Here is a 279,144-nt window from a genome sequence, read left to right as displayed (position 1 = left end):
TATTATTATTATTATTATTATTATTACTACTATTATTATTATTATTATTATTATTATTATTATTATTATTATTATTATTATTATTATTATTATTATTATTATTATTATTATTATTATTATTATTATTATTATTATTATTATTATTATTATTATTATTTAATGCTGTTGCAAGTGATTAACACTTTACAAGCTTGCAACTTTTACTAGATATTACGGCTTACACGCTTAGGTTTTTTTTGGTTCGAAGCAACTTGTCATTTTTCTTTTTAGAGACTTAAAAACTTGAGCATCAAGTCTACCAAATATTAGCCATGAATGTACAAGTTTTAGGCGTTGTTATGGTTATTACAATAAGTAAGTTTTTTTTTGTTTTTTTTTATTAAATCCTACATTATTAGGCTAATTTTAAATAATTTTATACTAATTTTATTATGTTAATTTATTTTGTTAATCTGAGTAATAGGATTTTGAAAGTGAACATTTAGTACTTTTGACGTTCCGACATTTTCACGATGTTCCGACATTTTCTCGACGTTCCGATAAGCGAATTCCAAAGGTTACTATCAGATTATGCAAGTTCAATTGTCATTTCTTTTTTATTTTACATCTGTTTTATATTCGATCGAAAAGTTAGAAAAACGAAAAAAAAAAATTTAAATCAGAAATTCGCTGGTATAGCTTAACATTAAATCCCAAATCTTAATCCACGTAACAGCATCCTCACTTGTCGCCATCGCTTATTAACCGTTTAATTACATTTGAGACAGTTCAAAGATTTAAATTTTATCCATTTACTCCGAATGACGAAAGAATTCCTTTTTTCCTAATTACTTGAGTAATTGAAGTTACTTGCTGACGAGTAAATGCATTATGCAGAAGGAGTTGCGTGGCAGTTGCGTGGCAGTTTAAAAAGGAGCCCACGATCGTACTGCTTTTGTAAAAAGAGACCGTGAGGTAATTACTCTTCACGTTTTATCAGTTTCTCAGCATCAAATTGAAGAAGAGGTTTTTCTTTTTCTTCCCTTTTCTCATTATTTATTTTTTCCTATCGTGACGTCTACACTTTGCTCACGTCACACGCTGAAAATGTGTAACTAGTATACTTGGCTCAAGTGTATACATTTATGAAGTAACTTATAAACTCATTGTCTAAGCTCCTTTTCTTTGAACGCTGTAATCCGATGATAAATTTAGTACACAAACGAGCTTTCTGAAGGCAAACACAAGTTGACTAAATAATCCTTGAAAAACCAATTAGCATGTTTCCAATTTATTTGCGATAATCTGTTTGCAGGACCCCTGTAGTTTTATGTCGGTGTTTAGCTTTACCATTGTTTGCCGTGATATTTCTAACAACCGTTTGCCTTGAACTTTGTAACAATTAAAAAAATCTTATTACACGTGATTAATGTAGTGCAATCTTACATACGCACATCAAAGACTGTGCATTAGTTCTTTAGTTTAAGATATATGTTTTTAAGTGCAGATCCTTTTGTGACATGCGCCATTTTTATATGATGTTATATTCAAGGTGCGACCCCTCTTCTCAAACTTGGAATCTTATGATAGAATAAAGCAACAATTGATTCAAAATTTTAATTTAAAAGCTAAAAAGGATAAAATATCAAAAAAAGAGGTGAAAATTTAAGGCATTTTTTGTTGACACAATTTGTAAAACAAGAGAATTTAAAACAGCTTACCCTCTTTCTGCTTTACTTTACCACTTCTGTCCGCCCTCCGCCCCCTCTTTCTGCTTTTCCTTTTCCATCCCCCCCCCCCCCTCTCTTTCTGCTTTTACTGTTCCATTTTTTTCAGTAAAATATATCGTTTACGCTGAGAATCAAAATAAGTGTAATAAATAAATGAATGACTTAACGAATAAATTTATCTACAGCTGTTTTTATAACTAAAAAATAATAACCCAATTATTGTTAAATAATTTTGGTCAAAATTTTGTTGCTGTCGGTTTCTTAAGTTGATGTTTTCATAAAAATGCCAAATATTTAAGCAAGCGATCTTCGTGTTTGCATAAACGTGAAATTTTTTCTGGCAACTCCTTTGTTCAAATAACTAACTTTCTATACAACACAAAAATTCATGAGAATAATATTTTGTGGGTAACAGAAATCAATTTTAGTTAGAAACATAGAAATATAACACAAGTTAAAATTAGTAAAAACTGATATTTATTTATATTTTATGGATTTTAAAATATGCATTTATTTTGAAATTTAAATTTTAATTTAAATTACAAAAGTATCTTAGTTAAAAGGTTAAAGAATTCTGCAATCAAGATTAGGTTTTCGGACCGAACGGAGATTTCTAATATAACTAGGAAGATTTCTCTAAATAGTTATCCCACATTTCTTAGTTTAGGACATAGTCGATCCAACTTCAGTTAACAAATAACTTTACATAAATTCCGAAATTAACACGTATTTATCAAAGAACTTTGCAATCTCTAAAAATTTAATTAAGACAAGATTTTATTTAATAATTAAGCTTATGCATAATGGCGCCAAAATATCTAAATTATTTATAAAAATATGTTGGAGCCTGAAGTCTTATGGCCTATCGAAAGGCCGTTATTAAGTTAGATGCTTTGCGTTGGTTTTACATTAAAAAAAATTATAGAACAAATTTTTCTTCACAGTTCAAACTTTAAGTGGAGCTTTTTTTGCGCACTTTCAAATTAAGGAAAATGGTTTTGATACATGATCAAAGGTCAAATAGGCTATGTAAAGAGGACTGCAATAATTAAACCGTGGTCTGTCTCTGAATTTTATTTTGTATGTCCATTTTAAATCCGATTTTAATATGCTATTATTAGGGATTTCAATGGTATCATTGTCTTTATAGTTTGATTAGTTACTTTTTTTATGGCTTATTGTGAAAGGTTCATCAAAATGAATAATCTTAAATAATCTTGCGTGTTTTTAAACGAATGTTTGATTTTCTCAGCGTTATTAAATAAAGTTTTTAATTGCGAAAGTGACGCCACGGAAGTGTCTTTCTTTTTCCGCCATTAAGAAAGACTTAAAACTGTTTTAAAATTTATATATTACCATTTATAAATAATCGATATTTATTCGAACATAAGGATTTATTCTAAATAATTATCGATGCTGAAATTATATTTAGAACTTCTTGGCCCGAAAAAAACTATAAACCACCCAAATCAATAAAAATTAAAACCGGATTAGTATTAAATAAACCACTGAAATTTACCGAAACACATTTAAAAAGCTTCATTAGATGCTCCAGCAGAGAGCGACTCCGCATGACGCGAGGCTTTTTTTTTTCTAACCCAACGTCTTAAAAATTGTAATCTTAATGCAAACAATCCCACAGGGAAAATCGACTGAAAAAACTTTTGAACGAATTATTTAAAAAGAAAGAGCATGACTCCAATCTCAAATATTATATGGTTTTGAGTTTGCACAAACAAAGACGGATTTAGGAAATAACAAATGGTGTTATCCTAATTTCTTCACACACGTACAGCTTTTGGTTTAGTAATGGATGTTTTGCGAATAAATTTGACAATTTTTTTCAGTCGTAAGTAATAGAAAAACATTTTACAATATTGCAGTGTTTATATTTATATGTGTATAAATTTAAAGTGTTTACACGGATCTCGACAGTAACGATGAATGTCTGATGCGTTTAAAGTTTCAAAGGAGTTAAGAAACTCAATAACAGGATGATGTTTTACTGAAAAACAACTACTATTTTATATGCAGGGCGCATTTTAAACAGATACATGTAAGAAAAAATAAACCTCGGTTTTAACTCGGATAAACAATATTAGGAGAAAGGACTGCTTATTATGTTTTTCTAATTGTAAAGCGTTATTTATAATTTTTGATGCATCGGATTTGCAATGTCGCTTGGCAATTAGTTTTAGATGGCATGGGATGATTTTAACATTTAGGATTTGCAAAGAAAGTGAGTTATTAGTTTAGAGCATTAAGTAAATTTTTTATCTAACAAACAGCAACGAAAAACAACAAAAACTGCAACGAATGTAGAAAAAGCTAGAGATTTCATACAAAGTTTAGTAATAATAAACAATAACGATGTGATAAGTTAAAAAATCATAAACTACTATTTTTTAGCATATTATTTTGCTACTATTCCTATTAATACTACTGTAAATTTTATTTTTATCTCTTTTTTTCTTATCTTTATTTTTTTTAATTTTTAACTGCTGTTGCATTTGCTGTATTCTTTTGCTTGAGATCGAGGTTCACTTTTACATTGTGAATAATGTTATTAATCAATAATCTACATTATGATTATATGTCATTTTTACATATTAGTTTTATTTACTTTATTATTGCTGCTATTATTATTATTATTATTATTTTAAATGCAACATTTCTAAACCTTTTTTTTAGGAACTTATTTTTTTTATTTTATCTCTCTCATCAGGCTGTTTTTATAGTTCTTTGTCACAAACTGTTCTCTTAATTAGAGCATTAAATATTTGATCTTTTTTTTTTCTATTTCATTTTCCAAAACATATTTCCTATTCTATTTGGGGGGTTTATTAGACTTGTTGCGATGGCTCTTTGTTTAAATTTTAAAACCTTCAACAAACAATCAATCAAAAGACAAAGCAAGACGGAATACCTTAAAGAAGAAATAGACTTTACAAGTATATGCGAAGTTTTTATAAAAAACATTTTGCGGATGGTCATGGCTACTTGTAATGACTGCATGAATAAAACTCTAAATAGCTTGAAAGCGTTCCTTTGTTTATGAAATTTTTTCTTTTTTTTTTTTCATGAAAGGAGTTTCGTGATTTTATCGGCGCAAACAAATGTTTGCTGTTTATGACTTCTATATTTGTAGAACTTGCTGTTTTTGTTTGCAGGGTATGCATGGCATTATGTGAGTTTATATTGATTATTTATAGAAAAGCTTGCATGCTGACTCTACTGACAACATTTTCTGAGTTGTCCTGTTGGAACCTTAGCTTTAAAAAACCTTGAAGTTTATTTTATAAATATAAAGTTGATATAAATATATATAAATTTATACAAATATATATATATATATATATATATATATATATATATATATATATATATATATATATATATAACTTTCTATTTTAAAATAACTCATAAACCAACAACCTAAAATAACAACGACATTAACAACTGAAGCAAAAACAACGACAACAACAATTACGACAACAACAATAAGAGCAAGAACTATAAATATTTTAATATACACATACAAGAACAAAGACTTCTACATTTCCTTTATGATTAATTAATGCAGCGCAAACATTTACTAAGAAGAAAGACGCCAATCTAGTTTTCAATATCTTTACAAACAGCTGCTATACAACTCACACGTCATTTAAAAAACCGAAATAATAGTAATAATAATAATAGTAATTCTATAATTAAATTTTAGAATTTAGCTTCTTAAAGTTTACACGTGCGTTTTAATGAACTAAACTTTTATTTATTTATTTTTTTTTTTCTGGGAAAAATTTGATTTTTGATAAAATTGCATCCTCGACTCCAGGTCTTTTTTGGTATTTTAGAAAAGTATATCTTTATAAATCATTCAATTAGTTTCGCTCTCTTTTGACATTTATTTAGACGTATTTTGTTGAGCACTTAATGAGACACTAAAGTTTATCTTAAAATTTTTGATTTGTTATTTTATGTTGTTGAATTTTTTATTTCTACGTTTTCTAGTGCTGTTTCAGTTGAGTAAAGCCGAAGAAAAAGACGGCTTTTACACGAAGTTGTCAAAGTATGACTTACTTTTTGCTGATTTCATTTTAAGATTTTCTTTTAGTAACAGAATGAAGATTAAAGTAGAAATCACATTATAACATGTCTGCTGATTATATATTTGTTTTTGTTGTTTTTTCTATATAGAAATGCTGGCAGGTGCCATGTATACAACGGCAAGGAATGCAGTGAATATTTAAGAGAAAAATACGTATATGTGACCAATGACAACTCAATAAACTTACTTGAAAAGAAGCTTAAGCGTTGGTTTCAACAGAGTGAGTAAAATTACAATAACAACAATAATCAAATTCATCAGATTTTAGGTGTAATAATTAGAAAGTTTAAACCTACCTTAATACAGAATGTTTTTCCATTAAGAACAATAAGTAATAAGAATTAATAACAATAATTTTATAGCATGATTGCTAACTTGTAAAGTAAGAATCGCACAATAAAACAAAAGTGAGATTAAAGGAAATCTAAATAATTACAATAAGTCCGGTAAACTTCCGTGGATGAAAATTTCTGATTAATGCAATTTTTTCTCTTTACGATGCAGCACGCAATACAGCAATAATAAATACGGAATGTTGGGAACACGCAAAAGCGTATACGTGCTCCACGTGGTTTCCAGAATGCAATCCAGTGACTAACAAACCAACGCAGAGGCCGCTTTGCTCTGAACATTGTGATTTTATGCAGACACATGTATGCAAAGGCGAGTTCAAAAGAGTGCGCCATTCGCCGTACTACCAACTATTTCTACCACTCTGTGAAAAGGTCTCTTTAGTTGATGATTCGGATGGTTTAAATTGCTACTTCCTACCGACTGTCGACTTCAGAAAAGGTAATTTTCCAGAGTTTTTTTTATAACCCGTAAATATTTTTTCATTATTTTAATGCCATTTTTCATTCTCTAAATTTTATGCTCCAAATTTTAAGGTCCTATACCTTTTGCCGAGGTGCAAAAGCCTGTAAAACGTGAAAACGGCAAGTCTGTTACACTGAAGTGCAAATTTGGAATCCGTAATTTTGTATGGACTAAAGAAAGTTCGATGATGATAACTGAAGGAACATGGTATCGAAAAAATCGGCGAGTGGTTGGGAACGAAAGAATTCAGATGAAAACAAAGCAAAAAGGGGCTTCTAGGTAAATCAAGGAAAAAGAACAAATGTAAAAAAAAAGAATAATTGTATTAGCTTAAAGATATAAGAGTTTAGTACAGTAACAATTACAATATTTAAAAATTTAACAATATTTACTTATATTTTAAAATGTAATAATAAAAAAACTGCTTTTTTTTTTTAGACTTTTTATGATGCTCAAGATCAAACACCTCATCAAGAGAGATCAAGGACGATACTTTTGTACTATTCGTTTTGGAAATGTCAGTGTTACATCTGAAGCTAGTCTAACGGTAACATTTTCGAAAGTTCCGATTGTAATTCCTCATCAGGAAAATGTAGCTCCTACTTCAGATGTATATGTACCGAAGAAAAATGAACAAGGTCAATGTGTAGCATACAAGGAAGGGGTTTGCGCGAATTATTTGAACCAAGGGAAAAAGCAACTTTTCGTTTTTGAAGCAAAAGACCTCCCAATTGAATTGTTAAATCAACGTTTACAATCGCATATGGCAAAGCTTCGAAAAAGTTCTTTGATATCAAAAAAGTAGGTCATTACAACTGTTGTTTACATACTTGTTAAATTATATTTGTAGCCAACCTTGTTACCAACCAATGACTTTTTAGATGCGAAGAGTTTATTCATATGGTTATCTGTCACAATATGTTTCCACAGTGTCATAATGATACAAAACAGCCTATTCTTACTCTTTGTAATCATGATTGCAATTCGTTTAAAAAATCCCTTTGCAAGAGAGAGCTAGAGGTGATAGCTAAAGAAGCACCGTTTATATTGTTGTATATCCCAGATTGTGATTCGTTACCGGTGAAAAATCCTTACTGTATTCCGACATCTTTCTCAAGGAACTCAGAAAACGGTACGAGAAAATTGATAGTGTTTTAACAGATAATTTAACGCGGTAATTAACTGAAAAAGGTTCATTAATTTTTCTATAATTTTTAACATAAGCAAGAATGATAGCTATCATAAATTAATCTTTTATAAATATCCGTCCATCATAAAAAAAACTTATACTTTTAATTTATTTGGAATATTTTTTTTAGATGAATCAAATCAACAATTGAAAAAGAATGCGATTCATAATCGAGTCAAAGGTATATTTCAAAATTTATAATAAAAGATCTTTGAACGCGATTATAGTCTGTAAACGTAGGTATAACAATACCTATAGCTATAAATATCTTAAGTTATAGAAAAGCAGCCTCATGTACTAGTAATACGATTATGCATAAAAGACTAGGGAACAGAATTCAACTATTTAACAATTTTAAAAAAAAATGGCGAAGTAAAATCGGATTTTAAAAATTTTATTACTTAAAGTATAAAACTTTTTGCTGCTCGCATTTTTTTTTTTTTTTTTTGAGGGAAATGTATGCTGACTTATTTTTGTGCACAAGGGAAAACTATTTTTTAAACTCGCATTTTTGTAGTTATATTCGTTACACAGTTCCACCTCCTTTCCAGCTCCTTTCCTTAGAGGCTTAAGATCCCGCGTTCGTGAAACCAACCAATAAAAGCTTTGCAAAGAAAAAATATAATTTGTTTTGGATTGAGTATTGTTTTAAAACGTGTGTGAACATTTTCATATTTACCAATATATATGCATTCTTAACTTTGTCCCAAAACCGTTAAGAATCAAAATCACCAGATATTTAAAATTTAAAACCTTCGAACTAGATGAGCGCAGCTAATTATGTACTGATATTGTATTGTATTTTAACCTTTGTAATTTAAGTTTATTAAATTTATGTAACTGTAATCAGTTACTTTTAGAGATGCGTTGTTATGACGAAGAATCCACGGAGAATTATTTGGGCACACTTTCAATAACAGAAACAGGAAAGCTTTGCGAGATGTGGAACAAGAATCAAAGATATTCTAATATTTCACATGACTACTGCAGAAACTTCGGAGAAAGCCATCCTTGGTGCTTTGTGCAAAACAAAAAGCATTATTGCAGTGTGAAAAGATGCACAATGGAAGAGTGGTTTGATCCCGTTTGCTACCGAAACAAAGGAACTGATTATTATGGCAAAGTTTCAAAAACAAAATCCGGAAAAAAATGTCTGGACTGGAATTCTATAGCTTCTCTACGTTATAGCAACGTTGAACATTCGTACTGCCGAAATTACGATGACATGGAAGCTCCTTGGTGCTTTGTTGATCAACAAACCAAAGAGCTCTGTGACATTCCTCAGTGCATTGACCCAGGTATATAATTTTTTGGGAGAGTAATCGCAATAGTTTTAACTCTTTTTAAAAGGATCTACATAAGAAGATTTGTTTTAGAAGAGATTTCAATCGATCACTTGCGTACCAGGTACGATCACTTACGTACCAGGTACGATCACTTACGTACCAGGTCAAGTACGTAATAAAAATAAATTTATGATTCTTTTTAGACTCCAATACTTACTCCACCATCGTTTACATCATACCAACAGTAGTGGGGATATCGGCAGTTTTATTATTTGCAATTCTTATTTTGTTTTACATTCGTAATAAAAAGGTTTTTCGTGAAAGAAAATCTAAAACTTTGACGCAAATGACAGAAAAAGAATCGCAGGAAGGAACTTTGTCTTCAACCGCTAGTTTTATAGACGAGAAAAAGACTATCTTGGAGAGCCCTATTCACGTACCTCCGAAAAAGACTTCATGTACAAATACAGATGCTATAAAGAAAAGTAAGGTGTGTATTTAACTAACCACATAATAAACATCGTATTATTATTTCGCATAGATGAAATAAATGTTGATCTGTGCATAATAATTAACTAACCACGTAATATACTTATATAATTATGCTAACATAATAACTAATATAATTAACTAACCACATAATAAATATCGTATTATAAATAACATCAAACAAACAAACCGAAACTATCATAAATGGCTTTTTATTGACGTGTCGGATAGATGAGATAAATGTTGATCTGTGCATAATGAAATGCTATTAAAGTTTTATGTTTTACATTACTGGCCCGATTATATATTTCATATTGTTATCCCAATTTGAATCGCTAATTTGCCTCTAAAGCTAAATTAATCAATTAGAATGCTTAACAAGCTTTTTTTTTTCAGGTTGCAATAGTAAAAGAAGTTAACTTGCGTAAACGTGAAAAACTGGGTGATGGAAGACTTGGTCAATTATGGTACGGGGAATATGCAATCGGAAAAAATAAAACAATATCTGTTCTTATTAAACAGTTAGCTCCTGAAACGCGTTCATGTATAATCAGTGAGTTTCGTAAAGAAATGGCCATGCTACGCGACTTAAGACACGCTCACGTTCAATCAGTCGTGTGCGTGTCTGCAATGAGTGAACTTCCATTCATGGCTTTCGAATACACAAATCAAACAGACTTAAAAGAATTTTTAAAGTTAAATAAATCCACTGATATCTTAATTAAATCAAACATTATAAACCAGCTTGCGTCTGGTCTTGAGTTTCTACATTCTAACAAAATAGTTCATAAAGACTTAGCTGCTCGAAATTGTTTATTATCAACAGAAGGGTTAGCTCAAATATCAAATTCAGGACATGGTATTTATCGATACCCAGGCGATTACAAAACCATACCAGGTCTAGGTTTAGTACCGATTCGATGGCTTTCACCAGAAACTTTAAACACAGGAGCATATAACGGAAACACTGATGTTTATATGTTTGGTGTTCTCATGTGGGAAATATTTTCTTCTGGGGAAATTCCCTTTGAAGAATTTTCTGATGATCATGTACTTTCTTTTTTGACACAAGGGAACAAAATGCTAAATCGCCCAAAAAATTGCCCCAATCACTTTTGGTCGGCAATGACAAACTGCTGGACAACTAAAATTCAACATAAAGCTGATCCGCTTTACCAAAGCCTATTTTAACTTTTTACTATTTTGTACGATTGCGATTTAACGCAAACAACAATTTTTAAAATATAAATAAATTATGTGTTTTCCCAAGCGGAAAACAAAAACTAAATATTTATGTATATGTATATATATATAGGTGCGATTATTTTTTAAGAAAAAAACCTGATTTACCTGTTTTTATTTCAATTTATTTTTCTTTTGCTGGGTCTGTGGTTTAGTTCTGTGGATAGCTGTGGTTTTGCTGTGTTTTTTTAATGAACTAAATTGTTTAACTTATACAAATTGTTTGACATTTACATCATTACAATATTTCTGAACCACAATTCTTAATCTTACCAAGAAACACTTTATATTACTTATGAAATATTTCCTACATTTACATTTTTACTGATGACAACAACGGTTAGAGTATATTTAAAACTTATCCCTTACTCCAATTAACCATCCATTGAAATGCTAAAAGCCGCTGCCCAATGTTTTTGTGGATTTTTCTTAAAAGTGATTTCCCAATCACATAATATATATGAATATTGAGAAAGAAAATATTGAGCAAGACAATGAAGAAGAAGTATAGGTTTTAAACGTAAAGGATGCGTTCGTTTATTTAATAGTCTAAGTGTTGGTTCTTTTTCAAAATATTTGATTGCAGTTACGCGCATATCCTAAGCCATACTCTTTACCTCGAACCATTTTGAAAATGTAAGGTTGACCACAGAACGTTTACTGTGTAAATAAAGTTGTTTTTTGGACTATCAAAATGTAACTATATTTGTAGCAACTATAAAAGCAAATGCATATCATTCACGCAATGGTAAAATGAGACAATTGGCTTGAAAATAACAATATGCAGTATTTGCGATGTTATTTTCATCTTCGGTAGTAAACAGCAAACTTGGTTCTTGTTCCTAAATTTTTTAGATTTAATATCAGCAATTGTTGTATTTTTACAACTCGTTGAGTCAGCTGTCAGAGTTTTCAGTTATTCTGAATGAAACTAACATTATTTAAATTCCTGCATTGTTAATTTAAGTCGGTCTCCAGCTTCATACACAATTAGATTTTTTTAATGAAATCTCTTATAGCTTATATAACGTCTTATAGACGATATTTTTTGATAGTAAACCTATAGTTACTTTAAAACTTAAATACTTAATTGACAAATTAGAGATGTTTAGTATGAAATTGCATAACGCAACTGTGTTTGCAATAACAAAAATTTTATCTCCATTAAATTTTACCTCCACAAAAGTTTTAGCTCTAAATATTTACCTCCACGAAAATTTACTTCTGCAAAAAAGTATCCACTCACAAAATTTTTGACTTTACTCTTTGTGAAAACATAAAAAATCAATTAACTTAAGAGCATAGTAAAAGCTTTTTGCTTTTGAAAACAATCAAAGGTACAGTAACAGATGTGAACTAGCTTAGACCTTTTTAGCTTTATCAAATCAATTAACTCATTAATAACTTCATGCTTTGATTTAGAGTTGTTTTTTTCTAATTAATGTTGGTATGTTATTTCAAGGATAATACAAGTATTTTAAGTTAGTCCTAGTATTACTTTTTAAAAATTCAAGCTTGTTAAGCTTTATAAAGCTTCGTGTTTTTTCTGAATTAAAAGCATGATGTATCAAGAGCACGTGGTTCTAAATAAACAAGAGTTGATATCAACTATATTATTAAATTTTGGCTGGAATTTGAAGAACGTGGTTATCTGTTCAACTAATGTCAAATTTTTTAAGATTTGGGATTTAGCAGAAAAGTTTTTCCCAAATTTCTTATGATAACAAGTAGGATGTAGACAATAGCAAATTCCTCATGGAAAACAAACAATTATATACTTATCGCATATATTCAGCTCAAACAACATAAAATTTTAATCAGTTTTCTAACATTCTAAAGGAATTTAAAAAATGTCTTTCTAAATCAAAATTTCAAGTTTGAAATAAAAAAAAACCTGGTTTTTACCATCTGCAGTATTATATGGAATCACAATCTTTTAGCGGCAGCCGCGTGTAAATTCTCTTTAAGTTGATTTGAATTTATCGTTAATTAGGAATAAGTATAATTTAAATTTAAAAAAAAATATTTCTACCATTGTCTAGGTATAAATTAAGAGGTGATTTTTGCAAATTTTTAAAATTTTTTGAAGGGTGATCAAAAAAAGTTATGATTTTTTCTCGAACTATTAAAAATGACATTTGATTCCTTCACTTATCATGAAATATTGTTTTCATTTATAAATTGATATTTGGAAACAGAGCGAAAAAGAAACCTTTTTGTATATTTTGTTGATTGTTCTAAACAGCATTCAATAGTTTTTTTGCTTGCAAACTAATATATTGGTCTTATAGCCAACAACTCAAGGGCTTCTTTAGAGTTTAATTGTAATAAATCTAGTGATCTTGAAATCTAGTGATCTTGAATGCTTGGTATTCTAAAAACATTCCTTGTTATTTGATTGTTGCTTCCACAAATTTGAGCTGCAGGAAGGCCTAAATATGGTCTTTGGGTAAAAAATTGCTGATATTATTCTTTAAATACTGTTGGGTCTTCTTGGCTCCATTGCTCGGAGCTCTATCCTGTTGGGACACTAATCCCCATTTGGAAAGGTCTTCTTTAGCCATGATACCACATGCTTTTTTTAAATTGCAAATGTAAACCTCTCTGTTTACTATTTCTTTCTCTTTATCATAGATGGGTGAACATTTTTCACCATTTGAAACAACAACACCTAGCATCATGGATATCATGCAGACAGAATAACACAAACCAAGAAATACATTTGTTTCAAATTTTAAAAAGATTCTTTCACACTTTCAGCAATTGCAAAGAATCATTGGTTTCTTAACTCCAGACCTCTTAACTTTCATTCATCTGTACTTAGATAAAGGTAAAAAAAAGTTCTGTTTTTTTTTGGTTTTTTTTTAACTTCGACCATATTTCCGACCATATGTGACTATTTTAGCTGGCAAGTAGTAATCTTAAATTATCTGCTTAAATTATTTACTGTCCATATGAAATTTTTTTTAAATTGAGATTGAACTTACAAAATAGTAATAAAGGATTTTTATTGCTAAACTGCTTTATAATATTTGTAAATGTACTCCACTCTCAAACCTTTTTTTTTTTTAGTAACGCATTTCTCCTAATAAGGTAAATAGAAAAGGTAAAACGGTAGGTTGGAATTATATAATTCCAATTTAAAACTCACGCGATTCTGCCTATGCCGCCATACCTTTAAAGAAAATGGCATCGTTTGCTTCAACATTTTTAAATCTGAAAAAAAACCTTTGTTCGAAATTTCTAAGATCTGGATATTTGGTAATTCACTAGTTATTTCTTATTGTCTTCAATCATAAACAATCCATATGCCAAATATGCGATCAATCATAAAACAAGTTTATTCTTTTATTACTTTGATCAAATAGCCTTTTTAAAAATTTTGAAGTTGACACTATATAAAATACAGACTCCTTATCCTAGTATATAGCATTTATACACTTGAAAAGTGAATTTGTTCAGATTTTTTTTGGGGAAAAAAGTATAAAATAAGGAAATAATAATAAAAGTACGTGTCTCTAGCTTTTTATGTATTTGGGCTTTCACAACATAAAAACAATTATGACAAAATATTTCCACAGTTATATTATGAAGTAGCTCAATGAGGTTGACACTCCTTACAAAACATCTTTAAGCTACATACAAATCAAGTCATATTTTTATTGTTTTCTCTTATTTTTGGAGTAATCAATTTTGTTCAAGTATCTCTTGATCACTTGCAATCTAGCAAAGTTTTTTTTTTTACTTTTAATGGCAAAGTTATATTTGCATTTCATTTATTATTATCTAAGTTAGTGAGTTTTATACAATAAAAGATTTTATGCTATTTTTCTAAACTTTTTAAAAATTTTAAATCAGCTGATATCAACTTTTGATATGATAATCATAGTGTAACTAGTAGCAACCAGAAGTAAAGCAGATATTTAGATTTGGCAACAAATTAGTTCATCTGTTTTATGAGAAATGGGTTAAAATTTAAAGGAACTCTAGCCAAAGAACCATATACCAATAAAACTTTTGATTGAAACTATCATGAAATATGGCATCATTATATAAAAAAAAACTTGAAAATAAAAACTTTCTTCTTACTTACCCAAAAAAATTATGAAACAGTTTTCTATCAGCAGAAGGTTTTTCTATCATGAACAACAAGTTGTTTGTACAGAATATATAGTGGAATTATTAAACTCTTGTAGTGAAAATGAAAAAGCTGACTAAAAATCTCACCACAACCTACAAGATTTGATAGTCAGCTGCTCATCATTTCATAAGATCAAGAGCACTTCTGTTTCAGAGTCTGCAAAATAGCTAAAAAGAACAGCTTAAAGCCTTTGTTTATGGATACCTTGGATAAAAAGTCTCTCTGTTGGAAAGGAAAAATTTATAAGATAGAAGACCAGTGTTTTTTTTTTTTTGTTTTTTTGAAATTGAAACTACCCAGCTTCTTGATGTCCCAAGATTATGTTTAAGTAATGGAAAAACACAGGCTACTGTGGTTTTCTATTTACTTTTATAGCAATTCAATGCCACATTCGCACTACAGATGCAAAGTAGGATACCAAAATGGAGCTTGTGTTCTTGTGGAAAAACTAGAAAAGGATTTTCTATACTTGGAACACATTGGGAGGATGTCAGAATTCACTATATGACTTATTTTTCAGTAGAACCATTCTTATTTATATATGTGCCTGCAATATATATATATATATATATATATATATATATATATATATATATATATATATATATATATTGCAGGCATTTTCTACAAGTAATATCAATCACGCACGTATTTATGAATCTTCAGTTGATGCTATCAAAGATATATCAAATGGTTCAAAGATATTAGTTGGAGGTTAGTTAAATATACATACTTGCTATAATAATTAGCTGAATTTATACTTAAATTATATAAAAATGATCATAGAAATGTTACAATTCATCAAAAGCAATCTCAAATTGATTCAGTGCAAAACAGTTTTTTGAAAATTAGTTACAATAATCTTGCATAGCATTATTGTATACATGTATAGTTATCAAAATTCAGGTCATTTTGTTATATAGGAGGCATATATATGTGTGTGCATGTGTGTGTGTGTGTGTGTGTGTGTGTGTGTGTGTGTGTGTGTGTGTGTGTGTGTGTGTGTGTGTGTGTGTGTGTGTATTCTAACAAAATTTTATGAAATAGATTCTTAAGAAATGTAAAAAAATCTAATATGTATTTTTCTATAATCTGTTTCACCTTTTCTTTGTTGAATTCTGTTGCTGCAAAGGGTTTATGTATGTTTGTAAACTACCAACATTTTTCTATGTTAATTTAAAGATGTTAGTTTAAAACTCAAGAAATTATACAGCAAAATATAAATGAAATGATGATACAGCTTTATACAAATTAAACAGTAATATATAAATGAAATGGTGATACAGCTTAATCTAAATATGATATATTTGTATTTGTATGTTTAATTTTTAGATATATTTCTATCAAACGTTAATATTATGCTTTTTTAAAAACTATGAGCAGAAATCTGCAAAATTTTGCTCTCTTAAAAATAAGATTATGCATGAATGCAGCCCAGGCACCTTTTTTTATTTAAATTTTTAATTTCATTTTTTTTGAAAGATCTATTTAAATTTGTAAGCTTTTATACGGGAAAACTTAAAAATTTATTTCTATTTCATTTAGGATTTGGATTATGTGGAATTCCAGAGAATCTTATATCTGCACTTCTGCATACTAAAGTTAAAGGATTGACTGTGATAAGCAATAATGCTGGGTTAGTAATTGAAATTACTTTTGAAGTATGTAAAAAATATGTAAAAAAGGTTTTACAAAAAATATGTAAAAAAGGTTTTACAAATTAGTTATCATTATAGCATTGATCACTTAGTTGACATTCATTGTTTTAGTGTTGATGACTTTGGATTAGGTTTGTTGCTTCAACAGCGACAAGTAAGAATTGTTAAAAAAATATTTTTTCTTGTTATTCAATTTTAAATTTAGAGTTTGAAAATTTAGCGTTTTAACTTTAAATCAACTTTTTTGGCATAGAGAACTTAACTACCATGCTTTAATCTTTCAGGGATTTTCCTAATAAATTAAAATCTTTTAATGTACATTTTTATTACAGTAATACTTTTCATAAAAATATTGCCTTTTGAAGAAGGAAAAAGCAAACCGCATGATTAAAAAATTTGTAGGTATTCTGAAGTTCACCAGTAAGGTGGTTAGTTTAATATTATTCTCTATTTTTGTTATTGATATATTTTATCATTTCTTTTTTTAGATTAAAAGGATGGTATCTTCTTATGTTGGTGAAAATAAGGAATTTGAAAGACAGTTTCTATCTGGTGAATTGGAAGTAGAATTGATACCACAGGTTAACATTTTTTATCTTACTAAAAAATTCTTCTTTTCTTGTACTTTATAAAATCTTATTCCTCTTCCTTTTTTTCTTATTTCAAACTTTCATAAACTCATAAGATCCTGCCTATTTAAAACAGCAAATCTTCTTAATCACAAGAAAAAATGATAAAGTTTTGGTTTTATCTATTCAATACAAAATATTTTACAGAAATAAGATCAAGTTGATTGGTAATTACTTTAATGCAGGGTACATTAGCTGAGCGTATCAGAGCAGGTGGTGCTGGTATTCCTGCTTTTTTTACTCCCACAGGTTATGAGACTCTTATTCATAAAGGAGGAACTCCTATTAAATATAATGCTGATGGAAGCATTGCTATTGCTAGCAAACCACGGGAGGTATGAAATTTGATTTTTTTTTTTTTTTTTTTTTTTTTTTGTTCTAAAAAGAGTTGTATTTAAATATAAATCAGGTTGTCCACTCAAATGGAAATCAGGGAAAGTCCAGGGAAATACTTTTAAGTCAATCAAAAGTCAGAGTACTTCATTTTTTGAAAGAACTTACTTAAAATTCTAACGAAAGAGTGGTTTAAGAATATTTCTTTTTTTACGTTTTTTTTTGTTTTCAAGTGCTTAAATACTTAAAGACAGATGGTAAGGAAAGAGTTGCTTTTGGAACCTGTTTATTTTCTATTACATGGTGTTTCAAAAGTTCCTCCACTGTATATGTTATTCTTAAAAACTGTTTTATAGATTCATCACGGATCATTTACCTGCGATATGGAAAATAGTTTATTTTCAAGGAAAAAAACGCAGACTTTATTTTTTACAAACTTGGTAGCTGCCCTATGTTATGTAGGTTAACTTGAACTTTATTCAATTTTATTATAGCATCGTGTGTTTAATGGACAAAACTACATCATGGAGGAATCTATCTTTGGTGACTATGCACTTATCAAAGCATGGAAAGCAGATACATATGGAAATTTGATTTTTAGGTTAGAAAAAAACCTTTTAAAATACTATTATGGTTAAATTTTTGAAAAATAAAAACTTATGATTTTTCATGCATTCATGTCTTTGTGGTAATAATAAGTCTAATTTTTTTACAGATAATAAAATGTTTTGTTTTAAATTTGTAGAACGTTTAAGAAAATTATGTTAGTGTATTTTTGCATAGTTTAGTATATGTTAATATACAGCTGTCAGAAAATTGTGTTGGCTCTTGTAGATAGACTCAAAAGACTAAGGTGGTGTAAAGATAAACTTTATAGCTGTAATGTCACAAATTAATATTATTATATTACATTATACTTTTTCCTGAAGTCTAGCAGACACAAAAAGGTTTAGAATTGTTAATTAGTCAGATGCATTCATATATTGCATATATCACATACTAGAACCAGGTGTACTTTATCATTAGCTTTTTGTAGTAAGAAGTTTAAATTTAAGTTCATAGAGGACTTACCGCACATATTTCTTTGAAACATTAACGTTGTTATCAATGATTTCTTTTGCTTTAGCAATGAAAAGAAACTAAAAATATAGAAAAACTTTACTTTTACTAACTCAGAAATTCCATAATTAAAAAAAAAATAAAAAATTTAATGCAACTCACTAGCTAGTTTCTGTAACAATAATTTAATGCAACTTACTAACTAGTTTCTGTAACAATAATTTAATGCAACTTACTAACTAGTTTGTGTAACAATAATTTAATGCAACTTACTAACTAGTTTCTGTAACAATAGTTTAATGCAACTTACTAACTAGTTTCTGTAACAATAATTTAATGCAACTTACTAACTAGTTTCTGTAACAATAATTTAATGCAACTTACTAACTAGTTTCTGTAACAATAATTTAATGCAACTTACTAACTAGTTTGTGTAACAATAATTTAATGCAACTTACTAACTAGTTTCTGTAACAATAGTTTAATGCAACTTACTAACTAGTTTCTGTAACAATAATTTAATGCAACTTACTAACTAGTTTCTGTAACAATAATTTAATGCAACTTACTAACTAGTTTCTGTAACAATAATTTAATGCAACTTACTAACTAGTGTCCAGGTAATAATTTATAACATTAGTGTTCAAAAAAGAAGTGAAAAAAAAAAAATGTAGAAAAATCCTCACTTACAAAATTGATAACCTACACCCATACTTACAAAAGTTTATATGTATACATACAAAAAATGATCATAAATTTTATTGTGGCTGCAGACTTGAAATTTAGCAAACAGATAAGATTTCATTTGTTCATATTCCTTTTTTAAATAACAAATATTAGGAACATCATTTTAAAAACAAATTTAGAAAAACAGCCCGGAACTTTAACGCACCAATGACAAGAGCTGCAAAAGTTACAATTGTTGAAGTGAGTTTATTTCCTTTTTTAGTGAAACTATTATCAATGATTGATAAATAAGAAAGAACATAATAGTATCTGAAATTTTCCTTCCCAAAAGACAATGACAAAATTTAATTTGAGATGAAAAAAATGAGAAGGTAGCAACTTTAAAATATTTACATGTCAAAGTTATTGTATTTTTAAAGGTTGAAGAAATAGTGGATGTTGGAAGTATTTCTCCTGAGGAGATTGATATTCCAGGAATTTATGTTGATAGGATTGTCAAAGGAAAAGACTATGTTAAACGAATTGAGGTAATACTTAAATAACTATAAAATTTTCCACTTTCAAAAAAAGAAAAAAATCATTTTTAATTGTTATTTATAAGTAATAAATATAATATCATTTATCTTCTTTGAATATAGAGACTTAAGCTGCAGCAGAATAAATCAACTGCAAAGCCTAAATCTGATGCTGATTTGATTCGTGAAAGAATTATTAGGCGTGCTGCTCTAGAGTTCAAAGATAATATGTATGGTATCTTTTCTATTTGCAAAATCAGGATTTAATTTTGTATACAATTTAGCTCATTTTTATTATTTTACATGATAAATAGAATTTTTTTTTTTTTTTTTTTTTTTTTTTTTTTTTTTTTTTTTTTTTTTTGTTAGAAAGTTCATCCTTCTTCTTTATTAGTACTTTAAGTAAAAATCTTTTAGTTTTTTTTGTTGAAAGAAATAGAATTCTACATTGAAAGAAAAAAAATTTAACTTCTATAGCTTCAACAATGCTCTTGAAGTTATAGATACAACGATCTTTTGTCTTTGCTTCGTACCTTTATGAAGTGAATAACAAACTGGAAAGCTACTGCTCATTAGAAATGTTATTAAGTTTGTTTTTTTCTTTAATAAATATTTTAGCAAATCTTGGCATTGGAATGCCAATGCTTGCAAGCAATTATATCAGTCCAGATATAACAGTACATTTGCAAAGTGAAAATGGTATTTTAGGTTTGGTGAGGTTCATTATGTGTTAAATTTATATTTCTTTATCTTCTATTTATATAATGATTATAAGAAGATTTTATCTAAAAGCATCCAACTTTAAGTCTAACTATTTAAAGGTTGCATCCAAGTGTTATGAATCCCAATGTTTTAAATCTTTTCGTTCTACTTAGTCATCACACTGATGTACACAAAAGAGCTTGTTACCCTAATTTTATCTAGTTCAAAAATCGTGTAAAAGTTTAGACAAAAAAAAAAGGGTCTTTAGCTAAAGACATTTTTTTTTTTTTTGTTTGCAACTTTTTTTTTTCTTTTGGCCTTCTTTGTGACAAAATTTACACTTTGCCAAAACTCAATTTTCCCACTAGTCAAACTCTTCCATTTTGAATATGTCTCACTGAATAACCACATTCAATGTGTCCAAATTGAGACCTTGATTGATTTAGAAGAGTAATCAGGTATAAATTTGAATTGCATTAGCTACTTAAAGCCATTTGTTTCTGTTGTTATGTAAAATCAATTAAATTTTAAGTTTGATTATTTTAGTTTAAAAAAATAAGTATAAATTTTTTTTCTTTTTTTTTTTTTTTTTTGTCTATTTACTATTAAATAGTATTGGTTAATTAAATTATAGTTATTATTCAAAAATAGCAGTAAATAATAAAAGGTATTCTATATTTAAGTGATAGTATAGAAACACAATTTTGACTGAATAATACGTTTGCTACAAGTTTTGTTTTAACTTTTCTAAATATCTTAACATTTGAAATTGATAACTCGAGCCTACGCCCTTTTTAAGTGCAGTAAAGAAAGAGAACAACTCCAGAAAAATTAATTTTACATCAAAGTAGCTACTGTTTGTCATAAATTACAATATTTTGCTACTTTTTTGTATTATAAACATTTTAATAAATTTTAGATGTATTCCAGGTAGAAGCAAATCTAAAGTGATCATAAAGAATGTTTTTGGATTTGCAATATTTTAATAAGATCTTGTGAAGATTAAAATATCAGCAAACTTTCAAAAAACATTCAAAGTTGCTTTTTTCATGGGAATTACTATTAATTAATACTTATATTATACATATATATATATATATATATATATATATATATATATATATATATATATATATATATATATATATATATATATATATATATATATATATATATATATATATATATATAGTTATTTATTTATAATTTACTACTTAGTTAAGTATTTATAAGTTTAAAAAAACTGGGGTTATTGAAAAACAAGTAGGACCAAATCCAGTTAATGGAAAAATTTAAACTTTTTTAATTCCTTAAATCTTTAAAAAAAAATTATTGCATTAATTTGATGATATTGAAAAAAAGAAGAGGTATAAAAAATTTTACACATTTTTCAATTTTTTTTATCAAGGGACCATTTCCCAGAGAAGGTCAACAAGATCCTGACTTAATAAATGCAGGTTGGCAGTTTAATCACAGTTCAATCTCGGTTTATTTACTTTTTTATGTTTGAAGTTCTATGTTAATAATTCTTATGTTTCTTATTTTTAAAGAGAAGCATTTTATAAAATTTTTTATTTTAAATTGTTTTTAACTTTATGAGCTTTTAAATTGTGACTTTAAATTAATTTGGTAATTTGGTTTAAGGAAAGGAAACTGTCACTGTGCTTCCTGGTGCTGCTTACTTTGGAAGTGATGACTCATTCGCAATGATAAGAGGGTAAAAGATTATTCTCTATAAATTATTAAATTACAGTTCATATATTTAAGCATGTGTAACTGTCATTTATCAAATGTGTTTAATATTGAAACTAGAAACCCTTTGAAACTCATTTACTTCATTATGAACATATGTAACATATAAAAACCTATATTTACATATATAGTAACATATAATAACACATAATAACCTACATAACATATGAAAACCTATAATAACATATATAGTAGTATGTGATAACACATATGATAACTATATAATATATAATACAAATGTTTTGAGTAAAATATTAATGTTCAAATAATCCTTTTGTTTTTGAACAAATTTGAACTTTTAAATGTTTTTTAAAAGTTTAAATTGGTTCAAAGCTTAAATGCTAGTTACTGTTTTTACTCTACAGAAAACAAAAAGTGACTTGCACACTATTTTTATAAAACTTAACAAGGTGCACACTTTTGCATGTCTTGACCTTTACAATGCATTTAAATTATACAAAAGATGCATTTAAATTATACAAAAGATGCATTTAAATTATACAAAAGATGTCAATTGTTGAATAATTTTGTGCAGGGATGTAGATTTTCTAAATTTAGTTTTTAAACTTTACACACTGTAGTGGAAATAATTTATTTGAAAAAAAAGGTTTCTGCTAGAAATATGTCTGGGAACAATATTACCTTAATCTTAAAATTAGAGTCTGTGGGTTCAAAAATGTGTATGTGGAGGGAGGGGGTAATGATATATAAAAAACAGTTTTATATAAATTAGACTAAAGTTCATCTGTAGAATTCTTATTTAGTGAGCAAATTTTTTAAAGTTCAAAAGCTATGATCATGTAAAGTTAATGCCCATTCCCCCCCCCCCCCCCCAAATAGTAGGGGTTTTAAACTTCACATTGTCTTCATTTTTAAACAATAAGAAATTTAAAGATATTAACAAAAAGTAAAAAAGCTTTGATCACCATAAGTTTTTTGTAAAACATTCTTATTTGACTTCAGTATGAGTATAAAAATTTTTTGAGATTTGCACTCTGGAAGTTACCTTGAACACCAAAAATCCTGGACCTGCCTGTTTATTTTTTAATTTTTGGACACAGAATATCTTCAAAAATCTTGCTTAGAACTTTATGGTGTTCTTGAAAATGCAAATCTTTTCTAGTAGATATTTTTTCCAAATACATTATTTCCACTGGTATGTTCAGGAATAAAGAATAAGATAAAATGTGGTTGACTCAAAAAGAAAACATTTAGAATATAATATGAAAATGTAACTTATGCAAAGTGTCATCAGATTCATAAAAAGAAATTTTTTAAAAAAAGATATTTTCGAATCAGTATGTTTAGGAAGTTTGTTATCCTGAACAAAAAGTTCAATTCATGGGTTGACAGTAGCAAAGAAGGTGCATAGTTTTAGTACCGTCTCTATATATATATAAATACTTTTTTCTTTTTAGTGGACATGTAAATATGACAATGCTAGGAGCAATGCAAGTTTCACAATTTGGGGATCTTGCCAACTGGATGATCCCAGTTAGATGATTTTTTTTTTCTTTTCACTAAAAAAAAACCTTAAATTTTTTTTTTTGTGTATTTTTTTATGTTTAGTTTGTATGTGGGAACCAAGTAGCCATGTCTAAATACATAAATCATTTTAATGTATTTTGAATTGCAGCAACAAAGAACAATTGTCATTGTTAAATTTCATGTCTAGCTTTTCTACGTGTTTCTATCTGTACTCTGTACAAATAATATACTATCAGTCTGAATGCTTGATTTTTTAACTTGGTTGTCAATGTTTTATCAGTTGATCTTTATTGATTGTTATTACTAGTAGTATTGTCAATGACATTTGTGCTTGAAATTGTTTTTGTAGCCTGCTTTGCTACTTACAACAACAGCTATAGTGATTGCTCTTACCATTTATTGAATTATGCCTTTTTCTGTCTACATTATTTAGTATTGTTGGATTAGCGTAGCCACACACACACTATGTATTTAAGTTGTATCTGTTTAAGATGTAATGATTAAGTCTTTCTTCCTCATAAAAACTGCTTTTGGCTGTCAAGATATTTTTAAAAAATTTAAAGTTACAAAGTTAAATAAATTTTTAAGTTAACAATTTTAGTTTAAATTTTTTCTCTCTGTTTTATTTTATCTTGATTTTTTTAATTAATTTTAGGGTAAATTGGTGAAAGGGATGGGTGGAGCAATGGATTTAGTTTCAAGCCCTGGAACTAAGGTTGTGGTCACCATGGAGCATACTGCTAAGGTTAGTAAAAAAAGAATTTTTTTATATTCTATTACACAAATCCACATAGAATTAGAGGGTGGCCACTTAACTGTAGATCAAAAATGCCAGAGAAATTTTTGAAAAAGTCAAGGAATTTAAAATCTCCTCAGAAGAAGGAATTAGGGATTGTTAAATCTTTGCATTTTTTTATTTAAAGTGCTAAGATGCTGAAGAAAAAGAGAACTTAAAGAACTCTATTTCTAGGAATGTTTGTTTGTAAGGAAAATGATTTTATTTCAGGGAGAAGTTAGGGAATTTATTTTTGCAAACTGGGTGATCAAATGTAGCTTTTTCTATGTAATATCTGCCTGGATAATAAATGGCATCAAACTTTGTTATAGTAATACTCATTGATAAGCTTACAGGCTCAATAGATATAGCAGGTTCTTTTTTCTTTTTTTACCTACTCAAATGCTTAGTGCTCAATTATTTGTGTCAATGAAAACAAGAGGAAGTCTATGATTATATCAAAGACCTAAAAAAAATGTATCTATATCTAAAAGGATACTTTTTTAAACCGTCTAGTATACACTCTCACTATATGCTATTTAATTTGCTGTATGTATATCAAGAGCACACAAGTTGCACATTTTCTTTGTAATGACCATAAATTTAATGCACTTAATTACTTTTAGGGAGATGAGCATAAAATTCTTGAAAAATGCACCCTTCCATTGACTGGTAAAAATTGTGTTGATATGATCATTACAGAAAAGGTATGTAGTTATTGCTATTGTAAGTTTGTTTTTTTGTTTTTTTTCTGTAAAAAATGATCAATATTAAATTTGTTAGTTTGTGAGAGGGGAAGGAAATTGCTTCATTTACTGTTCTGATATGTGTTTTTTCTCCCTGAGTTTAGTGTGTTTTTAATGTGGATCCTAATGAAGGACTTATTCTCTCGGAAATATGGCCAACAGTTGGAATACCTGAAATCCAAGTATCAACAGGCTGTCAGTTCAGAATAGCTGACGATCTAAAAGAGATGATGCAAATAGAATAGAATTTTGTTTCAGTTCTATTGGAGTCAATTGTTTCTACACTCGTTTCCACACTCCTTTTTTCTTACGCATTTAATAAATGATTAAAATCCGTTCAATATAAATGATAATTATTGTGATATGTTTTTAATGTGTCACAAATTAAGTGTAAATTACAAAAAGGACACATAAATGTTAGACTGAGTTATTGTATGATAGTACCAGGCTATATCAGTTATTTATTTTTTTTTGTTTTTTAATACATAAAATATCGGCTATTCATTTTTTTTTTCTTTTATAAATGAACAAAGCTTTTTTCACTTTTAAAGAGCATGAGCGTTCTGAAGTTTTTTTTTTTTTCAAATATCTTATACATTTTCTGGTATATTTCTAATATACTAAATTAGAAAATTTTTTTAAGTAGCCAATTTATATTGAGAAATTTTGTACATGGTATATTACTGCGTATTGTGAAATACATTGTAATAATAAACAGGGCTCCTTTATTGTTTCTATTTTGTTTATTGTTCTTTTTTTAACAAAGAAAATCAAAAAGTAATTATTTTAATATATTTTTATTTATACTATTAATACTTTTGTTCGAGTCATAAAATTTTTTTTTGTTAAATAATATAAAAAATACGAATTGCAAAGAGGTTTATTTAAATATGTTTTTACTATTGGTTTTCATGATTCAAGTTTCAACGAGTATTTTTCTGCCAATCAAATGTCAATCCAGGTTTGACGTTGTTATGAAGTACTTTTTTTGTAAATTTTCTCCTGATATTTTGTAGAAATATCAAATAGCGATTAGTGTTTCACGAGGTTCGGAAATGTTGAAAACAGTGAGAAAGACGCTTAATGATTACAGTCATAAGTTTTTCCCATGGATTCTTTTCAGTTGGAACAAAAGGTGAAATTTTTCTGCGTTGACGAAATGTTGTGAAAATGCATGCTGGGTAAACTTTTTCTTAAACTGAGAAATTTTTCACTTAAAAAAAAATTCTATAATTCAAAAAAAAAACATTTTCCAAGTTTCTTCTACAAAACAAATTTATAAACTCATCAAAAAATTGTTTTGACAGAAGCAAATTATGTTGTAGACGTTTCTCTTCGTTTTTTTTTTGTGGTTTAGCACAGATTCATGAAGGTTCTGAAAAGAAAAGAAATTTTAACAAAAATCATTTGAAAAATATATTAACAAATTTCTTTTGTAGAGCGGTTAAGAAGGTCAACGCGACCGAACATAATTATTACAACCAACCGGCTGTTCATATCGCTTTTTTGATTGATTTGTTTGAAAATCTTTACTTAGCCTCTGGTTCAGAAAAAAGGCCTCACGAGGTTTTATACGATCTTTGCGGGTTCAGTTTATCGCGCCAAAAATCCTTGATACCTCAAGCAGGTCTAGGTATTTTAGTTGAACGGGGGTGCATTAAAAAAGGTTCATTAACAGCAATGTACCCAGGTGAGAAGAAAAATTCATTTTTTTTTTGGTTGTGCTTCTTGCTTGATTTATGTGAAAACCGTGAGGAAATAAATTTTTTTTTAATTTTTTTAAAATAAATCCAACTTTTTTTCTTTTAAAAAAGAAATGTTTTGAAGCGCATTTATCTTTACATTTTACGCTGCATTTAGTTTTATGCTGACCTTAGTTGTTAATATTAAAAAGTTGCTGACTTTTTTTATCTTTTTTTTGAAAATCATTTTTTTTTTCTTTCTTAAATCCTGTTGTAAGCAGGTTCGGTCTTTAAAGCTTGCTTTTTTTTTTTTTTTTTTTTTTTCCATTTTATGTTAGAATCAGGTATTAGATTAGTCTTGTGTTCACTTAGGTACAGTTTATTATCCGATGGAGCCAATTCTTTTTCAGTCCTTCAACAATTCTTATATTCTGAAGTGCTTAGGTGGGGTTCTTATTGATGGTAACGACAAAGGATTGAGTAAACTAGTTTACAAGTATGTTTACTTCTCGATCAGTAGCTTTTAGATTATATGGGCAAAACATTCGTCTTTTAATTTTTTTAAGCCAAATAATAATAGGCAAATTGACCATTATTTTTTATATTTACTTACAAGATTAAAGTTATAAAGCGTTGAACGATAAACCGACAAAACCAAATAATCATATGAAGTAAAAACTTTTTTACATTAAATCTGAACAAAAGAACTAAATGCAAACTTAAGAATCTCAGTATTGTTATTTTATTTCAATTGGTAGTTAACTGGGACTTAAACGCAATATTGCTTATAGGTCAAGCGCTAAAAGAGATGTGATTGGATCATACTCATCATGTGATACTAGTTGGCTTACCCCTACTCAGTTAAATCCTCTTGCGGTTGGTCAGTATGTAAATAACGAAACAGCCACCTTTCCGGCCAATGTTATATATCAAGAGCTTGATATCCCATTTAGTTTTCCAATACATTTGCAGCAATTCCTACCCAACGTCAATTTTAATCCGTTGGTTCGCACAAGTGAAATAAGTGGTGACGAAGTCATGGTGCGAACAGTTGTTCTATTGGCTTTAAGGGATATTCAGCAGGGTGAAGAATTGTTATCGTCGTATTTAACTGAAATCAGTACAAAAGAAAGTTAGTTAAATACTACTTTACGTATTGAATGGACTAGTGTGACACGGGCCTTAAGTTTTCTTATTTAGGAAAACATTCCACCCATCTAATTTCAAACCTGTCGTTTGGTTTTTTAAACAGAAAGAGTTTTTTTAAAGACTACGAAAAAAGTGTAAATAACATTTCTTTAAAAAATAATTTTTTTCGAAGTTTCGTATTGTTGTTGTTGCGGTTAGTTTACTAAATAATTCTTTGAACTAAGATAATCCACTAAACCCTGAATGGTAAAAGAGAAGGGGAGAGGAGGGGGTAAAGCGGTTAAACACATAAATCTTGAACCCAACTGTTGACCTGTTGAACCTTTTGATCAAACAAAAACTATTCTCATGTGTATAATAAAAAAAAGTCGATGGTGGAAATTTTCTAATAATAAACGTTACTTCCATGATATTTCTTTTTACGTGTTGTTTTTGATATAGATTCAAAAAATTTTATATCCCTAAAACTGACAAAATTTGACTATTACAAACTTTTCCTAAAAGATAGTCTTGACTTTTTGTGTTCTCAAAGTTGCATAAAACGATTTGAGAGATAAAATTTACTGAAATATTTATGCAAAAACATTTTTCTTTTAACATTGAAATTTGGATACTTATACCTTTTTTAAAAAACAGAGATCATACAGAAAGTTTAATATAAAATTCTCCTGACTTTTTCCTGACAGGCAAAAATGACATTTTTGTCTGATCAGATTTACAAGGTTTTAACAATTAGAATAATCTTTTTTTTTTTTTTTTTTTATATTGCAATTAGGCATTTTAACTTGCCTGAAAAAGATTATCTCTTTAAACATGAAGTCTTGATTAGAAAAGATATTTTGTTAAATAAAAAAGATGAGTAAATAAAAATAAAAAAAACACAAAACAACCCTGCCAGTGAAATAAGATTTTGTAAATCTAGTCAGAGTTTTTTTAAAAGTCCATCTTACGCTCCTACCTCTCATTGCTTCGAGGTAACAAAATTCCTTCCTAATAACATTCTCATGGGAAGTTACCAAAAACCTTAAAATATGATATTTCAAGCCGTCTCATAGACATTAAGTGAAGAGCATTTGACAAAACTTGCAAAACTTGAAAAAGTTCACTATAGTGACTAGACAGTAAACCGAGACGATCTAGAACATATTTGATGGATCAAACACGACGTCATTTAAAAAAGTTTATTTTTTCTTATTGTATAACTTAGTATTTTCTTTTCACGGTTTTTTTCACTGAAGCTCACAGACAATCCATTTAAAATTAAAACGATTACGTTTTGAAGTTAAGCCTTCTAAGATTGCGCATTTTTATAGATTCCTCGATTTAAAGAAGATGCCAAATAAATGCTTAAAGATCTTTTATTATCTTGTTTTATTGTTCCTTCGTTTATCATCGCGACGTGTTAGATATTTATCATCATGGCGTTTACTTCTCGGCGAAACTGATTGGCTACTTTCTTCTTTTTTATATGAATCTCGATCCTCTCCTCTTTTTTTTTGAGTCAGTCTTTCACTAGGTCTTTCGTTCGGTCTTTCGTTCGGTCTTTTCTTAGATTTATCTTCGCGCGTAATATATTCGTTTTCATCACGCCTTCTTCTTGGCGAAACTGATTTTTTTCTTTCTTCTTTTCTATAGGCAAGATTATGATCATCTCCTCCTCTTCTTTGAGATAACCTTTCCGGTGATTCCTCGCGTTGTTGTTTTTTCCGTTCATCGGGACGGCGATTGGAATATCTATCACTATGGTGACCTCTCGGCGAAACTGATTTATTAGTTTCTCTTTTTCTAAAAGATACAAGTAAAACGTTTGTTTGACATTGCAAAAAATTATATTCGACTTAATTAGTAAAAGTCACATACCTGTTTTGATAAACAACAGGCGACTTTTTGTCGTCTGACGAACCTATAAGTAAATCAATAGAGATAAATAATGAAAAAAGAAAGCACAGTTTCAGAGTATTAGACGTTTTACAAAGTAAGGTATGCAATAAAAAAAGAAAAATTTTGCCCTCATTTCTCTCTAAAAAAAACAGTAATTTGTACATTGGTACAACAAACACACAATAAGTTACGATGCAGAAATCCGTTCAATATTTTTGTGGCAAAAGCTTTCAAAATATTAAATCAATCTTTTTCGATGAATTATCCAAAAAAGGTTTATTGAAAAATATTGATAAATGACCAACATTTTTTCAACACCCCTTAAGACACAAACTTACTTGAGCTTGAGCTGTCTGATGAATCGCTATCTGAACTGCTAGAGCTGCTACTATCAGAACTACTATCAGAAGAACTATCAGGTGCTTCAGCAAGTTGTTTGGCTAATGGGTTGACTTTAGGCATTTTTTTGAGATGCTCACGAAGTTCATCGCTAATATATGAAACATTTTAGGTAAAAGCGAACAAGCTTTTTAGCTTTATATTGCAGAACTTTTGACTGTAATTGAATAACAAATGTAAAAACTCTAAAGCGAAAAAACAAACACTTACGTCAGTCCACCTAAACCAATGGCAGTAAAGAAGTTGATTGAAAACCGAGTATCGCGCGGATTGTCTCGAGGAAAAATTCCTTCCAAATAGGGAGCAGCAATTCTATAACAAAACAGACAAAAATAAACATGCATAAAACTTAAAGCCTGTCATGATCATTAGAAAGATTGCTCTGGAGGAGCTATCTGACTTACGGATCTTTGAGACGAGCATTCAACTTTTGAATTCCAAGATACTCTGCTAGTTCTTGGAACAGTATTTTGATGAAAATTCGACTAAACGCAAATATAAGAAATAGATTTAGTAAAATATTTCTTTGCAATTTAAAAGCATTAAGATTTTAGTTTATTCTAAAACATTACACTGGGGTATTATATCATTTAATTAAAATACACTATCATATTTTCTATTTACTTTATTTGTTTACCTGGAACTTGTAGTATCATCTTCGTTAAGTCGGATGCATTCCATGACCTATATTAAAGTAAATAAATAGACAGAATGAAACTGTCTATATGTTAATTTAAGAAAAGATAAATTTAAAAACATCATATTTATAATACACACAAAATGAATAGCTCTATATAAATACACTAATAATATAACTTATAAATATAAAAAATAGACTTAAAAAACAAATACCATCCAGGGAATTGCATCGCTATGCAAAAGATGCCCAAAAAACTTAGCTGTATTTCTTAATTTATTAGTTTCCAAGTGATGACAGCTATCATACTAAAAAAAATTATAAAAAAGATTAAAGATAAAAAAGATTACAAAAAAATCTTCTCTCTCTAAAACAAATCTAAAGAGATCCAAAGAAGTCCTCTCTAGAAAAACCATTTTTTAAATTATGCTATGAAGATGTCAAATAATATCTAAGATTGGCTACTGATTTCTTTGATATCAACTTTAAAAAAACAGTAAGTTTGTTAAATTCATTATCGAAAGAGATACATAATATCTTCAGTCTTACTTACAGCATAATGATGTATACTTTATAAATATGCGTACTTTATGAATAAATAGTATCAATAAACTTCATAATAAACATGAACTTTAGCAGGAGATTGACAGACTTCTGAACTCCCAGAAAAGACAGTTTTAAGAGTGAGGCATGAACTCCTTGAAGGATAGATGGCAGAAGGTAATTCATTATAAAGGTAATTTTTTTTGACTAATAAACCCTTTTATAATCATAAAAATGGTGCACTTTATCTATGGGGTATTTTCTTCCAAATACTTTTTGACAGACCTAATAATTTAGTTAAGATAGGCAAACAACTAATCAAAATGATTAGTTAACAAAACACTTTTCTTTTCCATAAATTTACTTTTTTTAACAATGCAACTTATTCACCTGATAGTAAAGAGATCAAATATTGTACCTGCTCTTTAAAAATAGCTATATAGTTTTCCATGAACTCTTTCCGCAGAAGACAAAATCTCTGATATAATAAAAGTAAAAGTATTAGAAAAAATGCTAACAACCACCATTTAGATAAAAATATATTTCCAAGAATATATGTATATTTTCAAGAGAATAAATGTTATGAAAGTGTTAAAAGTGTTTTTGGAAGTGTAAAAAAATTAATAGTGGAGCAAGTTATTGGAAAAGTTAAAAGACTCCTATATACCTGGCCTAAAAGTCCATAAAATTTTTCATAGGATCTCTGTTGAGCACAGCACTCCACAACCATCAAGCAGAATTCATGCTAGTAATGAATTTATAGCAGCTTAAAGAATAAATTTAAACATTTAAAAAAAAAGAAATTAAATTTTAAAATATTTGCAAACTTTTATCAAAGAAATAGCAATTAAATGTGGATTTTTACGTCACGAAACAAAGAACTATCAGTCTCACAAGATCATTTTACTAAAAAAACTGAGTAATTACCTCTTGCCCTGGTTTGATGTTTAGCTTCAACATTTTATGGGCACATTCTTCAAAATCCAAACTAAAAAAAAATAAATGTTATAAAACCTTTTTGAAAGCATTATCAGAAGTTCTAACAAACCAGAGAAATCAATCTAATAATATTTATCTTTGTACAAAATTTAATTAGAAATAACAGTAGTAAATTATATAGATTGCAATTAGATTGTAAATGAATTGCTACCATTACAAAGATCAACAGCTATTAGATACATTCTGTAATGGTTTAAGCATTAGACATTAATGAATATTTTGTGAGCCACAAAGTATCAAAATGTGTAAAACTAAAATTGAAGTTTATCATTGAATTGATTTTATAACCTTGATTGAACTGTCAAATAAATTAATCTTCTGAGTGCCACAAGGTTTGTTTCAGTTCTGTCAATGATCTCCATTGAATTTTCTGAGGATGATGAAAAAATATTTTTTTACATTTTTCAAAAATACGAAAAACAAAACAATTTAAATAAAACTATTAAAAGGAAAAAATGATGACAAAAAATTTATACAGCTATACCTTCTTTTCCTTCTTCAGCATCATTATTTTCATTGTCATCCTCATCCTCATCATCTTCATCTTCATTCCCACTTTCGTCATTTGATGTATCATCGTCATTTTCACCCAAGATGTCTGATTATTTAAAATATCAATAAAAACAACCAATGGATATCATAAAAAATGGAAATTTTTTCAAATCATTTCCCACAGTAGAGGTTTTTAAAAAAATGCATGCTGTGTAAAAAACTGCTTTCACCTTTACGGATTTCTTTATACTTTTCTTCATTAACTTCATAATCAGGATCATGTTTGAATACATCTGTATTAAAAAAAAACCTTTTGTAAATTATTCTTTAAAAGATGTTTTATTTTCAGAGTCAATCTAAAAACCACTTACTTAAAACATCTTCACCACTTCCTGTATCATCAAGACGAAGCAGATGCGTTATCTGATCGTCCTCTTCAACCAAATCTAAATCTTCAACTATCACTTGGTAATCCTTGAAAATAAATATTTAACTAATGAGTAACAACTTAATAAACAATTAGAGTCTTTACACTTACTATATCTAACTTAAATAGCTTACTACATATTTATCTTATTATAAATATTTAACTTATATAGTTAATCATCAGGGGGTCAAAATTATTTTTTTAGAAATTCATAAAGCATCTAACTCAATTTTAATAAAAATATGACTTACACCACTATAGTTTTAACCCCTCCCCCCCACCTTACAGTATATTAAACTTATTAAATTTAAAAAACAAATTTAACAAGCAAAAAAAGCAGCAAAGAAAGTATTATAAGTAGCATTTGATGAGCTGATGGAAAATAAACCCCATTTAACAAAGTTTAAAATGCAATTTTTTGTCCACCACAGGATTTTCATAACAAGTTCAATTTTTATAACAAGTAGAACAATTTGTAAGCAATTTAAATGAAGACACCTTAAAACCATCTTTCCGAATCGCAAACATGACTTCTATCATATACTGAACTCTCTTATCAGTTTCTGAATCATGCAATATGCTTCTTAATCTCTCAAATATGGCTAACAAGAAAAAAGAAAGAAAAAAACAGTATAAACAACCTCTTAGATCAAGACATTTCATTTTCAGATTGTAGCTTAAAAAATAACAGAATGATGCATGTTGAACCATTATGAATTAATTCAAACATAAAAACAACTCAAAATTACCATTAACTCCTCGTGGTGATACATCTATCAATTTTAAACCAACATCTTTTAAGAAGCTAATCTGGATGATACAAAAAAATCAAAAAAAACCTGAGTTTTAAAAATTTTAAACTCATACATGTGTGAGACAGGACATAAATTATTACTTAGCTAATTATTGGAGGCTTAGTTGATTCAGAAGAAATATAAAAATTAGATTTAATGAAGAACAGAGTTTCCATAAGATTTACTTTCAAATATAAACCTTATCTATGCTTAATAGATTGATAAATCCTCTATCTCACTGAAAATATAACAGTCTTAAATCATAAAAAAATTCAGATGTCTGGGAGGCTATAGCTTGTGCTGGAAATAATTTTGAAAAGAAATTGTTGAAACGCGAAAAAAAAATTATATCCAGCAAGAAAAATATTTCCAAAATATTTTTTTTAATAAAACTTACTGCTACTTCGCAACTATCTCCTGTTGGATTCTGTAGAAGCAGAGTAAGAATCTCTAAAGCGAGGAGTTCATGCGCCTGAAAGATTTTTTGATTTTTTTTTTAAATTTGGAAATAATATCAGACATAAAAATTGTTACATATATAATTAAAATAACTTACTACTTGTTGATTTACTAAATGAGCAATGAACTTTGCAGAGTTGATGCAAACAAACTAAAATAATAAAACCTGTTTATTATGTTTTGTCAAAAAAAAAAAAAATTTTTAAATATTTCATCAAGATAAAGAAAACACTTCTGAAGATTTCTTGAAGGTGACACCAATAGACTCAATTAAAAATTCTTTTTAAAATATTTGTTTCTCTCAAAGCCAATAAATAAAAGATGATAAATAACTGCACCTTGTCATTCGTTTTAAAAGACCTTCTAAATTGTAGTATTAGCCGTCTCAATACCAGCTCCCCAACTTTTGGAAACTGAAAATAATAACTAAAGAGTTTAAAAATAATTTCAAACAAGGATAAAAATAAACAGTGCTATGAAGCTTTGAACTAATATTATAAGTAAATTTCTTTTTTTATTCTAAAAAAAAATATATAAATTAACTATAAATGTTGAATTAATCTGAATCTTTATGGTTTTTACTTGAACTTACTTTTGTATTTATGATAGATACCAGAGCTGCATAAACATTTGAAAATGTCGGTGAAGCTACTTGTGCACGAATTATTGACTGCGCTAGCAAACCTCTGCAAAACAAATTATCTATCAGATCAAATTTAAAAGCTTCAATGTTAATGAAGTACTAGGATAAATATAGATTATTATCTGAAAAAAACCAGTCTCTGATTATTAATAAAATAAAATCAAGAATGTGGCTCATTGCTAGACCTTAAAAGGCAGTTAGGCCAGCTGGAAAAAATCAAATCAAATTATCTAAAAAAAATTTCATTTATCTGCAATTTTTTTTTGGTACATAAAATTGTTTAGACCAAAATCTTTCAATGAAAATTTGAAACTTTATATTTTAAACCATGGAATGAAGTATTAGTAATAGAACCTTTGAAAATAAGTTATTGTATGTTTGAAATGTGTCTCATATTATCACCCATTTATCTGTTTTTTATCTTTGTGGATTATACAGCACAGACTTCCTTAAAAATTTTCAAAGAGTTAAAAATTTTGGTTTTTCTCTAAGATAATGGAAATTACTTTAATAGAACTTTTTACCTGTAACAAAGTAAATATTTATTTGCCAGTCTAGACCAGATTACTCAATAACTTACATAATTATGTAAATAATAAATTCAGCACCTTCCTCGAACAATGTTTTCCTGTAAAAGCTCTTCAACAATGTGACCAATGTTAGAGATGTTAACCTGAAGGCAAAGGTTAATTTTTAGATGAAAGATACTAAAATTAAGAAAACTCACTGTAGCAAATATTCTTTGCTCTGATGATTTTTCTCAATCAAACCTTCGTTTAAAAATATATATATTTTTCAAACTACACTATTGATTCCTAAAACATAATACTTTGAAATTTGTGCTAGAAAAGGTTTCCATTTAAAACTTTAGGCTATCAAAGAATCAGTATAAATGTAATTGAAACAAACAAAGCTACAAATATTAAAATACTCTAAATAAAAGTGAATAAACAAGACATTTAAAAAACAACTCAAAAACAACTTGGTCAAATTCTTTTATGCAACACAAGAAATTCAACCAACTTAAATTTTTAAGAAAAAACTTTTATATACTTCATGTAGGTGGTTTGTTAAATTATGCTAAGAAATGAGATTCCAGTTTAGTAAGAAATAATTGTACTGTAGTAAAACAACACTGCTAACTGGTCAGTTTTTTACTGCTTTTTCTTGTTCAGTAAACAATTTTACTAAGTAAACTGGTGGTTTAAAGCATCAGTAGAATGGAAAATCAATGATACAACAATGCATACAAAATGATTACTTTATTAACAAGGCCATTTATACTCTTTTTTAAGGCTTCCCATGCCATCCTTTGATAAGCAACACTAAAGAATGAGACATTTAACAATTTTAGGACATTTTCTTTTAGGATGTGAAACTAAATTACCAAAAAAGTAACAAAATAACAATATATTTACCTATTTTTATCTGTTATACCTTCCTGCAATGCACGAAGTTTAGAAGGTGGGATATATGCTCCACCTAAAAACTTACAAAAATTATTAAGCAGTAGTGTAATTAAAAAGAGGTTTAATCAATGATTTTTTTTCTTTTTCGTCAAAAATATATATATATTCTTGATTCATATATATTTACATATGTATATATATAAACACACACCTTTCTTATTGATAAAGTAAAAAGTTAAAAACCTTAAAAAAAAAATCTTAAAAAATACATTTAAGAAGACCTTTTCAAAATACCTGTTTTTGTTAGTATATCATCAATAGTTTTTTTCTTTTCTTCTTCTTTTTCTTTGATTTTTTCTTTTTCTTTTTTACTTCTGTAATCTTGATCACTATTATCATCTTGATCTTTTTGATGTTTAGATTTTTTATTCTTTTGTTCCTTGTCACTGTCATATTTTTTTCTTTTGTAGCTTAAATTCTTATCTTCTTTTTCATGTTTTTCAACACCAAGCTTTTCATCAATAACATTCTCTTTGACCTATAATACAACTACAATCAACCAAATATCTGGAAACTTAGTTATAAAACTAAACTTTACTTTTATTATTATTTTTTTTTTAAATTTTAAAAGTTCAATATTGAGAGACAACTTAGATATCAGAATATATCCAGATATTTTGAATGGTTAAAAACTTTATAGGTGACAAGGTATATTATAAAATAGTGCACAACATCTGGATTTTAAAAGAACAGAATTACTGAAAATACTTGCTAACATGAGGCATACATTTAAAATATTTAAACTCTACATTTATCTGTAAAATGTAAAAAAACACAGTACAATAAATGAAAAAAACTTGCCTTTATAACACTCTTCATTTGGGCTGTAACTTTTGTTATACTTCTAAAACTTGGCTTAAAATAAAATTAAGGTTTATTTTAAAATTATGTTTTAGTATTTTTGTGACATTTAAACTTCTAATCTTTAATTCCCCCTTATATATATTTTTTTCATCTACGTTCCAATATTGGCCCCCTACTCTCCCCTTTGCCCCTATCTACCTTTCTTTCTTGACTTCTTTTTTAATGAACAATTAACAAATTAATCATAATTTTTTTTAATGTATGAGTTTGGACTATTTTAATAGAAACAAGAAATAATAACAAGTATATTAGTCGCAGTTTCCTTACTTGTAGTACTAAGTTATTTGTTACAAAACAAGAAGACCTTTAAGCTAATGATAATAAACATTTGCTCTCTCGAACGCTTAAAATAAATAACAGGTTTTATTTATTCTCTTTGACTTGAAGAGAAAATTTTAAATAAATGCCCTGAGCTTTCATACCGAATAAAAAACAAGAAGGAAAGCAAAAATTTTGTTTTGAATTATTAGGTTGTGGGAGACTTTACCAATGTAAAACGTCATCTCTCGTCCTTTTTGAAACATGTTAAAATTAGACGGCTGTTTATACATACATACATACATATATATACATATATATATATATATATATATATATATATATATATATATATATATATATATATATATATATATATATATATATATATATCATATATATATATATATATATATATATATATATATATATATATATATATATCATATATACATATATATATATATATATATATATATATATATATATATCATATACATATATCGTGAGGTTATTTTGTTCTATCTCCAAGTTTAAACGTCGGGAGAAAGTTTTGATTTTTTCTAAAAATAATAATTGTTTAAAGTTTTAGCTTTTATTTTTAAAGAAATAATAACTTATGTTTAGATAATTTATGATTAAGAAAAAAATTTAAAAAATAATGCGTATTTTAAAAGTTATTATTACTAACTAAAATTAATAACTCATTTTCTCCCAACTTTTAAAATTGGAGATAGAACAAAATAATTCTAACCTCGCGATATATTATTATTATTATTATTATTATTATTATTATTATTGTTATTATTATTATTATTATTATTATTATTATTATTATTATTATTATTATTATTATTATTGTTATTATTATTATTATTATTATTATTATTATTATTATTATTATTATTATTATTATTATTATTATTATTATTATTATTATTGTTATTATTATTATTATTATTATTATTGTTATTATTATTATTATTATTATTATTATTATTATTATTATTATTATTATTATTATTATTATTATTATTATTATTATTATTATTATTATTATTATTGTTATTATTATTATTATTATTATTATTATTATTGTTATTATTATTATTATTATTATTATTGTTATTATTATTATTATTATTATTATTATTATTATTATTATTATTATTATTATTATTATTATTATTAATATTATTATTATTATTATTATTATTATTATTATTATTATTATTATTATTATTATTATTATTATTATTATTATTATTATTATTATTATTATTATTATTATTATTATTATTATTATTATTATTATTATTATTATTATTATTATTATTATTATTATTATTATTATTATTATTATTATTATTATTATTATTATTATTATTATTATTATTATTATCGAAAATGTTGTTGGAAGCTCATGAATGGTCACGAACTTACTGTGAAACCCCGCAGAGAGAGGAGCATGGATTTCTCCCAAAATGGTGGGGCAAAGCTTTCTTAGAAACAGAAAAAGCTGATTTGACAAACTTTTAGCCAAAACCTTCTTTCAAACTATCAAACAATTGGATGTCTTTGAAGATGTATATGTGTGTTAATGCTGCATCTTCTTGTTTTATATTAAAAATTGCGTTGTATTAAATAATTCTTCTTTATTAACTTTGGTATTCTAAAGATGTCAGATAGTAATATACTTTCAAAATTAAAAATAGAAATCCACATATCCTAATCAAAAAATCAAAGTTTCAACTGACTAAATGTGCCTTTGGAACCTTTAATGACGTAAGTTAGGAAAAAATATTTGCTAGGGGTAAAAATTTGTCATAGAATTAAAGCACACATTCAAACTGTAAAGTTTGTAAATTTATTTGTTTGAAAATTTATCTCTAATTCTTGATTTTTCCATACTTGTCGATTTTTGGTTTTTCATTTAATAACAATCATTAACGAATAAAGTGCAAGCTTTTTATAATGACGTAAGTTAGGAAAAAATATTTGATAGGGGTGAAAATTTGTCATAGAATCAAAGCACACATTAAAACTGTAAATTTATTTGTTTGTAAATTTATCTCTAATTCTTGATTTTTCCCATACTTGTCGATGTTTGGTTATTCATTTAATAACGATCATTAACGAATAAAGTGCAAGTTTTTTTTATCAGTCTTTTAAGATAAATTGAATTTCCTGAAGCTTTTTAATAGAAATCTTTATGCGTTTACAACAGTAAAAGTTTTTGGTTTGATAAATTTATAATCATGCATTATTTGTTACTTTTAACAAAAAGTTTAACGGTTATAATCAATATCGATTTTACGCAATGTCTTGAAGTGTTGAAACAAAATATTGTACGATATACAAGGTATCGCAATTTTTTTGGAATCTTTCAACTTTTTATGTTGAAATATAAAAACTACTTTAAATGACTGATATAGGAATTTATACTTTATTCATTACTAAATGTGAAAATTAAATACTGATGCTAAGCGTATGACACACACAAAAGATTTTCATCACCATCACCGTCTGCAGTAAAAGCTGCTAGTGAAAAACATGTTCCATGAGCTGTTTATTTGTAAATAAGACTCCATTCTGTTCAAGTTAAGTTTTGTGAAACCATGAGATAAAACGACTTGCTTCGCTCAAATGGTTTCTCTTATCTCTTTTCAAAGTTTCTACTTGTCTGTATTTCAAAAAGGCGTCAAGTTTTTGCATCGAGCAAGTTACAATGGGGTTGGCTTTCAAATTAGTTGTCGCTATTTTTGTGTAAAGTCCCAATTATTTTATTAGTAGGTTGTAGATATTGGTTAAGAAGCACCATTTTCATTATAGATCAAATATTTTTATATGAAAAAATTAACGCAAAAACATATTCAAATCTGAAAGAAAGCGGTTATTTCTAAAATATTCACTTTTTCCTGCAAAATGTTTTAAGAACAACTTTAGCTTCGTCCCTTGCCGTCGTGTTGTTATATTATGAGATCCCTTTTTTTATTATTGTTTTTTTTTTTGACTCCGCAATCAAAAAAAAAAATTTCTATAAGATCTTCCGACGGCCATATAATTTCAAATTTCTCTCTTCGTCAACAACATCAACATTGATTGCGGTCACAATAAATTTATTTACTACAATCTTGAATCTACTTAAAAATTTATATAAATAAGTTCTCTGGTGAAAAAGAAAACAAAAATATAAAAAGGTAAAATTCAAATTACTCTCATGAGATTGTTTGTCTAAACTAAGAAAGCAATAAAAAAAACACCAAGAGTTTCACCAAATGTTCCTGTTTCACCAAATATTCCTTAAAAATCTGTTTCACCAAATGTTCCTTAAAAAGAACTTTAAAAAATTAAAAAAACTGCAACAACAAAAAAAATTTTCTCGCGACACCATTTCATGGTCATCTGTGCTAAACATTTAACAACCAGCCAATATTGTGACCAAATCCGTGTAAAGCAATAAAATCTAATTAATTTTTTTTTACTGGCATGATTATATGACCTAACAAGATTGCAACACAGTTTTATTCTTCTATTTGCTGCATTGGTTTAAGATCTTCGGCAATCTTAAAATCGCAACCTGTCGATTCTTTAATATCCGAAACTCCCAATGTCGGCCAGATTTCTGTCAAAATTAGACCATCGTGCGGATCGACTTCAAAGACACACTAAGAAATCAGTAAAAAAAACTGCAATACGGAAGAAGTATATCTTCCAAAGTATGCTTAAAAGAATTAAGCAGTATATTTATTCAAATAACTATATATTAAGAGATTAAGAGCAAAAAAATTAGTTCCTAAATTAATGGGGTTTAGAATTTAAATCAACCAGCACCTTTAAGTTTATATTTTGATAGAAAACGAAAATTTCATTCAAACCTTTTCGGTAATGACCATATCAACACATCGACGACCAGTCAAAGGTAAAGTGCATTGTTCAAGAATCTTAAACTGGTGTCCCTAAAGTTAATTAATAGAGATAATTAGTGAAGCCCTAGATGAATCTCAACAAAAAAAAATTACAAAAAAATATTTTACTGTAAAAAAAAAATGGTTAAAAAGATTTTTTGAGTAAGGTAATCTAATACGAGCAGCAGATTCATAATTGTTTGTAGAACGTAAATTAAGAAACTGTAAAATAAAAACGTAAAATAAATAACTAGAAACAAAAATTAGAAACCTATTTACAAATTGTCTTAAAAAATTTTCATTTAGTTTATAATTCTAAGTTTGAAAAGATAGTAAACATAACTGACCTTTGCTAAATGCTGCATTGTGATAATAACTTTTGTATTTGGACTAGCTACCAGGTCCATTGCACCACCTATACCTTTCAAATTTTTACCCTAAAACAAACCAGAATTTCAATGACTATTTAATCATTGTTAAGTTTCTATTCACATTCTGACAGAAGATAAACTTACAGGTACAGTCCAGTTTGCAAGATCACCATATCGAGAAACCTGCATTGCTCCCAACATTGTTAAATCCAAATGACCTCTAAAAGTAGCAACAAAACTCAACACATTTAGAAGTTTTGATCAAAATATAGCTCAAATAACTTTAAAACATTGAATTTTAAATATATTTATATAGAAAAAAAAAACTCTTACCCTCGTATAATGGAAAATGATTCATCGCTTGCAAAAAATGAACCTCCTGGTACAGTAGTTACAGTTTCTTTTCCTATAAGCATACAAAAGTTTGTGGCATTTTTCATTTTCTCTAAGTATTCTAGGGTAGAACTTTCAAGGACTCTCTCTAGAGTTCTAGAAACTCTTAGCCAAAACAATAGCTGTAGCAGGTATACCAACCATTATGGCATTCTGCTATGTGGTGCATTAATTAATGCAAACCATACACAACCAATGGATATTAAAAACAATCCTATTTTCACGAAATGATTTTTATCACTGTTGTTTTTACTTCTTATTTACATACAACAATATTGGAAGTATTTGTGACTTTAGTAGTATTAAAAAAATAATAATATAAAGTTCTTCGAAAAATATAGAGTTCTTAGAAAAAGACAAGTTAACGTTTATATTACTACTTCCAATTCCACTTTTGGAATTGGAAGTGATAAGTTTTATAAAAGTTACACATGTGTTATTTGAGGAAGAAACTTTGATAATTGACAGGACAACAAATTGTAACTAACCAGCATTAATGAGATCTGCGTCTTCATCCCCTTTATTTGGAAAAGGACCCTAAAGTTGAAAAGCATAAAATACATAGCTGCATAACCAATATAATAAAAATGTATTTTAAAAAATATAATTTATTCAATTGTTTAATATTTGTACACAGTAATTTTAATAGCTTTTATATAAAAAGTAATAACAAAAATAAATTCTGTCAAGTACATATTTAAAAAATTTCTTTTACATAAACCCATGAAAATTACTCAATACTTAATACTTGGCCTTGAGCCACAAAGGTCCAAGGCCACAATTTTTACAATGTTGAAACAAAAATTAACACAAAAAAAAAATATTTAAAAAAAGGAATTAAGTTTAAAAGCATTCAATGGAAAGCAATTCAAAGCCAGAAAATGTTGCTATTCAACCTTTTGAAATGAGAGTTTACTTTGTCTCTTATTTTTTAAATTAATAGGAAGTAATTTTCTAATGACTCACATGATAACTTTCTAATATTAGGATTTTATGTAATGATTACCTTAAACTTTAAATTAGATTTTTTTTAAAGTTACATTTAACTGATTTATAACTTACATCTTTAAGTGATTTGTATTTTGAAAAATTACTTTAAAAAAATTTTAAAAACAAAAGTGTATTTAAAAGATATTACTAAGCTTAATTTTTTTCTTCCAACATTGACAATTGGAGATTGAACAAAATAATTCTAATCTTAAGAAATTATGTGAAATTATTTATCAGCTCTATTCAAATAGATTAAAGACTCAAAGACAATAAAACTACATACCAAACCTAAAATTCCATTTTCACTCTGTAAAATAACATTAACATTAGGTTTAAGATAGTCACTCGCAAGAATAGGTATGCCAATTCCAAGATTTGCTGTGAATTTGAGTTAAGAAACAGATAATTTTTAACTAGACACTAGAAAAAACTTTCAAATTTAGTGACCTAACATTTCCTTGTATTCATTTAATTTAGCTAACTCATGAAAAGATACCATACATTCCATCTTTAAGCTCAAGCACAGCTCGCTTGATTATTCTTTCTCGTAATAAATCAGATTCTGACTTTGGAGTATCATCAGACTTATGATGGTGAAGTCTTAAATACTACAAAACACATTTCAAAAACTTGTGAAAAAATAAAAAACTTATAGTTTACTTCAGTTTTTTGCAAAGTCATTCATATGCACATTTGTGTTTATATCAGTATTTATATGTATACTACTCAAAAATTATCAAATAAGTATAACTAATCAATCTATAAAAGCTTTAATAAATCACAACTCAGTTTATAATGCCAACTACTGAAAAAAACTTACTTCTATTCTTTTTTCATAGTGCTCTCCCTTTACAACTCGGTCAACATATATAGATGGAATATGGATTTCATCAGGAGAAAAGCTACCAGTATCCACAATCTCTTCGACCTGAAATGGAATGGTTGTTGCAAATTTGTTTAATGAAGAAACCATTAGTAACTTTCTGGATATTGTTCGTAACTTTATAAAAAATAAGGCATTCATTACCAATAAAAAAAACTCAGTATGAAATATTGAGCTTACTTCAGCTATTGTAACTTTGGCTGACTTTGCCATAGTTTGATTGAAATTACGTGCTGATTTTCTGTTTAAAAATAACTTCATATTAATAACTGCATTAATTATCAACTAATTATGCATTTAACCAACATCATTAAATATTAGTTATATAAAAAAAGAAATTTAGCAGTAAATATCCCATCATGTTGAGGGTACAATTACTGCTAAAGAAATTCCTCAAACTGAAAGTATATACACATTGTTTATCAATTCTGTTGACATTTAATTTTAAAGAAAGCAAAGATATTAAAACTTCAATAAACAAAAATTATAATATAGTCAAATCTATATTTACTTATAGCAAGATTATAGTGTCAAAATGTTTTTTTTTTTTTTTTCAAAACTTTTAAAGTATTAGCAAGTAACCTAAAAATCAAATTTCCCATTCTATCAGCTTTCCATGCCTTGATAAGAGCAAAGTCTCCAATAATGGCTTCTTCCATAATATAGTTTTTTCCATTAAAAACACGATGCTAAAAAAAAAAAATTACCATAACATAATAGCCTTAGGGAAATCAGCAGTGCCCCTAACACTGAAAAAATCATTCAGATGCCTAAAACAAAACAAATTAAAACTTAAAAGCTCCTTTTTGGGATTTTATTGTTCTAGTTTTAAAGGATTGGAAACCTTTGAAAGATTTTTCAAAAAAGCACATAATTACTAGGTTTTTGGCCATTGCTTGAAGACATTTTAAAAATGGGGCTTTTTATAGTATTTGCTATTATGATATGATTTGATCAAAACTGTTAAGTTTGACCATAGAAGTTTGACCATGGAAAACCATAGAAAAAAAAACAACCTAATCTTATAACTTTATCAAACTCAAATAAAACAAAAAAACTTATAAATTAGTTGTTGTTTTTTTAAAAAAAAAAAAATTTTGAACATTAATTTACAGCAGCTTATTATAAAATTAATCATGATGACAAAAAATAATCATTTTTTGTCAATATTCTAAAATTAAAATTGTTTTACAGCAGAAAAATTATAAAAGATTACGCAGTCTCTTTAAAGGCACAAGCCTGCCATTGCAATACTTAATAAAACAATCAATATTGCCTCCAAAACCATATAAATGTTTTAAAAACATGAGCATCAAAAAATATCACCTCTTTAGGAAGACTTGCAACTTTAACAGTACCATCAGGATTGTATTGTATTGGTATCCCACCTCTATGAACTTGTGTCTCATAACCTGTTGGAGTAAAAAAAGCAGGAATGCCAGCACCACCTGCTCTGATACGTTCAGCTAATGTACCCTATAAGCAAATCCATAAAGCTTAGTTTTAATTGCAAAAACTATTAGTTAGAGTTGGACTATCCTAAACCTGAAGTAAACCATAGTATATAAACCCTAAAACCTTTAGAATTCTGTATAAGAAACCTTTAAAATACACCAAATTACAACAAAAACTAATTCTGATTTTTATTAACTGCTACCTTAAGTGCAGTGCATGATATACAAAACCATTTTTGTAAACTTGTATTTAATTTATAAAGAGCTCCACAAAAAGCTTATTTTGTGTTTACTGTTGAGGTGTGATGAAAGTTTTGAAAATTACTTTTTCTGCTGTTGTTGTTGCTGTTGAAACTTATTGAAAACACAAAAACATGGTGACAATTTATATTTAACCTTAAACAGACTAATAGGTTCTTATTTTTGTGCACATTTTTTGTAGCTTGTGAATTTTCATTGTTAATCCAGATTAATTTTTATAATGAAATTATTTTGGACTTATCATTCTTTGTTAAGTTCAAATCAGTCTAAATTAACAACTTGGACCTAATTGTTAACTTAGTTTACATTACCTAATTTAACTTATTATAATTGTGTTTTGATGTGAATGTGCTTTGTGAGTAGAAACTCTGGAAAATAAAAAACTCTGTCTATATAGAATTTCTAAACTATTTATAATGAAGTTACAAACTTTATTTCAGTTTGTAGTGGACAGGATTTACTCTTCACCAATTTTGAATTGAATACTAAATTAGTAATTTATTCATATCAAAAGAACTGTATATTAATTTTAATGCATTTTTCTATTTATGCGGAAAATAATTTGCAGACTTTTATATAGTAGTCAATATATTGATACATATTATAGGTTTAACTATGCATTATTAACTATGCATTACATCACACACAAAAAACCAAATTGAAATAAAAACAAATTACTAAGAACTAAAATATTGAAATGTTTTTTTAAAAAAAAGCTTGAAAGTATTTGTTGCTCTCTCTCTAAACATATTTTTATGCAATATTTAATTACAACTAATTATTTTACTGATTAAGGTAGAAAACTCTCAAAGAAATGAAAAATTGACAGCCTATTTTTACATCTAATAGAAGAATGGCCTGAGAAATTGCTTCAAGTACATCTGATACTAAAACAGCTAGTAGATCTCTCTTATTAACAGATTAGTGAGAATCAAGTTACAGATCATTAACAAAGCGTTTGAAAAAAAAGCAAAGAAGTTCAATTAACCTAAACAGTAATTTCAAAATGTTGGACTATGGGCAAAATATTTTCAAAGATGTAGAAAAACATAAAGGGTTTCATCTTTGCCTCAAGTAAGTGTGAAGATCAAAAAAGAAACTATGTAAGAAATGGTGTATGAACTCTATTCATTTCCAATGGATAAAGAGAACATAAACTGGATCCTCTGGACCCATGGATATTGTTCCCTGTGCAATCTATGATGTGGAACACATAAAAACCAAATTCAAACTTCAAATAAATTTTGAAATTGGAAAAATGAAAGCTCACAACTGTATATAACACAGTAAATAATACTGATGAATAAACTCCTCATGATCCTCATCATTGCATGATTAGGATCCTTTTATTACGTCCTTTTATACATTTGCTTTAATAAACACATTGCTAAGAAAAAATTTTGCATACTACACACACATTCAATTTATTTAGAATTCATGCCACAAAAAGCTGAGCAATTTCACTTATTGGCTTTATAAATGCAAAATTCACTTTTTTCTTGGCATCAACTGTTGGGTGGTCAAACACCTGAGCAAAGATCATAAGGACTTTACACTAGTTACAAGAGTGACAGGTACAAGGTTGTCTGCAAGAGATAACGCAATCAAAACATAATTCTATAGATATACTAACTTATGAAAAGCTTTACTTTGCTTACCTCAAGAAAAAAATCAGAAAATAGAGAGAAAAACAGAAGAGATATAGAGTTTAACAGAGTTTCATTTAAAAAAAAAAAAAAAAAACTCTTCATCTGAGATAAAGCTAAAACAAACCACATGATAAGAAATATTTTTAGTGAGGTAAGGGACAGTGGAAAAGTCTTCAATAACTTTGACCTTAACATAACCCAACCAGTACTGTTTGAAACTAACAGCAAATCAAATTATTAGAGGTATGTATTAGCATAAAATTTGTTAACATTTAAAAATTTAACTTTAAATACATTTAATTTTAAATACATTTATAATTTTTAAAAGATTTTAAAAATTTTTACCTGTGGCACAAGTTCAACTTCTATTTCACCTGAAAGATAGTACTTCTTTGAAAATTCTTTGTTGCCTGCCACATATGATGATATAATTCTTCGAACCTACAAAAGAATTTAAAAAATATATTTACTTGTAAGTTTAACATATCTACATGAGAATTATTTAAACTAGAAAATTCAAAAAACAATGAAAAGTTTATAAGTATAAGCATACCTGATGTTGTCGAAGCAGCAAACCAACTCCAAAATCTTCCACACTAAAATTTTACAAAACTTAAATTTGTTGTTTTTGTTTGATCCAATAATACATTTTTGAGTGTTTTTTGAAATGCCTATTCATTCAAATTAATAATCTAATCCACTATGTAACCCACACTAACTCAATCCAAAAACTTATACTAGTTATACATACTTATACTATTATATTTAACCAAAAAATACAAGTAAAACTTCAACCTAAATCTTTTCTAATAACTAAATTCTGTAATAAATTGCTGTGGGGTGCTATAAGATATTTGTAGCTCCCACACCCCACCAATATTTTTATTTCATATTATGAAAGATCAGTAACCAAAACTCAGAAAACATATAAAAAAAAACAATACTTTTTGAGCAACTCAAAGTACTCTAAATTTAATTTGAAAAAATAAAAAAACTAAAAAGAAAGCACTAACCATTTTTTTCAATAAACTTAATTTTAAAATTGGAAGTAAAAGTGTGAAGCAATTTAATTGTTTTCACGCTGCTAAAATTGTTAATTTTCAAACAGTTAACTAACATTAAAATGGTTTATTAAGAAAATATGATTTAATAATGGAAAAATAAACAACTTCATGTTTTTTCTTTTACTTTTGAAATTAAGAGCGCTCTTTGTGCTTTACAAACATTGTGCCTACTTGTACTCTGATAAATAATCTGGTCTCATACCATAATTTGTGGGCCCAAAAATTGCTTTGACGTTTAATTTGCTTCATTACCACATTTCTTTAACTCTATTAGTGGACACCCCTGTAGCTAGATTAATAAAATTAAAATAAATTGAATTGTTATAGTTTACTGTGCTGTATGAGACCTTACACTGCTAAGCCTCTATATGCTTCCAACATAGCACTTTCTGTTCAAGGACAAATCCATTGCACTTTAATGGGCAATAGAGTTGCTGTAACATGGTGTGCAACATGATTGAATCCTTTTTAGTTTTACCAAAAATTGCACCAAAAATCGATTGTTCTTCAATTTTTTCTTGAATATAATTAGGTCTAAAAAAGTCATCCAAAAAGTTGGATGGCTTTACTTTTTTAAAATTGTTATTCTATTGAAAAAATGGGGGGGGGGGGGGGGGGGGGGGACTTCAAATATGTCTAATAGTGTCTTGTAAATTGAGCTCTTTTTAAGACTCTTTTAAACACTTGTGTTTAAACTAGTTTTATAATTTTTTATTTACCACTAGTTTCATATTTTAAAATCTGCCATTGAAAAAAAATCAAAAAATGTACAGTAAACATTATTGGTAAGTTTTTTTCAACACCAAAATGAAATTTTAAAATTTAAAAAAACATTATTTAGTACATACCCAGCTTCATTGCTTACAATAATTAAGTCTTTAACTTTAGTTTTCAGAAGTCCAGCAATTAAGTTTTCAGGGATTCCACATAAACCAAATCCTTAAAGAAAAAAATCTTCACACAAACTTGATAACATAATATGTATATATACGTAAATGAGAAAACATACATAGGAATATACACATGGTTTAAAAAATTTACAAACCTCCTAGCAAAAGTTTTGAACTATCTGGTATGTCAGCAACTGCTTCAAGAGCTGATTTGTATAGTTTAGAATCGTTTCTGTAGCTGGTAGAAAATGCCTGAATAAATATGTATAGCATATTAAACTATATAACATGTATATTATCCTATTGATAGACTATTTATTGATAAATAAAACTTTTTTCTTTACTTATACTCACCATTTTAAAACTTTTTTAACAAATTGAATATTTTTATTATACATAGTATATAGTACAAAGAACAAAGCTATTGGTCAAACTCTCTTTACATCTTATAGTAATAATAGCATACTATTGTATTATTTTCTTTTTAGTTATGTTAAATTATTAGAATGTTTATACTTCAACTATTCTTGTTATCAGTATCGTCAAGTATATTGTATACATATGTGGTACCATGTATGCATATACCAAAATGTTTAAAAGAACAAGGAACGCTTACCAAATGCTGAGGTTTTATAACCCATGGTCGTAATGAAAGAGGAGAAAGAAATTGATTTAAATGTAAACTTTTAATATTAAACAATCTTGCTCTAGTTATTGAAGCCATAGCTTAATAAAATACTCAGTGTTAGAACGGTTTCAGACAGAAGCTTTTTTGTTTATCAATAATAAACACGTGCTCTCGATTTAACGCACTGTTCAATAGCTGTTTTTGTTGAAATAGTCGGGGGTTAAATTTATTGCATTTTGTATGTCAGAATCTTAAATAGAATAATATGAAAACGTTAAATAAACTCTTATTTAAACAAATAAAGTTTTAAATATTAAGCTTTTATAGTAAAGTTAGATAACTTTAAATTTATTACAATTTATCTATTTCAAAAGCTTAACAATTTTCCTGTTTAAACAGACACCTAACAAGATCCAATTAAGATAAGACCGTTCCCAATGGTTTATGACGTCAAGCAAACGATTAAGATCGGGAATACGTGACAATTTTCACATTTGTAATGAAGCTTCACAATTATAATATAGTGCGAGTGTTTTTTTAATGTTGTAAGTTAAACCATAACGTTCCAGCCTACATATCACTTTAAAATTACAAAACCTGAATAGAAATCCACATTAATTCTACTAGGTATTTCTATATGAAATTACTATACAAAAATTAACAATACCATAGCGTTCATGTAAGGTTTACGCCTAGAATAATATTTAAATCAAGGATTATAAGCTTATGATTCTTATTAGTGTAACAAAAAGAATGTGACTTTGGAGAGATGCCAAGTTTGGTTTCAAATAATATTCTTTATTTAAAAAAGAAATGTATAAAAGTTGCTGGTTTTATTAAATTTATAAATTATTATAAACTTTCTATCAAAGCTATCATAAAGTAGGCCTTGACAATCATGGCATCGAGGTCTTATTTTTGTCAGAGGAATTTCCAAATCATAAAATTCCCAACAACCGAATACTTTGTAACCGAATGGGAAAAGTTTTCGAGGAACTTTTTCTTTTATTTATCATAAATAATTATTATTTTATCATTTATTCATTTTCTCAGTTATCATTTATCTGGTTAAGAAAATATTGAGTAATGTATTTAGCTTTAGTAATTGCTTTTTTCTTTTTTTTTACTATTTTTCTTTTTTTCAAAGCCGACGCATTTGTCACTAAATGATTCATGCAGGATTGTTAAAAAAGAAAATATACATTAATAATATATATGCATTATATATATGCTGTATACACAAAGAAACAAAATTAACAATGCATATATATATATATATATATATATATATATATATATATATATATTTATATATATATATATATATAATATATATATATATATATATATATATATATATATATATATATATATATATATATATATATATGTATACACAAAGAAACAAAATTAACAATGCATATATATATATATATATATATATATATATATATATATATATATATATATATATATATATATATATATATATATATATATATATATGCATTGTTAATTTTGTTTCTTTGTGTATACAGCATTTTTTTTGTCCGACTTAGCGAATGTCCGATTTAAGCAAAGCTCTCGTTAAGTCGGACTTTTTGAAAATGTCCGACTTATTGAGATTTCGAGACTTATCGAATATTCCTCGATATATAAATATTATGTGCATATATATTGAACAATATAATCTTATCTGAAATATATATTTATATATATATAATATCTACTATAAACGAAAAAAGCCCAAAATTGATGTTCGTTTCAGTGACTCGCACAATTCTTCTTCAAACAGCTTTGAAGCATTCAAAGCTATTTGAAACGAAGCAAAAGTAATTAATTTTCGAACGTTCTAAGTTTTGAATTTTAATCGATATTTTTAAATTTTTAATGCAATAGTTATTAACAAATAGAATTTAATCGAAGCTTAACTAAATCGAAAGCTCTCCGTGAAAATGGTTAACTATGTTTAATTACATTTGATGCAAAAGTATTTTATTTTCGAGTGTTTAGAGTTTGGAATTTTTGTTGAAGTATTGGAAGTTTTGTTATTATACGCACTTATATGCAAATTGTTGTATATGCATATTCAAAATAAACATCCTAGTTAAGCGAAGTTTTTTGCCGAAGGGACCCCAAAAAACAGTACGAGTTAGCGAATGGTCCGACTTAACCAGGGTACGACTTGAGCGGATGATTTTACAGTAAGTTGACAGAGAATGTGCAAGGGGAATTGAAATTCCGTCCGACTTAATAAAAGTCCGACTTATCCAGGGTCCGAGTAAACGGGATTCAACTGTATATATATATATATATATATATATATATATATATATATATATATATATATATATATATATATATATATATATATATATATATATATATATATATATTTATTCTTTTTTAACGATATTTATACGGCGCCGCCGTAAATATATATATAATGTATGCATCTATGTATGTATATATAATCAATCGAACTGTTCCGATTGAGGCTGATGATGTTTGCAAAAACATGCAGGCACACTCGTAAGATTATGATTTCAATGAGTACCCGGCTAGCAATACATACCACAGTACAGAAAGCAATTAAGTTATTCGTAAGCTCAAAGATGAATGTAAAGGTCGATTTATTGTCAAGTTTGTTGGTTTGTGACCGAAGATGTACTCCAGTGAAGTCTTAGATAATTGCATCACAACTAGAGCCTATGATCATTATCTAAAAGCACACGAAACGTTGTTTGTGCGAGAGTGCGAACAGACTGCCGCTTTAGAAGTGTTTCTAGAAGAAAATCTGATCTGGTGGTGATTCAGTGTAAGGTAGAGCAACTATCAGCTCTTCGAAGACAAATCCGCATGGTGGTCTATCAGTTAATTAGTACAAAGCTGGCCGGCTTAATTGTATAGATCCAGCGACAATGCAGGGTCGGTTGCACGATGACGTCTGCCTTCGAGTTCGCCATGTTGAAACAAATATTTAAGAATTGCTGATGATGGAAGTAAATACACCTCAAGTTCCACGGCCAGTGTTATAGTGTGAAGAGAGGGCTATTGTGCAACCACTTTGGCCCTTATTGCCTCTGAAGTCTATTTTGTCAGAAATCTGCTTATTGTTGAGGCTACGCACAAATTTAGACTTTAAACTTCGCATCCATTAAGAGCTCCGCTGCGCAAGCGTCTGTGAATGCGCATTCAGCAGATGCTCCTGTATGTATCGGTGTCTGAATACTCAATCAGCAAGTGCCCAGTCAATATCTCAACTATGCCTAGGTCTCTGTATCTGTCAACCCTGCTACAACCTTAATTTATATCAACCCCTATATTTTTTGTAAATAGGAGTTTGGATCCATAAGGTCCTTCGTTTCTCTATCCCAAACCACTATTTTACATCTAGTGTCGTTTGAGAAAAATCGAACAATCTGAAGCTTATTTAAATAGAACTCTTTGAGCATTTAAAGCAAATTTTTTTTTTGTTTGATTTGCGTAAATTTGTTATGAAAAGAAATTTAATCGAAATAGCAATTCTGCGCAACGTCTTAAACAGTTGAAACAAAACAACATTATTTCACACTCAATTTGTCTAAAAAAATAATATAGATTCTTTATTTGTTAATATTCGTTAAAAAACCGAAAAATCAAACGCCGACGTTTAGATTTAAATTCTTCTTTTAAGCATCAATCGAAGATCTACCTGACCTATACTGTAACTGAAAGATCTACCTAACCTATACTGCAAACTTACAAAGTTTACAAAAAACTTAAAAGCTAACAAGATGAATACAAACGCAATCCAAAAAGATAAAATTTAAAAATAAAATTTGAAAACCAAATTTATTCACAAAAAAATATTCTGTTTATTTACATGAGTTAAATATAAATACAAGTCAATAATTATTACAGTTGAGATTTTTTTTTTTGTATAATGCAGCAAATATTTCTTTTTTTTCAAGCAATCATTTCTTATAAAATAATTTAGCCTCCTTTGGACTAAATTTTTGGTAACAAACATCAACTCACAAACTTCTTTAAATCGCAAGTTTTGTTAACCGTCTTTGTTTAAATAACATTTTCTGGTTTTCGATTCTTTCATCGACTGGCTTCGAGTAACACGACGATCATCACCCTCCGCATTTAAGTAAGCTTGATTTAAAATATCTTCAAGTTTAGTCGGGGCAAGAGAGTCAGGGGATAGTGTTCGACGCAACATAGGCGAACTTAACTGAAGCGTGATTTTATTGGATTTAGAGAAAGAGTTTGTTGGGGAAGTAAGAGCATTGCACGACATGGTCGTCAGAGGAGATGGGCTACGACCTGAAGACTGAGGTGCACGAGCGAGCGGTGAGACAGGTATACTTGATACCGAACGGCGACGAGAAGAGTGCATTACAGACCGAGCAAGTTTAGGAAAAACACTATGTAAGAAAGCTAACAAAAAAAAAAAGTTAAACAAAATATCATTTTGGTATCAAAATTAATCAAAAAAGAGAATTAAGTCAAAAAACTATAGTAAAAAAAATATAAGGTCATGCTTTAATTCAGTATTTTGCATGACCACCACGTGCTTTTACGCAGGTTCGATTGCGTTTTGGCATAGATTCAGCCAGATGTATACATAATTCCTTCGGAACTTCGTTCCAGATTTTTTCCAGTGCAAATTTCAATTTATTAATTTTTTTAAAAAGCTACACTTTATACACTCTCTTGATAATTTCTTGTCCATCCATGACCAAATATTTTAGATGGGGTTCAGGTCTGATAATCGTGCTAGCCAGGGTAGATGAGTAATATGTTGCGTTTGAAACCACTCTTTCACCGAGTTGGCAGTATGTGCCGTTTCGTTCTATTGGAAAATCCAAACTTTACACCTTCTAAAACATCATCAAGCAGCTGGTAAAAGTTTATTTTCCAAGGGCTCATTATAATTATACTGATTAATTCTTCCTGTACAAATATTTTGAAATCCTATCTCCTTATGAGAAATGTATCTCCATACATACCTGTATGTAAATGAACTTTTATACATACCACCTATCGAGCCGCCACCGCCTTGTACTCTTGGTGCACAAAATCTTTCCTTAAATTTCTCTAAAGCTAATCTTATAACAAATCTTGATTTATGATTAACCACCTCAAAATTTGATTCATCACTAAAAATGACCTTAGACCAATCTTCTACTGACCAGTGAAATCTTTCCTTACACCACTTATAGCTTTAAATTCTGTCACCTTTAAAAGCGGTTTTCTTGCATCAGCATAAGAATCAATACCTTTTTTTAAGACACCTTCTAACTGTGCTATAACTGACACTAACGTAAACGGCCTTATTACTAAACTCAGCTGACAGTTCTTGGTAGCTATAATTAGGATCTTCCCTTATCCTTCGATACAATAATCTTTAATCCTTAGAATTAAGTTTTGACGGCCTGCCAACTCTTGGTAAATCTTTTACGTCATTTGAAAGTTTGTAGTTTTTCAGCGTTGTTTTGACACAGTATAGTGAAACACCACATAATCTTGCTATTTCTCGTTGACTTTTTGTGTTATCTTTAAATAGACCGACCATTTTTTTCTGCCTAATTTTCTGCTTCTGGTGTGTCAAGAATTTACCAATTGAATATCTCTTGAAATTCTGGTTAGAAATTAATTTTTTTTTTCTCGAATTTATTTGTAATTTATATTAGTCAAACCGAATACAAATTTTCAGAATTCTCGTATAATTAATTTAAGAGTTCTTAAGTTTAAATTTATTGACCTTACAATTTTGACATATTTTTAAATAAGTAATTAATAGGGTTGCTTTAACTTACCATTAAATTAGTCAGAAAGGATAAATAGGACCGATAAGTGTTATATATCATTAAAAAGTTAATTGATTATTTGACTACTTATAGCTGTCAAAAGAAAAATTAACTGACCTTGTATTTTTGAAAGTCTATAAGAAAAATACCGTAGCGTGACCTAACAAAGTCCTATGCTTTAAGAGAGTCGTAATTTAAGATATGACAAATTTTGTATGTATATATACATATATACATATATATACATATACATATACATATATATATATATATATATATATATATATATATATATATATATATATATATATATATATATATATATATATATATATATATATATATATATATATATATATATGTAATTTAATATAAACTAGATATCTAGTGAAGATAACTAAGTTATTTTCCCCAAATGTTTATTTTATATATATGAAATTTGTTATTTCTTAAATTAGAACTATTATAAGCATAGGACTTTGTTAGATCACGCCACGGTATAAGTATTCCTATTTTTACGAAATTTAATCCTTGACATAAGAGGAAAAAAAAACAAAAGGAATTTAGTACATTTTTTCAATTAAAAAATAAGATGAAGAACTGCTAGAACTACTTCAGTAGAAAAATTTTGGATTCTAAGTTGCTATTTTTCAAATGCTAGAGCTAGTTGCTCGGCTTTTAAAAGGGTAACACTTTAGATTAAAGGAGTAAAGCGTGTAAAATTGTCTTTAAGGTTTTTAAAATTATTTTTATTATTTTAAATGATCTTCTTATTAATCAAAGTTGTAATACCTAATTGCTGGTTTAAACTTTAGTGAACAATATACTTTATAACCATAGTTACAGGAATAAATAATTTTATAAAGGAAACTTGGTCAAAATTTTGTATCTGGTCTGGAAGTTATCCTTGAATTTAATATCTGTTCTGGAAATTATTGTTGAATTTAATATGTACCTAGTCTGGAAATTATCAATGAAATTAAAATATACCTGGTCTGGAAGTTATTATTGAGTTAGGAGAAATACTCGTAGGGGTTGAACTCGGGACTGAATCATTTTCACAATTTTGGGAATTCATTCTCAATGCTGCTTTTTTATTTGCTCGTTTTACAGAAGAATTTCTACGAAGAGAAGAAGCTTTTGGCCGAAGTCGTCTGAATAAAGCAGATTTTTTGCTGGACGTTGAGCGATTAGAATCATCATTGAGATTTATGCGATTTCTTGATTGCGATCTGGACCGCGTCAATACTCGATTTCCAATAGATTTACGTTTTCTTCCTGTACGAATTGATGTCTTGTCGAGTTCAGTAACTGTTAACTTAATGGTTTCACCACCCTGGAGAATCAATCTTACAACTTCAACATGTTGTAAGCCTTGAATGGATTCATTGTTAATATGTGTTACTAGATCATTAACTCTTAAGCCGGCGTCAAATGCAGGACTGCCTTCCTCAACACTCTGCAGAATTTAAGAAAAAAGAATTCTGTAAAAGATGATAAAATTGAGACAAGAAAGTTTTTAAAAAAGACTATCATACCTCTATTAAATGATGCATTGTATAGTTAGACGTATTGCCGATGTAAACTCGTATGGCTTTAAGCGAAAAACCAAGAGCGAGATTCCCTCGCTCAATTACAATGGTTGGCCGAGAAGAGGTAGGACTTGCAATGCGAAGTGCTTCTGTGGGGCTTTCGGGTGGAGGTGAATTAGCTTCATTTCGATGTTTATGGAAGCTACCACGAGTATTTCTTCGACGCGTTTTTTTTTTGGATACTTCATTTGCTGATAGAATAAAGAAGAAAAAAACCTTATCTACCTAGTATTCAATTTAACAAAAATACTGTAACAACTCTATAAAGAGAAAAAAAAAAAGAATAATTGCAAAATAGCTTCTTAATATAAATGTCGGTGATGTAAAATTTTAGACTTAAACCATTTTACAATGAAAAATATTTCTCACATGCTAATTCTAATTCAGGAACAGCACGACTGAAATCAAGCATTGGTGGTGTTGATTTTGTGCGTTGAATTTTATTATGGCAAACTAATCTTGATGTTTTAGCTAGAGGAGTATTTGGCTCAGATAAGACTGAGCATGAATCTTGCAACGTCAAATCATCCTCACGAGAGGTATCAATGACTAAAGGTGACGGTTGCTTAGGGCTTGGAACACGTTGCATAGTAAAAGATGCAGTTGAAAGAAAGCGTCGTGGTGAAAGGTCACAACTACTGTTACTCCCACTAAAAAAAAAGCTAAAGGTTTACATAAAAAAGTAAAACTGCAAAACAAAAAACACCTGATTTGGTTAATAAACAATTCAAATAAAAAACAAGGAATAGAAAACTGCACATATAAAACCTCTTACTCTGTTTCTCTGTCAGAATCATCTAGCCTCTTTTTGATGTCAAGTGATATTTGCCGCATAAAACAACCACCACTACTAGAACTATCCAGAGAACTACTTGTCATTGCACCACTATCTGTTTCACTAAATATTTTTTCTCTGTTAATTGGAGACGCACTTCTTTGAAATTCTGAAAATTTATTACTATTTTTTTGATCATCACCATCTGCTTGATCATTTACTATGCATGGCTTTTTAGAATCATCTACTGAATTTACATGAACAGATTTTTGGTCGCTTTCCTCTGAAACTTCATCAAAGTGCTCTTCAATACTGTTTGCTAAATTAAGCATTAAATAGATCATACATGCATAAAACAGATCATATATGTGAAAAAAAAATAAATAAAAAATTGCAGAAATAGTAAAACTTTTATTGCAGATGCATTACCTTCTTTTGGAGTTAGTTGTGATTCTCTCAGTTCCTTAGATAAGTCATTTTCCACAGAGCTAAGTATTCTTGAAAAACGAGGTGAACAAGAGGAGAAGTTCCCAAGCTCTATATCACCTTCATCATTTTCATCTTCATCACTTATGTAATGATTATACCGGTCTTCACGTGCTATAAAAAATTTACAAATTCTCTAAATATATTCTTTTTAGAAAAATCAAAAATTATTTTTAAAATGATGAAACTAAGAATAAAACTAAGAATATATTGAAAAATTTCTAAAAGCTGAAATTACTATCAAAATAACTTGTGTCTTCTTCATCTCCTAACACAGGCACAAACTCAGCTTTTTCACGTAGCAAATAATTCCAGTTCATATTGGCAAAAAATTTATGCTCTTTTACTTCAAATGCTCCTCCTGTCCCAAGTCTATCCAATGGCTCATTCACTAGAAGCGCTTTTATCAAATCAACAGGTTCAGCTGGTAAAGCTTCATCTCCTTCTGGCCACTCAATTTCACCTATTTTCAAGATAACTTATTGAAATCTATAGTGCTAATTTCAATTACTGTTTATCAAAAAATTTAAACTAAGCATACCAACTAGTATTGAGTCAAACACATCATCTACTGTTTCTCCGTAAAATGGGGTGATGCCAACCAAAAACTCATATAGGATGATGCCTAAAGACCAGTAGTCAACTGGCTTACCTAGAAAGACACTTTCAATTATCATTGATATATACAAAAAGAATAGTTATTTTATTATAATCAACCTTAAAATGAATGAGTTTTTGCATATATTAAAAATGGTTAGTCATAAAATTAATAAAAATTCTTTAAGAAATTATAACAAAAAGTATATAAAATAAAAAGAAGATAAGCACAACTTAAAAATTACACTTAAAAATAGAAACTTGACAGAATCAATATTGCAGCTACACACTTAATAATAATTAACTGAAATTCTAATTCTTTATACCCATATAAACAGAGTCAATAAAAACAAGTTTTTTGAAAAAATGCACAGGATCCTTCTTACATATATCCCACATATAGTAATACTAAAGGAATAAATCTAGATAGATAATGACCCTAAGCAACAAACAATAATGTTTAAGGCTGCTATCTTGCTGAAAAATAAAGTTCTGACTGAAAATTCTTAATCCAGATATGCTGCATTTTCTTAGAGTTATTTTAAATATTCTACCACATTTCCATCAATTTGTCACCAAATGTTTCTCCAGCAAAATATCAAACTTTATGCTCCAGGTGTCACAGTTAGGCAATATGTATAATTCACTAACTTTTTTTATTGTGTCCATGCAAATCATTTATGGATTACTTTGGGTTTATGCAATGAAAATTTTTATGGGTTTAATATGCAAATTACTTTGGGTATGCTATGAGAGTTTTTATGGGTTGGTTAAGTGAAGGATTTCTCTCAGCCTTCTCTTGATGCAAATAAACCTCTTAGTCCTACAGATAGTAAACAGGTTTTGACTGGCATTTATTCTCCCATGCTTCAATCACTCGCAGTGTATTCTGGTGCTGAAAGCTATCATTTATACATGTTATCATTTATACATGTTAGTTGCAACAACCAAATAATCCTCAACCCTAGTGGCTGATTTTGGTCGCCCACTACATACTTTTTTATTCACTGGTTCACTTCTTTAGCTCACTAGTTCATTTCTTTAGTTCACTTTTTTAGTTCACTTTTTTAGTTCACTTCTTTAGTTCACTAGTTCACTTTTTTAGTTCACTAGTTCACTTCTTTTGTTTACTTCTTTAGTTCACTTCTTTAATTCACTAGTTAACTTCTTTCTACGTTTTTTTTCTCAACATTCACTGCTTCAGGTGAAACTTTTACTTAACAAAATTGATTTCAGAAGTCTTTTGTTGTATAATGTGCAAATTTGCTAAAACTTATTTAAAAACTTATGAACAAAATAAGATAAATTTACACTTTAAGAATATTCTGCTTTCTCTCTATGACAAAAATAGGACTTATCTTAACTATTTAATTTTGATATTTTATTGGTTAAGAAATAGAGATAAACAAGCATCATGATAACTACTTCCAAAACTTCTAAGATACAATAAAGTTCAAAAAATTTTCTCAGAAACTGGGTTTTAAATAGCAGGGCTAATCAATTTTAACTAAGTAAGTTTGTTAATGGTAATATATATCTTATTGGTGTATGTTTTTTAATCAAATAAGATGATACAAAAACATGCATCTGTTATTATTACAATCTAAATTAGCAATACAAATTCTATTACAATTATTTAAAAATAGATGAGATCCAGCAACAAAAAAACCTACCATATCCTTTTCTCAATATAACCTCAGGAGCAATATAATCTGGTGTACCAAACACAGTAAGGTCATTGAACTGATGTGCTGTCTGTTCATAAATGTTTGTTGTGACTAGTAGGAGAGATAAGAAAATAATGCAAGCAAAAATTATTTTGAGTAAAAACAAGGTAACAATATTTTACATTCCTACTTCATAATCTCATCTACTTCATCGAACTCCTATATATAGGAGTTTTTCTCATCTACACCTGTTACTTCTGAACCTCTCTTTTACATTTCCCATTTTACAATGCTTAACTGTTTGTATCAGACAATATTTTTACCCTAAGCCATCAAATCTTTTAACTTACCATTCATAAGGCCAATTTTAGAAAGACCAAAATCCGTAAGTTTTATATGTCCCAAAGCTGTGATAAGTAAGCTAAAAAGAAAATGAGTTTTTAGGCAAAAACTTTAAAATTTTGCACATCTTCTCAAATGGAATGTAACATAAATAACTCAAATAATCTTACTTATCCGGCTTCAAATCTCTGTGTATAATTCCATACTCATGGATGTACTCTACTGCCAATACTGTCTCTGCAAAATATTGTTTTGCAAGGTCAAGAGTCATTGCTCCAATATTTTTTAAAAGCGATGCACAATCACCTCCTTCAACATATTCCATGACCATGCACAAACTTTTCTATAAAAACAAATATTTGTCAGGGTCAACTTATGCAACTGCATAGTGCTTCCAAACAAAGTAGGTACAAAAGATTTTCAAAAGTTTAATAGATTGCATGAAATTGCTAGTTTAGTAAAGGATTTTTAAAAGATTTTAAGAAAACCTGAATACTAAGTTAAAGATGGTGTAAGGAGAGAGTAACTTGGTTCACACTTCTAGAATTCACCCAGTTTATAACTAACTGTTAAGATTTCCTCAGTTTACAATCACAAAGTCTTACCTTGGTTTCAAATGTACACACCAAAGTAACCACAAATGGATTTTGTGCAAATGTCATAATGTCTCTTTCATTGAAGATTTGTTGAACCTATGTAGAATTATTTAAAATGCAATCAAGTTTAAAGTAAAATTTAAAAAAATTATTATTTAGTTAAAACTTTTTAACTAAAAAATAACTTTTTGACAACACTTTGTTATTTTTCCTGTTTATTTAACACTAAAAATAGAATTAATTATAATTGCCTCTTGAAAAATCAAAACTTCTACTCTCTTTTTCTTACTAATCCTGCAGCCCACTAAATATGGTAACAACTATTTCAAAAGGAAAAACTAAACCACCAACATCTCATGGCCACCTTTTAAAAAAAATTCTTTGAATAATGAATAAATCTTCAAAGAATGAAAACAAAATTTTACATAAAAGGGTTTGATAATCAAAATTATTTTCAAGTTCTATTTCTCTAGAAAACAAAGAAATGACTCTTTCAAGAAATGACCCTTCAAACCTTACTTTTATGATCTAGACATAAATCTTTTTAAAAACTGATTTGTCACAGATGGTTGTAAGAAAACACATTTTTTTAAATTTAATTATGTTTTTTTTTTTTTTTTACAAAAATTGTAAAATTAGTCTAATTAAAAAGGTTGTAGAAAATCTACAAAAAAAAAAAAAAAATTCTAAATATTTATTTGTGTGTTTCCTAGTCTCTTTCCCTTTATAAATATACTCTAACCTAATACAATTGGAACACTATGTTTGGTACCAAAAATATTTTTTCTAATTAGAAAAATAAACTTTCTTACTATTCTTTTAGAATTAAAAACACCACAAACAAAAAAAACAACAGGGAAACTCACTTGGTTTTTGTGCATGAGATGGTGTTTGCTCATTTTTTTCATTGCAAAACGCTGATTGGTTGCTTTATGCCGAACCAAATGAACAGACCTGGAATTTGAAAGAACAAAAAATGGAATTGTAATTTAAATAGATTCCAGAAAAATGCAAGATCAAAGTGAAATTTAATTATAAAGAAACATTTCATCTGAAAAATCGGTTAAATTTCAAAGATTTAAATTTTCAAAATTTATCACTCAGCTTAAACTCAAGATTATTAAATATTCAGAAATTACAATAAATTGCTAAAAAAAATTTTTTTTCCACAAACAAGTATTTTTAACTTAGAACTGCTAACTTTTAATCCCCAATAAGCTTCTATAAAAAAGTCATGGAAATGATTGTGAGATCTGTTTCAAAAGGTTATAGTATGTTTTCAGCAAAGCAAGATAATTATTTCAAGATTTAGGAAATTTTTCTAATAAGAACTATGATCCTGAAGAATATCATGTGCATAATGTACAAAAATTTTACTTCATATTAAAAAATTTGAAAAAACCAAAGGAGATCTGAATACTTTTGAATTTCAAATTTTACAAGAATCCATAATGTAACTGATAAGTCAGTCTAATCCCATAAGAAGAAAAAAAAAGATTTACTGGCTCTTTTTCTCTTTTGAAATCTAAATTTATATCCTGATGGTTTCCTACCACATTAAGATAAAGTCATCAAAGGATAGATTAAAATGATAAACAGCAAATTTTGTCATGAAAAAATTATTTAAAGAAAATTAAGTTAGCAAATAAATCTTGGAAATGCATTTTGAGGCTCAGCTTCACTAACTTGATGCAATACTCCAAAAAAGTACTTTGGAAATCCAGGGCAGTTAGTTTCATTTCAGTTTAGTTTCATACAAATAGCTGAACAAAAACATTTTTATAACTTTTTGCCGTATGCCGTAACTTTTTAACGTTTTTCTGTATGAAAATACTTGTATGATATAACATTATTATAACTAATATAATTATATTAGCAATATAATTCAATATTCAGAGATTATAGCTTTATTTCCAAATGGTGCATATTGGTGTTGGATTTCTCTTTGGAATTTGTTGTTATAAAAAAAACAACCTAAACTTGAGAAAATAGGGGGAAAAAAAAGTTGCTGATTAACAAAGAATTCTATCATTTTTTGATTTATTCCTGTTTCACAATTTTTTTTGTGAGTAAATCACAAAACCATGTTTTTCAAAATCATTCTTCTGAAAACTTGTTGCATTACCTGTCTTAGGATACATTAAAATCAAACAGTTATTTTGATAATATTGCTTAAAAAATGATGTGAGGTTGAAATGTGTTTTGGCAGCAAAAAATGCAACTTTTTTGTCCATTTTTCAACTTTGACATCTAATATCTTGAAAATTACACATGCTGGAGACTTGAAATTTTTGGATTTCTCATAGTTGAAATGTTTACTATTGATAAAAAAAAATATAAAAAAAAAAAAAGATAAGCAAAAAGTCAGCTTTTTTTTTATTTTTGTTTACCTGACAAAACCATTTTTTTGAATTTGTTACCATCTTTTAATTTGAAACCATCTTTTTAATTACTAACTAATTAATTTGAAACCATCTTTTTAATTACTAATTAATTTGAAACCATCTTTTTAATTACTAACTAATTAATTTGAAACCATCTTTTGATTTGTTTCCACAGAGGTGGAAACAAATCAAAAGCTCAATAGATTAATTTATTAAGATAATTAGAGGTCTAATACTGAAATGAACTGCTTATCTGTAAATAGAATAAATTTAATTTTTAAAGAATGCTTACCCATATGCACCATTGCTAATTACTTTAATTAGAGTAAAATCTTCTTCTTTTGGCTCAGCAATTATAGATTGCTAAAAAAGATATTAAAGCTTCAAGAATGATTCATGCATGAGAAGAAATTTAACAAAGAAACCAAAAAAGCTAACCTTACGAACAACATTCGGCTCAACAGTTTCTTCAGCTTTTGCCTCAACAATTCCAAGTTTGTTTCGTATGTATTGAGCCATATCCACATGTTGCTCTGCAATTGCTACTTGTTCTACTTCAAGTTGTGTGTAAAAACTACTTGGATCAAACTCTAAACACTCTAATAGCCGTGCAGGCCGTGAAAGAATCATTAAAAGATTGGGAACCATTTTGTTGACATGATCAATATCTGGACTATTTGTTTTATATCGAACCTGAAACAAGTTATAAAAGGATGAAAAGGTCAACAAAAACATAAGAATCTATGTATATAAAAGTTAAAAAATTTTAGTTGTAAAATTTACAGAGGTTTCTAACTTTTCAAACAAAAATGGTAAAATAAATGAAATAAAAAAAGCTCATTATAAGTTTTAAGGGGAAATCAAAGCCATTAACAAAACAGAAAATAATATCATAATTACATTTCAAAATTACAAAGAGAGTATAATTTTCTTGAAATTATAACAATAAATCTTTAATAGAGAACCATTGCACTTTTTTTTTTTACAAGTAGTAGTTGTTGAATGCGTACTTAAATATTCCAAATAAAATTTAAAGATACTGTTTCCAAACAAGTATTTACACAAGCACACTATTATGACATCACTACTACTCTAACAAATATTTTTAAATATTTAAATGTTAAATATTTGATATAACATATTTAAATATTCAACTAAGCCTTTATTGTCAAACCATATATATGTATATATACATACATATATATAAAATGTTAAATGCTAAAAAACAAACCTCTTGAAGCAACTTATCAAGAGAGTCAGATATCCCATAAAAGAAACCACTAGTGATATTTTTGTCTGGATCTTCTGAGATACTTAAAACAGTTTTTGCAATTTCAACAATCTAAATAAATCAGAAACAACATTACACACATTTTTATATAAAATATTATATCTTAATATATGATTATAAAATATTCAGACATTTCCAAAAAAAAAAAAAAAAAAAAAATGGAAGCATTAAGATTATTAGCAAATTCTTTTTTTTAAAACATCATAAAAAGTAAGCCTATTTAATAAAACCTACTTTTTTTTTTCATGACAAATAATTCTCTACAAGCACTGTATATCATATTTAATTTTGATTTTTTAGATATGATTGTATCAAGATATAAATAAATTAGCAACCATCAAAAAAAAAAAAAAAAAAGAAAAGAAAATGATATTTCTGATCCACCTCTTTGGATTTAGAGGAAGCTATTTATCAAATATTAGTTTGAAATTCTACAAAAATGGCTAAAAGAAAACTGTTTCTCATTATAAGAAGAACAGAGGTGTCAGCAAAAACCAAACTTTTAGAAGTAATTTAAGGTACTATCATTATGGACTTTTCATGAAGCATAACCAAAATTCCACTGTCACATTAAGTACTGGGACTAGTCTTGGGACAAAGGATTTTTTTTTTTGTGTTTGAAAACTCTTCAATAGCAGGAGTAGCAATACTGGCTACCATCAGCAACCACTAGCAACAGTAATATTGGTGATTTGTGAATCTCAAAGAGCAGTTTGAAGAATTTCTGAATCATGCAATCATATTGAACTTATAGAATATTTTTTCTTTTAATTTAAGATAGATTATTTGAGGTGATGGTTGCTAGTTATGCAATCTTTTTTGATAAATATTTTTAGTTTAATGAACAAATTGTTTTATTGATGCAATTACAGTTTTACCAAAAGGTTAGAAAAAAAAGTTAGCCTTTTAAAATACTGCAAGGACATCAAACCAATATAAACCAAAGTCAACTTTATCATAATATTGCAATTGATGAAAAAGAAAACTTTCAATGAGTGCACAAAGGCTAACAGATTGCTTCATTTTTTAATCATACAGGGTGCAACAGCAACTTGTGAACTTTTTAGAACATTTTTCAAAATGAATTTTTAAAGCACTAAAAAATTATATTCGTGGAATATTAATAGAATAAAAGCTGAAGATAAATACTTTTCCCACCTTAACATTCAATTAAGTCTCCTTTTCTTTTGATCAATGCCTCAAGCCTAGGACGGAAGGACTGGCAGGTGCTTATTATATAGTCCCTTGGCATTGAGTTCCAAGCACAGGTAATTGATGACTTCAGTGAATTGATGCTGGAGTGGGCCTTTTTGCAACCCTTACTCTCAATTACGCTCCACACACACTATAGTCAAGGGGATTCAGGTCAGGGCTGGATGGTGGCCAAAAGTGTTTGGGCCAGAAATTAGCCATATTGTCCTGAAGATATTGTTGAGTTTTTCTGGACCCATGATAAGGTGCATCGTCCTGTTGAAAAATGTAATTGCTTTCTGGGAATGTCTTCTTCAGCCATGGCACTACATAGTGTTTTAGTAAGCTGATATACACATCAGAGGTAACTTTTTCTTTCTCTTTAATGTAGATTGGTGGACATTTCTCTCCATTAGAAGCGATGATTCCTAGCATCATGATGGACTGAGGGTGCTTGGTGTGACACACAGGTAGTGCTTTGTCATCCTTCTGTACAATGAATCTGTCATTACGCCTATTTATCACACAGTCAACACTAAAAAATTTTTCATCTGAGAAAACTTTAACTGTTGACGAAGCATGGCTTTTTAGCTGATTCAGAAGCTTCTTTGATTGTTCCAACCATAAAGTTTTTAGTCTTTCTGTTAAAAGTTGACATGAAGGTCGGGCCACACTGACTTTTCCAAGTGTTTTTAGAGTTCTTCTGGCTGTCCTTTCATCAACATTGAACAATTTTGCTGTCTTTCTGATGGATACAGTAGGATTCTTTTCAACATGCTTTTTAAGCTTTTCTGTAAACTTTTTATCAACTTTTTTATTTTCACTTTATAAAATGTAGTTTTAGATACTACAGAAACACAAATCACTTCATGTGCAGACAAACCCATGTGAATCAAATTTAAAACTTTGGTTCTTTTGGTTTCGATTGTAAAACTTTTAACTAAAATGTTTTCTATTCACAATTTTGTTAAAATCTAAGACGGTCATTGAACATTTATCAACAAAAACAAATTGCGGAAGTGTTTTATTTACATCACAAAACCTAGCCAAAAATTAGTTCGTGAATTGCTGCCGCACCCTGTACTTTGTTATCGAAAAGTTATGATTGGTATTATTGAAAATTATTTTGTTTTGTTTTATTACTAACTTATTATAATGTGATATATATTACTCAGTAAAATGATTTTTAAGTGCAGACTTTTTTATGAGCACATGACTTACATAAAAAACTATTTTAACATAAAATAATACAAAATAATATATATGGATATTTATGTAATATTATATTTCACATTATACACTGATCTCAAAATATAACTAAATAGCATGTTCTATTGCATTTTTCAAAAAAAGTTGAAGCCAAATTGGCCTCTCAAGATGGTGGCTGATCAGAGCTCTTAGCAGTGACCGATGTACATTTTTTAAGGTTTTACAGAAATACAAAAGAAAATAATTAGTTACTTATGTAAGAAAAACTAGAATATGAAATAAATTTTTAAAAAATTTAAAGAAATGACATGATTTTAAAAAAATTAGACAATCATTTAAAAAGAAATCATTTAAATGTTAAAGTTCAAAATATTCAATATATTTTTCAATGGCAATTTATGATGAAAATTAATATTTATGTGTAATTTATGCACTTTTTAGTTCTTAGTTACACAATGCAGTGCGCTAGAAGGTTGATAACATAACTGCATGGTAAGTAGCAATGGATTCAGGGGTTCCTTCTAGAATTATTTAATACATGAATGTAATTAATGGATATATTGTTTAACAAGAATATTGAATAGAAAATATAAAAATTTTTATATTGTATTTTATTCTTTGTAATATTCTAGCTCTCAATAATTGAGTCAACTGTTTTTGACTTGTTATTCAAAATGACTTAAAAAATTATTAAGGAAATTTTATGACATACATTATTTGATAACATACATTATGTATGTTATCAAAAAATGTATGATACATATAAGTTTACATCTTCAAGCGTTAATAATTATCTCTTAAAGCTTAGGGATAATCCCTTCTAGTTTAAGATATAAATGGATGTAAAAAACACCTTAAAAAGGTTTTTCATGTTTTGTTTAATAAATTTTTGAATATAGAAATATTTAAATAATCTACTATACTTTTTTTACCTATATTATATACTGTTATACTTACTTTTATACATTATGGTTACAGTTATACAGAAATTAAATAATTTTATAACCATGCCAAGTTACCAAAATATTTTATCTTAAAAAGAAACTCAGCTGCCTACCATGGAGTTGTGTTATTAACCTTCTAACACACAGCATCGGGTAGTTAAGAACTAAAAGGTACATAAATTATATAACAAATGCTAATTATTTGAGATTTTTGTACAAGCAATTAATAAAATACTATGTTGGCAGCTACCAAGAGTTGCAAGTTGGTTAGCAATTATCATTTTAGACCTAATAACTATGTTTCTAAGGACTAAAATGACAATTGCTAACCAACTTGGCAACATAGTCAAGTTGGTTAGCAATTGTCAACAAACACTTTTTCTTCACTTTACATACAAAAAGTTTATTGTAAGAATATGTTCCATTAAACAAAAAAACATATTTGTATTTGAAATTTATGTAAATATGCAATATTCCATTTTTTTTAAGAAAAGAGTATTATGTTTAATCAAAAAAATAAAATTTTATTTAAAACTTATATATTTATGAACATAAGATATAAAACTTCAATATCATTAGTTTTTGTTAATTTTCATATAACCGTTTGTTAATTCTGTAACCACCTTGAGAAGCCAAAACTGGCTACAAAATATAACTGGCTTATATATATATATATATATATATATATATATATATATATATATATATATATATATATATATATATATATACACACACACACATATATACACATATATATATATATATATATATACATATATACACACACACATATATATGTTCTGTATTATAATCCATGAGAGGAATTGATTCCCTATACTCCTATCTATAAATTATGTATGTAATATATATAACTATAAAAATTTTATACAATATATATAAATTGTATAAAAATAATATAAATATTTATAATAAAATATATATAATGTGATTAAGGTGTCCTAGAAAATTTTTTTAAAGAATGTTGATGCATACCCTCCTCAAAGTTTCTTTTGGGCTTTATGATATTACCTGCAAATTTGTAGTTAATTAAAAAACATTTAAGGGTCTCCCAAGAGTCATGAGATTTCTAAAATAACATAAATTCTGTACAAAATATATCTGAATTAAGATTTTTTAAGGCACCATTCATTGTTCTTATTATAGGCTAATTGAAATGAATAAAAAGCTCTTGATTAGTAGAATTTACTATACAATAGAATTGATGTACAAGGAAATAAGATTCCAAGCATAAACAATGTTAAAATCATGAAAAGTAGTCAAGATTCATAAATTTTTTACAATGTAGCATTTTTACCTTTACTTACTTGACATTATGTGTATTTTGTGTAATGTGACCACGCACTAGCCAAACACTGGACCAGTGTAAAGTTTGTTTGGTTTTGTGATTGGATTATTTAATATTTATATTCATCTAACCATGTTCACCTGTTTGAAACTTCATGGCAGGCCAACTTCACCTTGACAATCCAAGAGACAATTATAGGGAATTTCTTCAACTAGCTGCAGTTCTGGTTGGTTTGGACCTGTTGACAATGCTTTGAAAACCTAGTTCCTTCTTTAGAGTGAGTTGGATGGCCAAGGCCACCTACGCAATAAAAATGAAATTGCTTTTTGATGGCAATTAATTGGTTACGAAGCTAAAAGCTCATGAACTACAGAAAATTCACCGAATTCAACAGATTTGTAGTTATCTATCTTCAGTCATGGTTTACATCTCTACTAGTTGTTGATGTACCATGTAATGATGTTCAACTCATCCAAAGGCTTGATTTTATAATGATGCTTTGCAGACTATTGGTCTGAAGATGATGATGTGCTACTCAAGGTGCCCAGAGCTGGCAACCCTCTCTTTGTTTTCTTGGTAAGGAAAAAGCACAATTTGCGTCAGGGATTAGAGATGATCTAGGACTACATTTATTTAAGACTCTGTCTCATGAAGTGCAGAAATTATCTATCTTTAGAAGTTTTTTCAAGACCACTGCTATCAACAAGAGTTGTCTAGAGATTCCAGTTGGAGAACGAGATAAAAGTCAATTTTATAAGACTGCATCTGAGTTAGTTAATAATCTGACCTGTGTTAATGACTGGGTAGAGTATTATCCAGAGTATTATTCATAGTACTATCCCGCTTGTAACTTTGTACTTTTATTTTTGCCTTTGAGTCAGAGTATTGAATATTCATACAACATATTATCCAATTTATTTTTTAATTTTGTATTTGTGGCAGGAACACAGTGAATTGATAGTTTGGTATTGTTACAATTCAATAATTTTGTATTTACACAACTTTTGTGTTGCTTGTGCATAAATTATATTGATTGGGAAAAAAAATAAAAAACACCTTTGAATTTTACTGATAAAAAGTTGTGCAATTGTGACAATATAGACTAAGATAATGATTTATAGAAAATTTCAGAAAACTACTACACATTGAATGCAACTTTCACTGATTTGCAAAAATCTTGATGTTGCCTAAATATCAATTAATTGATGTAAAAGAAATTGAGTGTTATTGTAAGACACAGGAGAAACTTTTTTGGAGGGAATGCTTCACATTTAGCATTTATGGGACACCCTAAGTTGTATTATAACACATGAAAAGAAATAATTTTCTATACTCCTAGTTATAAGACCTGATACAATCATTTTAAAAAATTAATGTGGAACTTACTTGATATGATACAAAACTTATGGCTGCATCAGAGAACTTACTTTCAACAGTGTCATTAGAATTCATAGCAATAAAAACCTAAAAAAAAAACTAAAAATAAAACATTGAACATAGCAAATAAAACATAAATTAAACAAACAAAAATGGAAAACTTTAGAAGCTCGCATAAAAAAAAGATTGCAGTTTTACCAACTGAATATTAAATGTCATAATATCTTATACAGGTTAAACATCATTTTTAATTCAAATAAACATAAACCCATTCAAATAAACATAAGACTATCCAAATATGTAAAAAATCTCAAGGATTTTTGTGTCAACACTCACTCGCAGGTCTTCCTCCATTTGTTGTTTAGCCTACAGAAAGAAAAAAAAGAGACCTAAATAGATTTTTTAAATAAATTCAAAAATTATGTGAAAAAGATATGTACTTATGAAACTTTCTTGGTTAGTTAAAAAAAAAAAAAAAAGTTACCTTGGGAAATCTTTCGATGTACAATTTGTTAAGTATGAGAAGCTCACTTTCATTTCTTGATGGGCTGATGAACAAATAAAACAAGAAAAAAGTAAAACGATTTTGAAAAACAAAATTTTTTTTAATTATTTAAAATTTGAATTTCAGGATTTCATAAATTTGATTTCAGAGAAAAATATTTTTTACTAATAAAAAAAAGTTTTCATTTACCTTAAACTTCTAGATCTTCCTCGAAATGGTTTTGGGGAGCGAGCATTCATTATTTCATCATCAACATCACTATAAGTACTATCATGACTAGCAAGGAAAGATAAGCTATATGAAAGAAAATTTTGAAAACAAAATTTAACAAATAAGTAACCAAAAGTAGGTTTTAGAGAATAGAGCAAAGAAATATTCATGATACACCAATTCACACTGATCAACAAAAGATTGTTTTTTTTTTTGCTATGTTTTTTTAACCCCTTTTTCTTATAAGATTTTTTTTGTGCTCATTTCTAATATATGCTCAGAATTTTTTCAACATATAATATTATTCCTTGGGGATATGACATGTTATTTTTTGTGGGACTTTTATGCGAAAATAAAGAAAATACAAATTGCAAGTGTCAACTCTTAAAGAATGCCACCCCTTGATAAATTTTTACACAAACATACAGGTTTTTAGTGCTCATTTGTCAAAAGAAATTTAATGTTAATCTCTTTGATTCTTTTACACAATCAAACTAAATCCTGAATGACTTTTAATCCACATTCAGCACAAATATTTGACTGTTGAATTGAAGTTGGTGTCAGCTCAACAGACCAAAAAATTCTTAAAGTCTTTACAATTTTTTAGTGATCTTTGCAAGCTTTTGCCAGATTATTACAGGGAAATTCTGTTTCATTATCAAAATTCACAAGAAAATTGAAAACAAAGTATATCTTCCTTTTCTTAAAAAGTAAGTATTTTTCCAAGTACTTTTGTTAGGATTTTCTCAAGTCTCAACTTTCAGTACACATTAATTTAAATAAACTTTGTGTTTGTAGGATTGGCCACTGATTGCCAACTTTCCATCTAAAACAAGGTTTTTATGAATTTCTTTTGGTGAAAATATCTTTCTTTTTAACAAATCTCAATTCATCATAGGCCATTACTAGCAACTATCAATATAGTACAGCACTTTCTAGACATTATCATAATAATTTTGATTAAAAACATTCAAATCTAAAAGTTAAAAAAAAATAGACACTTTATTCATATATTCAAACAATTGTATTGATTGCACTTTGATAAATATTCATATATATCCTTTTTTTGACAAATCCTCCTGTTTATAGTCCTATTTATAGTAGGAACTAAGTTTGAAAAATTTAAATAGTACTTTTGGAATCAGCGCAAAAAAGTATGTAAGAATGAAAATTTGTAAGAATACCCTGAAAATGAAGAGAAGGCAAAAATGCTGTTGAGCAGTGTGATATAATATATAATAATCATTAAAAATAAAAAAAGCATAGTTTATTTTACCTATGTTGTCTGCCATAAGTATTGTCATCAAACATCTAAGAAAAAAAAAGACATTTTTCTTTTTCTTTTAAGAAAAATTAATACCTTTGCACAAATAATTACCCCATCTTAAATATTATTTTTTAGTGTAAATAGTAATTAGATTTATGCAGTTACTATAGCAACATATATTTGCAATATTGCAAAGTACATAATTATCAATAATAAACTTAAAAACATTTTGCTTTAAAAGACAACAGCAAAATTATCTGAACGTAAAATTTACCAGTAAGTTTAGCTTCTCTTGTGAAGAAGTCTGAGACTAAAAAAAAACCTTTTTATTCAAATAACAAAAAAAATCAAATATAAAAGCTTAAAAGTAGTTCAAAAGTAAGCTTACAGAGAATTCAGAGGAGCATTGGGTATTTGTACTATAACCTGAAGAAGCAACTGACCATCTACGACCACTTTGCAAACTACAAGTTACAGAAATGCAACTTAACATGCTCTTGATTTGAACAATGTTCACAGAAAATTTGCTGAGTTTTTAAAAGTAAAATACAACTAAGAAAAAGACTGTACCTTCTATTATTTGAGTGTAAAATAGGTATTGGTGCATGCAAATTGCTGGGGGATAAATGCTTTAATTGATCTAGACAAGCAAAAGCAACTGTTGTAAAACTAGAATTCTCCTTTTAAAATAATCCAAGATGGAAAGAACTTGAAAATAATTCTATTAACAGTAATACAGATAGAACTGTATGTTTAGAAAAACAACCATCTGAGGAAGTGTTAGCAGTTCCAAACAGCACTAATACAAATGTTAGCATAAATGATTTGCATCAATTAATTATGAAGTTTGTTGTTTGGCATCATTAGTAATTTCAATTAACAGCCTATCAACTTTTCCAGTTCATGCATACTGCACTTTGAGAAATATTTATGAATAAAGACTTTCTTTATCACTGTGAAAGGCCTGTACTTGTCCTGCAGCTATTGTGTTAATCTTGCAATTGTGTTTGTCATGCAACAAACATAATAGTTGCATCTGATGGTATACAGCTACAAAGTACTCATTTTTTTAATTTTTGCAAAAAAACTATTTATAATTGATTATTTGCAAATTTGGGGATAAATAACATTGACAAACTCTTAAGTAATATTACTGATTTAACAAATGATAGATTTTTTTTTTCTTCAGTAATTCAATATATTTTGCATTTTTTATTAGAGTTATAAACTCATCAACTTGCATATTTAAAGAACATGATAATTATAACCATTAAAAAAAAGTTTCCTTCAAAATTCCTGTAGTATGCAGGATGTCAACAAGCACTTTTTACTTTCAAATATCAACTTTTTCAGTCTATGAGTATGGAGTATTGAAAACAACTTTATTAAACATGCTGATGAAGAAAAGATTATGAAAAAATACACTTGGAATTTGATTTATGTAGGAGAGGGGCAAAATAACTAACAATTTAACATAGATTATTTTGATTATCTGTTAATAGGTATACAATACATTAAAATTATGTAAAACGTTCTTAGATTAAGTTTTTCATCATTAGTTTTGTATGTATATATGCATATATGTACATATATATATATATATATATATATATATATATATATATATATATATATATATATATATATATATATATATATATATATATATATATTATATACTATATTTATTATGATTACATACATACATACATACATACATACATACATACATACATACATACATACATACATACATACATACATACATACATACATACATACATACATACATACATACATACATACATACATACATACATACATACATACATACATACATACATACATACATAAATACATACATATATATATGTATACATATACATGCATGCATGCATGTATATGTGCATTCCTTGAGAACACATGCATTCCTTGAGAACACTCATAAGAAATGGTAAAAAACCAATTATGAAATTCACTTTATTAAATTTGTTAAACTTTTAATGTTAGGTAAGTATTTTGCATGTAGCAAAACAATTATTATGTGCAAGTTACACCAGGTTAGCTTGTATAAGTTAAAAATATTTTTTAGTTTCATTGAGGATTGTTGATGATACATAAAAAGTGAAATTTATATTAAGGTTCCATACTCCATACAAATAATAACAATAAAACATAAATTTAATCAAAATGAATTCTCAGATTAAAATTTATGAACAATTCATAATAAAAAATAATAGTGTATGCATAATAAATAATGGATTTTATGAGTTTAATTTAAGAAACAAAATAACTGATCAGAATATCAGATATAGAATACCAGAATTACCAGAATTTTGGACTATCAAAAACATAAATTCAATCTATTTGAACCTCTATCACATGTAAGTACTTTGCATGTACTAGTTTTATGTGTAAGTTATAATTTCCATCCCATGTAGACAATTTACTCCCATCATTAAAATAATAATAAAATTGTTGAAATTAGGTTTATGCATAAGTAATAATACAATTGATTTAATTTATTGCTTACCATTTCCAACTGGTGATAATGCACGAGGAGGTGATGGAGAATGTGGTAAAAGTGTACGGGGACGGCGTGGGCTGATATTACATGTACTAAAAAAAAAATAGCTGACATAATCAAAAATAATAGGGAATTAAACAAGAAATCCTCTTTTTCTAGAGAACTAAAAAAGCTTAAATAAGTTTATTTTAATAAATTTATTTTAAAGTTTATGTAAAGGTACTACAAAACAAATGATTATAGAGAAAATATTTTGCAGCATAAAAACAAGACTGATATTCAGTAATGTCCTTTCAAGAAAGATAAAAAAACTCTTAAACTTATGGTATATTTGAAATGGAAGTCTAAGGAACATCTGCTTGACAAATAAAAGATGAATGCTTTCTAAAATTCAAAGAATCAGAACAATGTTCCCTTAAAACTTTTTAAATCCTCTAAGTTTTTTAATATGCATCTTAAAAATGTGCATTATTATTATGCATTATTATGCAAATGTGCATTATTATTATTATTATGCATCTTAGCAATATACATCATCATAAATATTAAAAACATATAGATGCTTTTTTTGTATTATTTAAAATGTATCTATTTTTTGAATTAAAAATAATAAACCAATAAGAAATTAAACACACCTAAAACGTCTTGATAATAGTTGCTCACCCTAAAACACAAACAACTTAAATCAAAGAACAACACAAATTTATAATAACTCATCATTTATAAAACATTTTACTTCTGTAAATTTTTTAAAATGAGATGTTTAATGTATAATCATAATAAGATTATGTAACAATATTTATTTAATTTTAACAATAAAAAAATACAAATAAAAACATCAAACAAAAACAAAAATTGCTTAATAATAACTACAATTCAAAGAATTAATTTAATTTCTTTTTAATATGTTTTTTCCTTACCCCACTAGTTGATAAAGAGGGATCTGAATTTCCAAGAGAGCTATTGTTTCGCATGCGTAACAAGTTTGATATTGGTTCATCATTTCGTATTGGTTGGAAAACATCAGAGCTGGTCGAACGATTATACAATTGTTTGGTTTGTTCAGACTCAGAGGTATATAAGTTAGCATGCTGTGTTGAGGTTGCAGGTGCACAGTTTTGAGTCTGATCATATCTAAGCTGAAGATAAAGACAACTACTACTATGACTACTAGTATATTTAGTATTATTAATATTGCAATTATTAGCAGGATTAATTTATTATAACAAATATATTTAATAAGAAAAAGATTTTCATTATAATTTCTTTACTACTAGTTTGACTTAAGAATTTTAATTCAGAGAGCATAAATGAAGAAATTTACTCATTTTAATATTTAGCGCTATAGTAAAGTATTTTGCAGATTCTAAAAACTTCTAAAACTGCAAAAACTTCTTAAACTGTTATAATAATTATGATAAATATACCTTTCATCTATAATTATAATATATATACAAATTCTACCTCTTCCTGTTCTTCTTCTAAAACTGCTTTCTCAACAGCATTAATTAGAATTTTCATGTCATTATCATTAGTAATTCCATACTCATTAAAATCTTCTTCACTCATTGTTTTGAAATAAGCAAAGTTTACTGTCTTTGGGAAAATTTCTAGATATTTAGAAATTTCCATTCTTTCAAAAAAATTAACAAGATCTTGGCGACCTGGTACTTGATCAGCATTTCGATTATGCTTTTCAAAATTGTATACAGAGTCCTCCATTCTGATTGATGTCCAATAACTCAATATTTCTAAGCAAGTATGTGCTATATAGCTGAATGCTTATGTAATATGTGTTTCCTAGATTTAATGCTTGAACTGCTTGTTGATTTTTAACATAAATTTTTACATGTTTAACTGATTTTTAAATGAAATACAGGCTACTGAACCATATTCTTATCACAAATAGATTGTGGAATGTTTTTGGTTTTCAGGAGCTTTGAATAATTGTAGCAAGTGATAGCTATGAAGTAGCTATATATGAATCAGTCTTACAAAAGTTTGAAATATCTTGCATAGAATAATACTAATAACATCACATAATTGTTAGCTTGCTATAATCTCCATCTAAAGGAATCAAACAATCCCAAATCAGTGCGTTGACTTTATATACAGAATATAGATGGTACTTTAGAGATTCTATGAATAATTTTAAATTGAAGAAATTAAGTTTGGAGCTACCTTTTATTTTTTTGTAATGCTTTGTGATATTTTTCAAGCCACATAATATTGATATAACCATAAGATTAGTATGACCATATTTTAAACGGTAGTTAAAATACGCCTAAATATTGTTCTGTTTTTTACTTGATTCAAAAACAACACTTCCTCCGCGAATGTGTATTTAAAGCAGTGCGCATGCACGTAAAAAATATTTTTACAAGTTTTTTCTACGAGAACTGAAAGTCCTGGAGTAAGCGCCCACGATTACGATGAAAGTTATATCAAAATACATGATTCACCGATTTATACATTTAAATTCTGGGTAGTCTGTAAATTTTTAGATCAAAGTATAGAGAGAAGTATAAAAAATAGGCCGTCATTTACGGTTTTAACATTTCGTTCGGATCAAAAATGGAATAAGCGCCCGAACTCTTTGTAGAAACATTGTATTTAATGGCGTTATCCAGTATTATAAACAGTTCTTTGTCAAGGGAATTGTTTCATTTTTAAAAAAAACAATAGTTGAAATTGATTTCTTCTAATTCGCAAATATAGGTTGATGAAAAAAAACTTTTTTTCAAGACTTATATTGATCACTATATGTTTTTTGGAAATAGATAAGTTTGTATAACTTTCTTTAAATAGGTATGAAAGCTTTTATAAATTTTGCTTAGCTACATACAAAAGAACAAAAGAACAAAAGAATTAAGCCCAAAAAAAGATGGTCTTTATCTCTGTGCTCCAGAGTTCCACCAGAGTAAGTTGGTCTTGGTCTCATTCATCTTCCCGACGGGCTTGCATTTTATTAAGTGATTATTTAAAAAGGGATTTATTTTACATTTATAAATGTTAAACTTTTATTTCTCTAGTTTTCGACAAGAACTTTCAAAAGAATTTTTTTTTTTTTTTTTTCTTTAACAAATTTTCAAAAAATTTCATATCTGGTAAAGATTTTGGTATAAATTTTTTTCGTTTCTATGATGGACGAAACTGCCAAAGTTTTCGACGAAAAGTTTCATGAATAAAATAATAAATTTATAATTCTTCGCGTAAGGACCTGTAATCAAAGGATCGCCTTCCTTTGATTACAGGTCTTTACGCGAAGAATTACAAATTTATTATTTTATTCGGAATTTATTTGGTGGACGATTTTCAGAAAATTTTATAACATACGTGATTGTGAATACATTTTTAAATTGAGGTTTTGTGCTATCAAAACATAATTTTGATAGCACAAAACCTCATTAATGGGAGGTTTCGCATCTATCAAAAAACTTTCTTCTTAGTAAGAAGTTAAACTTCCTTTGGTCACTGTTGTAAAACCTATGTCTTCGAAGCACTACAAATTTTGTAAACACGTAAAAATAATCATTCTAAGAAAATATCTTCGCGATTAAAAAAACTACGTAATATTTTCGTGGTGATAAAAAAAAAAAACCACAAGTTCGTAACTAAGCACACCTTTGATTTTTAAATATAAACTTGTTTGACAAAGTTTGACATTAATTTTTTTTTTTTTTTTTAAAGTACGAGGAAATTTCGCGTAAATACGTCAGTATTGGTTTTATAACATTGACCCCTTTTCGATAATCACGTTGTGGCTGGCGCTACTAAAGGTTAAAGCTCGATGAAAGTATTACCTTCTTAAGCTTCTAAATCTGTATCAACTGTGTTAATTTCCTATTTCTTCTCTTCTATTTCTTCTCTTATGGGTTCAAAGCCTTCGGTCTTCTTTCGCAATTTTTTCTTTTTAGAGCGAAAAGATAAACTTGCAAAAAAAAATTGAAATGAAATAGAAGATAAAAGGAAAGAAGAAGTTTTTTTGGTATCAAAAAATATTCTGATTAAACGTCCTTGAGATTTTGCAATAACATTTGAAATAATTAGGAGACCTCCGTTATTATTCCCATTAGTTTTTCAAAGCTTTTCTTTATAAGTAGTTTTAAAGTTTCTAAGAGATACTAAAAATGCTTGGAACAATTTAAAACTACAATTCAGTAACTCTATAACCCCCTTCCCTCTTAGTGGACTTATTAACAAAAAAAAAACAATACAAGACAACGAAGAGTTCAATCAACCGTGTAGTTTAATTATTGCGTTTGTCTTTTTTTACACGTTGTTTTGTAAACACTTAAGTAGCTATATTTCAATAGGGTGAATCTTACCATAATATTTTGAAGAATAGTATCGGATTATAGGAATCGTTAATGCGACAATTAAGTGTTCCTATCCTATAAATTCTTATTTGGTCATATATTTTTCAGCATTTAGATTACATTTTTGTTATCAAACAGAAATTAAACAAAAAATTTGAAGTCAGTTATTTGGATTCACAATAAGCTAATGATGAAATATTTGTATTAAACATTTGGTTTCACAGTGTCTTAAGTTCACCAGCACAGGTGTAATGTTTTCATATTTTATTTAGAATTAACACTTAAGGCGTTACACCTGTTTATAAGCCTCTACACTCTACCTTTCTAAAAAGAACAAACATTCTCTCAAGATTAAAATAGAGTAGTTAAATTAGCTAATTAACTAAATTATTTTATTAGCTAAATTGATTAAATAATTAAATTAACTAAATTAACAAAAATAGTTAGCTGAAAAATTTATGGTTGATCCACTTTTTTGTGACTTGACACCGATGAAGAACAAAAGATAAAAATAATCTTTTTTCATTTGGGTACGCCCCAAACGCCAAATGATAAAAAAAAAATCTGTCTACTACGGCTTCTAATGTTACTACTTCATCGGTTTTAAAGAATAAATAGGAAAAAGTATGAAAGATATAAATAAATGTATTACATTCCCCTAAATATGACGCTAAATGTTTTTGCTTCAAGTTTTTCATCATACTTTTAGTTTATAAGGTGTTAAAATTTTTCACAGTTAAAAAATAAATCCTGTTAAAAACTGTTACTTTCAAAATTTGGAACAAAATATGAACGTTAAGACTGTGTCTCATTGAAAAATTAACGGCAAAGGCGATAAATAATGAAGGAAATCAAACGCGGCTACTTACAAATTGATCGTTTTTCACTAGGTAACTCCAACTTTCTTCTAACGTTGGAGTCGCTTCACAAACTTGCAAATGCATATTTTCTGTTGCGTCGTCATTTCCAATTATATTTTGTTCGTACTTGTTTAATTGATCGGTATGCAAAGTTTTGTAGAGTACATTCTGTTTGTAGTTGATTGAAGAAAGGTTCAATGTATTCGGACGCTTTATTGTCAAGTTCTTGTCTGGGTATTCTTCAGTGATTGGACTTTTGCAAATCATTCCTTATAAGAAAAAAAAAAAAAAAAGAAATCATAGAGATTTTCTACTATTTCATTTATGATTGAGTTTTTTAAATTTTTTAATTTTTTACGATGACGTAAGAGTTTGATTATTGAATGAAACATCAAATTACGAATTACGGAAAACATTAATTTCAAAAATTTTAGCGTACTATTAAAAGTTTATGTTAATCTTGTAATGTTGTCGCGTAGCAGCAAGTTTCATAATTAACATTTTTCTGAATGCATAAGCTTAATGAGGACCGTCAAATCGTTATTGCAAAAAATATTTGTTACGGAGGTTTATTTATTGATAAGTGTTCAATATTATTGTAAAAAATATCTTTTTGATCCGCGTCTCGTTTGCTCGTTAAAGTAAAACGTTTGAAGGTTTATAAGAAAACTTGAACTTAACGGCTAGCTGTTTTCATAAGAGTTTTATTGCTAGATAGTTATCGAGCCAATAAATATTCATTGTTTCACGCTGCAATGTCAGAATTCTAAATTGAATTCAAATGCTCCAGAATTGTAAATGAAAGAATTTTTCTTAAGGTTTGTAAAACTATTTTATTTGTCAAATAAGTACTCACAAAAAACAGAGACAAACAAATGTGGCTAACGGGCCAGAGAAGCTTAAAGGAAACATCTTAACTTCAAGTTAAAGAAATGCTATTAAAAAATACGACAGGAAAATCTGATGTTAGCTAACTTCCTTCAAATGTTTTTATAACATTTAACGAAATCTATTTCCCAAAGTTAAAGCGGCGACAAAGACGATAAATAATGTTTCACCAACATTTTTCGCAGTTTTTGTCATGAGATTTTAACCATTTGTGCTATATTTCGTTTTAAGGAAAGATTTTTTTATAAACACAATTGCTTTATAATGTGAGTTTTTAACTTAATTAGATTATTATACTCATTTTTCGACAATAAAGAAACTTGATTTTTTTAAATAACAGTATATCAAATAATTCTTGGCTGCTGTAATAATTTTTCAAGGGTGGGTGGAAGGAGTTTTTTAACAAACTATGTTAGTAAATTGAGAGGTTAAGAAATTGCGATTTTAAGACAGTTTTTCTAGTAACCTTTTGCTCAGCGAATTTCAAACGATACGCATGCTCATCATAGTCTAGATCAACGTTATTTACGGAACAATTTCGATGTGACACGATTGGACACTTTTGAACCAGTAGTGTTTTAATAACGTTGAAGAGTTCGAGAATTTATTAACGGTTTTAAGGGAGATAATTTTCTTTTATGTTTTATCTTTATTTTTTGTTTGTTTTAGAGAATTTATGAACGCTATAATAACATTGAAATTTTATTCGCTAATAAAAATCTCTTTCAGTTTATTATCCAGAAAAGTGTGCAACATTTCCTTCCTGCAAGTGGTATTTTGATCATACTCTGAAAGAAGTATTTTTAATTTTGCATAATATCATCGGATAAGTATCGTAGACTATTTGTGGTATTTTTTTGTTGACGTGCGGTAGATAGTTTATAAGTACTTTTATATTATTTTACGACGTCATTGCTTATGGAAATGCTATTTTCTTTTTTCAATCTTCAAGTTTTTCAGGTAATTTAACCATTAATTAAAATAGGAAATATATTGGCGCACTTCTTAGATTCATTTTATAACATAAATACGATCGACTAGATGCGGTATATCAGATGGTAACGGTTTGATTTCCATAGGGGGATAGCGGTGAGTAGATTTATATCGCGGGAAGGCGGGGAGGGTAGGTTTTTACATACCTGAAAAAGTAAAACATTAAGTGGTTCATTTTAGATGTAAAAAATGTGGAATACTTTTTATTTTTGCGTCGATAAAAAGTAAATAAATTCCGACGATACGTCTTACACGCGTTATGCGCTCCGTAACAAGATGTACATATTATATAGTATAACTAATTGCAATTGATGAAACTTGTTAGCAAAATTTGATAGGCCAAATTATTATGATTAAATTTACATCTTGTTAAAATTTTCGGTGCAAACCCGCCTTTTAGGTGGCTCCTTAAAACGCTTCAACAATGAACTTGTTAAACAATTTTTTAAGTTAAAATTTTTTTGCTTCAGTAAAATCAATAAAGCCTTTAAATATTTAAATGTCGCACGTTCTTAAACTCTGGAATTTATGGAATGCATAGCATTAGGAGGCTTCATTTTCAAAACAATAGTTTGACTTTCCAATAGTTTTTTTTTTTTTTGTGTGTGTGTGTGAATTAACTTTTTTTTGAGGGGGGACATTTTCTATTACTAAGTCCCAAAAAAAAGTTAAATAATGCCCATGTATGATTAATCAAATACCCACTTCCTAGGGCGCTTCGGTCGTCTACTGTCTAGGTAAACACTTCATTCAAAACCTCATGAATTCAAAAAACGCGGGGGTTTTAATTGTTGTTGGAAATTTGCCTGATAATGATTTTTTTATAGAACGGTTAGCTCGATTTAGACTTCGTGCTGTTTTGAATTCATGAGTATGGGGTTTGGAATTAAGTGTTTACTTACAGCCAATGTAGTTGAACTTTTTTTCTGACAGCTTTTTTCTTTTCGATCTTTTAGAAAAAACGACCTCTCAAAATGTTTTTTTCAGAAATCATTTTTCAGAATAAGTTTTAAGAAGAGAAGGTGCTTCAAAAAAAAAACTTCGGGTCTTAAAATATTTAAGAGTAATTAGTTGAATTGTATTCAATCCTTCAACCGTATTAGAATAAAAAAACCTTTTATTGAGTTTCTGATGTACGTAAAGTTTAGTCTAGAGAGTTAGTTTTACATCCAATTAAACCTGAAGTTACCTTGAAATCCGTTAACAATGTGTCTCCGTCTTCTCTTTAAGTTGTCATTTTTGTGATCGTGTTCAAATGTTCTAAGAACGACAAAAGGAAATCACGTATTTGGCAAGTTTAAAAAACATCTTGACCTTTATCATAATTTTAGACGCAACCTTTGATATCAAACGTGAAACTTCCTAATAGCTTAAACTCAGTTAACCCAATTTTAAATTTAACGAGCTTATTGGGTAATTATCTGCACCACTTTTCTAAAGTATGAACAGAAAGAAAACTTTAACCTAAGAGGATTTTAATCAATAAACAAAAAAAAAAGGAGAAGAGAAGAGGGGGCTCTATTTATAAATATCAAGCACTCTCTTCAGTAAAAAATTTGTGTTACAAACATAAAAAGCAAATAAATAAAAAATGAGAAATTACTGATATCGATTGCAAATAATCTATTCTGTCCTACATGTTCACGGAAAACCATCGCGCAAAATGTAACTAAATTCTAAAAAGAGCCAGCACGATTTCCTACAACGCATTGCTTGTCGTTGTGGCAAATGTTTATTCCTTCTATATTTTTTATCAGTGCGAAATTCTGCTCTATCTTTGATAGTTAAGTTATCTTAAAAATAATATTGAACAAATAAAATATCAACACCCATTTATCAATTTGAAATGTAGAAAAGATAAATGTATAAGGTTTAGACATCCGCCTGGGAGGGTTAGAACCGATGCTGTATAATTTGCTGACGCAGCAATTTATATGTAAAGACGTTTATTGCATATCTTATAAATCTTATCAAATGCTTTAATGATCGTATTGTTAAGCATAACTGAAGCTGCTATTGTTGCTAACGGACTTAATGATCCCACCCACACGCCCACGTACTTTTCTTACAAAAGTTTTCTTTTTTTTTTTACTTACATTTGTTTACACTCTGGTGGAGGAAGTACAACCAGTGACTTAAATGTTATGCAGCAATTTTTTAAGTGAAAATTACATTAAAAAGTTCAATAGCCAAATATCTGTAAAAATATTCTTCGAAAGACCATTTCAAAAACCAAAATTCTATTTCTAAAGGTATTTTGAGTTTTGCTGTTTCATACGAGAATTATTTAAAAAATCCTTTAATAATAGGCATAGATAAATTATTAAAAAACCCAGGAATTAAAGCTAACCGCAACATCTTTTAACAATTATTAATAATGCACTAAAAATCTCCTCGTGCCAAAAATGTGTGTACATACCATAGTGCTTTGCGGGATTCTACAGCATTAAAACCGAAAATATTAAGTTTTAATGCATGTACTGATATCCATGTTTTGAATATTTTGGCGCTGCATAACTTACCAAGCGCCAAAATAACTTGTTTTAAAATTTACACACTTTGCCAATTTGGTATCAATTCACTTGAGGATTAAATTTTCATAAAATTTAGTTCATATTTAATAATAAATTAACATCTAATCTGGTTTAATCTGAGAAAATGTTCGTTAAATTTAAAATACGTTCTTTTTACAAATCGCAAATAATGGACCGCCAAAGTTTTCAAAATGCGTGTATCAATACATGCATTAAATATTAATGGTAGGTTTTGATGTTGCAGAATGTCGCAAGGCATTATGTTACACACACACGCACGCACACATACACGTAAGAAATAGAAATTCGCTTAGCAAAAACTTAATTTAAAAAAAAATAGAATGTTTACGTTTTGATTTGTTGAACTTCTTTCACGTCATAAATAATTTAAAAAAACCAAATAAATTAGAATAAATTACAATAAATAAAGAGCTTTTCATCTCTATTATACCTACACATGTCATTACGATTTTCGTTCCATGATGTTTTGCAAGTTTTTCGTAAGTAATATTAAAACAGCGATTTGATAAAGAGAAATTTTATAAAAATGTTTACAAAACTCTTGACACAAGTTTTACATAATTTATGAGACTTCATTCCGCATTTTGATTAGATTAAATTTACGGATCAAAAATGCGGAAAAGTAAGATTAGCCCTTTATGTTTTTACGTGAAAACGTTCATGTTTGCTTTAAGGTTTTAAAAAAGCAAACTTGTTTCAATTTTTTAAGTTTTTTTTATTTCATTTTTTTTTTCTTCATAGGTTAGGAGAGAATCTCTTTTCAACAAATTTATTTACGATGCCAGATTAAAGCAAGTTAAATTAAAAACTAGTACCAACCCCCTCTCCTTCTTCAACAGCAGAATGAGCATTAGAATTAATTTAGAACTTTCACAAATTTTGATCCATATATTCCTAAAAATTAGGCTGGTGCAAATACTTTGCAATATGAATGACTATTAAGAAACCTTAAGAGAATTTCATCAGAAAATTCAATTTTAAGATGTCATTTTATCTTGACTTCTCTGAGTGTGTTTATTTTATTGTCCAAAATTGATCTTTCGCAGCAATTTAATCTTCAGCTGACAAACATCTTGTTGTTAATACAATAACTCTTAAAAGTTATTTGAGCTTTAAATAGAATTTAATATAAGTGGTTTTTAGTAAATAGCTTTATTGATATACTTTCTCACGAATATAAAAATACTTTGAAAATCTTTAAAAAATAATAATAATCTATTCTTCTCTGCAGATTCTGCATAAACTTTTGATAGAAGAACAAGACCCGCAGGAGCAGATCTGAACAATAGCAATTGTTCCCATTGTCCCAATTAAATTTATTAAAAACTATGTTAAATTTATTTAAAACTATGTTAAATTTATATCTATAAAATCTATATTTCGTTTATTTCTATGAAATCTATATTTCATTTATTTCTATAAAACATGTATTAAATCTATTTCTATAAAACAATAAAAAAAAACTAGCTTTTATGTGAAAGTTAATGGCATCTGCAGATTATTATTATTTTTTTATTGCTTTAAAGCAATAGTATTTAGACTAACAGTGTTTCATCCGCTAATTAGAAATTGTTTTTCTGTAGACGTAGCACCTCTTTGTTGACGGTTTCAGATTTTCATAGCGATTCAGATGCCCGGTGAAAAGAGATGGGCACAATAACTTTATTAGTTAAGAGCTGGCTCAAAAATAAACATATCGCAGCATGGCGCAAATAAAAAGTGTTTGAATGTTTTTGCTCAGGTCTTCAACAAGACCTTAAACTTATTCAAAAGGAAGATTAGTTCCTAAAAAACCAGGATTTCTTTAAATCCGTTACTGTTTGTTTCATTCTAATGACGACGGAATATTTCACAATGAAAATTGTTTTTAAAAATTTTTAGTGTCTTCAGATAACATTTTGTCAAGTACATTTTTAAGCTGATTATAAACAAATTGAATTTGTATTTAAGAAGGTTGTTCTATGCTTCATGACAAACTTTTTATTAGCACAACCCCTCAGATTCTTATGTTAATAGAAGATTGCCATGTTGATAGAAGATGGCCATGTAGTATAAAACAATTTTACAAGACAAGGACTTTAAGTTCGTGATCTTTTTGACAGGAACAAATATATCCATTGTTGTAGGAAATTGTTGGAAACACAACCCCATATGTTTGTGTATCCAGCTATTTAAAGGATAGGTTTGTTGAAGCTAATAAGTGTTGACGTATCTTTATTCGATGCTGTTGAAAATTACCTGAAAAATACAAATCAAAACTTACAAAATACTGGTGAAGAAACACTGATTGAAAAATTATTTGTAATTTAACAAGATTTATTGAATAATAATACTTAATGACAAAATAATTAAATTTATTCAAAGTAAACCTGTGCTTACCTTAACGAAAAACTTCAATCGCCATTTAAAAAACCGAACCTATTGGTTTTAATTGAATAACATCGTAAAACTCCATTAAAAATTCTAGAAGCTCGATAAAAATTAACACGCAGTTCGAAAAGCAGCTTCGAAAATATTTTAAATACTTTTGAAGTTCGCTTGAAAGAAATTCGCACGAGAAGTAAGTGGTTCAGGAGAGTACTGATCGATCTTCTTCTTATTAAATAGATTACTTCACATCATCAGCTTTTGCTTGTAATCTGCAGAAGAGGAAGTTGTCTTCCTTCGGGACTTGTCTTTAAGCTTTAAGAAGGAGCAGTTATGGGCGTAGCGCTGAAATAACTTACTTCATTATTTGAACTATTCAAATAATCTATTTGTTCAGATTTTGAATAGCTGTGACGTTTTTTTAAACGTTTAAATTTGCCTACCAGATTATTAGATTTGTTAAAAACTTTCATTTTAATCTAAAACGCTCTTTTTTTCAATCAGCAAATGCTTTCATCAACAGCGGTTAACGATTTCATCAACAGCGGTTAACGGTTTCATTAACAGCGGTTAACGGTTTCATCAACAGCGGTTAACGGTTTCATCAACAGCGGTTAAAACCTTTGGAAAATAAGTTCTTTCTCAAAAAAACTTTTTTATGTAAACATAAATGACAACGTCTCAATCGATTGAAATTGAGAGTGTATTGAACGTTTGTTGAATATCTTCACCGCTAATAGTCATACAACACCTACAATGCCTTCCGAATATCACTAATTTTGAGGCAAACTGGGTCTATCATAGTATTATCATCATTATCTTCATTTGCTAAATTCTTTACTTCTTTTATCAGCTGTTCATTTTTTAGTAAAAGTACTATGAGTTTTGAGTTACCTATGACATTTAGGGGTTTGAGCCCTAAATGACAAACAGGATTTTTTTAACCGCTTCATTTGCCGCCGCCATTCCACTTAAACAAATTTTACTGTGTTTTCCCCCTATACAAACCTCAGAGGACTTGTTAGATCGAGTAGTTTTTTAGGTTGCATACAAAAAAGCAACCCAAATTTATCTGCAATGTAAATTTCATTAAGTTTATACCAGTGTAAAATTGTAGTGAGTTGTTTAAAAGTTTGAAATCATATAGGTGGAAGGCCACGCATAGAACGTCGTTTCACAGACAGAGAAGTTATTCGCCACGTCAAAAAGAACCCTTTTAACAACGCTAATGATACCATTCAGTGTCTAAAAATACTGTTAGCAGACGGTTATAACTTTCAGGACTTTGGTGCTTTTTAGAGCAGCGAAAAAGACTTTCATTTCTCCAAAGAAAAGAAATGATCATAGGAATTAGAAAAGAGTATTATGGAACGATGAGTCAAAGTACAATTTTAAAGGTTATGATGGCAATTTAAAGGTGTACGTTCGGATCCTAAATATACAAGAGGAAAGCTCAAATATGGTAGTAGAAAAGATGCAATGGTTCGTGTTTGTTTTTCTGCATTAAATGGGTTGGAACTATACATCGAATAAATGGCATTATGAATCGATTTGTTTACCATAATGCTCTTGTAGAAAAGATGGTGTTTTATGCTCAAGATAATATACCTCTTTTATGAACATTTCAACAAGACAGCGTCCCGAAACAGACGTTTTCATTCGTTGAACAAGTTCTTAAAACAAATCAAATCAAAATCTTGAAAATAAGTTGCTAGCTTCATCACCTGATCTCAATCCGACTGTAAAGTTATGGCATTAAGTTGAACTTTTTCTAAGACACAAAAGACCCTTACGAAACGCCAATACAAAGCTATTGAAGCTATGTAAATCTGTTGAAGGCACACGGAATGATATCACACAAGAAAAAAATGATAAACATATTGAGTCTTTGCCGAAAAGATGTTCGTTGACCTAAAAAGTAAAGGAATATGTCATTAATTAATGATTTTAGTATTTTCCTTAACAGTTATAAAAAGTGGCTTCTGTTTTAGAATTCAACAGTTTCAATTTTTGTATGAATTCATATAAAACCTAAATTTATAAAACTTAATCAACCATGCTCGCGAATAAAATTACTTTAAGAAAAAACGCAAAATGATAAGAGTAAATACCATTTTATTTGATTCATTAAAAAGTCGCTTATGTTTTGGAGGACAGTACGTTTAAAAGCCGTTTAAAAACGCTATTACTCCTTCATTAATTCTTCTACGTTTTGGTTTGTTCCCTTAAGCTCTTCATAGATTCGAAAATTTTTCCTTTCTCTTAGAAACAAGTTGACGCGTTTTTTCGAATGCCGTTTTCATAGCAACCCGATACTGATGATTTTACTCCTAATTCCTTTAAAGCAGCGTTCTTATCTTTGATTTAATTTGCGTTCAGTTTTCTGTATGCAACGACTGTAACAAATGTAAAGTGTAAATGCGACGACTTCTGCTATAACATCCTGACGCACATTAGTATAACCTTTACTACAAGCTACTACTCAATTCGAATATCAGTGGCGGCGTTAGGGTAGGGCCTAGTCGGGCGATGGCCCAGGGCGCCGAATATAAAGGGGCGAAATTAGGGGCGCCGTAGAAATTTCGCCCAGGGCGCTGGTAGTGCTAAAACCGGCACTGTCGAATATCAATGGCAAACATTCGAATATTGTGTTACACAGCGTCTTCTTTCACGCTTTAAATAAATTTATTTGTATTTTGTTGCAATTCGCTTAGGGGTTCAAGAGAATACAAAATCTAACTAACCGGCAAAAAACTTAGTTTAATGAAAGTTTTCACTAAAATTTTGTTTTTATCTCATTTCTAAAGTTTGAGTTATCTCCAGAATATTAGCTTAACGTTAGCTTGATAAAAGTTAATGAACTCTGTAGTGGTTCGGTTGTTGATTATTTTTGTAAATGTTTTATCAAAAACCTATAAATAGAAAAAAAATTAAATCAAACAGAAATTAAATCTTTGATGTTAAAATCATTTAACTTATAAACTATTTAAAATCTCTTTTTAAGGGATGGGAAGCAGTACCACCTTGGTCCCACCTCGGTGGTACTGCTCCTCACCTGAACATCGCTATATTTGAAGTTGGTTTTTTTGAGTCACTGCCCCTCACCTGAACATCGCTATATTTGAAGTTGGTTTTTTTGAAAAAAATGTCTTTATACTGTTAAACTCTTAACACTTAAAATCTTTTACAAAGTTTTTATATAAAAAAAAAACCTTTTTGGTTAACTGAATTTAACGGAAATACTTGCCGAAAAAATGATGAAATTAAAGTGTGGAAATGGGAATTTCGATGAATCAATTTTACTTAAAACGTGTTTTCGATACAAAACACCGCAAGGACTATTTAAAAAAACTATTTTTCAGTAGTAAACAACCCCTTTTTTCGGAATAAAACAGGTTTATTATTAATCGAGCTGAAAATAACCAACGCGGAACACTGGTGCTTATTTTAAATATTTTTTTACTGATTTTTCATGGAAAAATCTGAAACATTGTTTATTCCATTGAAGCAGTAAAATTTTGATTTGAATATGTTAGTTATTCATATGCCTCCGCAAAATCAACCTTTTTGAGATCTTGTTGCTGATTTCTTTTTACTTGTAACAAATGGAAAAAATTTTTAGGAGTTTTTTGTTAGGAAAAACTCTCTTAAATGTAAGGCTTTTTTAAAAAATATTTCTCCATAGTAAAATTCTGTTGTTCAAAAAACAATAATGGAGAAAAAAGTGAAGAATTTTCGCTTGTTAAAACGTTTAAGTTCGTAAAAGTTTAAGTTGAGTACGCGAAAAGTAATTTTATGTCAAAACCTTTACACATTTTTTTTTTGTTGTTTGTTTGTTTTTTTAATTAGAAACGTGTTTATAAGAAACTATTACTAGAAGCCCCAAAATCTTAAGAAACTATTAGTACTAAGTTACTTTTTGATAAAAAACTAATTTTATGAAGAGTTTGAGGAATATTTCCTCGTTTGCGTTCAGGGGACAAATCGTAGGATTATATTACATCGAATGATGTTTGATGGAATTCAAATAACTTTCGTTGACTGTAGAACATTTTGTCTTGTTAATATGTTTTCAATTTGCATTTGGTTTACTTTTTCTCTCTTACGATACTCAAGAAACTCTGAAGAAACTTTTAGTACAAGAGTTCTAAAAAGACTTTCAAAAACTTAAAATAAATGTAGATCTTGAGAACAATTAATTTCAAAATGGCATTTGTGAAAGTAACTTAAATATTTTTCATAACTCTTCATAACTTCCCATAACTAATCCTTGTTTTATTCCTTGGTTTCACGGTCTAAAAAAAACAAATTAAAACTTTCTTTTCAATGGAAAAATGAACACTAAATTAGCAAAAAATAATCTAATTTTATGTAGTAATTAATTCTCATCCATTTCATTATACGTTTAAGTTTATAAAAAGATCTTTCCTGGTTTTCTGAGCCTTGCATTGTATACAATAGCTTTAACTTAAAAGATTTAAATGCTAAACACAGTTGCAGGAGTTCCTGACTGTTACACGCACAGCTCAGCAAGTCTGGTACTTCCTGGTCTGCATGCGGTCCAATGACGCATGCCAAAAAGTTGATGCTGCACCAATCTTAAAACTATAGTAACTTTAAAGTACGGACAAGTTTTTTTAGAATTAAAATGATCCTTAAAGAACCAATTTACAAAAAATTAGGTTGTAGTTTTTGGCCTTCTAAAGTTATTAACTACAATAAAGAGTTTTTTCCTGCAATTTAGTGTATATTTGTTTCTGAATATTTTACTGATTTAACAATGATAACTTTTACTTGAAATATTCTTTAACATAACAGAAACAACTTAACACTTAATGAGAAATATTTTAATATCTCTTATATATTTGAATCATTGGTAAATTTTACGTAACTTTTAAGGTAAAAAAGAAAATTTAAGCATTTTAGAATATTATTCGCCTATTAAAACGTTTTTTAACAAAATAAACAAAAAGGAATTTTGTCAATAAAAGTAGGAAAAACATGTTAAAACTGATTTTTTATATAGTCTGTCAGAAAATGATATTAGCAAGTTTTGAATTTTTTTGGTTATTTAAGCCAGGCTGACCGTTCATACCGTAAAATCACCGAGCATAAAAGAATTAAGCTTTAACAGCTTTAAATTGCGGAAAAAGTACAGGATAATCTTCGAATTGTTTTATAGGAAAATTAGTTTCAAAGCAAAATGAAATAGCTTTCAATAGTTTTCATTGTCTTGGTGATTCAAATGACATTTTATGGTCAGCATAAAGTATCGGAGTTATGTTACAGTTCATAATGCAATACACAATGGCTATATATTAGAAACAAATTGAATATAGCATAGGCATTTGGTTTTTTCTTTAAAAATGAATAATTACAAATAAAGTACAAATTTTTGCATCTCTTTGAAAATAAATCGAATTTTCCGAAGTTTGTTAAAATATATGAAATTGTCATATATTTTTTTTCTTAAAGCTCTTATTCAAAGTTATTCAATACGAGATTTTTATAAGAAATATGCAAAATCGAGTGTGTATTTTAAGTAAATCATAAATATATTTAACAGATAAACATTATCCAAAAAGAATCTGCATGAAGTATTGAATTTTAGTTTTGATGAAAGTGACAGTGGTAATGACAATCACTGTTATATGCAATGAAATCAAATAAACCAACACTCGAACCTGCCATATTTAACAGTTGCTAGGAGTAGTAAATCTCCCGGACCCAGTTTAGTCAAACATGAAATGAATAAGTCCATTACAAATATTTTACCCCCTTAACTTCTAAAACAACTGGTTTTTAGTTCATGAATTGAATTAGAAAGTAATCGCTTGTTTTTTCACTATTTAATGGATATTCTATAAAACCTGAAGCGAAAATTAGAAAAAAAAAAAGTTGAATTGAAAAGAAAAGTAAGAGCATTCTTTGCAGATTTACCAATTCCTACTCCTGAAGCGAACGAATTTTCAAACAATTGTTATTTTGGCAAATTCCAAAAAACTGAAACATTAGTTAGTGAACTGATTTAATTGATTTTAAATGTTTTATTCAAACCTGAAGTAATAATCGAATTACTAAATAGTCACTTAATAGACCTTCCAGTTTGTTAATAATTAATTTGGATCTTATTTCATTACGAAGGTTAATCAAGAAATAATATTAAAAGCCATTTGAATTTATCGTCCTCAAAATGGTTTTAACAAACTTATTTACGGTATAGGGACTTTGAGAAACAAACTACTTTACTTACATTGCAAGTAACGTACAGGACCTCCTATGTAACCACTCACTCTAGGAGTTCAAAGGTATATAAATTAGATCTATTCTAAAGAGAGTAGTTTAGTTTTAAAATTTGTTCATACTATACAAGCTTAACTTCTAATATTAAGAATCGAATTCTTCATAACTTAAGTCAAGCAGTTGATTTCAGCAATAACCCGTAATTTAAAGGCTTTTTTCTGATAGATTTTCAAAATATACGGTTAAATCAGATACATGTTTACTGTTTGATTTAATTCGACAGCCAAAAACACAAAACACGGAATAACCTAACATACTTTAGATTTGCAGGTTAGAACTTCAGGAAAACGACTGAAGGTACGCAATCTTTTCTATAATCAAATATATTTGAACCATATCTAGTACACGCGCAGAAAGTTGAATTTATTTTTATTTACAATATTTACAAGAGAAACATCGAAAAAACTTTACAAGACACAAACGAATTCAAAAATATAAAAAGACGACAACCTCTCATATATCTTCAACGACAAAAATAGAAGAAAAGCTACTTAGAAAAAATATATTAGTCTATCTAGGAATAATCACGAGAACAACAAATCTGACCCATCCCCTATTTATAATAAACTTAGGTACGAGTCAATTTAAAACTCTTAGTCTAAGATAACTTAGAGGAATTCAAAAACAAGCCTAACTAAACAAAACAAAAAAGAAAAATTTCTGAGCACGAAATCGCAATGATAGTTTCTTTTTATGGTATTTAAAAGACCAGACGCCGATTTTTGAAAAAACACAACCGCCAAAACACTAAAATAAATAAAAAGGCGGGGATGAAGATGAACACAAAGTATTTTGAAAGAAGTGGGGACGACGATGACGACGTCGTTAAGTATAAATAGAGTTGAATAAGAATAAAAGAATGCAATATTTAACGGGTTTTCTAAAAAATGATAGAAATCAGTTCAGAATAAATCTCGAACTAATATCATCTTGAAAACTAGACACTAAATTTGTTTGGTATTTCGAAAAAAATATCTAACTATACTAAATTTAAATGCTATACTATGTTGGTCATGATAGGCTGACGATCGTCTTCAAAACACATTTCCCCTGACGAGCTATCTTCGGAACAACTCGGGTCGTCATTTTCCTCATTCAGAGGAACTTTTGCCTCATCGTATACTGAATCTTCAGTAACAACCTTTTTCTTAGAAACCCATCCTTGCTTGATGTCTGCTGTTTGATTCGGTACAACAAACTTTAATTCTTTATCATAACCATCTTTCCCATGCACAATATTGCTCTCAGTTTCATACACCATGCTATAAGGAAAAATATACTTAAAAAAAAAATGTAAAAGTATTTCTAAAACCTTTAAAACCACGATAAAGAATTAGCAAAAAGCGCTCAAAAATTTAATGAAAAATAAAGATGATTTTACCTCAGATCAAATCTATTTTTCTTTTTTCGAAACAGATAAATAAAGACCACAAAGAATAGGAGAAGCAAAAATACACCACCAAGTGCTGCACCAATAATAAAAGATTTATTGCCAGAAGTTGTACTGATTTGGTCATCTTTGTTTGAAACGGGAATGTAATATTGTTTACATGATGTTTCATCGTCATGTTCAGGACAATGTGGCACTCCATCACACATTAATTTTTTTTCTATACACTTATTTGAAGAATGACATTGATAACCATTACAAAAAGGAACCTGAGTAGTTTCAACTAAAGTTTCAGTTGTTATTAAATCAGTTGGAGTAACAGGTAATGGTACACAAGTTCTTTTATTGATGCCATGCATCATGGTGTCAGGGCAAGCACAAATAGCTGATGTTGAGCTCTGTACCAAGCAGAGATGTGAACAACCACCATTATTGTTATTACAAGGGTGTGGGGCTAAAAAAAAAAAATTCGCTTAAATTTTAACATTAAAATAGCAAAAATCTAATAACTGTTAGTAGATATCCTACTTTTTTAGATTAAATGTTGTGATTAGATTAAAAGATGTTTGCAATAGACTTACAATGAACTTGAGCTAAAGAATGATAAACAACCACATCCATAGGAGATAAAAAAGATGCATTATATTCGGACTTTTCAGTACCATCGAATTTATTTGCACGATAAATTTTGTTTTCAACCTTACTTGTCCAGTAGATTTCATCTTCAAATACAGCAACACTTAGAGGAGAAGCAATGTTATTAAGAACACGCTTAAAATCAGACCCGTCAAGATTCACAGAACAAATATGATGCAGATGCATGTCAGACCAATAAATCTTATCAGACACTGTGTCAACAGTGATGCCCATTGGCATGTCTTGATCACTAACAATGACTTTTCGAGAAGAACCAAGAAGATTAGAACGCTCTATTTTAGACTTTTTAGCAACATCAGTCCAGAAGAGAAAACTATGAATGCAATCAAAAAACATGAAAGAAACAAATTTCAAGCAACTATTTACCATAATAAATTTAAAAAAACTTACCCTTGAGATGGATGAATAGCTAAATCACAGAATTCCTCAAGATCAGTTCCTTGCACTAATGTTTTTGGAAAACTCCCATCCAAGTTTGACACACTGATGTTATTAAAGCCTGATATAAAATTCACAATTTTAAAAATAATTTAAACTAGACTTGCACTTAATGAAATATTATTTCCAGCCAATTATTTATATTTAATCCTTTTTTAAAATCCTAAATAGTTATATACTCATTATCAGGTCTTTAACTTTTTCAAGATGGAGAATAGAACCTCCTATTGTTCAAAATTCAAACTATAAAAATTTGACGTATTGCTTAGATTTTTGCAATGTTAAAAGTAAACAATACTACACACCATAGAAAGGGTCATAAGTGGATGCATATATATCTTTATATTGAAACCAAGGTGCCAGCAACTAAAGACACCCAATCAGAAACTGCATGTAAAAGGAAAACTATAATTTAAAGAAAATCTCCTAAATGGTTTTTTTGATGTGAGAGACACTCAACAGGATCAGACTAAGCAATTTGTCTACTGTACAAATGTTTCTGAGCTAATGAATCAACTTTTAAAAGAAAGAAAAAACATCCACTTATCATGTTGTAATGATTGGAATTGATGTGAGAGAAGAGTTTCTCAAGTTTTAAGTATTCTTGCTTGTGAAGTAATTAAACCTAAAAATAGCTTTTTTGACAATCTAGAGCAGGACAAGTCAAAATGAAGGAGTTAAGAAATTTATCATTCTGACAATTTATGAAGATGTGAGAGAGAACAACCCAAATACTTAAAAAATAGACACATTGGGAATTAGAAATAAGTAGTATTTCTTTGTTTTTGATTTAAAAATTGCTAATATTTATTTATTTTGGCATTGAATTAGGTTCATTTACTGTTTATTTTTTTTTAGAACTCTGGGTATGATCAGAAAAAATATTGATCAATACAGAAACGCCTAATATACAAAAAAAAAAAAAAAAACTTTCTGTTGCCTTCTTTCTGATGCATTTCTGATAAACTGAAAAACTTTGTAAGCGCAAAGTTAACACTAAATAACATAAAGAAAACTTGGAAAAGCCTTATAAGATTTCACATTAAATTGTACAAGTATACCTATCTTAAATTAGGAAAAAAGAATTTGTCCAAAAGTGCATGCTCTAGGTAATCCATGCCTGAATTTTTGGGTTCAACAATAGTAAAATACTATAAGAATAGTTACTTTTCCTGATTAGTGTTCCATAGTGGTTCTCTGGATCAATATAATCAGGAAAAGTAATTATTGGAACAGCTCAAACAAACCCTAGCCACTAAAATTTTAAATGAAAATTTAAAAACATTTTACTTATTGTAGTGATAATATTTTTAGAATTACCTGTGTCAATCCAGTACAATTTACGACCAATCCAATCAACAGCTAAACTTCTTGGTTTTTTAAGGCCAGTAATAATAACTTTAGGGGAAATCAGATCTGTCCTAGAAGCACAAGAAATAGTTCCCTTTTCCATATCAGACCAATAAACCATTTCACTAAAAACATCGACAGCAACAGCGTTTGCTTGATTAGCATCCACAAACTTTTGATAATGCTGGCTATTGCTTTGAATAATTCTAACATCTAACTTATTTGCAAATACAAGATCAGGAACAATACCTAAAAATTATGAGGGAATTTATTTATACATAGATTATCATTTAATAAACAGCAAGAAATGATACATACCAAGCTTTAAAAATAGAAAAACTTGCCTTCTGCACGACATTTTCTGTTAGCTTGATCTAGATTATAACCTTTCTGACAACTGCATTTATAGGAACCATTTAAGTTTAAACATAATTGACTGCATTTTGAGAGATCCCAACCCTCTTTACATTCATCAATATCAACACATGTCTTGTTATCTAAGTCCAATTTAAACCCTTGCGGACAAAGACATTTGTACCCTAGTTTGAGTTCCTCACATTTGTGTGAACATCCACCATTTTCATTCTCACACTCTTTTTTATCTGTAATCATAAAAACAATTATTCAATATCAATCAGTATCAATATCAATATATTTTGTGTTAAGGATGTTACAAAAAACACAGGTCATTGCAAATAGTAATTCACTAATAAAAGGCAATGACCTAAATAAGATAAAGAAAAGACAATAGAAAAACATAAGAAATAAACTAGTCACAAAGTAAAAGTAGAAGTTTACAAAAGTAACACTTATAAAACAGACTTTTAAAAGAGTTAAAATGTAGGTCAAATAGTTATTATAATCTATTCACATATACATACATATATACACAAATAAGAAATTGTGAAATGTACTATAAACATAAAGAGAAAAATTATAAAGGTAAAGAATAAAGTTAAGTGTAACTTTTTAGCTAGAAATGATGGAGTGACGTTAAGAACAGATTCTTGGATCTAAAGATAAAATCTGTTTTTAGGGTGTACGGAAGGTTGTTCCAAGAAAGGATACACTGATATGTATTGGAATTTATTCCATGTTTAGTTGTCTGTTTTTGTGGGATGGTTAAGTTGTTAAAAGTGATTGATCTTAGGTTATCCCCACACATTGTCCTACTATTAAAGTAGTTACAAAATACGGAAGGAGACCGTGTTGTTGATCCCAGACAAAGGAACAATTTAGAAACTGGATTAAATCATAGAAACGAAGAACTTTGGATGTAAGATACAGGATGTCAGTAGGGAAGTTTCTTGAGCAGAAATTAATTATTTGTATTGCTCTATTTTGAAGCGAAACGATTTTAGAAAGACAGACGGTTTTAGATTGTCCCCAAACTTGGCATGTATATTGTAAATGTGAACCAAAAGCTTTTTGTAAATCAATGAAAACCCCACAAGCTATGTTTCCATTATCAAGAGCAACTCTTATACTTTCTGTAATTTCAATAAGAGCATGAGCTGTAGAACTTTTTTTATAAAAACCAAACTGGTGTTTATATAAGCATTGATTTTGGTTTAGGAAATTGTATAATTTATTATGCATAACTTTTTCAAAAATTTTGCTTAAAATAGAAAGAAGAGAAATCGGACAATAATTTGTGCAGTCAATTGTAGATCCTTTTTTGTGGACTGGAATAACTAGGGCCAGCATGAAGACATCAGGAAATATTCCTTGGCAAAATGAATTATTTAAAATGATACTTAGTGGTTTGCATGGAATTTTTGACACCAGTTTAAGAAGTTTTGTTGGAAGGCTGTTCGGTCCAACACTCTTATCTTCTATGATAGCAGAATTGATATAGTCGAGGGTTTCCTCTTCAGTTATTGGTTACACATAAAAAGAGTTGCTATTAGGATTGGTCAGATACTTTTGAAAGTTGAATCTAGAATTTGGAATTCCATTGGATAATTTTGAAGCAATCGTAGTAAAGAAATTGTTAAAATGATTAGAGATTGCTTTAGGATTAGTTTCGTATTTGTTGTTTATCAGTATGCTTGTTAGGAGGTAACTTTTATTTGGGTTTACATTTATCAACTCTTTTATACCTTTCCAAGTGTTTTTTATATTATTGATATTGTGACTAAAAAAGTTTGTGTAATATTCCTTTTTGCTAAACTTTATAAGATTGCTTATACTATACATTTATATGGAGATAACTTACAGAATTTTTATATATATATATATATAGAATATATTTATATGGAGATAACTTACAGAATTTTGGGATAACCATTGTACCTAGAAACATCTACATATTTGTAGTTGATTGAAGTGTAAGATAAGTCATTGAGGTCCCCAGAAAAGTTTTTCAAATTTGGATTATCAGATAGATTTTTAATGAGGTTAAATTTCAGTGACTTTCTTGCTAGTGTGGTAGATAACTCAAGATCAGAAATATTAGAGAAAAGAAATGTTTTTGTACAGATTAGGCGGTATCAGCTATTAAAGTTTTGATTTTTTCATATGTCAGCTTGTCAACTCGATTACATTTTACGTGTATCCACTTGTTACATAGATCACATTGGATAGCTGAGTGATTTTTAGCTACCGCTTTAAGGCATATGCCACAAGGTTGTTTCACTACCCTCATTAAAAAGTTACAGAAAAAAGATGGTTAAAAAAAATCTAAGAAGTGAAAAAATCTAAGTGAGTTGTTTAAAAAAGAAAATCAAGAAAAAAAGTATATGTATTATATATATATATATATATATATATATATATATATATATATATATATATATATATATATATATATATATATAACTATATAGGAAAATAATATATTAACTAATTATTGGTCTATTATTATCTAAGTTTATGTAAGAAAATATAATCTTAACTACTATAAAATCTTTAGATAAAAACTTTTTATACTTCTTTTTCATTGACAGTAATTGTATTTTTTCTTTATCTTAATAGTTTTTTTTGTGTTTTCTTGTTTTGGCTTGTCTGATTTTTAATATGAAAATGGTATTGATATTTACTTTTTCTTCCTCTTCTAATTTTTTAAACTTACAGTCAACTTTATCTTTTTATTATTTATAGGTAAGACAAGATTATCTCTCAGTATAGAAAAACAGAAAGCTAGATATAATACCACATAAATCACGCTCATCATCTCCCCCCAAGCAATCAACCACATCATTGCAAACTGCCCTTATTGGAATACACTTGCTCTCATTCATGCATTGGTAAGAGTCATTTTTACATGAAACTGGTGCTACAGTAGCTATAAAAAACACAATGTAACTTTTAAAAACTAACTAATAAAGTTTAAAAATTAATTTGATAGACAATTTAAACTCTTAATGACTAAATACAATTACATTCTAACATCATAAAGTATGGGAGTAAAAACTTAAACTAAAAAAAGAACAAAAATAAACAATAAAACACAGCAAAAAAAAACAAACAAACATACGATGACATAATGCATAGTCTTCATCTGAATTATCTCCACAATCATCAATACCATCGCAAACTTGTTTTTTTTTCTCACATTTTCCATTAGCACACTTGAACTCATTTTCTTGGCACTGAACACTTTCGCAAGTTGAATTTAATTCATCTATACCATCAGGACAATCATTTTCACCATCACACAACCAAGATTTGGTTATACACTGATTGTCAGTACCAACAGCTGAAGGACAAAAGAAACTTTCTGTCTGACCTTCACATGGATTTTTTGGGATGACTGTTTCATTTGCTTGTGGCATTAAGACCAATGAACCTGCTTTAGGTTTAGCTAAAACACAAAAATAGTCTAACTTAAGTGATTTTTTTCTCTCTACTTTTTTTTTTTTTTTTAATATGTAGTATTAATACTTCAGTGCACTTTTACTAGAAGTAAAAAAAACATGCAACTTTTGATTGGAAAATTTACATTTCGCTGCATCTCTTCGTTTTCTTCGTTTGCATTTTAATTCATCGGACTTGTCACGACAGTGGTATTCCCCATCCCGACAAAATACATTAGAAACACATTGACCACTGTCACACCGAAATTGATCTTTAGCACATTTATCTAATGAAAAGCACAAATTATGTTATAATGAAAGAGTCTTACATGTTTCAATATCACATTGTAACTCATCTGAACCGTCAGTACAGTCATTGTCACCATCACATTGCAAAAATATTTGAATGCAATGACCACTGCTACATTGAAACTGATCTTTTCCACATATGTGATTGCCTTTTAGAAATAAGTTTTCACATTAAAATAATGCGATTGAAAAACCTTGTTAACAGGTATTCGCATAAATGATGTAATACTTGATCAGAATTTTATTTTCTTATTATATATACAAAAACATTATTGTCATAAATCTTTTCATTTTCCTACCCACCAAAAACTTATATCTAAACCAATCAAAAACAAGTTATCAATGTTACTGCAAACAACAGCATAATTCAAAAGAACAAACCTACTTTTTGAGCAATCCATTTCATCTGAACTATCACTGCAATCATCAACTGTATCACAGCGATAAGCTTTATCAATACACAGTCCATTTGACAGACACTTAAACTGGTTTGCATTACACTTTCCTGTAACTAAAGCCATTGATAATATAAGCACTTGTTTTTTTATTTTATTTTAGTTTCTCATTACTAATAACAAAATACAATTGAAATATCTTAAGCTTACACTTAGGACAATTTAACTCATCCGAACCATCTGGACAATTCTTGGCACCATTACATTTAAGTGTATTGCTAAGACAGTGACTACTACCTTGACAAGCAAATGATCCACTTGGACAAGTAGTATTATTACATTTTACTTCATCACTCTTGTCATCACAATCATATCTAAAGTCACACCGCATATCATTAGATATACAACGTTTTTTATTTGCGCATTGAAACTCATTAGATTTGCATATCACAGATTCACAATTTGACTCATCAGATTGGTCTTCACAGTCAAATGTTCCATCACAACGATAGTATCGAGAAATGCACATGGGCTTGATTTTACAACGAAAGTCATCTTCATTGCGACACTTAATAGATAAACATTTAGCACCTCCAGTTGGTGATTCATCACTTAGATCTCCACAATCATCATACCCATCACATAATCTGGCCACAGAAATGCACAGTTGATTTTTACAACGAAATTGGTTTGATTCACAACGGATATCTTTCTCTGCAAATAAGGTAATTAAGCAGTTAAAATTATTATTTAAAAAAATAAATAAAATAACAACATATTACTAACTATTTTAGAATTACCTATTATTTATAAGCAATTATAGGTCAAATCAATCTTAAATCATTGGCAACAAAAGTTAAAAATATTAACTTAACTTTTATTGAAAAACAATCTTCTAAAATATTTAAGTAAGAGTATTGCTTGATTATTTTGCTTACTTAAGAGATTATCTGACATAAAATGCTAATGCATTTTTGATGATAATCAAATAATTGACCTACATGACAAATACAACTTCAATATTAGTGATATTTTAGCAGTTATATAATAAAGACTGTATTTTTCTTAAAAAAAAACTGAATATTTACCTTTTTAAAAGTTACCAAAGTCTACTGTTCTTATTTTAGTTTTTAAAATGTAACATCATCAAGCAAAGCATTTAGCCGATTTATTTGAGATGTTTTTTTTAGTTATCTGTCTTTTTTAAGTTATCTGTCTTCTAATATTAAAATCTGTATAAGCATTCTACGCAACAAATTTTGTATCAATAAACTCATGAACACATAAATGGGAAGATAACAAGCAAAAATAAAGGCTTATAGGATTAGCTTAAGAGCTAATATAAAAACAAATATTTTAAGCCAAAGAAAATAATAAATTTACATTCAAAGAGAAATAATAGGTATATTTTATGAGGTTTTACACATACTCTAGGAATTCCAGAATTTCTCGATCAAGTAAGTAATGACGTGCGGAGAAAAGCTCGAATTGTAAAGCTTTAAATTGCTTTCGCTAATGGTTAGAAAAAAAAAAAAAAAAAAAAAAAAAAAACCTTTTGGGATTTGAATTCAATTAACATTTCACGGCTCATGTATTTCTTAAAACAAATTCGATGTGCAGCAAGGTTTCGGCCATCTTTAAACACCCACCCACACACACACACACAAAAGAATAGCTAAAGAAATTCTCAGCCAATTGAAGAATTGTTTTAAGATTTCTATTTGCTTGCTTTTATTTTTGTTAAGATAAATGAAAGAAAAGAAGAACAAAAAGTTAGCGCGTAAATTTATTGTATATTTCACTAAAATAAACAGCGGCAAGAGTTTAATATAAAAACGTAAAGAATGAGTCATTAAAATCGTACGATGTTTTTTCGTAGTAAAAAATTTTCAATGAAATCGACACGTCATTAATGCAAACAAGAAGTTGATAATGTTATCCCTTTTCTCAGACATAGACGTTCATAGAATATTTTTAAAAATACTACTTACTCTCCGCGACACATCTTTCTTCATCCGAATTATCACCGCAATCGTCGGTGGCATCGCACACGGAAGAAAAGCTTATACATTTTCCATTTTTACATTGGAATTCGTCATCGTGACAAACCGGCAATGCTATAAGAAACAGATTTACTTGTCACGCTTGTAAGGTCAAAGAAAAAAAAAAAAAAAAAAAGAGTAAATATCAATAAAATAGCAATATGAGATGTATTGCCATCAAAATTTCAACTTCTTAAAATAGACTGAACGCTATGCAAATAAGGACACACTTCGTAATACGAGAACTTATTTCCAGACGACACTTAGACAAGTGTATTGATTTACTACTTTGATTTAGGCTTATAGTCAAATCTTACCAGCTACTGATTTCCACTGCAATCCTACGATAAACAATAAATAAGATAACAGTGTTTTGCTCCCTTTCATTTTGTATAGCTAAGAATGTAAAAGCAGTTCGACTGCACACAGACACAACGACAGAACTGCCCTTCTATTCTAAAGGAAGTGTTATTACGCTGCTTAGCGCTATCGAATATTTACCACCGTTTGATTGGTTAATCTCACATGGTCTGATAAAATTAAAATTCAATGGAAAAAAAAGCGGGGGTTTAAAAATGTTGATTTTTTAAGTTTTCATGAACTTAAAAAATATATTTATTTAAAAATTAAAAACAGTATCTTTTTTTTATTTTAAAAATTAAATATATGTTAAAATTTTTTGATTTTTTATTTGAACAACTAAGTTACGTTAGTAATATACTTTAAGGTAGTTCTCCACTCTAATTTTTCATTCAGCAAAAGATGAGTAGCCTTTGTAGTGAGCATAATTTACATATCAAAGCTCATTTCGAGTATTCGTAAAATGTTTTATTTCTCTGATTTTTTTTGTGGTATGCGCAAAGGAACTTTTTCCTTTAAATTATTGCCAATCGAGCTAAACAAAGTTTAATCTAAAGAGAATTTTATTTGATGATATATACATTTTTTAAATATTACTAAATATCAAATCTGTTCATAAATTTTGCAAAAACTTAAATTATTGACTAGTTTCGGCTAGAGTAGAACTGATTTCACATAATTTTAATAATTGAATATGAAATAAGCATTTTACATTCTAAATAAGCTTTCTATTGTTAAAGACAGCGTATATCATAAACTAGGGGAAAAAAAGCGTCTTCTTATTTCCGTTAAATAGCTTTTTTAAGACACTTCATGCATTAATTTCAAGGCGCTCGTTTTTCACTAGGTAACTTTAAGCTTGGAATTGAAATATAGAAGTGCTCCCTTGTTGATATAACTTATGGTATTTAATTAATTTTTCGTTTGTCTAACTACTTATCTTAAGAGCTCAGACGGGCGCTAAATAAAAAGTCTGTTTCCGAATTAGAACAACAAAAAAAAGGTTTTAAAGACAGTTAGGGTTTTTCTTTCATTTCTCCGGAATAATTTTCTAGGATACGATTGGTTGTATTTTGACACGTAGACGATATATGGTTCACATTTTGACATCCCAACTACGTTAGGAAAACAAACATTAATGTATTGTTTTTATCACTTTAAAATTCAAATAATTTCTAGGAAAATTCACGGTCCGTTTTTAAGTCTTCTTAAAAGATATCTTTGAAATATTTATACATCAGAAATTATAGATTTATCATTAAGCTTACATTATTTTACGGACCAGGTCTTCTTTTTTTCACAGATTGTCTTGATATTATTGCATTTATCTGTTATAATCGAACAAAGAGATCTGAAGAACTTTTAATAAAATAAGCGTGAGTTGCTTAAAGTGTATCAATACAAGAATAACTACATCATTTACAAATATTAATAATGTTAACAACTACAACGGTGCCGACGTTTATAGTCTGAAATATCGGCGATGAAAAGTGTATATAACTGCCGACAGATTTATGAAATTTTAATTCCAATGTTCTTGCCATCAAATATATTCTAACTTAACCATTTAAAAAATTTTTAAGTAAAATTTAATTAAAGTAAAACTTATAAGAAGAAAAATTTTTAAACGAAAATAGAATTTTATTTTGTAAATTTCCTGGAACTATGCATGACCCCAATCTAAAACTATTGTTAGAAAAAATATTCAATTTAAAATGAGGAGCTGTCGCCATTTGGAACATGATTGTTTGGTTGCCGATGGACATAAGCAATAAGTATATCCCTTGCTTCCCTCACACAGACACAGACACGCACACCAACCTTCACTCATGTAATTACACGTGCCCGTTCATTGTTGGTCTTTTAGGATTGTTAACTCCACAATTTGTAAGACCAATTGCTTTCTTAGTGAAGTCTGATTTTTTTATACCTATTTTTAAATTTGCGGATAGTTTTTTTCACAACGTTTTGAATGCTTTCTATAAAATCGAAATGTTACAAAATATGATAGGAAAAATTTTTGGAAAACCAGGAAAAACTTGTAGGATGATGAAAAGTACAGCTTTCTGAAGTATCTTTAAATTTTCCATTAACACACAGTTTATTTCATTTTCTCGTCACTTTTCTCGAGCACTTTTTCAAGTCTCAATCATCAAGAAATATTTTCAACGTCACTTCAACCAATATTTAAGTATACACAGATTATCAGTACCAGCAGCTGAAAGGCAAATATATTTTTTGTTTCAATAGCTTACAGTTTTACTTTGAAAAACAACCAATTATCCTGTGTTTGGGGGATGGTTTGTTATGCTAAACTACAAAATTAGTTCAGCCTAGATAAAACAAATAAATGCCTCGCTATATCATTTGCCGTGATAATGGAGTACTTTATTCCATATCGCGAAGTAGTTGGTGGATCCACTTTTGGAGATTTATATTTAATTAATACGGTACATTGGGCTCAGATTTCATGTACTTTCATCATTTTGTAGCATCAGTTGGTATAACATTTTTAGATATTTAAAAATATCTAAAAATAAAACCTAATAGAAAACTTTATTCGCAGACTAAAATAGCATAAAAATTTTACTTCGAATGAGTTTTTTTTTTTTTTCTCTCTCTCTTTTTAAATCCACATATATTTGTTGTTGTGAGAAACCACGTTAAAGATAAGTTTTCAGCAGTTCCGTGTTGTTGTTTATTTCAATTTGCCATCCAGTGTTCGTCTTCTAAGAGTTGTTGAAAGAGTGATTGCACGCTAAAATTCAAATGAAATTAATCATTTAGAATAAATGTCCAGAAAATACATGTAGGCAGAATGATTTCAGAAACTTGATGTTTTTTTAGCTATACTCGAGTTTTACGAAGGATCTTTTGGAGTTGACTCTGTCTTTAATCCATATCGAATTTCATGTGGTCAACAAAAAATAGTTTTAGAGTTAAAATTTTGGATAAAAAAAACAGCAGATGTAAAACAGCGTAAAACAGTGCAAAACAACGCTGAAAAACCATAAGATCTTGTAAACAAGGGCTTATTGATAAGACTACTCTGAAATTACAAGAAACAGCAGCTTTTTAACGATAATTTTTATTTTTTGAATGGTTTTTACGACACCTTTTCTTCTCCTTTTTTTTTTTTTACTTCAAACATCAAGTCAAAAACTTATTAATTCAATTTTTCAGGAAACTTTACATACTACATTCTCTAGATGATAAGCAATGCAGTTTTTTTTATCTTGTTATTATTTTTATCTAGTGGGATTTTACTTTGTTATTTTTTTAATGGATTGATGTAAATAATAGGTGAGTTGTTAATAAAAACAAGACTTTTCTTAAAATTTTTTTTTTCTTTTGTAAACACCTTAAATTGATCAGACTCAACCATCAACATCAGGTCTCCTCTATGATCTTCTCCATGCTGAGAAAATGAGTTAGAAACACATTGATAATTATCACACCGAATATTATTTTGAGAACATTTATAAAAATCTGTTAAATATTAACGACACATTTGATTGGTTAATCTCACATGGTCTGATAAAACTAAAAACCTCAATAAAAATGATTTAAAAAGAAATCTTCATAATAAAAGAGGAGTTATTTTGGACTATGTATTTTAGTTTCTTCAAAAGTTTAAAATATGCAATAATTTTTTTTTTTTTTAATTAAGTTTAAAACATATTTTAGAAAAGGATGCCACGTTTTATATTTTCCATTCAGCAATAAACGAGTAGTCCGTTTGGTTAGCATGATTTACTTAACTATGTAACTTTAAAAAAGTTTTACCGTTTTACTCCGTATAACCCCCTCTATTGAAGAATGAAGCCCCTCCCCCTGTCTAACAAAAAAAACTGCGTCTATAAGTATTCTAAGATTCTTTTTCATTCATTGAGAAAGTACATTAGAAAGCGAATTTCCTCCGAGAAGAGTATTTTTCAGATGCTGTACTATAAAGCAAAACTCATAGCCATGTAATTAAAGAACAAAGTTAATCATATGGTATATAGTATAGGGCTCCCAGACGTCTTGCTTTTACATTTTACGGAGGAACGAGCACAATTATTAATTTTGCTATTAATACAATTATAATGCTTTAAATAACTGAACTTGTTTAATAGTAAGGAAATACTAAAAGAAAATTTTAAAAAATATATATTACTAGTAAATTTTAGCACTATTTAATAAGTTACAATGAGATACATATTTAAAATATTGGGTTGCAGCACATTAACCAGTTATGGTTATCAGTATTAGATAAAATTAAGTTTTCATGAAAAATTCAAGAAGATTTTTGTGAATAATTCAAAAAGATAATTTAATTATTATCATTCAAAAAATTATTTTTAATTTACAACACATTAACACCACTTTTTGTTTAAAACTCAAAAGACTATTAAATTTCTTTGTTAGGAAATTTATAAAAGTGAAAAAAACGCAACCTTCGTTCTTCTTTTTTCTCCTTAACCAAACTGGGCTGAAATCATATGCTGAGTTTTCTCACTTAAAGATAGATGCGGTGAATACAAAGCAAAAGTTGTCAATTCCGGGCTAATACACCGCGAATATCGTATCATCAGCTTTAGGCCTGTCATCTGCAAAGCTTGGTCATTATATTCTATCAGGACCTTGCTTTATTTTTATGTAACTTTTGTTTTGTGCTGGAGCGAAATCCTTTTTAAAGTCCAATTTATATTGCTAAAGTGCTCTGGTGACCAAAAAAGTACTACGGATTCAAGAATGTCATGACGATACCCTTGATGATTGATTTTCACGCCTTGATTAACAAAAACAAGAGGTTTTTTGCCATTTAAAAAAAAAATCACAAAATTGTTAAAGTACCAAAAATAATATATGATCAGTGTACAGCTGATGGTAAAGATTTTAAATTTTAGCTGTACCAACCACCACCACATTTATTTGTGATAGAATAAAGTGATACAGAAAAAAGGGCTGCAGTTAGGAAGGAGGGGCGTTTTTAATTAACGTTAAATCTTATGGTAAATAAAAATGCAAACTATTGGGAATAATTTTAACAATGAGATTACCTTTGGTTTTTCTACACCTTTAACAATCACGGCCTCTTTCATTTATTAACTATTTTACGAGTGTGCTCATGGTAATCTTAAGAGTAATTATGAAGTTAATAAAAAAGCACAGGAGCACAAAAAAGATAAACATAGCAACAAGACAACTGGCTTAACATATTTTCATGTAAAACTTTTAAACTAGAAAATGATTTTTGTTTTACTATAAACAGCTACAAAGTATTTAAAAAATCTAAAGTTTCATCGGTTTAAATCTCTTAAACAAAAGGTCAACAAGCAATCCTAAAAGATTGGCTCTGTTGTTTTAAGTAAGAGTCGTACTATAAAACGAGTTCAATTTATTGATATATTATAATAGTATTGTTATACAAAGATGCGATAAACACAAAGAAGAGATCGTATATCACAGCCACAGTGGTAGAAGAGTTGCTCGAGTCTGTTGTTGTTTGACAGGTTACTCCAAGAGAGCATATTAACCAGGGGGACATTAATTGTTTTATGACAATTTGATTACCGCAACATTTATGCATATTAACCAGGGGGACATTAATTGTTTTATGACGATTTGATTACCGCAACAGGCGATACAAGATTGTTTGCTCGTTACTGATATTTTTATTTACTGATCATTATATAATTTTTTTTTACCAACGGCAGAAGCGACTCATTTCTATAGTTATTACCTCTTTTCAACATTTGTTATTTGAACACAACCTGATCTTGTCAAGTAAAAATGTCAATTTAATCACATGGTTTCACCTGAAAAAAAAAAAACAAACCTTTACTTCGCTAATCTACTTTATATCTCAAAGTGTCGTTAACGATGTTCGCTCCTTTTAGTCGTGTTAGAGGTGACGCCGGAAGTTTATAAAAAAACGTCGGATTTTCTAATCGTACCACAAATTACAAGTTGCATAAGTGGATAATAAAAATTATCGAAGTGTACTAGACTGAACTGATTGAAACATTAACTAAATTAAATTAAATGACTTGATTTATTAAATTAAAATGACATTAATTAAATGACTGAACATTATTGAAAAAGTTGTGCTTAGAGATCACTTTGTTTATTTTTAAAGATATTCTCCTTTTTCAGATAAGACAAAATCCGTCATAAACCATCACGACGTAAAAAATTAATACGTTCATTTTAGTGAATTATTCGCCAAAAAAAGTTATGCTCAAAAGAGATGTTAAGTGGTGTAACCGAAAACTGATTAAAGCCAAACATGCCTTAAATCACCCGAGCTTGAGCATCTGGAAAGTTACTTGTAATCACACATTTTTTTCTCCCTGAGATGCAGATTTTTGGGTGATTGAAAAATTATACTTAAATCATTATTATCTCATCAAAAGCTTCTTAACGTTAGTATTCTGAATTAGATGATTTAGAAGTTAGCAAAGCAACTTATTTTATTTTTATATGGTGCGCTAACTTACCCTGAGATTACAAGCAGCTTACCCCAGCTCGGGGTAAGTTGTCTATATTCTCAGGGTAAGTTGGCACACAATATAAAAAGAAACAAGTTAAGCAACGTTAATCATCAATTTCAAGTGCATCTTTTTAATGAAAACTCTTGATATTTTTTATCCAACAGTGTTTTTTGACCTTAACTTTTATTGGCCTTAATTCGATCGAAAAGACTTTCCTTCTAAAAAGTATCATCAGCAGCATTTTTTGAAACATTTTTAGAATTTACAGGCCTGTCTACTTTTCTTTTTTAATGTCTCATGTCTGTAGATCTGCAGTGCTATATAACTTTAGTGAATTTACGACCAATTCAAAGTTGTTCGCGGGGCTAGTTAGCACGTTGCCAACTAGCCCCGCGATCTTTGTGACAACTAACTCCAAAAGGTTAAATCCCCAAAAAGCGAAATATTGAAAAAAAAAATGTGACTGGTTAGAGTAAACCATACTACACCTAAATCTATTCCAGTTTACTTGTAGCTAATGCTATTGCTTTTTAAAATTGAAAAAGTAATATAGTTACAAAAGTTACAAAATTAGTAAAAAAAACAACACAAAATTCGCTTAACTTCTATGCGCATGCGCTTATAGATCTGATACTACACTGAAAGATGAATTATTTAGGTAGGAAATTTCCATGTGAATTTTGGAAATTTCTGATGGAAAATTAAAAAAAGGTTAAAGGCAGTGTGTCAACCCAAGTAGCAACATATACATGGCCCAACAATGGTCCAGTCCTGGCTGTGGAACAGGGTCGGGCCTGGCTTGCCAGACCTGGTGCAGTGCTGCCATGCACATTGGCTTGATTATGGCCCAGGTCTGGCTAGCCATTGCAGGCTCTGGCGTTTCAATGGGCAACCACTGGCAAATGCTAAAAGGTCCTATGCAAGCCCATAGATTCACCAGAGCCGAATCGGTGATGGACTAAAAACAGTAAATCGCTATTAGTATAACATTCCTCTTCATCAGTTTTACATATTGCATGTAAATATCACTCAAATGAGAAAACAAAGTTTTAGATTACTAATTTATTTTAGTTAAATTATTAAAGCCTGCCATTTAAATGTTCCTTATTAATGGAATAGAGAAAATACCATTAAGTTAAATCACTCTTTTCGATTTGTAAATTTAAAACAAAATAAATTTAAATTGCTTCATCAAAATAAAACCAAATTCAACAAATTCTATTTATAAATCTTATAAAGAAGAATTTGTTAACAAAAATAAACGATATTTGGCTTAATTATTATATTATAAATAAAGTAAATTATTAACAATATAAATGATATAAAATAAGACATTATTATAATATATAATATAAATTATCATATAAAAATATCAAAAAGATGTGATTTATATACATTTAAATTTCTTCAGAAATTTTTTATAAGGGGTTACCTATTTTACAATTTTTGTTATTATCATTGATAAATTATTTGTGTCATCATCAAAATCCCTTTAAGAAACATTTAGAACTAAAATGTAAAATCAATCTGTGTACATAATTTATGCCAGGTTGCAATTCTAGCAACCATACTACCAACGATTGGTATTTAACAATGTTTAAAGCTATTTATCTCAGCAGACTTTCTTATGGCTCTTTGTTTTCTGCTACCGTTATGATCAGTAGCTCCTGCCAAACAGTGAACAACAGCTTTTTGGATGTCACTTTATATCTTAAAATGTTAATAATTTTCCCTTAAAGTTTAAGAATAATCCCTTCTAGTTTAAGATATAAATGCATGTAAGAAGACCTTAAATTTTTTCATAACGTATTATATAATAAACATCTAAATAAAGAAATATTTAAATCATCTACTCTACTTTTTTATTAATATTATATACCGTTATACTTACTATTATTTGAAATTTAAGATTTCTGCACAAGCATATAATAAATTACTATGTTGGCAGCTTCCAACAGTTGCAAGTTGGTAAGCAATTATCATTTTAGACCTATATATAAATAGGTTTCTTTGGTCTAAATTTAAAACTTTGACTTTTTCTTCACTGCTATTTAACAAAATAAATTTAAATAAACTAAAAATAAAAATTACACTTAGCCTTACTGAGAACTTGGGTGCTACTCAACTTTCTCCCCCCCCCCCCCCCCCCAATTTTATGATTGATTCTGATAGAGAATTTTATGCTGATTCATAAAAATATAAAAACATAGACCTGAAAATCAACGGAAAGTGCTCTAATTCGAAGTCAAAATTATAAAACATCCCACTAAAAACCCTAATATTCGCCATTTTTTTTCAAAACGCTTTCATTTTTAACGAAAACTAATTACCGTTACATTGCGCAATAAACAGACCTGGTTTCCATAAGCCTTAGCATTATTATTTTAAAGTATGGTAACGAAAGTGTTAAGAGGAAATGAAATTAATAGAAGATTTCAAATAAAGTTTGAACGTAGAATTTGAGAATGTAAAAAAATTGATGAATAATTATTATTGTATCATACGCTGGTTTTTTTATTAAAAAAAACGGTTTGAAGGTTACATTTTCTAAATTTTACATGTGATAGAACAACTATGAACTGAGTTTCAAAAGTTCTTCTTTTGGGAAAAAAAACTGTTGAATTCTTTTTTAAAATTTATTACAATAGTACATTGCTTGCAAAATAGTTTATTTTCTTTATAATCAAAAAACGGCTTTTTTCATTGCCACAAAAAATTGCGCAAGATGAACATACTTTAACGACTTTTTTAACGTAAAAACCATGCTATTAATGTATTGCTTTTGTCAGCTAAAAGTTCATTAATTTATTATTTACAAAATGGCGAATATTAGGATTTTTAGTGGGATTTTTTACAACTTTGACTTCGAATTAGAGCACTTTCCATTGATTTTAAGGTCTATGTTTTTATATTTTTATGAATCAGCATAAAATTCTCTATCAGAATCAATCATAAAATTAAGGGGGGGGGGGGGGAGAAAGTCGAGTAGCGCCAGAACTTGTACCTTATTTTATCATATTTATTATAAAAAACGAAAAAAAGAAAATGTAACACGCAACAAATTATTGTAAGAATATGTTTTGTTAACCAAAAAATATATATTTACATTTGAAATTTATGTAAGTATTTTTGCGAAAAAAATGTTACGTTAAATAAAAAAAAAACAGTTTCTTTATTTGAAACTTATATATTTATCAATATTTGAGTTCAATTTGTAAAACTTCATTATAATCAGTTTTATAATTTTCCCATAAGCTTTCATTGATTCCGTCGCCATTTTTAGCGTCCAAAACTTGCTTCAAAAAAATTGCCGTTGTTGTGTTAAAAAAGTTAGTCGTTAAAAAAGTTTAATAAATGTGAAATCTGCGCATGCGCAAAATAAATACAACTTTTTTAACGCCTCACGGCGTTAAAAAAGTATTCAAAATGGTACCGTCAACCAGGGGCCAATGCTATAAACAATTCGAAGTTTTTTTCGAGAAAAAAAATCTTTCGTAAAAACGCAATTTTTCACGTACGAAAAAAAGTTCGTAATCTCGAATAATTTATCGCTGTTTGTATTTTTTTCGGCCATTGCTATAAAGCATAAAACGTATACGTCACTAAAATTCACGAACTTTTTTTATCCGTAATATATAGTAGTAATATAATAGTAATTTTTATTGTAACTTTTATTTATTAGGCCTACTTAATAAATTTTATTAGTCATTAAGTATGCTGTGCTGTCTATTCTATTTTTATGAAGATTTTTAAATTCTAGTATTTGGTGTTTAAAAAAACTGTGTAAAATTAAAGTAGAAACATGAATTTAATTTTTTCAGATGAAGACTTAGATTTCGAAGTTGCAGAAAATGAGCTTCGCCACCGATTGCCTCGAGAGGTTGGTGTTTAAAACATTACTTAAAATTACTATATATATATATATTTTTTAATGATTTTTTATCGAACAAAATCAGAAATCATACTAAATAGGCGCAGAAATTATATTTTTGTTTTGTTTTTCAATATCATTTTAGTTTAATGGTCGCTTTTTTAACGAAGATGTTTCTAACAACATTTTTCGAGAGCAATATCGAGTCCCAAGAGCTGTATTAGATTTTTTAGAAACTAGGCTTAAAAATGATTTGCAACATTATACTAAGCGAAATAAAAGCATTTCAGTACTTTTCCAAATAATAGCATTTCTTCATTTTATTGGCACAATTGTTTTTTTTCATGTTCTCAGAGACTGTCATGGAATCTTTACCAACCTAATTTATCGTATTATACAGTGTAGGAGAAGCTATTTTCAATGTTAGTGTATTAAGTTAATAAAACTATTGGAAGTATACATATATATATATATATATATATATATATATATATATATATATATATATATATATATATATATATATATATATATATTTACATATATATAAAATTGATATATAAAATTGATATATACTATACATTACATCATGTTATCATTGTTAATTTTATATACTGTAATATATCTCTGCTGTTTTTGAATAGAATAATTAAATTGCCATTATTATTACCCTTGTTATATATCATTAGCACTGTTAGTAGTTTACTTTACATTAGTTTATAACTATTTGTATATAAACTTGAATGTAAAATCTTTATTTAGAAATATGATTGATTGATTACATACTTATATTATGTTAATATATACTATATATTACATACTTATACTATAACATTTGTAAATATATATATATATATATATATATATATATATATATATATATATATATATATATATATATATATATATATATATACATATATATACATATAAATAAAATATAATGTAACAATACAGATTTTTATTTAAATAGTTTGCTAATTAAAACATACTAAGCTTCCCAAGAAGAACCTCTTTGTTTTCTCTGATCTTTATTGCTAGTAACATTTTAAGCTCTTTAGACAGCATTTTATTTTGTTGTGTATTTTTGTATTATTTTGTTGTGTATTTGTGTATTATATGGCATATTTATCGACTATTTATACTTTTCTTTAGTCAAACACTATGAAAAATTTGTTTAACCAAAATTACTATCGAAAACCTTCATAAATAAGTATGGAATTTTAAATTCATGCATGCATTGTTAACGAAGCACAACAAGGAACTGCATAATCGATTAAATGCAGATTTTAAGTAATTAGTTTATTATGGAGTTACCAAAATCATTTTGAGTTTTATCTATAAAATATCTACATAAAAACACAAGCAAAGAATGTTCAATGATTTTGAAGCGCTAACGTTGTTCCAACAATGGCCGCCAAAAATCACGAAGAAAATATCTAAAATTGAGATCAAAAATCTATCTGAAGTTTTTTTTCGAAAAAACGCATTTTTTATCTGAAAAGGCAATTCCCTTGTTCGTTTATAGCATTGAATTTAATAGCGAAGTTTTTATCTTAAAAACGGAGTTTTTTGCAGGGCTGTGGAGTCGGAGTCGGAGTCGTGGAGTCGGAGTCGGAGCTCATTTTGGCTGGAGTCGGAGTTGGAGTCGGAGTCGGAAAAATTGTACCGACTCCGACTCAGGTTTAAAAAAAAATCTTTCAAAGTTTCATAATTTTCATAAGGATTTTATAGATGTTACAAAACTACAAGTCCCAGGATGGTTTGAAAGCTGTAGGATATCCAGACACAATGGAGAATTGTAGTTTGCAACAACTAGAGGACAAGGAGTTTGACATGTTATTTTTAGGCCTTTAAAACAGTGATAAGCAATAGGGTATTTTGTTGCTTATCACTTAGAATCATATATCGCCTCCCTTGCGCTCTCCTCTACCTTCCCTTAAACTATATAACTTCATGATCCCCTAACTCCCGACTTAAATTGTCTGGCACTGTGCACAATATTCTTAGTAGAAAGCTAGGCGTGCCACCACCAAGCACCAAAGAGTTGCTCCACAAACAGAAAGACTGTAAGTATTCAATTAACTTTGTTTCTCTGGAGAGAGAGAGAGAGTATTAGAAAATTAGTGATTGAAGAAGCTGTTAAACAAAGAGAAGAACTAAATGAATGTCTCAAGGGACGCTTTGTGTTTCTTAACAGAGTGAGCTATTTTCCAATCAATGTTTAATTCTTTTTTGAAAAAAATGAAGCAGTTACCAAGACATTGGCAGTAAAAGACGCCAAAACTAATCACACCAGCGAATTTCTCTAAGCCTTAGTAGAAAAGATTCTTAAAGAATATGAACTTAAAGAAGAACAAGCTCTTTCATGTTTGAAATATTGTCCAACTGACAATATTTCAAACATGATTTTGACAAATTCATAATGTTATTAGCGACTGCATAAGAGTTTATTGCATAACAAGAGTTCAGAAAAGTTGTTTGTTCAGAAAATGTTTTCTTATAAATATTGTTTAAAGCACTAAGTGGTTGGATTAATTGTATCATAGTGATGAAATAGCCAATGTTAACATTTTACTACAGTTATTTGTTGTTACAAACAAATAACTGTAGTAAAACAAGCAACTATTTGTTGTTACAAATTGGTTACTTATGAAGGAGTCGGAGTCGGAGTCGGTCCATGATAAAATCAAGTTGTCGGAGTCGGAGTCGGAGTCGGAGTCGGAACAGCAGCTTACCGACTCCACAGCCCTGTTTTTTGAATGTTTATAGCAATGGATTTTTTTTTTCTTCGCTTTTTACAGTAAAAACTTCGTGTTTTACGGAAAAAACTTCGTTTTTCATGTTTATAGCATTGGCCCCAGGGTGACTTTGGTCTCCTGGGTAACTTTGGTCAATTGTTGATTTTTTTTTAAATTCCTAAAATTTAACAAAGATAACATGTTTTAATTTTGTTAGAGATACCAACAACTGTCGACTATTATATCAACAATTTTTGTATATCAACCGTTTTTGTGAATATAGTACTGTTACTTCGTAGGCTACATTGAGTTTATTTTGGCATTTTTTGACAGTTCTGATACATTTATTGAACCATTTGAATTCTTAGCCGGTGAAAATGCCGAGGAAATATAAGCGAAAGTGTGGTTCAAGAGCATTTGCAACTTCATACAGTCAAGAAACGTTGTCCAATGCTATGAAAGAATGTTTAACTGGAAGAATGAGCGTGAGAAAGGCTAGTCGACAGTTCGAAATATACGCTTCCCATTTGCTTCAACCGCTAGACGTTGCTGTTTTCCGTCCGCTAAAGATAGAAACGCGCATCAAAGAATCATTACCAAAAAATCAGTTCCTCTTTCTTCTTGCTCTACTGCAACGTCAATTGAAAAGCGATAATTTGAGATCTGACTTCAAGGCTAGTGGAATATTTCCCTTCGATAAAGAAATGGTCATGAAGCGTTTGCCACAGGTTAACAAAGACATAGGAGGAGGTACCGGTAGTACTGTTAAGGAAGTATTCAATGAAGATATAGCAGGTCTATTAGTGAAGCATTGTGGACAGGATGGGAAAGCAAATCGCACCAGAGGAAAAAGGATCACACCTGGCAAAGCGATAACACCGCAAATTGTGTTATTCTGGTGAATAACACAACTCCTATCACATCAAAGAATAACAATAACACCAAGAATAACAGTAACACCAAGAATAATAAGAAAAGGGCAAGAGCTGAACAAGTGTCATCATCCTCAGATGTCGATAATGACCTACTAGAAAATGACTTTTAATGACTTTGCACAGTAACAGGGAGCTAGTTGCAAAATTTTTTGTCCATTTAAATGTTTTTTTCATGTTTCTCTAAGTGTTTAAGGACTGATGATTTTTTAAAACTCCAAAAAGTGACCAATGTTACCCCATAGCAGGGGTATTGATCAAACATGATAAAAACCTGGGGTAACATTGGTCACTTTTCGGCATAAATATTTGTAATAAAAAAATTAAAAAAATAAATATAGTGGCCTGTAGTCAAGACCTATAATGTTATTACCACAAGAGAAAACTGTAAAAAATTTATAAGATTCAGAGATGTTTAAGAAAAACTGCCAAAACTGACCAAAGTTACCCCGGCTAATGATACTCTTTTATTTGCGCAACCCTCAAATCCACAACAGAATATGCTTTGAAATTTTAATTAAGGCATTGGGAGGGATTCTTTTTTTATTTTTGAGCAAAAGCTCTCAAAGAGAGTTTCAATTACTTTTTATTAAATTTTTTTTCCCCGTAATTTTCTAATTCTACAAAGTTATACAATTTTCATGACATTTTTTTTCATTTGACCTCCTCATAGTATCAAAGCTTTTAAACTCCTAAATAAATTATATTTCATGAAAAAATGGAACACAGATACTCCTAAAAGAATTATACTATACTAATTATAATAATATATACAAAATCAAATATTTTTAATTTCTCATATTATAGTTCAGAAATATTAACATTTCACCATGAGCTCCTGTTAAGCTATTTATCTTTGCAGTATATACATTTCCACCAATACTAAAAAGTCTTTCACTCTCCACAGAAGACGGTGGGCAGCTTAAATACTTTAAAGCAAGCTTTGCTAATAGTCGCATTTTGGTTTTCTGTGATTTCCACCACAACAAAACATTGCTTTATTTGTCAATAAGGTCTTCATTTGAGTAGAGTTGAATTTTGTTTAATAAAGTTTCATTTGAAATTAAAGTTTGTGGTTGACCGATTTATTTAGAATTAAATCCTACAAGTTCTTCGAAGCAATTGTCAAAACCCATTTCTACTATATCTTTGTATTCATTTAGTACTGTACCATTATTTTCATATTTTAAGTCAATATTTTCAATGTCGCAAGCTGCAGACCGATCATTTTCAGTAACTTTGATGTTTTTTATATTTTCATAGGATTTAATAAGTTGAATGGTTATGTTCTCAATACTTGTTTTAGCAGCTGAGAAGGTGTTTTCATTTTTGAACATTTTTAATTTGAATTTGGGATCGAGAAATGTTGACAAGATGATGTTATAGTTATCAGTATATTGTTTGAAACTATTCTCCATTAAATTAGTTGTCATCAATTAAAGCTTTGTTAATGAAATGTTTCAAAAACTGTATCTGTGGTATAATATCTGAGACAATAGAATTTCTTTCACTGAAGCGAACTCTTGTTTTGTGGAAATCTTTTAGCAAAACACAAAACTGTCCAATAATCATCCATTTGTTTGCATTTAATAAAATTTTATAGTATTCCATTATTGGAGTACTATACCCTACTACCAAAGAAGCAATAAAATCTGTTTCACAACATTATTAATAAAAAAGTTATGAGCAAAGTATCGTTAAATTGAATAAGTAGCTGCCATTGTCATTTGTCATCAACCAAGAACTAAGTTCCTTAGTAGCATATATTTAAAAGACTTCTTCACTTAATATGACTAGCCAAATAGTAACCAGTAACCTTTTACTTCCCCACAAACGATTAATCAATAGGGGAGATGGGGGCAAATTGGCTAAAAGGATAACTTGGTACACTGCGTTTAACTTTGGAGTTTTCCTCCAAAAATTTGCAGAACTCACACGAGACCTTTCAACTTCTAACTAATATTTTTATTTTTTTTTACTAATTTTGTAACTTTTGTAACTTTACTAATTTTTCAGTTTTAAAAGGCAATAGTATTAGCTACAAATAAACTCAAATAAACTCAAATAAACTCAAATAAACTCAAATAAACTCAAATAAACTCAAATAAACTCAAACAAACCCAAGTAAACTCAAATAAACTCAAACAAACCCAAGTAAACTCAAATAAACTCAAACAAACCCAAGTAAACTCAAATAAACTTAAATAAGCTCAAACAAACCCAAGTAAACTCAAATAAACCCAAGTAAACTCAAATAAACTCAAACAAACCCAAGTAAACTCAAATAAACTCAAACAAACCCAAGTAAATTCAAATAAACTTAAATAAGCTCAAACAAACCCAAGTAAATTCAAATAAACTTAAATAAGCTCAAACAAACCCAAGTAAACTCAAATAAGCTCAAACAAACCCAAGTAAACTCAAATAAACTCAAACAAACCCAAGTAAACTCAAATAAACTCAAATAAGCTCAAGCAAACCCAAGTAAACTCAAATAAACTCAAATAAGCTCAAACAAACCCAAGTAAACTCAAATAAGCTCAAACAAACCCAAGTAAACTCAAATAAACTCAAATAAAACAAGTTGTAGAGTTTACTCCAACCTGTTACACTTTGTGTTTTTTCACGTTTTTGGGGATCTGTAGGCCATTTTGTGAATAAAAAGCTTTTGGAGCAAGTGAGCAAACTGACTGTGGGGCTAGTTAGCAACACGTGCCAACTTACCCTTGTTAAAGTTGGCCGTAATTTCTCTTAAGTTATATAATACTCCAGATCTACAAATATTGTAAAAGAAAAACATACAGGGTTATAACTCCTCTAAATGTTTTAAAAAATGCTGTTAATGCTATTTTGATAAAAGAAATGTCTAATCAAAAGACAGCAAAAGTTTTTATCCCTGTAAGAAACTTAGCCTGATATTGCAAAAAGCAACAACAAGAAACCACACAAACACAAGGTTCCACAAAAATAGATGGAAGGTCTATTTCTTCTATAAAAATCAACAGAATTTCTTATTACATTTAATGACAGCAGTATACACTATCAACAGAACAAATCCAGAACCGGGCCCTCCTATGCAAAGTTTAGTGCTAAATGTAAATAATGTTACTCATGTTGACTTAACAATATCAGAAAAAGAAAAGCCAGAAACTTAATGCTCAAAAGATTTAGAGCAATATTTCATTTGCAGAATTGGAAAACACATTTTTTAACAATTGTAACAACTGTAATTATGACGATTAGTAGTGTAATTGTTACTATTCATTTACATGATAATAAAGTTAACTGGCATTTACTCTTTTGTTCTAGATGTTGTATAGGCTTCAGGCCGAAAATAGTTAGTCAAAAATATTGTTGGATGAAAATTATCAACAGCTTTCATAAAAAGATGCATTTGAAAAAGATGCTTAATGTTGCTAAACTTGCTTTTTTTTTTATATGGTATGCCAACTTAACCCAAGAGTGGAGGCAACTTATCTGGGACGGAGTGAGTTGGCACATATTTTTTTTCTTTTCGGGGGCTCTTTTTAGGCCACCAACTATTTTCTTAAATAATATTTGACTCTGGAGCATGCTTGCAAAATTCACCCAGAAATGCACAAAACTAAACTGTGGCCAACTTGCCCCGGTCTCCCCTACAAAGTACAATTGTTACGTGCGTTGCGGTTTGTTTAAACGTTAAATAGCTGTCTTTTAAATTGTCACAGAAGAGCTCTCATATAAATTTATTTAAAAGAATTCTTTGCATACCTAGTTTTTTTGTGTCGCGTATTCAGAAAGTTTATCAGAAGATTAGGGTTATCAGATTTTCTTTGTTATCGTTTAATTTCGGTGGTTTTCTAAAAAACCGCGCTTTACTTCATTTTAGTATTGAAAAGCGTACATTAATCTCTTTTTCAAAACTGCTATTAAGGTAAAAAAATCCGAACGCCCTTTGAATTTAAATTGAACGCCCTTGATAACTTATTTTCTTCCCGTGACTTATCAAAGTTAATGTCTTTAAAAGTAAAACCGATAGTCTTCATAAAAGATTAACACTCGGAATAAGTTTGGCAGGACCAAGGCTATAGAATACCTTTTAAGTAAAAAGACGTTGTTTTTTTTAACGAATCAATATATTTACTTGTAACATACATATACATACATATATATACATATATATATATATATATACATATACATACATATATATACATATATATATATATAATCAATATACATACATACATACATACATACATACATACATACATACATACATACATACATACATACATACATACATACATACATACATACATACATACATACATACATACATACATACATACATACATACATACATACATACATACATACATACATACATACATACATACATACATACATACATACATACATACATACATACATACATACATACATACATGCATGCACACTTACATACATACATACTTATATATACACACATATTTATTTACATTATGATAAACAAACTATAGTATTTATGTATATGTATATATATATATATATAAACTACCGTCAAATACAATCATCTTTAAACATTCTCACTACGCGGTCGTTCAAAGGTTGTGTTGGACGAAAGTTGTTAGTGATGTACCCAGATTCAGATGTGCACGATGTCATCTTGTCGAGTTGGTCAAAAGAAATACTAATTGGCTGCGCAAGAAGTATCCATGTAACATTTTCAGTAAGGGGAGGTGTTGTTAAGGACCCAGGGTATGTGTAAAACTTCTCTATGTAATGTGGAATCATGAAGTAGGGAGAAACCTCAAAAGAACTTTTGTAATCAACATATGGAACTTTATTAAACATATCCAGAATCAAGCCAAAATTTTTGTTCGGCTCGTCAAACTCGTTTATATCTATGAGAACACCAAGGACAGCGAGACCATCAGGACCTTTTAGAGCTTCTGATTCTGTTCTATATAAATCTGTGTTCCAATGAACGATATGCATTTCCGCAGCATATCTTTTACCATTAATGGTATGTTCACAGCCATGGTGATACTTGCTACAACTGACTTCTCCCCAATGAAAGTGCATTTCTAGGAAGGCAAATTTATGGTGCAAAGGTCCTCCCGAAAGAATGATTTCCTTTTTTTTCTCGGCCGAAAAGGAAATGTTACTTCCGTTGTTGTTCACTTGGATTTTAATGATTTTTCTGTTAAAGCTCAAGGGTTTCAACATCAAATCGTGTTTCGCCATATTTGTATTCACATCAATAGGAGACTGTCGTTTTGTTAAGTTCCAACGTTTCGACCATTGATGAGGGCCATGCTTTTTAGAGTAATCCCAATCTTGATCAGTCATTTGGCTGGTTTAAAAGTGTTGTTTACGGCTTTTTAAACAAGAAACCAAAAATGATTCTCGAAGGTGACGTCTTCAAATTGATAATATATTAAAAAGCTACGAATGAAGCTTGTTGAATTTAAATCAGTAAAATAAATTACGGGGCAACGTAAAAAAAAAAGAATAAAGTTTCAAATTAATTTTACTTAATCAACAAGTTATTAAATATTATTGCTTGAAAATTTTCTGATCATAATATTTTTAAATTTTTTAAAATAAGTTTTTATTATTTTTCCAAAATTGATAAAATCGAATGGAAATATTTTTAGTTAGAAATTATTTTTAGTTAAACAATTGCAGTTGTGTTCAATTTAATATAATAGACTTGATTAATCTGACTTCTCAATAAATAAGGTTTAAAGAGTTTAACTTTCGGCGAAGAAAAACATGAGAGAACATTGACTCGATAGTTCTTTAGTTATTTCCAATACGTCATTTTTCTTGAAACTGAATAACAAAGCATTAATAACAACAAAAATAGAATAAATAATATAATAACAATGTTTATGATAAAAACAATAATACAAACATCATTACATTATTAAGTGAACTACTCAAAGGAAGCCAAATCTTTGATCTTAGAAGATGTTTGTTGAAATTAAAAAATGATAACCAAACAATTCTTAGATCAACTTCTTGATCTAAGAATCAATTGTGATCTAAAAATCAATCTGACCTAATTTGATCTCATCATCTAAGAATAAATTCGATACAAACCCTAGGTTAATGGCTGTGTTTCCATTTTTAGAGTGATAACTCTTGAGCTTAATATGCATTTGTTACCGTTTGCCCCAATTACAAAGTTTATCGTCACGCATTTAGCCTTTAAAAGCGACTGAAATGTAACAGGATAAAAAAAAAATAAAAAACTTGCAACAGTCTCTGTGAGTCATTTAAGCTCAAATTATGTAACAGTTGCCTAATATGCAATACAAATACAAAATCGATTGCAAATGATGAAAATGCTTTTATTGCAACCAAAAGATAGAGCAAGCCTCTTAAATTGATTAATAATCATTAATTATTTTCTAACCACCCTTAAAAAAGATAATATTGCTGAAAGAGGTGGTTTCCAGCTGCAGCTTTTTTTTTTTTTTTTTGCTTTTGAATACATATTAAGATAATACTTCGTGCGCCAATCAAAACAAATATCGTAATGATAAAGTAAAAATATGCATAAAGAATTTTTTGTCCCACAATCCAATATAAGAAACTTTTTTCAATATCACTCAATAGTTTCGAAAATCCTCTGTAAATGGTTTCGATGTCGTTGTCAAAAGCTATAAAAGTGACCCGCAGGAGAGAAATACCGACTATTGCAATTCTTTTTATGCTCTATTTATTACTTTAGGTTTTCTAACAGCATTTGACTTCGAGTTGTCTTTCCCGTTTGTTTACCTTTCGAGATTTTCCCAGCTGGACTTTTCGCTAAGTCTATATTATTCAATTAAATTATATTGCCAGAAGTAGATTCGAATGTTTAAGAATTAATGATAAGAATCGATTGATCTGAGCTATTAATAAAGAAGAGCGGAAGTGTAAAGTTTTATTATTGTGAGTGAAGTTCTAGACAAACTCTAATACTCAAGCCAGAAGATCTTCTTTTATAATTCTCTGTAATTAACTTGTCATGATTTTTGTGTGCTTTATTTCACAATTTAGTTATAAGTAACATTTTTTAACATGTTTTTATATTGAGTATAAGTTAGAGCTAAAAGCAAATTTTTTTTTAACTTTTGACATTTTTCAATCTTTTAAATCTAAAAATTACTTGCAATCATCGCATTCTTTTCTTAATTCTTTTTGGAATAGACCATTTAGAGCGTTTTATTTTCTTTAATATCACGGAATATCTGCCGACTGCAGCAGTTAAGCTGATCTATTAGCCTGAATAGTTTTTTTAAAACCCAAAAATTGTGAATACATAAAGGAAAAATAGAAATGTTGATGCTATTATTTTTCCTCAGCGAAAACGCAGTAAGTAACAAGTCTTGACCAATAATTTTATGTATATTGATTCGTCTGAATGAGGTCCTTTTAGTCTTTTTAGCAGAAACGCAATAAAAAAAAAGGAACTATAATTTCTCATATATATATTTAATAGTTAACTATAAATATTCATCCACACTTTTAACTTGCGAAGATCTGAGAGAAATGCAGTTTTTCTTTGTCTAGAATTTAATGTAGATTTGGGTGGCCCTAGTTATATAGAGAATTTGTGAAAGTTTACATTTTAAGTCTAACCGCCCAAAAGGACCTTTATTAGGGTTTAAGCTTTAAAAAAAAAAAGAACTTTCACAAATTCTCCATATAAATAGGAGCCACCCTTACGTAGATGCTGCGTTTCAACTAATTAAGGCGTCAACGTCTTAACTTAGTTCATTTGCGTAAACACAGTTAAGAAATTTTAAACGTTTTTATAAATGGCCATAAAAATGCAGATAATAGTCGCTTCAATGCATAACTATCAGAAAAGCTGATATTGTTTATCGCAATTAACATTTAGCGGTTCGTATTTTTTGTAATTTTAATTACTTTTTCTCAACAAGCTTAAGGCGCAATTAAACGATAATCCACAAGTATAACTGATTTCAAACTCTCCATTTGATTGTTGGTTTTCTTTCAACGGGGGTAATCTCCTACCTTCAAATCCGAATCCTTTTCTATAAATTTTTTAATTACCTAAGCAAAGGCAAGTATTTCAAAATTATGAGGTTTGGACAGAATTTTGACTGATAAGTATTAGAATCAAATAAACTTGTTCATAAAATTTTTTAATTAAAGTGGACGCATTTTGCAGCGCAGATCTTCCCAGATAAGTGCAATCGCGATAAGTTTCAGTAAAGATTTTTAATAAAATTCATTCAGCTAGGGAGCAGGTTGTAACGGGGATAGGTTGAAACACCTTGTACTGTAATTTTTTATCTGATTTTTATTTATTCCTGTTCTAATGTTTAATTTTGATGGTAAGGAACTTGTAAATATAAAGCAAAATATCACAAAAAGGCTTTTTTTTTTTTATTCATTTTTATAATTTCAGAACATTCTACAGAAAAACTATTGCTAATTTGGGTCTAACATTAAGTGCAGTTACCGTGGTTACAATGATATCATTAGTTTACCAATCTAAAAAAATTAGTTAAAAAAATAGCAGCAAAATAAAATTGAATTACAAAGAAAAAAAAAAGAGAATATCAGAAAGATGTTGGATGACATCATGCGTGATTAGGATAACATCTTAAGTAATTTGGCAGTGAGCAATAGAAAGGGCTCAGTTTGTTCGATTGGGTTTTAGGGCCTTAACTGTGTTAGTTTATCGCGTTATTGTAAAAGGTTCAATGAAGACGAATTTAAAAGATTTTCAGTTGACACGTTTCAAGCTCAACTTTAGATAAATATTGTCCAAACTTTATGATAAAACAAAACAATTATTATTGATTTCGTTTTAAAAGCTGAAATAAATAATTGATTTAAATAACAGTAAATTTACATCAATGTAATTTTTATTCATTTAAAAGCAACAAAGTTTAAATTAAAAATATATTTTTAAAAAATATGATTAATTATAAAGCAGTTTTTCTCTTAATTAAAACTTTATTTGTAAAAAAAATTTCGAACGGGGGACATTTTCTGTACAAAAGTTTGTAAAACGTCAGAAGTTCGTAGATGTTACAAATTGTTAATGAAATTCCCCTAAAATTATTATAATAAAAGTGATTTGTAAATCGATATGAGTTTTAGCAGATTTCAACTTTTTTTTAAAAACTTTTTAATATTTTTTCTTCTTTGTTATTAAATTTTACCAGTTCTGTTCTCTATTTATACCGATCAATGTTTGGTAAACGCAGAGTTTTGTGATTTGTGTTAAAAACAAAAATGGGGGATTATCTGATTCTCTTTTAGAAAGATGTCGCCAAAATGATATGATATCCAAGTATTCCTTTTGTTGTCGATGATTATTTTCCTTTGATTTTTCTTTCTGAATTTATAAGTAGTTGCACAGTGTTTTTATCTAGGAAAAGCTTTCGTCCTAAACGATTAATTTATTTAGTAATAGTAATGTTCAATGAGAGTTGACGTTCATGCTGTTAAAGTGTTTCCGTCATCTCAAAATACTTTACAATTAATGTTTAATTGAGGCATTAAATAAACTTAGTCTCAGTAATGCATCAGTAATTTATAAGCTAAGTAAATCATCAAAAGAAAACTATAAAAGCTTACAATTGGTATTAACTTATAAAGAACATGTACAAAGAAAATTAAAAGTGATGATAACGTATTCCGACTTAATAATCTATGCAGTGAAAAAAAGAAACCGAATTTGGATCCATTGCGACTATTGTGATTTTTGATCTGATTTAAAAAAAAAAATCACAATAAATATATTGCTCAATAAATATGCATGACAATAACAAACATTGCTTAGTAACACTATACACCTTTGCAAAACTTATTTAAAAAATCCAAAGCAATAGATTTACTATTGTTAACTGATAAAGAAGATTCGAACAAAAAGCACCTGGGTTTACGATTTATCCATGTTTTCCGGAAGAAGATAAACTATTCTACACTTCAGTGGTGATAAAGACCAAGACAGGGCCTTTATGCTACTTTAACCATATTATCTATACCACCCACCTATATGATTAATAATTAAAATGATCATAACCGCTTATATTTTTTTTTTGCAAAGAAACCCTGATAAACAAAAACAAAAAAATTATGAAAAAAAACAACTAATAATTTTTATGCACACCTAACTAATAACTTATACGTAGGTGTGCATGTAAAAATAAATATTACAATTAATATTATGATATTTACTTTTGTATTCACACACCTACCTATTACAAAAAAAGTTAAATTTTTTATACGAATCCATAGTATCAAATTTTTTAAAAAACATTCTTCCTGGATTTTTTTTCGACAAAATTATTTATGACCTCACCACAATTTACTATCCGTGTTATGTTGCGTGTCAAAAAAATAAATAAATAAATATAGCAATAAAGCGTTCATGTTTCACGATCGATCTCCAGTTTGTTTTAATTTTTGATAATTTGAAACTTTGAAATGTTTTTTTTGATGAAGTATTTGCATCTGGATTGCGAAGCAAATTTGCAACGCAATGTTGATAATTGCAAACGTTTCTTTTAATCGTCTTTCTCGCAAGAAAATTTTCCAGCGGAGAATTTTTATAATCTAAATGCTCTTTTTAGTGGTATGCGTTCCGGCAAAATTTTGATCGCAAATTCCAATTTCCATCGGATTCGGAATTTTTAAAATATTTGTTATAATATATACGCAATTTACAGATGAAAAAATCTTAAGTTTTAAATAATACCTGAATAGAAATTTACAGATAAGAATTTCTTTGATGGTTATAGTTTTTTTTAAATTTATAATTTCAGTTTCTCTAGAAGTTTCTTCGAAATTTTGATTCCGACGAAAATCGGATCAAAATCGGCCGGAACGCCCTAATTGCATTCATGAATGAACTTTAAAATGATTGCATTCGATGAACTTTTGTAAATATGTATTAGCGTTTTTGCTTCTTAAACTATTGTTTAATTGCCCAAATTACGTAAGTTTGCAATTACACTCATAAATACTTTGAAAATCAATAAGGAATTTTGATGAACCATCTTACAAATCTTATTGGTTTGATACCAACCAATTAGGTAGGTTTTTTTAAAGAGAGTGCAGGTGTCTTTTTAGATCTGTAGTATCAATAATGACATAAAATGTCCCAATTTTCAGATCATCTTTGACTGAAAACTTCGTCACCAGCACTCTCATAAAACTGAACCTATCTTCGAATCTTTTTTCATTCCTTTCTTCGTTTTTTTCTTTGTTTTTTTCATCCTTCTTTATGTTTAAATGATTTTGATTTTATAATACATTTTTGGTTTAACTTGCAAAATTTGTTTTGTAATTTAAGACAAGTTCATAATATATTTTGTAATATATATTTGGCGTAAATTGCAAAAATACGCCAAATAAATATCAAGTTTAAATGTTTTAATTCTCGAACCACGAAGCAGATGTCTGCAAGATTTTTGCAACGGACCACAAGATAATCAGGCTTATTACCATTTTTTTATACTAATCTCTTATCTCATTGAAGTTTAGTTTGAAGTTTGGGTTTACAATTTGTGAATTTGAAACTTTGTTCTAGGTTGATACCAAATTAATCTTTTTAGCATTTGAAAAACCCGTGTCAAACTGAATTTAAACAAGATCTTGAATTTTAATTCTTGACCCAGTGAGCACGCCACGAAATATAAATATTTTATTTGTGTTTCCGAATAAAATATGTGAAAAACGTTTATAGTTCGTGGCGTGCTCACTGGGAAGCTCCCTTTAGTAAGGAAAAAATTTAGTTTTAAATTCAAAAAGGTATTAACATTATGTAACTTTATTTGGGGAACTTTTTTTTAAATTTTACCTGAGGATACTTTTAAAGGACAAACTTCGTTAAGCTGAGATATCTGCACAATTCTGTGTGGCTTCTTTTGTAGAGAGATATCATATGATGCATAACATGATCTACTGCAGTGCCATCTTTTAAACTAAGCCGCTTAAGATTGCTTATGAAAGTATTTTGAAAAACACTTGCCAAGAATGCTAAGGCAGTGTACATATTGTTTTAGGTTTCTAGGGCACTGATGTTCTATGGAGTTTGAAAGACTGAGATTGGTCTGAAACATTTCTCATGGAGAACTTGCAAATAATTTTTCTATTTTATTCATGAGATCTCTTTTGATTTGATATTCTTTTTTTAATTGTATTATTTATTAAAATACTAAATAAAGATACAAAATTCCTATACTTAGTGCAGAAATCATGCATGGTGTATTCAAAGTTGTTGAAATTTTAAAATATTTGTGCTAATTAATTTTAAATTAAATCTGCAATAATTACAATTTTACAATAAACATTCTACAGTAAAAAAATTTTACAATAAAAACACCAGAGACAGGGGGGCACGGTCCCCTAATTTTCCAAAGTTATATAATTTTGGAAAATTAGGGGGCCGTGGCCCCCTTATCTCTGGTCTCAATACTAAATGTTTTGTCTTGTCAAAGGATTTCTAAATATTTAATGGTTTATTTTTTTAATTCTGTGCAGAAAATGGAAAGTTTTGTTTTGATTTCATTTTACCTGCATCAACAAAAGAGGGAAAAATTAAGATTGATTTTTTTTTCTCAAACGTAATAGTCTTATTCAATTTTTCATAATTCTTGACTCAAGGGATTCAGTAGTTTCATACCATATATATGGCATTTCGGGACAGAGCCTTAAAGTTAAAACCAGTTTTCAATGACTGTGATACAGTAAACCTAAGCAAAATTAGATTGGCAGCGGTAGTAAATAGTCCCTTACGGCTTTTTCTTTTCACCCCTTGTTACTTTTTTTGGCTAATAGGTATTTATTTTCTTTCATTTTTTCAGCTTTTTGCCAATGTACTTTAAGTACGGCTAACCGTCGCACAGTGGAGTATTTGTATGACAAAACTGCTCAAAAATATTTTATGAATTTTTTTTCGCTTTATTAGTTTAAAACACAGAGTTTTATTAAAATTAAATGTTTAATTAAAAAAATAAAATTTTTTAAAGAGTAATTTATTATTAACAAAAAGACATATTCGCTTATCAAAGCTTCATGCTGAGATCATCATATTGACTGCTTCTTTGGGAAAAGGTAACGTTTTTTTATGCCGTTTTGATCTAGAACTACTTATGTATGGGTCTGAACTCAATAGCAGCCTATTTAATACGTCTGTATTGCAGTCGATACGAGAAAACTTTTGACTAAAATTTTGTCTGTACTGCCGAAAGTGTTTGTTTCGGGCTTCAGCTGCCTCCTCGGATAACTGGCCGATAGGGAGGATTGCATGAGTTATTACTTCGGCACCATGCATCAAAACTTTATGCATGGTTGGAGACATGGGATACCAACCATACAGATTGATATACAGTTTAGCAGTTTCATGAGCAAAAGCGTCGAATTTAACAGCATCAATTTTATATCCACTTGAAATGACTTCAAGAATAACGTGTAAACCTTTTATCAAATCCAAGTTAACACCAGTTATTTGTGAAGATAATTCCGGGTTTGAAAAAAATCTTCTTGACGTATTGCCGTCATTCGTATTTCCAAACCCTGCTTTAGGTATATCTACTTGAAGCCCTAATTCTTCTTTGAAGGATGTTTGTATTTTCTTCTTTGCTTCTTTGACAATTTTTTTTTCCTCGTCTGATCGAGCTTGCCACTTTTGTAAAGGTATTTTATAAGCTAAATGAAGAAGCGATTCAAAAAAGCGGATCCTTGCATGAAGAATCGAGAGTCCAAATGAGATGGTTTCCGTATTGATTGGCTCTTTTTTAATCAATTTATTAAAATCTTTCGATGTTTGTCCACATATGTAGCACCTCATAGTTGATGTAGTATCAGTTGCAGCGTTGCACACTTTACCATCTACCATTGTAAAAAGCAAGGTATGCTTTATTTTTCCAATTTCATTGGGCAACCTTGTTTCCCTGAGATTCCTTATTTGGTTTTTTACGTGCTCTATCTCGTCCATTGTTATGTCTTTAGATTCACTAATGAAACGTATTCGAATGGGCCTGCAGAACCTTGGAGATGAGGTGACTGAGTTTTGCCATATAATTTTTTCCTGTTGGCCATCAATTTTAACAATCATTCTCAGAGGTACTAAAGAACTTTGAAAAATATTTGCATCACTGTCGGTGTTGTTTTGAAATTTTTGCTTAAATTTTGCTTGTTGCGATCCATCACAGCCCCATTTTGATATTAAAACCATATTTTTCTTTTCTTCAATTGAACACTTTTCTACAACCTCTGAGACATATTTATATAAGCGTAATGTAGTGTGGTCAAGTAATGCTTGTAGTTGAATTTCAGCTGTTGTTTCGGTTACTTGTATCGATTCCTTATTAGGGTAACATTCTTTTTTGGCTTGTTGTATTATTGAGTAGCAGGGGTAGACACTTTTGTTTCTACTTTGAATAAGTTCCCACTGTTTTCTGGTAAAATCGCCTTCTACAAACAGTGCCAGTGCCTCTTGAGGTGTTAATTTATTGACAGTTACTTTTTTAAAAGCAGAATTAAATGCTTTTCGGTATTTCTTTGCTCTGGTAGGCGTGGCCGTAATTTCTTTAATAAATTTTGAAACATCAGTATTTCCTGAAGTGTGCTGGCTCATTCTGGCTGCATACGTCAACTCATCAACAGAGACCTGTTTGCGCAAATCCATAGTTTTTCGACGCTTGCTGCAATCACTTAGTTCTATAAATGATTTTGATGGTCGTCCAGGTTTCTGTCGAATGTTTATTGACCAATAAGGTAGCTCGATGTTTGATTTGAGCCATTGTTTATTGTTTTTTATAAAACTTTCTTGTTTATAACTTGCAGCTATCCATCTTTTCTTGAAATCACTCTTAAAGAATTTTAAAATTCTTGTTATGGTACTTTTTTGATCTATTGGATATTTCATGACTGTTATAAGGTGTTCTTCTAACAACGAAAACTTTTCATCAAATTTTTTACCTTTACAATCTTTCATTATTTCATATAACTCTCTTCTAGTGAACAACTTTTTGACTTCTGTCGAATCTACATGATAAATAATAAAATCAGTAAATACATAGTGGTGTGACCTTAATGAAAGACAAATAAGATATATATATATTTTTTGAGATTTTATAGTTTGATAGTTTAATATATTAGATACAATTTAAGATTTACGTAGTTTGGTTAAGTTTGTACAAAAATATTCAAAAATTAGACAACAAGAATTTATTTTATAGCTATTTCAAGACGTTTTACGAGATTGTGTATATTACGAAATGGTCTACACACTATTTTTGAAGCGTTAATATAAAAAGTGGCGGACGTTGGCGGATAATTTTACAAAAGTATCTGATTGTTTACAGCCTATAGTTATTGCTCGTAAAAAAATTATAACTCGACAAGACCATACTTGTTAACAAAAACATTATTACATTATAATTTTATATGAAAATTAAAACTCAAATAGTCCATCATAAAAATGCTTTATATTATGCACAATAACTCAGAAATTTAATGTAATTTTATTTTAAAATATAGGTCATACCTTCCTCTGCCATAATTAGCCGTTTATTTTTTCAAAACTGAACAATATTATAATAATAGCTGCAATAGCAAATGTCACAAATTTTTGAATTTTTTTTTCCTACGAAATTTCAAATAACAACGCCACGTTCTGAACAAAAATACGACAAAAGGAAAAATCGAGAAGAATTTTCTGTTACATAATCTAATGAAGCAATTATCTAGCTTGAAAATAATAAAGTTAATAAGACTTTTATGCGAACTTGATTTTTTGACTTTTGAGCGGTTTTGTCATACAAATACTCCACTGTGCGTCGTTGTAAAACTTTTCGCGACAGTTTTTGTAACATTGTTTAGACTTTCAGCACCCATGATTTCAGACAATTGCTAGTATTGCAGCTCAATGCTGTGACTGAATATAACTCAAAAAATAATTTTCTACCTAATCTTATGGAGAAAAGCTACATAAAAAGCTAAGAGAGAGCAAACACAATATATGTATCGAAATGGAACATATTGTGATGAATTTTTTTATTTTTATAACGCCTGAGTTATTTAAATTAGTTTTTCTTTTTTTTTTTTTTAACGTCATTACAAAGAAGCATGAAGTAAGATTTGCTTGAGTTTTTAAAATTGTTACCACATTTTTGTAAAAAACCTTGTGAAAGATTTAAAAAAAAAAATTACCACAAACAATAATTATTCCGACAAAACCTAATTAAAAGTGAAAAAAAACAACCGTCTTTTAAAAATTTTATACGCAAAGTAAGCGAAGAGCATTTGGGTATTTTCAACCTAAATTTTTCAAAGATAGTAATTAGGAAAAGCAACACTGAAAATTGTTACAGGAGGATCTGCGCAAACAACAGTTCATAAATTTTACTCAAAATGCTTTCGATTAATGTCTGGAAATTTGCAAAACTATTTTGAAAAATCAAAAACAAATAAGCAAAGTTAGAAATGGCAACAACCAAAGACCCAATTCTACCTTACTAAGCTGCATTATTTTATTATTGTGAAAATCTTTAGAACATTATTATGTTTTCGCTCATGATAAAAATTTACAAAAAATGTCAATACCCTTGATCTTTTGTTATCTTCCTTTTCTCTCTTTTATCATCCTTTCTACTAACAAGAAGTTGTAAAAACCTTAGAAATTCTTGAAAGATCCATGTTTATCATAATTATCATAATTAAGAACAAATTTAACACGTTGGTAAAGAAAAGGCAACTTTCTTTACGAAATGAAAAAGTGCCTTCGATAAATATTACATTTTTTATGATAGACAGTGATTTTAATTGCATTTATCTTATTAATTAGACTATTATCTTTATTATAATTAACGGGTTATCACTACACTAAAAGAGAGACAGCTTTTGAACAAATGAAGAAATTATAATTCTGGAAAAAACATATAACACAGCAACACTAGTACTTCAATTCAGGCAGATAACAACAAAGCAGCTTAATAAACAATTCTTTTAAAAATAGACAAAGTTATGATGAAGATTACTTAGGATCCGATTCATTGGATTGTGAATATGATAACGATTAATCCGATGATAATTGTTGAGCATACAATATTTTCACTGTGCAATGCAATCAATGTTTCCAAAGATTTTAAATAAAAAAAAAGGAAATCGAAGTTTGGAAAAAAAAAATCTTGTTTAGTTAGGAATTTATGCTCGCGGATTTTTTCGTGTTTTTCTTGTTCCGTTTGGTCTGCATGTGAATATAATTATCCAATTGTTAAAAAAAAAACTTTGCTTCCAACCTGATGCGATGGTGTTAAAGACAATTAAATCAGAACTTCCGACGGTAATTTCCCGGTTCTCTTATACAGCACTTCTCTCTGTGTGGGTTACCAAAAGTTTATGAAGCAAATCTATATTTGTGTAAACAAGAGATTTTTTTTGGTGTATTATTCGCGGAATTGACAAAAAAACCTTTATTGAGAGCTTCATGAGACTCCTTCGAGAGTTACCCGATTAGAAGAATGGATGTTTGAATAACTTCCAAACAGTGTAAATAGCACCACAGACACAGATTTAGATAAAAAGTTCTGGTTTCAAAATAATGCTTTTCACGTTCGATTAAATTAATCGTAGCCGGAGGAGAGCGTTCTAAATAAAGTATTGAAATTTTTAAAAGATTAACGTTCAATTCCGTAATCTCCACCACTTAACTCCGGCTTCATAAAGAACCTGCGAGCTTTATTCACACCGGATTTTGGTTTGTCATATGGTTTTTTTAATTTTTGATTGGTTTCTTTGAACGTTGTTGCACACTAGATTTATTTTCATCACTTCGAACATGTCAATTTTTTAATGTCAAAAAAAAAAAAAAAAAAAAAAAAAAGTGAATCCACGCAATTTAGACACATCCCCGCAAGCAAACTAGACAAGCCAAAACCGTTGTCTGTGTCTGTCAAAGCATTCTTTTAATTCTATCATTGAGGGTTCATGTTTTTGTCTGACAGTAATTTGAGACACCCCGACACTTACATTTTGAAATAGTTCTTTTAAAACTTTAAATTAGAAGAGAATATTAATTTTGATAATAATCGAGCAAAGTTTATAATTAAACAAAGCAAAGAATGGATCAAACCTTTGAATTTGATAAATTTAATAAAAGAATAAACTTTGTAATAGCATCCTGTAATTGGACAATAGGCTACAGGAAAAGATCCACAGTTGTCTACTTCTTCTACTTTAGAGAATATGGGAATTTTTTGTTTAAAGACTTCAGTAGTATTAGTAGTATACTACTGTTAAACATTTTTAAACAAATCGGTAGTCCTGACAACGGTAGTTTTTCGTTTGTGTTTTGTCAGAAGTAATAAGCAGTACATAATAAAAAGAAGCAAATACGAAAATTTGTGAAACTGGACATCATAGTTTTTGTCATGTTTTCTTCAATTTGCCATGTTTATTTCAATTTTACTTTATTTATTGTTTTAAAATACGATTGAATTTAGCTCCAGTTTCAATATATGTTAAACGTTATAAAGCATTTATTAATAGTACGATTACGTATAGATTAATAGTAAGCCAAGTTAAGTCTGATCGACGTAAATCTGCCGATGCTGTGAAGATCGAGGTAGAGACCAAATTAGGAATACCATTACACGCCAATACCATTCGAAACAGACTTCATGATCGTATAGCACAATAGGAGCCATTAATCAATAAGGTCAATCAATTTACCCAACACCATATTAGATTTGATGAAATACCTCTTTGCGACGGACAAAATCTTTTTCTTTCCTCTGGGCCAATAATTTTTGTGTGTAATATTTAAACAAACTTGTACTGTTTTTGTTAATAAAACAAGAAAAAAAAAATAACAGAAAAACTGAAACTTGTAGTAGGGGAGAACCTTAATGAATGGGACGATTATTGAATTAGACAAACTCAGATTCTTATACAAGCATCGATGTAAGGATATTCAAATTCCTGTAACAAAGAGTGATAGAAACAAGAACTCAACTGACCGACTCATCCATCCTATAGCTCTATGACCGTAATGACAATGGATGTTATTGTGTTTTCGAATGCAAAAAGTAATTTTTAAAAATGTTTTTTTTTCTTCTGATTTTGCAGCAATTTTTGAAGTTATTGAAAATAAAATTCCATGCTTAAATAGATACAAAGATTTAAGGTGAAAATGAGGTGAATATATGAATTTGACTGAAATAATTATTCCTTTTCTGTTAAATAATTAACAGTTCTATTTTAAATCAATCATGATTTATGCCATAACAATGTTTAAGCAAGGAATTACATAATTTGTCTAAATTTAAGTTTAAGGTGAAAAGAATAATTGGTAGAATAGGAAGTAAAGAGTACTTTTATAAAAGTTGACGATCAACTAAAAATCTGCTCTGAAATACTAAAGATCTAAATACTAAATACTAAAAATGTCATATTTAATTAACAATAAGACATACAAGAAGGTAAAATGAATCATTCATTCTAGTACATTATTTTGCTGTTAACTATTTTTGTATGTATTTTAATGTTTAAAAACAAAAATTAATAAAATACAGGATGGGAAATCAAGAAAAGATTACCAGGAGTTTATTTTAGATAAAAATTGCTTACAAAATAAATAAGCTTTCATTGACATGAGGTTGGTCAGAAGTTTCTTGATTAACATATAACAAAGCTTTAATGTTAATTAAGTGCTAATAAATATTGTTGTATAAAATAATAGTAATACAAATAATGTTGTTTAATAATACACCATAATATAGTATAATAATATAATGTAATGTAGTATAATGTAAAATAGCAAATTTTATTAAGAATCAAGAAATTTTAAAGTTCTTATAGTAGAATAACCGTTAATAATTCAAACGTTTCAAAATAACCGTTAATAATTCAAACCGTTAAAAATTCAAACGTTTCCGTTAAATTCAAACGTTTCCGTTAAATTCAAAGTTAACACAATTTGTTTTTTGATTACTTTGTTGTCATTTTTGTTGTCAAGAGAATAAAATTAATTTAGCACTTAATTAACATTAAAGCTTTGTTATATGTTAATCAAGAAACTTCTGACCAACCTCATGTCAATGAAAGCTTATTTATTTTGTAAGCAATTTTTTTGGTTATAATTAATAGAAATAATTATTCGATTAAAATCAATGTTTTTTGATTATTTTTTAGTATTTGAATTTTGTTTACACGAGAATTTCAAAAAAATTAAAAATTACAAATCACAAAATATGAATTAATCAAGAAAGTAAAGAAAAAATGTTATTTTTACCACAATGTTTACGTAAAAATATCTATTTCAAGATATTAGCACTTAATTAACAATTGAATATCTATTTCAAATAATCAAAAAATTTTATACCATTTTATATTATTTTTATATTATATATTACATTATTTACATTATATTGTGTCAAAAATTTAATAATTATAGTTTATGATAATAAAATAATTGAGTATATGAGAATAAATGAGTTCAGTCTATTGTAAAACAATATTAAAAGTATTGTTTTTTAATTACATCTTTTAAAAATCCTGTCTGTTTCTAAGATTTTTATATTTGTACTTTTTAAATCACATGTTTCAATTTTTAAAATAAAAATAATAGACTTACTTGTTGGAAGTAAGCAGCAAACCGATGCAAATACTAAGACAAAAAAAAATATGAGCAGCAAAATGTTTTAAAAGCGCCCCTGAAGCTTATTAAACTTATTTCCAAATGCAAGTTTATCTTTTTGATGTAGATTACTAATGTAGAATTACCAATGTTAACAATGTTTTTTGATGTAGAATTAGTAATGTTAACAAATTAAAAATTCCACAAACTTCGGTTTATTTAAAATCCACTTGAAGTTTAAAAAAAGTCAAAAGTTCAGATAAAAATATTTAAAACAAAAGTTTCAAATTGATTCAATGATTGACATAACGGTTTAAGGGGCTTTTTTATGGCCCTTACAGCATACTTTTTCTTACTGAAGACTAATAAAGCCTACTAAAACATCCATTACATACGGAGTATTTGTTTGCATTGATTGCTATGCCACTCATCGATATTTACGAGTTTATCTTTTTATTCATCATTTAGTTAGTTCATCATTTGTTAAGAAACTTTATAAATATTTGATACATCAAAGTAGCAACGTTACCCAACCATTCTATTGGCAAGATTTGACAAGGTGCCACTATACACGGTTAAAATTATCCGCAAACGACCAGCCACATTTGACGAAATTGTGGAACAGAGCGAGTGGAAATTCGTTGGAGATCGTAAAAACGCATTGCTCAGTCGCGACGTAGGTAAAATGAAAAACTATCAAGTCAAGTTAAAAATCAATAAATCTTAAACCTACAGCATAAAAAGAAAGGCGGAAGTTTTTGCACCGAGAGAAGTAGTAAAAATAAACAAATACTGGAACTGGAATTTCAAGATATAATAGAAGATGCAACCAATATACGTAAAGCATTTTATAACTGCTTAAAATTTTAACAAAAATCAATCACATACGTAAACATGAAGTGCGCACCACCTTCGATTATACGGACGAGAAAAGCATCCCCGACAATTGACAACATGCCACTAAGTGTTGAAATACTTTCGATATTTTCAAAGTAAGATATGAAAAGCGCTTTTTTTTGGATTCGAAGTTCACTGAGTTTGTGATCAGTAACAACATTTGAAAAAGACACTTAAAACGATAGAAAAGAATAATATTTGCGAGCATTAAGAACTCCAACACGCAGTTCTTAATGCGAGCAACCGATATACAAGTTATTTCCATAGCACAACAAGGCATACTTAAAACCAAGTTTGATTTGGCTTTGTTTAAGTATGGGTGTTAATAGATTTAATTTGTGTAAAACAAACTTGGACCTATGAGAGATGGAAGTGCAACCAATTGTTTTATATCAAAGAGGCCGCAGAAATCAGCGAGCCATGCGAGTTTCCGACAAACTCTAAATTTTCACCCGTCAACAAAAAAATCTATCAAAATGGCTGCCCACAGTTTTAAAACAGAAACTCTGATTAGGTGGTATTAGTAATATATAATTATCTATATTTGATTACGTGGTATTCAAATATATAATTATCTTGCAAAATGCGGCCAGATATTTCATGTTTTCGTTTTTCATATTTCATATATTATTTCATTTGTCATAAAAGGCAAATAATAACCCATTTGTTTTTGTCAAATAAAAATTAGTTTATATATAGCTGATAAATCATGTTATATTAAAATTAAATACTTAGTTATTCTTGCGGTTTGCCATAAATTGGCTTTGCTAAATTCTTTCAAAACTATGACAAATTATTTTTTTCTTTATTGTATTTACATTCACTTTATATATAAGTTATTTATCCTTAACTGTATATATTTCTGTTGTTAAACATAAAAGTAGAAAATTCTATAATATTCATAAACTAGAAGTCTCCAGCAATATAGTAGATGGAGTAGTTCCCTGGACATGAAACCATTGTGCTCTAAGTAGCTACAAAACTAGTTGATATTTTGTATTATTTACAAAAGACAAAAACAGAAATCAAACTCAATCTATAACATTTCTCATTGACAAAATTAGAATAATAAGTTCCACATTTCATTTTTCAGTTTTCAAATATGAATTTGGGCACGAATAAATTACTTACATTTTTCAGACCAAACTCTTTTTTCACATAAATTTCTCCACAAATATCAAACACCAAGTTAGTCATTAAATGTTATTTTCAAAAAAATATGCTATTAAGGTTAGTGTCACTAATAAAGAAAGAAACTGCTTTGCCAATTACAAATACTTTTATTTAAATTTCTTTTGTACTGCAGTAGAACACACTGAATTTGATTATAAAAACTCAGAATTTGGTTCAAGAATAGTTGTACTATATTCTATTAAACTATTTGAGTCTAATGTCAAAAACAATCTCAACCAGTGGTATTAGCTTTTGACTTCCCATACTACTTTTGTTAGAATCTGTCACCTTGTAGTCGCTTGTTTGATGTTGCCTCAGAAGTCCTACATAGTTAAATAATACATTTTAAGTTTGTAACATTTTACAACATTGGTTACATCCTATACTATGATATTGCATTATTGCAGTATTTTGCACTGCCTATATTAGGAACCATTTACATCTTGGGAAATAGGTCACTTTTACAATATTAAAATATTGTCAGGTAACTAAAACTGGTGCCTGGCAATTTTTATTTTAGTAAAAATTACACAAATTTTTCAACTCACAAAATATGTAAACGGCATCTGAGGGGCAACATAGACAGGTGATACAGCAATACTTCTTATAAATTAAAATTATCAAGGATATGATAACCACTGACTTTCTCTCTCCTACAAACTGACACTAAATGATTAAAAAGAGAATTAAACTTTTCAGGAGACAACAAATAAAGTTGTTCGATTGGTCAGAGCAAGCTTGATTATTACTTTAATTTCAGATAAAAAATTTAAATAAATGGAATCAAATTGTTCAATTTTAGTTTGTTAGAACGTCTTTTAGGATGTTTTTTAATGCTTTTTAAAGATATTTATTGTTATTTATAGAGTAGCACAAGTGGAGAAGGCTTCCTTTTAAGGGCTTATAATAAGTTGCATTCAGGACCAATACATTTTGTCTGGTCAAAATGGATCCTGCTTCTGAAAAACCAAACTAACATCCCATGCCAGGGTTTTTTCAAGATTGGTAACCTTCGCTGTTTTTGAGCCTTCTGTGACTTGTCACCAAATCTTCAAACTAAAACAACTTTGCATTGTTTAATCCAGTCTACCAAAAGAACTTTTTGTGACAAACTCAATGACACTTGAACTGCTTGGGCATCTTTTCTCTGTTCCCTTGGATAAAAAATGTTAAAAGCACATTAAAATTACTGTTTAATTGCTTCTGTGTGCATATCTTTGTTATACCTTAAAAAAAAGTTTTATGGAAATTTTATATAATTATTGCCATTGTAGTATGCCTATAATACAGACATATCACAAAGGCAAATGTAGTGAAAAAATTACTTATAACTATTAAATGGTGAAACAATTCATTTAATGAAGCATTCGTTAGCTGGCCTTGCAAATTGATAAAGGTCTTAAAACGTATGAACGTAGGACTGTGCTAGCTAGTTGCACAAAAAGATTCATAATTGGAAATAATTGTAATGTATATTTAAGATAAGGATATTGGGTTTACATTTCTTTTTTGAAATTTGTTTTTTTTTTTTTTTGTGCCTTTTAGTTGAAAGTTTGCTCAACTGTCCATAATATAAACAAAACAAAATGTAAAAAAACAACGGATTAACTAGATAATCTCTTCGTTTTTCATGAATCCGCTAATATTTTCGTCGGAAAGTTTTTACGATTTGAAAAAAAATGTTTATAGTAAAGGCAATTTGGGATTATTGGGTTACGCTAATTTTGTCGAATTCGAAGAAATTCATCGGGTTTTAGACGATAATTCGTCTGACTTTTTTTTCCCGTGAACTTTGGGAAGTCAGACGAGAAAACTTTGGTTTTTGCGTTAATACAATTTATCATCTACCGGAACAAATGTGTTCCTGCGGCTTTTCTTTGATCTTAATGAAATATCGTAAGGTTTCGGGGGGGGGGGGGGTTAGTTAAAGGTTGCGTCAGAATTTAGTTAGTTAAATTATCAGTGCCATTCAGAAACAATATGACAAAAGAAAAGGATAATTTAGAGTATGCTTTTAAAATAGTTCGTGATTTATTTTTTATTAAATCTTTGAAGGATTACCAAAAAGAAGCTTTAATAGCTCTCAGCAATGGCATATTACCCCCGTCCTTAAACCTGCGAAACATAATTATATTTCGCTTTTATTCTTTTTTTTTTTAAATAACCAAAGTTTTCTCGTCTGACTTTAAAAAAAAGTTAGACGAATTATCGTCTATTCGGGTTTACGATTTTTTTAATTCCGATCGGAATGAGTTTTATAGTAGTGACCCATGGATTAAACGTTGTAAATGTGTTTCGTTAACTGTTCCTGTTGCTGCCAGATTTTAACAACGTTGAGAATGTTACTCAAAGAATAAATATTGTCGAATTTTTTCATTTATTAACCTTACCACGTTTTTTTCCAAAAGATTAGTTAATTAATGCATAACTTTATCATAGTAAATATAATAGATTACAGTAAAATATTGACATAATTTATTCTTGTCACGATGGATTGCATTTTGCATATTGGCTTGATATAGTATTGAAATATTTTGCTATTTTGTTGTGTGATTTTAAATAAAACAACAAAAAAAAACAAAAAGGAAAGATGGAATGGCTTAACAAGTAAAACAGCAAAGGGCCTCTCTATCAACATAAAACGTAACATAAAATGCCGATGTTGCAATTCATTCTTTGTATTTTTCATGAAATTTACGATGCAAAAAGTGATAGCGAAAAAGTCACTAAAACCTAAAGAGACGAATGCTGAAGAGTGAAAAATTACAATAGTATCCTGAACGAAACCAAATAATTGAGAGATCGCTAAAACTTCTGAAAGACAACGAAGAACAGTTCAAAATGATCCCGAAAAGGAGCGAAAACGAAAATCAATTTGAGAATAAGCATCGACCTGAAAAACAGAATAAATTAAGCGAACGGGACCGTCGTTTTATACTTGAAATAATTCTAACCACAGGGGCTTGCTTCGAAACAAAAGAAGCCGAAAATAAAAACAGATACAAAACAGGTTTACTTTGAAAGGTTCAAAATCTTTTGCTGTGTCTCTTTAGATGGCCTTGGTTTACATAAACTAATTTTTGAAAAAAATCTTCGAAAGTGAAATGACGTTTTTTCTTGTCATTTTAAAGTTAGAAACCATTTGATCACCATTAGCAGCCACTTCTGGTGTTGTTAAATACAAAATAATATAGAACATATATACATTTATGCTGCCTTATATACTGTTTATACTACTTTACATGCATTCGATTTCATTACATTGTAGTACTACTGACACTTATACATTACATTTGTACCACTGTATATACGTTAGATTACTGCTTCTCTTGAGAACCTTTAAAAAAATCTTTAGAAACGTTATTGCACAGTAAATCGCGGTCGTTATTCTTTTTAAGAGAACTAGGAAGGAGAGTGATGTAATTGAAGTTTACAGAAATCTCCAGAACGTTGTTGAAAAGAGCCGTAGAAAGTTCTGTTTTGGATTTTTTTTTATGCATAATTATACAGCGGTTGGAAAACAACGAAGGAGGAGAGTAAAGTCTAGAAAGATTAGGAGATCTCCAGAAATTTTTTTTGTAAACAACAGAAAGTTCTTTTTTTTTTACAATAACTAAATAAAAACACCGACGTTATCCGACAATGCAGTAACAAAGTTCAATCAGAAAGTCTGCTTGATCAGAGTCTTGCAAGGTATTTTGCTAAAAGTTAGTTTGCTCTACTTGTACACTACGACAGATCGATAAGAATGTCACTGTGGCACATACCAGTTCACGAATTAGTACCAAGAGATCCGTTCTTCAACGATATGCTGGAAGTCACATTTCCTCCCTTGAGATATTATCCTCTGTTCGATGACAGATCGAGTGCTCGAGGGATGAGCAGAGAGTTGGATCGAATATACAAAGACGTGCTGGAGCCCCTCTCATACATATCTCGTCTGAAGGGGAACACTGCTGCTAAACCAGAAGGTTTTGTTGTCAATCTCGATGTTAAACACTATAAACCAGAAGAGGTCTCTCTAAAAGTTGAAGGTATGCTCTGATGTTGAGTTTCTGTTAGGTCTGAGTTTCTGTTAAGTTTCCCTTTGATGTTGAGTTTCTGTTAGGTTTGAGTTTCTGTCAGGTTTGAGTTCCTGTTAAGTTACTCTTTGATGTTGAGTTTCTGTACGCTTGCTAAAACTATGTGATTTTTTTGACCTTTTAGGTCATGTTCTTGAGGTGAGCGGCAAACATCGTAACGAAAACGAGAACGGTTTTGAGTCGAGCGAGTTTTATCGAAAGTACACAATTCCAGACGACGTAGATCCGACAGCCCTTACTTCAAACATCAGCCAAGACGGTGTTTTGCACATTGAAGCTCCTAAGAAGCTTCCCTTAAACTCAGCTTCTGACGGAGAGTCGAGCAAGGACACTTTTAAGTACACTTTAGACGTACAAGGTTTTAAACCAGAAGAGATTTCGATTCAAGTAAAGGGTAGAGACTTGATAATTCACGGTGAAACAAAAAGCGAAAACAAAGGTGAGCACGGATCGAGTTTACACCAGAAGCAGTTTACAAGAAACATTGTCTTACCTGAAGATGTCGATCCATCTCAGCTGAGCTCTCGTTATACCAAAGACTCAAAGTTATCTGTTGAAGCTCCTCGCACTCTTCCTCAAGCTCCTTTGAATCTTGAAATCAAGATGGAAGAATAAGGAGAGAACTTTAAAAAACGCCTTTATTTATTGTAATAATGCATACACACATATATATTTATATATCTATCTATCCTATTTTTTTTATAAAAAAGAAAAGAAAACTGGTTTATTTTTTCGCCGTGTTTGGAATTATAGTTTGAGGGCTTACTGTTCTTCTCTTAGTAGTCGTTTTTTAATCAGCTCTCAAATACTCAGTGTGTTTGTTGTTTTCTTTTGCGAAGTTTTTGTCTTTTCGAAATTTTTGGTTGTGTCTTTGTCTGTGCTTGCATCTGCACTTTTGTAATGTTTTGAGTATCTTTTGATTGTATTTAGTTTAAAAAGAAAAGTTTCTTAAACAAACCCATAATCGTTTGTGAGCTACTTCCCTAATGCCAAATTAAAAAGAACAGACGTTTAGTTAGGCTTTAAATTGTAAATTCGTTTTAGCACAAGTAGTGTGGCTCTTCTGCTTTTTCTTACAGACTAAAAACACTAGTGGGCTGTTGCACTAAACACCTTTTCTCGCCATGCCCCAGTAGCTTTTTTAGGGAACTGACATGACATGAGTTTTTCTTTAACCAACGTTTCTTAATTAAAGAATTTTTAAAAATATCTTTCTAAGGTGAAGCGCAAGGACTATTTTGTAAACAGCAGAAATGTTCCATGAGTTTACTTTATGGTCTCTAGATGTTCACGCGTAATTATCACAGGTGATTGCGGTTTTGACGCTTCTGATAATATTTACAACTGTTAGGAGCGTAAAAACCGTCTAGCACATTTGGGCAAATGCAAAACGTTTATAGACTTTGACTTCTACTATAACAGACCATCAAAATGGATGGATTATGATGTTTTTATACTGAAATCTCACAAGGGGTATTCAAAGTACTCCTCTCTTTCTTTAAAACCTATGCAAACGTGAGTCGGTCACAATCTTTTTTACTTTTCGTACTATTAGTACGGTTAGGGCGAGGAATGAGAAATTACTTAGGCATTGCGCAAAACCATGAAAAGTACGATTCTGTTTATCGAGAAAACAGAATATGATAATATAACCTCGTTAAATCACTTACAGAACAATACGGTTTTTAACGACTTAAGTCTCAAATAAACTCAAAAGAGTAGAGCTCAAATCTAACTTATCTTAGGCACTGACCTACGTGACTATACAAACAGGCGGAGTAACTATATCAACCAAAAAATATATTCCACTTTTAAGTTTCAGGTTAGTTAGTTAAGGTGAGTTAGCTAATGCATCATTTTATCATGAAAAGGAATTGTTAGCATTAGAAGGAATAACGGAATAAGCTATTTTTTTCCAATATTAATAGTAAGACATTAAAAGGTTGTAAGACATAAACAGTGGGTCCAAAAGTTATTAGCCCATCCTTGCATAACTACTTTACATTTGCTGTCATATAAGAATTATAGGAGAAAATTACTCACTGTTAGTATCATTGTGTGATCTATTGTCGTTAGTACAGGGTGTATACTTAATTTCTGACCCCCTATATCTCGGTTTAAGAATACGGTATTTCAACACATACCATTTTATTACTGTCATATCAATTTAATTAGACAAAGAATATATGTTAATAGTCAGTAATCAGTATTTTGTCCATTTCTTTCTATGCATTGGGTAATTCTCCTTGGCAGGCTTTCTACTAGGCGAAAACACTCTTCTTGCGTAATGGCAGCCCACTCCTGTTCAACACGTCTGATCAACTGTTCACGATTACGAGGTCGAGGATTGTGTAAAAAACTGTCCTGGAGTCTTGACCAAATATGTTCGATGACATTTAAGTCGGGCGAGTTGCCAGGCCAATCGGTCCACACTGCTGGAAAGTCTCTGTTGATCACATTCATTGTTGCTCTTGCCGTGTGGCAAGTTGCTCCATCTTGCATCAGAATAACTTTATTTCTCACAGGAAAGATGGTCTTATCATCAGCTGCACGTTTGTACACAGGTAGAATAATATCACGGTAATATTTTTTTAAAATCTTGTGTTTGTAACATGTGGGGGGTCAGAAATTGAGTATACACCCTGTATATATAGGGGAAAACCTCAATGAATGAGACAGCTTTTGCAAAATGCTTTTTAAACGTAGATAAAATTGTTTAATATATATATTTAAATATGTTTGATAACCACCGACTCTTGCTCAATGATATAGTAAAACAAAAAAATTGGATTTGCATTTGGCTATTGGTAAAAAGAGAGTTTTATTGGAGCATGACATTTGTCCCATTCATTAAGTATGTCTCATTGAATGGGATAAACATAAAAGAATTAAAAATAGACGTATTTAATTCAATCATTTTTCAAATTAGTTTATTAATTGTAAATGCAGTTAAATATATAGATACATACATAAAGACCACACAAAAAGTATTTTTAACTTTAAACATTTTAACTCTAATTAAATTTCAATCAAAGCAGAACTTTTTCATTTTAGAATATTATGTTTAGTTATTTTTATTTAAGTAAAATGTTGCAGTATAAAAGTGTGTAAATAATACCCATTACCCATGGGGATAAAAGTAAGGGAATGCAGCATCCCTCTGCTGAGCTGTAAATAATACTTTATTAAATTCATTTAATAGGTAGTATTTTGTCCCATTCAATATGCGCATCACTTTATCCAAAAATGATTAGTCACAACAAAAACACCATTAATTAAGCTTGAATGTTTTACTCACTGTAGTACTAGAGACTGCTATCTATTTAAGCATGGAATTTTATTTTCAATAACTTCAAAAATTGCTGCAAAATCAGAAGAAAAAAAAACATTTTTAAAAATTACTTTTTGCATTCGAAAACACAATAACATCCATTGTCATTACGGTCATAGAGCTATAGGATGGATGAGTCGGTCAGTTGAGTTCTTGTTTCTATCACTCTTTGTTACAGGAATTTGAATATCCTTACATCGATGCTTGTATAAGAATCTGAGTTTGTCTAATTCAATAATCGTCCCATTCATTAAGGTTCTCCCCTACTACAAGTTTCAGTTTTTCTGTTATTTTTTTTTTCTTGTTTTATTAACAAAAACAGTACAAGTTTGTTTAAATATTACACACAAAAATTATTGGCCCAGAGGAAAGAAAAAGATTTTGTCCGTCGCAAAAAGGTATTTCATCAAATCTAATATCATGTTGGGTAACCTTTCATGTTGATGCATTCTAGTAATCTATTTGGTCCTGAATCAGCATTTCTGAAGAACAGTCAATTGACGTGATTATATTCGTTCTTCAAGAGGTTCCCAAGCTCTTAGATATTCTTCAGCTTGTATTTCTTTATCCTCTGGTCGATCTCATCCCATAGATATTCTATGGGATTGAGATCGGACGAGAATAAAGGCCAAGATAATGTTTGAGTATTGTTTTGCTTAAGCCAGTCCTTAACTAGACCTGATGTATGCTTAGAATCAATGTCATGGGCGAAGAAAAATTCTTGTCCAAAATTAAATTTTTGGATCGATGATAACAAATAATGCTCTAAGATATCACTGTAATAAAATCGATCCATTTTATGGTCCAAAATATAATTCACTAATTCCATTTCGCTTCACCGCAGCCACATTACAACGTAGATCAAATTCTTCTTTGGGTGTTCTCCATACCATTACCTTCCCATCAGACCCGAACAGATGAAATTTCGATTCATCGGACCAAATGACAGTTTCCCAAAACATAATCGGCTTGTTCAACATTGTTTTGGCGTACTTTAGACGTTTACCTCGATTGAACTTATTGACTAATGGTTCCTTTCGTGCTACACGACCAAAAGGCCCAGCTTTATGAAGTCTGCTTCGAATGGTATTGGCGTGTAATGGTATTCCTAATTCGGTCTCTACCTCGATTTTCACAGCATTGGCAGATTTACATCGATCAGACTTATCTTTGTGTACTATTAATCGATCCAATATTTTGGTTGTTACTCTTTTTCGACCACGTCCGAATAAATTACTGACACATTTTGTCTTCTTGTATTTCTTAATTATGTAACGTTATGTCTTAGCAGCAATTACGTTACATAATTGAGAAATATAAAGAGACAAAATGTTTCGGTAATGTGTGTGTGTGTGTGTATTAATAATAAAACAAACAAAAAGAAAAGTCAATAATGTGATTTAGTGGTTCTCACTAAACAATCAAGACTGCCAAGGTAAGGACTCTTTCTATTTCCTTTTATCTAGTCACGAGCCCACTATAACAGCCACAAACAAAACAGAATTACCTTGGGATTTGTGTGCACTTATATAAGTTTGAAAAAGCCATTAGACCATACATTTGATCTAAAACAAATAAGTGACCGGAATGGGCTATAAAAAAAACTCATTTTTGAAAAACAAAATATTTCAAAAAAAAACTTGAGCATTCTGACAAAACAGCGTAAAAATATACATAAAAAACAGGTTAATTATTTTGTTGCTCTGCTATACTAATAAATTAGGAAAAAAATTAGAAATTAGTGCAGTTTGACCCTGGATAAAAACTCTTAAAATCGCAAAATTTAAAACATAAATGATGCCAACCAGAAAAAGATTAGGGAGAAGCTAACGAGGGGTTACGTAAATACCAAAAAAAATGTTTTTTTTTTTTTTATCATTTAACAAAAGGTAGCTCAATAAACCTGCTATCACTCAAGATTTTTGTAGACAAATCGATAAATCGAGCTGTAATCTTTAACGACAAGCAAGCCTATCTTTTATTAGTCACGTGTGCTATTGAAATTGATAATTATAATAATTAATCACTAATTGAAATTTGATACTTTACACATCGATAAAAGCAATAAATAAATGCAAGTAAAAAACATAAATATGAAAATATGAGCAAGTAGAAATTGTTTAAAAATAAAACTGCGCAATACAAAACGTAAAGCAGTTAAATACAATTATTGCCGGGGAAATCACGAAAAATCAATAACCAATTCATCCTCAGAACGTAATACAATCGCCTGATCGAAAGCTAAAACAGTTCCTTTTTCAACCTGAAATAGAAATAAATGAATGAACTTTAAACATCTAAAACTCACTGAAATTAATTTAAAAATCTTTTCAAAATTATAAAGTTAAAAAATAAATAAAAAATAAATAAAAGAAAGTCGAATTATCATTTTATTTAAATCAACCTTATCAGTATGTACAGAGTATGAGTGCGTACCAACCCAGATATTTACCTGCGTAAAATTGAAGAAAGACCTACCTTATTCACATGCACAGAATATGACTTGGTGCCAATAGAAACATTTACTTGCGTAAAATTGACACCTAATTCAAAATGGCTCAGCTGGAGCCCTCCGAAAACAATTTTTAACTAAACAGAGAAAAAACATAAACTTTAGGTAGAATAATCATGGTATGCTTCACACTACAAATATATGATCTGAGAAAACGAGTCTAGTTACCGCAGCCCATCCTCTTTTTACTTCAGTGAGATTTTGTTTATAAGTACCCCAGCAAGTTCCCAATACAAAAAAACCTGTGAAGTTATCTCTATTTATTGTCGGATTAAATCCAAGATGGAGAACATCTTTTGACGTGTATGACCAACTCTAAAATATAATTAAAAAATATTTATTCTGTAACATCAACTTATTACAATGCAAAACTTAAGCATTTTTTAAGATATTTAATAACTATAATAATTTCAAACCAAATCCTAAAAAAGCAAATATTACGAGAAAATCTAATTGCAGTAGTAATAATTACATTAATAATTAATAATTAATTACATTAATAATTAATAATTAATTACATTAATAATTAAGAATTAATTACAGTAGTAACTAATACTTAACTACATTAATAATTAATTACATTAATAATTAAGAATTAATTACAGTAATAATTAATAATTAATTACTTTAATAATTAATAATTAATTACAGTAATAATTAAGAATTAATTACATTAATAATTAAGAATTAATTAAAGTAATAATTAAGAATTAAATGAAAAATTCATCGCTAACAAAATTCGTTTTAAAAGTAATGCACAGCTGTTTTAATAAAAACACAATCTATTTATCTGTTATTATCTTCATATTTAAATTAACTAAGGAGCATACCTGACCACTTGCAATCTGGAAAAGGGAAAATCCTGACAAGGGACGAGCATAATGGTCCCCACATTCAATTTCATTCCATGGGCTGCGTCGAGTTCCATCATAAAAATAGCGTGTTTTTTCGAGTACTAGACAAAAATAAAAATATGGAGTTAAACTTCGCATCATAAACGTTGCTTTTGGTTCACTCTAAGTATAAAAACCAAAATAAACTCAAATAAAACTGATCCACGAAATAAAACAATTCTTTACTGAATTTAAATTTTAAAAGAATACAATAGCTTTTTTGTGTGAATCTCATGTCCATGTTCAAGTTCGGAAAAAAACCCAGAAAAAAAACTTTCTAAACCAGAGTTTCGGATTAAAAATATTAGGTCATCAAACGAGTAATTTATTGGGAATGAAAGATGAACCTGGACAAAAAACATTTTAAATTAGATCAGCTTTCATATTAATATATGGCTTTAATGCTGAAGCACTTCACTAAACCTACATTTGTCACTGCTACATGTTTGCATTAAATAACCATACCATCTAAACCCTGTTTCACCAACCCCTCCACAATAAGCAAAGCAGCAAATGGATAAGCTACACCACTCCATGCAATCTAAAAAAGAGAAGTAAAAGATAGTATCATCATGCATTGATAAGATAAATGAAACATGCATTTTTTACCTCAGATGAAAAACGTAAGGGATTGTCTGGTTTTGTGCCACTATCCCATACACCTTGCACCCAACCATTATCTCTCTCATCACAAAATGCTCTTGGAGCTTGAGTTTCTATAATACAAAATCATATTAAAAAAATATTCTAGAATCAAAAAGCCCAATAATTTGAAGACCTAGGTAAATATTAAACATAAACCCAACATTCCAGAGCTGCAAAATAGAAAAACTTTTTATCATTGGAGTATTGTTTTTTACATCACTTTCACCTTTATATTCAACATACAAACGAACAAGTCAAGATGAAAAAAATGCAAAAGTCTATGCAGCTACCCTCTTCACAGATTGTTAAAAAACCTGATGTTTTAGCAAACTCTTTCACAGTGCATTAAATAACTTTTGTGCTCCATCTAATTACCAAAAAGTCTTTTATTTCTTTTTCTTTTTTTTTTTTGTATGTTGGCCTGCATTAATAATGATTGGCACAAACAGCATATTTTAATTTGACTTAAGTAAATATATTTGAAAAGTAAATTTAAAAAGCAAACTTAAAAAGTAGACTTAAAAAGTTAACTTACTTGGATTAAAACTTGGAACATAGTTTCTTTCATAAGTATACTGGAGATGTGATTTTATATGCTCTTTTGGCAGTAAATAACCGAGGTTTAGAAGGTGAGCCCACCATTGTCCATACATTCCACCAATAAAGGTACCTTGTTTGAGAAATTGGTTGTAAATGAGAAGAAACTTAGGTGACATTTTTTAGACAAAAGCAATTTGAAAATTATGCTGTGATTACTAATAACACCAGCAGCATTAACAAAGAATTACAAAAAATTATTACAAACAAAAAGAAATTTTACAAATGATTATGAAACACTTTTCCTTGTTATTGAAGAAAATAATCCAGGAATTTTTTAACATTTAAAAAAAAAAAGACATTCTTACAACTTCCTAAAACATTTACTGGATGTGCAGGATCCACCACATGCGTATACCATTTACCATTTGTAAAACATGCTTTGTCCAAGTTAACAGTACCAAGATTAAACCGGTCTCGACAAACCTTTGCATAAGCCTGTAAAGTAAAGTATTTTGTAAGCAATAAAAATTTCAATTTAAATCTAGGCTAGGGACAGAATAAGGTGCAACCATTGTAAGGTGCAATCATTGTAGAAAAAAAACAACAACTTGAATTTAGGTTATTGCAACACAAAATCATTTAAACACAAAAATGTAAAGTATTTGTGATTTAGAGTTTAGTTAACTAAAATAAAACTTTAAAACAGTGAATATTTATGTACTCTATTAATCTTACTAAATCGTTCTGAAGTTTAGACATTTCCTCAGTAGCTCTACAAAAAAATAAAAAAACAATTTGAAAAATTCTATACATACATACATACATACATACATACATACATACATACATACATACATACATACATACATACATACATACATACATACATACATACATACATAAATATAGACATATTAAACTTTTAGAATTCAAAACTATTTGCTTGCTTATTTGTAACTGGCAGCTCACTCATAATGCTTTGCTTCATAAGGCAGCCATTTTTAAACCAGTTAGTAAAAAACATAATACTTAAATCAGTATTTTATTTTATGTGATAAAATGCTCACTATTAGCATTCAGGGTTTCACAGGATAAATCTAATTAAAGTATTATTTGCTAAATAAGTAAATATGAAGAATGGCTAAAGGAAGAGTCTTGATCACAACCTTTAAGCCTATCATTTATACTCTATATCATCTATATTTATACTCTATATTAGCATAAAACAAACCACATATAAAGTATTATGAAAATTTTCATAATACTTTATATGTGGCCTTACTTCTAGCATAGAAATCCCACACTAACTAGTATGGGATTTCTATGCTAGAAATAAGGATAATGTGATATAAATATTATATTACACACAGATCAGCATTGATAAGATAATTATAAAAAATAAATAAAATGTACATTAAAAAAAAGGAAATAAAAATAAAGATATAAAATGTACCTCAAAGCACACAAATACAACAAACCAATGAGTGTAGAGTAGCCATATGTTGCAACATCATAAGTGTTTGGCTGTGGTCCAAACACCATCCCTGTTTTTTTAAAAATAGTTATTTAAAGAGAAAAAATTATATATATCAATAGTAAAATATTTAAAACATTAAGATTTTAGATAACATCAAAAAAAAAAAAAGGTTTGTAACCAAACTTTTGCAAGAAATTAGAAAATAAAAAACTCCATGTATTCATAACAAAAACAGTAAAAAAAGTTAATGTTATAGATACTATTATCAAGTGAAGGGTTCTTTTTTTTTTTTTCACTTTCACAAAATTAATATTAAGATTATTAACAATATTGAAAAGAACAACCCTAAAACAAATACCATTTTTGTCAGTATCCATGACATCAAGCCAACGATTCATAAGTAACTTGATTGGGTTCCATAATTTATTGAACCAAGCTTGAGATGCACCTTGACGAATCTAGAAAAATATTGATAATTGTAAACGAAATAAAAATTGGCAAACCTGTAAACAAAACATAAGTCTAAAACCAGATATTAAAGATAAATAACAGAAATGATATAAAACTAAATAAATTAAAAAAAAAAAAACCACTTATTAGAAACAGATAAAGTAAATGAAAGAAAAATAAGCAAAAAACCTCTCTGTAAGTTTTAAGCACTGTTCCTAATTCTCCATCAACGCAAATCATAGTTGATGCAGGATCAGTTGAGTAGTTCTCCCATGTTGTCCAAAGACGTCGCAACTCAAGAGGACATGGGCTACGACTAAGTATAAAATACGATAACTTTTTAAAAGATTGCTGCACTTGAAAAATAAAATTAGTTAAATATCAACATAAAGTTTTGAAAACCTTGGAATAACTCCATGTGGAGTAATTTGAAAAAGTAAATCAATCTCTCGCATTGTCCGTTCAAGATCTGGAAACAAACTGTAAATGAGAAAAAACTAAAAGGATTGGATTGTAATAGACAAAATTACTTTAAATGCTTGTTACAAACTGTAACTGTTTAAAAAATGTAAATAAAAAATTTTTTTATTTACATTTTTTTAACAGTTAAATTTTGTTTATAATTTTAATAACTGTTATTAAAATTACTATTATTTTTCAAAAAATATTTTATGTATCATAATATAATAATAGAGGTGGAGCAACAACAAAACAACAAAAAAAGTTAAAGACAAATACTAATGACTGACTTATTGTTGCGCTATAAAAAATATAACACACCAATAAAACTTAAAAAGAAAGTTCCGAATTATGCAGCATCAAAATATTAGCAAACTATTTTGATGTTGCATACTTTGGGACTTTATTTTTAAGATTTATTGCTGTTCTATATTTTTTAATAGCGCAACAATAAAAGGCGAATTACAAAACTTACGAGGAAAGAGCCATTGCAAAATTCAACACATGCGTACAATTTAGTGGACATGAACCAGAAGAATTACTACATCCTAAAACAAAAGCAATGCAAAACTATTGATTGACATTTAAGAGAGTAATGTTTCACAAATTCTTCAGTTATGTTGATCTTCATTTTTTGTGAAGACATACTTTGGCATGTAAATGGCTTTTTTACTAAAAATTAAAAACTGATAACGAAGTACTTCTCAATTTTTGTGCTTTAGTAAGCTCTTCATTCATGTGACAAAAAACTTACTCAACTTTTGTGTTTTTACATATGCAGAATTTGTCTTAAAGTAAAAAACACTCTGATAGGCTTAGGAATTAGGCTATCTGAAAATATCTTTTTGATAACCATTTCTCTGTCGTTAGGAATCATTTGCAGCAAGTGATTATCTTGAAAATGTTTTTTAACATTCTAGTGCCCTTTTGAATAAAACATGAATAATACTGAGATATTGCCAACAAAATCTTTATGCAAAATCAAACATTTAGAATATAGAGTAGATGCATAGGGATTTTTAGAATTTTTAACTTGCCATAAAAAGTGTTAAATATAAATTTTAAGTAAATGCAAAGAGAGTTTTTGCCTAAAGTGTAGAACTGGGAAAGCTTGACACCAATTGAATAAGCAGAGTTTGGTGAGATGGAAAATATCTTTTGTAAAATAAATTTGTTCACATGGTGAACTTTAATACAAAAACTGATTAAAAAAAAAAAAAAAATTCACTAGCTAGATAAACTAGTCACTCCTGATTCACAAGTATTAAATTTACATTTGATAAACAAATTACAAATTACATTTGATTACAAACAAATTACAAATTACATTTGATTACAAACAAATTACAAATTACATTTGATTACAAACAAATTACAAATTACATTTGATTATAAACAAATTACAAATTACATTTGATTACAAACAAATTACAAATTACATTTGATTACAAACAAATTACAAATTACATTTGATTATAAACAAATTACAAATTACATTTGATTATAAACAAATTACAAATTACATTTGATTACAAACAAATTACAAATTACATTTGATTATAAACAAATTACAAATTACATTTGATTATAAACAAATTACAAATTACATTTGATTATAAACAAATTACAAATTACATTTGATTATAAACAAATTACAAATTACATTTGATTATAAACAAATTACAAATTACATTTGATTAGAAACAAATTACAAATTACATTTGATTACAAACAAATTACAAATTACATTTGATTATAAACAAATTACAAATTACATTTGATTACAAACAAATTACAAATTACATTTGATTATAAACAAATTACAAATTACATTTGATTATAAACAAATTACAAATTACATTTGATTATAAACAAATTACAAATTATATTTGATTATAAACAAATTACAAATTACATTTGATTATAAACAAATTACAAATTACATTTGATTATAAACAAATTACAAATTACATTTGATTATAAACAAATTACAAATTACATTTGATTACAAACATATTACAAATTACATTTGATTATAAACAAATTACAAATTACATTTGATTACAAACAAATTACAAATTACATTTGATTACAAACAAATTACAAATTACATTTGATTATAAACAAATTACAAATTACATTTGATTATAAACAAATTTAACTTTACATTACTTGTGAATCAGGAGTGACTAAATTTATTAGAACTGTATGAAGAATTTTATGAAAGAAGTAGCAATCAAGTTGGAATTGTTAGATATTTTAACTAATTTCTTGCTGGAAAAAGACAAGAGAAATAAAATATTAGAAAATGAACCTTATTAAGTCTTTTAAATATTAGATTTTTTCAATTAATTATAAAAACTTGAGATTTAAAACAGAACTTATCTATTTTTTTAAATCTATATTCAATTTATTATAATTTTCATTTCTTACTCACCCTCAAAAGCATACATATAACCATCCATTTGCCACATATATGTTGGAGAGCTTGAAAAAACAAACAAAAAAATAATAAATATTAGTTCAAAATAATCTAGTTTTTTCATAATTAGTTAAAGTACTTCTTGTTTATTGAGAGCCAATGAGCAGAAACACATTACAACTCCTTTATGACCAAAAAATACCAACATAAAATGAATCATGATGAATAGAAACAAAAAGGAACTTCTGTATGAACAGAAAACACAACTTTAAAATAAACCATGAAAAAAACATGCAAAGGCAGTACACTAGAAACATTTTAGATACTCTGCGTTTGAGAATCATCTTTCTGTTGCCTAATTTGTCCGTCATGTTCTCATCCTAATTCAGTAGATTATCTAGGGTATATTTGTGAATGCTTGTTCAAGATTGTCAAAACATCGATTGATAATTTCCACACTCACAATAGCTCAACAGAAACATAATGGAACTTTAGCATTGCTTAAAATGAACTACAACCAACTGAAACACAATCCAAATTCAATGTGGCCAAAAATAAAAACACAAAGCAACTTCTTCGTGGCCAAAAGTTTTCTTAACATTTAACACCTAATTAAAATGATAGCATCTTTGCACCAACCTTGAAAGGACCTACATAAACATGTTAATATTGCAAGTCAAACATTGAGTACCACTATGATATAAAAAAAAATATCTACCAGATTTTTGGTAAAAATTTTTTTAATAATATACTTTCTGCATATAATGCTATCATTGATAACTTTTTTTATTATCTCACAAATAGTTTGACAAACAAAAATTTAAGAAAAATCAATTACAAGAAAATAATCTCACAAAGAAACTGGGGTAACAGCATTGTAACACAGTTAAATCCTGGTAATTTGAACACCAGTTAACTGAAACTTTTGTTACGTTGAGCTGTTTTCTTAGGTCCATTTAAATTGTCTAATCAGTTTTTAATAAAACTTTCCGATTAAGTCGAACCTTAGATATCTTGAACTTTGTTAAGTCAAGCTATTTTTTTAAACCCCTTTGGGATATTTCTTTAGATAACTCAAACTTTTTTACAGATAAGCTGCTAGACACAATATAAATACTGAATAATAAAGAAGACTGTTGGAAAAAACTATAACATATAATTCAAAACCGTTTCAGGTGAAACCAATGCATGCACAAATGAAAAGGTAGCACCATGGGAGGAAACTACATTACGAACCACTTTATCAAAACTTAAGCTAAACCAGATTTATAATACTGATGGATTTGGTTTATTTTATCAAATCCAACCAAATAAATCTTTACATCTTAAAAATGAAAAATGCGTTGCATCTGACAGGATTAGCATCCACCAAAAAAATTGAAGAAAAATTGCCAATATTTGTCAGAGGCAAAGAAAGGTCACCCAGATGCTTTAAAAATCTAAAGCACTTGCTCAATTATTGCAGCCAGAAGAAGAGTTGGATGGATGGGACATTTGTTAAAGGATTAGGTTTGTGAAATTACAAAGGAAGGATGAAAAATTATTCTCCATTATGGATGCCATTCAAATGCTTGACATTGCTTTGGGGGAAGATGAAAGCCGAAACTATTTGCAACTGTTTTACTAAAGCTTGAATTTCAGAAAAAAGTGTTGATGCCTTGCTAGATGTGGATGATCCCTTTAAGGATCTCAAGGGCCAGCTAAAAAGCTTGCAGTTCATACCTCTGAGTTCTTCCCTGAAGGAGCAATAGTGAAAGATGAAGTGTTAATGGATGCTTTTATCAGCACTATTGAGCTGATAAAGGAACTATTATTGAAATTATTATAGATTATATAAATATTAAAGAAATTAAAATTGAAAAGAATTGATTAACATATTCAATGTGTTTGTGGAAGAAAATTTTGAGGCTGAAAATTTTTTGATCAAATCAACTTGTCTTTACTAACAAAATTAAGTGAAAAAAAAATTTTTTTTTTCTTTTAGTCCTTTACTTTATCCATTCTTAATGCTATCTTATGCTGTTAGTTTCTGAATCATATCAGACATACAAGACCATGTTCAATGATTTAAACCAATACTGAGCTATCATCATATTTTTAACATATTTATAAAACATTTTATTCTTATATACACTAAGTATTAAAACAGAAGTCTTACCATACTTTATATATATATAAAAACTCCTGAGTCAATAATTAATACATACGTTGTTCTGCATTTGAAACTACAAGCTAATTAAAACATTTAAATTAAGGCACTCAAGGATTGGTCAATGTCTTTGTCAGCTAAGTAGTACTGAGAGCAAGGAAAATACATACAACTAATTTTTTTCTTTTAACTAAAGTTAATCATGTTAAGAAATCATATAAAAAATCAACAACAAAATAAACTATTACTTTAGTACTGATACTCGTCCAGCAGCGCTATCAATCAGCTGCCATGGCAGTGTAGAGTTAAACATACTGTCACGGAAATCATAAGTAAATTTACGAAGTGACACCATGTTGTTTATTGTGTAAGTTAAAACCTAAAACAAATTTTTAGCTAAAAATTAAAAAACGTGAAACTTAGATTTTTTTAAGGTTTAACATAATCTGATTATGAAACCATAAAGTAACATGTTTCTTTATTTAAATAAAGAATTTAGTGAACAATGTTCCTTCTTTTACATAGTGAATTCAGTGAACAATGTTCCTTCTTTGACATAGTGAATTTAATGAATAATGTTCCTTCTTTGACATAGTGAATTTAATGAATAATGTTCCTTCTTTGACATAGTAAATTGAGTGAATAATCCCGTTAGTGTAACTCTACTCCAATACAAGCATAAAAGTTTTTTTAAAGTAAAACTTAAATAGTTTGAATTTGTTTAAGATTTACTTTATACTCTTTTTTTTTTTTGCATGCATATATAGATAAAGGTTTAAACAACATTCTTAACAACTCATATTAATATGAATACATGTGGACAATTTGTTTTAAACAAAATTACATATTACATCAGTAAGGGTTTTCCACACATTACTGTAGTGATTGCCAATAAATATGGGTGTGTTTGGTATACTAATAAAGGGGCTCCAGTCTTTGTACCTTAAGAAAAATGTTAAAAAGAAAACTCTTAAATCTGCAAATTTAATTTTATAAATAATCAATCTAAAAGAAAATCTTACTTCTAAAAGAACTGTGCAAGGTGAAAAAACTTATACTTATTGTTAAAACTTCTAATTAAAAAAACCCTTTCTCTAAAATCTAAATACAGTAAAAGTAATTTATTTCAAATGCTGCTTTCAAACATTTGATTTCAAACATTTACAATTTCGAACAAAATTTTAAGTCCATAGAGTTTGCCTTACAAAATTCTTATTAATTATGCTACTAATTTTGAAACCTGCTAGTATTGAACAATTTTTCCAATCCTATGACATAAATACAATACCTTAATTTGAACTTTTGAGGGAAAATGAGTAAAAACAACAAAAAAAATAGAATTTTAGTTTAATATAGATCAGTTCTAAAACTTTAAATATTTTAACGAAACTTGAATTTCTCATTACATTTTGAATATCTAAATTAAGCATTTAAAATTCTACACACTTTTAAATGTTATGCACTTTTCATGTGTATATTGTATAAAGCATGTGTCATCAATCAAGAGCAAGATATTGGTAAGAGGACAAAAGCATAAACAAGTTAACTCTGCAAGAAAAAGGTCGAGCTCTTAAAGACTTTGATAAGAACAAAGATGTTACAGCAAAATATAGTATCAAAATATAGTAATCCAAGAGGAGGCAAGCATGCATGCTAAAGAGCTTAATTTAAACAACTTTAGGACTTTGAAGAGTTGGTTATGTAGATGAAAAGAAGAAATATCATTTTTTTAAAATTTCTATCTTGGAATCCAAACATTAGTGCCTGATTGGAGTGCAGTATCTACTGAAAGATAAAGTATTGTAAATTGCTTTCATAAAGTAGGAATCTCAACTGCAAATCAATAAACAGCGATGACAAAGATAACAAAGATGATTCATTTAAAAATTTGTAGGAGAGATTGATATTTATCAAGATGCTATACTAAATCTTATAGCAGTAGATATCAACACAGCTTTGTTAACTGATTTTAACCATCAAGTATTTTGTGAAGCCACCACTTACAGATTCTCAAATTTTGGCAAAATTTTTTTATAGCAAAAATATTAGCAATGAAGATCAAAAATTAATCAATGCTTCTAATGTTTCAGAAGAAAAACTAGTGGAGTATCCTGGAAAAACTCAACTACTAATTGAAATAGAAATGCTTCAAAAATTTTATTTGTTTGCTACAAATGGTAAGGAAGTTCAAAAAGAATGTTAAAAGATTGAAAGTTTATAAAAAAGAAAAAGCAAACAAACAACAAATAACTTTTTAAAATTTTAATACTCAAAAGATAAAGAATACTTATTCACACTTTTTATAAATTTTTTCTTTTTATATTGTCATCAAACACATTCTTGTATTTCTAACCATTTTATGATTTTTACAAAACTGTAAGTTTTTTCAAACATTCAGTATTTTCAACCAAAACTGTGGTCCCTCTTAAGTTTGAAATAAAAGACTTTTACTGTATTTATTAAGTTACTTACAAGCTAAATGCTATATGTTAAAGCTAAAGCAAATCACCTATTTGGAAAGTGCCATGCCAGTAGAAATGTAAAAATCTGAAAGATAGGCAAACTAACATACTTTTACTAGTGGTAACAAATAATAAAAATTTATTTTGATTAAAAATTAAATAAAATATCATAAAAATGGTCAAAAACTTACAGATGTTGAACCAGAAGGTATAAATCTGCTCATTTTTACTGCTCCATTATAAGTTTGTCCAGTCTTAAAAAAATTCAATTTGCATTAAACAATTTCTTTAAAAAGTGAACCTTAATTTTAAAAAGAGCCTTTGGCAAACTATTCTTTAACTAAACAAAAAAGCATCTTTATAAGTTAAGAATAATACTGTGTTTAAAACACACTTTTGATGAACCAGCTTCTCCCTGGCCAGGCAAAGATGAAGATTTAGTGAAGCTATTCCACATATCTTTTACATCACTGTATTGCAACATTGTAGACATATCATCTCCAGGCTGACTTATAGCTATATATTAAAAAAGCATGTTTTAAACAAACAGGTTTTTGCAATTATTAGCCTTGAAATATTCTATTCAACAAGTAGCCATCATGGAAAAAAATGCTTATACATGTATTGAACAATGGTTTTTTGTTTTTATTAACTCTGAAATATATCATTTAAAAAAAGAATCCACCATCAAACTAACCCATTATTGCAACATGCCCATTAAATGCTTCAAGCTCTTTCAAAGATGGATTATTCATATCAATACCATACAAAGATCTATCAAACAAAAAGGTTGATCACTCAATATTAGGAGAAAAAGAAAAAAAAGGAGAATGACAATAGAGTTTAAAAAAAAGTCATTGTATTTAAATCCAAAACTTTCTTCATTTGGCTGACTTAACATGGAGTAAGTTGATCATTAATGAACTTTAAAGGAGTTTATATATGTGTGTGTGTGTGTGTGTGTGTGTGTGTGTGTGTGTGTGTGTGTGTGTGTGTGTGTGTGTGTGTGTGTGTGTGTGTGTGTATATATATATATATATGTATATTTATATATAAAAGAATAGATACAAACTTTTGACAGCCATCTTGGAAGGTGATAAATTGAATATATATATATATATATATATATATATATATATATATATATATATATATATATATATATATATATATATATATATACACAGTGGTGACAACATAAATAACACATATATACAGTGGTGACAACATAAATAACACACTTTCATGACCAGTTGGTTTTACTTTTTGATACCAACTTTTTTTGTTTTTATAGCAATTGCTGTTTTTTTTTATAGCACCAAGAATGCTTACCTTTTTGAACAGAACTACTCATTTGAAATTAATAACTTGCAAAATTGATTGTCTTGAGCATTTTAGTGGTCATGTTTACACTTTGGCAGTCTTTTTAAATGGCACACATTTACTTTTTATTCAAAAAAAATATAAATTCTTTTATTATATCAAAAATAATTATTCTATTCAGTATTTTAAGGATATTCTTGTAATTCATTTAGCAAAAAAAAATTTAATGATTTATCAACAATGGAATGAGGTAAATATGGAACAGATGTCTTTTGAAGATAATTACAGGCATTCGCAAGATCTAAGATTGAACAATTCTGAAAGATAGCTTGAAGATTGGGTTGGTAAGAAAGTAACAAAGTTAACAATGCTATTAATTTGTTTAATGATACTGGTTCATTAAGCAACAAAAAACGCCTAGAGGAGACACAACCATAGTCTGTATCGCTAAGCTGAATCTTTTTGTTGGTGCACCAAAAATTAAAGAACAAAATTGATAAAAATTGAAATCTCAATCTGTCTGTCAGCACTGTAAAAAGTCGCTTACACAAAAATAAGATATTTGGAAGGGTTGCCTAAAAAAAACCGTTGGTCTTAAAACGTAATCTTGTCAGTCATTTGAAGTTTGCAAAACAGCGCCTACACAAGGACTTACATTTTTGTCAAAATATGGTTTAGACTAACAAATCTAAGTTTAATCGCTTTGGATCTGACGGAAAACAATACGCTAATTGTCCCCAAAACCAAGACAATTGATCAAAACATATATAAAGATATACTAGAAAACATCACGCTGCCATATGCTGAGGTAAATCTCCCTTAGGATTGGAAATTCCAACAAGAAAACGACCTAAAGCACACAGCCAAAAGCGTTAAAATGTGGTTTAATACCAACAAAATTGATGATTTGGAGTGGTCCACACAATCACCAGACCTAATTCTGATAGAAAAGTTGTGGGAGGAAGTTGACAGAAACATAAACCGGTTAACTGCAACAAATTTAGACTGACTATAGATCAAAATAAAAGCTGCTTGGGACAACATTATGCCTTAATAATGCTAAAAATTGATCTTATCCTCTAATAAAGTTTTCTTAACTATCTACACAAAGAACTTGAACCATAATTTCATTAGCAAAAGCATAATGTACAGGGTGTGCTATTTAAATTCCCCTCTTATTCTGTACTTCTAAATCATTTTAATGATCATACTTTTTTTTTCAACTAAGTTACTTTCTTTTCTTACTTAGTAATGCTATCTTCTAAAGCTAATATTTTATCAGGCTAAAAAAGTTTACATCTCAAAAACTCAGATCTCAGATTGAATATCAATCTGTGCTATTTATTTTGTCGCTACTGTGTGTATATATATATATATGTATATATATATATGTATATATATATATATATATATATATATATATATATATATATATATATATATATATATATATATATATTCAATTTATCACCTTCCAAGATGTTTGTTGGCAATATGCATCTATTCTTTGATTTTAGAATGAAATTGGATTTGAAAGCGGTTTGGTAGCGTTCTTTCCTATATATATCAATATTTAGGAACAAATTATCATCACTATCTTGTAGCGTTCTTTCCTAAATATCTCAATATTTAGGAAAGAAAGCTACAAGATAGTGATGATATTTAAGGTAGGATCACTTCATTCAAAGAAATTACAATAGTATTATGAGGAAGAATTCTTTGTTTGGGATTTTGTTTTATTTGGAAATGTATTGAGATGTATTGAGTGTAAGAAGAAAAGCTTTTTTCACATATTTTTCAGATGTTAAAAATTTAAATAATATGCAGATTTTTCTATATACATCTTTAAATGTGCAAACTTTTTTTTACACTTATAAAAAAAATCTCCTCACCCAACAGTGTATAAAGAATTCACATTACCACCATAGTTGTTGTTTTGAACTGAAAAATAAAAAGATTTCTTAAATTCCTGAAGTGAAAAATTAAACAAAACATTTTTTGAACTTCTTCCAGATTAATTAGATGTAGATTAATTCCTAACTTTAAATTCATAAATTTAAAGTTCGGAATAAATAATTTAAAAAATAGCAAAACAGTTTAATGCACTAAAAACTTAATATCTACAAAACAAACAATTTATAATGACCAACAGAAACCTGGTAACTAGACCCTTAATGAACACAAACTAGAGGTTTACTGCTTTAATTAAACGCTCAGTGTATTGTAAGATTACCTTGATTAACAATTGGTGAACAACAGTTCCACCCAGCGATATTTTGAAGACTTGCTAACAATGAGACCTTAGAAAAAGGTTTTAGAGTTAGAAAGAGCATTTAAGTATTAAATTTAAGTTTTAAAATATTTAAGTAAGTATACTTTTGACTTGCTAATAGAGAGACTAAAGTTTATAATAATAAAAAACATTTAAAGATGAGAATATATTTTTTCTTGTAACAATTTTTATTGCAAATTTAACTGAACAAGCTTTTTGAACTTAAAAGTTTTTTTTCATAATATTCAACTAAGAGAGTTCAATTAGATAATTGAAAAATTGCACCTGTGCATCTTCCTTTGTTTCATTTCCTACATGAAACTCAAAAACAATGACAGGAGCTGAACTTGCAATTGAATTTAAAGGCACTTTTGGACTGTATGCTTCTAAGTGAACTGTGAAGCCTTCTAGTTTAGCATCAGCATAATCAACTGAAATTTAATACAGAAATGCCAACCTAACATTTAAATTTCTAGTGAAATTGGATAATTGGTTAATGGTTTGAAGATAAAGTTTTTTAAATTTAATTGTGACAAAATGGTCTTCTGCAGCTCATAGTAAAAAATACCTTCAACAACAGGAAACTTTGCAGTCACCTCAATTGACTTTACACCAGGTAACCCTTTTAGCAATTCTTTTGAAGCACTTGGTATCACTAAAGAAGTATTGTTTCAATCTTGTGTTTAAACTAACTTAAACAAATTATAATGTGATAAACAATAAGTAGTAACAAAAATAAAAATAAAAAGTGTCCAACCACTTACAGTGATAAGTGCAATCTAAATGCAATACAATATAATCAACCTTAAAACAAAACTCTTACAGTGATCAGTAATATATGGTGAGGGCTGAAACTTTGAGTCATCATAAAGTTCATCTGACTGCAGTATTAAAGCAGAATTGCCAATCCTATATTTATGAAATTTGAATCTATATTTATGAAAATTGAAATTCTATTTCTTTTTTTTTAAATTTGCTTATGAAAAGTTTTTTTCACAACAAAAAAAGACTAAAAAAAAGATTATACTTTTGCAAAAGAAAAGATTTTAAAGAGTTCTGATACAATTAAAGAAGATTTATGGGAACTAACTTGATTGCAAAAAAAGAATTGGGAACATGAGCATCATGTGCAACTTTGTTATTAATTTGCCATTGTCTCAACCCACCATCACCTCCAATTGAAATACAGCCACCCCCTTTAAATCAAATTATGTTTAACTCTTAACTGTAATAATCATCAACAAAATCATTTTTAAATCAAAAAATTAAATTATGTTTAATCCAAGTTTAAAATAAATTACTTAAAAAAAAAAAAAAAAGTTACCTAATGCCCCTAAAGGCAACTCAACTGCTCGTAGAGCCTCTCCTGAATACTTGAACTGATCAAGAGTTGGATTTATTCTATAAAAAAAAGCTTCCTTTTTTATCAACAGTTGAAACCATGAAAGATTATTAAAAAACTCTACATGTAGTCATCCACATACTTTAAGATTTGTAAAAAACAATTAGTATTTAAAAAATACAAACAATGAAAACATTTCTTAACTTCTATTAGAAAATGTCTTCATACATTCATACAAACTGAAGCAAATTTATTGCAGCTTTATTAACTGACAGCTTACAAAAGATATACAATAATTATCAACAAAGACTGTAAATGAAACCTGTACTTACACAGGAGTACTGTTTAAAGGAGCATGAACATGCAAGTTTTTTACACTTTGCCACACTGGAACACTAAAGATATGATGAATTTAAGATACAACTGAAAATAATTTTGAAAGAATTGCTTTTATTTACTTTTACACCTGCAATTAATGTAAAAAGAGAAATAAAAACATTCTGAATTAAATAAAACTGATTTAGGGTAGAATCACTCTTTATTACATGGTTGCAACAAACTGAAGAAATAACAAATAAAAAAACAAACAAACTGCAAGGTAAACTATATAGTGTACATGTGTTAAAAGTTGGCACTTTTCTAATACAAAACTTTAAGCCCAAAGATACTGAGTTGACAAAAGATAAAGGAAAAAAAATTTATTTCATCAAATAAACATCAATAATGTTTACTTTAAATCAATCTAACTACCTTTAGCTGTGAATACAGCTTCAATCTGAGGTCAGAACTTTAAGCTGGTTTTCTTAACCTGTATGTCTGATAGCCCAGTCTAGGCCCGAGATAATGAGCTGATGAGTTGCTATATGTCAGTGTTCTGTTGCTTACAAGCTTGTGCTTGAACTTTAGCCCAGATACTGTGTCTAAAAGATTAAGGTCAGGAGAGCTAGGAGGTCAAATATTTTTGGGCCAGAATTTCAGGTGATCAACAAGCCACTGCAGGGTAACATTGGCCTTCTGCATAAAAAGAAGAAGGCCAATAATTTACAGGTTCAAGATAGGCTTGAACTCAAGGAAGGACATGAGGCTATAGAACATTTTCAATGTAGTCTTGGGACCCATTTTCAGCCCAGAAGGTAAAAATTCTGGAAGCGTTTTCTTACCATTGGAAATGACCAATCTGATCTTATTGATAAAATCCCAATTACCAGCAAAAATGGGTCTAACTAGCTTCCTTTCTGTGGTCCCATAAACCTCTTCTTAATATTGTAAACAGTTCTTCTGGGGACCTTGAGATCTTGAACAATCTCAGAAACTGACATACTTTTGTGAAGAGGTTTGACAACCTCCACAGCTTTTTTATTTTATATTGCCATTCTTTCAGCAATATTATTTTAAAGGGTTATTTACAATTTTTATGTCTTTGAAATTATTGAAATCTTTTGGCGGAATATTTTTTTGGAAGATTGCTTGGTACAATCACAAAACCTCGTGAAAGTTGAATGCAAAATTTTAACACACATATGGTATGATTTGTAACAAACATCAACACACATGTGATAAAGAAGTACTTGGAAAATAGTAAACATACTTATAGCTTTTATCATCAGTTCTGTTTCCTCTGTAGCTGCAGCATGGTGTTTCTGAATATTGAAAAACTAATTCCCCCCCTTGATCAACAATATCAATATTTTTAGGATGGATACATACGAATGTCTTGCATTTGCTCACCACTGCTATAGCAGCGATCCATTCAGACTCTGTTGATCCCTTCAAATTGAAAACTAGTCAGCAAATATACTGTTTCTCAATGTTTTTTTTAAAAAGTTCATACTTTAAAATGCTCCTGAAAAAATTACATTAATTTATCAGATGTTAATAATTTAAGTACCATAATAAGATCTCCCTCTTCATCTTTATATGTAAAGTATTTTAATCCAGGATAATCTTTCATTATATTTCCCCATGAAATCTTGCTAGATTAAAAAGAAAAAAAAATTCTTTAACTATTTTTCGAAATATTTTTTTTATATAGTGTATCCAAATTTTTCTATTCCAAATTATGTTAATAGGAACAATTGTTCATATCATTTATTTAAGCCATTAAATCTAACTAAAATAAAACCATATTAAATGCCTACATAGATAGCTTTATTCATATAAATACTTTTTTTTTAAGTTTTAAATATTTTTCTTATGAAGAATCATGAAATAAGACTCTACCTTGAAATGCAATCTTCAACAAGTTTGTTAGTATCAAAGTACTTTATTTTCACTAAATTATCCATGAAAATTGCTGAAAAAAGTTGTAAAAACTATTACAGTATATGACTCTTTTTAACTACATTAATGTAGACACCAGTTAAATAAGTCTCAACAAAACAATATAGAGAAAGACCATCTGTTAATAGATTACCACAGTTAAATCTATAAACTTTAAATAAAAAGTGGTTTTTTGTATTTTAACAAATAACAACCAACCTCTACATCAGTCGATAAAGATAAATTTTCTGAAGCTTATTAAATTAGAACTCTTTATGCCTTTATAAAGCAAAGTTTTAGGCGTGACAAGTTTATATTCAAATATAAACTTGCTATTTAAAACTTGTTATTAAAAAGAGTGTAACAGTTATAGTTAAATACCAATTCTGCAGTTTTAGTGAATACTGATAATAGAACTTCATTCAAGACTCATAAAGAAGTTTCAAAACTCATAAAGGATTGAAATAAAACAAATATTTTGACTTTTAGAGGACAAACATAGTTTTCCCAAAAAATAAAGTATGGAGAAAAAAAAATTTCAAGCTTCAAAAGCATTTGAAAAATATATTAAAGTGTTATGCTTTTGGTGATACTACACCTTTCCCTCTCCCCCTAATTTTATGATTGATTATGGCAAAGAACTTTAAGCTGATTAAGGACCATATAAAAACAAAGGTCTAATCTCACAGCTTGAAAGTTATGAAAAATACACAACAAAGGCTTATATTTGCCATTTGGAAAAATAATTTTCTTTGTTTAAAAATTATCTTTTAAAAGTATTGATAACATGGTTTTTATTTTTATAATAAAAATTTCAAATAATGGAACATTACTAATTTTATTAAATCTAATTATCACATGCCACTTTGCTTAGCTGGATTGTTGCTTTGTTGTCTAAAATTTCTTTTATAAGTTTTATGGGATAATTTAAAAACTATTTTATTGATTATATAGTGCAATAAACTCTAGAAGAACTTAAGTTGTTTACATTAAATGTATGTATGTATGTATGTATGTATGTATGTATGTATGTATGTATGTATGTATGTATGTATGTATGTATGTATGTATGTATGTATGTATGTATGTATGTATGTATGTATGTATGTATGTATGTATGTATGTATGTATGTATGTATGTATGTATGTATGTATGTATGTATGTATGTATGTATGTATGTATGTATGTATGTATGTATGTATGTATGTATGTATGTATGTATGTATGTATGTATGTATGTATGTATGTATGTTAAAACTAATGACTTTCTTTTATATCAAGTTAACTTTTATTTTTAAAGAAATTTTATTTTTATTTCGTGTCATATTAGAAGTAAAGTTTAGTAATATGTTAAAAAAAAAAATTTGAAGTTTTTTTTTTAGAAGAATTATTCCATATCGTTTTTATTCTGATATGATATTGGAAAAAAATAGTCACCGGAATGACTAGAGTTCCGGTATATACAGAGATTTAAATTAACTACAGTACCGGCTAAAATTTTTATAACGATATTACTTCGTAATCATTCCGATGACACTTTTTTTTTTTTTTTTTTTCAATATCTCATCGGTATGATAACGATATGGAAATGAAACGATACGCAGACCCTTATATAAAACATTGACTTCATGAAAATGAGGACATACTACATTTGGGCGCTACTGCAGTTTCTCCCCCCCCCCTTTTTTTTTTTATGATTGAACTTCATAGAATTTAATGCTGATTCAGGAAAATGTAAAAACATAAACCTGAAAATCAACGGAAAGTGCTCTAATTCGAAGTCAATGTTTTAAAAAATCCCACTAAAAACCCTAACATTCGTCATTTTGAGAATAACAAGTTATAAATAAAAAAAAGGGGTTTTAGCTTTTATAGGGATTTTTATTTAGAAGACTCAAAACTACACTTGTTAAAGATATGGTAGTTAACCTGCCTTCTTTTAGATGTTAAAAATATTATACTTATTTCTGTTCTTTTTAAAATTTGTTTTAAAATGTACACAACTGTACAGTTTACGTTTAGTGAGGAGGGTCCTTAAACAAAAAATCATTATATGAAGTTTTCTCTTCCAAAAACTTATATCAAATTTTTTTATAAAATTGTATGTTATTCAATTTATGATGTGAATTTTCAAAATAACGTTCTATTATTTTCAAATTATTAATTCAGATTTTCACTTTTTGTATAAAAATGATTAAAATACTTTTAATTGGATTACAGTTAATAGGTAAAAATATTTTTTTGTTAAAAAGGGATTTTCTTCATTCTTTTTTTGTGTTAAATTCATCCTTTGATTCCCCACTCCTCTCCCCATTCCTTTCGTTTTTTTCGCACGATGACGAACGTTTGACGCTTTTACCCGCAGGTTTAACCGCAAAGGCGTTATAAATAAATGTTTTTTTCATGGTTTATAATGGTTTTTATGCTTTGTAAAGTGATTCATTCAGACAAAATGAAAATACAAAAAATGACTCAATGACTATTGAATCACTAAGTAACTATCGAGTCTCGGCTAATATTTCTTAATTACCATTTTTCGGTTACTTAAGAGTGTACTTGGAAACTTTTAAATGATAACAGCGGTTTATCAAAGGGGAGACACTCTACAAATGAATATGGAAAGTTGTTCCGAACAAATCTTTGTAAATAATTTAAAAAAAGGAAATCTTTTACGAGGAAGATTTATTGTGTGTTCTTGGTTATAGTTCATTTACTTTTTATTAATGACAGAAAATTTTTCATAATTATATTTGAAGATTTCCGGTTGAAAGTCCGAGCACCCGAAACAATGACCGAGCGGGTATACCTCTGCGTCTCGGAATGGTTTTCTCGAAATGAACTGGGGTAAGCATAACGAGAAGAGAAATGTCCTGGAAAAAGATAACGAGACAAAGGAAAAAATTGTCCCAGAATAAAGTTATAAATCGGGACAATAATTTTGTCTCGGAATTTAAAACTTGTGTCTCGGATACTATAAATTGTTATGAGACAGATCAATTATATATATAAGCTAGAAATCTTACTCGCGCTTCCGCAGTGAAGAAAATTTTTTGCCGACCAAGTTTGTTTTGCCAGCCAGAAATGACGCACAGTGATTCAAAACAACAAAAAAATGGCAATAAACCCCTCACAACTTTTTTGTAAATATAGTGCCTTTTTTTAATAATATTAAATTACACTGATTATTTATTTAAAAAGTAAAAATAGTTTTTTCATGAAACTAATGTTTTACATTTTATGGTTAAAAGAAGTTAAAAATTTTAATGTTATTTTCAAAAAAATCTGAAAAATGAGAGATTTTTATTTAGTAAAAATGGAGACCTTTTAATCTAAATTAAAGTCTATATTTACTTTTAAGATAATCTTTTAACTTTATATATTTCAAATATATTGAAAAAAAAAATTGCAATCTGATTTTTTTTGTTCAAATTAAAATATAAAGGGATTGCTGCGGTCACTAGCGGTATAAGGAGTTATTGAAGAAATACAAATATCAATGAACCAATAAAAACCTTATTTTTCGCCATTTTTTAACAGTAGTATATTATTATAATATATTATATATATAATTGATATAATAATTATATCAAAACAAATGAAAATGGCGGAAAACAAGGTTTTTATGGGCTCATTGACATTTGTATTTCTTGAATTTGAGTTTTTTACTTGTATGACTTACTCTAACATATCAATAAACATAAACAATATCAATAGTAGCAGCTGAAATAAATGATGGTAACTATGCCAGAAATTCATTATTTAAATTTCACATTAACGATTAACTAGTATGTCTCGTTATTTTTGATTTTGTCCCGTTAAAAAGATGTAAATTTCGGGAACACTGTTGCTTAGTACAGAGACGCTGATGCTTAGTAAACTGGCAAAGTCAGTTAAGGAACCCAAGCCGATAAATTACCGGGTACCTGTTCGAGTATTGAATTTTTTAATACCCGAAAACCCGTACCCATTCGGTTTTGGCTTCATCACCGTTCGGGCCCCGAATATTATTAAAAGATTTTCCAAAATCTCATTATTTAAAGTTTGCAGCAGATGAACTTCCCCGACAATTGATGAGCTTTTTTTTAAGAATCAATTGGTTCCCGGAAATACACCGCCGTACACCGCCTTCCTCACTTTCTTGAGTATGGGAACGCTTCAGTTTTTGGAGACCATTAAAGATGATAAATTTAATAAAAAAAATGCCTAATAATTAAAATTAGTCATTCGAATGTCTTTTTCAGTTTCACTTCCTTCTTCGTTTTCAGTATCAACATTGCCTAGACTTTGTAATGACTGAGCACTTGACTGGCTAGCAAACATTTTCGAAATATTTTGCTCTTTTACGCACGTCCGATTTTAAATCTAAAGTTACAGCCTTTCTCGCATAATTTCAAGAAACAGAAAAGGAAACAGTTCTGAAAACACATTTTGTTCTTTACAATCGCTTTTACTGGTTTTGGCTTACCTTGAGTTTTTTGTAACAACCAATCTGAGTCAAACATTTCAAATAAAGGGTGAGATACAGTAATTTTGCCAACCGGATTGCGTGAATAGCATGAGGAAATGTATTAAATTTTGTTTAACTGCCAAAAAGTCAAGTGAAAGTTTAATTATTGCGATTATTACGGTTATATTCCACTAGCTTTTTTAGAAATATCAGGTTTTTTTTACTGAATACCCCTCAGAACCATAGTTAATTATTTTTTTTAACGGGTAATCGGGTTCGAGAACCGATAGAATCAATAACTTTCGGGAATCGATAATTTAAATTACCCGAAAGATTACATCGGGGCGGGTGTGAAAAATTTCAACTACCCGATATTATCGGCGTTATCGTGTAATACTCGTTCGGGTAATCGGAGTCCGATAAATCTATTTTAGGCTTTTATTGGTGTTCAATACGACTTCTGGTCGGTGCTTGTTCTGTTCCTATCGGTACTCGGACATTTCATAACATACATATTTCTGAAATGAGTTAAACAATGTTTTATTTTTAATCTGACAAGAGCGGAAGAAATAAAAGGTCTGGAAATAATATTTACAACTTTTTTTTTTTTTTTTTACTACTCGAAAGTTATAACTAGAAAAAGCAGAGTCTCTCATGGATAAATTTGTGAGAATAAAGTACTTTGATACTAACAAACTTGTTGAGCACTGCATCTCGAGGTATGAAGTTTACGTAACTGTTTTTTATGAAAATGACGTCCTCTTTGAAATATTCTTAAACTTTTTTTAAATGCAGGATTTTTATCTACACAGGTAATTTTTTCACAGCCCTTAACTTTTTAAAAAATAATTTCTCTTTGTAAAAAGTAACTAATATTAAATAAAATTTAGAAAATTCTTTTAAATATTGTCTAAAATAATTGAATATTAATTCTAAAAAGTTTTTTTTTAAAAAAACTTGTTCTTATCTAGCAAGACTACTTGGGAAAGTATTGTAAAAAGCTATCCTGGTTTAAGTAGATTTACATACAAAGATGAAGACGGCGATATCATTATGGTATTCAAACTGTATTATGTAGTTTCAGATATCTAATATATATCATATATACCAGTGTATTAGTCGACCCATTTTATATGTTGACTTTGGTTCTTAGGAACACTCTTGATCTATTCTTAATAGCTAAAAATCTTGACTCATAAACCAGTATATACGGTATTAGTAATTTAATATTGTTTTTGTTTTTTGATTTTTGTTTTTTAAGTAGGATAATAAACTTCAGAATATACAGGATGCATAAACTTTTCTGATTTTTACTACTTAATGTTTTCTAATGATTGTTATTAAGTTCATTATTAATCAAAAAATTCTTATAAATAAAATTAAAAAATGAGTAATTTGCGTAAGCACATATTTAAATTTCCTCCCTTTTTAAAAATCTCAATCAAGTAGATTAGGCATAAACTTTTAAAAGATAAATAAAATGAAAATACCTTCTCTTCATGAATTTTGTATAACTATACAGTCATTCCGTTCTAAATGAATTAGGAATCTTATATACTCTGCCTTATGCATCTTCTTAAAATAATTTTGAAAAATAAACATTTAATGTTAAACAATCTCTGAGTTAAACAAGAAACTGTATTTATTTTACTCTCTCAATCTGGTCTTAAAATTGGGCTTCTTTAAGAGTTTTTCTGATCAATAAATACAATATTTGGAAACCAATTTTATAAGTATTAAGTTTTTTGTTTATATGTTATATAACAACAAAATATAAATAGTAATATTTTTTTTTCTTGGTTTTTGAGAAATTTTATGCTTTTGTCAATGTCCTGATTTTCTCATTTCTGAATTATTTGAAAAAAAAAAAAAAAAAAAACACAACTTTTTACCTGCTAGATTATTTATATATTCTAAATTGCTTTAATGTTCTGTTCTAAATTGCTAAATTGCTTAAATTCTAAATTGCTTCTTTAAAGTTTAAAGATCATTGAGAATTTGAGCTTATTTGCTGGCTTTTTTTCTTTTTAAGGGATCAGTACACTCTGAATGGACTGCTGCTATGGCAGTGGTTAGTAAATGTAAAACATGCATATGTATCCATCCTAAAAATATTAAGATAACTGAGCAAGGGGGCCAATTTGCTTTTCAATATTCAACAATTCCATATTGCAGTAACAGAGAAGATGGAACTGTAAATAAAAACTACCAGTATGTTTGCTGTTTTTTAAATACTTTTTTTTGTTATGAATGTTTGTATGTTTTTGTTTACTAAATGTTTACAATTTATCTTGCAGTCTGTTTTGTTTCTTTGATTTCTTCATTTTATCCTAACATTTAAAAGCATTTTTGAACCAGAAATTGTTTGATTAAAAGTAGAATGTTTGATTTTAAATTTGATGTCAGTCAAGGATTTAAATATTTTAAAAGTAATCTAGTAGGATAAACAAAAATGTTTATAATGAGAAGCAATTAAAAAATTAAACTTAAATTTTCATTTAAAATTATCTTCAGCTTAATAATAAAGCTTTTGTAAAGCTATAAATGCTTTAAAAGAAAGTTTAGAGATTTATTTACTAATTTATTCTGTTATAATTTAATACTCTGATGTTTTTCAGTGTTGATTCTATGTGTCAAAGTGTAAAAAACTTGCATGTTCATGATCTCTTAAATTATAATCCCATGTAAGTATATTTCATTAACATTTTTTGTGAATATATTTTATATCTGGTTTTAGTCTTATTGAGGATGTTTAAAATTTAATGCTGGAGTAAATTTACTTTAATTTTCAACAATGTAAATTCTTTTTTTTTTTTTTCCAACTAAAAGGCTTGTGAAAAGCTTTTAAGTTTTTGAAACAATGCACTTTTAAAATTCTATATAACTATACAGCAGTTATTTAAGTCAAACATTATTTTCTGATAGAGTAAATCCAACTCTTAATGAGTACAAGTATTCTGGAGAGGCTCTACGAGCAGTTGAGTTGCCTTTGGGGGCATTAGGTAATTATAGTTATATAATTTAAAATTTGATTTTATCAAGTCTTATTATTATTATTATTATTATTATTATTAATTATCATTATTATTATTAATTGTTATTATTAATTGTTATTATTATTACTATTATTATTATTATTATTATTATTATTATTATTATTATTATTATTATTATTATTAATTGTTATTATTATTATTATTATTACTACTATTATTATTATTATTATTATTATTATTATTATTATTATTATTATTATTATTATTGTTATTATTATTATTATTATTATTATTATTATTATTATTATTATTGTTATTATTATTATTATTATTATTATTATTATTATTATTATTATTATTATTATTATTATTATTATTATTAATTGTTATTATTATTATTATTACTACTACTATTATTATTATTATTATTATTATTATTATTATTATTATTATTATTATTATTATTATTATTATTATTATTATTAATAATTGTTATTATTATTATTATTATTACTACTACTATTATTATTATTATTATTATTATTATTATTATTATTATTATTATTATTATTATTATTATTATTATTATTATTATTATTATTATTATTATTATTATTAATAATTGTTATTATTATTATTATTATTATTATTATCATTATTATTACTATTATTATTATTACTTATTATTACTTATTACAACTTATAATTAAACTTTTATTATTATGTATATACTATTATTATTTTACTATTAAACTATTAATAAACTTATCATTACTTTTCATTTAAAGGAGGTGGTTGTATTTCAATTGGTGGTGATGGTGGGTTGAGACAGTGGCAAATTAATAACAGAGTTGCACATGATGCTCATGCCCCCAATTCTTTCTTTGCTATCAAGTTAGTTTGCATTTAAGTTTCCTGTTGGTCTGCTTTTGTTGTGTCACAACATATTTTAAAGTAAAATTAAGCTTTACAAATGTTTCCTTTTCATCGGTCATGATATAACTTATGTAAAACTGAGAAATAAGAAATGTATGTAAGAATTCATAACCAAACAAAAAATAAAAGTCTCAATAACTTTACTAAAAAAAAGTTTTTTTCCAGAAATTTGATTAAAAATTATACTTAAATATTTATTAATAAAATTAACTTAAAAGTTTTATAAACCTACAAAAGAAAATAACCATTATACTTTGTTTTTTAATGTTAATAAATATTCAGTTTTTAATATAAAATTTTTTAACAAATTTTTATTGTAAAATGTTAAAAAAGAAGTATTGCTATGAATATTAGTTTATTAATTTTAGAGTTGGTGATACTGCTTTAGTACTACAGTCAGATGAACTTTATGATGACTCAAAGTTTCAACCGTCACCATACATTACTGATCATTGTAAGAGCTTGGAGACTTTATTTGCTATATTTTGGCTACATTTAATGTTCTTTTTATTGCACTGCATTTAAATTTAAATTAAGCTAATTTAAAGACACTTCTTTAGTGATACCATGCTTGAAAACTATTTCTTTTTATTTTTGTTACAACTTATTTTTCATCACATTATAATTTATTTAAGTTTGTATAAACACAAAGATTGAAACAACACTTCTTTAGTGTTACCAAGTGTAGTCTTTAATGTTCTTTTTATTGCACTGCATTTAAATTTAAATTAAGCTAATTTAAAGACACTTCTTTAGTGATACCAAGTGCTTCAAAAGAGTTGCTCAAAGAGTTACCTGGTGTAAAGTCCATTGAGGTGACTGCAAAGTTTCCTGTTGTTGAAGGTATTTTCCATTTCCTGGACTGAAAGATATATAATAATACATTCTATGTTTTATTGTACATGTTGTTATGGACTACAGGGGACCAGTTTATTTCAGTTTTATCCTCGAACTATCAATTTATTGAAATTCAATTGAACTGGAAGTTCCAGTCTATTCTGTAGACTGAAAAACAGTTTGATTTTATGTATCAACTTTAACACAGTTTGATTTTATACTTAAATTGTCAACCAATTAATAGGGTATTATATTGGAATTTCAAACAATAAAATTTGACATAGATAATTGTGTCAAATTTTAGTTGACTATAAAGATGCTAAACTGGAGGGCCTCACAGTGCATCTAGAAGCATACAGTCCGAAAGTACCTTTAGATTCAATTGCAAGCTCAGCTCCTGTAATTATTTTTGAATTTCATGTTACAAACACTACAAAGGATAATGCACAGGTACTGAAAAAAGTTTGGTTTGCAATGTTTTTATTTCTAATTTTTTAGTTTATTTGAATTTTTTCTAATGTTTTAAAGATAAAGATTTGGTTTTTGGTGCAAAATTAAAATTATTAACTCTTTTACAGTTGTAATTTTTGCTGAATGATATACTTGTTGGGGTCTTTGTTTTTTTATTTTGTTTAATTTTAGCCTTTTTTTCCCTTGTATTTGTTTAACTTTAGGTCTCATTATTAGGAAGTCTTCAAAATATTGCCGGATGGGATTCTAATTCTCCAATAGTAAATCAAGGTGCTATTATTCTTATATAACTTTTCACAAAACACTGAGCATTTCAATAAAATATAGTAAAACTCTAATTTAAATTAGTCTCCATGGCTTAAAATAAATTTGTTTGCTTAATGTTTGTATGTTTATTAAACCTTTCATTACTATTTTTAATCAAAGGACCTTAATTTGCTATTCAAATACTAGTTAGTTAAACTTACCATAAGAAATCAATAACTTTTTTAACCTCAGGATTATTAAAATCTTTTTGTTTTTCAGTTCAAAACAATAACTATGGTGGTAATGTGAATTCTTTATACACTGTTGGGTAAGTACTTTTTTAATATGAATATAGTTTGTATGTTAAAAACTATGTTTATTGTAAGGCCTGCATATTTTAGTGTTCAACTATGTATTTCATAATAGAAGTTACTGAATTAGCTTTACAAAGAAATCTATTTATTATATCTTTTTTTTTATAGTCTTCCAATCTTTTCTTCTTCCTACTTACTACTTCCACCTCTTTATTAGTCTAGCAGTTTAAAATATTTTGTAAAATATTTTAAAAATTTTCTGCATCTCATTTTCTATTACTAATTTTTATTTCAATTTGTTATTATATTTATACAGGATATGCATTGATAGCAGTGTTATTTATTTTATGTTGAAGTTAAGTTATTCTGTGAAAAAGTTCTTCATAATATTAATAATCTTAATGATAATAATACTGATTAATTACAAATGTTTCTTTCAGCTTAAGCTTAATCATTTAAGATTTGTTTATAAACTTTTAATAACTATATACAAAGTGTTAGAAAAAAATATTGCATCTAATACTTTTCTGGACTGGGTAAATATAGACACATCTCTGGTTGCCACTATTGATTCTGCTATTGAGTTTTTGTTCAATGCTAATCCCACGTTTTTTTCTAAGCTGTTTTTTATTCCATTCAAAACTATTGCGTTGATTCTTCCTAAATTTTGAGAATAGTAAGTAATAATGCTTTATGTTTCATAGATCTTTGTATGGTATTGATATGAATAATCCAACCTTGAAAGAGCTTGACGCATTTAACGGCCATGTTGCAATAATGGGTTAGTTTGAATATGGTTTTGTTTTAATATATTTGACAATTAATGCCTACCTGAATAAGTCAAAACATGTTTTTTTGTATATAGCTATAAGTCAGCCTGGAGATGATATGTCTACAATGCTGCAATACAGTGATGTAAAAGATTTGTGGAATAGCTTCACCAAATCTTTATTTTTACCTGGTCAAGGACAAGCTGGTCCATCAAAAGTGTGATTTAAACACAGTTCTTATTAGTATTTATAAAGATGTTTTTTTTATCTAAAAAATGCAAGATTACCTAAGGTTTCATTTAAGATAGAGATGATAAACAAATAATGATTAAATAGATTAGGTTTTTGTTTAGACTGGACAAACATTTAATGGAGCAGTAAATATGAGCAGAATGATACCATCTGGTTCATCATCTGTAAGTTATCAGCTGTTTTTATAGTAATTTTATTAAGTTATTAATCCAAATAAATATGATTTTTAATATTTGTTAGCTAGCAACAGTGAAATCATGTTTTGTTATTTTTCATTTTTGCTATTTTTCAGATTTTTACATTCCTATTGGCATGGCACTTTCCAAATAGGTTAACTATTTCTTTTAATTTTAAGCTTGCATTTACCTTGATTGTCAAGCTTATTAATTTTTAAAGTTTTAATGATTATATAGTTATATATAAACAACATTTATTAACACATACATACATACATACATACATACATACATACATACATACATACATACATACATACATACATACATACATACATACATACATACATACATACATACATACATACATACATACATACATATATAGCCGACAGAAATTTTGGGCCCTGGGGAAGTTTTCTTAATGGGCCCTCATTATGATCAATCATATACCCAGGACTGCTAGAAGCATGCTCTGGGCATTAAAAATTTAAAATGAAAATTCAAAACTATTTAAATCTTTTATAAGTTAAACTTAGGAAAAAGTGTACAAAAAATAATATTAAATGCTGTTTCATAATAAAGCTATGTGAGCCTTTTGACTCGCAAACAAATTAATAACTTCTTCAAAATTAATTTTTCGCAGCCATTTTGGCTTCAATAGATTAAAGTCCTAAGTCATTTAAACAGTTTTGTGTCATTTCATCTCTAAGATGATCATCTATAGCATTTTCATACATTTTTTGCAACTTTTCACACCTATTTTGTATTTCTTCATCATTTAAGTCACGGAACAACCATAATACATTGACTAAAAATTCTATTTCTTTTGCTGCATTAAAGCTTCTTGTCATATTCCCAATAATGCTGCTCATGAAAACATTGAAAATATTAATTCTAAATTCTTCTGTTGGCATCCTTTTTACCTTGTGTGCTGTTTTTTTCCTTTTAGTATACTTTTTTTCTGAAAATTCTGTGTTTATCTGTAGAGATATGCCCAACAATCTATATTCATTTAAATTAGTATCCCAACTATCTCTTATTGTAATTAATTCAACAAGAAGAGTTGACAAGTTGATTATTTCTACATCAATTGTTGGATTGCGAGTTTGTAAAACAGTACTTCTGTAATTTATAGCTGCAAGAACTTTGTACCATATTTTTGCCAGTACTAAGCATTCAAAAGATTCCATACATTTCTTTATTCCATTAGGATCTGATCGAGCTTCAATCAGATCTTAATAAGATTTTTAAACCACAAATTTTCTAGTGTTCTCATGCCTCTAGAATTTTCTTCATCTCTTTTTTGTCACTCTTTTCATTTATCATATCCAGATTTATAGTGAGAACTCATATTCTGTATTTCAGAAATTAAAACATAGCTCTTTTATTATCTATACAGAATTTATAAATAAATAAAACAAATTAAAGTTTACGAATAATAAAATTTTTTTAACAATACTAATGTTGGAATAATAATATTTTGTATTTAACATAACTGTAATATTTATAAAAAGTCTTAACATGTATTTGTTATTTACAAATTCTAAACTAAAATTAAAATTATTTGTTTACAAAAAACAACAGCAATTTGTGTATAAAACAAAAATTTTAAAATGCAGCATTAATTAGAAATCAAGACATGCAATCTTTACAGCTGTTAATGTTTTAAAAATAAAACTAACAAAAGAAAATTTAACAGCGTTGATAGAAAAAATTTTAATTTTAATTGAAATTCAATTAAGAAAATTTGATTGAGAAAATTCGAATTTTAATTTTACAAAAGAAAAATAGCAAGAATAAAAAGAACCATATTATGTTAAAAACTCATATATTGTCTTTAAGATTTTTTGAAAATGATAAATAAGGTTTAATAAGTGATGAATAAATAAGGCTTCATTAAGAAAAATTATTTGTACACACACAGGGCCCCAAGAATCTTCCCTGTCGACACCCCTCTTGGTATACACATGTATGTATATATGAGTATATATATATAATATACATACATACATATATATGTATGTATATATATGTATGTATGTATGTATGTATGTATGTATGTATGTATGTATGTATGTATGTATGTATGTATGTATGTATGTATGTATGTATGTATGTATGTATGAGCATAGGGTGGGCAACCAAACTTAGAAAATCAAAAACAGTATACATAATTTATTTTTCAATAACCTACGAACTGACATCAATATAACTTTAACAAATATTTTTAGGGCCATTAAGGAAAATTTTGTTCAATATGGGTGCCTTTTTTTCCTATTACAGCTTGTATATGACACCTAAAGACACTGAAACTGTTCAAAATAAAGTCTCATTCTAATCTCAATACTTGCTTTAGATTATCAAAACTAAGATGAGGTGTTCTGTTGGTTGAGTGCTCCAATTTGCCCCAAATTGTCCAGGGGGTTCAAGTCAGGGTTAAACAAAGGCCAGAAGGAAGCTGGCCTAAAATCTGAGAAATTGTTTTTACTGAATTTTTTTTTTTGCAGCATGAGGTGAAGTACTATCTTGGGTTCACACATATTTCCCATTTGGATAGATCACCTTCAGCCATGACAAAACTTTGTACCACTTTTTCAACAGTTTTAAAAAATGGAGAGGTATCTTTTTTCCATCTAGCGCCACAACTCCCAGAACTAGGACTTGAGCTGGGTGCTTGGTTAAAAAGATTTCTTTCACATCATGACTTCACAATGAAAAGATCATTGCAATAGTTTAAATTTGCATCAATAGTAAATATTTTTTCATTAGAAAAGATTTTTATGGTTGGACCATGCAGCTCCAGGTAATGCAATGGCTTATTAGTTCTTTCATGTCTTCTGGATTTTAATTTTTTGATCAAAAGGTGTTTTGAGGTCCTTGTATATGACCCTCAGCTTTAAATCATCATCTACAGCCCTTCTTATGGGCTGTGGGGTAACATTCATGTCCCAGGATAGCTTTATCCTGGATTCTGAGAATCTTACAATAATTTGGTTTTGAGAGACTTTAGAAATACAAAATGTTGTTTTTTATTCATGCCTCCACTTCCTTACTTTCTCTTAAATGCCTTCTCCAACTGAAATTTGGCACTTAACATTGTGGATGGTGCTCATAGACACCACAAGATACTTCTAATTTTGACTCTGGGAAGAAGCGAGTCTGCTATTTGTTGCCTTTAGCTTCCTACATACATACATACAGTTTTTTTAGCATTAAATCTTTCTATATAAAAATAAAATAAATTAAAGTATTTTAAAATGCAAATTCAGAGTTTTTTGTTCTTTGTCAACATTATTAGGTACAAGGATTGGAGTCCTTTTGTCAGCATACCAAATACACCCATATTCATTGGCACTCACTACAGCACTGTGTGGAAGACTGTTGCTGATGTAATATTTAAATTATTTAAAACAAATTATGTGTTGTACATTTCATGCAGTCAATGTATTTTATGTATTCGGTCTAATATGGGTTGTTAAGAATGCTGTTTAAAACTTCAAAATATGTTTATATGCCTAAAAAAGAAAAAAAAAATTTTAAAGCTTTAAACAAGTTTAATCTATTTAGTTTTGCATATAGAGAATTAACTGTTTGGGTTGGGTTTGAATCGTACTAATGGCATCATTTTATAGTGCCATCAGTATATGATCATTGATTTCTTTAAAATTCATTGTAAAAAATTCCTATATCTAACTAAATTAAAAAAATATTTCAATGTGGTATAAATAGATTTTCATAATAATTCCATTTAAGTACAATGCTATGTTAAATAAATAAATTCATTTTTTGACAAAATAATGACAACCCAGAAAATTATTCCATCCTTAATGCTATTAAGTTAATTGAATGACATTGTATTTTTTCTAATAATCAAGGCGATTAATTTGTGATTGGGACAGTTTATAAAGTTAACGTTGTTACAACTAATAAAATTATTATTAAAAATAAAATTTATGTTACATAGCATGATAACATCTACAGCCCTTTTTTCAACTTTGCTTGTTTTTTGAGTTCTTGAATAATTATTATAAGGATTTTTGAATTTAATGTTTGAATTGTGTTCAGCAAATAATGTTGAGATTTTTCTATAACAAAGTCACTTAATAGTGTCAAATCACTTAACAGCTTGCATTTAAATGCCCAATTTTAGAAGTTCTTGTCTTGTTGTGTCTTTGAGGTTATAGAAGAAAAAAACTTATCAAGTTGTTAAAGGATGAATTTTCTTTAGAACAGCTGGTGTGAAATGAGGAATGTGTTACTTTACGGCTTAAAAAATCAGATGATATTAAACCTTAACAAAAATCTAACTCTAAGTTCTAAGTAATTTAAGTAAACTATGAAATCTAAAACTAAGTTCTAAGCAATTTAAGTAAAAAACATAAAATCTAATCTAAGTTAAAAGTTTAGGGTTTTCTAACTTTTCAATTAAAAATTGTGAATTTAATTCTGTTTCTAGTTTCAAGTTTTTAATTTTTAAATAAAAATTTTAGGTTTTAACTTACACAGTAAACAACATGACACCACTTCGAAAAATTACTTATGATTTCCGTGATAGTATGTTTAACTCTACATTGCCGTGGCAGCTGATTGATAGCGCTGCTGGACGAGTATCTGTCTTAAAGTAACAGTTCATTTTTATATTATTTATTTATTTTTGTTAATATTGGCTGTTCATATTCTCCTTGATCCTAACTTAGCTAAGAAATGCTCTACCTATGTATATATTTTTTGAGGTTAATATTTAGTGTAAGGCTTCTGTTTTGACACACTTTTATTTTCAAATTTTATATTAAAAATTTTTAATAATTATATTGAAGAAATGACAATAACAAGTGAAAAATGTTGTTTTTTGTTTACATGATCTGTATTTTTATGAGTTTTCTTAAGATTTGCACTAGATAATGATTTATTTTTTTGATAAGAATCGCAAAGTATTAATTGCAAATATCCATTAGAAATACAAATATGCTCACTGTTTACATTTATCTGTTAATGTAAACAATGAGCAAATTTGCGTGAAAGAGTGAGACACAAACACATTTAAGATTAAGACTAAGGCTAAAGCTTCTCTTTAATGAGGCTGAATAATTATTTCTCCCCTTTTTTTAAATTTTATATTCTTGTTATGAAGTTTTAATTTATTTTTTTAAAATTATTTCAAGCTCTCAAACGTACATGTGGCTAATGGATGGTTATATGTATGCATTTGAGGGTGAGTAAGAAATGGATTCAGTTATATATTTATATAATTAGTATGATAAATGTTATATATTAATATATTAGTTTTTTAGTAATCATGATTACAATTATGAAAAAATGAATTACTATTATCAAAATTACTATAAAATTAAATTATGTTTTTTTGTTTTTACATCTTACATTTTATGTATTATTAAATGTTTTGAAAAGTTCCTATGAAAAATATTCAAGTTACCAAAATATTTTTCAAAATGAATGACTGCCTGAAATGTTGTTTTTTTTTTTTTTTACCAACATTACTTAAGAAAAAGTGGTTATTTTATTAAAGAAAAGTTATTTCAGATTAAATGCACATATTGGTATAAAATTATTTCAGTATGGTAAAGTATAAATCTGGATCTCATTTCACTTTTGGTATTCTGATATTAAAAACTTAAAATAAATTTTATCTTTCTTAATGATTTGTACCACTTAAAAATATTTTTTAGGAAAATATGGGTAACCTAAAAAGATGGTTCAAAAAAGAAATTTGCATTTAATAATAATTTCTTACCAAACTACTAAATAAAATGTTCTGGCAAAGATTTGGGTCCCCTTATCAAATCTTAAATCATTTTGATGGCTGAGTTGATGGTTGAGTTTCAAATATGTTTAAGTTAAAAACCGAGTTCAAATATTTTTAAAAGATTTTTTAAAATGTGAATAAGGCTTCATTTTAAAATAATTTGTCTATAAATTAGTTTTTTGCTTCATTAGAAAACTCTAAAAAAAAAAAGAAAAAAATTGTTTTTTTCAGAGATTTTATAAAAATATTTTCATTAAATTTCAACAAAAAACAAGTTTTCTGTTGAAATTTAGTGAAATTATTTTTAAAAAATCTCTAAATTATCTTCTTTCACTTAAAAATGATTTATCAAATAATTTAAAAATTTAAAAGAATTTAGTTTACAACTTGAAGGAAAAATGAAATTAATTCTCCCTTGACTATTTGTAAACTCATATTTTCATTTAAAATCTTTTTCTATTTGTTTTACAGTGAATTTTATTTATGACAGTTCCTAGAACATATAAGTCTTTTTAATATGTAAATTTACCTTACAAATATCTTATTTAAAAAATTTTGATTATAGGTATAAAGTTAATGAATTGCAATTTTTTTAATAAGAAATATTAATAAATCTTAGTTCCATTTTAGGGTTAGACATAATTGAATAAGTTTTAGCTGAAACTGCTAAGCATTTGTCATGAGTTTATTTAGTGAAAGACATAAATAAAAAACAATTTACATTTTATCAAATTTATTTTTACCTAAAACCTTAGACTATTTTAGTGGGACTTCAGTTCTGTAACCATCAGCTAGTGTCCTCTTCTCAATTCCTAATAGGTGAATCATTGTTTGAGAGACTCCAAAATATAATCAATTGTCAAGTAATAAGTAGAGTGATTTGGTTTTGGTAACAAGCAGCAGTTCTTCAAATATATTTACCTTTAACATATATTAGATAGATGACTTTTTTTATCCTGTACTATTTTTAATAGTAAATCAATACTTTTGTTACAGGTTGCTATAATTCAACTGGGTCATGTCCGCTTAATTGCACACATGTGTTGAATTTTGCAATGGCTCTCTCCTTGTAAGTTTTTAAAATGATATATTTTTTTTATATTTGATTCTGTTTTTATTGGTTACATACTTTAAAAGTGTACTTATTGAAAAATGTAATATTATTTTAAAGTGCTACCTTAATAACTGTAAGAATGTAGTTGAAGTGCAAAGACAATTTAGAAGGGAGTTTCAGATAGATCCATCTGCAATGGGACATTTCAAGATGTCCAAAAGCAGCATGTTATTAAAATTGTGCAGTATTTTTTATACTTTAGCTTGTCTATAAATTATCTGCACTATGCTTAGTTTTATCGTTTATGCTATCATTACATTAAGCAATTTCAGAACTTTTAAACTTCAACAATCGTTTAATACTTAAATTTAAAGTTATAAAGTTTTGTATTAACTTTGACAACAACATATCTTTTTTCATGTTTCGATTTTAAATTTTTAAAAGAATTTTCTCAAAAATTTTATTGAATCTATAAAATCAACAAAACTGGAAATGAAAATGCTTGGAACATTTCTTTAAAATGAGAGCTAAAGTACCTGTGTTTTTGCTCACAACCTTAACTTGATATAGATGTTAGTTTTTTACCTGTATAGATCAGTTTCTGTTAATTTTATTTTCTGCACTTTCCAGAATTTTAAAATATGTAATTATTTCTTTCTGAAAAACTACATATGTATAGTCATATAATGGATAAATGATATAGAAGTTTGTATGTAGTTATGTTTAAACAATCAGTTTAAGAATGTTTTTTTTTTTTTTGTTAATAAAGAAAAATAAAAAATTTTGTAGCTCTGTAGTTTGTAACAATCATATAAAACATTCTTGTCCATAGCAATGTATTCCTTTTAGTCTTAATTGTTTTTTGAACTTTTATAGTTTGTATCCGGATCTTGAGCGGACAATGCGAGAGATTGATTTACTTTTTCAAATCACTCCACATGGAGTCATCCCAAGGTTGTTAAAAATTTATGTTTAGTTTGATTAATTTTTCTTAGTGAAGGAATGTTTGTTTTAATTTAAATCAAGTTATGTAATGTTGATGTTGTTGTTATATGTTGACATTCGTATATTCAAATTATGAAGTTAATTTAAGAAGGTTATATTTTATATCTAATAAAGTCGTAGTCCATGTCCTCTTGAGTTGCGACGTCTTTGGACAACATGGGAAAACTACTCAACTGACCCTGCATCATGTATGACTTGTGTTGATGGAGAATTAGGAACAGTGCTTAAAACTTACAGAGAGGTTTTTTGTTTCATCTATTTTTCTATCATCTATTTTATCTGTTTCTGATAAGTGGTTTTTGTTTTTTTTTTTTACTTATTTTTTAACAAACTAAATTGTGTATATGTATTTCTAGGTTTTATTTTTTGTGCTGTTTTATAAGTTTATGTTTTGTTTATAGATTGGTAGATTTATATTCAGATTTAATTTAAGTAAATAGTTTCAGCTTTTTTTAAGTCTGGTCCAAGAATAATCTTTTTATAAATATTCAAGTCTAAGAAATGAAAAAAGGTAAACTTTTATATTTCTTAGACTTGAATTTATAAAAAAATTTAAAAGAAATGTAAATTTTTTTTTTTTAGATTCGTCAAGGTGCATCCAAGGCTTGGTTCAACACTCTATGGAATCCAGTAAAGTTACTTATGAATCGTTGGCTTGATGCTATGGATACTGACAAAAATGGTGTTGCTTCAATATTTTTTATGTTTTTTAAAAATTATAATTTATAGTGTTATCTTCAAATGGCATTTAATATATCTTTAACAATGTAATAAAAATTATAAAAACAGTATAATAACAAAAATGATGTAAGAATATACATTCAAAAAACTGACATTTATTTTTTTTGTAAGTTTTTATTATTACATTTTTAATAATGAATTATATTTAGTACCTAGTGTTTTTATTTACCTGAATCATTACTTTTGTGTATTTAAAAAACTATTTTTGAATTACCAGGGATGGTATTTGGTCCACAGCCAAACACTTACGATGTTGCAACATATGGCTACTCTACACTTATTGGTTTACTGTATTTGTGTGCATTAAGGTTAATTTAACTTTTTATCCTAATTAATACTAATATGTGTATAATACCTTTTTTGTGTAAAAAAAAAGATTTAATAATCATCTACTGTTATAAGCTGTAAGTGAAATTCAGACCATCTCTTACTCATTTCTCTATATAAGTTTAATTTAAGTTAACATCTTATTTCTTTATTCAAATGGCATATTACTGTATTTGTGTGCATTAAGGTTAGTTTAACTTTTTATCCTAATTAATACTAATATGTATATAGTACCTTTTTGTATAAAAAAAGATTTAATAATCAGCTACTGTTATAAGCTGTGAGTGAAATTCAGACCACCTCTTACTCATTTCTCTATATAAGTTTAATTTGTAAAGTTAACATTTTATTTCTTTATTCAAACGGCATATTAGTATATGATTTAAAAAATTCTTTTAGCTGCAAAATTTATCTTAGCTTTTAAGTCTACTCTCTAATACCAAAAAAAAATATCCTGAGGAAATCCTTTTGAGGGATGATAGTTCATACCGTTAGGAGTTCAAAGCAGGTGATTTTAAAATCTTTAGGACTTTTTTGAGTTTGAAATTTTTTCATTAATTTCGCCAGGGAAAGGTAAGAATGCTTGGTGCTATGTGATTGTATCCCTTCAAAGAATGTTAGCAAGCTTCGTGACAAGAAATTACAATAAATTCATGCAACATTTTTCGCTTTAATCAGATTGCAAGTAGTCATTTATTGTTTCACATTTGTTGCTTTTGATGTTTGTAGAGCCATCATTTAAATTGTCTTTTACAAATGGCTTTGAAGTGGTGTTTCATTCTCTTTCATCATCTAAATGTGTGGAAGCTTACTTTAAAAAATGACCCTCCATCAATTGTCAATTACAGAACTACTAAATCATTAAATTTTTTTGATGTTTGAAAGATATCACTGAGTTCACTTAAAAACATTCAACACAAGAAGATAATGGTAAATATTAAAATGTTACATACTTTTCATCAGTAGCAATTGTGTTGACATGTTGTTTGTCATTTTTAGTATTGGATATTCAGGGTTTGTTAGTAGATGTTTCCTCCTCCATTTAGCTTTGCAATTATACAAATCAAACAGTCAAATGTGAAAGAAAATCAGGTGGAAGGGCTAATTGAAATAGATTCAAACTTTTAGAGATTTGGCAAAGGCTTTTTATTACTTTCATCTAACTTTCCAGAACTAAAGTGGCAAGTGACACATATTGCACAAAAACTCACTCATCTTGATGTTTACATCCTTCTGAAAATGATATTTTTGCCTAGAAATCAGTCAATTCATAATCCCCCTTCATGAATTGTTTAAAGCAAATGGTCCACTACTCTTATAGCTACGCCATGCTCAACGCCAGTATTTTGAAAAATGTTTCAAATAGATTTTCGACGCTGACTTGTCATTGGTTAAGTCTTATAAAATAAATTTAATTACATTTTAGCATCAGTTACATTTAATTTGAAGACTCAAAGTTTCTTACAGAATGTGGTTTTGGAATAGGTTGGTGCAGGGAGATTCTTCTATTATCTTGGTAGTTACATTTACATCTAAATTGAGACAAAAAGCATAACTAAAGAAAATAAATTTCGATAAAAAAAATTTTCAATCCATTCATAAAATAGTAAGTTAATAATAATAAAGTAAAGAAAAATGACATTTTAAATTTTCTTTAAACTTTTAATGAAAGAATTTTTAACTAAAAGAATTTTTATAAAAACAATTTTCTCAATCTTAAGAACAAAGAAAAAAAGAAATTAAAATTATAAAGTTTGAATATTTTTCTGCTTAGTTACTATACAGCTTTTACAAGATAACTTAAAAAAAAAATGTAAAACAGGAATTTGATTTGATTTTAAAAACAACAATTTGCAAAAAACAGTTTGAAATTAAAAAAAAAAAAAATTTCATAATCTCAAGATTCTCATTCAAAAAATAATATGATTTACAAAATTTTAAAAAACAAAACTGAAATAGATTCATTGAAAAAACTTGCTAAAATCACATTCACATCAAACCTGTTTTGTTTTATTTTGTGAACTTTCTTAGGACACAATGTGTCGTTTGTAACACAGACTTTTGTGTCACATGTTTCACAATACCAATTTTGTTCAAGTCTGAACTGACAGGTCAGAAAGAAACACTTGATCAATTTAAAATCCTAAAGATGCCTAAACATTCTAGTCAATTTTTTCAATCCATTTAGAAAAAGTGTTAATCACTTGACTGCACCTATTTTATAATCCTTCACATCATTTTTATCTTATATTTTCATAAACGAAAACCAAAGAGGAAAAATGGCGGTCACATTTTTATGCTTTTGAAGCTCAATTTATAAAAAGTTAAAACTATGATTTTTTTCTCAATTTTATAGTTGTTTCTTTCAATAAGTTGACTGCATCTTTGCAATTAACCAATTTCTATAGAGGATACATACATAACTTTAAAAATTTAAATTGGCTTCCCATTGTTTTTTGTAGGGCTACTGAGGAAATGGCAAAACTTCAAAATGATATGGTAATTTGATTTTGAATTATTTCCACTTTCCAGGTAAAAGCATAACAAAAATTGTATGAGCATACAAAAGCTTGTATCTCTTTGTTCAATGAAACAAAAAAAAAAATGTTAAAAGAATCAATTATTTCCACTGTGCAGGTTCAGATGTTAGAATAACTATATATACTGGTTTTTTTTTTACTTCTTTTTATAGGAGAAAAAATACAAATTCTAATGATATTTATAATTTTTTACTTGAAATTTTGGTTTAATTGTTAGCTTTTTTGAAGTGTGATCCAATATATACCATGACTTATTTAACATAAATCTACTAAAAGCAATTACAATTTACTAGAAATTTTTTTTTTGAATTATTATAATTTTATTTGAAAGAGACAAATTTTGTTTCCTTATATTTAACTTATCTATTTTTGTTCTTTAACTATTTATTTTTCTAACTGCTAATGCATTTACTAATATGCTAACAATATATTTCTTTCAGTTTCATTTACTTATATATCACTAATATATTTTTTATATAATAGATTTGATAATAGTTAATGTTACAAAACATTTTATAAAACAGTGTGAACCCAGGGCTGTTGGAAACACAAAAGAATAACATAGTTTTGTTAGTAGAAATTTTTGTTTCATCATTTCACATTTACAGAAGCAAATTATAGTTACTTAAAAATATAAAAATAGTTAAAGTTAAATGAATTTTTATAGATAAACTTATGTTTGTAAGTTTACATAGAGTTGAGAGAAATGTGATTTGAAGATATTAGTTTTGATTGGCAATTTAAATAAAAGAAAATTAGGCGTGCCTCTGCAGATGAAGGTGGGTTATAATTTGCTGCAAATGTTGCAGAAAGCTTGTGCAGTTAGATACTAGCATTCAATATTATAAGAAAAAAGACTAAGGACAATTACTATGTAATTTTCATAAAAGTGGATAGAAAACCTGTTTTTTTACTGCATAAAAAGTGTCAGGAATATCTCAACTTTTAAATATTACCTCAAATTTATTAATTTTTTGAAAAATAATTTTGTAATTTTGCATCTAATAATGTAATGATTTAAAAAAAGTAATCAAACTGTGTGTAGTTCTTCAATTTGTTAATGCTAATTTTAATTTTTAAAAAAATGTGCTTTCAATATGTGCTTTCTCCTTAAGCATACTTTTGGAAAATACAATTAATTTCTTACTTCCGAACAGTTTTATAACCTATATTAAATTGAAAATTTATTGCTTATTGTGTTTTTCTTTTCATGTTTTTATTTTGCAGACTTACGCAAAGGTTTGTCGAGATCGATTTAATCTTGGTACTGTTAATTTGGACAAAGCATGTTTTACCAATGGTAAATGGTATACACATGTGGTGGATCCTGCACATCCAGTCTATGTTTTAGGAAGTTGTAAGTATGATCTTTTTTTCTTAAAAGGATTTAAAAGAAGTTTAAATTATTTATACACAGGTTTCTCCCTTAATAACAGGGAATATGATGCAGCATAATAATTTATAATTCTTTTTAAAATCTTTTTTAAATCCTTGCGAAATTAATTTTCTAAGTTCTTATTTTTTTAAATGGTTAGTTTTTCAATTAAGGTACATTTATTGGTGGAATGTATGGACAATGGTGGGCTCACCTTCTAAACCTTGGTTATTTACTGCCAAAAGAGCATATAAAATCACATCTTCAGTATACTTATGAAAGAAATTATGTTCCAAGTTTTGACCCAAGTAAATTTTTTACTTTTTGATTGAACTTAAAACAATTTAAAATCTACTGGTTGTGATGATAGTTATAAAAAAAGTATTAATTGTCATTAATTAAATGGCATTTCAAATTTATGTTAAGTAATATGATTTCTTACATAAATTTACATGATGGTTGTATTCAATTCTATATAACTGTTTCATTTAATTGCATTTTATCTGCCTGAGACTTTAATGATGCTCTTTTCGAAGTAGTGCATTTACTGTTTTCTAATAAATGTTTCTAAAAAAATAAAGTTTATTTTAAAAATTATTATTTCATCAAGTACATTCCATGAGTTATTTTAGGAATTTTGCTGATTTTTGATTTTCAAGTTTGTTGTTTTACTTTAGGATTTGCTGTTTTGCTTTAGGATTTGCTGATTTACCTAAATTTTTTCTGATTTCTAAAAACCAGTTCATTAAGAAATTCTATATTATCATCAATCTGCAACTTATATATAAGTTGAATAATTCACAATTAATATTTTTACAGTTTGATTTTTGTATAAGCCCAGCACAAATCTATATAATTTTAACACCTATGTTAATGTATAAATATTGCAAGTACCTTTGAGAAATAAATTTGTTGTTTGTCTCTAGGATTTTTTTCCTTCTTAATGAACTATGCATGGGCTGGATTGTTTCTATAATCATTATTATAGCATTATAAAATAACTGTTTGGGTGCAAGTTGTATAGTATTTTATGAAGTTTTTATTTTGATTTAATTTTATCAATATGGTTTTGTGTTGTAGAAACTCAATCTCCAAGAGCATTTTGTGATGAGAGAGATAATGGTTGGGTGCAAGCTGTATGGGATAGTGGCACAAAACCAGCTAGTCCGTTGCTTTACTCAACAGAGGTAAATTTTTTGCATACTTTTTTGGTTGAATGGATTGTACAGTAACTATACTTTTATAGCTTTTCAATGTTTTTAGATTGCATGGAGTGGTGTAGCTTACCCATTTGCTGCCCTGCTTATAGTGGAGGGTTTAGTGAAAGAAGGCTTAGACGGTATTCATCTTATTTACACAGTTGGTAGGGGTAGCAGCAACAAATGTAGATTTAGTAAAAGTATCATTTGTAACATTTTAGCTTCTACTCCTCCTAACTGTCAAAATAATAATTGTAGAGTTTTTATACATAATTTTATGTCGTGACATAAGAAATTAAGCTCAATTGCTTAAAAGATTAAAACAATTTTAACATAAGCACATTATAGTAGTAAAACTGGATTGATTAAAGAAGTTTATCCCGTTTTATCTTTTATTCCCAATAAAGTTTAGTTATTGTAATATGAAACTCAAATTTCTTTTTAAAAAAATACAAATAAACAGCTTCAAGTTTCTCAAAAAAAATTTCATGCTCTTTTAATGTGCAAAATAAAATATAGTTTTTATTCATGAATTAAATAATTTTATTTGAATTTTACTTTGATTTTGACAGGTGAGGTTTTGATGCAAATTATTTTTTAAACAAAGAGGAACGTTTGAGTTACAAAGTTCTACTGTAAATTGTTATTTTTGTTTTAGTACAAAAAAAACCTAATCTTTTAATATAAAACTCTGGTTTAGAAAGTTTTTTTCTGGGTTTTTCCGAACATGAACATAGACTTAAGATCCACACAAAAAAACTATTGTATTCTTTTAAAATTTAAGTTCAGTAAAGAATTGTTTTATTTCGTGGATCAGTTTTATTTGAGTTTATTTTAGTTTTTATACTTAGAGTGAACCAAAAGCAACGTTTATGATGCAAAGTTTAACTCCATATTTTTATTTTTGTCTAGTACTCGAAAAAACACGCTATTTTTATGATGGAACTCGACGCAGCCCATGGAATGAAATTGAATGTGGGGACCATTATGCTCGTCCCTTGTCAGGATTTTCCCTTTTCCAGATTGCGAGTGGTCAGGTATGCTTCTCAGACATTTCAAATACCAAAGATCATAATAGTTACATATGTTGATTATTTGTTTGAAAACGAACTCTGTTATTAATAATTATTTTATAATCCTTCACACCATTTGTATTTTATATTTTCATAAAGGAAAACTAAAGAGGAAAAATGACGGTCACATTTTTATGCTTTCGAAGCTCAATTTATAAGTAGTTAAAACTATGATTTTTTTCTCAATTTTATAGTTATTTCCTTCAAAGTTTTTTCAGATTTTTTTTTATGTATAATTTAATTCAGAATAAACTCTATTCGGGTGTCTGTTAGACAGGGTCGATAACATAAAATTTTCAAAAATGTGGCTGCCATTTTTTACTCTATGGTCTTCAAATACTATTACTTGTAATGATTTTCTTGTCAAATTTGCTTCATACCGTCTTTTACCGTCTCGAATGTCTAAAGTTATTTCATTAGATATAAAAACTAATTTTAGAGTTGGTCATACACATCAAAAGATGTTGTCCATCTGGGATTTAACCCGACAATAAATGAAGATAACTTCGTTGGATTCTTTGTATTGGGAACTTGTTGGGGTGTTTACAGTCAAAAGCTTACAGAAGTGAACAAAGGATGGGCTACGGTAACTAAACTTGTATTCCGGGTCTTTCTTCAGATAGAACATCTGTAATGCGAACCTTATCATAAAGAATTATTTTCCTAAAATTTATATTTTCTCTGTTTAGTTAAAAATTGTTTACGGAGGGCTTCAACTGAGCCATTTTGAATTAGGTGTCAGTTTTACGCAAGTAGCTGTTTCTGTTGGTACGAAGTCATATTCTATTCATATGAATAAGGTAGGTCTTGTGTCAACTACACACATCATTAAATATTTTTCTTCAATTTAATTACGAAAAAGCTGTTAATCATGAAAAACCATGCATCATCGATCAAAACGAGTAATAATCAGAAAAGGTAGTATTTTTTCAATATTTCCTTGGTATTTTGCAACATTTGGATAAGTGCAGTTTTACTGAAAAATCATCTTGTCACATCTTTATCGTATTGGTTTGATTGCTCCCTTTAATTTCATATTTTGTTACCGATAACATTGCCGACACTCTCGCCAGATAATCCAATCATATATACGGCATGACTTTTAAATTATAGATATCCGGCCTTGACGTTGATATTGAAATGAATGGGACAGGTTCGCGTTGTCTTGCACGGATTTTTTGCGGTCTGTGCTATAGTCTGTGTCATAGTACGTCCATTTTTGAAATTCCCAATCATGACTCGACAAAAAACTCTTTCCTTGAACGTGGACTTTTGAGACGGATTATTGATGATGTTTGCGATTCTTCGTCAATTTTATTTTATCTTTTTTTTTTTTTTGGCTTTTCTGAACATATTTGTCTTCTACACCGAAATCGCCATCTTAGAAGCGCATAAACCAGTCTTTACTTGCGCTTTTGGATAAAGTAGGCTAATTATATGCTCCTCATAAATTTTCAATTAAACGATGAATTAGGTTTATTGAAACGGACATTTTCAGAAATCATTTTAAACTCCTAACGCATAAGCGATGGAAAAAAATTTTTTTTTTTTCATAATTGAGTTATAGGCGTTCATCGTTTTAAATATTTTTTTTTCTATTTCAGGTTGACAGTGGAACTGTTTTAGCTTTCGATGAGGCGATCGTCTTGCATTCTGATGATGAATTGGTTATTGATTTCTCATGATTTCTCCGGCAATAATTATATATCCTATATATGCAATTTTTATTGTGCATTTGTTTTTCTTTAAATGTTTCTTTTTTAACGAACTTGAAATATTTTTCACCTTTTGTAATTTCACGAAGCAAGTATTGTTATAAATTCACTTAAGATTTTTTATAAAGATGATGAAGCTATGTGTTGTTTTTTAAATTACGGTACTTAAATGTGAAAAGTGATACTCGATTAAGAAAAGACCAGTTAGCTTTTCAATAGAGAAATCACATAAAATTGAAAAAAATCCATGACCGCTTAGTTTGTTGTTAAAGAAGATTATCCGGCTGCAAATTCAGAAAAAGTTTGTGATGTGAGAAACGTATGCCAGAATGTCTGGCTCAGTTAAAACTTATTTTGCATAATGGACGCGCAAAAAAACAGCTAAACGAGATTTAGCAGTTTTTCTACAGTAAGTCAGGAGTTTATTGGTTAGCTCCAAAAAGACAATTCGCGAAGCACTAAAGCCAATGAGATGGATGAGCTAATCTTGAGAATATTTTACTCGTACAAGTGCTCTCTCAAAAAGCAACTGAAACAATTGACAAAAGTCTGAAAGAAAGCAATTGAGTTCTCTATGCAATTTAGTTCACAGCATTTTTGATGTATAATTATTGGAATAAAAATTTGTAATAACGCTAGAGAAGTTGTAAAGATAGCATACTATTTTGTTTTTCAGCTGAGTTAAACTATTGGTGTGAACTTGACTTTAAACCAATCGTAAGATTTTTTGATTAGAGAAACGCAATTGTTAAGGCCTGTTATTTTAAGAAGGCTATAGACTAAAAAAAAAAGCCCGAGCACTATTTAGCTCTTTAAACTGACTTTATCAGCAATTGAATTTTGTAAGCACTTCAATGATGCCTAAATCTGAAATTTTGTACACACGCAGACATATATATATATATATATATACATACATATATATATATATATATATATATATATATATATATATATATATATATATATATATATATATATATATATATATATATATATATATATATATATATATATATAAGTATAAAATTATGTTAAGCTAAATAAAATAAAGCTTTTACTTTAAATCAAATAGTAGTTGCGTTATTAGTAAAAGTCTTGAACAAACTTGTAAATGGCAAATCCTAAATCTTCACCCAATGCCTGAAACTTTTTTTTGTTTCTTCTATTAATGCGCAAATCAATTTGAACTGCGTCAATATTTCTCCCTGGATAACTTTTGTGTGATCCATAATGCTCTACTATATATCCCACATTTAAAGCAGGTTTTTCTTGGTGACTAAAAGAATTTACACTGTAGCCTTTCTCATCCATGTAATGTGCCAAACTTTTTTCCCCTTGAGTTAGTTCATGGAATGAAAGAGTTGTATGGTTAATTAAGCTATCTATTGATGACGATGTATTTTCTGACTCATTAAAAATTCCATAGTTAAATACTATCTCTGGACTGTGAAGGGATTTGGAGCTTCCGTGAATGTCTATCAGGATGCCTCTCTTGCCTTTGAACTTCTTCTGCGCTTTGTAAAGTAACTTATGAAAGCTATGCCAGGCACGTTTGGCTTCATCTACTTCAAACGTTCCAATTCCAGGTGGTAGATTTACGTTTACTCTGGATTGATGCAAATTGTTTATGATAACATGTGGACGAGAACCACTTAGCAACTCCAACTCATCGCTCAACATCTCGACTAAGTCATAAAAAAGATATTTACTTTATCGTATCTTTGATTCTTTAATCTCGTCACCGAGACCACCCAGTCCCGGCACAGACCGACTTTTTTTATTTATAAATGAACATGCAATGCTCCCAGGGACGTGTTTATTTGTAAATAGACAATGAATACTTACTCATTTCTGTAGAAAAGCAATCCTCATTATGTTCCGTAATTAAACATCGCGTAAAGTCTTTTTTGACACCTGCTGTTTTATTTACACAATGATGGTTATAAACGCATTTCTCCCCAATTAAGCAACCGGCATCTCTTTTTGAAATAGATTTAGGTTTAATTTGACCATTGTCCCCAGATACTAAAATGATTTGAGAGCTTCGATCTCCTTCAAGGTATTCGCTGAAGTTTGGGTTACCAATATATCTTCTCACTAAAAATTAAAATACTATATTTTTCCCTTTTCAATTACCTTTCCTTTTCATTTACAATATAACTATAGCATAACATATAGTTTTATGTGTTACACACACATTTTTACACACACACACACACACACACACACACACACACACACACACACACACACACACACACACACACACACACACACACACACACACACACACACACACACACACACACACACACACTCATACCCACGTACGCATACACATACGCACATACTTTTACACATAAATATACATGTGCATACACATACGCACACATAACTGATAAATAGCTTTTCAAGTCACCTTCTTTACAGGTAAATAAACTTGTGTGTTGCCCTAAAAATGAATCTTCGATGTTTTCTGTAGTGAGTACCTGGTATCCATCTTTTCTAGTGACTTCTAACACCATCTCTTTAATATACCCAACTTTATGTACTTCTCCATCAGCAACAGATATATTGAAGTCGAGGAAATCATGCAAAAAGTACGGATACTTTTGGAATACCTTTTTTATTAAAAGAGAAGACGCTTTTGAATCTTTTTCTCGCTCTTCTTGAATATTTTTTTTATTTATAATGCCATGATAACTTTTGCGACTTCTTATTTCCAAGATAAAAACTACTACAAAGATGATTATGGAGTATCTCGTTTTCGTCATTTTTAGCCAAAGCTCATATGAAGTCACGGTTAAATTTCTAAAAAAAAAAATTGTTATTTTACACGTGTTCGCTTTGTTTTATTAAAATCTATGTTTTATTTTACAGCAGATTTATTCGAGCGTAAAATGACATTCCGAAAACATTTAAAAACGTTATGTTCAAAGTACAGCGCAAATAATTAAGCATAAATTGACAAACTTAGTCTCAATGGAATTAAGGTTCTCAAATACTTGAGTAAAAAAATCCTTGCAATAAACATTCTGGCTTTACAAGTTATAAAACATTTTCTGCTCAAGTAAAATCTGAAATTTCATTGCATAAGTTAAGGTTCGCCTTGCTGATTTCTAACATTTTATTTTGCCTGAAACGGCGGCCTGTTTCTATGCGGCATCAAATATATGCGGACGTTATAAAAACCAAAATTTAAAGACGAAATCTATTTTAAACCAACAACGTACTACTATTACATATATATTGCTAATATAAAGCTAACCGAATACCAGCTATGCATGATCTATCAATGAACAATCTATCATAAACTTATTTTACTTTTTCAAACCCCTTATTTTTGATTGAATAAAGTTATAACTTTGATTATAACGGAAATACGTATAAATAATATATATAAAAAGTACAAATGCTAAAGTTTCATGTGCTTTTTCTCGGTTTCTCAAAGCGAAATTTGCAAAGGAAAATGGTTTTCGTTATTAATTTTCTAAATTCTAGACAAAAAGAAATTAATGATGATTTAAATATTTGTTACTTACTAAAACAATAAGGCCTTAACCTGCTTTTCAGTATGCTCCCTGTGGTTTATCCCTTAATTATTCATAAAAAGTTTTTAATAATGTTTTTTTTATTCAAAAAACAAATAGTATTTTTATATAATCCATATTTTGATTGTTAACAATCTAATGTTTCAGCATTATTCAGTTGCATAAAAACGTTTGAACTATGGCACTTGAGTTACAGCCAGTTATCCTTGCTGCTGGTGAAGGTTCAAAAATGTATCCTTTAACAGAAAATATTCCAAAATGTTTAATACCAATTGGTAATATGCCAATGATTTGGTATGTGGTTAACCATCTTGAGCGTTCTGGTTTTCAAGGTAACAATCACAAAAACTATTTTCAGAAAGATAAGTTATAAGTTGCTTGTAATCATGAAATAGTTATTTTGAACTGTACAGTTATGCTCATATATACATTACTTTAAATATTTTTGCTATAAAATCTGCATTATCTGATAAAATGAAAATGAAAAGCACATAATTTTTTTTGTCTTTAGAGTGACAAGAAAATTTTGATTCCTAAAATTTCAGATCTTTGTAATATGATTATTAAAGGCATTACTAAACATTTTATGACAACACATATACATACTCTATTAATAATATTAGTGTCATTTTTTATTAAAACTCTTTTAAATTCACAATATTTTAGATTTCATGGTTGTGGTCCGTTCTAATGATGTTGGGATGGTTCAGCAAACCTTGCAGTCATTGTGCTTATCAAGCAGTACATTTGATTTTATCAAGTTGCAAGATGATGAAGACTTGGGAACATGTGATGCGTTAAGGTTGTTGAAGAATAAGATTAAAGTAGGCATACTAAGTATTTTAATGTTTTAATATTTAAGAGCTGCAAGATGTTGACTTAGATCTTAAAAGAAATTTTATATAATTTAATTGCTTCGAAAGTCTCAAAACTGTCAACAGTTTTGTCTGAAAATACATACAAAATTTTTAAAGAAACAATATTAATATGTATGTATGTATGTATGTATGTATGTATGTATGTATGTATGTATGTATGTATGTATGTATGTATGTATGTATGTATGTATGTATGTATGTATGTATGTATGTATATATGTATGTATGTATGCATATTGCTGTTTTGAGTTGTATTATGTTGAAATGAAAAATCTCATGCTTGTATAAGAGTGCTCAATATCATCTGTAAATATTGCAAAGTATACATATGTAAAACCATACAGTATATATATATATATATATATATATATATATATATATATATATATATATATATATATATATATATATATATATATATATATATATATATATATATATATATATATATATATAGTTCTTGGACCAGTTGTTTACTCACCAATGTTTTCTATTAGCTTCTTCAAAGGTAATGAGTTGGGTTCAACAATCATTAATATGCATTAAGCATATTAATTGTTTAAGAGGTCCTCTAAGATTTAACTCATTTCCTCTAAGATTTAACTTAATTTTCTTGATTACTCCATAACTTTTAACTGCTTTGATATTTTTTCCATTAGAGGCAAGTGCAAGTAATGTTGTTTCAGAGCTACTGGCAATAATTACAGAAAATGTTTCTCTTACAACATCATCTGAACTTTCTGATGTGGTAACATGTACAATCTAATATTGTAAGCAAAAAATCCTAAAATCTTTTAACTCAGCATTTGTAATCAAACAGACATCCACTAACTTTGCAAAGCTCTGGGCTTCTATTTTGCGGAACATTTGTGGAATTGAATTCACTATCACTATTTTTTTCCTTTTTACCCTTAATATAGTTCCCATCAATATCTTTATGATCTGAACTATTTTTCATTTCCAAATTTTCTGAAACATCTTATGCAAACACCACTGCATTCACCCATTTTTCTTGTTTCAGTTTTATACTTCTCAGCTTTCCATTTTTTTCTTCCTCCAGTTTTTCCAGCTATTAAAACTGGATCATGTTTTCCAATCAACCAAAACAGCCAAAATAAAAAATTGATTGGAAAATCCCATTCAATTATAGGGATCTTACAGTAAATAGGTCATTTACAATCTGTTATCATCACCACTTCAACATCAAAACACTTCCATGGACACATCAAATAGGCTAAAAAAACTTGATGAGCCTTCTTTATATGTCTTAGATGTTCTCTTTGTTTCCAGATACTCTCATAGGTTGTTCCCTTTCTCAATAAGTCTTAATAATTTTTTCACTATGCTGTTAAATGCAATAGCAAGTATGCTGTTAGTTTTAATGTATTTTGATCAATTCAGTCATTCGGTTGATACTTCCAGTAAAGGGAGAAGTATCAAACTGTCAATGTCATTAACAGTTTGATACTTCTTCCTTTACTGGTAGTAACAAAATCCCATTAAAATTTTGGTAGTATATGTTTTGTAAGTTCCTTAGGAAAACCAAATGCAGAATGTCAGCTTTTACTTCTTGTACAGAGTTAGCCATGGTTTAGCAGCAGATCACAATCAATCATAGTCTGTAAAAGGTTTCATATCAATTTGAAGTTCATTACTAGGTAGATGCTATTAGTAAAAATAGTTGGATAATAGATACTATTATGGCTGTAGAATGAGCATGAGAGAGGTTATCATATAAAATGATGCTCAAATTTAACAAATGCATATATTTTGTAACAATATGTTTTACATGACCACTTATAGAAACATTGATTACATATGATTACATATATACATATGACTATATATACACACAACTTTATTTGTACTTAAATTTTAATACTGTCATCAATAATCTGAATTGCCCCCTAAACCAACTTTGCCTAATTGAAAACACCCTAATCACATTTAGTTGTTTAATATCGCAAGGTACAAAAATGACACTGAGTTATCAAAGGAAGTGTAGCATATAAAACAAAAAAATGGAAAGCTATCAATTAAAGGGAGAAATGTCAGCCTTACCAACCAACCACAAGAAGATTCGCCCTATGCTTAAATGAAAAAACAGAAATTGCCATCAATAGGGGCAGAAATTTATTAAACAAAAAAACAAGAACTGGTAAGCTAGTGCAGGCATATGAATAAAGTATTCCTGGGTCATTCAACAGTAAAGACTAATGTGAAGCCATTAATGAGAACAATTCATTTTTTATTTTTTTCTATTTAAAAGCTTTTTTATTTCTTTAACAATTTCTTTTGTAACAGTTTTATTCATTAAGCATTTTGGCTGAAGATTGCTGGTTTATTAATATGAAACTTTAAGTACCAACAAAAATGTCATCCTTCACTATATTTTCAGTATAATTGCTCTAGCCAATCAGCTATTTAGCATACACATATATGTTTTCATTTATGCTTTTTTTTTTTTTTATTTTTTTTTTTCTTCTAATTTTTTTACATTTAATGTTAAAAAAAATTCTAGTGTGATATACTTGTTGCAAGTTGTGACATGTTAACAGATGCACCAATTCATCGCCTTATTGACATTCATCGGGTGTATGATGCTAGCATTACAGTAATGTTATCAAAGCAAGTTGAACTTCAGCTAGAGAAAGATATTACAACAATTACCCAGCTTAAAGGGACATCTCATGCAGGTATTCAATCAAAAGATTTTTTACTTTTTAATGTTTTTCCACAGCCTAAACTTTTGATGTTCAGAATTTTTAAGATTTTATTAAAATTGAAAATATATACTCTAGACCTGCCTAGAGACTTAGAGTCTTAAAGTTCTTTATATTCTAAATAAAGAGTTTTTTAAGGCAATAGAGATGTTGTATCAATTGACATGCAAGAAAATCGGCTTTTATACTTTGCAAATGAAGGAGACATAGAGGCAGATAACATTGTTTTAAAAAAATCAATGATGAAAAGGTATTTTTTTAGTTTTAATTTTGTTTTTGATTTTTTTTAATCCTTAATTATCTATTGTGTTTCTTAGATGGGTAATACCTTAACAACTACGCAGATAATTTGGTTGATTTTATTTTAATGTAACCAGGTAATTGTAAAAAGTTACGTATTTAATTTTGTAGTTTTGCCAGGACTTGCTAGTAGAAATTAAATTGATTCACCATGATTAATTTCAACTGAAGGAGGAATTCACTTTGCACAAAAAAAGAACATAAAGATGGATTTTCCCCTTGGAGATCCAATTTTAAGAAATATGGTGGTGCTCCTGCATGAATTGTATAACACTCCATTAGTAAGCAGACAATGTTAAGCAAAGCAGTGAGTTTGGTCATGTAAATTCATTTTTGTAAAATCATTGTTCATTAACAAATACAAACAAAAATTATAAAAATGGCTGACTTTGAAGATGTCAGTTCTCAAAGAAAATCACATATCTGGGGATGTTTCTTGTAGAGCGAAACTGTAGGATAAAAAGCCTCATCACCTGCAAGAAAAACAGAAAACTCAGGTCAAATTTGACCAAGAGAAAGATCAATCAATAGCGAATCAATTGAGACCAACCAAAGGTTCCTCCTCATATTGATGCCTATTTTAAGAAAAACACAGAACCTTTTGGCAAGGTGATAAGCAATTCAATTGCAATAGGAAGCCTAATGTTCAATCAAATTGAACACTGCTCTCCTTAGAAGAGCATTTAAGTCAGGTTGTTACACAAAAGAAGATTGTTACACAAAAAATCCTCAAAATCTACAAAATGATTGGGATCAGTCTACAAAATAACAGAGAAAATCAAAAAGTATGATTGTCTCCATTGTACTGTTCCATTGGAATGTTTGGGATGTTATCAATTTAGTATTATCCCTAACTTTTTCTAAAATATTCAGAGCATCTAACATGTTCCCCTGACTAATTAAAGATTGTGATCTTGGCTAACCCTGTATCTTTCTATTGGAGCAGCTAAAGTTCAAATGAAATGATCTATTTATTTATGTCTTACCTCAATTAAAATGACTATTGAATATTTATGTAAGAAGATGCTCATCTTTTACTTGTAAAAAAAGTTTCTAAATATGCTTCTAAGATGCTAGAGATCAAGGCAGATCACTAAGAGTAGCTCTTCTTTAAAATTAGAATGCTGAATTCAAGAGCAATAAAATTCCAATCTTGTTCATTTGCTAAATTTCCTTGATGAGTAACAAGATGAATTTTGGTGTAAAAATAAAAAAAGTCCAAAATATTTGGCTGCTTTACTTCTTTCAAAGGTTGAATAACCCAAAGAAAGAAGGTGAAGAGATAACAGTAGATTTTGAAGTTGAAGTTACACTTGCAGCTGAGAACTGAGAACTGAGAAGATGAAAAAGTCTCTTATAGGCAAATTCAGTATGTTTATCCAAAAGTCATTGCATCAAATAAATCTTAATGATGATCTAAATATGTGAAGAAGGAGATTAGTGTTTTTAAAGCTTCTTAGGCAAACCCTGAAAACTTTGAAATTTTTTTCTAATTTGTGTTTTAGATTTATTAAAACTCAAATGTTAAAAATAAAGGGGAGTTAGTAAAGTTCAAAATCACATGTAATTTCTAGAGATTTGTGTTTTCTATCAAACATAAGAAACCTTTGTCATCATATTTACTTTTTAATGGTGCTTTGAAAAAATAAACTCATAAAATTCAAAATGTAAATTATTTTTTTTCAAAGCCACTTTATTTGCACTTTAACGTTTAGTATGGAAATATTTATTATTTTTAACATTCTTTAGAAACATTTCACAAATATTCATTATATTTTAATAGATATTCAAATTTAAAGCTAATGACAAATTTGGTGGATTGTCATTTGTACGTAATGAAGAAATGGGTTCTGGACTACATAGCCAGCAACAAGTATGCTTTACAAATTTTCACACACACACACACTCACACACAGAGACACATACACAAACAAGTATGCTTTACAAATTTTCACAACACACACTCACACACAGACACATACAGACACACAATTTACTTTTTAGCTAGTTTAAAAAGAATTGCTTAGATTATATTCAATCTATTCTGTATAAGCATAAATATATATGTATAGTATACATACATAAAAGCTCATTACAGTTTTTTTAACATTCATTCAACTGCATAAAAGTTTAAATTTTAACAAGTATATAACTACAAATTTCATCTTTATTATTATTTTTTTTTCATATGTATATTTATATCATGTTGTTGAAGATGAAGTTTGTAGAAAAAACGATTTTTAATTTACAAATATAAAGAATTATTTTATTTATCAAAGTATGCACCTATATTGTCTATATACTTTTGCCATTTAAGTAACAAGTTGTTTATGCTTGTGGTATAAAACACTAGTGGACAATAATCAATGAATACCTGGAAGGCTATTTTTTCATTACTTTCTGAATAATAGTGAGGTCAAAGTTTCCTGTACAAAGTTCGGCAAACCAATTTGATACTGTCTGCTGCATAGTGATACTGTGAAGAGCCAAATAGGCTATTAATGGTTTGCTGGGTTTATGATGTCATAGATGCCACCTAAGAACTCATACTTCATAATGGTGTGAGTTTCTGACTGTTCCCTTTTCAACAAAAATATATTTTTTCCAAAGATTTTTTTTTTTAAAGCATATAGTGATTTCAATAAGCAGGCAAAATACTTAAATTTCCCACAAAACAAAACAAAACAGTAAAATTTTAAGCCAGTATTGAATAATAAGCTGTTAAAGTTGGCAATATTCTTAACAACAAATTTCATTTGTAATGACCTGATATCATTTGAGTGAATGTTTGCCTCTTAAAAAAAAGCTTCTCATTTTTATAAAAATTTTCATAAATTTTTTTAACATTTTTATGAGAATAGTAGTTACAGAATGTTCAATTTTTTGAAAATATTTCTTATTCATTTGGAACAAATGAAATTTTATTAAGTAGTGGTGACATTGTTCTATTGTGTTCTATTTTTAGTAAGCTGGAAAATATAAAGTCTGATGTTATTCCATTAATTGTCCGTAAACAGTTTTCAGTTCAGAGAAAGAATGCAAAAGATGCAGGGCGTGTCAAAACAGATGATGCTAAAGGTATAAATCATTCAAGTATTTCGTTATGTTTTACTAACATTTAACTTGTGATATTTGTAATTAACATTAAATTTGTGAAAACACAAGTTTGTCATGTGTTAAATTTCAATTTTAAAAATTAAGTAATGACTATTTGGTTTCAAAGGTAACTTGAACTTAATTGATAAATACAATAATAATATGTAAATATTTCAAGTTTTTGAGCAATAATTTGTGCATTTGTTTCTGTAAAGTTAAGGATCATTCACAAAATTGTGTGAGATTATGACATTTGACAAATTTACATTTTTTAACGGTGCATTTCACAAACGTGGTATTACAAAATCTTGTGTTTTTCATATACTATAATTTTCTGTTAACTTTTCAGTTTTTAGAGTTTTGTTTGTGTTTCATTGGTTTAATTTAATTTTAAGTAAACATTAAACTAATAAAAACTAGTTTAAAAAAATTGTTCCATTCATGGTTTATTATTATCCCTTTGTATTTCCAGAGACATTTTTATAAAGCATTGAAAACAATAATATTGCAATTAATTACCTTTACTACGATAAAACAAAATAAAAGTTGTAAGAGTTTTAATATGCATAATAAAATGGTTTTTGTAATTTATTACATGATTATTTTTAACTATTCCCTTCTTTTTTTCCCTACATAATTTATAAAGAATTTTATTTTAGATATTCATTCATTTCTCCCCAGTGGTAAAGAAAGTAAATATATAACTGAATATTCGAGTTATCAAGGCAGCTGCTTAAAAGATCCAATAAAATGTCATGCATATGTCAGTGATTCGTTCTGTGTTCGAGTGAACACTATTCCATCTTATGTTTTCATGAATCGACAAGTATAGTAAATTAATAACTTTTAAAGTAAAACAGAAGTATGCTGCATATACCAGTGCGTAAGTCAAGACTTTTATCCATTTAGAAATGGCTCAAAGGCATTTCTTTAAAACATAAGAAGATAATATTAATCTGTGGAAAATATACCTCAACTTATACAAGAATAGTAAAACATTATACTATTTTTTTTTTTAGCTAAAAATAAGAGATTGATTTATATACTAGATTGACTTATGCACTAGTATATATGGTATATGTCAAATAAAGAATGAAAGTTTTTGTTAAAAAAAAAAGCAATATTTTTTAACAATCTTCTCTCATTTTTTTTTTCTCTTTTAGCTCTCCAAACTAAAGGACATTGCTTCAAACCTAGAGTATAAAAGGCTGCACCCTACTGCTGTTATTAACGAAAAGGCTCAGGTAAAATCCTGTGGTTACCATGAGGATAACTGTTTTAGATTTATTAAGTCTGCTTGTGTCCATGAGATTATAGGTTAATTCAATTTCTAAAGATTAATATAATTATAGAATTTTTGAATTCCCATCAGTTTCTTTAGTGGTGGTGTTCCATTTTACCCCACCACTAAAGGCTATATAGTTATTATTTTTCTTTCTATTTTTCTTAGTGTGATTCATATTTTTTTCTGATATTTAACTAACACTTTTAAAAAGTTTATCTTCTAAAAGTTATACTAAATAATATGGAGTTAAACAGAATGTTTAATGTTAGTGCTGTGTGTTTAGAAAAAAAAAGTCTGGAAAAACTTTTAGAAATTTTATAACACAAAATAATGTCAGCATTTCAATTCTCAAATACCACACAATTAGCAAGTATTAATTGATTTGCTTTAAAGAAATTTGCCTCACTCAAATTGTAATGGAAATGTCACTCTTCCTACCAATCTCTTGTCCCATTGCACCCTTATTACTTTTGTTTACACCCCAGCCTCCCTTATTACTTTTGTTTACACCCCAGCCTCCCTTATTACTTTTGTTTACTAGATTGGAAATGATTGCTTAGTTGGAGATTCCACAACATGTGCACAAAATGCATCAATAAAAAAATCAGTGATTGGTAAACACTGTGTCATTGGTCCAAATGTACGCATTACAAACTGTATCATTATGAATCATGTTTCAATATCTTCAGGGTTAGTCTATAAATAGAAATAACTATATTTTAATTGATTTTTACAATCTCTATGAAGAAACGTGTTAGTGATAGTTTAATAAATATTGCAATCTTATTTTGTAGAAAGTATTTAGTTATCTTTAAAAAAAAAAGATTTTTTTTTGTAAAATTTGAATAAAGAGTTACCTAAATAAAAATGTTCTATGAAAGCTTATTTTGATTCTCACTCAGTTAAAATTGGTTATGAACTTTTCTTTTTGTGTTCAATACAATTATATATATATGTAATCAGTTGAAATGCAATTGATATGAAACTAAAATGTCTTGTGTGGATGATGCTCAAGACCTTATTTTGGTCTAAGAGTCAGATCTTGCTTTAAGTTAGTAGTACATAACAGGACAAATATCTAATCAGTATCTTATATGTATCATAGAAGCAACCTCCATGGTACTATAATTTGTGATAATTGCTATATCCAAGAAAACTCTTCACTCACCAATTGTCAAGTGAGTGCTGGACAAACAGTTAAAGAAAACAGTAAGATTTTTTTTTTACTTACAGTTTTTTTAACTGAAATTAATTATTTAAAATAAAAATAAAAAGTTTCAAATATTTTTTGATTTAGATTATTTTCTGTTTTACCAATAAAAGTAAAAGTAAAACATAAGTTTATATTTTATATTAAAATGTTGTTTGTTTTTCTTTATTTCAGCAATTTTAAAGAATGAAGTTGTTGTATCAGAAGAGATGGGATTTGAGGATTAACAATCCACAATTAGTGAAAATCTTAAATGAATATAATTTTTATAAAAGAGTTTAAAATTTTTCTATTTATTCATAGTTAAAAAGTACAAAAAAAAGCATTAATATTGTGAATATTGATGCTAATTTTTTATAATAAATGTTAATTTGTTATTTGTTATTATTTATAATTAGTTATTCTAGTTTGATATTGTTATATTTATGATAACATTTATTACATATGTAATAAAAATTATGTAATAAATGTTATAAAGTTTGAATCATTTGATATTTTAAAAATGAACTTTAAAACTACAATTTTCAAACAACTTTTCTTTTTTTAACTTTCGTTGGGTTATTGTTTAACGTGATGTTAACATTTTTTCTTTTATTGTTATCTTTAAGTTCTATAAAAATGAAAATGATTCATCAAGAGAGTGACCTTAGCTCTGAGGTAGAATCAAATGAATCTGATGTTGACAGTGAGGAGGATAAAAGTGAAAGTGAGGAGGATAAAAGTGAAATGCTTCGAAAAGAAATGGCTGATATTCCTCTAGGTGAAATTCAAAAGTTGCGCGAAAAATGTGGCCTTAAAAGGTATAATGAAGCAATTTTTGGAACCCAATCAAAAGAATCAGATAACAAGAAAATACAAACTAAACCAAAATTAGTTGGAGCTAAAACTAAACAAAAGAGTGCTCCTGAAGAAAAATCATCAAAGTTGCGAAACTTTTCAAAAAGAAAAATCACTAATCAGCCTAGAAAACTTCATCGTGATCCACGATTTGATGACTTATCTGGCAAATTTAACGAAGCAATGTTTGAAAAATCTTACTCATTTATTGAAGACTTAAGAAAAAAAGAATTAATATCTGTTAAAAAACAGCTTAAAAAAGTTAAAAACAAAGATAGAAAATCTGACCTTTTAAAACTTTTTAAAGAAATGGAAAGACAAAATAAAGACAGAGAAGAACTTAAAGTTCAGAAAGCCAAACAGAGAGAAATTAAGAAGAAACAATTTGAATTAATTAAGAGCGGTAAAAAAGTCTTTTTCTTAAAAAAATCAGAACGCAAAAAAATTCAACTTGCTGAAAAATTCAATGAATTGAAATCAACAAATAAATTAGAGAAATATATGAGCAAGAAGCTGAAGAGAAATGCTGCCAAGGAGAAAAAGAAACTACCGAACAAGAAAAACAATTTATAAGAATTATTATTTATAAGAAGAAAAGTTTGAAAATTCAAAAAGGGGAAGATGATATGTCAGATCTAATTGTTGAAAACATTTAAATCTTGTTATTATTTAAGTTAGAAAGTTTATTAGAAGTTTAAACTCTCGTACTAAAAAAAACTTACAAATTGAAATAGGGATTTTTTTAGATTTATTTAAGCCAAGAGTAAAAACAAACGTTTTTGAATTTAAATATTATACTATAAAAAAAAGGTAGTAACTTACAAGATTTATTAATTAATTTTTGGTGATGTTTAAGCAAACAAGTTTTATTCAAAATATAATCAAGGTTTACATAAAACAATATAAAACTAAGTAAAATGGGTGGGGATCAGGTTATTCTTGCAACTGCTGGGTATGATCACTCAATCAGATTCTGGCAAGCACATAGTGGTGTTTGCATGCGCACTGTCCAACATGCAGAATCTCAGGTAAATGCCATGGAAATAACACCTGATAGACAATTTCTTGCTGCAGCTACTTACCAACATGTTAGGATGTATGACATTCCTTCTACTAATCCCAGCCCAGTTATAAATTATGATGGTATTTCAAAAAATGTTACTGCTGTTGGTTTTCAAGAAAATGGCAAATGGATGTTCACTGGAGGTGAAGATAAATCTGTGCGAATTTGGGACACTCGAACAAGAAGTTTGCAGTGTCAGCATATGTTTCAGGTGAGATTTTATTATACAGAAAGTTTTTTTTTTACAAAATCTTACATTCTTTATTTGTGTGTGTATGTGTGCCTGTTACACACACATACGTTTAAAGTATTTTTGTGAGGTTAGAGTTAAGGAAACTCATAACTTAGTGCAGAAAAAGAGGATTTTTTTTGTTAATGACAATATGAATTGTTCTTGCTTTTGAAGTTCTGCAAAATCCTATTTCTTGGATGTGTTTGCATTCATTTGGGAATCAATTTCAGTTGTAGAGTTAGAGTAGAAGGTATTCAGGGTACTGTAAGAAGCTGTCTTATTTTAAAGCAGTATTTAGTTCAATAGAAGAATTTAACTCTTTTAAATGAATAGAAGAAAATATCTATTATAATAATGTCATAATATTTATAGTTACCATAATAGTAGCAACAGCAATTGATAATAATAATAATAATAATAATAATAATAATAATAATAATAATAATAATAATAATAATAATAATAATAATAATAATAATAATAATAATAATAATAATAATAATAATAATAATAATAGTAGTAGTAGTAGTAGTAGTAGTAGTAGTAGTAGTAGTAATAATAATAATAATAATAATAATAATAATAATAATAATAATAATAATAATAATAATAATAATAATAATAATAATAATAATAATAATAATAATAATAATAATAATAATAATAATAATAATAATAATAATAATAGTAATGATAATAATAATAATGATAATAATAATAATGATAATAATAATAATAACTAATAATAATAATAATAATAATAATAATAATAATAATAATAATAATAATAATAATAATAATAATAATAATAATAATAATAATAATAATAATAATAATAATAATAATAATAATAATAATGATAATAATAATAATAATAATAATAATAATTATAATAATAATAATAATAATAATAATAATAATAATAATAATAATAATAATAATAATAATAATAATAATAATAATTATAATAATAATAATAATAATAATTATTATTATAATAATAATAATAATAATAATAATAATAATAATAATAATTATAATAATAATAATAATAATAATAATAATAATAATAATAATAATAATAATAATAGTTAATAATTATAAAAAACCAAGATATCTCTTAAGTTTATATTGATATTTTTTTTCATTATTAAAATTTATCAAAAAAAAAAATTAATCTTAAGGTTAGTGCTCCAGTTACATCAGTATTTCTGCATCCTAATCAAACTCAACTTGTCATTGGTGACCAAAGTGGTGCAATCAATATGTGGGATTTAAAGACAGATCATAATGAGCAACTAATTCCTGAAACAAGTAAATATCTTTCTATGCTTTTTGCCATAACTGTGTCCATAATCCAGTAGGATACTGAGAAAAAGTCATTTATATTGAAATTTTACTAAGAAATTTTATCTTTTGTTGTTTATTATAAATTTTAACTTTTGTTATGTAACAAAAAAGGTGAACTGTTTACTTTACATTTATATACATTTTTACTAAACTTCCTACACAACTTTGCAATAAAATAGTTTTTCACATTAAACTTTTACAAATTAAAAGTTTCACACAACATTAAAAAAATAAAAATAACAGAAACAGAATAAAAATTTTCCTGATTTTCCATATTTACCTGCTACCTAACCCATTCTACTTAGAAACCAATTTAATTTTTGTTCAAAGCTCAGTTATTCGTAATTTTCTTTTTATCTTTTTATTCTAAACACATTATCACAGAAAGAGTAGCCTGTAAAGGGTGGTTAAATTTTAAGGGCCGATGTTAAATTTGAATAAAACACAAATTATTAAGGAATTTATTGTAACATCTTTTTATTATGATAATATGGTATGATTCAATTATGTATGGAATAAAATATCAGCCAAATGGGTGCCGTGACCTCGGCGGCACACCTCCATCCGATGGTGCAAATTTTCGATGACGCTGAGGCATAATTGAGGTTCTATGCCATTAATGTGCCGAATTATCTCATCCTTTAGCTCTTGAATTGTTGCCGCCAGCCCATAAACCACACCAAACAGTCACTCTTTGTGGGTGCATTGGTTTTTCGACAATCACTCTCGGATTAACATTCGCCCAAATGCGGCAATTCTGCTTGTTGACGAAGCCACTAAGGTGAAAATGGGCCTCATCACTGAAGATGATTTTCGTTAGAAATTGATCATCGATGGTTGCCTTTTCTTGCCACCATTCTGACCATTGACGACATTTGAGATGGTCAGTGGGTTTTAGTTCTTGGGTCAACTTCACCTTGTAAGCGTGTAAATGCAAGTCTTTATGCATAATGTTCATCATCGACGAGCGTGAGAGGTGCAATTGTTGGCTACGACGACGAGTTGATGTGGACGGCTCTTCAGCCACACTGTCGCGAACAGTAGTGATATTTTTGGCAGTACGAGCTGTACGAGCATGTGCTGGTCTTTTCACATCTCCTACAGACCCGGTTTGCTCAAATTTATGCACGATTTTTCCGATTGTACGCACATTTGGACGCTTAAATTGACAGAAAAACTCACGAAGTGCACGATATGCATTTTGATTTGAACGCCCATTTTCATAATAGGCCTGAATAACTTTAACGCGTTGCTCGATTGTGTAACTTTCCATGGTTCAAATTGAGTCAGTCTGAAATTGAGAAATGACACATTAAATACAGAAAAATAATTTACGTTTAGGTTTGGTTCACATTCAACATAGGCCCTTAAAATTTAACCACCCTTTATAAGCATGGGCTAAAAGCTTAGAATAGTTTAAATTAAAGATTATGAACCATTTGTTTATTTTATGGACTAAGCAGGTGAAATATGTGAAATATGCTATAAAATAATTTTTGCAAGCATTTTGTTGCTTTTGATGTTTTAATTATACGAAAACTATTATTTGTTTATCTAAGGGGCAATGATACAGTCGGTTGCAATAGATCCAGAAGGCAAGTTTTTAGCTTCAATAAATGACAAAGGCACATGTTATGTTTGGAGTCTAACTACTGGTCATAAAGAAGAAAGAACAATGTTTCATCCTAATCAAAAATTACCTGCTCATGTTAAGTATGGTTTAAAATGCTTATTTAGTCCTGATTCTAGTTATCTTGTTACGACATCAGCTGACAGCACGTTAAAAGTGTGGAATACATCAGATTTTTCCTTGTCAAAGACTTTAACAGACCCATCTGGCCGATGGGTATGGGACTGTTCTTTTTCTGAAGATTCTCACTATGTCATAACAGCAACATCAGATGGTATTGGAAGATTATGGAGCATTGATAAAGGAGAGGTTATTAGAGAATACACTGGACATCAGAAAGCAATTATCTGCTTAGCTTTTAAGGATGTTAAGTGTTGATATTAATTTTTTAAATTTCAGATTCAGTGAGTATATTTAACCAGAATGGAGCCTTCATTAGTAGAGTATCAAAGAAAACTTCCCCATCCTCATGTCTGTAACCCTGTGTGAGTTGCTATCTTAAGATTCTCAAAATATATTAGTTCTTTTGTATAGTTTATGATTTATCGAAATGAATATAGCTATTTTTGTTTTAGTGTGTAATTGGTTTGTTGATAAGTTATTTTATATTATTTATATATTTTATATGTGCAATTTCAGTAGAAACATACTTTTCATTTTATTTGTGAACTTAATAAAATTGTTTTTTTTTTTCTAAGAAATATTTTAGAGATGGGGTAGATGTTGTGGGTAGACTTATTACTTGTTTGAATTTAAAGATATAGTATTATAATGTAAAGATATAGTATTATAATGTAAAGATATAGTAATATAATGCAAAGATATAGTATTAAAATGTAAAGATTATTTAAGACCTTAAGGGAAATTTATGACTTAAATTTGCAGCTAGTTGGTAGAATGAAAGTATTGCTTGGAGGTGGTACTGGCTTTATTGGAAAGTATTTAAGCAAGGCACTTGTTGATCGTGGCCACAGTGTGGTTCTTATTTCTCGAACACCTAGATTTAAAGCTCTAACTTGGAAACAGCTTGAAACACAAAAAAGTTTACCAGACTGTGATGCCGTAGTGAATCTCTCTGGTGAGAATATATTGAATTTTAGGCGACGCTGGGATGATGAGTACAAACGAGATGTATATGAAAGTCGAATAGGCAAAAATCAGTTATTAGTAAATTTGATGTCTCAAGGTGAGTTAATTTTTTTTACAAACTGCAGTTGTTACCATTGCTGTCTTTTTTAAGAATAAAAAAAATTCTATACAGCAATCACACTAATATTGCTTAACCTAAAAAATTATATATTTTTTTGATTTTATGATTGCTGTTGTTTTAACTTACTTTTTTCATAACTTTTGTACTTGATCATTTTTTTATTGGCTTCATGTTTATGATGCTCATAATGTTATTGTACTTTTGAACTGGCATTTGTTATAACTTTTGTAATTTTCAAAAATATTCTTCAAATATCTTTAATGATCTTCTCAATGTATATGCTACTTTTAATTTTAGTTGTAATTAAGGTTATTTTTTTTTGCCAGCAACCAAAAAACCTAAAGTTTGGGTTTCTGCACATGCTGTTGGTTATTACCCGGTAACTGGTGCAGAGGATTTTGATGAAGACTTTGTACTTAAAAGCCCTAAATCATATTTAGAAAGTTTATGCAAAGATTGGGAAGATAGTGCTGTTATATCAAATGCAGAAAACATTCGTCACGTTGGAATCAGAGTTGGTGTTGTCTTGGGTCCTAATGAAGGCATCATTAGTCAGTCATATTGGCCTTTTTATTTTGGTTTAGGTGGCATCATTGGATCTGGAAAACAATTTTTTCAGTGGATACACATAAATGATATTGTTAATTTGTTTATACATGCCATTGAAAATGAACTGGTTTCTGGCTGTTTGAATGGTGTTGCACCAAATGCATGCACAAACTACACATTTACTAAGACTTATGGTGCTGTACTCCACAGGCCTACTTTGTTTCCAGTCCCTGAGTTTGTAATTAAGTTTTTAGCTGGTTCAGAGCGTGCTGATATTGTTTTGAAAGGAAATAAGATCATTCCAAAGAGAACATTGGAGTCTGGATTCCAATTTCAATACCCTGATATTGAAAGTGCAATGAAAAATATTTTGAAAAGTTGAAATGAGCTGTTGAAGATAAGAAGCAATTTATTACAAATATATTTTGTATTTTGTAATAACTACAGCTATACATAATTATTTTAACTATACTTATTGTAATTTTAGCTATATATTCTTTTAGTTATAGTTCTAACTATTACAATTGTAATTGCTTATGCTGCTATGAATATAGCTATTTACAACTAATAGAACTATACTTGTTAATAATCTTGTACCTATATTTATTTAAAATTATTATGATTATACTTTAATAAAGTTATTGTTATTGCTACATACTCTTATAATTGTTTTTTATAAATCTAACTATATATTTCACTTTTTGTCTTCTCTTTAATATTTTCGTTTCTTTCTAAACTGTTATAATTAATATTTGCTTTTTAGGAGGATATTTTGGAGGAGCATAAAACTTCTTTAATAAAAATGTATAAAAATAATATGTATATATATAATAAACATGTGTATAAAAATAATTGTCACATTCTATTCTCCTTAAATAATTACATTATGAGCAACTTTTCTGAATTTTGTTCTGTAATTTCCCTGCATTACCATTTATACTCAATACTAGTATTTAGTGTAAGGATTGTAGGTTCAGATTTATGCTTGGATGTTGCTGTTACAAAATCTTCTGTAGTTTCATGGCTATATTAGATTTTTAAAACAGCAACATAACCCTATGTTTTCATAGAAGGTTAGTAAGAAACAACCTTAATAAAATGAAGTTTTTTTTGATTTTTTATATCTTACGCTGTTATTAAGCACTGTTATTTATCTAATCATAAATATATATTGTTATTAAAAACTATATTATTTCCCCATATTTATTTTTAACAGTAAAATTTATTTATACAATTTCATTGTCAATTTCAGTAAAAGTACCATCAACAACAACCAAATAAAAGCTAAAGCCAAAATTAACTCCAAAATTATGGACTTTTTACTTTACCACTGGAAATAGTTTTAAAAAAACAATTTTTTATTTGTATGACCCTCTCTTTTAATGATATATACTTAGCAGTATGTATTTAAGAGCATATAAAATAAATTCTATTACTATGCACATAGCGGTAGCAGATTATCCTTGTTATCATTTTCAAAATGATTAAAAAAATTTAAAAATATATTTATATATTTCTCAAATAATTTTGGTGGCTCAAATAAAGAGCCCAAACTTTAAAGTCAGCACTTTTTGTATCTTTAAAAAAGATATGGACTGAAGATAATTTTGAAATAAGTTATATTTCCATTCGTTGATACTCACTTCTCTTCCAAAAATATTCAGGCATCTAAAATAAGTTCATAAAACAAAAATGGATTTAAGTAAAAAATGAAAATTTTTTGACAAAACTTGATCATGAAAATATGATCTTTAATGTAATATTTTGCAATACTCAAATAAATTCAACAGCAATTTCTATCCAAGGTTTTCTTTTTCAAGATTCTTCAAAAGATCTTCTTTAATAATTCCAAATATAATAAAAGAATATTTTTTAAAATAAAAAACTCACTCTTCACCAATTTCTTTTTCCTTAAAAAATAGCAAAAGTTAATGTTATTACATTGTAATAAAAATGAACATGTTCAAAGTCTGTAAAAATGCTTCTTTTATTTTTATTTCTATTTTTGTTTTTATTTCTCTTAGTTAATTTGAACTTAAAATGAAAAGACTTTTTTAAAGCTGCAGTGTAAATAATTGCTATGCTTCCTATTGGACAAAGCTATGTATTTCCCTATTGGTTGGCCTTCATTTTATAACTCACATAAGCACACAGGTTTGCATGATGCTTTGAAAGCTATTAGATTTAATCGTTCAAGATCACTGTTTGTAACATTGTCTGACACTGTGGTTTATTTATGGAAGAACCAGGTATGAAAAATTATGCAAGTTTCTAGTTAAATATTGTTACAAATAAATCAAATGATCAATTATTATAAATAAATCAAAAATCATTAAGTTTTATTTTTGGGGACTTTTATGTTTTTTTTTTATTATTATTATTACTACATAAATAATTACTAATTCTACTTTAATTTTTAGTTGAATTTAGTTATAAATAATTTTGATATAAGTAAATTTAAATGCTCAGCCTAGATTACTTCTGTCAACCTGGCGACGTGAGGAGAAATCTGTTCATGATGCAGGTGTAAATAAATGCATATTCTGGAATCCAGACTCTTCTGTGTTAGCTGTATTGGTAAGAATATACTCAATTAAAATCCTTAAAAATCTAAACAAAGTTAATGTGCTTTAAATTTTTTTAAACTTGCACAGTTTTTAAATTTGTTCAGAGTGCTTGTGTCACTTTATAATATTTTCTTTGATCTAACTAAATTACTAACAACATCTAATCTAATTTAATCAGTGCTATGGTTTGAAGTTCAATATTTCTCTTTATGAAACTCATTAAGTGACTTATTAACACAAAATGGTATTCAATTAAAGCATAAATGACTTTTTTAAATAGAATATATATATTTGAAAAATTATTTGTTGTTGTAAACTACAAAAACATTTTTTATGTAAGATGTTTAACTCTGACCTATTTTTAAATAGTTATAAATATTTATGCTATAAAATCAGTAGTTTTATTTATAAGTTAGTACAAATTCAAATCAATGGCTTCAGAATTATCTTTTATTTCTGTACTTAACTATATATAGATTTCAAATAAGTTGTAATTGTATAGTTGACTTTTGTACAAACAGGATTGGTGTGATTATTTTACAGAATGTTTACCAAAAAATATTTCATAAATCACCATTATATTAAAGCAACATAAAGTTTATAAATCTCTTTATTGCAATGCAGACAGTAATAATAAACATTTTCAAAATTATTTTGAAAAACTTGAAAATATTTATGTTTTGTTTTTTAGACTGACCAAGGATTCATTATTTTACTTGATTTGTTTGAGATTTCCAAAGAGTATCTTTATTACTTGGAACCAGTCAAGTACATTTTTTAAATTGTTATCTGATAATGTAGTTAATATTTTGTAGGTTTTATTTTAAAAAGGAATGTTAATTGATTTTTTTTTAAATTTATTGATTTTCTAAAACATAATTTGTTTTAAGCTGTAAACATCCAGTAGAACAACTTCAGAAGAATGGTATTCTGAAGATAGAGCTCAATCATAAGGTTACAGTCTCACTCAAAGGGCAAGTTACAAGGTACAAGCATATAAAAACAAAAGCCAAAAAATTTGAGAATATTTACAATATGCATTTACAATTTTTGTTAAAGAATATTTTTATGGTGGGTATTTACAATGTATAATGGGTGGTTACTAAAAGTCTGGACTTTCAAGGGCAATTAATCCCTCAGTTTTTAAGCTAGATATTAAATAAAAAATATTATCAAATATAGTTTTTAGTTCTTTATTTACTTCAATTAGATTTGTCTTCAACCAGTTCATTTCTTTAGATTCAGCCAACTCTAAGATGAGTTGATCCAAAGAGTGAAAATACAAGGTCTTTTTTTTTTTTCAGACAAGGCTTTATTCTGGTTTGTGGTTGCTTCATTTCTTTTGCTTGCCAGTTACCCTCATACACTTTGCCTTTCAAAATAGCCCAAAAGTCTTTGGTTGGGGAGCACTCTGGCAGGCGGGCAGATTGTTTACTTTTTTGACAAAATTGATGTCATGGGCCTTATAGCAGTTCATCTTGGTTTTGGCGTAATTCAATGATGCCAGGTCTGGCCAAAATACATAATTGCCATCAGCATGATGAGTGTTAATAAATTACACTAATCTCCCCTTGATATAATCCTCTTTATAGGTGGCTCTGTTGACTGCCAGGTTCTGGAGATGAAAAATGGCTTGGAAATGCCTTTGTCAGAAGCAGCCAGCCAGATGTGCAACTTGGGTTCAAACTTGTGTTTTTTGCAATATTTAAGACTCAGCGTAAACTTGTCTTTATCACTGGAGTAGTAGGTGCCGTTTTTGTTGATTGGCGAGTGCGATGAGATGAAGTAAGACTCGTCATAAAGGATGACCACTTCCTCTTGAAAATCATGATAAAGATGATCAATGACTGTCTTGATTTGCTCTTTCTGGCTCTCTCATCAATAAGGTGTACCATGTTTCGTATAGGTTTTGATGTCAGTGTATTTGGCAAGAATTTTAAAGATATGGGAATGAGTGCATCCAAATTTGCAAAAGATACAAGGAAAGAGCCACAAGACCCTTTCCTTGCATCTTTTGTGTCTAGAGTCATTCTCAGCATGTTCGATTATTCTATAGACAGTGCTTCTTGGAATTTGTTCATCATTGAAGTGATCTATGGTGAACTTTTTACCTTGCAGTTTTTTTGTTCAAATAGAACTCTTCTTGCTTTGAAATCATTTTTTTTCTTAATTTTTTAATAATTATCTAAAAAACAAGTAAATTAACATTGAGAATTAAATGAGATTTAAAATGGATGAAAGCATGGAAAAAAAATAGTTTAATTTATGGCATTTAAAAGTCAATTATAGTCAATCTGGATTTTTAGTAGCCATCTGTTAACTCCTTTTTCATTTTTTTTTTTTGTTGCTAATTTTTGTTTTCTTTCCAGTGCTTCACCACGCTCAGATGAACTGTTTATTACTACAAATGAAGGTTGGATTTACCGACTATCATGGTCTGGGAATTTTATCTCAGATCTTGCCATTCAGATAAGCGATCTTATGTTCTGTATTGATCTTGAAACACCAACAAGTAAGTTTCAAAAACTTTTTAGACATTTATAGGTTATAATAGCCTTTGACTGAGTTTTATTTTATTCAATTTTATCTTGTAGTTTAAGTTGTGGTTGTCATTCCCATCATTATTATTCAATACAGTGCGATAGTTACATATAATTTTATTCATCCAAGCTGTGTGATTCTTGGTCTTATATATGATTTTTCTATTCTTGTACACCTATATCTCACCACTTAGTTTTATTTATGTTAATATTAACTTATTTAGTTTTATTTATATCAATATTAATTTGGAATACTTTCATTATTACAGTTGGTTCACCACTTGCAAAAAGCAAAGATTTATTTATCACAAAGATTGAATGCAGTCCAATTCTTGGTGGATTTGGAATCATTCTATCAGATGGAAGAGGGGGATTTCTTACCTCTTCCACTGCTGAATCCAAAACCGAGGTTTTTGAGTTTTCTTAATGGTTTATTTCATTCTTGTTTTGTGATTTTTTTATTCAATTTTTTTGTTTTTATTTATGGATTAAATAATGTTCTCTGAAGTTTTTAGAATGCAAAACATTTAAAATTGATAAAATTTGAATTTTATCAAGTTGTAATGCTAGATTCTTTGTAATTTATTGTATTGAGGTTTTTGAATTTCAAGATCTTTTTGTTACACTCAACTTAAAAGAAAGATTGAATGTCAGGGTTTTTTCAGACTAAAATAAACTAAAAAGAATTAACTTTTAAAAGAATGTCTTTATGATAAAACCAATCAAATGTAAAACACATGTTAGGATGTCATTAAAGATAGAAATCTTCCTTTAACAGATTTGCAAACAGTTATTGAACTTTTTCTTAGGACATAGTGGGAATATTTGCAAAAGATCTTACAAATGCTGTTTCACTGGCAATCAACATAAAGTACCAAATTATTGTGTTTGGTCAAAGCAAGTGAGTAAACCTTAAAAAGTCACTTTTTAAATCAAGAGTTTAATACTTTAAGCTTTCTTAGTTTCAACAAATTTAAAATGTTTGATAAAAACGGTAAAATTAAAGTTAAAGCTTTTATGATTAAATTATATTGCATAAATTAATTTGCATAAGTTATGTTGCATAAATTAAATTGCATAAGGTATATTGCATAAATTAATTTGTATAGGTTATGTTGCATAAATTAATTTGCACAAATTGCACAAATTTCTTAACTTTATGTGACTTAGAAAGGGAAAATGAATAACGAATAATAGATCAAGAATTACTACTTTACAATTTTTCATAAGTTAAGGAAGCTTTTTTTTAAAAAAAATGAGGATTCATTTCTTTTAAATTATTTTGCAGTTCATTTTTGTAATCAATTTAAATAGTGATATGAAATAAAATAATAAATATGAATTGTGAATCAATTTTATTTTAATTAGTCAATTTAATTTACTAAGAGAAAAATTCATTTAAGTTTCTTTTTTTTCTTCTCAAAACTTTTTGATAAAAACATTTTAGAATAAAAATTTTAAAAATGAATTACAAAATATTGTCATGTTTTGCTCCCCTTTTTTCTGCCCCTCCTCTTTCTGCCCCTCATCTCTTGCTTGTAAAATATCCTTTCTAGGTTAGGTTTTTACAAAAATTACTTCTCCCTTGTTTATGATAAAATTTTAATTGTTATCCAGCTTTTACTAAAGTGCAAGAACAGTTGTAGAATTGTAAAAATAAAAGTTAGCAATTTAAAAATGATTTACTTTTGCTAGCATGGTGTTGTAAATTGCAGTCAAAGCATAAGTTAAGCTACTAGAAAAGATTCCTTTTTCTGAATCATATTACAAGCTCTATATAAACAATGTGTATTGCTATTTGTTTAGTGGTCAAGCAGTGGCATATTGTTTTGATGATCTAACAGGAGGACTTGTGGTATCACATAGCTATGTACTTTCAAAGAAGGACTATCCTGGTATCCTTGTATTCTAGTTTAATTTTGTTGGTATAGTTTTAAAAAGCATTTTAATTTTTACAATAACGTATAAAAAAGACTGGTTTAATCAAAAAAACTTTGAAATTTAATATTCTTTTTCAAAGATAAAGGTGCAAATGCTGGAAGTATTATTGAAATGCGTTGGACACCTGATGGTGGTGCTCTTGCTACCCTTTGGTCCAAGCATGGCATTGCTGTGTGGAGTGTCTTTGGTACTTTACTTATGTGTGTACAGCATGCTGAACAGGGGTGCGAATAAGATCTCAAAGATAATAAAGTTATTTAACATAATTGTGTTACTCATTTTTAACTTTTATGAATTAGTTAACTTAAATATGTTACTGTTTTTTACTTCCTTGTATCAACATGATTTTGTTACTCTTTTTTTAACTTAAATGCATTAATTAACTTAAATATGTAACTCTTAAAACCTCCATGCATTTATTAACATAATTGTGATACTCTTTTTTAATTTGTATGTATTAATTAACATAATTGTGTTACTCTTTTTTAACTTATATGCATTAATTAACTTAAATATGTAACTTTTAAAACTTCCATGCATTTATTAACATAATTGTGATTTGATCTCTTTTAATTTGTATTAGTTAACTTAAATATGTAACTCTTAATGTATTAGTTAACTTAAATATGTAACTCTTAAATTCCATGCATTAACATAACTATATTAGTCTTTTTTTAATTTATATGCATTAAATTAAATATGTAACTCTTTTAATTTCCTTGCATTAGTTAACATAAATTTGTACTTTTACCATTATAGTTGTGTAACTCTTTTTAACAAATACCTATTATTTCTTTTCTTAAAAAAATCATTTTTTATTGGATACCAAGTGTATAATAAGTTTGATTATTTTTATGATATTCAAAAATGGCAATTGTTTTTTATTCAACTTAAATTTGTTTAGTGACATATTTTATCATACACTGATGCTTGCTGATATGGTAAATGATTTTTTTTTATAATGCTTTTCTATTTTCTTCTTCTGCTATAAAAACAACTCCCAAAACAATTTTTGTTTTAAATATTTTATTTATACTTTAATGCTTTAAATAGTTATGTGTGAGTCTCAAAAGAATCAGTTAAAACTCAACTAAGCTTCAAATTAATGTTAAAAAAATTCTCTTTTAGGATTGGGGTGCAGAAGGCTATGAACTTCTACTTATTCCTGATAGCTGTAATAATGTGAATGAACAGTTCAAGCCTGGTGATATCATGGAAATTAAGTTTGTTAAAAGTGCAGTTACTGTTAATCCTTGCATGGTATGGGACTTTTATGTAAGCTTTTGACCATTCTAGCAGAGATTCCAAATACTTTGTTTAGAATGTTAAATATAAATGTTCTTTAGTCGAATCGGCAGCATTTAATTCTTCAAGGTAAAGATAGTGTTTATCTGAACCTCGGTGACGCAATGCTTCAATCAAATGATAGTGGTACATTTGAAACACAGTGTTCAGCTTCTTACAGCATGCATTTTGGGAACAAACATTGGCAAACATTTCAGTTACCACAGAGTTATTTGGGATCTAATACACCTATTCGAGTAAATTTAATTATTACCAATTTATTTTAAGAGTTTAATGAAAGTATTTTGTGATGAAGATGTTATACAAAGCATTCTAGGCAATCTTATATATTATATTCTTTATTATTTAAAAAGTTATAATTATATTTATAATCAAACATATATTATGTTATTACAATTATATACAATGAGGATAAGACAAAAAATATTGTGAAAATTTTTTATTTCTGATGTGGAGTGGAGAAGTTGCATTTTTAAACAGAAAGTTTATTAGAAAGTGTTAAATTTTAAAAAAGATAAAATTCCTCCCCCCTCCCCCAAAAAGGATGTAGAGTATCTGGTTTTAGTTTTAGAAAAATGGAAAAGAGAAATTAAATTTGAGGTTCTTTTACTGACCAAATGAAAAGGTGAAACAAAATTGAATTGAAAAAATACTGTGCTTCAGCTTTGGCCTACAATTATAATAATCATTTCTAATGCAGTCTCTGCAAACACAGGAAAATGCAATTAATGATTATTTTGAACAAGCCACTAACTTGCCTAATCCCAATTATTTGTTTATTAATAAAATAAATCAAGAGTATGAGCAACTTAAAGGATTTTTTGAAATGCTTTGAAGGGAGAAGAAGAAATTTGCTGTAGAGATATGGCTTTCCTTCATCAGTTGATTACTTGTTACAGGCAGTTTAAAAAAAAAAGAAGATTCCTTTAAGTAAATTTTAAAGCAATGTCATATATTAGCATAGCAAGATTGAATAATCAAGCAATCTATGGATTGCTAGCAATAAAGCCATGTTTTATGTTTGTATTTTCTTATTAAAAAAAACCCATTTTGTACATTTTTATTAAGGGGTGACATTTTTTTAAAGCTTTGAATTTTTTTGATTTTTGCATAAAAACTCCATGAGGATATGGTTTTAAAAATTGCATGAGGATATGGTTTTAAAAATTTTATGCAATTATAATATCATACAATTGAAATATTATAAACCTATTGTGTGCAGGTTTTTTAAAGAAACATATTTTATCAGCCTATTTTAGACTTTATGTTCATACTTATTTCAACCATTTTTAAGCCTTTATATAAATATGAGTTAAATTCTTTAAAATTTCAATTTGAGAAAATGTTCTTAGTTATTTTATTTATTTATTTATTTTTGTCAAAGAAATTTAAAATGTTTTGCCTTTATTTAAAAATGATCAATTGTTGTATTACTTATGTTTAGTATGCAGTTGTAGATAGTAAAGCAAAGTACATTGCAGTAGCTGGCGCACATGGCTATGCACACTTCTCACTTGCACGTCGTAAATGGAAATTATTTGGAAATGAAACTCAAGTATATTTCTTTTTTTCTTCATAAGTTGTGTTTATTTGCAATTTTTTTTTAAAGTTGTGTTATTGACATTGTTTAACAGTTTTAATATTTATTTTACATGTATACATCCAGTGAGCAAAAAAACGAATAGACTGAAAAAATTTGAATTCAAATTTTTTTCTGAATTCTTTATCTTATCATAAACAAGGAATAACAGATGGTAAACTTTGATTAAACTTGAATTCTATCATTATTTGGGATGGGACATCAAAATTTGGGATGGTTCCAAACCTTTTGTTGGTAGTGTATATTAGGGTGGGTTGTAAACTATATTTTTTCTTGTGAATGGCATGGTGTATGAGATACACAAGTGTGTGCAAGTATATTTCTACCAATCTGCTATTGTACCATAATAATTTGAAATTTATATTTGTATTAAATCTGATCAAAAAAATTTGGATTGATAAAAATTTAATTAAATTTATTCAATTTTTTCAATTTTTTTTCTAAGTTTTTAAAAGTTTTCAAATTGAAGTTTCTTTTGTTTAATTATAATTTTTATTTATATTATTATTGTGTTTTAATTATCAGTTTTAAAAAAACCAATAATAAATGAAAAAATATATAAATATAATCGTTTTTAAAATTATGGCACATAAAAAAAGAAAATAAAGAGAAATTTGGCGGTTGATTATTTTATCAGGGGAAAACATACTGAAAAGTTCAAAGTTTAACAAGAACCCTTCACAACACAGTTTCAAACATAAGGAAAAAGTACAATTTGATTGATACAACTTTGAAAAGGTGGTAACAGAAAGACCACTACATCAGTTGATGCAAACATTCTCAAGTGAACAAAAATCGCTTCAAATTTGAAAGTAAGCAGAAAAGATCATATTATTAAGATCATAGAAAGATCATATTATTAAGATCAATTCGCAGGCTGTTTGATGCAGAATCAGAGATCAAGAATTTCAGGGCTTACTAGTCCACAAGAATCCTTTTTTGACTAAAAAACATATGAAACAAAGATTGGCATTTGCTAAAAAGTGTAGTCTAATGTCTATATGTCATTAGAACACTGGAAGAAAGAATAAAAATCATCTTACAGGGCTCAAAAAGATTTGGGAAAAAGTGGAGAGGCATATAAACTAAGATGTATGAGAGGAACTGTTAAGTATGGTGTTGAAAACATGATTTGGGGGTGCTAAATCATGGTGCGGAGTTGAAAAAGTAACTTTAACTGATAACATCATTAATGCCATAATTCATGCAGCCATTCTTAAAAAGATTTTCAAATCTTCTGCCAGAAAATTAAGATTAGTAAACAATTTAATCTTCCAGCGAAACAATAATTCCAAGCATACAACAAAGGAAAAACAAAAATGGTTTGAAAGGACTGTTAAAGTGATGGAATTGCCAGCACAGTTGCCAGACTTAAATTTCATTGAGCATATAAGAGCAATTTTTGACCATAAGATTGGAGAAACTTAGAAAGAAAGAAGATCTAAAAGTGATTTTGAAAGCTTGGGATGTTATAAAATAATTTTCCATATAATTTTTTAAAACTAGTTTTAAAAAATTTGTATGGAAAATGTTTTTAGGTTTGCTCCATTATTTATTTTTCATTAAAACAATTGAAGACTACACTGGAAAAATGATCAAGCTACATTTTTATTGTTTTGAGTAAATTAGATTTTAAACTTCAAAAAACCATAGCTCACTTATTTGTTAAGCTAAATATCCGTGTAATTTGATTGGTTTTCTAGTTACATAGTCAATTATTATATAGTTAAACCCAAAAACCCAAAAAAAGTTAAACCCAAAACCCAAAAACCCAAAAAAAGCAAAAATGTAGCTTGATTGTTTTTCCAGTGTGGTCTTCAATTGTAATCTGAATTAAAACAAATTTCCTAATATATGGTATTTAAATTAAAACATTGTAAATAAAATAATTAAAGTTGAATGTAGAAAATCACTTAACTTTTTCTTAAACTCATTTGTAGGATAATTTTGATTAATTTACAATTTTCTACATATCAATTTAAAATATTCTAGAATGAAGTAATGTTCTTTGTGTGAAATGATTATTGCACTTCTGTTTGCTGCTTATCTGCTTTACTAACATTTTGCCATACCTGTAAAAATGTTAGCAATCGTTTGCCAAATCATTTAAGAATTTGAATTTTTTTTTTAAGAAATATTAATATATTACATGTTACTTAACTGTTTTTTTTAAAAAAAATTTCAATAAATCATCCAGATAAAGAAACAAGGCAAAATAGGAAAATTAGTGCCAAAAATTGTACAACAAAATGACTATTTGTCTTATAATAATATTGTATAATCCTTATTTCAACATGTGAAATTTTAAAAAGTTTCAGAAATTATGTAAAAAATGTTAAATTGCTATAAAATAATGACTGTCTTTAATTAGTTTGAATAAATCACAGCAAATTTTTTCTGAAAATTTGGGATGGTTCCAAACCTTTTGTTGATAGTGTATATTAGGGTGGGTTGTAAACTATATTTTTTCTTGTGAATGGCATGGTGTATGAGACAGTATTGGTTGAAAACATCCTGGTTGATTGCTCTGAAAAAAATGGATATCTGGACTTGATTCACAACCAGCTTGCACTGCTAAACATGCCTTTAGGAAATACAGATGATCCCAAGATCATCTGTGTTTCCTAAAGGCATGTTTAGCAGTGTTTTACCATCCTTTCACCATCCAAAGTAGTTTCACCATCCACTTTTTTTGCAAAGTACTTACTCTAAGGGAGTTCATTTGAATCTAGCAAGCACATAATAATGAAAAGCCGTTACAAGGCCCTTCTTAAATTCTCTTCCAACTTTCTGATAATACTATTTTTTCGAGGGGTAATATTATTTGTGCTATCACATAAAGCTGAAAGCCAAGTTTTTCAATTACCATATGCATTAACCTCACTAATATTTGTGGAAATTTTTAGGAACATAACGTTACCTGTCGTGGAGGTATGGTTTGGTGGAATTGCTTTCTCATTGTTGGATGCTACAACTTCTATGATTCTGTTGATGAGGTAGAATTATTTATTTTACTTGATGTTTTACTTTTATAATCACAGTTTAAGGAAAAAATTTCATAAGATTTTTATTAAATTACATTGAATTTTAGATTCGTATTCACAATCAAAGCTTAAACCTAGACTTGGTTCACTGTGTGCGCTTTACAGTCACTTCTCCAATATTCCTTATCAATATGTACAACAATACTTTAATAGTCTACTGTTCTGATTGTAGTGTCACATTTTATGAACTCTCTATTCTTGGCAATGATATGAATGGTACAAGAGTTTAAACCATTTTTGCTTTTTTTAGTTTAATGCAATTAAATAATTTTAAAATTAACTTTCAATTAAAAGCATTTTTATCATATGACTTTAGTGTGTAAAATCTAAACATTTTGTAGGGTGTAAAGTCAAACATTTTTTTAATGATTTAGTTACTTTTTTTTTTAGTAGCAGGAGTCTCAGCTGTAAAAGTTTCTGAAACATCACTTATAGAATATGTTGTTCATCCAATCACTGTCACTTCATTAGGTTTAACTTGTCTTAAGAATGAACAGCAATGTAAGAAGAATTACAAACTTAATGTTTAAATTATGTTTTCATCTAAATGAAAAAGAACTAATAGCATCTTATATATTTTACTGCTGCTTAGGGCTCTATTTTTTCTAACAACTTTTGGGCTGCTTTTACGAAATTTAACTTTTTCTTAAACTATAACAAACACTTAAAGTTGTTAATTTAGATATGCTAGATTAAAATGCATTTCATGGGTTGTCACTGTTATAAAAAGTGCTTCTAGACATACAGTTTAAAATAGCAATTTCTTGTATCCTTTTAGCTGTTGACATGCAGGAAAATAGTCATGAAGCTCCTTCCTTGATTGCCAATGTAGCTGGAAGGCTGCTTATGTTGCAAAAAGAGAGGCTCGAGTCTGAAAGAAGTTCGAAAAAGGTTTTTACTTATTACTATCATCATATTTTATATTTACTCTATATCTACTTTTCTTTTACATTTTTGTTTTTTCATGCTATATTTTTCTTTTTTTTTGTTGCTTTGTTTAGATATATTACCTAACACCACTTTGTCTGGCATCTTGTGTAGAAAACTTCTGGTACATGGTAAATCCAAAGTCATCAAAGCAACACCTTGCTGAAACATTGTGGCTAGGGTGTGGAGCACAAGGGATGCAAGTAAGTATTGCAGCTTATTAAAAGTTTTATGAAGAAATACTTTTTTGAATAAAAGTTAAAAATATAGTTTTTTTATACAGGCTTGGTTGCCATTATTTCCGACCTGCAGACCTCTTGTTTTTTTATCCAAGAGAATTATGTTGCGCTTTGATTTGCAGCTATATCCCTTAGGTATATTTTTTTAATGTAATTTTTATTAAGTTGATCTTTTTATACTCAAAAGTTAATCTTTTACACTTCAGTTTGAGTTTTGTTTTTTTTTTCAGATAAATGTTACTAAAATTGCTGTCACTTGTTTAGTAATCAATAATTGATCTCTAAAGATGTTGAACTGAATGTTGATCTTTAGAGATGTTGAACTATTGTTATCAAATGTTACATATTCCTGTTAAACGTTGTAAATGCTTTTACTTTATTTCATTTTTTGCATAGCTGTTCTGTTTGAAGATGCTGTAATTCTTGGAATAGGATGTGAAAATCTAGGAGTTTTTAATGAAGAATTGATGTCTCCTGTTCAAGCAGGATCAAGTCTATTACCCTACTTCTCCTTAGAAAGAACGGTAAAACTGATTGCTCATTATCATTTTTCCTAAATGAGTATGGAAGTGTTGATGAATGAATAAATAATGATTTTGTCTAGGGGTGTTGTGGAATTCTGGCCGGATTTTGTGATTTCAGTTCATTCCGGTTCTGGCCGAAATTACAATAATTAAAGCCGGAATGCCGGAATTTATTTTTCAACTTTATTTTTTAATACATGTGACACAGTGTAAATTAAATCAAAAAATATTTGTCCTACAGGGAAATAAATAACAATAGCTAAACCTAGGTAAAAAAATACAAATTTATAAATGAACACAATGAAATTTTATTTGCAATAATCAATTAAGGATTAAAAGTAATCAAGTAAGGATTTCTGGAAATTTGGTAATATTGTGGTATGAAAATAAGAGCTCCTCTCCAGTTTTTGGCAACAAACTAGCTCTTTTTTCCTCAAAAATATTACCTGCCTCTGAGAATAGTCTCTCTGAATAGACAGATGAAACAGGGGTTGATAAAAGTTTTCTTGCTATACAGCACATATGAGGATAGTAATCCTTATTATCGCTCCACCATTTTAACACTGCTTCTTCATTTTCTAATTTTTCTATTCCTTTCCCAGCCATAAAACAATCTATTTCTTTTTTTATCTCTTCATCTGTTATTCCTATACTTTTTCTTTGCTTTTTTCTTTTAGGGTTACTTTTTCTTTCTTCTTCTAGCTCATAGCAATTAAGAAAACTATTTGTGATAGTCATTCTTAAATTTGATGCATATAAAGCTGATGTAGATAGCTGACAACCTTTATTGGTTGTTGAGGAATTAGAACTATTGGACAAAGATGAATCTGTTTCTGACATATTATCCATATTAGTCTCTTTTTGTGAATTTATTTGATCCTTTATCTTGGACAAAAGCCAAATTTTAGCCAAATTTTTTTGCTCATCAGGGAAAAGTGACAGTTTATACCTTGGATCAACAGCTGTGGACAAAACATGTACTTTACTCATTAGTACATTAAAGTGACCTTTTAATGAAACATTAATCATGAATCTTTTTTCAATAGACTCTCTTAGCATCTTCTTTATTGATTGGACTCCTCTTCATGGCTTCCAAGAAAATTATGTAGTGCATGAATATGGCTAATTACTGATGACAACATTGATTTTGATTTACTGACTGTATCAGTAATCATAAAAAATGGTTGTAAAAATCCCAATACATTTTTAATTAACTCCCATTCACTTGAACTTAATATTAAATTTATTAAATGAGGGTGCTCTGCTGTGTAAAGTTGTATAGATCTTTTGAGAGTCCCAATTCGATCCAACATTAAATATGTACTATTCCATCTTGTTGGAACATCTTGGATTGGTAATAAAGGTTTTGAAATTTTGGAATCTAATTCTTTCTGTATTTCTTTTAATTTGGTGCAAGCCAAGCTTGAATAGTTAAAATGACTGCAGATGCTTCTGCATTTCTTTATCATGTCGTATACTGCAACCTGATCAAAAAGGGCGTCTTTGATAACTAACTGCAGTTGATGAATAAAACATGAGATTCCTGAGGACTCTGTCAAGTCAATTCCAAGTTGCATGTTATAAACACTGTCTTGAAGGACTATATGTATTTTGTTTATGGAAATATCCCAATCAATTAGCATCACATCAAATAAATTTGAAATATTTATTCCAGTGTGGGACCCTAGAAAATGCTTACAGTGTAGAACACAATCCTTTCTAATAAAATTGATCCAATGCGCAGTCAATGAAAATGTGATCCAATGCGCAGTCAATGATATAAATGCATCATTAATATAGGTATTTGTCCAAATGTCTGTTGTAACTGAAATATGATCAGCTGCAGAAATGTCATTAAATACTACGGTTTTTAATTTTTTGTATGATGCTGGTAGTATTGTTTCCTTAAAAATTTTTTTTCTTGGAATTAGGTATTGTGGTTGCAAGTGAGCAATCAATTCAATGAACCCCTGATCTTCAACTAGAGAAAAAGGTTGATTGTCCATTGCAATAAAATTCATTATTCTTTGATTAACTTTGGAGGAGCGAGAGTCCGTTATATTCAAAATTTTTTTAGGAACAAAATTATCTATTAGTTTGTGTCTGCGACTAAATTGCTTCCAATTTTCTCTCTAGTGGTGTCTCAGCTTTTGATTTTTTTTTTCTGTTCCTCTTGTTTAGCCTCATATCTATCCATATGATATTTTTTTAAATGCATATGGAGTGGTGTCGTGCTAAAAGTTTTTGGGGTGCTACCACGTTTAAGATTTTTGTGGCATAACTTACATTCTGCTAATTTATTTGTGACATTTGTTTTAAAATATCTCCAAACAAATGAAGAAAATGAAGACATTTTTAGATGTTCAAATGTTAATTAAATTTGAATAGTTAAAAACTATAGGGTGATTTTAGTATAAATACAGTAAAAATTTATATTTTAATCTAAATGAAAAATAAAAAATATAGAATTAATTTTAAATATAAATAATAATGCAGTTAAAAAAAGTTATGCAGTTAAAAAAAATTATGCAGTCAAAAGTTTTTAACACACAAAATAAAAGCAAATAAAAACAACATTTAAATAAAATAAGAATAAAATTGAAATAGGTTTAATATATTATATAGCTAAGATGAGCATGCTTCCACTTTAATCTTGGAGGTAAAAATAACATAATTATAGTTCTCGTTCCAGCAAATCCGGTTCCGGCCGGAATTGAAAAAACCCATTCCGGTACACCCCTAATTTTGTCTATCTTTGATAACAAAAACATTATTTAAAATTATATTTATATAGAGATTAAACATTAGATGATTATTGATGCTTATTATTTCAATATTTAGACCCAAGTATACTTACCACAGATTCTTAAGCACCTACTCAGGCGGAAGTAATTATATTTATACTCTGTTTGTCTGACATTTATAGTTTTTCTATTTGTGGTTTGCTTTTTTTTTTATGCAAAGTATTTCTTTTTGCCCCATTCTCATAAATAGAGTTATAATGCATTCTGGTTGTATCTGTGATAATTATAAGAAATATTTAAATTGACAATAGGGAAAAAATAGTGATGAAGATGAGTTTAAGGGAAGAAACAGTAATGAAAATGAGTTTAAGGGAAGAAATAGTGATGAAGATGAGTTTGAGATTTTGGAAATTTCATTAGTTGATTCTTACTCGAATAATAATACGTTTTTTTTCTAAGTTTTAGCATAAATAATCAAAGCTAGAGAAAAGGTTTATCAAAAAAGCACGTTAAATTTGCTGTCACGAAGTAATAGTGGTGTTAACAAAATGACAAAAAAAAAAACAATAAAAACTAAGACTTCAACAAAATTTACACAAGTTTTGTTGTTCCTCTTATGAAACTCTGTTTTTCAAAAAAAAAAAAAAAAAAAAGGAAGTCTTTTTAGTAATCTAAAAGTTTTCAAAATCTCGTTCACCTCATAATGAATTTTTTGTCATTTCTCTTCTTTCTGTACTGTAAATACTTCTTCCGAAAAAATGTTTTCTCAACAAGAAGAGCGTGAGTTAGAAATTATCTATAACCACTTTTACATTCATAATAGCTATCCCAGCTAACACAAGACGTTCAAGAAACGTTCGTAGAACGTTAGAAACGGTCGGGCACGTTCTAAGAAAAATTCCAACGTTCTTCGAACGTACTTGAACGTTTTGTGTTAGCTGGGTATGAGAATGCATTGCAATTAAGTCTATGTAAAGATTTGGGGAGTTTTGCGATTTGAAATATTCAGCAAGATTATTTCAATTTTTTTCCTTTAGTCTAGGTGTCCACGCATTAGACATAGCAAGAAGTTGTACAGGGTTACCTTATTTTGCTCATGTTCTTGAGTTAATGTTGCACGAAGTTCTAGAAAAAGAAGCCACTGCTTCCAATCCAATACCCGGTGACTATTGAGCTTTTATTTATTACTATTGTTTTCGTGATTTTTTTAAAGCTATTTTAATCTACTTCGCGAAATAGATTTCGAAAATATCGATATTCTTCTAGACATTAAAACATCGATACTGTCGATGTTAGGACTCAATTTTAGGACAGCATCAAGAAAAATGTGCAACGTAATTTAAAATGATTTGCCGCTTGACATTCTGTAATTTATTTAGATCCTCTTTTGCCGCGCGTTGTTGCCTTTATTCAAGAATTTCCCGAGTTTCTAGAAACTGTTTGTCATTGTGCTCGCAAGACTGAAGTTGCGTTGTGGCCGCATTTGTTTTCAGTTGTAGGGAATCCAATTGATCTTTTTAAGGTAGTTTATTTTAACTTTATACTTTGTTTTAATGTATTTTATTACATTTTAATTTCGTTTTTTAAATAGTAGTGTAAGCTGATAATTATTTCGCAAAATAGCAGAAAATTAAAGAATTTCTTTCGAAAAATTTTATACACGAGTTGCTCGCTCAAAACTCGACGCGTGCTCACGTGTAACTAAACTTAAGTTCAGCAATATTATTAAATGAGTTACTTAGAATTTTCCGAGGGAAAAAAAAAATGTCATCCGTTTCTTTATTTTCTCGGTTCAAGCGTAAACATTGATTATTTAGAGTTGTTATTCGACTGGAAAACTCGAAATTGCTGCTTCTTATTTACTTATATTGCAAAGTCTCGAGTCGCCTATGGTCAGTAGGCAGGTAAAAGTTTAACTGCTTAAAAATATTTTTTGTGTTGCAATTATCTCAATAAATTCCTTAAAAGAATTCTTTAAGTCTTAGGTTTTTTTTCATCATTTTTAATCTTTTAGCACGCGACATTACTGTTAGATGCTGCACTTGAGCGGAAGAAACTAGAGGTTTGGATCTATACACTGTTTCATAAAAAGATCAATTTGACTTTTATCCATGATATAATTTATCAGTGTGAGAAAATCGCGTTTTTTTAGATAGAATTTTAAATTTCTGATAAAAACCAGTGACTATATATATATTTTTTAATGCATTAAAGTCAATAGTAATTTGGCATATTAAGAATATTCTTAATATAATTTGTCATATTCATAAGATATAAGATTTAGAAATCCCTGATAACTATTAGCGCTGATAACTGACTGATGATTTTTATGAAACGGTTCCCCCCCCCCCCCCCTGATGGAAGGGTTAGATTTTTATATTTTTAATGGGTAAATAAAATTTGAATTTGAAATGCTCCTGACTTTTTTTACTCAAAAAAGCAATCTCATTATGGCGATTTTCAAAATTAAGAATGGCGTTTTTTTAATTTTTGTTTTATTCATACCATTTAAAGTCTCAGATTTTTTTTAGCTTGCGAGAGACTTGGTTCGTTTCCTTCGAGTTATTGGTGAGTTTTTTGCATTTCCGTTAAGTATCTGTTTCTTCATGTTTTAACATTTGTTTCGTTTAATTTTATCGAACCATTTATGTTATAGGAAAGGGGGAGAACGAATCTCCACCTCGTACTCCTTCTGCTCACCCTGGACTACAGTACAAAGGCTCTTTTCATCAAAATCTTACATTTTCATCTTCGAATCTTGACGACTCAATGACAGCACCAGTTATAATGCAGTTACAGCGACAATCTTCGCGTTCCAGTCTACCGCCACATAACCAGACAAGATCGTCCAGGTACCGTGATCTGGTTAAAAATCGATTTTTTCTTGCAAATAATTTTTGACTCGCTTAAAAATATTTTGATCGTTTTACTAACTATTGAATACTAAGCAAGTTTGAACATATTCAAATGATTGTTTTTTAGTTTGGGTGGAAAGGAGAGATCTTCTTCGATAAAAGAAAAACCTCTTAGCTTAAAGTTGAATAAACGAGACGGTTCAGATAAAGTTTTGAATAAGTAATTGATTTTTTTTTTTTTTTATCTTTACTCGAACAATTGCGCGCGTTAATTTTATTTAAAGTAAATGAGAGTTAATTCTTAAAAATTAAAATTTTTTTTAGATCGTTTTCAATGGACAGCTGTGAGGATTTCTATATTGAGATGATTTTGTGTAGATATGCCAGAGGTTTACTGAGTTCGTACGCTTTATTAGACCTTGGAAGGTTCAGTACGAAATTGCAATTTGATTTAGTAACGTGGCTGACTAAAGAAAGGTGGATAATATTTTTCCTGGGTCCCAAATTAACATCCGTCAATTACTAAAATCTATGAAAACTGCTTAATTAGTCGATGTATAAATGTAATAATATATAAACATGGTCTCAGTTCCTGTTTGTAAATTATTTCTATTGTGAAAACCAATGCGCGATGTCATAAAATTTCATTTTCCGTTAGAAAACAAAGCGCAGATCGTGAGATGGTAAACTTGTTAACTTATACGTTTATTACAATTATGAAAACAGTATTAATAATGAAAATAGTAACATTACTCAAATTGTTTTGTATTATCTTTTACGTTTTAGGGCTCGCGCTGCCTGCATCGATAAGTTCATTAGTGCGTTTTCAGCTTTACATGAGCAATTTGATTGGCCGTTCCCAGAAGTTTCTTCAATTGAGAAATACTCTAAAGTTTTGAGTTCTCAAAACTGTTTATGTATGTATTTATTTGGTTTTAATTTATTTCTTCCTACATTTCAGTTTGTTATTCTGTTTTGCAATTATTATCCCACAGGAAATTTTTGTTTATCATTATCATTTGAATAAGGAACTAAAGTCTTGATGTATTTTAGTAAAAGATATGAATAATTCTTATGCGTCCTATTAGTTTTTCTTTTGACGTCTGTTCCACACCAAATCCATTTGTTTTTCTACTTGGTCTTGAGTACATTACACTTTGTAAAGAAAACTTTTTTCTGTAGTTTTATTTTGTTTGGATTAAATTCTGTTGCTAGTGTAAAACTTCCTTTAAATTTATTGAGTGCGGGTTTTTTTTTTAAATGAATATATTTTTAATATCGGAAGTGCATCAAAATGATTGTTATGGTAACGAAGTAACTGCTCCTCCTACACCTTCAAATGATACTGTCGTTCAAGACATAAAGCCAGGAGACATAGTTGCTAGGCTTGTGTCTATGAAAGGTATGGCATTTGTTTTCTTTTCAATTTAGTTTGCCATTGTCTATATTTGGTCAAATTGATCAATTTTTATTTTCTTTGGTTTCCCATCCTCGTACAGAAGATTCAAATGATGACATAAATTCCGACACAATGTCGCATTCTACGTTTGATGACTTTAGTTGCATGGAGTTTTCTGACATTCAAAAATTGCAGCAAAACACGGAAGCCTTGAAAGTTCCTACAACCTCTCAAGAAAAGTTGAAGTAGGCGTTTCGATCATTTGATCTGCTCCTTGTTTTTAATTAATTTATTCTTAAACTTTAAGAAACGTTCGAAGAGGTTTAGAATCAAAATGGAAACGGATTTAGGCTGTTTTTTATCTTGATCAGGTTTAGTGCTTTTTATCTTGATCAGGTCAAGAAAAGTAATCTTTATGTAATATTTTTCTAGATATCTTCTACAAATTTTCTCAGAGGCTCGATGTCTGGACTGGGTAATTGTCATTGGAATGATGCTGTTTGATACTACTGCAGTAAAGCTAGTAACAGAAAAGATTGCTTCTCTAAAAGACGCCTCAGTGACGAAGATGGATCTATTATTTGAGCAGTTGCAAGAATTAAGTGATTGGTTAGAAACCCACTGGTAAGTTTTACTCAAAATGGCTCCATCAGAGATGCGTATTGTTTCTGAAAATAAATTTCCTGTTTTGTTTTTTTCTTTTTTTTTTTTTTTTTTTTTAGTCTTGCCTATAAACCTATTTTAAACACAATTATCAGAGATTGTCAAACTTTGTATACTGCAATATTGGATGAGCCTTTATCTCAAGATATCTCTAAAGATCAAACGACAATTGAAGATCTGATAAGTTCTTCTCAAAGCATCTCCGTCGACAAAAAGGATAGTATTTCTAGTCAAACGGATCTTCAGAAAGTCGAAGCCGAAAAAGAGTCCGCATGTGTTATGTCTTGAAAAAGGAAAAAGTATTTTGTGACTCGATTATATCGTTCTAAGTAAATTGAATGGCTGCGGAAAGTAATTTGGTTATTCAAACGCTTAACTAAGAAGAGACAAATTTGTTTAAAACCGATCAGTAATAAATCCATATTCTGAAAACCTGCACCAAAACACGATAAAGAAAATTAACGTTAAAATTCAAACGGTTTAAAGATTTGAAAGATTACATTGCAAGGAAGTTAACGTTTAAATTCCAATAAATTAAAGTTAAATTAGATTTGTTTTTATTCACGCGAGATCGTTACTTTACTAGTAATGAGTTTTCAGAGTAGATATGGCTGATTGATTCAGGGTTGGGAGTATTTTCGGAGCTCGTCATTACGGTCATGAGTTAGAAATGAGAAAGTTGCATAAGGTAAAGTTAACTTTTAGTACCGTAAGAAAAGTAATATCCGCGTTCTAACGTCACTTGATTTACTGATAAGGCGTTACCAGTTGAGTCAACGGGTACACGATATACTGGTAGTTAAATTCTATTAGGAGGAATAAATGTATGATAAGCTTCGAAAAGAGGCTGGCGCCGAAAGATGTTTTTGTTCGACAGTTAATCTTATTACTGCTAAATACTGACGTTTCAAATATACTGTTTTTTCTCACTGAGTATTTTATTGACAGGTTTACTTTTTATAAGTTTGGATTTTTACTTTCAGCGACTTTCCTATATATCAGCGAACGTTTGATGCTATAATGGCTATAGCCAGTTACTTTAATAAATATTCTAAAACATGTTGCTTATGTTAAAAGTAATCAAAAAATATTTCGGTTTAAGAGTTTTTTTTCTTTTATAATTTGAAAAGACAAAACAGCTTTTTTGATCAGATTAACGTTTCCTCTCGAGGGATTCAAGATCAGTGCATGAAGTGAAAAAACTATCAAATTGGATCATAAAAAGCGTTAGGGATTTCACGAAAATCTATAGGTTAGCCGAAGTTAAACTGTCTTAAGTAGCTAAGTCTCAAGCCTTACTGGCTTTAGTTAATTACGAATTCAACATTCTTATTGAAATTTTTTACTTTAAATCAACGCTAGATGGATATTTTACAATATTGTTAAAAAATGTTGCTCGCTATTCATGCATTTCGATATAAATATTAAATATGAAATAATCAAAATTATAAATTAAAATTAAAACTCTATTGAATTTTCAACAGAACTTAAACGAGATGATTTTTCAAAAAAAAAAAAAAAAAAAAGTAAAGCCGTCTTTGTATTAAATTGGAATTCAGAAAACCTTTAAAACCTTTAAAATATTCATCTTATTCATCCCGAATCTAATGAAAAAATATTTGTCTAGTACAATTAAAAAAAAACAACTTGTTACGTTAGTGTCTTCATAAGCAAGATCCTTCTGAAAAAAGCGTTTAATTTTTCGCTAAATCTGAAGCAGGAGATGCTGGTAAACTATAAAGATACGTTGCCAATAACACAAAGGCTGATCCACACAAAAAGTACCTGTAAATGATAAAAAAAAAACAGTAAATATGGGTCCGCAGAGGTCCTTCTCATCACTAAACAGGCACTATATAATACCCCGTTCATATTAACTGTAGTTAACATGAATGGGGTATTATATAGTGCCTGTTTAAATAACATCAAAGTTTGAAAAAGTAAACGAAAAAACATCAAAGCCTTCTCAAAATATGGTTTAAATAAGGCTAACTATTGTTTTATAGTTAGAATAAAGGAGTGAAAATACAAAACAAATGATTGTTGCAAACCAACTTCCGAGAGATGAAGTCACAATTAAGATTCATTTCGTTTATAAAGCAGAAAGCATTCCTTTTATGAATAAAAGGAAAAGAAGAGGACGTTAAATTTATAAAAAGTTCCGTAAACGAAAATTAATCTTAGAAACGAGATAATCAAATCTTTATCTTTTTATAGCCAGTACTTGGCAAACGGCATTCAGTTAACAGTGCAAGAGTTTTAAGTGAAAAACACGGGAAAAACACGTGTGAATTTTGAAATATTAAAAATAGATGAAACTAATCCTTCATACTGAGGCTTTTAACCACGCAATTAATTGTAATAAAAAATAACACATTTGCGTGGGTCATTTTTTCAGAGCTTAATCATAACTGAGGTTTATTTGAACAATAGTTTATACATGATGTTTATTTAGTTAATTCAATACTTTGTTAAAATAAATATAATATCACCTACCCCGATGGCTCAAAATCATTAAAAATATAATATGATGCTAAAGAGGAAGCAACAATTGATATTGACGTGGCAAAACCTTTCAAAATGTTATCAGCATATTTAACAACAGCTCCTATTAACAGTCCTCCATATCCCTAAATAGAAATAATAGGAAAAAAAAAAAACAATACTTTACAAAAAAAAGATGAAAAGAAGCAATTTTCCTTTATATTTAAATTGTGTTAAAAATATCCTTTAATAGACTAATCTATCATTATCAAACAAATCTGCAAGGAACGCTTATGTCTCTAAACCATTTTATTTGTAATTTTAAAAAAATCCGAAAGAATTACAATACTCAAAGGCTTTACAAAACATGAATTAAAAAAGCATATGTTTATATATTAAATATTTTTATTTTTTCCACTTTTACAGTGCATTACTTGTGCATTAAAGAAAAAGTCAAATATGAATTTAAAATACATAATTAATGCAAAAATACAAAATATTAAATACATAAATCTATGAAAGTTATGACAATTTTTATCCTTTTGCTCTTAATTATTGAATAAACTTTTTTTCAAATATTCTTGATCATGTTTTAGAGAACTTTTTCTGAATAAGATGATATCAAATTTTAATTAAAAAATTTTTTTTTTAATGAATTGTTAAGTTTTTGAATGCGTAATGATATTATTTTCTTTTTTTGAAAAATGGACATAAAACTCTTGGAAATTAAATTATATAATTGAATTTAAAAAGTATACTGGTAAAACTAGAAAAGTACAAACCAGTAAACTTTCACTTAATAAAACTGCTCAGTCATTCAGCATACCAGTAGCAACTCTTCACAGGCTTGTCCACGCCATAGGTGAAACAATTGGGAGTGGTTCAAGCACAAGTTTGTTGCAACAACTTGAATCAATTCTGGTAGATAAGCTCTTCAAATTATCTGATTGGGGCTTTGGTAGAATTTACAATGATATCATCACACCAGTTACTGACTATTTGAAACACTAGGGTCAATCTCATCAGTTTCCTAATGGAATACCAGGGAGAAACTGGTACACGTTTTTCATAAACTGGTGGAGTCATAAGTTGAGCATCAGAGCCATTGGTAATATTTCATCACTCAGAGCCACTTTTGCATGCAAGAAATAGTAGCAAAGCATTTCAACACACTGCAAAGAGAATTTAATGAAGCAGGTATCAACAAAAACACTTCATGTCATTTGTGGAATTTTGATGAAATTGGCTTCTCTGGTGATCAAGGCAAGCAACACATAGTTTGCTGGTGTAGTGCAAAACGACAACTGAAATTGGTTGGCAACAATGAAAAAATCCATTATACTGTTGGATACTGTATGAATGCTGCTGGTAATCATTTTGCTCCTTGCATTATTTTTAAATTAAAGAAAACTTCTGTATAGAGATTGGTGCTTAAGTGGTCCAGATGATGCTATGTAAACCATATTTGTGAATTGGCTCACTGGCATGTATGTTCCCACCGTTAAAAAAATTCCAGGTAATAAGCTTAATCTTTAATTTAATTATAGCTATCCTGACTTTGAAGCTGAAGCTATGTGACATGCTGATGCTAGATGTTGTTGGTGAAGATTTAGAAGGTAGTGGCTGAGATGGTGTAGTTACTGGTGCTAGATTTGCCATATAAATACCAAACTTTTTTTTAAACCCACCCAAATAGTCACTGGATTTTAGAATACTGGATTATTTCCACTTTAACATCAGTAGAATCAATCAGTCAAAATTGGAAATTGCTAACACCGTCATCTCAACCTGAACCTTCATTATCTCAACCACCAGAATCTATGAAAGTATCACCACCTATCACAATACTAGTACCAGGAACTTCACCATCTCAGCCACTGCCTTCTGAATCTACACCAACAACATCTAGCATCAGCATGTCACATAGCTTCAACTTTTAAGTCACCTCCAAAGTTAACTTGCTTGCAAACAACCTTCAATATTGTAATAACTCTGGCTATTCAAAAGAAAATTCTATAAGAGGTTGAAAAACAATTGCAAACTTCAGAAAAATGAGATGCTTGATGAGAATTAGACTTCATTACTAAAAAAAAGGAGCATAGAAACTGAGGAAGGTGAAGCGATGTCAAATTATTGTTAGTTGCTGAAGTGAGATGAACCAAACACAAATTTGAAGTGAAAATCTCATAGCTGGAGTTTCAGTGGAAAAACAAGAAACCATAAAAGTATTTACCATTGGTATTTATTGATTTAAATTATTTAAATATACTTTTAGAGCTTTTATGTAACTTAATAAGTTTTTGTATTTAAAGTAATTATTATCTTAGCAAAGAAGACTATTTTTGTGATTTCTCCTATAAGGCCTTTCCTTAAAATACTAAGGATATGGGCAAAAAGTAAGAACTATTTGTAATCAGTGCATCAAAAAACCCTGAGATCAGTCAAATCTAAAGGGAAACAACAGGACTTAAAATTTGCAGGTCTGTGATATTATTCAAAAGAAATTACTTGTGTTTGAGTTAAAAAAAGTTAGCTTACTTGAATGAAAACAGAAATGACAACAAAACGATTGTATCCTTGAAAGAAACCATTATCCACCACAGAGTTCCAATCATTAATCACAATACCCAAGAATCCAAAAATTATGCTGAAAAATGCTGCAAAAAGGGAAAAAAAAAAAAAAAATTGTTGTTAAACTTTGTAAGAAAAATTGGTAAACAAATTCAAAGTTTTTGTTTTTTTAGTGAAAATCTATTTATTTTATCGATGTATACTGTGCAATTAAAGTTTTAATTATAAATTAAGCTAACTTTGGTGTGAAAACTTAACTTGTAAACAAAGACTTAATTTAATGTAAAAATAATCTACAAAAATTTTTAACACTAAAAAAAAATTTTCTAAATCCACCATTTACCCTACTCTTATTTTACCAAAATGTGAAGTTAACAAGGGGATTGCCTAAACGCTGTTCACCTACCTAATTGTAAATTTCTCACCCATAAAGACGTTATACTTCCTTTTAGAATCTTTTCAAAATACACTCCTGAAAAACCACTTGAAATGCATGCACATAGCACTGCAATCAGGCCAACAACTTGTGAAGAGCTTGATTTAAACGAGTTGTTCACGGTGGATACTGAACTCTGGTAGCAAATTAATATTTTTTTACATAAAATGTTTTCAATATAAAAAAAGATTTTAAAAGATGCAACTTTAAAATACATTTCAAAGATTTAAAATAAACTATATAGATTTAAATGTACAAAATGAATCTTGTTACAAAGTAAAGAAAGGAATATTGTACTAGGGATTAATAATGAATGTATATCTTCATTCTGTTTTTGTTTTTATTTTTTTAAAATAGAAGCTTGTAAAGTCACCATAAATTTATAAATTACCTGAACAATCACTACACCTGACATCAAAATAACAAGTGAAAACCATTTCATTGCATTTAACCTGCTATTGAGCATCAAAACTGAAAATAGTGCAGTGGTAAGAATTTTTAACTGGTACGTCACCTAAAAAAAACAGGAAAAAAAGATAACAGTTGTTTTAATTTGTGTGTTATATATAAATAAAAAAGGAAACATTTTTAAACTTTGCTTTGTTCTTTAGAATCACAAATTTTGTTGAAATTACTATTACCTAATAGTGAAGAAACAATGAAGATCAAAGAAATGATTGAAAAGAAACTTCAAAAACAAGAAAATATTTCTTCAAAATTTAGCAAAACCTACCATCAGGATATATTTAATCTTCAAACAGAGGACTTCTAACTTGATTGATTGTCAGATTGAAATTCAATATTTTAAACCCAGTTTAACCTTTAAATGAACTCCTTAAGCTTAAATATTTGAATTTTTTGAATTTGATTTGGATTTTCATTGGTTAATATATAAATTCATGATGCATAGCAAACATAAAATTAAGTCATTTTCTATCACAGGTTTACATTAACCTTAAATTTACTTATAAGTAAAGGTACCCATTTCCTTGTTTGATCTTTTTACAATAAGAAAAAGTAATATTGTAAAAATAAGTAAGAAATCTACAAACTTGGTATGTAGCTGCATCTAAGTTTGTTAATGCAAGGTATAATAGGTTATTTTGAATAACATACAAGGCAGCAGGAACAAGCAACTTAAGACTATCTTTCCAGTTCCCAATTACTTCTGTATATAAACTATTTAAAAACTTGTAAATATTCCAATTTGCATCTCTTAATAAGAAAACTAGACATGTAACAATCTTCAGTATCTCAGCCAACAGTACAGCAGTTGAAGCTAGGTAAACCGATTGACCAGGAGTTATGACAGTCCTCGTATATCTTAGAAGTAAGACATGTATTGAAGTTTGGAGGACAAGAACACTGAGACAAATGTATTTCAGTGGAATTAAAATTGAACTGACTAAAAAAGAGAATTATATATCTATATAAAAATGTATGTATGTATGTATGTATGTATGTATGTATGTATGTATGTATGTATGTATGTATGTATGTATGTATGTATATTTGAATAATATATGGATATGTGAATGTGTGTGTGTCTATGTTTGCGTGTGTATACCTATATAATATTCAAAGTTAGTATTTGCTGTGACTAGGTTTTGATTTTGTTTACTGATGAGAGCCATACTTCAAATTATTATCAAACGATAACCTCAAACCACAGAGACTTGAGGTTTTCGTGATAACAACTTGAAGAATGAATCAGGGCATCATGCATCCCCAAACATAAAAAAAAAACAGTTTTTCACAAAATGCAAATAAGCTACGTTACTTTGAAGTGAAGGTGTTGACTTCAGATGAACATCTCCCTTTTTTCCAGTCATATCTTCAAAACTTTCATCAAGAGCTAATTAAGGAGTTAAATATGTAAGAGAGCCAATAAAATTAAAAAAGAAATAACTAGTTGGCGTCAGGTATAAATAAGTTTATGATAGCTACATTTAGTTTTCCTCCGTCACTACATGTTCTTAGAGAGATAAAATGGTAAAGCCACAGAGAAATGGGGTCGTGGATTCGACCTTTCGAAATTGTATTTTGAAGTACTTTGCCGAACTCTCCAATAAAATTAATAACTATATTTGACGGTAATCAAATATATTTATTTACACTCTCGTATAACTAAAGTGAAATCAAGGGCAACAAACTGTTAGCCGCTTATGCTAAAGAATAAAAAAAAACCTTTCAATTTTTATTTATAATTGGGGTTAATGTGAACGCTAGTTAACGTAAAAAGTTATGTTTTTTTTATTTATATTTGTTGCAACGTCGTCTCTAACAGTTTTATTTATAATAGCATCAGAAGAAAAAAGAAACAAAAAATTTCCTTGTTTTATAAATTTCAACTACGGTTTATTAATACGCCTCAATTTTATTCTTCTGTTTAACTTCACAATATATAGGTATGTGTGCAAAATTTTTAAACTATTCAACTATTTAATTATTTTACATCATTGTAAAGGGCTTTAAATCAGTATTACGATGGTGAAAATTTCATAAAAAACTAATGATTCTACTAAAAGTTATGCCCATTTAAGTGACAAAAATTCATTATAAGGAGTGCTTAAGGCGGCTTTCCACGGAGCGAATTATTTCGCGCGAAGCGAATTATTTCGTGTCTATTTTTTCGCTGAACCAGAAATTTGATTTCCACGTAAGTTTAGCATAACTTTAAGCGCGCTTTTTGGAAAACATGTTGACGAAAAAAAGATGGCTGTTATTTCGAAGAAAATTAATTATTTTAAAAATGATGCAAATGAAAAGAGAAAAAGTAAAGAATAAAAAACGATTTTGGGTAAGAAAAGTTTATGCCGAACGCCTACAGAAAGGAGAGTTTCATTTATTAATCCAGGATTTACGTTTACACGACCAGGAATATTTTTTTAAGTATTTTCGTATGTCTCCAACAACTTACGAAGAGTTGCTTTCGTTCGTAGCGCCTATCATTGTAAAACAGAGAACAACCATGAGAGACCCTGTTAGTCCTATTGAAAGCTTGGCCGTAACACTTAGATTCCTTGTAACAGGTGATGCTCAGTGTACTATTGCTGCAAGTTACAGAATCAGCGCTTCCACTATCAGTAGGATTATTAGTGAAACGTGTGCTGCTATTTGGACTTCATTGAAAGAGAGAAACTATCTACACGTTCCATCAGAAAAACAAGAATGGAAAACAATTTCAAAAGAATTTGAAAATATGTGGAATTTTCCGCATGCTATAGGTGCAATAGATGGCAAGCACATTGTTATGCAAGCTCCTCATAGTGGCGGATCAGAGTATTTTAACTATAAGAAAACGCATAGCATAGTTCTTCTAGCTGTTTGTAATGCTAAATACGAATTTACTATGGTGGACATTGGTGACTCTGGAAGACAGAGTGATGGTAGTGTTTTTAATAACTGCAGTCTTGGTTATGCAATTGAAAATAATAAATTGAATATTCCTGATCCAGAAAAGATTAGTAATTCAGATAAAATAATACCGTACGTTTTAGTTGCTGACGATGCTTTTGGTTTAAAAAGGCACATGATGAAACCATATCCCAATCAAAACATTCTTTTAAAACAAAAAATATTTAATTACAGACTTTCAAGAGCCAGAAGGGTTATAGAAAATACATTTGGCATTGCCACATCACGCTTTCGAATATTTCGCAGACCAATTATTGCTAATCTCGAAAAAGTAATTTTGATTACACAAGCGATTGTAGCCTTACACAACTTTCTGATGAAAAAAAGGTCAGCAAACAATTATCTCTACTGCCCCACAAATTATACTGATATCGACGGTCCTGCTGGGTTTAGACCAGGTGATTGGAGGCAAGATAATTCATGTTCTGCTGCACTGCAACCACTGTCATCAGGTTCTAACAACTACTCAAAAGACGCAAAGCAAGTTAGAGACGACTTTAAAGAGTACTTCAATTCACCAGAAGGTGAACTCGAATGGCAATTAGACTTAGTAAATAGAATTTCATAAAAAAATTGCTTTAAAAAACTGTTAACATTGTCAAACTGTCAATTCTGATTTTTAAAAAAAAATTTAAAATGTTCTAGAATTTCTGTAAATTTCTAGAATTTCCGTAAAGTTTCTGGTTTTAAATATATATGTTAATACTTTTGATAAACATTTAGAAATTCATTTGAATGTTATTTCATATAATTTATTTGTATCTGTAACACAGATAAAAATAAGGCATTAGCAAATATAAAATATATATAAGTAGATTTAAAAAAAAAAAATTAAGGTGAAAAGTCTCCATAGTAAACCATGTAGTTTATGGGTAGTTGCTATCATCTATTAGTCAAAATATTACGACACTTTATATTCTGATATTTTATTAAGACAAAGTTATTAATGTTAACAACTGATATGATAAAAAGACTTTTAGAGTAAATTATAATATAATTTATATATATATATATTATATATATATAATATATATATATATATATATATATATATATATATATATATATATATATATATATATATATATATATATTTGTATAATTGCTATAAATCAGTTATCTAGTTTTATTGCTAAGATTTGGTCTTATAAATATTATCAAGTTTTTTTGTATTGGTGTAATTATTTTTTAAGTTTTATTAACTTTTTATTAATTTTATATATATATATATATATATATATATATATATATATATATATATATATATATATATATATATATATATATATATATATAGTTATATTATAATTTAAGTTATATTATAATTTACTCTAAATTTCTTCATGCTCGCCATATTTCATGTTGAAAAGAAGTGTTTTTATCTTTATCATAGCCCGTCTGTTTTCTTTTATTGGGAGTTCTTTCATAATTGGAATAAGGCTTCGACAAAATAGGGTTGTTTCATCTTCCTCGACATCTTCCATTGACTTTTTTAAAATCTTGTCACACTCTACTAATGATTGTGACAATTGTGACAATGACTCATCATTTTGATTTTTGATCCGTGCTTTTTTTGGAATGGATGGTCTTGTACAGCTTAATCTTTTTCGATTTTCAGTTAGAAGTAATTCACTGCTACAACTACTGATACTTGGACTTAATGGTGAAATACTATGCTGTGAGTGAAAAGACGGTGAAGCAAAATCTGGAAAAATATCTACATTAGATTCCGTTAGTTTGTTTGCACTTTTTTCATGTAAAAATGCCATTTGATCAAAAAACCTACATTTTGGTAAGTTTGAGGCTGCTGCTCCTGATCTAGTCATACGGTTACGTTTATCTAAACATTTTTTTAGTGTATCTTTCAGATTTTTTAACTTTTTCTGAAGGAAGTCCTCTTCCTTACAAAATTTTAATGCAAGTTTTTTCCACGCATTTAATTTCACTAATCTATCTTTGTATGTGGGATGATTAACATCCCATAAGCTTGGAAACTCACGAACAGCTTCAAGAAAATTATCTATATCGAATTCAACAGGCATACAATGATCGCTTTCATTCTCTTCATTTTCGACTACTTCACCAACTACTTCTTCATTCGTAATTGCAACTTCATTTTGAGAAGCATTTAATAAAGCTTCCAATAAATCAACGTTAACATTTCTTTCTTTAAACCACTGAATAAACGTACTATTGTCGGCCATTATAATTTTGTTGTGTTTGTTTATTTCCGAATTTGCATGTTTGAATATTTCAAAGGTTCTGATTGGCCCTTTCTTCAAGCGAAAAAATTCGCTACAAAAAAAGTAGAAGTCGATCCAACTATTTTGCGAAGAGAAATTTTTCGCCTTGCGATAAAAAAAATCTTTGTGCGCATGCTCTCAAATATTCTTGGCGAAATTATTCGCTTCGCGCGAATTAATTCGCTCCGTGGAAAGCCGCCTTTAAGAAAACTGCAACCAACTTCAAAAATTAGTGTTCGGCTTACGGTAGTTTTATAATAGAACTTCATTGTTTAATTTTTAGCGCATAACTTTGCCTCAGTTATATTTTTATTCAATTAATAACAGAATACGGTTTTTTGTGTGTGTTTGTGTGTAAATCATGTTTTGAATACTTTAAAAAAATCACCAATATTTTAAATAAAGTTTCATTTTTCTAAAAAAAACAACTTTTTAATGAACAAAAAAGACAAATATACAAAATGTTCATAATCGTGAATCCCCCCCCCCCAACCTCTACAACAGAAGAATATTTGGCACCTTTACTGCGTGCAAAAATAGAATATGAGCGTGTCAATATTTTTTTATAAAATTTGGCAGGTACATAGAAAATAGATATATAAAATTGATTCAAAAGTTAGAAAAAAAACCCATCATTCCTTCAATGTCAATTCACTTCCAGAACAGGAATGAAGTTTTCAATAGCAATGAAATCACTAAAAACGTTAGTAACTGCAAAAAACAAACAAACTGCAATAAACTTACAACACTCTAATTTTAAAATATCATCTAAGTCAATATAAAATTCTAAACAAAAGACGAGAAAAATCCATCCTTACGACACCTACCTCGTGCACACGGTGAAAAAATGGTCACAGATTTTATCTTTAAAATCGGTGCCCTAAATCGCAGATACGCACGTACCTACAATATAGAGTTTTGTGTCATCTACCGAGGAGAGTTCTCCGAACTGCTGGCAAAGTTAATTTGATACCACTTAACACTCTTAGTTCAGATTAATTAAATTTTAAAAACTAAACAAATCAGTACTGTTTAAAAAAAACTACCTTCACCACGTGAGGTTAAAAATAAAAATTTGCATTTCTTTTACAGAGTTATCAAAAAGTTTAAAAAATATCTTAAGCCTTTTAATGGTAGCTTTTTGATAAACCTACTGATTGTTTAAAAATGAAATAATGTTTGATTTTGAATTCAGAACCTGGAAAAACTTAATCATTACATTTTTTTTAAAATTATTCCTAAGGAGATACTTTTTCATGATGGAAAGTTTCTTCGCCAAAAGGGAATCCAAACTGACTTAATCGAATTGTACAAGTAATAAATAAAACGATTGAAAAAAAAAGTATGAAATAGCTATATTATATTTAAAGTTAAAATGAAGTTACTTTTGAAGTGACTTAGCATGAAGTTACTTTTCAGACTGTGAAATTTTGCCCCGTTTTCTACCATAATAAGTACTTTATTTACAAAATTGTTCACCTTTAAATTTCTTATAACAACGATGGGTGTAACTAAATACTTAAAACCAATGCGAAGATAAACACTTTTAGTCATTCACTCACCTTTGAGTTCAATTATGATCTGTTGCACAGATAAAAGTTGCAAGGAATAATTTTTTATTATTTTCCTAATTATGTGAACAAAAAAAATCGGGTTGTGAGAAATCGCGATTAAATTATTATTTTACGCGATTTTTGTATTTTTACACAACAACCATTGATCGGGTTCTAAAGTGATTTGTAGTTATCGCTCGCATTTTTAACTGCTAAAAAGAGCAAACAACAAAGTTAACATCATACACATAGTCTTTGACATGTTGCACAAAGTTATCCACTGTTCTACAAAGTAATGCCAGGTGACGTTAAGTTTGTAACGAAAATTTTCAATTTTCTTTCTGAAACAAAACTACAAATACTTGATATCTGATTAACGATACTGCCTTATGATAAATAATGTATAGCTACTTATTTCGCGTGGTTAGAATTACTTTGTTCTATCTCACATTTTAAACGTTGGGAAAAAGTTATAATTTTTTTTATTAGATTTGCCAAAGGGAGAAAAAGGCCAGTCGATGTAGAAGCTGGACGGCCATAGTTAAAGTTACAGAGCTCAATTACAAACAAAACATTGAAATTAAGGGCCGACACATTTTTTTTTACTTATCATAAATAGGGCACTTTGTCTAACATTTTACTACAGCTTGTTCATGACATGAAATTATAGCTTTAAGGCCAAAAGCATAAACCATACACTCGCAGTTCATTTCGAGGTTAAATCATTAAAAAAACTTCATGATAAGATAACTGGTAGCAATATTCAATGGATTTTACAAATGCAAAATAACATTTTTTCAGTGATTTTTCAAGACAGCCTAATCTAATGATTACTAGTACCGGAAAGAAGCGATTAATGATATACACATAAATACCAATCCCTCCTTTACAACCACTAACAACATTTGTATACCATTTTATATATACTCTATACAAAATCTACATTTCCAAATATTTTAAAAAAATATTACTTATTCCTGAATATTCAAATAAAAATCCCCAGAAGAAAACTAACGCGATCAACAAAATCTCTTTTCCTTTTAATTGTAAACTTCGAAATGCTGGAAATGTTAAAAAACATATTACGTAGTTTGACGTTGAAAATCATTACTTTTAAATAATGGAATTATTACTTTATTAAACATACTGGTTACCATGCCCAATTAAGTATTAAGCAAACCAAGTTTTAGTTATTTTTTGCCCTGAAACATACTAGTTCACTTTGGGGATTATTAAAAGAGTTTTACGTGATCGTACGTTCATGCGCACCAAACAAAAGTTTGCCAAGCAATAAAAAACGTCAAATACTGCGCTTGTCTAGTAATATTTTAGAGATTTTTCGTCTTGAAAATAAGAGGCTTATTTGTTTCGCGAAAAGATATCTGATAACTGAAAGAAGTGCATTGTGCGTTTATTTTTAACTCAACTAAAATATACACAAGAACAAAAAACGTATATCGTAATTGCAGTTTAAAAAAGATATTTTAATCTCACCTATTACAACACCGCGTTCCATGAATAGTTTTCTTCGTTGGAAATTTATGCTGATTTAAAATAATTTACATAATGAATTCAGATCAGCATATGTAACTTTTTACTTGAATTAAAAACTCTTGGTGTTTGTCACTTGTTTTGATTTGATCACACTGCGTGTTAATTCTCGTTGTAATTTCTTGTTGCGTGCCTTTCTTTTATTTTTAAACTGTTCTGTAAATTACTCTAAATTAAACTTACGATCGGTAAAACGTAGCCTCTAAAAAAACAATTAGTTGGATTAGCTAATAACTTTTTTTAATATATATACAAGTTAAATCTTTCGTTAAAAGACACATTTACGTAACATAGGTTTATGTGTCGGTGTTGAAAATACTCGACATTCTCTCTTTAGACTCAAGATTCCGCGAATTACTTGGTTCTGTGTTTATTAACTATAAATTACAGCAAATATCGTCAGATTTAATTCTAGAGTTCCAGGCCTTAACAGTACAAGTCTCAAAAAATTTTTTTTTTTAGTATAACTTGATTTTATTTGTATGAACAATTCGAATACTAACTAAAATATGGGTTGATAAAGGTAAAGAGATTTGTAATAAAAAATTAACTTTTACTAAAAAAAACCAAATTTTTGAGACTTACTGTTAAGGCTTGGAACTCTAGAACTTTAACAACTTTAGTTTTCGCATTTTTTTTTCAATTTCAATAAATGATTATTAAAAGACGGTTTTTCATATTTTTTGCTAAATATATTTACTAATGATAAAAATGTTATATTAAAAACACTTTCGTTTAAAAGAAATATACAACGCAGAGGCTTTAAAAGTTTTCATTGGTAGTCTTGATTAACTATTGGCAAATTCCAAGAGATTACAATTCAATGACTTTAAAAAGCCTCATTTAAAAGACACGGAGACGTTAATATGACTCTTCGCCAGTTACTAAAGATGTCCTAAGCAACTACTTTTTTATTAAAAAATAATAGTAACAATAACAGTAAAAAATGTAAAGATAACAATGATGGTAATTTGAAAAAACTGTAATGTTGAAAATGATGGTAACTTCCCCTTTTTTTTTTTTTTTTTTTTGTAATCCGGGCAGAATGGGACAAATTTTTTTCTTGTAATCCAGGCAGAATGGGAAAAAAAATTTTAAATAATGAAATAAAATAATTTTAGCGCTTAAAAAGTAGAGAAAAAAAAAAAAAGTAAAGAACTAGACTTAAAATGAAAAGAGTGCATAAAACTCCTTTTAATAAACCCTTCTTAAACAAGACTGATAAAATATAACTTGAACCAAAACACGAGAAAATAACACTTGAATGCTTAACAACTGAATTTAAGATCTAGTATTTAATTACATCGAGTTTTAAAGTCCACATAAAAAAAAAAACAACTAATGAGTGAGCATCAACCATTATTTAATAAAAGTAGAAACAAAATGAGAGAACTGGCTTAGTTTGTTTTAAAAATCAATCCAACCATAAAAATCAAGCTTTTTTAAATATGGAATAAAGTATGGTTTAAAAAAATCAACCATCCTTTGTACCATATTTCCGCCTCCTGCACCAACCATAAAATGAAAAAAGTTAAAAAAATCAACTATTAACCAAAGTAAAAAAATTAAAAAGTTAAACTTAATAATCAACCATCATTTAACCATAAAAATCAAATCTTTTTAAAGTTATGGTAAATAAAATTAACCTTAGCAATCAAACATGATTCAACCATTTATACATTTCTAAATTTTTTTCGCAAAAATTCAAAACTTTGATAAATTATTTAATAAATTTTTATTATGTAAAAGAACGGAAAGAAAAGCATGCACACGATGTAAATGCAATAAAGAGATTAAAGAGGATATCAATAATGTTAAAGAATTGAAGACGTGTTATTTGTAAAAAGTATAAGGTAGCTAACAGAGTAAAGGACAAATGCAAGAATTGAAGGAGTGCAAAATGTAAGGAGTGCTTGGAAAGAGGGTAAGAGCACAAAGGAGTTTTGCGTTTACCAGAGAACGTGTATTTATGGCAAAGAATGCAAAGCAGCAGGTGCTTGTGAGCACGATAAAATGAGACGAGTATGTGTGCCATGTATATATACGAGCATTGTAAGTTGAGATGAAAGTGTCATAGGGTTTTAAGCGAATGAAATTGAATAATAATGTGCAACATTGAATAATTTGATGTTATTTAATGAAGGTAAAGTATCTCTTGTTGAGAGATTAATATGATCTTTATTACTTATCCACGAGTTGAAGGAGCTTGGATAGCCTACCCATTTTACTTGTGATTTGGTTTGACCTTTCCTTAAGTTTTTCTATTTTGCTAATCTCTTACTCAGTTTTAAGCAACTCTGCTTTGTCGAATGCTCCATGTATTTCTTCATATCATAATCTTTCATCTGATATATAATTGGAGTTGAATTTTGAACTGTAGATATTGTGAATACTTCTTCTGTTCATCTAGTTGTAAAAGTTGTCTTTTTCTTGTTTATAATTATTTTGTCGCTGACTGGAAATTTTACCTCGTTTTCTTGTTTTTAACATGATCTAAATGGAGGTTTCTTCACAGTGTGTTATCATTTTTATTCTTACTAGCTTCAACAGGTACCCTTTTTATTTTTTTAAATTTAATTTAATCAAAATAGTTTTTCTAATGTACGTATGCTAATGTATGTACACCATGGCATTATTGAATTGTTTAACTAGATTATCCAAAGCGTTTATTTATACTTATTTTTTTGAATTGGCTGAAAAATATCTCCATACTTTTTCTTTTATCGTACGGTTCCATCTTTCTACTAAACTCGACTGTTCTTCATTTTTTATCCATTAAAGCTCAACTAAACTTCGCACATCTTTATTATTTTTATCTTTATCAACCCACATTTTAGTTAGTTTTTGTTCATTTAATATACTTTTAAATGCTTTTGCGACTCTCTTAACTGTTTTATCTTTTAATGGAAATAACTGCCCATATTTAGAGAAACTATCAACAACTGCTAACAAGTATTTTATACCTCTATATGATGACGGAAATTACAAAAAAGAGTTACCAGCAAATGATTAGGATTTTTAAGTCTGTTCTCGCTAGCTTACTTAGTTTATCAGCTAAATGATTCGAGGATTTTTAAGTTTGTTCTCACTAGCTTCACTTAGTTCATCAGCTAAATGATTCGAGGATTTTTAAGTTTGTTCTTACTAGCTTCACTTAGTTCATCAGCTAAATGATTCGAGGATTTTTAAGTTTGTTCTCACTAGCTTCACTTAGTTCATCAGCTAAATGATTCGAGGATTTTTAAGTTTGTTCTCACTAGCTTCACTTAGTTCATCAGCTAAATGATTCGAGGATTTTTAAGTTTGTTTAAGCCTAATCAAAACCTCATTAACACTAAGAGAAAGCCTAGATAGATCTATCAATGATAGACCTGTCTAGTTTTTCTCTTAGTTTTGTGTCAATGGTACCATTCAATTTCTCTAACATTTGTTTGTCACATACTTTGTTACGAGTTGAAGTGTCTTTATTTAGTAGATAGCACACATCATGATGATATGCGGTACTATTAGTTTTGTTTACGGGTTTATTCCATTCATTTAGTGTAAGATCTTGAGTAAGTTTTACATTTGGCTTTGTATTAGGACCAGTGAAATTGAAACCAGGGAAATCCATTTTAAATGGTAAGTTGTTAATAGCTGTCTTTAGAATTGATCCACCTTCTTTTAAATCGTCTTATACGAACTGAGCTTTTAAAGCACCACATAGTTTAAATTTTCCTCGTTTCATGTTACGACCATTTTTAGAAGCTATGAGCTGTACGTGATCATTATCAGTAACCTTTTTACATTTCACACAATAAGTTTTTTAAATTAAAGATGATATATACTTTTTAAAAATTTAATTTAATGAAATAATTTTTTCAATGTACATATGCTAATATTTGCACACCATCATTATAAATTAAACGTTTATCTTCATCAAAACTCAATGCTACCTTGTTTATTTTTTCTATGTAAACAAGAAATTTTCTTTCGTGAGCAAGAAGTTTTCAAAGTCTTCAAATTCAATACTATTATTTACCACTGCCTTTTTTATAGATCTACATTTCTTTATTACTTCTCCATTTATCATTTTGAACGAATACAGTTTATGCTAACAACACATCCATGGCCTCACCTTTTGCTCAATCTTTGAACATTCCCACTACCTTTTTATTTCGTCCAGCTTCAATACCACTTGAGATCAACTGGGCATTCACTTGTATCAAGTTTACATTCAACATCGCCAGAAACTTCTTTGTAAAAATCTTGAGCCTCTATCTCAAAGGTCAAACTGTAAGTGTATGTTGACAGTAGCTGTGATTTTTCTCCATAATTTTTCTTTAGGTAATAGTAATGAAAATCTTGCTTTAACATTTTGCTCAAATCAAGAATACACATACCCAAGTATTCAAGTTCATCAAATACTAGCTTTATCTTTTGCATATGAACTGGTTAATACTAAAGATTTATTAATAAAGTTATGTTTAAAATTTGGTTTAGGATCTAGTTTCTTTGCTTTAGCTTCATTATTGACTAACATAATGTCTGCTCTATTTCGTATGGTTTCCATAATCTTTCAAAAACACTATTATTCATAATAGTGTTTTTGAAAGATTATGGAAACCATACGACGTTTGCCTTTGACCTTGATTCAGTACTCATGTCAATAGCTTTCTTGAAGCAATCTGTTTCTTCAAATTTTATAGCTCTATGAATGCTTGTACTTTTCATACCCAAGCTTTCATATAGTTTTAGGTATCTATTCTATAAAATCAATCTGGTAATCAATAGGGCATCTAGTTGAATACAACATTACGTAATGTTGAAAAACAAACTTTTTAAACTTTCGTCATCAAATTTGGATAGATTCTACTCCTGGTCATTTTGACTGCCAGTTTGGAAACCAACTACAACATACCGTAGTTTCTTCGGTAATAATTTTACAGTCTCCACGTAAATCTAGTTAGGAGATTACCTGTGCAGGGACTGACTGATAATCATACTGCTACATTCTATTTGCTCTACTGATAATATTAACTTCGGTTCTATTATTTTTTAGAAGTTATACATTTCTACATCAGCAAACATAACATTTGGTACCCATACTTTTTCGTTACCGATACTTTTTAAGCATTACTTTTCCTACATCAGCTCCATCGTCTCCAACAATTGCACCATCTTCTGATTTCTTGTTGAAGTAAGCGTTTGTTTCATGCTGTACAGAATTTTATCATATTCTTCACAAAACCCAAATATATCACGTATGGCACTCTGAAACTAAATGCTCATTTTAGCTTTGGTACTTGAATAATATATGCTTGTTTAACAACAAAACATCAATTATCAGTTATCAACTCTTAATACTGCTGATGTATCCTTAGGCCATATTTGACTCAAATCATGTGACTTTGAAAAGGCACCAGGATGCTTTAGTAGGGCAAGCATAGTTGTAGATTGCCCAGGATGTTGTACTGACTCAATTCTTGACCTGATAGTTACTTGATGTTACCAAAGTATGCATCAAGCCATTATTAACAAGAGTTTTGTAATCAGCGTTTGAGTAAACTACACCAGTAGATTTAGTTAAGCTTCCTTCAAATAGTAGATAACTCTCACTTGGGTGAGTAAATACACCATGCGTTTCAATTTATATACGGACATCACCATGACTATTTAATTTTGAATGGGTTTTTGGTTCGTACTCATGGTATTCATACGATTCAATAACTTTGTCTTTTGACGGAACTTCAGTAAAACTCAAAATTTTCAATTTTATCAACAAAATTCAAATCTGAGGAGAAAATACGATCGAGTTACTGCTATCTATCAATGCATAAATGTCTGTTAAACCTGTGTTATATCTATAAATTTTTTATGCTACACAATGCATTGTTGACATACTTTTCCAAAATACCGTTTGCTTTCCCAGCTACTTCATTTGTGAAGTTTGCCCCATTGGTAATCCTTTTTATTTTTGCAGTACAGTTAGTGATTTTGGTGTCAAGATTTTAGATGCTGCATTGTCTATTATCTTTTTACATGCATCTATTGCAGTAGTCTTACCGACATCTAATGCTTTTTTACTAATCTCAATTTACCGTGCTCACATGCACCTACTCCGTTACATTCTTTACAATAATTACACGCTCTTTGATAATTCAAAATCATTTATTGCTCTTACCCTCTCTTAAGCACTCCCTTATTGTGCGCTCTTTCTATGCTCGCATTTGTTCTGCTCTCTATTAGCTACCTTACATTCTCTACAATTAACGTCTTCAATTCTCTACCATCATTCATATATTCTTTAATCTCTTTATTCCTTTTTAACCGTTTGCAAATTACTATTACCATTTTTTATGTTATTAAAATTTTTAAAATGAATTTTCAAAGTTTTGAACTTTTTGCAAAAAAAAAATAATTAAAAAAAATGAATGAATGTTTATATGGTTCAATAATAATTGATTGCTATGTTTAATTTTTGAATTTTTTTGTAATTAAAAATTAGCTTGATGGTTGATTTTTTGAACTTTTTTTAATTTACGGTTTTTATTTATACGAGGTGAAAAAATGTTTTTTAAAATTAACTTTTGTTTAGGAAGTAGGTAACTTTACCTATTTTACAAGGACTAATAAATAGAAGGACGCCCAATATCGATTGTCTGACTTCTATAGCAAAGACCATTAATTCATTTTAAACCAAAGACTTGTTTAGATATGTATTATCATTTTTGTAGCAAATTCAAACTTTCAGTATGCCAATATATGTAGGATTGATAAGGCAATTATAATGAATGAAATAAGTGTTGTAAGTTTAGATTACCTAAAGATGAAGCTAAAAACCATAAGGGATAAAAATGCTTCTCCCACGTGATAATTTTGTCATTGAGCCACTTAAATTTTTTTAATATGAAAAACAAAGGTGCACACACGTCGGTCGAGTACCAGGAAATTTGATCCTTTCTATATTAAAAATATAGAAACGGCCAAGCTGCCTGGTACTCAACCGACGTGTGCACCGAATATTTTAATATTCGTTTATTTTTGTTTAACAACAACTGTGCCAATACCTCACCAGTCTAAATCTGAAAATTAGAAACTAACAGTTTCTGAAAAAAGTTTATAACCCATGATACTAAAGAGCCCTTGTGTAAACCCCAAAAGAGTTAATAGCAATCAATAAGCATTTGTCAACTTTGATTATGTTTTGCTTCATGAGCTTCAAAGTGACATTAGCGATTTTTCTGTCTATATACAATCAACAGGAGACAATGTTTTTATAGCTGTTTTTTTTATCTGCTTTTAAAAAAGGTTTTGTACAATTTGCTGCATCATTTATGGAATCAGTAAAAGTAGAACCATCTAATTAAAAAGATCAAGATGCGATGGTCTTATCAATGCTCAAGACGCAACTTTAATTGAAACTTGTATTTATGATGTGTGTCTTTCTGTCACTGAAGAGAGTATTGCAAACTATCTGGCAAGATGGCAGGAGAAAAAATGTGAAAATGAATTAGCTTAATGGCCATATTGAAGAGGTTTTAAGGAGGTATTAGAACCAAGAAACAAATTCATCTCTTCATCAAATATCAATCAAAAAGCTAAGGCTGGTTGAATATTTTTGCATTGTGTATTTCTTTATAGAGATAAAGTTTTTAATAGATTCATTTATCATGGTTTTTTAAACGAGTTTTCAATTTATTATAAAGTTTTATATACGAGGTCTCACTGTGTTGTAAGATTAACCCCAGGCAAAAAGATATCTAAAATGCACCTAATATACATCTGAAAGCTGGTCTAAAAGACGTCTTAATTCATGTCGTGAATGAACGCTAAATAGACGCCTATCTTATAGACGTCTTTTAGATGCATTTTATTCGATAAAAAATAAATAAAATAAATGTATATTGCACATCGTTTTTCCATCTAAAATGATGCACCATTTATCTAACTAAATGCATCTAAAAGACGTCTATAAGATTTTAAAAAATTTGCTTTAATGAATGTGACTTAACAGCCATGTTCCATCAATTTACCTGCATTTACCTTCATCTCACTGACGTCTTTACTATTTTTCTCAATGGATACGTTATGTGCACAGCTAATCACTAAAGAAGTTTCTGGCGTTATTAAAAAATACCATATATCATTTTAAAAATACACATTTATATCATAATTATATTTTAATCTACAAATCAAAATATCAACTTAAGAATAACGTTTTTATCTTTCAGATCATGAAGTAATTTTAGTAAAATGTTATCGTGTCATTCATAGATTAGTACAAATTTAGCTACGTATAATTTTTTATTCCTTTCTAGAAACAAGTTTCCGCCATTTTTTTCACGTTTCTTTAATGGCGGTCATTTAAAATGGTGGTTTTGTAAAATCAATTTTGTTATGAGTTAAAATTTATTATTTCAGTTACAACTGATCTATAAAAGATATCTTAATAACATCTATACTTAATCGAAAAAAAGATATCTATTTATTAACCTACTTTATACATCTAATATGCGTCTACAATTGGACATATATAGAATCTCTGTAATTAGACGTTTTTTCGATGTTTCTAAAATATACGCATCTACGATAGATACAGATTAGAGAAGTCTTAGATGGTCTAAAAAACTTCTTTTTCCTGTGGGATGATAATATTATTTATCATAATAACTTATCATTTTAGTCATTTTACAAAGTGCTATCCTGCTTGCGTAAAATCTTTGCAAGCTATATACCAGTCAAAAGTTGAAACTTGTGAGAAGAAATTGCGTGACCGAAATTCTGTAACGATGAAATTTTCTTTTGATATAGTTATTTACGTGATTGACATAAACTTTCATTTTGATATTGAATGCAGTTCACTATTAAAATTATTCAGACGTCTTGTTACTGAAACTTAGAATTCCTAAGAAAAGTGATATAGCAAATAAAACTCAATAAGTTGAAGTTTTTTCTTTAAACTGCGTTATATTTGTATTCACTGGAGAAAATGGAATCTGTTTATCTAATATCTACAATCTAAAGCGTGGTATAGCTTAATCCTTTAGTCACCCAATTGTCTGGTAGTTAAGACTTTTTAAAATACAACTTTTTTATATGGCGTCTTTTTGCATTTAATTCCAGTATCCTAAGAAACAAGAAAAAAGATGACACCAAGTTTAACTTTGAATTAAAAGGTTAACACATTTTTAGTTTAAAACGTTGAAGAATTCTCGAAATCAAATTTTTTTTTGTGCTGCTAGAAAATATTGTTGAAATTTTTCGAATAGTAACTCTCCTAAATGAAAAAAATCAATTTTCTGATTTCACTAGTGAGAAAGCGTGAAAAAAAGAAAATGAATTCAAAGGAGATTTAGAAAAATTATCACTAAATGCTTACTTAATGGAATTGCATCAAAACACCGTCGTATTAAAAGATGTCAATACAAGTAATATTTTTAAAACAATTAGCAATATTAAGTTATTATTGATTAATTTTCGAGAACTTTTAACTTTCGAGAATGTTTGTTAAGAAAAAGTTGCAGAAATATTTTGTAAATCGTAAAAAACATTTGAGAAAACTAGCGGATTTTTTTTCTTATCTTGAGTTTTATAACTCAAAGTTCTAGGATGCTCTTCTCCATAAAGCATCATAAAACTGTATCATAAACAGTTTTATGATGATTTACGGAGAAGAGCAAGATTTTTTTTAGCATACTAATCTTATTCAAAAAACGGACTTAAAATGCACTTAAAACCTAAATGATTAAAGATTAATCGAGCCGTTCTATACCACCCCATTCCACCTTACTCTGGAAAACCATTCCATCTGCGTTTTCCCTAGAAATACGATAATGGGTCTAGATTTTTATGAGTTTAAAATTTTTGTCTGAGAACTTCGTAAGACTAACAACAAGCTTTTTCGAACCAGTTAGACGAGACAACGTGACCGCATTTAAAAAATCTTCGACCTCTGTGAAGAAGAATAAAACTAAAAAAATTTAAATGCAAATTCAAAAAACACACTCTAAGGGTTTCTTTTTCATAACTCCTACAATTTCATGAAGACTTTGAAAATGTTTTTCTGCATTAAACGTTATTACTTATTAAAACTTATTACGTTAAACATTAAATTTATTTTTCAAAAGTAGTAAAATTAAGAAAGAAATTTAAAATCGATATGCCAAAAACCATGCAAGTTTAAAACCCACATAAAGTTTTTATTTAATAAACTAAAATAAATAAGACTTATCGAAAGTTTGTCCTTAATTCGCTATTATTTGGAAAAACAAAACGTCCATGCTTAAGTAAGAAAAAAAAAGGTATTAATGTTATAGTTTATCAAAAGCTGATGTAACAAAAGCCAACTAAGAAACAAAAAGTACAATAGGAAGAACTTTTCTTTACTTTATAATCTTATTAACATCTCACCATGTTAATCCCACTGAATAAAATTTATTATCAAAAAAATTAAACGAATTTTCTGTCAAAAGCAAAAAAAAAAAAAAAAAATTTTATTAAAAAACAATTGTCTCGTGATCAGACGTGTTGTTGAGCTCCATGGAATTAAGATTTAATAGTCATAAAAACTAGCATGACATAAATGTTGATTGGAAACTGGTTTTGGCGATTTTTTAGATTAAAAGTAGCTTAAATAAGTTTTCTTCTTAGAGATTTTGATGTTCTTCCGTATTTAGCTTGAATGACAGCAATACCTTCAAAAAAAGACGAAGATGATTATAATAATATTAAAGGTAAGAACAGCTATATACTCCTCACGTTGACTAATGAACTAATGTCTAAAGAAATATCAGATCACAAGCATGTATATCAAATTAATCATAAAAACCGCTGATTAAGGAAAGTTTCTAAAACAATTATTGAATTTGGGCACATCAATAAACGTGGATACAGAACTATTTTACTAATTTTCAAGGTGATTTCCATGGGTACCTTTAAATTTGTTATGAACCAACATGAAATTAAAAGAAAATGAAAAATAGTTAAAGAAAAAAAATGTCAGATAAATTACGAGTAATAAACGAAAATCTTTCAACATTTTTCAAGCCTTTTCACTTGTTAACAATACTATTATTTTCTATTTAAAGACAGTAATAAACGATCATTGGGTATTAAAAATTCTCATAGAAAAAGTCCTTAAAAAGTCCTTAAAAAGTCCTGTGACATCTCTGTGTTGTGAATATTACAGAAAAAGAACTCTCCTTAATCTTTGTTTATATCGCAAGTTTAAATAAAGATTAAATCATTAATGTTATCTTATGAAATGTTTGAAAATTGTTTGTATGGAAATGTTTATGAATGATATGTTCGTTAGTATTGAAGATATTTATGTTTTTATCAATTTTTTCTTATAGCAGAGCAACTTTTGAAGGATAATAACTTCTTAAATGTCATTGATTATGAATTAGCAAAGGACTGGAAGAAACTTGCAAGGGCTCTTGAGATCAGTGATGCTGAACTGGACAAAATTGAAGAAGAATATGATAAGACTAGAGAACGGACTCGCCAAGCTGTGATAAAATGGTGCAGGAAAAACCCCGACAAAACATGGTGGAATATAAAACAAGAATTAATCTCTATTGATAGGAATGATACCGTTAAGAAATGTGAAAGATGTAGGTTTTCTTGAAAATTTATATACTTTGGCGCGCAACGGTTTGGGAACGACTTAACTTCTTCATTTTTTCTAGACTAAAATTGTCGTTGAAGTTGACTTGCACCATAACTCATATTTTGATATAAAAAATGTTTTTAACTTTTTCATATTTAAAAATATTTAAAAATATAGTCATACAAAAGTCTTGAAACGACATATGGTACACTTATTTTTTAAAATGTATTAAATAGATTGAGACCTAATTAATTGAAACATAACCATTTTAAAGTCGTTCTTATATAGTTCCGGTATTTTGAATCTAAAAATATTTTTTATAATCAAGTCAAGCTTTGTGCTAATCGAATTTAAAAAGATATCTTCTGTTTCAATACAAAACTGTATAAAAGCAACTCTTATACCACTTTTGCGTGGTTTACCTAAATCTATTGCACATGTTTAAAACCTGTTTCAAATCCGTTTCTGCTTTCAAACCTATTTTCAAACCTGTTCCTGTTTCATTATGCTCAAATTAATTAATTTTCAAAATAACTTATATATGAAACATTAAAGAACTTCTCATAACAAACCATTATAGTTTGAAAATACGTTGTAAAAAAAAAACTTACTCCACCTGTTAAAGATTTGATTAAAGATTCTGTGAATCGTAAAAATTCATAGAGCAAAATACCATTATAGTTTAATATCTCAGCCAAGTTTAGTATTCAAGAAATAACCACTGAAAGAGATAATAGAAAAAACATTTACCCGACGAAAAATGACCTAAAAAAAATTCTAGTAACTTTGAATGGTGAGATATTGTTGAATTACTGACTCAAAAATAAGTGACAATACAATAAAAGAAATGGTTAAAAAGTTAAATTGTTCACAAATACTTGCGCGCTACAAATTTGTTTATATATTTTCAATTAGTCTCTTGGTAAAGAAAATAAGAAAAATGAAACAAATTTATATTACTATTTGCTACTTTACAATATCTGAAGGATAGGTGAAATGTTTTAAAACCCTACTTTAGGCATGAACCCTAAGTATATGACGTACGGTGTTGAACCTCCTAATCAAAATTTTATTGGACGAGGAGAGGATTTAAAAAAACTTCATAGCAAAATTAAAAAAGCAGCTTATCGATTCTATGCTCTTGTTGGTCCACCAGGTGTCGGAAAGACCCAGATAGCTCGTATGTATGCAAAGACTTACTCAAACAATTATGATCACATATTATGGTTTAATGCAGAAAATATAGCATCGCTGAGACACTCCTATGAATCTCTAGCAGAACACTTAGGTTTAAGTAACAAAGAGTCGTTTGAAACAATTGCACTTGAAGTGCATAAGTACTTTCGTAAAGAAAAAACTCTTTACATTTATGACGGTTTAAACACAAACTGCGAGGATTTAAACAGTTATACATTCGATAACTGTATGACTTTTTCATTAGTTACAACTCAACTAACCATTTTGAGTAGCAACGTGAAAAAGCAGCTCGTAAATATGTTCACTGAAAAAGTCGCTTTACAGTTCCTCAAAAAAAACCTAAAAACAGATAATTCAGACAAAGACCTGATTGCAATTGCAAAGAAGCTTGGCAATCACCCTTTTGCTTTACAACAGGCTGTTTCCTATATGAACGAGACTCATGTTACCTCGGCTCATTACGCAGAATATATGAACACAAATTTGCAAAAACTGCTTTTAGTTGGTATACCTAGTAAAAAGGGAACACAATCAGTTATAGAACTAATAAACTTTGTTCTCCAAAAGCTGAAAGTGGATAACAAAATGCTAGCACTACAACTTCTCTGTGTTATGTCTTATATGAACGGAAAAGCAATTAAACGTTACATGCTAAAAAGCATTGCAAAATCTCTGAATGAAGAGTACGATGAACAAGATGTAAACGAGGGAATCAAACTGCTTGAAAATTACTCTCTTGTGAACCTTGAAAACATTAATTCCAAGTTTTGTAACGAGCATCTCATAATTGTTCACAAGCTTACACAAGAGGGATGCATGTATTTTCAAAAGCAGGAAAAACTGGATGACTTTTATTTTAAAAAGTATTTGAGCTATTTAAAAGCTAATCTGAAGTTCAGACATTTTGAGCATTATGAGCATTTAGTGTATTTGTTTCAAAGCAACAAAAATATGGAGATCATTGCCAGAGAATTAATTGATCATTTGGTTGATATTCGTCACATTTTAATCATCACCAGAATGCCATCTACTTTTAACGCCATAATGGCTTACCTAGAGAAAGTTGAAAATGTATCTACCGATGATCAAACGTCTACCGACGATCAAACGGTTTTCATTGTTGCAAAAATGAAAGCTAGGTTTTATTACGCGATTGACACTGTCCATTTCTCTTCCAAAAATCAAGCAATAAAAAGGCTTGAATCGCTTAAGGAAGTGCAGTTAAAATTTTATGATAAAGATCACCCAGCTGTTGAAGAAACGCAATTAAAAATTTTAAACTTTCAAGAGAAAATTTCATCAAAGAAAGATCAATTAGCGTCATATCCTTTCCGAAAAAAAAAGCGTCATTTAAGAAACAGGACAAATTAACTTTTAACAGAAAAAAGAAATTGCTAGTCGCGCTCTAAAAAGATAAACTTATTTCCTTTGTCAAAGGTCTATTTTGCAGATGATTGCATTTTCAGATTTAAATTCCAGCTATGCTGTTTTAAAAAAATAATAACTAAGGATATGACACAACAAAATGTAATTGCAATTTTCTACTTTAAAAGATTAATAATTGTAAATACTGATACTTTTAATCAAATAAACTATGTATAAGCACTCAACTGGCTTTTAAATCTTCTCTTTAGCTATCCTGTTCAGAAATCACAATGATAACGGTATAAGACAAATAAAAGTCTCAGTAACACAAGACCTTGTACTTCAAGTTGTCTATTGATAACTTGTAAGATATAGTTTAATGAAGGATCCTTGATAATACTTATGGCGTTATCTTAAAAGTCTTTGAAAGAAATTGCACACCTGCCAACTCCTAACATATTTTTTCCAAAGTCGCAAAATCTTGGTTGAAGTGCATCTCACTCATTGGTCCGGAATTTGATGGAAACAAGTTTAATGGGCTGTAGAAATGGAATTTTTTGAGGATATGTTACAACCAAGATGTTTTTAAACCTGGACTACTTTACCGTATAATGCGGTTTCATTGTTTTATAAAAAAAAATTAGTATCACTGCAAAGTTAAGCTGATGTAAAACATCTAAAGACATTTAAAATTATCAGTCATTAGCTCCAAACAATGGCACCTCTTACATTGTTTCCCAGTGTGAGATATGCCAATGTTTGGAGCTAACGACTGATAATTTTAAATGTCTTTAGATGTCATTTTCTCACCGACAAGTCACCGACGACTCCAATGTTTTTGAGAATTTCTTCAAATTCTTTCTCTTTTACAGCTTTAGGTTTGGCTAAATACAAAAAAAAAACAGGTCAGAAAGGATGTTTCTTATAAACAACCTGAAAAAAATTGTAGGTCTTGTTGGATCTGAGACCACCTCGTTACCATTACTAGATTTAACAAATTTCCCATTTGGTATTTTTATGACCTCAAAATAACTCAAGAAGATGTTGGTGGATTTTAGCATTTTTCAATACTTTGACGGTAAGGACAATTTCTCTCTAAATTTCTCGAAACTAGCTAAGCTTTACTCAATGTTTATGAAAATTAATTGAAAATTTAATAAAATGAAAAACTCAACTCTTAGAATACTGATAAAAACACTGATTGAAAATTTATTAGAAATTTTACAACACTTACTGAATAACACTTAACAGTAAAATAATTTAATTTATTCAGAATAAATTTTTTAAATAAGAACATAAAACCATAATGATAAGCAATTTCTCTATTTTAGTTTTAAATCAACAAAATTTCAATATACCATGTTAGTTGTAGTTGCCTTCCCGCAGCAGCAAAAGAGCAGAGATCTGTTCTGCGAAGATAGTTCCAGCAAGAATATTGAACTAAGGGGCGTTACCTCTGCGGTAATAGATGTCTGGAAGAAGTGTAAAGTGTTCATTTTAAAAGTGGAATGTTTCCTATAGTATACATACATTTTCAGCCTAATTATTAAAAAATAGTATTAACTAAATCTACTTTAGAGAAGAAGCAGCATAAGTAGATGCCATTTTTCAAAAAGTAAAGTTTTTTTAAAAAATAGCATCTGCTTTTTTTAAAAAATTTTAAATAAAATATTTTCCGAAAAATGCTACTAGCAAACTCAACTAATAAAAAAACACAGGCAATACTCTATAAGCAGCCCAAAATCATATAAGAACAGCTCAGATTTCATGCTCGCAACCTTTTACCTTTAGAATTGTGTTATAAGTTATTGTACTGTGTTGTTTGAAATTTTTTATCAGATACTGTCATTTACATAATTCACTTAAAAAAAATCTTGTCATTAGTTCAATAAATCATAATTTTAAACCACATATGCTATTTTGCCGCAAAGTCTACTAAATTAATGTAAAAAAGACTTAAGATGAAACATTTGTTTGAAGATTTCTATATCCGCAATCCGGATTGCCAAGTTTAAGTCTGAAAAGGCTTACTTTCATTGACCAAATCCGCAATAAAATATCGATCATTTTAAAAACAACATATTTTGTGACGTTGCTATGTAAAAGAAAACGTTTAAGTCAAGTAAATTAGACTTTATTAATTTTCATTTATATTATTTATAATCAAGAGTAAGGGAGATTATGATAATTATAATTTTCTCAAAATGTAGTTAAGAGAAAATACTATTTGCTTATTTTTTTTTTTGTCAAACTGAAAATTTTTATCACTATGATGTATATGTTTTTATCACTATGACCTATATATAGTAGAAATATATAGGTATATATATATATATATATATATATATATATATATATATATATATATATATATATATATATATATATATATATACCTATATATTTCTACTAACTCACCTTCAAATCAGTATTTTGATTAGTAGCTTTATAATACCAACGTAATTCTTGGAGCGTTTGTTTATTTTTTTCGCATTCTTTTACCCTTTTGGAAGCCAATTCCCTATTTTAGGCACCAGAAAATTTTTTACGATTCATTATTATCAGTTACTGTAAATAACCGTACGCATCAATAAAATAATAGCATAGTCAACTACGCAAACTCATCAAAAAATTATAAAATCAATCTCAAAAAGCTTATGTCATAAACCAATATTTCAATAGTTAAATATAAATCTTAAACATAAATTACCATAAATAAGTTGATCGTAAAGAGTTGAAAAATATTTACTATTACTTTCTAAATTCTGAATAAAATTATTTCTAAATTGTATTCACTGTTATTGCTAATTATCAACGTTTACGTTTTTTTTACTTTAGTCTGATGAATGCGTTTTATAAAGCTACTAATCAAAATACTGATTTGAAGGTGAGTTAGTTGAAATATATAGGTCTATATATATATATATATATATATATATATATATATATATATATATATATATATATATATTATTTTCGAAGCAATTTACGAATATTTTCGAAATTAATCATTTTTCACACAATGCCAATATCCGTTGCAGAGGGTGAAAGATCTCTTAGTAAACTTAAGATTATAAAAGGCCATTTCAGAGCCACCATGGGACAAGAGCGACTTTCAAATCTTATGATGTTGTCTATTGAAAATGATCTCGCGAAATCATTGTCATATGATGAAGTAATTTATAATTTTGCCTCGAAAAAAGCTCGAAAATTTTATTTAAATTAGGAATTGTTTATGCTGTGGTTAGTTAGCAAAAAATGAAATAAAGTTAAAGCTATAAAGGCATAATGTACTTTTTTGCGTCGATGCTAAGTATATATATGAAGCGAAGTCTATAAGGGCGCCAAAAAAGGCTTTGTCCCGGGCGGCTTGAAGGCTCTCGGCGGCCCTGCATGAAATTGACACTTTACACCAGATACTCGCATTAAAGTGAACAAATCTTGGAACTAAATGTTAAAATTCGTCCTCAAGAATCAGTTTGATCTAATTCTTTCAGAAAACTATTGCTTAGATCTCAAGTCAAGAAAAAAAATTGTAATGGGCCTTTCTGAATTTTAAGATTTTTTTTTTTAAGATTAAGATTTTTTTTGAATGTTTATAGTTTCTAAGATTGATAGTAAATAGTCGTTACCACTTGTTGGATGGCTTATTTGTGTCATTACGTTTATAATTTATTGAGTTTTGAAATATATCAGAATATATAAATGTTAAAACTTCAATTTATCTTTTGAAAAACTTTGATGTAAAGGATTTTACAAGTAACCCGACAATGTGTATAATTTCTGAAATCCTCAGTAATAAGAACCTGGCCTTTTTGTTCATTTTTAACAAAAACAAAATATTGCTTTGAATTTTTGAATTTTTATTAAATTTTCCGAATGTTGTAGCACTTCGTTAATTTTCTCACATTACGTTCTTTTTCTTTTTCTTCGTTCTTTTTTCATCGTTCTTTTTCTTTAATCGTGGTCAATAGAATTGACCTACCAAACCCACTACTCGACAAACGTGATAATCATTTTAAATTATTAAATGAGCAGAATACGAGCGAATAGAACACGAACGAATAGAACACGAACGAATAGAACACGAACGAATAGAACACGAACGAATAGAACACGAACGAATAGAACACGAACGAATAGAACACGAACGAATAGAACACGAACGAATAGAACACGAACGAATAGAACACGAATGAGTAGAACACAAACTCAAACGAGTAGAACACGTCTGTGACGTAATGCAAATATACAGGAGTTGTAGCTGAGAATTTTCACGATGACCCTGAAGAACTTATTCGGCACCGCTCTAACAACTTGGCTTGTCGTATGAAACAACTTGGGCAATTTTACGCATAGATCTTGGCTTGAAGTCTTGTAAAGTTCAACTCGTGCAAAAATTGAAGCCGGAGGGCCTTCCACAGTAACATAATTTCAGTTTTTTGGTTCTGGATAAGATCGCTGATTGTCCGCTGTTTCTAAACAAAACCTCTAGATTAATAAGCCTTTAAAAAATCTCATAAAAATTTCATAAAAATTTCATAAAAATTTCAAACTCTAAAAATTTAACGTTAGGTTCTTACTGGAAGGTAATAAAGAACGAATCAGTAAAAGTCTCTTTGTACATCGCTGTCTATTAAATACTGTCTAGTGAGTTGGAATCGAGTTATTAGAAAATATTTTAATTTCTGAACACATGAATAAGTCCTTTTACGACATTTATGAGCTTTAAATTTAGAACGAATGCACGAATCTAGAATGACAATTCAGTAAATGAAAGAGAATTTATTTGCAACAAAAAACTTTTTAGGTAAACTTTCTCCTAGTCTTTAAATTTACTTTTTTTACTTATCTGATGGAGCTAGGGATGGCAAAATCCCGGACATTCTCAATCCCGGAATTTCGGGATTGAGATATTTATTCCCGGGAAATCCCGGGATTAATTAGGAAGCAGAAAAAATTATTAGCGGTGAAGCATGTAAAGAACAAATTTTTTAGTACTCATTAAACACTGAAAAATGATTAATTTATTGATAATACAATTATATTATTAACCCTTTCGATACCGACGGGACATAAGGGTCCCGACAGATAAACTTTAATTTTGAAGCTAAAGTACAATTTTCTGATCATTAAAATGTTACCAAAATCTACAGCCTTATTTAAAGATTTAGAAGTTTATATTTTTTTAAGTTGATATTTGGACTATCTAAATCATTTTAAAGTTGTTTTTATGAGCTATAAATCACTTAACCTTTTGATAATTGATAAATTGTTGCTGGGACTTTTATGTCCCGACAGCGTTTTTTCAGTATTTATTTTTTTCTGTCATAAATTTCTGTTTACAAATATTTGTTTGATTTTTCTCTTTAAATTTTGAGAAATTTCAAACTTTGCATTTTATTGTTTTTAGAAAATAGTAATTAAAAAGTAGTAAAAACGTTTAAAAAAAGGTATACTGCTGAAGAAGTGGCTGCATTGATAATGCAAGAAGAGATAAAATTTTATTTGAAAGCAATTTATATATCAACCAAAAACACAAAAAAGTGCCTTCAATTTCAATGAATGAGTTATTTGCATTCTTAGGTATTAATATTTTAATGGGTTACCATTCTTTACCATCTTTGTCGTGCTATTGGAATAACTCTCAAGACCTAAATGTTTCACTTGTTTCAAATTCTCTCTCAAGAAATAGATTTTCACAAATATTAAGAAACATCCATTTGAACGACAACAATTCTATACCTACCAACAACGCAGATAAACTATATAAAATCAGACCGTTTATTGACAAATTAAATGAAAATTTCATGAAACTCTGGAACCCGAATGAGTATATGAGTATTGATGAAAGCATGGTTCTATTTAAAGGAAGAAGCACTTTAAAGCAGTATAACCCCATAAAACCTATTAAAAGAGGTTATAAAATATGGGCACGTGCCAATATAGATGGTTATATTTCAAAGTTCAGCATATATCAAGGAAAGAATGGTGAAACTGAAAAAATAGATATAACCAAATGCTTTGGTCTTGGTGAGAAAGTTGTTTTGTATCTCACAAATGACTTATATAATAAGAACCATAAAGTGTATTTTGATAATTATTTTTCATCTGTTCCACTTGCTGAGTATTTGCTGTTACAAAAAGTGTTATGTTGTGGAACAATAAGATCTAATAGAAAATATTTACCAACTGGTTTATTGAATGACAAAGAACTTACAAGAGGGGATTATGATCATCGTGTTTCTAACCTTGATATCATTGCATATAAATGGATGGACAATAAGGGTGTTTATTTAGTTTCAAATTACCATGGAACTGAAGAAGAGCAAATTAAACGAAAACAGAGAGACGGTTCTATAAAAATGTTTAAATGTCCAAAAGCTATAAATGATTACAATAAAAACATGGGAGGAGTTGACAAAGCCGATTTCTATTGTTCCATTTATGGTATAGATTAAAAAAAATATTAAATGGTGGCATAGGCTGTTTTTTGGGCTCATAGATCGAACAATAACTAATGCATATATTACATACTCTAAAGTAACAAATTCAAAAATCACGAGCTTGTTGTTTCGTCGAAATGTTACATTAGGACTTTTAACTCTTGGTCGTCCTACTAAAGTTTGTCGGCCTCTGAGTTTATCTGAGTCATCTAAAAAAAGAAAAAAAGCTAAATTTTCTTTTCCAGACTGTGTTCGATTAGTAAATAGAGGTGTTCATTGGCCTTTATTTGGAGATAAAAGGGCACGATGCGAAGTTTGTTCTAAAAAAAAGCAGGAATCAAGACCCTATAGCTATTGTGAAACCTGCAAAGTGTTCCTTTGCATTCAAAGACAAAAAAATTGTTTTCTTGAATATCACAACCTTTGACATAAAAAAATCCTTTGAATAAAAAAATCTTCATACAATTTTATCAAAAAAATTACTTACAAAATAATGTCATCTAATGTTTCTTTACATCCTTTTTTAATTTTGTTATGTTTATTGTGATATTGGCTGCTTACCTTTGTTATAAATAAAATCAGTACATGTCTCTATATTAATTGCCTTCAATTTTTTTGATAACCCAGGTTGTGATTATGGATGAATAAATGGCGGTGGGGCTGGAAGAGGGGGTAGCTAAAATATATGGTGTAGGGTGATACCTGCATTCCTCAGTTACCTAATCCATAATTGCTTACCTTGCATAAAAAATTGGGATCAATTTTATAATAAAACAGTTATTTTGTTTTTTCAAAATTCTAACTTTTAAATGCGATCAATTTTTACTGTGAAATACTGTCGGGATATGTAAGTCCCACCCCTATTTCTATGACAACGGGAGGAAGTAGTAATTATGTAATGATGTTTTCATAACTTGGTATCTAGGAGTATTTAAAAACACAGCATTAGATTTTGATTAGACGTCTTTGTCCAAGGGTGGTATCGAAAGGGTTAATAAATTAATCATTTTTCATTTTTTAGTTAACTAAAATAGTTCATTTACTAATTAACCTAAGTAATTTAAATTATAAAACAATGCATTAAAAAGATAACACAATATAAGTAAAAATAATATGAATATACATGAGTATACTTAAATTATATTCATTTTTGAAAGTACCACCTTAAAAAAATGAAAGCGTCAATCATTTCGTCTTTTAACCGCGTTCGATTTTTTGAGCAAAAAAACTCAACCGCTGAGAATGCTTGTTCGGACTCCACACTTGCTGGCCGTATAGATCGTATATAATCATATGCTTTTTGAAGATGATTACCTCTTGTGGCACCACTTTCAAATAACGACATTTCTCTTTGAATTTTAGAAGTTATACTTTCTACCCTTATAGGTAGTGTTTGTGTTACTGCCAATTCTTTTTCCATAACTTCATTTAATTCTTCACTAACAGTTTTGATTTTATTTTCACACTCCTTGCTTGATAAAATCTTGCTCATTTGAGCATCACTATCACTATTCACGTCTGCTGATGTAATTATATCTGCCGAGCTTAGACGCTTTATTAGGTTTACTATAATTTTTTTATTTTGGGCACTTGTATTTGGTACAAAAACATCGGAGATTTTCGATAAAGTAACCTGGCCATTATGAAGATAATAAACAGTGCCGCTTAATGGTGTTCTCCTCTCTTTAATTCAATGACTCAAAGCGGCATACAATTGTTTTCCAATTTCGGATTGTTATTGTTTTACTTTGGTCAACATAAACTCTAATGCAATGTCAACTGTATTTAAATTTGAGTCTCGTCGACAAAAAGCTTCCACAGTTGCTTTAACGGGAGTCAAAAGTAGCACTAAATCTGATATGGTTCGATATTCGTTTTCGTTCATCTTAACTGAATTATCAAAATTGTAATCCAAAAAATGAATCAGAAATGCCTTTTCAACGCAATATTTTAACTTGTCGAATCTTTCAAGCATAAGCAACAAACTGCTCCATCGGGTTTTGCAATCCATGATTATATGGATGACCTTTCCAAACTCAGTTTTTACGTACTTTTGTAAATAATTTTCATTTTTTGTTGGGGACCTTTTAAACATTTACACAATTTTCCTGACTTTGGTTATAATAGGTCCTATAATTTGATGTTTAATTGTAACCTCAGATGTTTGATTAATTAACAATGAATCGTTTGAATCTCGAGTACAATCTTCCTCTTCATAAACGTACTCACTATTGCAATCATCATCTTTGTTATCTAAATTTGCAAAAGCAGTGTTCTCATCATCTAAACTTTCATCAACTTCCAAGTGACTGGCGTCTTTTTTGTAAAGAACTGATATAACTGCCAGCTTTAGAGCGTGGGTATATTGTAATTGTTGATCGATTTCTAGAATTTTTCCAAGTTTCTTGATAACGCTTGCACCATCAGTTGTAGTACCAATGATATCATCCTCAAGGTTTATTTCAAAGTTGTAGAGTCTTTCTTTTAGAAGTGAAACGCACTTTTCTGCTGGAATAGACCCTAAAATGCAAATCAAAACTAAGTTCCAATAGCTTTTCAACTTATGTACATTCACATTCATATATCTGAAGTTTCCAAAAGAAGTCCAGTCATCAGGTGTTAAGGAAAATTTAGAGCCTCTTGAAGTTTAATCAATTATTTCCTTTATAACTTGCTTTTTAATCTGCTCGTAGTAGTCTAATACCATTTTTCTGATAGTATTACGTGATTTTGGGACATTTTTATATCCTCGTGCAACTAACCCGGCTCGTATATCAATGGAATTACAAATTGTACTAAATGATATACCATCTTTTGCTGCCATACGCGCCAACACTTCAGATAAATTTTTCTCTTTTTCG

At 28.5% G+C, this 279,144-nt stretch overlaps 21 protein-coding genes and 1 long non-coding RNA gene across 54 annotated transcripts in view; 11 read left to right on the top strand and 11 right to left on the bottom strand.

Annotated features, from left to right (window-relative positions):
* Positions 1-10,956, top strand: part of LOC145192313 (inactive tyrosine-protein kinase transmembrane receptor ROR1-like) — a 13,867-nt gene extending 2,911 nt beyond the window's left edge. For 2 of the 11 annotated variants that reach the window (XM_090084873.1, XM_090084879.1), the window contains 11 exons: positions 271-354; positions 5,721-5,778; positions 5,907-6,037; positions 6,322-6,609; positions 6,705-6,912; positions 7,072-7,434; positions 7,515-7,765; positions 7,953-8,003; positions 8,683-9,120; positions 9,312-9,598; positions 9,994-10,956. In XM_090084873.1, the coding sequence (XP_089940999.1) occupies positions 312-354; positions 5,721-5,778; positions 5,907-6,037; positions 6,322-6,609; positions 6,705-6,912; positions 7,072-7,434; positions 7,515-7,765; positions 7,953-8,003; positions 8,683-9,120; positions 9,312-9,598; positions 9,994-10,788 (2,913 nt within the window). In that variant the 5' untranslated portion in view covers positions 271-311 and the 3' untranslated portion in view covers positions 10,789-10,956. Of the gene's footprint in view, positions 1-270; positions 355-3,247; positions 3,949-4,607; positions 4,897-5,720; positions 5,779-5,906; positions 6,038-6,321; positions 6,610-6,704; positions 6,913-7,071; positions 7,435-7,514; positions 7,766-7,952; positions 8,004-8,682; positions 9,121-9,311; positions 9,599-9,993 lie in introns of those variants that run through there. The other 9 variants (XM_090084916.1, XM_090084920.1, XM_090084887.1 and 6 more) reach the window with 9 other exon arrangements.
* A 2,984-nt stretch (positions 10,957-13,940) lies between these two features.
* Positions 13,941-26,039, top strand: LOC145192311 (succinyl-CoA:3-ketoacid coenzyme A transferase 1, mitochondrial-like). Its single transcript, XM_090096208.1, has 17 exons — positions 13,941-14,100; positions 15,598-15,694; positions 16,526-16,616; positions 16,750-16,792; positions 17,127-17,219; positions 17,453-17,602; positions 18,095-18,201; positions 19,526-19,586; positions 19,766-19,873; positions 19,985-20,096; positions 20,480-20,574; positions 21,972-22,020; positions 22,208-22,280; positions 23,734-23,809; positions 24,459-24,548; positions 25,205-25,285; positions 25,429-26,039. Exons 1-17 carry the CDS (start codon positions 14,026-14,028, stop codon positions 25,567-25,569), a joined length of 1,542 nt encoding a protein of 513 aa, XP_089952334.1. The 5' UTR covers positions 13,941-14,025; the 3' UTR covers positions 25,570-26,039.
* Positions 26,040-26,344: 305 nt separating this feature from the next.
* On the top strand, positions 26,345-28,326 carry LOC145192312 (SET domain-containing protein 9-like). The gene is made up of 4 exons (XM_080069545.2): positions 26,345-26,459; positions 26,764-27,014; positions 27,379-27,502; positions 27,798-28,326. Exons 1-4 carry the CDS (start codon positions 26,380-26,382, stop codon positions 28,141-28,143), a joined length of 801 nt encoding a protein of 266 aa, XP_079925671.2. The 5' UTR covers positions 26,345-26,379; the 3' UTR covers positions 28,144-28,326.
* A 999-nt stretch (positions 28,327-29,325) lies between these two features.
* On the bottom strand, positions 29,326-38,064 carry LOC145192181 (pre-mRNA-splicing factor CWC22 homolog). The gene is made up of 26 exons (XM_090083815.1): positions 38,030-38,064; positions 37,700-37,753; positions 37,133-37,376; positions 36,848-36,911; positions 36,691-36,754; positions 36,038-36,102; positions 35,379-35,472; positions 35,125-35,199; positions 34,884-34,937; positions 34,725-34,799; positions 34,283-34,343; positions 34,032-34,135; positions 33,478-33,580; positions 33,337-33,399; positions 33,099-33,212; positions 32,903-32,984; positions 32,543-32,603; positions 32,283-32,360; positions 32,034-32,093; positions 31,288-31,380; positions 31,073-31,119; positions 30,840-30,920; positions 30,646-30,747; positions 30,375-30,526; positions 30,016-30,058; positions 29,326-29,940 (listed from the first exon to the last, which is right to left on the bottom strand). Exons 2-26 carry the CDS (start codon positions 37,715-37,717, stop codon positions 29,517-29,519), a joined length of 2,421 nt encoding a protein of 806 aa, XP_089939941.1. The 5' UTR covers positions 37,718-37,753; positions 38,030-38,064; the 3' UTR covers positions 29,326-29,516.
* A 3,001-nt stretch (positions 38,065-41,065) lies between these two features.
* Positions 41,066-50,766, bottom strand: LOC145192543 (succinyl-CoA:3-ketoacid coenzyme A transferase 1, mitochondrial-like). Its single transcript, XM_090086365.1, has 17 exons — positions 50,500-50,766; positions 50,039-50,135; positions 49,842-49,932; positions 48,483-48,525; positions 48,275-48,370; positions 45,892-46,041; positions 45,148-45,254; positions 44,746-44,806; positions 44,503-44,610; positions 44,179-44,290; positions 43,966-44,060; positions 43,181-43,229; positions 42,633-42,705; positions 42,444-42,519; positions 42,276-42,365; positions 41,899-41,979; positions 41,066-41,688 (listed from the first exon to the last, which is right to left on the bottom strand). Exons 1-17 carry the CDS (start codon positions 50,605-50,607, stop codon positions 41,545-41,547), a joined length of 1,581 nt encoding a protein of 526 aa, XP_089942491.1. The 5' UTR covers positions 50,608-50,766; the 3' UTR covers positions 41,066-41,544.
* A 3,560-nt stretch (positions 50,767-54,326) lies between these two features.
* Positions 54,327-86,809, bottom strand: LOC145192584 (microtubule-associated serine/threonine-protein kinase 2-like). Of its 14 annotated transcripts, none has more exons than XM_090072476.1 (30): positions 86,627-86,809; positions 84,831-84,901; positions 81,770-82,029; positions 77,502-77,720; positions 77,217-77,245; positions 76,588-76,673; positions 74,625-74,694; positions 74,443-74,518; positions 74,329-74,364; positions 74,064-74,098; positions 72,767-72,871; positions 72,557-72,620; positions 72,409-72,438; positions 72,082-72,159; positions 65,983-66,093; positions 65,190-65,444; positions 65,044-65,114; positions 63,234-63,321; positions 62,377-62,463; positions 61,942-62,114; positions 61,780-61,850; positions 61,436-61,540; positions 59,707-59,817; positions 59,404-59,628; positions 59,109-59,279; positions 58,680-58,998; positions 58,274-58,554; positions 57,851-58,095; positions 57,303-57,771; positions 54,327-54,939 (listed from the first exon to the last, which is right to left on the bottom strand). In XM_090072476.1, the coding sequence occupies exons 1-30, from the start codon at positions 86,632-86,634 to the stop codon at positions 54,557-54,559; spliced, it is 4,332 nt and encodes a 1,443-aa protein (XP_089928602.1). In that variant the 5' UTR covers positions 86,635-86,809; the 3' UTR covers positions 54,327-54,556. The 14 variants fall into 14 exon arrangements, with proteins under 14 accessions (XP_089928602.1, XP_089928610.1, XP_089928621.1 ...); XM_090072484.1 differs by having other exon boundaries at positions 72,767-72,853; XM_090072495.1 differs by lacking the exon at positions 86,627-86,809 and adding an exon at positions 85,738-85,917.
* A 1,787-nt stretch (positions 86,810-88,596) lies between these two features.
* LOC149894731 (uncharacterized) lies at positions 88,597-91,020 on the bottom strand. The gene is made up of 3 exons (XR_016444571.1): positions 90,675-91,020; positions 89,139-90,474; positions 88,597-89,073 (listed from the first exon to the last, which is right to left on the bottom strand). It is a non-coding gene; the product is annotated as an uncharacterized LOC149894731 (long non-coding RNA).
* Positions 91,021-95,173: 4,153 nt separating this feature from the next.
* Positions 95,174-105,753, bottom strand: LOC145191957 (low-density lipoprotein receptor-like). 3 transcript variants are annotated; one of them, XM_090096103.1, is made up of 13 exons: positions 105,562-105,753; positions 105,194-105,319; positions 103,413-103,916; positions 103,193-103,318; positions 102,645-102,956; positions 102,180-102,506; positions 101,856-101,987; positions 99,046-99,303; positions 98,672-98,950; positions 97,304-97,412; positions 96,838-97,226; positions 96,248-96,710; positions 95,174-96,128 (listed from the first exon to the last, which is right to left on the bottom strand). In XM_090096103.1, the coding sequence occupies exons 6-13, from the start codon at positions 102,475-102,477 to the stop codon at positions 95,864-95,866; spliced, it is 2,193 nt and encodes a 730-aa protein (XP_089952229.1). In that variant the 5' UTR covers positions 102,478-102,506; positions 102,645-102,956; positions 103,193-103,318; positions 103,413-103,916; positions 105,194-105,319; positions 105,562-105,753; the 3' UTR covers positions 95,174-95,863. The 3 variants fall into 3 exon arrangements, with proteins under 3 accessions (XP_089952229.1, XP_089952219.1, XP_089952214.1); XM_090096093.1 differs by having other exon boundaries at positions 102,828-102,956; XM_090096088.1 differs by having other exon boundaries at positions 102,645-102,785.
* Positions 105,754-124,053: 18,300 nt separating this feature from the next.
* Positions 124,054-125,095, bottom strand: LOC145192588 (carbonic anhydrase 1-like). Its single transcript, XM_080069882.2, has one exon. It carries the CDS (start codon positions 124,959-124,961, stop codon positions 124,170-124,172), a length of 792 nt encoding a protein of 263 aa, XP_079926008.2. The 5' UTR covers positions 124,962-125,095; the 3' UTR covers positions 124,054-124,169.
* Positions 125,096-132,663: 7,568 nt separating this feature from the next.
* LOC149894730 (uncharacterized) lies at positions 132,664-135,421 on the bottom strand. Its single transcript, XM_090079053.1, has 2 exons — positions 135,142-135,421; positions 132,664-134,639 (listed from the first exon to the last, which is right to left on the bottom strand). Exons 1-2 carry the CDS (start codon positions 135,152-135,154, stop codon positions 132,664-132,666), a joined length of 1,989 nt encoding a protein of 662 aa, XP_089935179.1. The 5' UTR covers positions 135,155-135,421.
* A 9,050-nt stretch (positions 135,422-144,471) lies between these two features.
* LOC149894729 (uncharacterized) lies at positions 144,472-147,341 on the top strand. The gene is made up of 2 exons (XM_090073601.1): positions 144,472-146,336; positions 146,509-147,341. Exons 1-2 carry the CDS (start codon positions 146,051-146,053, stop codon positions 146,997-146,999), a joined length of 777 nt encoding a protein of 258 aa, XP_089929727.1. The 5' UTR covers positions 144,472-146,050; the 3' UTR covers positions 147,000-147,341.
* Positions 147,342-151,664: 4,323 nt separating this feature from the next.
* On the bottom strand, positions 151,665-171,034 carry LOC145192402 (non-lysosomal glucosylceramidase-like). Of its 3 annotated transcripts, XM_090095950.1 has the most exons (33): positions 170,882-171,034; positions 170,550-170,634; positions 170,250-170,428; positions 168,994-169,056; positions 168,644-168,720; positions 168,410-168,515; positions 168,143-168,228; positions 167,888-167,974; positions 167,605-167,750; positions 167,281-167,347; positions 166,940-166,988; positions 164,422-164,498; positions 164,119-164,240; positions 163,916-163,978; positions 163,772-163,809; positions 162,114-162,204; positions 161,511-161,641; positions 159,129-159,178; positions 157,167-157,239; positions 156,635-156,712; positions 156,422-156,548; positions 156,141-156,240; positions 155,759-155,849; positions 155,041-155,077; positions 154,671-154,800; positions 154,301-154,435; positions 153,730-153,836; positions 153,586-153,661; positions 153,058-153,182; positions 152,396-152,542; positions 152,194-152,304; positions 151,916-151,978; positions 151,665-151,709 (listed from the first exon to the last, which is right to left on the bottom strand). In XM_090095950.1, the coding sequence occupies exons 1-33, from the start codon at positions 170,944-170,946 to the stop codon at positions 151,701-151,703; spliced, it is 2,991 nt and encodes a 996-aa protein (XP_089952076.1). In that variant the 5' UTR covers positions 170,947-171,034; the 3' UTR covers positions 151,665-151,700. The 3 variants fall into 3 exon arrangements, with proteins under 3 accessions (XP_089952076.1, XP_089952066.1, XP_089952083.1); XM_090095940.1 differs by lacking the exon at positions 151,665-151,709 and having other exon boundaries at positions 151,818-151,978; XM_090095957.1 differs by lacking the exon at positions 151,665-151,709 and having other exon boundaries at positions 151,818-151,978; positions 170,250-170,442; positions 170,882-170,956.
* A 4,837-nt stretch (positions 171,035-175,871) lies between these two features.
* Positions 175,872-199,302, top strand: LOC145192217 (non-lysosomal glucosylceramidase-like). Its single transcript, XM_090085657.1, has 32 exons — positions 175,872-176,087; positions 176,340-176,424; positions 177,401-177,579; positions 177,987-178,052; positions 178,294-178,370; positions 179,153-179,258; positions 179,669-179,754; positions 180,057-180,143; positions 180,442-180,587; positions 180,812-180,878; positions 181,134-181,182; positions 181,873-181,949; positions 182,034-182,155; positions 182,292-182,354; positions 182,483-182,520; positions 185,668-185,758; positions 186,860-186,990; positions 187,532-187,581; positions 189,130-189,202; positions 190,064-190,141; positions 190,307-190,433; positions 190,775-190,874; positions 191,151-191,241; positions 193,723-193,759; positions 195,028-195,157; positions 195,349-195,483; positions 196,256-196,362; positions 196,439-196,514; positions 197,287-197,411; positions 197,887-198,033; positions 198,137-198,247; positions 199,052-199,302. Exons 1-32 carry the CDS (start codon positions 176,023-176,025, stop codon positions 199,130-199,132), a joined length of 3,003 nt encoding a protein of 1,000 aa, XP_089941783.1. The 5' UTR covers positions 175,872-176,022; the 3' UTR covers positions 199,133-199,302.
* An 889-nt stretch (positions 199,303-200,191) lies between these two features.
* On the bottom strand, positions 200,192-202,042 carry LOC145192272 (uncharacterized). The gene is made up of 3 exons (XM_080069486.2): positions 201,585-202,042; positions 201,011-201,262; positions 200,192-200,850 (listed from the first exon to the last, which is right to left on the bottom strand). Exons 1-3 carry the CDS (start codon positions 201,937-201,939, stop codon positions 200,249-200,251), a joined length of 1,209 nt encoding a protein of 402 aa, XP_079925612.2. The 5' UTR covers positions 201,940-202,042; the 3' UTR covers positions 200,192-200,248.
* An 814-nt stretch (positions 202,043-202,856) lies between these two features.
* Positions 202,857-212,492, top strand: LOC145192257 (translation initiation factor eIF2B subunit gamma-like). The gene is made up of 11 exons (XM_090095970.1): positions 202,857-203,048; positions 203,383-203,540; positions 206,116-206,290; positions 206,456-206,567; positions 208,401-208,490; positions 209,583-209,695; positions 210,373-210,539; positions 210,877-210,957; positions 211,540-211,688; positions 212,104-212,207; positions 212,383-212,492. Exons 1-11 carry the CDS (start codon positions 202,895-202,897, stop codon positions 212,433-212,435), a joined length of 1,356 nt encoding a protein of 451 aa, XP_089952096.1. The 5' UTR covers positions 202,857-202,894; the 3' UTR covers positions 212,436-212,492.
* Positions 212,493-212,726: 234 nt separating this feature from the next.
* LOC145192056 (ribosomal RNA processing protein 36 homolog) lies at positions 212,727-213,618 on the top strand. Its single transcript, XM_080069192.2, has one exon. The coding sequence runs from the start codon at positions 212,782-212,784 to the stop codon at positions 213,616-213,618; it is 837 nt and encodes a 278-aa protein (XP_079925318.2). The 5' UTR covers positions 212,727-212,781.
* A 142-nt stretch (positions 213,619-213,760) lies between these two features.
* Positions 213,761-217,994, top strand: LOC145192054 (target of rapamycin complex subunit lst8-like). The gene is made up of 3 exons (XM_090095975.1): positions 213,761-214,319; positions 215,525-215,654; positions 217,250-217,994. Exons 1-3 carry the CDS (start codon positions 213,963-213,965, stop codon positions 217,696-217,698), a joined length of 936 nt encoding a protein of 311 aa, XP_089952101.1. The 5' UTR covers positions 213,761-213,962; the 3' UTR covers positions 217,699-217,994.
* Positions 217,995-218,096: 102 nt separating this feature from the next.
* Positions 218,097-219,687, top strand: LOC145192055 (epimerase family protein SDR39U1-like). The gene is made up of 2 exons (XM_080069190.2): positions 218,097-218,506; positions 218,857-219,687. The coding sequence occupies exons 1-2, from the start codon at positions 218,218-218,220 to the stop codon at positions 219,459-219,461; spliced, it is 894 nt and encodes a 297-aa protein (XP_079925316.2). The 5' UTR covers positions 218,097-218,217; the 3' UTR covers positions 219,462-219,687.
* Positions 219,688-221,080: 1,393 nt separating this feature from the next.
* LOC145192142 (guanine nucleotide exchange factor subunit RIC1-like) lies at positions 221,081-241,975 on the top strand. Its single transcript, XM_090074593.1, has 34 exons — positions 221,081-221,328; positions 221,549-221,656; positions 222,338-222,414; positions 222,537-222,632; positions 224,016-224,158; positions 224,456-224,595; positions 224,996-225,087; positions 225,993-226,081; positions 226,207-226,351; positions 227,032-227,068; positions 227,256-227,387; positions 227,474-227,668; positions 228,877-228,987; positions 231,939-232,028; positions 232,124-232,292; positions 232,467-232,577; positions 232,855-232,967; positions 233,078-233,206; positions 233,287-233,377; positions 233,639-233,766; positions 236,608-236,654; positions 237,548-237,672; positions 237,890-238,032; positions 238,328-238,414; positions 238,525-238,572; positions 239,042-239,078; positions 239,167-239,362; positions 239,493-239,585; positions 239,690-239,842; positions 240,152-240,282; positions 240,651-240,767; positions 240,865-241,009; positions 241,197-241,388; positions 241,487-241,975. The coding sequence occupies exons 1-34, from the start codon at positions 221,182-221,184 to the stop codon at positions 241,713-241,715; spliced, it is 4,086 nt and encodes a 1,361-aa protein (XP_089930719.1). The 5' UTR covers positions 221,081-221,181; the 3' UTR covers positions 241,716-241,975.
* Positions 241,976-242,998: 1,023 nt separating this feature from the next.
* Positions 242,999-256,489, bottom strand: LOC145192204 (UDP-N-acetylglucosamine transporter-like). 5 transcript variants are annotated; one of them, XM_090074612.1, is made up of 9 exons: positions 256,268-256,489; positions 255,626-255,884; positions 248,699-248,773; positions 247,971-248,323; positions 247,310-247,432; positions 246,889-247,054; positions 246,450-246,568; positions 243,924-244,057; positions 242,999-243,212 (listed from the first exon to the last, which is right to left on the bottom strand). In XM_090074612.1, exons 2-9 carry the CDS (start codon positions 255,645-255,647, stop codon positions 243,122-243,124), a joined length of 1,083 nt encoding a protein of 360 aa, XP_089930738.1. In that variant the 5' UTR covers positions 255,648-255,884; positions 256,268-256,489; the 3' UTR covers positions 242,999-243,121. The 5 variants fall into 5 exon arrangements, with proteins under 5 accessions (XP_089930738.1, XP_089930746.1, XP_089930767.1 ...); XM_090074620.1 differs by lacking the exon at positions 256,268-256,489 and adding an exon at positions 254,378-254,472 and having other exon boundaries at positions 255,626-255,798; XM_090074641.1 differs by lacking the exons at positions 255,626-255,884; positions 256,268-256,489 and adding an exon at positions 255,103-255,161.
* Positions 251,667-252,677, bottom strand: LOC149894728 (uncharacterized). The gene has a single exon (XM_090074650.1). The coding sequence runs from the start codon at positions 252,537-252,539 to the stop codon at positions 251,667-251,669; it is 873 nt and encodes a 290-aa protein (XP_089930776.1). The 5' UTR covers positions 252,540-252,677.
* Positions 256,490-266,074: 9,585 nt separating the features above from the next.
* Positions 266,075-270,077, top strand: LOC149894727 (uncharacterized). Of its 2 annotated transcripts, none has more exons than XM_090075260.1 (3): positions 266,075-266,397; positions 267,019-267,279; positions 268,294-270,077. In XM_090075260.1, the coding sequence occupies exons 1-3, from the start codon at positions 266,346-266,348 to the stop codon at positions 269,841-269,843; spliced, it is 1,863 nt and encodes a 620-aa protein (XP_089931386.1). In that variant the 5' UTR covers positions 266,075-266,345; the 3' UTR covers positions 269,844-270,077. The 2 variants fall into 2 exon arrangements, with proteins under 2 accessions (XP_089931386.1, XP_089931388.1); XM_090075262.1 differs by having other exon boundaries at positions 266,222-266,609; positions 266,701-267,279.
* Positions 270,078-279,144: the final 9,067 nt, after the last annotated feature.

This window comes from Hydra viridissima, unplaced genomic scaffold (genome assembly GCF_058129835.1).
Source record: "Hydra viridissima isolate aposymbiotic clone 2 unplaced genomic scaffold, HvirCarnegie_v1 scaffold_1, whole genome shotgun sequence".
NCBI lineage: Eukaryota > Metazoa > Cnidaria > Hydrozoa > Anthoathecata > Hydridae > Hydra > Hydra viridissima.
Note: the sequence above shows the minus strand (reverse complement) of the source record. Positions and strands in the feature narration are given on the sequence as shown.

Coding starts and splice junctions, on each gene's coding strand:
- LOC149894729 (XM_090073601.1), top strand. CDS start 146,051: ATGTCACTGTGGCACATACCAGTTCACGAATTAGTACCAAGAGATCCG. Junction 146,337..146,508: donor GGTCTCTCTAAAAGTTGAAG/GTATGCTCTGAT, acceptor TTGACCTTTTAG/GTCATGTTCTTGAGGTGAGC.
- LOC145191957 (XM_090096088.1), bottom strand. CDS start 105,631: ATGAAAGGGAGCAAAACACTGTTATCTTATTTATTGTTTATCGTAGGA. Junction 105,320..105,561: donor GCAGTGGAAATCAGTAGCTG/GTAAGATTTGAC, acceptor TGTTTCTTATAG/CATTGCCGGTTTGTCACGAT. Junction 97,227..97,303: donor GCTATTCATCCATCTCAAGG/GTAAGTTTTTTT, acceptor TTGCATTCATAG/TTTTCTCTTCTGGACTGATG.
- LOC145192257 (XM_090095970.1), top strand. CDS start 202,895: ATGGCACTTGAGTTACAGCCAGTTATCCTTGCTGCTGGTGAAGGTTCA. Junction 210,958..211,539: donor TTATTAACGAAAAGGCTCAG/GTAAAATCCTGT, acceptor TTTGTTTACTAG/ATTGGAAATGATTGCTTAGT. Junction 211,689..212,103: donor CATGTTTCAATATCTTCAGG/GTTAGTCTATAA, acceptor TATGTATCATAG/AAGCAACCTCCATGGTACTA.
- LOC145192054 (XM_090095975.1), top strand. CDS start 213,963: ATGGGTGGGGATCAGGTTATTCTTGCAACTGCTGGGTATGATCACTCA. Junction 214,320..215,524: donor AGTGTCAGCATATGTTTCAG/GTGAGATTTTAT, acceptor ATTAATCTTAAG/GTTAGTGCTCCAGTTACATC. Junction 215,655..217,249: donor GCAACTAATTCCTGAAACAA/GTAAATATCTTT, acceptor TGTTTATCTAAG/GGGCAATGATACAGTCGGTT.
- LOC145192402 (XM_090095940.1), bottom strand. CDS start 170,946: ATGGATAATTTAGTGAAAATAAAGTACTTTGATACTAACAAACTTGTT. Junction 170,429..170,549: donor AAGAGGGAGATCTTATTATG/GTACTTAAATTA, acceptor TTCAATTTGAAG/GGATCAACAGAGTCTGAATG. Junction 168,229..168,409: donor AATTCTTTTTTTGCAATCAA/GTTAGTTCCCAT, acceptor TCATAAATATAG/GATTGGCAATTCTGCTTTAA.
- LOC145192588 (XM_080069882.2), bottom strand. CDS start 124,961: ATGACTGATCAAGATTGGGATTACTCTAAAAAGCATGGCCCTCATCAA.
- LOC145192543 (XM_090086365.1), bottom strand. CDS start 50,607: ATGGCTTCAATAACTAGAGCAAGATTGTTTAATATTAAAAGTTTACAT. Junction 45,255..45,891: donor TTGCAAGTCTTCCTAAAGAG/GTGATATTTTTT, acceptor TTTTTTTTTTAG/CATCGTGTTTTTAATGGAAA. Junction 43,230..43,965: donor AAAATGGAATTTTAGGTTTG/GTATGTAGTTTT, acceptor TTTCAACTTTAG/GGTCCTTTTCCAAATAAAGG.
- LOC145192217 (XM_090085657.1), top strand. CDS start 176,023: ATGGATAAATTTGTGAGAATAAAGTACTTTGATACTAACAAACTTGTT. Junction 189,203..190,063: donor TTTGCAATGGCTCTCTCCTT/GTAAGTTTTTAA, acceptor GAACTTTTATAG/TTTGTATCCGGATCTTGAGC. Junction 195,158..195,348: donor AGTCTATGTTTTAGGAAGTT/GTAAGTATGATC, acceptor TTTTCAATTAAG/GTACATTTATTGGTGGAATG.
- LOC149894728 (XM_090074650.1), bottom strand. CDS start 252,539: ATGGCCGACAATAGTACGTTTATTCAGTGGTTTAAAGAAAGAAATGTT.
- LOC149894727 (XM_090075260.1), top strand. CDS start 266,346: ATGACAGCAATACCTTCAAAAAAAGACGAAGATGATTATAATAATATT. Junction 266,398..267,018: donor TGATTATAATAATATTAAAG/GTAAGAACAGCT, acceptor TTTTTCTTATAG/CAGAGCAACTTTTGAAGGAT. Junction 267,280..268,293: donor CGTTAAGAAATGTGAAAGAT/GTAGGTTTTCTT, acceptor ACCCTACTTTAG/GCATGAACCCTAAGTATATG.
- LOC145192584 (XM_090072476.1), bottom strand. Junction 76,674..77,216: donor CTATTATCAAGACGTTTTAG/GTGTGTTTAATT, acceptor TTTTTTTTTTAG/TACATGTAATATCAGCCCAC. Junction 58,999..59,108: donor ACAACTAACTCCAAAAGAAG/GTAATGCATCTG, acceptor TGCTTAATTTAG/CAAACAGTATTGAAGAGCAC.
- LOC145192311 (XM_090096208.1), top strand. CDS start 14,026: ATGGCATCGTTTGCTTCAACATTTTTAAATCTGAAAAAAAACCTTTGT. Junction 16,617..16,749: donor GTGATAAGCAATAATGCTGG/GTTAGTAATTGA, acceptor TCATTGTTTTAG/TGTTGATGACTTTGGATTAG. Junction 22,281..23,733: donor TCATTCGCAATGATAAGAGG/GTAAAAGATTAT, acceptor TTTTCTTTTTAG/TGGACATGTAAATATGACAA.
- LOC145192055 (XM_080069190.2), top strand. CDS start 218,218: ATGAAAGTATTGCTTGGAGGTGGTACTGGCTTTATTGGAAAGTATTTA. Junction 218,507..218,856: donor AGTAAATTTGATGTCTCAAG/GTGAGTTAATTT, acceptor TTTTTTTGCCAG/CAACCAAAAAACCTAAAGTT.
- LOC145192204 (XM_090074612.1), bottom strand. CDS start 255,647: ATGGAACGCGGTGTTGTAATAG. Junction 248,324..248,698: donor GTCAACACCTTCACTTCAAA/GTAACGTAGCTT, acceptor TCTCTTTTTTAG/TCAGTTCAATTTTAATTCCA. Junction 247,433..247,970: donor TAGATGCAGCTACATACCAA/GTTTGTAGATTT, acceptor TGTTTTTTTTAG/GTGACGTACCAGTTAAAAAT.
- LOC145192181 (XM_090083815.1), bottom strand. Junction 36,755..36,847: donor GGTATAACAGATAAAAATAG/GTAAATATATTG, acceptor CTCATTCTTTAG/TGTTGCTTATCAAAGGATGG. Junction 30,748..30,839: donor AATGCTCGTCTCAAAGATCC/GTAAGTCAGATA, acceptor GTTTTGTTATAG/AATTGCTGCTCCCTATTTGG.
- LOC145192312 (XM_080069545.2), top strand. CDS start 26,380: ATGTTGAAAACAGTGAGAAAGACGCTTAATGATTACAGTCATAAGTTT. Junction 26,460..26,763: donor CTTTTCAGTTGGAACAAAAG/GTGAAATTTTTC, acceptor TTTCTTTTGTAG/AGCGGTTAAGAAGGTCAACG. Junction 27,015..27,378: donor ATTAACAGCAATGTACCCAG/GTGAGAAGAAAA, acceptor GTGTTCACTTAG/GTACAGTTTATTATCCGATG.
- LOC145192142 (XM_090074593.1), top strand. CDS start 221,182: ATGTATTTCCCTATTGGTTGGCCTTCATTTTATAACTCACATAAGCAC. Junction 227,669..228,876: donor GATCTAATACACCTATTCGA/GTAAATTTAATT, acceptor ACTTATGTTTAG/TATGCAGTTGTAGATAGTAA. Junction 236,655..237,547: donor AAGCACCTACTCAGGCGGAA/GTAATTATATTT, acceptor TTTTTCCTTTAG/TCTAGGTGTCCACGCATTAG.
- LOC145192272 (XM_080069486.2), bottom strand. CDS start 201,939: ATGACGAAAACGAGATACTCCATAATCATCTTTGTAGTAGTTTTTATC. Junction 201,263..201,584: donor TTTATTTACCTGTAAAGAAG/GTGACTTGAAAA, acceptor TTTAATTTTTAG/TGAGAAGATATATTGGTAAC. Junction 200,851..201,010: donor TTGCTTTTCTACAGAAATGA/GTAAGTATTCAT, acceptor TTTATGACTTAG/TCGAGATGTTGAGCGATGAG.
- LOC145192056 (XM_080069192.2), top strand. CDS start 212,782: ATGTTAACATTTTTTCTTTTATTGTTATCTTTAAGTTCTATAAAAATG.